At 40.0% G+C, this 288,358-nt stretch overlaps 2 protein-coding genes, 1 long non-coding RNA gene and 2 other non-coding genes across 7 annotated transcripts; 3 read left to right on the top strand and 2 right to left on the bottom strand.

Annotated features, from left to right (window-relative positions):
• Positions 1–42,809: 42,809 nt before the first annotated feature.
• Positions 42,810–51,248, bottom strand: NR4A2 (nuclear receptor subfamily 4 group A member 2). Its single transcript, XM_047085903.1, has 8 exons — positions 50,783–51,248; positions 49,016–49,139; positions 47,663–48,528; positions 46,747–46,876; positions 46,171–46,334; positions 45,076–45,278; positions 44,500–44,678; positions 42,810–44,353 (listed from the first exon to the last, which is right to left on the bottom strand). Exons 3-8 carry the CDS (start codon positions 48,524–48,526, stop codon positions 44,097–44,099), a joined length of 1,797 nt encoding a protein of 598 aa, XP_046941859.1. The 5' UTR covers positions 48,527–48,528; positions 49,016–49,139; positions 50,783–51,248; the 3' UTR covers positions 42,810–44,096.
• A 58,923-nt stretch (positions 51,249–110,171) lies between these two features.
• On the top strand, positions 110,172–114,790 carry LOC124515738 (uncharacterized). The gene is made up of 3 exons (XR_006962876.1): positions 110,172–110,525; positions 112,326–112,427; positions 114,367–114,790. It is a non-coding gene; the product is annotated as an uncharacterized LOC124515738 (long non-coding RNA).
• Positions 110,310–110,381, top strand: TRNAA-CGC (transfer RNA alanine (anticodon CGC)). Its single transcript has one exon. It is a non-coding gene; the product is annotated as a tRNA-Ala (tRNA).
• TRNAG-GCC (transfer RNA glycine (anticodon GCC)) lies at positions 110,665–110,735 on the bottom strand. Its single transcript has one exon. It is a non-coding gene; the product is annotated as a tRNA-Gly (tRNA).
• A 30,781-nt stretch (positions 114,791–145,571) lies between the features above and the next one.
• GPD2 (glycerol-3-phosphate dehydrogenase 2) lies at positions 145,572–286,236 on the top strand. Of its 3 annotated transcripts, none has more exons than XM_047082915.1 (17): positions 145,573–145,699; positions 180,793–180,902; positions 202,204–202,375; positions 214,788–214,912; positions 216,208–216,305; positions 217,385–217,548; positions 248,810–248,974; positions 249,802–249,946; positions 256,859–257,052; positions 269,985–270,119; positions 270,377–270,552; positions 271,074–271,205; positions 272,125–272,283; positions 279,322–279,434; positions 279,518–279,596; positions 279,787–279,885; positions 282,883–286,236. In XM_047082915.1, the coding sequence occupies exons 2-17, from the start codon at positions 180,801–180,803 to the stop codon at positions 283,006–283,008; spliced, it is 2,184 nt and encodes a 727-aa protein (XP_046938871.1). In that variant the 5' UTR covers positions 145,573–145,699; positions 180,793–180,800; the 3' UTR covers positions 283,009–286,236. The 3 variants fall into 3 exon arrangements, with proteins under 3 accessions (XP_046938873.1, XP_046938871.1, XP_046938872.1); XM_047082916.1 differs by lacking the exon at positions 145,573–145,699 and adding an exon at positions 166,890–167,170; XM_047082917.1 differs by lacking the exons at positions 279,518–279,596; positions 279,787–279,885 and having other exon boundaries at positions 145,572–145,699; positions 282,883–282,970.
• Positions 286,237–288,358: the final 2,122 nt, after the last annotated feature.

Genomic DNA, 288,358 nt, shown 5'->3' with positions numbered 1-288,358 from the left:
ATCATGACCTGAGCCGAAGTCGGACGCTCAACCGACTCAGCCACCCAGGTGCCCCAAGTGTCTGACTCTTGATTTTGGTTCAGGTCACAATCTCACAGTTTGTGGGTTTGAGCCCTGCTGTCAGCATGGAGCCTGCTTGGGATTCTCTCTCTCCCTCTCTCTCTCTGCTCCTCTCCTGCTCTTGCACCTGTGTGCAAGAGTGCACTCTCTCTCTGTCTCTCAAAATTAATAAATAAAACTTTTATAAAAATTTATTCTCTGTGTTCTTCAGATTTGTTCATTTCTTTTGCTATATTTTCAAAGTCACTGACTTTTTTTTTTTTTTTTTTTTTTGGTCATCGCAAATCTGCTGTGTAGCCTATTTAGTGAATTTTTCATTTAGCTACCGTACTTTACAATTACAAAATTTCCACTTAGTTCTATTTTATAGCTTCTGTTGTTTATTGGTATTTCATATGTATTGAGTCACCATCACTATATTGCCCTGAGTTCTTTCAACATAATTGCATAGTTGCTTTTCTTCTATTTATAATAACTGCTTTAGCATCTTTTCTGCTACATTTAACATCTATGCCCACTCAGAATCAATTTGTATTGGCTGTTAATTTTTTTTCCCGAGTAAAGGAAAAATACTCAACAAAATACTTTTTCTGTGTTTACGTGTTTTGTATAAATTTTTTGGAAAACTAGATATTTTAGATAATGTCTAACAACTCTGGATTCTAAGTCTCTCTTGAGGATTGCTGTTGGTGTTTCACACACACACACACTTTTTTTTTTTAACGACTTGCCTGAACTTAATCTATGGAAGCTTTCTTCCCCCTGCAGAGTGGGAACTGATGCCTGTGCTCAATATATATATATTTTTTTTAATTTTTAATCTATTTTCCCTGAGTCATCTGGACTGCATAACAGCCAACCAGTGCTTGATCAGAGGATGTGTTCAAATATCTATAGCTAATATAGCTTCCAACTCCTCTGTTGATGGATCTGTGAGTTCTAGAGCTCCTCTTAAGTCTTCCCTGGCTTTTGCTTCTGACAAGTCTCTTTAAGGTCTTTTCTACCTAATGTGCACAGCCTTCTAGTCTGCCATGAGGTACAGATTGCTTATCTAGCCCTTGAGTTGTGATCTCCTTTCCAGGATCTCCCTATTAAATATTGTACTTGTCAAGACACCTGGATGGCTCAGTCGGTTAAGTGTCCCACTCTTGATTTCAATTCAGGTCACGAGCTCACAATTCATGAGATCAAGCCCCACATCGGGTTCTGTGCTGACAACAAGGAGCCTGCTTGGGATTCTCTCGCTCCCTCTCTCTTCTCCATCCCTCCCCTGCTCATGCTTGCTCTCATGCTCTCTCTCTCTCTCTCTCTCTCAAAATAAAAAAAATAAACTTAAAAAGTATATTATGCTTGTCAGTATGTCTATTGCTGCCCTCAACAGGACTGTTATCTTAGCCTAGGAAAACTATAGGTTTTCTCCTTTCATTTTCTTCTGAGTTTGGTATTTTTACTGGTAACACCACTGAGCATGGGTTTTTTAAATCTTCCGTTCCAAATTAAGCCAGCCTTCTTAGGCAGTGAAACTGATGTTTTTACACCTAACCCTGACCCACTTTTATTACTGTGCTAACCAAGCCGAGAAATAATGGGGAAGGTGGGCAAAGAAAGAATCAGTCCCAGACAAGAATACTGTAAACTCTCACTGTTCTTACCTAACAATCTACAGTTTTTTGTGAATAAACATTTCTCAATTCATTCTTTACCTTTGGTTGATTTCTAGAGGTTGTTTTTGACAATTTTATACAGTTTTAAAGTTGGATTTTCTAATTGTGGGAAGAACACTAAGTATGAGATCTACACGCTTAGATGTTTAAGCATACAATACAGTATTGTTAACTATAGGCACAATGTTGTACAGCAGGTCTCTAAAACTTATTCTCTTGAATAACTGAAATGTTATACCTATTGATTAGTAATTCCTCATTCACCCCACCCCTCTAGCCTCTGGCAACTACGATTCTACTCTCTGCTTTTATGAACTTAATTATTTTAGATGTCTCATATAAATGGAATCATGCAGTATCTGTGCATCTGTGTATCTGTGCGTTTATTTCGTTTAGAATAATGTTCTCAAGGTTTATCCATGTTGTCACATCTGACTGGATTTTCTTCTTTTTAAAAAGAAATTTTAAAATAAGTGTTTTTTTACTTTTTATTTTAATATTTATTCATTTTTTGAGAGACAGAGAGAGAGAGAGAACATGAGTGGGAAAGAGGCAGAGAGAGGGAGACACACAATTCAAAGCAGGGTCCAGGCTCTGAGCTGTCAGCACAGAGCCTGACGCGGGGCTCGAACTCATGAACTGCGAGATCATGACCTGAGCCGAAGTTGGACGCTCAACTGACTGAGCCACCCAGGCGCCCCCCCAAAAATATTTTTTTAACATTATTTATTTTAGAAAAGATAGAACACTAGTGGGGGAGGGGCAGAGGGTGTAAGGGAGACACAGAATCTGAAGTAGGCTCCAGGCTCTGAGTTGTCAATACAGAGCCCAACGTGGGGCTCGAACTCAAAAACCAGGAGATCATGACTTGAGCCGAAGTCGGATGCTCAACCGACTGAGCCACCCAGGCTCCCCAGGATTTTCTTCCTTTTTAAGGCTAAATAACATTCCATTGTATGTATATACCACATTTTCTTTAATCATGAATCCATCAGTGGACATTTAGACTATTTAGATAATTTTCACATCTTGGCTATTGTGAATGAATAGTGCTGCAATGGACATGGGAGTGCTAATATCTCTTCAAGATCTTATTTCAATTCTTCTAGATAAATATCCAAAAAGTGAGATTATTAAATGATACGGCAGTTCTATGTTTAATTGTTTTGAGGAATCTTCATACTATTTTCCATACCAACTGCATCATTTTGCATTCCTACATATAGCGTACAAGGATCCCAATTTTGCAACATCCTTGCCAACACCTGTCATCTTCTGTTTTTCTAGAATAGCCATCTTAACAGATATGACGTAATACCTCATTGTGGTTCTGACCTTATCTATACAAAACCCTAGAGACTCCAGGAAAAAGCCACTAGAACTAGTAAACAAATTTAGGAAAGTTACAGAATACAAAATCAACATACAAAAATCAGTCACATTTCTATGCACGAAAGACAAATTATCTGAAAAAGAAATTAGGAAAAAAACTACTATGTACAATAACATCAAAAAGAATATAATCCTTAGGAATAAACTTAACTAAGGAAGTGAAAGGCTTGTGCACTGAAAACTACAAAATACCAATAATAGAAATTAAAGCAGACACAAATAAATGGGAAGTTTCCATGTTCATGGCTTAGAAGATTTAATACTGTTAAAATATCCAAACTACCTAAAGTGATCTACAGATTAAGTGCCATGTCTACCAAAATCCCAATGGTTATTTTTTACAAGCAGAAAAAAATTACAAAAAAAATAATTCTAAAATTCACAAGGAACCACAAAGGACTGCGAAAAGCCAAAATAACCCTGAGAAAAAAGAACAAAGCTAAAGTAATTACACTTTCTGATCTCAAAACATATTAAAAACCTACAGTAATTATAACAGTATAGTACAGGTGTTAAGACAACCATTTAGACCAATAATATAGAATATGAAGTCCAGTAATAAATCCACACATAAGGCCAATTGACCTTCAATAAGGATATAAAAAACACGCCATGGAAGAAGGATAATCTCGTCAACAAATGGTTCTGGGAAAACTGAATATACACGCACAAAAGAATGAAACTGGACCACTATTATACACCATACATAAAAATCAACTCAAAATGGGTTGAAGACTTAAAGATAAGGCCTGAAATTATAAAACTCCTAGAAGAAAACATAAAGGAAGAGCTTCATGACATTGGTCCTGGCAGTGATTAAATGGATATGACACCAAAATTACAAACAAAAGAGAAAAAAAAGACAATTGGGATTCTATTGATCTAAAAGGCTCCTGCACCACAAAGGAAACAATCACCAGAGTGAAAAGGCAACCTATGCAATGGGAGAGAATATTTGCAAACTATATGTATGATAAGGGGTTAATTACCAAAATATACAAGAAAGTCGTACAATTCAATAGCAAAAACTCTACAGTTGGTTTTGAGGGGAGGGGATTTGCCACCCTCTTTCACCATCACCGTAACTCCTACCTAAGCCTATCTCTTCTTTGTTTCTTTTCTAATGCTCCCTATTTTATTTGCTTGAATCTTCTGAGCATGTTCAATTATTCTCAAGTTTTTTCTTCACCATCTTTAGCTATTGACATTACATTTTTTCTTTCTAGAATAAGTACTTTTCTTTTTTCATTTTTATATTTGTCATCTGTATGTTTATTTCCTTCCTTTAAAGCTACTTAGAATTTAGAAATAATTGCTTCAGACTACTGCTTTACATATAGGAATATAATGCATAGTTGTTTCATTTTTTTAAAGAAGAAAATGGTAAAGTATTTTTTTAACCTCTATCAGAATTTCATGTCTGTTCTTGTCAACATCTTGAGAAGGAATTGGATAACTATCATATTAGAAAAAAGGGCAAACCGAAAGGGGCAACTGAAGGCATTTTAATGAAGAGACCATTTGTAAAGTTTTAAGACAGTGGGTCTCAACCGAAGGTGATGACTTTTCCCTTCAGAAGATATTTGACAATGTCTAGAGACATTTTTGGCTGTCACATCTTGGGAAGTGCTACTGGCATCTAGTGAGTAAAGGCAAAGGGTGGAACTAAACATCTTACACTACTATATTGTACAGGACAGCGTCCATAACAAAGAACCATCCAACTGAAACACAGATGTGCCAATGTTAAAAAACCAGCCAAACATGATGAAACCCTCAGGGAGTCACAAAAACCGGAAGACGTTACTATACTTAGGTTGCAAGGGTCAAGGTGAAAGACCTGTTACCAGATCCCAGTGAGAGCTTTAGTGTGGAAAGGAGCTATGAGTTAGGAGCTTTATACGATTTTATAGGATTTAAGTGTATACAATCTGGGGTATTCTCTTTAGAAAAAAGTAATGCAAAACTACAGATATGAAATTAGGAGTGAAAGTGAATATTTAAAATAAAGGAATCACAAATTTTAAAAATCTAACAAATACTACGAACATAACAAAATCTAGAAGTATAGCTAAATATTTTATTAATTAATGGACAGGGCGCTTGGGTGGCTCCTTTGGTTAAGCATCTGGGTCTTGATTTTGGCTCAGGTCATGATCTCACAATTCCTGAGACTGAGCCCTAGGTTGGACTCTGCATTGACAGCGTGGAGCCTGCTTGCTCTCTCTCCCTCTCTCTCTGCCCCTCCCCTGTTTGAGTGCACACACTCTGTCTCTAAAATTAAATAAATAAACTTCAAAAAAAAAACAGAACAGCTTTGGAACATCTTTTTTTCTGATTATTTTTATTGCATATTCTGATTGGGTTTTTTTAAGCTTATTTGTTTATTTTGAGAGACAGAGCCTGCAAGTGGAAGTGGGGGAGGGGCAGAGAGAGAAAGAGGGAGAGAATCTCAAACAGGCTCTGCACCATCAGTGCAGAGCCTTATGTGGGGCTGGAACTCATGAACTGGGAGATCATGACCTGAGCTGAAGTCAGACCCTTAACCGACTGAGCCTCTCAGGTGCCCCTCTGACTGATTGCTCCTTCATGTAATAATTTTGTATGATCAAGTTTTATAGAGGAAAAAAATATGTCAGTATTTTCTTTCACGTGATGGATTGAAATTTGTTTCTTATCACTGATAATTTAGACTCAATTATCACAATTTATGGCTTCACAATTCCTATTGTTAGTGTCATGTAATTTTTTCTTTGGTATTTGAGAAATTTGAGAAACCCTCCATCAAGTGTCTGTCTCGTATAAGCTCTGAGATTTCAAGACATTTCAAGTTTTTTTGTGTAGTGACTAATATTAAATACTGTTTGAGTTGACAATAGTCATTAACCAGCATGTCCTAATTGTCCTCATTATAGTATCTGATTGTGAGTTTTATATTATCTTCATCAATGCGAGTAATTCATGTCAAAATACCAACAAATCCTATCTTTCCCCCAAAGTGTGTATGTGATTCATTCCCCTCTGTTAATTAGATTATCAAGCCAAGAAACTATTCATTTTTTCTATTCATAGTTTGTCTTCAAATTACAGCTTTTAGTAAAACTGAAACATTTTTTGGTTTATTTTTTAATATCAAAATAGTTGATACTGATTTAATCACTCAATTTATCACTTATGGTTCATATTTCATTAATTGTTTATATTATTTCTCAGATTTTTGATTATAGAGAGAGGGAGATGGTAAAAGAATTAATCTTTCATCTCTCAATCAGGGGTCTCTAATTTCTCACTTGTATTATTGAAATAGTCTAAAATGTCTTCTTAAATATACTTCTTAATGTCAGAACTTTTTTTTTCCTTTTGACAAAAACATATGGCCATGTGGAAACATTGTTGAGGTCCCTCTCTGGGCCTTGGAAAGAGCCTGTACATGTGAGTAGCCCTGCAGCTTAAATTTTCCTCATGGCATGGAAATCCTCTACCAAATGCAGTCAGCACCAAATCTTGTCCCAGCCAAGAAGAAGCCACGGAAATAAATACCTCAACCTCTCTCTAGTGCTGGTGCCTCCGATGGGCCAAATGTAACTGGAAGAACTGATCTAAAGGGCCAAACAGAATAAAAACCCCAGATAATTATGTTTAAATAAATACCGCCTTCTAAATCTTCTATTTTACAGCATTTATACCTTATTTTGGAGTTTTGTGCTTATGTTCATAGAAAAGAAAAGCAAAAGAAAGAATGTGATTGGCATTTGCTCATGGAAATCACTTCTTCAAGAAGCACCTGCTAGCCTAAGTACGCCTGTGAATGCTGTACGATCTTGGTTCGGCAAAGCATATTCATCCCATTACACATTCACATTTCATAATCATTTTGAAAGCTTCAACACATGTCTTCTAATGGTGTCACTCTATATAATGAGATATGCAAATTAGAATGTTATAGAGAGTCTTAATTGCATTATATCATTCAGAGTTGTAAATGTTCAGCTAGTTACAGCCCAGGTAGGGCAATCAGAAGAAGAAAAGAAAAAAAGAAATATTCTTTTGGCTGTTTGACCCAAAAATGAAATAGACTTACATTGCTAATAGGCATATTAATATGCTCCTCAGACATCTATAGTAACAGTGGGTTAACAGGCATGGCCTCAAGAGATGTATCAGCATTTCCTTATAAATGCTTTAGGAACCCTGGCTTCAGTGTTTTGGGGTCCCCAGGCACTATTTTATATATTGTTTTAAACCTTATTATAAACCCCAAGGAATAAAAAAAAAGAAAAACTTAAATGTGGCTTTCCGGTAAAGAGCATAGTATTGTAGAGCATATCTGCTGAAGAGAAAATGTGTTTCCTTTCATATTCTTTCCATGTAATTAAGTAAATTTCATAATGCTATTTTCCAAACGGTAAATGCTACCATAATTTGGCAAGATATGAAAATGGAACCCGGGAACCTTTTTCTGTCTCAAAGTAGGTAGCTTCTTTCAGTTATCATTAACTTCTAAGCAGGGAAGGAATCTCTAACACATTGTTTTACAATATTGCAGTCATCTGCCAATCCATTTTCACATCTCCATTTCCACCGTGCATTGATGTAAGCGTGCGAGTTTAGATCCCAGGGCAGCAGACTATTGAAATAAAGGCTCTATTCCATTTAGACCCATTCTTCATTTAAAAACCACCACCGTCCTTTCCTATACCTCCTTCACTCCCTTCTACCATCAAAGTCCCATCACGACCCCTACCATTACTATCCCTGTTACCCAGAAACCACTGTGCTGGGGCCATATTTTTCCAGAGTTGCCTTTGTCTTATTCACCTACTGCAGTTTCTTGAATGGTCTGTTTGGAATAACTTGCCTTCAAAGCCACACAGATCTATTCAGTCATGGTGGGATTAATGACATTCAAAACAGAAAAATCACAATTTTCCCTAAGACAACCCAAATCTCTCAATTGATCCATGGTAAAAGAATCCATTTATTCACTTATCTGATGAGTGATATTACTTGGGCGTTTCGCCATTATCTCAGTTACTATTTCCAAAATGATCTGATTAACTCTCCAAAACAAGATGCTTGAATTGAGTCCCATATTTCTGTCAATAGCATTATTTTCACAGTTGTCAGTTTTCTTAATTTGCTGGTTTTCTTTCCTCCTTATTCACTCTCTATTGCAAATTAGTCCCCAAGTTACATTGGATTTTCTCTTTAAACATTCCTTACATTCCATTCCCTTCCCGTCATTGTTCCTTTCCCAGTGCCAGTTCTCTTGCCATTTCCTGCCTAGTTTATTGCATGTGCTTCATAAATCACTTCCACCCAATCTATTCCGTAAATTGCTTCCAAATTAGTATTTCAAAAACACAATTTTGTCATGTCATTCCTCTGCCGAAAGTCTTTTATGGATATCAGGTAACTAAAAATAATAATTTAAGTTCCCCAGTTTGGAAAACATTTCAGCTTACCAAAATGCATATCCTATCAGACTTCGTTTATCTCTCCTACCACCCCAAGGCTGATAGAGCAGTCTATATTAGCAGTAAATCAGAGTACAATGATGAGTGTACTCAAATTCAAAGAACAGTAGATTCCTGAGGCAGGAATCAAGGCCAAAGGTACTGAAATTTACAGGTTAAGCCAATGGGGATCACCTACAAGTGGATCAGAATCAAAGGGCAGAGAAAGAAAGATAGTTTCTAAGCAGTCCCTAAGATACTCCTTTTAACATGAGATCATCCTTCGGTCCACTGAAAGACCTCAAATCTTTACTTTCATGTACTACCCAGTATAAGCTTTCCACTTGGGCACTAGTAGTTCTCAGACTGTAGTACGTATCAGAACCACTTATAAGGTTTGTTGAAACAGATTTCTGAGCCCTACACCCAAAGTTTCTGATTCAGTAGATCTGAGGCTAGAAAATTTACATTCCTAGTAAGCTCCTACGTGAAGCTAATGAAGCTAGTTTGGGGACCACACTTTGAGAATCAGTGCCCTAAGTAAACTCATTCCCTTTGCTATCTCTAAAATATATATTTATATTCATATTTGAATTCTCAAGTCCTACAAAGTGGCTAGAATGGCCACTCCACTTCAATCAATACAGTCTCCTTCTTTCCTGCACCAAACTCTCCCTTTCTCTGCTGCTTACATCTTCATTATCTGTGCCTATAGCACTGGTTTTGGGGGGGGGGTTGTTTGTTTGTTTATTTATTGTTGTTTCTGAGAGAGAGATTTTTTTTTTTCAAAATAGACTTGATCCCTAATCCTGCCCTATTACATTCTAATTCTGTCTCTGCCTGTGTGTTTTCAAGAAAACTATTTAAACCCTTGAGCTCTTCTTCTCATTCCTAAAACAGGGATGATAATATCAGTTTTATTTTGGGTAAAGATGCCAATATTTTGTTAATTTTTACACCTTTACTCATTACTTTCCAGTTCTGGTTTTTGCATTATGACACTTCCATTTAGAGTATTTTCCCTGCCTTCCCAATTCTGGAAGTCAAAGTGCCCCCCAAACATTTGTTTTATGTGATCTTAACAATTCTAGTGATAAAATTTCCAAGGTGCACCCTTGTGGTCATTACATGTAACCCCTTCATTTGAGCTCTTTGTCAGAAATGACATATTTGGTAGATGATAGATCAAACTTAATTCACTCCTCCTCTTTCTACCTTCTTAGGCAAAAGCTTTCTCTTAAGTTAAAAGGTTTCTGACATGGTGTGATTTGGCATAGATAATGGAGGAAGGAGGTAATTTGGCTAAGGGCCAAAGAAACAGAAAACACATACAAATATTTATTCAAAAATACCAATTCCTTCATATCATAGTCCATTATTATACCTTCCTTTTTCCGAGTCTTAAAAGTCAGTGGCTTGGAATTACACTGAGTGAAAAAAACTAATCTCAAAAGATGATATACTGTATGATTCCATTTATGTAACATGTTTGAAATAATAAAATTACAGAGATGAAGAGATTAGTGGTGGCAACGAGTTAGGGACGGGCGTGGGTGCAGGTTTCTATTAAAAGGTAGCACAAGGAATGCTTCTGGTGACATAACTTCTGTATCTTGACTATGGTTCCACAAATCTATATATGTAGTAACATGGCATAGAACTAAATATGCACACACACGCGCGCTTGCACACACACACACACACACACACACACACATAAACGAGTTCCTGTAAAACTGATGAAATCTGGATAAGGTCAGTGGTTCATGTCAATGTCAATTTCCCAGGCATGGTATTATACTTTAGTTATACAAGATGTTATCATTGGGGGCAATTGAGTGCAGGATACACGGGATATCTTGACATTAATTCTCACAACTGCTGTGAATCTACAATTAAACACGAAGTAAGTTTAGCTGTTTTTGTTGTTTGTTGTTTTGTTTTGTTTTGTTTTGTTTTTTGTTTTAAGTCAGTGGCACGGAAGGGTGGAATTGTCTGTTGGCTTTATGGTGATTTCCAAACACCTTAGTTGATGTCCAGTTTAAAGAGCAAAATCCTTTAAGGATAGTGGTAGGATATTCCTGGACCGTGGCTAGAATTCCTGGATGAAAAGAAAAAAAAAACTTATAAAAATACAAAGAAACACATCTGCTATATTAGTTTTGCCTCACTCTAGCCTTAAATGTAAGTGTTAGAGTTAGGAAATTGTAACATTCTGGAACAGTGCCAAGGTTTCACTGTGCTAGGCCCTGCCAGGTAAATCTGATACATGCCTCATATTAATTATTCAACAAATATTTACATGTCAGAATCACTGACTTTACCTTTGTTATTTTATACGAAGGGTCAAACATTTTAGAAACAGAGTGAATTTAAAGGCACTCTAATCCAACCCTTTTCATTTATGGAACTCGAAACAGAATGCCTCACTCAAAGCACAGCAAGATATTTGTATACTTGACCATTTGCTGTTATATTCAGTTAGGTACAAAATGCCTTTCTTTCCTTGTTCCTTCCACTCTTCAATACATAGAGCAACTGGGCCTGGTTTTGTGGCCCATCATCAACCCTTAAAACGTGAACCTTCCAACACCTGCAAAGGTCAAAGCCATCATAAGTTCTATTCCATTCACAAGCTTTGTTCTTAACCATGATATACTATGCCTACAACATAACTGCTTCTTTTCCTGTTTTTCTCATATTATCTCAGTGAGCGGGGGGGTGGGGGGGGAGAGAGAGGGAGAGAGAAAGAAGACTAAATGACTAAATACTGAATTAATGAAATTGGAGAGAGTACTAAACTAGATCTAGGCTAAGGATACACATGGAAAATTGTTTTCTATATCCTCTTCTCATAGGGTCCTACTCAGAGGATAACAAAAAGAGTGTTTGTTATTAAAGCTTAATTAACCATGAATGATTTGCGCGGTCAAAGAAACCCCTGAAGACAAATTACAAATACAAAAGAATTGTGTACTTGACACAGCAGATTAGATTGCTCTAGCTTATGTGAAAACTCATGCCCAACCTATGTTTTAAGCCTAATCCAGGCTATAGAGGGGAAATAAGGAGCTTGTCTTGACTATCTGCTTCTCATCACACTACTTAATCATTTTATTATACTTATGGTACCAAGCATCAGGAAGGCTGAGAAGGGCACAGCAGGGATGGTTTGTCTGCTCTACTATGTCTGGGACCTCAGCCGGGGTTGTCCAAGGAGCTATGGATGGATGTATAGCTCACCTGGAGCCATAAGTCTGGGGCCTCCCATATTTTTAACTTGGAATCTTCCAGGCCCGGAATGTACAAGATAGCCCCTTTATTCATATGTCTGGCACTTGAGCTGGGATCACTGAAACAACTGGACGCTAGCCTGCATCTCTTTCTGCATACATCCTTTCTGCAGGGCAAGCTTGGGCTTCCTACAACTTAGCTATCTGTGGTTGACTTCAAACATGTCTGTGTGCCAACAACTCATCTCTTCCGTACTCATAGTGTTCCTACAAACACAAACCTTTCTATAGTCCATGTTTTATATTGTATTACACCTCTCTCTTTTTTTTTCTTTTAGAGAGAAAGAGAGACTGTGCAAGTGGGGGAGAGGAGCAGAGTGGGAAGGAAAGAGAATCTTAAGCAGGCTCTATGTTGAGTGTGGCGTTAGATATCACCAACCTGGATCATGACTTGAGCCCAAATCAAGAGTCAGACACTCAACTAACTGAGCCACCCAGGCACCCTATGCCTCTTACTTCCTTTTAACATCATATTAAGCCCTAATTTGCATTGAATCCCAAAACTAGCTCTAATGCAAAGAACTCTCAGAACTGAATGATAAGAAAAGGACCCAGTTAAAGAGTGAACCAAAGACCTGAACAGACACCTCACACACACACAAAAAAAGATACACAGGTGACAAGCATATGAAAAGACGCTTACATCATATGCCATCAGAGAAATGCAAATTAAAATAATAATGAGATAATAGTACACACCTATCAGAACAGCCCAAATCTAGAACACTAAGAATATCAAATGTTGGTGGGGATGTGGAACAACAAGGACTGTCATTCATTACGGGTCAAAATACAATATGGTACAGCAACTGTAGAAGACAGTTTGCTGATTCCTTGTGAAGCTAAACATATTCTTATTACATGATAGCAGCAATTGCACACTTTGGTATGTACCTTCCCAAACTGAAAATGTATGTCCACACAAAACCCTGCACGTGGATGGATAGCCATAGTAGTTTTGTTTATAATTGTTAAAACTTACAAGCAATCAAGATGTCCTTCAGTAGGTGAATGGATTAATAAACTAGGATATATCCAGGCAATGAAATATTATTCAGTGCTTAAAAAAAAAAATGCACTATCAAGCTTTGCAAGGACACAAAGGAGCCTTAAATGCATATTACTAAGTAAAAAGGCCAATCTGAGAAGGCTGCATAATATATGATTCCAAATATATGACATTCTGGAAAAGGAAAAACTATCGGGGCGCCTGGGTGGCTCAGTCGGTTAAGTGGCCGACTTCAGCTCAGGTCATGATCTCGCGGTCCGTGAGTTCGAGCCCCGCGTCGGGCTCTGTGCTGACAGCTCAAAGCCTGGAGCCTGCTTCAAATTCTGTGTCTCCCTCTCTCTCTGACCCTCCCCCGTTCATGCTGTCTCTCCCTGTCTCAAAAATAAATAAACGTTAAAAAAAAAATTGTTTTTATAAAAAAAAAGAAAAGGAAAAACTATCAAGTCAATAAAAAGATTAGTGATTGCCAAGGATTGGGTGAAGATGGAGGGATAACCAGGCAAAAAGCAGGTTTTTTAGGGTGGTGAAAAATACCTTGTATGATACCATAATGATGGATCCATGTCATTATACATTTGTTCTAACCCATAGAATATGGAACACAACAAGTGAACCCTAATATAAACTATGGGCTTTGGGTGATGATTATGTGTCAATGTAGATTCATCAATTATAACAAATGTATCACTCTGGTAGGGTATGTAGGGTATGTAATAGGAGGGGCTATGCATCTGTAAGGGTAGGGAGTATATGGGAAATCTTTGCACATTCCTTTCAATTTTGCTATGAAATTAAACTGCTCTAAGAAAATAAAATCTTTAAAAAAAAAACAACATAGCTCTGCATTCCTATACACCAACAATGAAGCAACAAAAAGAGAAGTCAAGGAATCGATCCCATTTACAGTTGCACCAAAAACCATAAAATACCTGGGAATAAATCTAACCAAAAAGGTGAAAAATCTATACACTGAAAACTATAGAAAGCTTATGAAAGAAATTGAAGAAGACACAAAAAAATGGAAAAAGATTCCATGATCCTGGATAGGAAGAACAAATATTGTTAAAATGTCGATACTACCCAAAGCTATCTACATATTCAGTGCAATCCCTATCAAAATGACACCAGCATTCTTCACAGAGCTTGAACAAAAAAATCCTAAAATTTGTATGGAACCAGAAAAGACCCCGAATAGCCAAAGAAATCTTGAAAAAGAAAACCAAAGCAGGAGGCATCACAATCCCAGACTTCAATCCATACTACAAAGCTGTCATCATCAAGACAGTATGGTACTGGCACAAGAACAGACACTCAGATCAATAGAACAGAATAGGGAATCCAAAAATGGACCCACAAACATATGGCCAACTAATCTTTGACAAAGCAAGAAAGAATATCCAATGTAATAAAGACAGTCTCTTCAGCAAGTGGTGCTGGGAAAACTGGACAGCAATATGCAGAAGAATGAACCTGGACCACTTTCTTACACCATACACAAAAATAAACAAAATGGATGAAAGACCTAAATGTAAGACAGGAAGCCATCAAAATCTTCAAGGAGAAAGCAGGCAAAAACCTCTTTGATCTTGGCCGCAGCAACTTCTTACTCAACACGTCTCCGGAAGCAAGGGAAACAAAAGCAAAATGAACTACTGGGACCTCATCAAAATAAAAAGCTACTGCAAAGCGAAGGAAACAATCAGCAAAGCTAAAAGGCAACCAACAGAATGGGAGAAGATATTTGCAAACGACATATCAGATAAAGGGTTAGTGTCTAGAATCTATAAAGAACTTATCAAACTCAACACCCAAAAAACAAATAATCCAGTGAAGAAATGGGCAAAAGACATGAATAGACACTTCTCCAAAGAAAACATCCAGATGGCCAACCGACACATGAAAAAATGCTCAACATGACTCATCATCAGGGAAATACAAATCAAAACCACAATGAGATACCACTTGCACCTGTCAGAATGCCCAACATTAACAACTCAGGCAACAACAGATGTTGGTGAGGATGCGGAGAAAGAGGATCTCTTTTGCACTGTTGATGGGAATGCAAGCTGGTGCAGCCACTCTGGAAAACAGTATGGAGGTTCCTCAAAAAACTAAAAATAGAACTACCCTACGACCCAGCAATTGCACTATTAGGTATTTATCCAAGGAATACAGGTGTGCTGTTTCGAAGGGACACATGCACCCCCATGTTTATAGCAGCACTATCAACAATGGCCAAAGTATGGAAAGAGCCCAAATGTCCCTAGATGGATGCATGGATAAAGAAGATGTGATATATATATATATATTACTCAGCAATCAAAAAGAATGAAATCTTACCATTTGCAACTACATGGATGGAACTGGAGGATATCATGTTAAGTGAATTAGTCAGAGAAAGACAAAAATTATATGACTTCACTCATATGAGGACTTTAAGAGACAAAACAGATGAACATAAGGGAAACAAAAATAATCTAAAAACAGGGAGGGGGACAAAACAGAAGAGACTCATAAATATTGAGAACAAACTGAGGGTTACTGGATGGGGTGTGGGAAAGGGGATGGGCTAAATGGGTGAGGGGCATTAAGGAATCTACTCCTGAAATCATTGTCGCACTACATGCTAACTAATTTGGATGTAAATGAAAAAAAAATTAAATTAAAAAAAATTTTTTTAAAGAAAAAATGCTAAAAACAAATTTTTTAAACAAAAAAAAAGAAAGAAAAATTTTTTAAAAAGCTCCGACAAATAGGACTGTAATTACTCTAATATCATAAGTATTTGATTAAAATCAAGGGGCGCCTGGGTGGCTCAGTCGGTTAAGCGCCCGACTTCAGCCAGGTCACGATCTCGCGGTCCGTGAGTTCGAGGCCCCGCGTCGGGCTCTGGGCTGATGGCTCAGAGCCTGGAGCCTGTTTCCGTTTCTGTGTCTCCCTCTCTCTCTGCCCCTCGCCCGTTCATGCTCTGTCTCTCTCTGTCCCAAAAATAAATAAACGTTGAAAAAAAAATTTTTTTTAAATAAAATTAGACACCACTCTTATGGCAGGTTCAAAATCCCCAGCTGAGAGCCACCAGAATAGAGCTATTACATTTAAATCAGTGAGCAGAAGGGTTTCAGTGGTTCTTCAAGTCCTTAAACACAATCTGAGCTGGATGAGTAAGAGCAAATTTTATTTCATTTCCTAAACAAAATGCTGAGTTGAATCATGTTTGTAAATAAGAGGATTGGAAAAACAGAAGCGCCTGGGTGGCTCAGTGGGTCAAGCATCCAACTCTTGATCTCAGCTCGGGGGTTGATCCCTGAGTCACAGGTTCAAGCTCTGCATTGGGTCCCACACTGGTACCAATCTCCCTCTCAAAGGACTCCACCACTCTTGTGCTGAGCCCTAACAGTCTGTCCAGTGCAGTTCAGCACTGGTGGCATCCTCCATAGGAAGTATGTAAGGTCCCAGAGCTTTCATGCTTCTCTCAAAAATTTAAGAAGTTGTGCTATCCCCTTCGGTTCTCAAACTTATTTAAGACACAGCTAGATTATTAGGCAATGCAATCCATGCTAATGCAAATGACTTGCTTTAAAGGGATCTTCCAGAATATCAAAGGAATAATTTTTCTGGTAGAATTGTCAGGTTCCACAGCAAGTCTGCTGAGGCATTGGTCTTTTTGTGACACTCAGATTTTGTCATGATCAATGACAATCTAAGCTTTATAATTTTAGGGCTGCCATTCATATATACAATTGAATATTTATGCATTAATTCATTCTGAAGTCAGTATAGGATATTGATTAAGAGCAATTGCTCTGATCCCGGCTACCAGGGCTTGAATCCTGGTTCCAATCTGTTGCTCGTGTGACTTTGGACAAGTACTTAACCTCTCAGTGCTTCAGTTTCCTCATCTATAAAATGCAGAATATATTAACACCTTCTTCTAGGGTTGTTTTGATGATTAAATGAGTTAATGCATGTAAAAAATACATAGTAAGCACTCCATCAATGACAATCGTAAATATTCACTCATCTGTAACTGGCTTATTCCCAAAAGGTTTAAGCAAGCCAACTGAATAAATAAGACATTATATATGTAAAGCAATTCCATTTTTATGATGCTATCTTTTTAGAAATAATAAACAAAGCAAGTCACTCCTGAACAAGAAATACAGTGTTACTCATCCATAACTACTAATTACTATCATTTCAAATTAGATTTTGAAATGACTCAGTACTGAGAAGTGACAGCTACCAGTTGAAGAAGAAAAAAATTCACCAACTAGAAAAACACAACAGTGTGACATTGCCCATTTAGTTATCTATATTTCCCACTAGACTGTATTTTCTGTAGGAGACAGGACTGCGTCTTTATTTTTCATTGTAATTCCCAGCTCTAGCATATTGCATATATTAGATGTTCAATACATTTTTAAATGAATGAACGCTGAGAGTCATCAGTAGCAGAGTAGATTATGCAAAACAGCAAATTTACATTTGTCTCAGTAATTTCTTCTAGTGGAGGATTTATAATATAGCTATTCTATACATTACATTAAAGTCTGAGATGTTTCAGGTCAATCCAAACCAATGGAGATACCAAATCCATGTCAAGCTCATGTGTGCAATATTGTTTCTAAGGAAGAGAAGTCTTATATATTCTAAACTATGGAAGTATTCTAAAGTAACTTCCATAAGTTTCACTTGTCTAGAAAAAAATCAGATACCCAAATATTTTTTTATTAGAAATAAACATGCCTCTTCCTGTGTTCCCATAACACAAGGTGCATATTTCTGGCACTGCTTCCTCTGTAGTGTATCTGTTGGTTTTTGTGAGTGTTCCATTAGACTAAGCATGTGTATTTCATTTTTATATCCCCCATGCTATCTGGTACGTAATAGAAACCCAACAGCTATTTGTTTAATTAGTTAATCAATGCCTTATTTTCTATGTGAATTTTTTCATTAGGGATATTTGTCCCCCAAGAGAAGTCCTCTTTATCTAAACCATCATCTTAGATGGTAGTACCTTTGGCATTTTGTGTCAGCGTCTACCCATTGCCCTCAGATAATGTCGTTAACAATGCTCATAAGGTCCTCCGTAGTCCAGCTCCTGCTAGTGTCTCCAGAGCCTTTTCCTGTCATTCCCTACCTCACAATATCCCTTGAGCTACAAGTGAGCTGCATTGTATGAACTGGTTAACCAGGAATTCTCAATGAGTATTAAAAAGAAAAACGTCAAGGCTCTCGCTAATTTACTATTCAAAAAAAATAATTTTAGGGAGAATTTCTTTGTCTGGTTGGGATCAGTAAGAAAGAATACAGGTTACTCTCCAAGGGCTTCAGTGATGGCTCTTCTCTCTGATTTTTGATTGTTAAGCTCCAAACATGATATTTTCTTGTCCCTGAATTATAATTTATTTTGATTAGAGATTGACTCTTTCTTTAGTAAATATTTATAACCTTGAAATAGATATGTGGACAGCTGCAAATGCATGATTTTTTAACAATAGGCACTATATTTGTTTTTGCCATAAATTTTCAATAAAGTATAAATAAAATTATATGATTTCCATAGACATATTTGCATCTTTCTAACCATGTATGGGTACTTCACACACCTCCATGAAATGGTGATTTATGCAGACGTATTGTTTTCAAGCATGAAATCCATACTTTTCCTAAATCTCTTGTGTTAATTCTTTGAAAAACAAGTGCTTATTTTTAATACGAGCTGTATTATCATATGTATCAACATTTACATACTCTTCATCTTACAGAAAAGATTATAATTTAGGTATGTGAATTTATTTTCTAAGAGAATGGGTTTTTCTTTTCTTTCAAAGAAATTGAGCATTTACATTACCCCACTTGAAAAAGAAAGGTATAGAGTGAACATTTCATGATGGATAAATAAAATAGCGTTGGAATAACGGTGACTTTTCTCCCTCAATAGTCAACATCCCTGATTTTTTTGCTTACCTTTATAAAAACTTCAAAAGGACAATCACAACATGCAAAACGTAAAAAAAAAGAGGTCATATTCCACAAACATCTGTCCACAGAAAAATTCATAGCCTTCAAGTGGCCCATGCAATTTGATGCTTTGAAGTGTGACCCGGGTACCCAGAACGTGCCTTTAAAAACAGAGCATATCATCACTTTGTGGTTCTGGTGTTACCCTTTGCATAAGATTTGTCGACAGCAAGATATGTGACAATCCTGAGTCTGGACTTCGTGTTTAAAGCTGAGAGGTAATACAGACAACTCTGAATGAGTGTCTTCTTAAAGAAACCAGGCAACGTTTTCAAAGAACCAAGTGTTATTAACAAGCAATTAGTGATAAGAGGAAAGAATAGCAATGTGTATTCATTTTGCGATATATACATGTACGAACTCATTCTGTTGCACACCTGAAATAAACATAATGTTGAGAAAAGCAACAACAGGAAAAAATACCAAGATCCATTAAAATCCTTGCCTTCTGGATACATATACTTATGAAGAACAAGTACTATTTCCATGACCCATTATGCAATAAACTTGCATTCCTTGCAGCAGTATTTATATTTTAGTTTAAATACAACTCCTCTTTGGGGCGCCTGGGTGGCTGAGTCCGTTGAGCATCCGACTTCAGCTCAGGTCATAATCTCACAGCTTGTGAGTTTGAGCCCCGCATCGGGCTCTGTGCTGACAGCTTGGAGCCTGCAGCCTGCTTCAGATTCTGTGCCTCCCTCTCTCTTTGCCCCAACCCACTCGCATTCTGTCTCTGTCTCTCTCAAAAATAAACATCAAAAAAAATTTAAAAATAAATGAATAAATATTACTCCTCTTTAAATGAGAAAACTTTCTCCTTTTTATTAAGTTTTCAGAGATGTTACAAATTTGATGTATTCATATGCTATTTATTTTTCTACAGGAGCATAAAAGTCAAAGAAAACTAAATCATTCACATGGGGGGAAATTGAAACTTTGGATCCTAAGCTGACTCACATGTGTGGTTGCTGATTTATTCTTCTTTGCTTCTTTCTTCTCACTAATGAAAACTAATTATCAGTCATTCCTTAAGACTTTCACAGCCATAGGCTGTTGAACCAATCTTGATAGATGATTTTTTTTGTACGCTTTACTCTATGCAAGAAAAGCAGAAAATGTTAGGGAATAGAAAGTGACAAATATATTTTCAATTAATAAAGTATAAAAAATCAGAAATAAAGTATAGCTATTGCATTATTATAAAATGACTTCTCAAGCTAGGATATTCACAACTTTTAAGGTATGGATTACAGTGGTAGAAAATATTCTAAACCAACAAGATTAAAACAAGGAATGGGTGCCTCTTGGTTAATTTTATTTGATGGTGAGAAAAAAAATAGCTTTTTTTTTTTTAATTTACCGAACTTATGCATGAGTACATGATCCCTTGAAAAAATCTTCAATGCAGAAATCTACATAATAAAATGGGAAAGGTTTATTCACCTTCTCCAATTCCTGTACCCCTCCACATAAGTAACCACTGTCATATGAGTAAGGGAAATGACACCATCAAGATGACAACATAAGTCATTCCTGAATTCATTTCCATTTTCAAATCTCAGGTATAAATCCCAATTGATCATGGTGAATGATCCTTTTAATATGCTGATGAATTCAATTTGCTAATATTTCGTTGAAAAATTTTGCATTTATGGGTGCCTGGCTGGCTCAGTTGGTAAAACATGTGACTCTTGATCTTGGGTTGTAAGTTCAAGCTCCACATTGGGTGGAGAGATTACTTAAAAATAAAATCTTAAAAAAAAAAAAAGAAAAGAAAATTTTGCATTTACATTCATGAGAGATATTGGCCCAGCCTTTTCTTTTCTAGTAGCTTCTTCTTCTAGTTTTGATATCAGGATAATACTGGTCTTATAAAATAAGTTTGGAAGTGTTCCCTCCTCTTTCATTTTTTTAGAAAAGCTTGACGTTTGGTGTTAATTATAAATGTTTGATAAAATTCACCAGTGGAGCCATCTAGTCATGGGCTTCATTGGAAATTTTTGATTACTGATTTAATCTCATTATTAATTGGTCTATTCAGGTTTTCTATTTCTTCCTAATTTAGTATTGATAAATTGTATGTTTCTAAAAATTTTCATTTCTTCCAAGTTGCCAGTTTTTTGCATAGAGTTGTTCATAGTAGCCTCTTATGATTTTGAATTTTTGAATTTTTGTGGTATAAGTCGCAATGTCTCCTTTTTCACACATAATTTTGTTAATGTGGGTTGATTTCTTTTTTTTTTTTTTTTGCTTTGTTAGTCTAGCCATGGGTTTATCAATATTGGTTATCTTTTCAAAGAGCCCTTAGTTTTGTTAATCTTTACTACTATTTTTCTGTTCTCTATTTCATTTAATTCTGCTCTAATCCTTATTATTTTCTTTCCTCTATTATCTTTGGGCTTAGGTTGTTTTTCTTTTGCTAGCTCCTTAAGGCTCAGGATTAGGTTGTTTATTTGGGATCTCTCTTACTTCTTAATGTAAGGATTTATTGCTATGAACTTCCCTCTTAGAACTCCTTTCGCTGCATCCCATTAGTTCTGGTATATTGTGTTTACATTTTTGTTTGTCTAAAGAAATTTTGTTATTTGCTATTTAAGTTCTTATCTGATCCATTAGTTTTGCAGGAGAATGTCGTTTAATTTCCATGTGTTTGTGAATTTTCTAGTTTTCCTCTTATTAGTGTTTCTAGTTTCATGCCATTGTAGTAAGGGAAGATACTTGATATCTCAGTCTTCTTGAATTTGCTAAGACTCTTATGTGGCTTATCACATGGCCTATCCTAGAAAATGTTCCTTGTGCACTTGAGAAAGAGGTGTATCCTGCTGTTGAATAGAATGTTTTATATATGTTCATTAGGTCCAAATAGTCTACAATGTTGTTCAAATTCTCTATGTCCTTATTGATTCTCTGTGTGGATGATCTATCCATTGCTGAGAGTGGGGTATTAAAATCCCCAGCCATTATTGTATTACTGTTTATTTCTCCTTTTAGCTCTGGTAGTTTTTGCTCTATATATTTAGGTGCTCTGATGTTGGGTGCATAAATATTTACAATTGTTATATCTTCTTGATGTATTGACCCATTTATTATTATATAATGACCTTCTTTGTCTCTTTTTATCATTTTCAGTTTAAAGCCTATTTTGTCTAATGTAGGTATAGCTACCCTTGATGGATTTTTTTGATCATCATTTCCTTGAAATATCTCTTTCAAGCCCTTCATTCTTGGTCTGTGTCTTTCTTTAAGGTTAAGGTGAGTCTCTTGTAGGCGGCATATTGTTGGATCTTTTTCTAATCCATTCAGCCATTCTATATTTTTTGATTGGAGAATTTAATCCATTTTAAAGTAATTATTGATAGGTAAGAACTTTCTATTGCCATTTTATTAATTATTTTCTAGTTGTTTTCTAGATCCATTATTTCTTGTTTCTTATCCTTCTGTATTTTTTTCCTATGTTTTCATGTTTTGTTATATCAAAGTATGCTTTAACTTCTTTATTGTGTGTATGTGTGTGGTTTTTTTTTTTTTTTGGTCTAATTATTACATTTCCCCTTGTAGTTACCAAGAGGCTTACATAAAATATCTTCAACTTATAAAACTGTATTTTAAACTGATCACCTCAATGGAATTTGTATACTTTGCACTTTTAGTTCTTTTCCTCCTCACATTTTAGCTTATTGTTGTTACAATTTACACGATTTTTATATTGTATAACTAATAACAGATTTTTGTATTTACCATTATTTTTGCTACTTTTTAAAAGCTTTTAAACTAAAGTTGTGAGTTGTCACTCTTACCATAACGTAGAATCTAACTATGACTATATATTTGCCATTACCAATGAATTTTTGTTATCTTTTTGTGTTTTTTGATGTTAGTTTTTTTTTTCTCCACTCAAAGAATTCCCTTTAGTATTTCTTACAAGACAAATCTGGTGGTAATGAACTCTCTCAAATTTTGTTTGTTCAGGAAAGTCTTTATCCTTTCTTTCTTTCTGAAGGACAGCTTCACTAGGTATAGAATTCTTAGTTGACACTTATTTTCTTTTAACATTTTGAATACATTATCCCATTATCTTCTGGCCTGAAAATTTTCTGTTGTGAAATCTTTCAATAGTCTTATCCATATATAAAAGAATGAAACTGGACCCCATCTGACACCATTCACAAAAATTAACCCAAAATGGATTAAAGACATAAATTTAAGACCTGAAACCATGAAACTCCTAGAAGAAAACACAGCAACAAAACTCCTTGAGATGGGTCTTGGTAATGTTTTTTTTTGGATATGATATCTAAAGCACAAGTAACAAAATAAAAAATAAACAAGTGGGACTACATGAAACTAAAAAGCTTCTGCACAACAAAAGAAATCATAAACAAGTAAAAAGACAACCTATGGAAAGGGGAAAAAATGCAAGCCATATATCTGATAAGGTGTTAATATGCAAAACAATGAACCCATACAACTCAATAAGAAAAAATCAGATAACCCAATTAAAAGATGCACAAAGTACTTGAATAGACATTTTTCCAAAGAAACTATACAGACAGCCAACAGGTACATGAAAAGACACTCATCATAACTAGCAATTAGGAAAATGCCATCAAAAACCACAATGGGATATCACCTCATGCCTGTTAGATGGCCATCATCAAAAAGACAAGAGATAAAAAATGCTGGCATGGATGTAAAGAAAAGGGAACCCTGGTGCACTGTTGGTGAGACTGTAAATCGATATAGCCAGTATGGAAAACAGTTTAGAGGATTCTCAAAAAGTTAAAAATAGAACTATTATATGACCAAACAATCCTACTTTCTGGGAATACATCCAAAGACAATGCAAATACTAACTCAAAAAGATATCTGCACCTCCATGCTCATAGCAGCACTACTTACAAAAGCCAAGACATGGAAAATACCTAAATGTTAAATTGTGAATAAATAGATAAAGAAGTTGTGATATATATACAATAGAATATTATTCAGCCCTAAGAAAAAAGGAAATCCTACCATTTGTGACAATGTGGATGGACCTTGACGACATTATGCAAAAGGAAATAAGTTCAAACAGAGAAAGACAAATGCAGCATGATCTCACCTATCTGTGGAACCAAAACAACAACAACAACCCAGACTCATAAAAAAAGAGATCAGGTTTTGATTACTAAAAGCAGAGCATGGGTAAAAGTGGTTGGAAGAAGGTTATCAAAAATGCAAATTTCCAGTTATAAGCTAAATAAGCACTAGGGATGTAATGTACAACATGATGACCATGGCTAACACTGCTGTCTGATACATAGGGAAGTCGTTAAGAGAGTAGGTCCTAAAAGTTCACAAGAGAAGGGTTTTCTTCCTTTCTTCCTTTCTTCTTTCCTTTATTTGGATCCGAGAGGATGGATGTTAGCTGAACCTATTACGGTAATCATTTCACAATATATGTAAATCAAACCATTATGCTCTATGCCTTAAACTTATACAGTGATGTATGTCAATTATTTCTTAATAAGCCTAGAAAAAAAGAAACCTAATAAAAAAAAAATAAGTGACATGCAACATTCCAGAAGGTTGTCTGTGCATTTAGATTTATGTGTAAAACATTATATGTAAAATCTATATAATGATCTTATTTATAAATTCATATATTGTATTTATCTATACATTCTATATGTATGGTATTGTGATTTTTAGTAAGTAATATGTATTTGGTCTGTCCTCATTTCTGGCACAGAGCTAAACCCCTTGGAATTTCTTAAGTGATGAGAGTGATTAAGGTCTTTTGTTATATGAATGAGGTGACTTTTGGAGTACCCAAGGATCTTGGCTGGTTGCCAGAAAAAACAACCAGGTGATTAGAGGGTTGGACTTTCCGGTCCTACCCTCCCCCCACCTCTGTGAGGGGAAAGGGGCTGGAGACTGAGTTCAGTAGTCAATTGCCAATGATTAAATCATTCAGGCTTACGTAATAGAGCTTCCCAAAAAAACCACAAAAGGGTAGGGTTCAGAGAGCTGCCCGACTGGTGAACACATGAGTGATGCTCTTGGAGAGGGCATGGAAGTTCTGCACCCTTTCTTCATACCTTGCTTTATGCATCTTTTCCATCTGGCTATTCCTGAGTTATAGTCTTTTATAATAAACTGCTGATCTAGTAAGTGAAATGTCTCTGAGTTCTGTGAGGCCCTCTAGCAAATTAGTGGAACCTGAGGAGGGCTTCTTGGGAACCTTTGATTTATAGCCAGTCAGAAGTATAGGTAACAACCTGTGCTTGCGATTGGCATCTTGAGTTGGAGGGCGTTGTTGGAACCTCCATTCTATAGACAGTTGATCAGAAGCACAGGTAATAACTTGGGCTTATGGCTGGTGTCCAAAGGAAGTTATCCTGTGCAACTAAGCCCTTACCCTATGGGATTTGATGCTTTCTCCAGGTATCATGTCAGAATTGAGTTAAATTATAAGACACTCAACTGATGTACAAGAATTGCTTTTTGGTGTGGGGAACCTCCACACACATTGGAATTAGCACCAGAACCTATAAGAAGATGCTACATAACTATACATATTATTCTTAACAATATTTCTTAGAGATTTACCATAGCCAGATTTATATATCTTACTTACATTTTTTTACCAATTATGCTGTATTCTATAGTTTAAATAGATTACATTTTACTTATTAATTCCCCCCAAAAAAACTTTTTAGTTCTTTTCAAGCTTCACTTTTACAAACAGTGCTATGCTAGGCATCCACGAGCATATATCTTTTTTGCTTAGGGAGAATTTCTCTAGGAAGGATACTTAATTTTGGAGCCTATTTTCATAGGTATTGCCAAACTGCCTTCCAAAAATGCTATCCCAATTTACACATACATCAACAATTTTAGGAAATGGCTCATTTCCCCTCATCCTCACCAACAAAGGATACTGTCTGTGCCCCTTAATTTTTTACTAGCTTACAGTTTTAAAAAATGGTCTCTGATTATTGCTTGTTAGAAATGATAGCAAAAAAGAAAAAAGAAAATTGTTGTATTAAAAGATTATTTGAAAAAGTCTAAAACCCTTAGTCTTTCTTCAGGCGTTCCCAAAGGAGAGAAAAAATTATCCAAAAAAAAGAGGGAAAATTTTTCAAAGAAATAATTGAGAATATTTTTTCCAAAACTAAATGGCATTCTATACTGAGATGGCCCCGTGAACACACAACACAGCATCATACATTGAGAAAGACCCACAACATAGCCCAGGAAAATTTTATAATACTGAAGTTAAAAAGAAGATCCTAAAGTAATCAGAATGTCATAGCCAGAGTGATCGTTATAAAAATTTAATAAGATGATTTTATTCCCCAATTGAAGTTTCATGGTTCGATTAATTGCTCCCTACTGCTTATTGGTGCAAATATAAAATATAAATTCCTTTGTATGCCTTTGCGAAATCCAGATTCTGATTACCAGTCTAATCCTGGCCAATATCCCCTCCTTGGATTTTATATGCCAGCATTACCCAAAAACCCTGGGCCTTTCATATTTCTCTGCCTTTAATCTTTATATTCCCTTTTTGACTTAGAAGTAAATATCTACTATCTCTGCAAAAGAGAGGGTGCTCCCAGGCATTCTTGGGCACTCCATCACAACATATGGTTTACAGGCCCCTGTTTAGAGTTATTAATATACTGTGCTAAAAGTGTTTGTTTTATGTATGTCTTCCTTACTAGACTGTAAGAGACTTGAGAGTAGTGACTATGGATTTTCTTCTTTGTTATTTCCCACATTCCTACACTAGCACATAGAGAATCGGCAGTCAAGATTGGTCAGATAAATGAACCCAAAAGAGGCCTTTCATGATGGACAGCATTGTAAACCACCAAATACAACTATAAAGTGATGAGTGGAAGATGGAATTGAAATAAAAAGTACTTGTATTCTCAGGGGCTAATAAGAGAGTGGTAATAGAAATAATAAAAACAACCCTGGGGATTAATCATGTCCCGGGCTATTTTCATCTCAGCAACAGATGAAGAAACGGAGACATAGATAGGATAAGTAAATTGCTCAAGATAACACAGTTAATAGTTGGCAAGTCTCAGTATACATGAGTGTTTTGTTGGTTACCAATGATTGCTACTTTCATTTCAGTGCTCATAGGAAGTATCAGGAATCTTGCTCAATCTTGTACATGATACAGTGCACTGCATTCTGGAGCTATGAAATAACTATTATCTTTCATATTCAGAACTATTTCCCAGCATACTCCTAAAAGAGTCTAAAGCTACCATTCCAGGGTGGGAGGGAGGGGGAGCTGGGTGGCTCAGCCGGGTGAGCGTCCAACTCTTGATCTCAACTCAGGTCTTGATCTCAACTCAGGTCTTGATCTCAGGGTTGTGAGTTCAAACCCTGTGTCGGGCTCCATGCTGGGCTCCACTGGAGCCTGCTTCTTCCCTTTCTTTTTCAAAAACATATAGGTTTAAACCAGGCAACTAATCTAATTCCTAAAGGATTCCTGATATCAGCACAAGCTACGCTAATTCCTCTCTAAAAACTCCAAATAGAAAAGAACAAGGAGAGCAAGATACATACACAGAGTCTTATATACACCACCGAAAACAAAAAGCTCTAAGACAAGGGTTCATCCTATTGAACATGTCAAAATTTCTATTTCACCATGCCTCCAGATCCTAAACACTCAATGGAAGTTCAAGGCACCCAGAATGATGCAAAACTGGGCACTGTGTATCTATTTACTCGCTTATGTGTTATCTATCTGACCTAGCCCATTTTAAACAAACTTTGAACCTGCAAAAAAATAAGTTTTATTTTAATTACTAAACAAACGTTTTACTTGCCTTCGATTAGGTATGCCATTATTTATGCCCTAATTAGTGTCAGAGCAATTTTGTGTCTGTGTATGTAATAATATGTCTAGTGCCTCAAGCGTTTCTTCTGCATTGTGTATCTTAAGAACATAAGTCACTATGTATAAACCCACAAAGAAAGTGTTAAGCAACAAAGCTAACCATTGTCAAAAACTCTCATGTTCATACCAACTCAAAGACATCTTATTCCTTGGAAAAAAATCAATGGAAGTTATCCACATATGTTAAAGAATCATTTCAAAAAAATACTTTTTCTATAAATAAATACATTTTGTATAAGTAAGCCAAATGTACATAATGTAATTTAGATACACTTGGCATCCTAAAAACACTTGGGAGAGTATTCACGAAATCATTCACTAAATGCTATAATATTCTGTCACTGTATCATAATATTTTATATGCAAAATATGCCCTTCCTAAAGTGGGCCTAAAAACACTCATTTCTGAGACGTTTATCTGGAATATAAATGTGTTAATGCACTATGGGGTAAAACACTTGAGTGCGTAAGGATTTTTCCTAGGTCCCAGAAATGTATCTAAAGATAAATCTTTCTTTCCTTTTAATGACATATTCACAGTAGTTAGCATCTAAATATTAAAGTGTTCATAAAATTTTTTTTCAAATCCTCATTTCATGACATGTTACCCGTTGTGCAGTTGGAAACAAACTGGGATACTGGCTCTGACATACAAGAGAAGCAAGACAGTATTGGCCAAGAGAAAGAAAGATGGCCTTAGTCAAGCTTGTGAGACCACTTTAAGCATTATCATTTTACAAATCTGTAAACAGACAAGCACTTCCTAAGAAGATAACAAAAGTTAACTGCCTCAAAAATCAATCTAATTCACAAAGTCGACATTATAAACACGGCCCAAGTCATGTCATGGCTGATAGCAACGTTCTTGTACCCAAAGAAAATTCATATGGTGTGCAATGATGTAGTGAATGTGAAAGGATGTAGAGAACTCATTCATATAGTCTCACTGCATAATTCTGAACTTCCTTAACATGGCCCCTCCACTCTCGGATTTATCCTATGCCTTCAAAAGATAGAAAGGAACCACAAACAGGACAGAAAGAGAAACAAAACTGCACAATCACTTCAGGAAGTTTTGTGGTCAAAATCCAGAGCTCAAGGGGTACCTGGGAGACTTAGTCAGTAGACTATCAGACTCTTGATCTCAAGGTCATGAGTTCAAGCCCCACATTGGGGGGTGGAGCCTCGTTGTAAAATAAATGAATAAATACACAAACAAATAAATAAAAACAGAGCTGAAAATAATGTAAGGATTAAATTGAACAAAATGTTTACTATGCAAATTGAAGGGTTTGAACTAAGTTTCCACACTGAAGCCATGACAAGACTAAAAAGAAAAAAAAGAAATGATTAATTTTTCAAAAACCCTCAATACCACTTACAAACAAATTCCTAGTTATTGAATAAATTAGAATAATAAAAATACCTTGCCATTAAACAGCTTTAGAAATCAAGGTATAAGCACTGTAAACAAAATCACCTAAAAGTCAACACTTCTTTAAATGATCAGAAGAATTAAAAATGTTTAAAATAAGCTAGTCATAAAGCTAAAAACAAAAATCAACCCCCCATCATTCACATTGGTATTTTTAAATGCACAATTAGTTATATCAGAGATGTTCTTGTTAGAAACGTTTATAGTTAGTTTTAGAAGAAAAAGTCAATGATAGCAGCTTCGTTTATTTCTTTTGTGCAAAAATAAGGTCATTTTCCCACTAAATCATTAACACAATAACAGAAGTAAAACAGTTTAGCAATGACGAATGTTTGCTCACAGCATAGTCTATCTACCTGTGTAATACCTTCTCGTTGCTTTTTAAGGCAAAATGATTAAATTAAATCTCTGGGCTGAAGAATGTGCTAAAATAAAAACGCAAATTATAACCATTTACAAAATGAAAAAAAAATCTACTGAAATCTTACAGCACCCTCTTCACTTAATAAAACTGTCTAGTAAATACAGTTCATTGACTTTTATTAGGGCAATGCATTTTTTAAAACATCACTTTTTCTCCTTTTTTTCATTGAAATATAGTTGACTAACAGTGTTATATTAGTTTCATTACATTTTTTTCTTTTTTTTAACATTGTTTTTAATAAATGATAATAATGAAGAAAAACACTGAGAATCCCCTGCAGCTAAGGAAGAAGTTTCCGTACAGACACTTTGCAAATCATCTTGAAACTAAAATTATGCGGCAAGTTTTGGTGTACAATACACCTGTTAGAAATTTTAAGATATTTCAGATAGAACCAATTGGCTGTCATCGACACCAGCTATCATGTGCTAGCTACAAACAACAGCATTCCCCCCCAAAAGTGAAACAAACGTGGGTCGTTTTTCTTTTCTCTCTTTCAATTAGCACAATAAATCCCCTAGAGTTCAGATATCAACGCTGACTACATAGCTTAGGGGAAAATACCTGTGTGCTCCCCCAATCCGAGACCTCACTGCGAGAAGCTTAAATTCTACATATGGTAAGTATCAGTTCAAATAAAGGCAGACGGTAAGTCAGTATTAGCGTGGGATCGTACACAGGATCCTACCCAGAAATAATTACACGCAGGCTTCTGCAGCATGCGCTTCCTGGAAGCCTGCGTACGTTGGCTTCTCAGCAGCCTGACAGCAGGCAGTTTCAAAGTGCATGGGGAGTGGAGAGCTCACGTTAATGAGATTCTCCTGCATCTCTCTACCTCGCATGCTACATCTTCTAGCACAGGAAAATCACTCTTTCCCTAAGACAGAGAGAGAAAGCAGGAGATTCCGATGAGCCTTGAGTTCTCTTCCTTCTTTTTTTTTTTTCCTCTTTGTCATTAATGTTTTTAAATCCATTTATATTTTCATTGACACTGGAAGGAATCTGTTCCTTTGCTTGGCTTCCAGAGGAGCTAGGGGACGCTTTGTAAAATCCTTTCCCTCGCTTCCACGCTTATTATAATTTCAAGTGGCCACTTCATTCCATCCGTTCTTTTCCCTTCCAAGCTGAGCCAAGTTTCAGAGGGGCCTGCCGGAAAAAAATACTACGGAAAGACAAATGAGAACACTTCTTACTTCTTTTATCAATGTGATACTGGGCTGAGGTCCATCAACATCACCTCCATTACGAGAACAGTTGCATGAGAGGAATATTTTGTTAAAAGAAAACATTAAGATCCTCTTACATAGACCAAGGTAAGATTACTCTACTATAGAATACACGGTCAAGATCAAGGTAGATCTACTGCTAAGAAGACCCATGAAAGCAGGGGTGGTCCTATCTTTAGGACAGCTTCATTTAAGATTCGCTCTGACCTTTATTTGAATGTGTCATCTTTAATTTAAACTACATATAAAGTTCCTTACATTCTAAATTGAAGTAAACTATTGGGTTTTCTTCCTTTTCCTCTTTCTCATCTTAAAGTTTTCCACTAGTGAAAAGCAGCCTTTTTTTTCCTTTGCATTAATAAAAGCGGTACACTTGACAAATTCCTCAAAATTGCTTCCATTATTTTACACATAACATCACTGAGAATTGTTTTCCTGATAATCTACCAAATTCCTCTTTACTTATTTTCTTCCTCTTACCCCAAAGTTATTGCCATCTTGGAGCAATCTAAACAATTCATCTTCTACCTTGGTATTTACACTCTTCAAATAATCATACATGGTTTTCTTGTCTCTCCTCCCCTGTACTGCTTGTCTTGTGTGGGTAAGCAATACATAATTGGTTCTTTTAATCTTTCCTCATAAGTCAATTGCACCAGCCCCTTAATCATTTTTGTTGTGGTTCTCTGAAATCTGTCCAATTTGTCAACATCCCTCTGGTGCTGGGAAGTTCAGGACTGCATGCAGGATTCCAGCACGGCCTTATCAATGCTTTCTGCAGAAAAGGATTAGCATCTCTCTCATTCTGATGGTGAGAAGTCCCTGGGCAGGCAGCTTAAAAAGCCTATAAGCTTTTCTGCTCCAATTGTACATGGAATACTGTGACCTAATTTTAAGCGTCAGCATTTTACAAATATTTCTCTTGCACTCGAACTCTGTATTTCAAATTTGTAGTGCTGAGGCATATACTGGATATATTTGCTTTCATCTTTTTCAGTTCAGAAGTGCTTTATTTTCTCCGCGCGTGCCTGATCTCTCTTTATGCCACTGTATTTCTCCAGTCTCACCAAGTTCTCCATTCACTACCATTTGTGAGGGTCATTCATACGACGTTTGTCCATTGTAAGGATTGTTAACAATGAGGTTAAATAAAAAACCTTATCGCCGCACCCCCACTGTATCACGCCACACGAGTTGGCTTATTGTCAGATAACAGCTTGTTGTATTTATGGTCTTCCCATTTTTAGCACATTGTGACAGTTCTCTTGTTAATCTGAATGAGATTTCAAATAAGATTTTGTGAAACTGTATCACAGGTTTCATGTTCCTTTTAGTTACCCGGTTTGTAATTTGATCAGAGGGTTGTTAAGTTTGACTGCTGCGATTGTCTTCAGTTTAGGAAGTTACCATTATTAGCCAGAGGAAAAACCCAAAATGAGTAGGCTATTCAGAGGACTGGGAGATTGATTTCTCTAAGTGAAAGCCATAGGGACATAGACTTTTAAAAATAATAAGCGTTCATTGCAAAATCATATACATTTAATAATGTGCCTAGTTTCCATATTTATGGTCCTGTTTCACTAAGTTATCATCAAAATTTATGAATATGTCTACATAATGCAAGTATTTGTATTCTAGCTACAGAGAGAAAAAAAAGCTTATTTACAGCTTCTGTTTATAGCACCTTGCCTTTTCTATATCATCCATTGCCACTTGCAGTCTAATGAATGATGCATTTCTCACCCACACCAACTTTCCTCTAATCATCAAATTCCATAACTATTTTATATTATTCTACATGGGAATGCTTATTTTGAATACATGTTAAGGGAAATTAACTCAAGAAAAGACAAGCACTTGATTTTCTTTTTCTTGCTTTTCAGTTAAGTACATACAAGAAATGTAATGAATGAATCAACAGTACACATTTTGATGAAAGCAATGTTCAGCATACAAAACACTGCACATTCAAGCAAAGCCTTGCATTTTTTTCCTAACTCATAACCTAGGAAATGAGATTCGCAATCTTGTTAGTGTCAGACTATAATCATTCACACGCCTCTACAAATTAAAATAATATATATATATATATTTAAAAAAAAACAGCACTCCACCTTCAACGTTAAACTTTTCTGGTGCTTTGTGTTTTATGAATGAAATTTTGCTCAGGAAGAGCCTCAAAGGGATGCAAACGCCCTAAGGCTTTGTTAGTCAAGAAGAAAAACTGGGAAGCTACAAGTCAGGAGTGCATGCAGGTTGGCGTCTTGATACATTTGAATTGCAAGATGCAACATTAAATACTTCCGCTAGCTGAAAGTAAACTTATGGTATTCTCACAAACCCCAGGCCTCAATTGCTGTGTGTGTCACGGAGGTGATGTGTTAGTCCCCAGGGAAAGAGGACAAAAGAAAGTGCACATAAAACTTCCACTCCAGAGGAATAGCAGCCCTGACATCCCCAGACAGAGAAAGTTGCCCCTTTGTCCTTCCTCCTGGAGGTATTGGGGCTGTCCTAGCATGTGACAACAGGTGGAGATTAAAAGCAGGAGAAATATCTGGGACAAAAAAATGTCAAAGCCTTGGAGTCAGTGGCCGTCTTAAAGAGAATAACATTTAAAGGGAAGCCACATTACTATCAACATCAGTTTTAAAGAGGAAAAAAGTAATCAGCAACTCACTGGTTCTGAATTACAAAACTGTCGGCCAAGTCTAACCTCATGAAGCTGAACAGACATTAGGACAGACTTTGTGTAACGCTCATGTTTATCACACAGGGTGAAAATGGGGCAGCCAAAGCTTTTCAATCAAGGTTGTTGCCTTTTACGATAGTCAAAAAACAAATGGTAGATCTTTCAGTAACACGTTACTAATAAACTTGGAAAAAAAAACAAAAAAAAAAACGCCTCACCAAAGATTAGCGGAATCTTTTGAACTCATTTACCTGGTTCTATCTGGAGAACTAACACAGAATAGGGTGGGGAAGACGACCACACTATCAAACCTGTATTTCATTCAGAGAAGGCTGTTGAAAGTTCTGTTCTATATGTATTTAGGTATGTGTTTTCTTATAATATACTTACCTCAAGGCCACCTAGATTTCTCAGTTCAACGGGCAATTCCCTCTATGGACACTTCCAGAAGTAAATGAATAGAGGACAATTCTAAATGCTACTCAGACTGATTTCAAACCCTCTATTCATTACACCAGATTCTGGTACACAAATTCCTTGGCTTCTGAGAGCGTAATCATTCCACAGAATTGCTTTTCCTGACTTGTTCATCCAGGACTATAGCAAATGTAAGATGTCTGACATGTGTCAAATGAATTTTTTCTTTAAAAAGTAAAAATCAAATTATCTCTTCTATACACAGCCCTCTTTTTATGGGCCTCGCATGGAAAGCAGTAATAGCCTAATTCATTAAAACGTTATTTGCATAAATAGCAACAAATCATATATCCAATAAGCAGGCGTATAGACCCCAAATATAAACACCAAAAGCTGGATTTTAGCAAGGAAACACGCACTGTTGGGGGAAAAATGCAAGACAGACAGAGCAGTGCACCATACATAAAATGTCAAACATGTCAAAACACTCATGAATACCAACATCTCCCACCACACCACGACCAATTTTAAAGGTTATTTAGGGCTAACACATCTGCAAGTGCAGATTTTACAGCAGCGGACTTTATTTTTCTCAGATATATTAAAAATAAGTCACTGATGTGTCAAATGTTTTTGATGTTGTTTCCATACATGTGGCCCAGGCCCATTCTGCCCAGCACTGCTGAGAGCAGGGCAATTACACACAACACAGATTCTTAGCATCGAAGAGATTCGGTACGGATTTTTGGAAGCTTGGTTTTAGCTGTATCAATTCAGTATGCAGGGGGGATAATTAAGCAAAAGATCAAGAAAACAAATGTAGCTATCTTCATTCCTCAAAAAGAAAAACCCCTGTTAGGGTCTCCATAATTCAACTTTTCAGAAGTTTCATTTCAGAAAGGCACTTTCAGAACATGTCACAAGGCTTCCTTGTCCCTAAGTCACTGATTGTGAATGATTTCCGGATAGCTACAGACAAGTTTTATAAAACAAGAAGCAGAACATACTTATCCTATTCCCAGCCCTCAGACAAGTGAAGCTTACATTAAATGTCAAAGACGAATAAAATCTATTGTATAAGCAAATAGCTGACCTAAATCCACCATATTCTGTTTGTCAACTGTGTATATTCCAATAAATTTTAGAATATAATAAGACTATTTTTGCAACCCTTTGACCATGCCAAGTTGATGCAGAGATTCTTCTGAAGAAATACTACTCTCTGCTTCACACTCTCAGTAAAATACCGCTTGGTAGCCTGAGAGCAGCTTTAAGAAAATGTTAATAACAGTTAAACACTGTAGACCACAAAGACAGAAATAATAGAAGAAAGTAAATGGCTCATACACAGCCAGTTTTTACAAAGTGGTCTGCTCAGGGCTGCGACTAAAGTAAAGTTACTGATGTGCAGTTTGGTTTTCCTGATAGGAAATCTGGAAGCTGGCTAAAGATCAAACGATTAATATAAAGAAGTTCAAACAGCTTGGGGAGGAAAAACATTTTTTTACTACCTCTAATAGGACTCTCGCCGTGACGTAAACACATGCCACAATCATTCCCGAGCTTTTCTTTTCTTGGGCAGCAAAGCAAGCAATTCAAAACTCCTTCACGCACTAACTATGAAAAGCAATCAAAATAACCCCATCTAAGAGGAGAGATTATTTTCTCTTAAGAGAGAAGAGCAATATACCATCATCACTTCCCCACTATGATTTTATGTCATTGCTTCCCTCTAGAATCTGAACACACCTGAAAGAGCATCTTCAGACTCTCAGCAGAACCCCATCATCAGTTTCAGCAGATACTCTGGGGAAAAGGTGCAGTCCTTCTGGGCCAGGTATCACAAACCCAAGAAGGTTGGAATCACATGTCTTGGATCTGAGTTTAAATCCCAGCTATCCCATGGACTGACAGACCAAGATATTTAACAGTATCTTTGAGCCTCATCTCCTCATGTGTAAAATGGAATTAACAATGGGAATAACACAGGTTGGAGCTGAGAGGATTACAGGAGGTGAGATCCAGCCTTGCCACATAGGGTAGGTAGGAAGATTGCGATGGAGGAGGAAACTCAGAACCCATGAAACGTGGCCTCATCTGCCACCTGGCTCTGCTTTTCCCATTTGCCTGAATCTTGGAAGGAGTCCACATCCCCCTGCTTGAAGACTGCAGCAACCCTTAGGAAACAGGCCTAAGGGTTTCCAATCCCTTCGGCTAGAATGGAATGACAGGAGAGGGACCTTTCCTTGCCAATGGTCTTGTTCCTTTCAATTCCTCTGTGACAAAACCTGAAACTTCTGTGTGGTCCTCAGTAGTCCAAGGCTTCCCGCACCTAAAGCCACCCTCTCTCTACCTAATCCTTTTACTATGCCTTCCACATCCAAATTTCATCTCGTCCCCTGCATCTTTTCTGTGTCCTTTTTATTAGCTCTCCTTTCTCTTCTTTTTTTTTTAATTTTTTTAAATGTTTTATTTATTTTTGAGACAGAGAGAGACAGAGCATGAGCAGGGGAGGGGCAGAGAGAGAGGGAGACACAGAATCCAAAGTAGGCTCCGGGCTCTGAGCTGTCAGCACAGAGCCTGAGGCGGGGCTCAAACTCACGAACCAGGAGATCATGACCTGAGCGGAAGTCAGACACTTAACTGACTGACACTTAACCGACTGAGCCACCCAGGAGCCCCTCTCCTTTGTCTCTTCTGTTTTCTTCAAGCTCCTCCACATTACTGTTGGTGCCCAGAATCCTGTATTTCTAGGGCATTTTAGTTCTCTCCTTCCCATCTCTGTTCACCTTCAACTCTGGCACTCTGATTCAATAGCTTCTCAGGTTTCCCTCTCCTCTTCCATCCCCTCGGTCCCCACTCAGCTCATTCACACTATGGTTCATTCCCTTCCTCCACCCCATCTCCATTTCCTTCAAAAGCTTCTGCTTTTTTCTTTGTATTGGGCAATAGCACACAAATGAGACAGTCTGGCATGTAGTCACTAGACAATGTGACCATCACTCCCCTCCCCTCTCTTGAGCTTCCCTGATGACCTTCACTGTTCACTCTCTTCCCTTGCGCTGGGTTGCTGGGGGGGGGGGGTGCTTGGCCCTTGGCCCTTACTCATGATGCCTAGTAGGGCTCCAAGCACACAACACGCCAGGGGATAAAGAGATGTGGTACCCCACTGGACTTAGAGAGGGGCAGTGAGGAGATAGGGGACAGAGAGACAGAGAGAGAGTGCTAATCACATAACATCGCCACATTGCTGAGGTTTCCTCAGCACCTCTCAGGCACGCCCTCTCCTCCACTTCCGTCACCGTCTGGTCCATCACCAGTGGCTCTCAAACTTTTTAACTAACACCCACACTCACAAATATAGTTGATACTGTAGCCCAAGAGAAGTTTCAGCAGACGATACTTAAAACTTTTCATGCTTCGGCTACTCTTGTGTAAAGCACTTACGATTTCTATTCTGCTATTCTGTTTCTTCGAAAGAAAATTCTGATCACAGCCCATTACACTGGCTTTACAAACCGCAAGTGGGTTGGGACCCTCACTTTGAAAACCACTGGCCTACTTGCAGCCTACTGGTCAAGAGTCCTCTCTCTCTCTGTCTTCCTCCGTCCCCCTTTTAAAAGTTCAATTGAATTTGAGATGGTCAACACAGTCCTCTCCCTCAAGCTTCCAGACGCAGAAAATCTTAGCAAGTTCAGTCCCTCTGAAAGTCCCTCTAGCACCCGATGGAGTCCTCATACGTGCAACAGCCCTTTGAGCACCTTCTACTACCCAGGGAAGTCTCTAACAGAAACCTGGGCTCTGTATCTCTTAAGACAGGTGGCACGTGTCCTGGAAATCCCATTTTCTCTAAACACAAGTTTAGATGGAAACATAAAGAAATAGGAGTCAGAGAGATCAACTGGGGTAAACGCGGAGGAAAGCGTAGAAGCCAATCTCTCCAAGCATCCCGGTCCCTGTTCGGCGCTCGGTCCAGTGCCGCCGAGCTAAGCTACGAAGAGGGCAGCCAGCCACCAGCAGTCGGTGTCTTCAAGGGAAGAAGGAGCGCTCCCGGCGGCAGGCAGACAGGCGGACTGGCTGCCCCGCGATCCCTCAGGGCGCAGCACTGGAGTGGCCACCTGACGAGTCGCTTGCTCCGGATCCCCGCCCTAGGGCTCAGAATTCGCGCAGCGAGAGGATCGGAAAGCGGGACCAGGATGTGCGCCGTCCCTCCTCGGAGCTTGGGAGTTGAGGGCACACGTGCAGGGCACGCGTGTGGCAAGAAGGTGTGGGCCCCTCTCTGGGCTCGGCCAGCGGTTTGGACGCGCGCTGGCGCCTCTGCCCCACCCTTTTGTGCTCCCCCACAAGTGGGGGAAAAAAAAAACGGTTCCCCCCGCGTAGTGTGGATGGATGCCCCGGGAGACCCAACTCTGACCACGGACGGGTGGGTGCAGGGGAAGCCGGGGGCGCGCTCGGCCGCACGCGCTCGCGCCCTGACGCACCGAACCTCGCCACGCAGCGACTGGAACCTGTTGCGGCCTCCCGCCCTGGGGGGACAGGCCTGGGAACAGCTGGGAAAGCAGCAAGGAGCAGCTGGGGAGGGCAGGGCAGGAAAAGGAGGAAACAGAGAGTTAACCCTGGCGAGTTTGTCCTGATGGTTCCCAGGCTCCCACGGCAAAGTGGTGCAACCTGCAGAGTCCGACTCTACGTCTCCAAAACGCAGTGGGCAGCAGGAGCGCTTGCTTCTCCACTCTCACGCTCGGTGGAACCACGAACGGGCACGTCCTCTTCAGCAATCCCGGGGCCTCAAAATCGCACCGCGCTTCTAGGGGGCCTAGTGACAAAGCGTGGGGCGGGGAGTACGAGGCTGGAGCCTGACTCTCAGGAGTCCTCCCGCCGCTGTCAGTTGGGCCCGGAGCGCACTTCGCGACTGGGAACCAGGGGTGCCGCTCTCCTCCTGACGCCCCCAGGGTGGGGTGGGGGCTCACCCACAGCTCCAGGAGGCGCCCTCCGACCCAAGCGGGACTTGCCCTAAGGAAACGCAAGATTCAAGTGGGAGCAAAGTCCTTGCGGGCCCCAGCGGTCGTTTCCAGTCGTGCTCAGGAAACATACCGAGGGAAGATGGCTTTAAATAACAGGCTCGCTGTTCTAAATGGTTATGAGTGGTGCCCAATTAGGGATTTCTTGTAAAATTTAAAAGTAAAAATGAAAAGCGGATATTTGTGTTTCCTTTATTATTAAAAAGAATGACTAAAAATGATGACCTTGTTTGGAATTCTTAGCTCTCTTTACCAGTAAAGTCAGCCAATATCGACGGACACCCCCCCACCCTATCCTCCCCCCACCCCCACCCCCAGCCAATACAGCTGTACGAAAAGTGATCGCTCCGGTTCGAGTTCTGTCACATGCACGGATCTAAGCAGAGCCACCGCCAAGGACTGTTGGACCCGCTGCGCTCTTTTCAGTAGTTGCTGAGACCTGTGGGACAGAACGGTTGGCTGGGAGTTGGTTGGGACCCCCTCAACCCCACCCCTCCGCTGTGGGACTCTGAAACTGAGTCAAGTCCCTGCGCCTGGGGCGCACAGGAATCGGATTGCTGAGAAATTCCTGGGCGCGCCCACGAAGCGACAGTTCCTGGTCCCGAATAGAGGTGACAGGTGGAGGGTGGGGGGACCCTTAGAAAGATGTCTTAGAGACAGATACTCGGTCCCAGACCTCTGTTCAGCCATCAAAATAATACCGAAGAAAGTTTTTAAATCCGCGGGCCTAGACAACCTCTTCCCGCCCCCGCCCCATGGGTCTTGATAGAACCTGTCTCCATTTCCGAGTTGGCTGCGAGGCACACAGGGCTTCCAGACCCGCGCCTGTCTCACCGAGAGAGGCGAGGCCGGCGGGGAAGACCCCCAGTCTTGACTCTCCGCAGCCACCTCCGCGCTGCCGCGCCGCGGATAAAAAAGGAAACGGACTTGTGCGCGGACTTGGCCGGGAGCTCGCGGCGCGAAGATGCGCGGCACGCGCGATGCCCAGAAGTGGTCTGGTGTCGCTGCCCTGTGTGGGGCCTGTCGGGATGGAGAGGTACCGGGAAACTCTGTGATCAAAACATTACCATGAAATAAAACTTTTTCCTCCCAGTCCTGGCCATATCTTGGACGCATTATTCACTGCCGACGCCTAGGTTTAAAATGTAATTAGATAAGTGGATATTCGTGTAGACGCACTGACACCGACAAAGCCAAGAGGGCCTCAAGGCAAAGTGAAATGGAATCTTCAAGTGACATTCCGAAGTTGGCAAGAATGTCTGTGTCTCCTCGTGGCGCGCCCCTTGCACACTGAGAACCAGTGTCCCGAAAGACTTGCGACGGATATTTTTAGTGGAGGGGGCGCCCAAACTCTCGAGGCACGGAGTCGTGCACCAAAAGGAAATACACAGGATAAGGCCGTTGGGTGCTGCTGTCACTGCGGAGTGCCATCACCCTCCTGGGTCAGGCGTATGTCTCTTGTTCGAATTAGAACCAGAAATGCAAACTTTCCTCTCCTCTCTCTCTTCTCTCTCTCTCTCTCTCTCTCTCTCTCTCTCTCTCAGTCTCTCTCTTCCTCTGACCCCACCCCCCAGCGGAAGATCCAAGCAAGGGCCGCCTGGGTACCTAGGGAGACTTCGCCTGGACAGCGGAGAAGCGTAACCCGCCAAGCAGCGGGGCAGTAGCGAGGCTTACCCGTGCTTTGAATTAAGGGCATCTCTCCATAAAGTCGGGGCGTTGTAAGCAACCACTCAGAGTGAGTCTAGATACCGTGAAGACTTAAAATCAGACCTTTCAGAGCTGAGAAATGGTCATACCCTCAGAACAATGATTATGTATTTTCCAAGCTGGAATGGTACATAATAATTGCAATGCTTCGGAGGACGTGGGGAGGTGGGGGTGATCTCAAACCTTCATTACAAAGTTCTAATCTGTTGCTAAAGAAGTTCCGTGCAACGTCTGGCTTTTGCAATGCAGCGTGTCTGTTGCTCTTCCTGGGCTTTACTCATAGACTAGGGCAGGATACGTCCTCAACCGCGCGGGTCTTGGAAGATGCAGGACAGATGCTTGCCACGTTCTTTCCTCCCTACAACCCGGTGCGCAGCCGGCAGTTGGAAATTGACTCGGTAACTGTGAAGCAGAAAAAACACTAGCCACTTTGCAATTTAGAAATTATAGCTGCGTGTACAGCGGTCTTCACGCGGGCAAGGGAGAGAGACATCCCTCCCTCCTTTCACCCCGAATTCTCGGGAGGCGCACTACCTAACACCCCATTGGCTTCGGGTGATGCGCAGCTGCCTCCTTAAGGGAGAACCCTCAAAAGAGTTCGTTTCAGGGTTCAACTCTCGGGGATTCTGAGTCGGAAGGTAATTGTCTCGGGGCTGCAGACACCTGGGAGACCGGCGCGCTGACGGCTCTGTAGACTCCTAACATTTCTAAACAGCTTTCTCTTTCTCTCTCTGCTTATTAGTGTGAGGCTTTGGTTGGGCACAAGTTGTGAAAATGAAAGGAAATGGCAAGTCCTATCTTTTCAAGAAAACCAGGAAATAGGACATTTCGCTTAGTATTTAATCCCATATGTGGTCACCCACTTTTGCCCCTCAGAGTTACCTGCAGAGAAATGCATCTGGTTAAAATAACCTTAAATTACAACTGAACGTGCCTTTTCTCCACCCCCCCCCGCCCACTCGCAAAACGTGTCTTAAAAAAAAAAAAAAAGTAAGAATAACAACCTGAGAACTCTGGTGGCAATTTACTGTCCTAACTCTGCGTTTTAAAAACAATAACACTGTCTGTAAATTTCAGTGACACGGAAGCCATGTGTAATTCACTAGGTTTAGCGAAGAAGGTGGTCCCCATCTTGCGCTATTAATTCACCGCTGGTCTGAAGCAGAACAGGCAGGACCTCAGCGGCTCCAGGACCAGGTCGTTCAGCGGACCCGACGGAAGCTCAGACCTTGAGCGGCTTCCGCAGAGTTAGTCCCTTCCTTTGCTAAAAGTTGGTGCTGGGTGGATCCTAAGGTCTGTGGTATAACGTGCCTGTAGCAGACCCAGGATCTGATAAATGGATATTTTATGATTTATCTGAGTAGCCTTAAAGAAGGAAATGTTATGCTAAAAGTGCAAGTTGTACCTCATCACTATCCACTGAAGGAGGAAAACAAAAAGTTTTAAGAAACACCTCTACTGAGTCTGTCCTATGCCAAGACCACTGACCCAAGGCCCAGAGCGCCAGAAACGCTTAGCCTTTCCTCGAAGGCCCATTACAACAGTAATAAGTAGAGGAATTGGAAAAACGAGATCATGTACAACACACTTCAAACCCATGTTGACTTCCTGAGTCTTAAAGAGATACTCTCTAAACATTCGGCAAGACAAAAACGTGATAGGACTTCAGACCTTGCAAAAGTTTAAAGGCTACCTAGAGGTCTCCTGAACTTCTCTTCTGAAAGCTGCCCTTACCAGCAAAATTAACAAAAGACTTGAGATAGTCTCAAGTGATTCTGACAAATGCAGGTTGCCACACTCGAAAATTCTGGTTAAGGAAAAATATTGTACTGAATTTTCTGGATAATTAGCTTAATTCCCCAGGCTCTTTTGCTAAAATAGATCTAGGCTGTCAGTTTGAAACTCAAATGTTCAATAAGGGACCGATCCTAAATCAAGCTCCAACTCTATTGTAGATTGCTGTTCAGTCATCCTTTTTTCCTGACCCAGAAAGAAGACAAAATTCTGTTCATTTACATAGTTTATTGTTGTAAACATTAAAATTGTCTTTCTCAAAGAAAGAATTTATCAGAAAAAAAAAATCAGCGTCTCTAACTGTCATACACCATAGAAAAAAAGGCAGTGACTCCATATCATGTGCCATACTGGAAATATACAAAGAAAAATACTACAGAATATGGCATTATTAAAATTCTTACTCAAACATAAAATAATATATTAACTGACAATTTTAGACATTAAAAAAAAACAAAAAAAATTCAAAGTGCTCAGTAATTTCCAGGGAGTTATGTATATTATAAGCACTCTGGAAACAGTCAAAAGCTGCTGCATGCAAGTTTTGTTTAGCTTTAGACAACAAAATAATCAAGATATAAACTTTCTTTTATCAACATCAACAGTACATACAACACTTACAAACAAGGAATGTTGGACGGTGTTACAAACACTATGTGTCCCTTTTGTCAGGATTTTCTGATGTGTAATACTTGTGCCCACCTATTTTACAATTGAGAAAATGTTTAAGCTCAGATAACTACCAATCTTTATAAAATCTAACAGACTACATAGTGTCTGAAATACTATTTATATAATATAGACATTACTGAAATAGCAAGTGCCTATAACATCTTCGACCTAGAATCAACATGCTTGTCCCTTTTGTGTGTAGTTCTTTTTTTCTTTTTTCTATTTTTTTGCAAACACACTTATCTTTTAGAATTTGTAATATGTATTCATAAATAGGCACAAAATAATTTAAAAAGCCAAACTGCATTGGGTAAATTTACAAGCCTTTCCCTTCTTCAACTCATGCCACCCACGCAACATTTAGTTTTACTATATATTACAGCTTTCTTTACAGCAGAAAACTTTGAAGTCTTTTAAAGGGCAATACTTGTGGGTCCCCTTACAATGTGTGAGGTGTGTGTGTGTGTGTGCGTGTGTGTGTGTGTGTGTGTTACATTTGTCTTAATGGCAACAACCAAACATGGCCAAACATTTCCCATCAGACATTAGGAATGTTTCTTCTGAACAATAAACTGATTTTTAAACTGATAATAAAAAGTTTATACCACTGTATTTGTGTGTAGTCCGTGTTCTAAATCCAGGATGCCCCGGAGCCAAAATGCCCTTTCAAGTTCTGCCTGCAGGTTAAGAAATAGCAACAGTTTTTGTTGTTTTTGTTTTGTTTTTTTGTTTTTGTTTTTGTTTTTGTTTTTGTTTTCTTTAGGGATCGAGGGGCTGGGGTTTTATGGAGGGGGTGGGGGCCAGCTAGAGCTGAGACAGCTCATGGGGATATCTCTGCCTTGTGACTTGCCCCCTCTGGATAGTTTTAGGTTTCTTTCCAGTTCCTTTGAAGTGCATGGGAGAAGGTCTTAGAAAGGTAAAGTGTCCAGGAAAAGTTTGTCAATTATTGCTGGCGGTGGTACCAAGTCTTCTAGTTTCAGGTAGAAAATGCGCTGTAGCCCCTGTGTGCAAAGAGTACGAAGTTCTGGGAGCTTCCCCAACAGTTTGGACAAATAGTTGGGGCGGTTCAACCCCCCATTATTGAAAGTCACATGGTCTTTGAGACAATTTACAATCTTGTTTTGCAGTTCTTCCACTCTCTTGGGTTCCTTGAGCCCGTGTCTCTCTGCAGAAAACACAATCAGAAACAAAAGAGGAACACACAAAGCAGTTAGCTAGCTGGCAGGACGATGGACGCTCAGGGGCAAGGGAAAATCGCGATAGACCCCTCTGGGCAGTTTCAGAGAAGTGCCCTGCACCTGAGGTACTGACCTGTGACCATAGCCAGGGCAGCAATGCAGGAGAAGGCAGAAATGTCGATGTTCATATTCTGCAAGTTGGAGGAGAATTCAACAATGGAATCAATCCATTCCCCAAAGCCACGAACGCATTGCAACCTGTGCAAGACCACCCCATTGCAAAAGATGAGTTTACCCTCCACTGGGTTGGACCTGCAATTAATACCAAAGAGAGAGAGGGGAGAAAAAGAGAGAGAGAAAAGCTAAACAACTAATTACTTGAAGAGCAATAAATGAGGGATTTAAGAGGCACCTAATTACGGAAGAGTTAATAAAATGTAGACCAGTAGACCTTGAAAGGGTTTAATTTCATAACAATCAAGAACGCCCCCTATCCCACTTCCATTCCATTCACCCAAGGCTTCTGGGCTCATTCCTTCCCTTCTTCTTTTGTCTACTGTCTTTTCCTTCTTCTCTCCCTCTTTCACTTTCTTATTCTGTATTTTTCTCATCCACCCCCCTCCCTTTCATTCCTCTCTGTCTCTTTCTTTCCCTTCTTGACTCCTCTCTTCCTCCTTTCCCAGCCTCCCCGGATTGCCTCCTCCGTTACCTGTACGCTAATCGCAGCACAAACAGTTCTAAGAAAGCAGACTCGAAAAGCAGGTCTTGGTCGGCTTTGGGCAGGTCAGCGAAGCCGGGGATCTTCTCGGCCCAGCCCCTGATGATCTCCATGGAGCCAGTCAGGAGATCATAGAACTGCTGGATATGCTGGGTGTCATCTCCACTCATCTGATAGTCAGGGTTCGCCTGGAACTGGAATTTCATTTTAAAAAGCACTTAATGAGGTTCTCTAAAATATATAACCCGTGAAATTGCTAACCCCGCTTCTAGTAGGGGAGCCAGGTTTTTATAACAATTAAACCTCTCTCTGACCAGTAAGGAAATTAGATGTTCCGGGGCAATTAATTCAATTAGGGATGGTGCTATGAGGTCGCTGCTTTAAATATGTAAATTACCATTTCCATACAGACTAAATACAGTGCCATCCAGCCCTGGGAAACGTTCACTCTTATCTCCACAAAACAATTGACACGTTAGTATTCATGCCAGTCCCAGAGTGGGTCTCGAGCAGAGACGCCCTTTGCAAATCTTAATAAAATTGCAGTGGCTTCTAGGTTTGCCCGACATACTTCCTCCAATTAAAGCCCACACATTTCTCACAGCTGGGGTAAAAAAGGAATCTGACCACTTGATTTCCCACCCCACTGCCATTCCTTCTATCTCTCTCTTTCCCTTCCCCGACCCCCAAGCAGGCATCCCCCACCCTGACAGTGCCACAGGGGACAAGGATTAAAGCGTCTCTGTGGAAAATTGGGGATCAAATCCAAGTGGGGCGGGGGGAGCGTTTTGTACAGCCTGTGGTTTGGGCATTAGAGGCATGAGTGTGTGAGTATGTGTGTGCGCGGGATGGCAGTAAGAAGGAGGGCTCCCAGAGATGTGATCACTGTGGCCTGTGCTCTCCTCCTTCCTCTGTCCTCCGGTCTACACTCCCAGCAACATGGTTTGTTTGTGGCTCTGTGTGCTGCGGCTCTGCCCACGGCTGTAAAGCCACAGCCTTGCTGGAGGCCGGGGGCTAGTGATGGGTGTGGGAAGGGGTCCTGCCCGTCTGTCGGTTTGTCCACATGCTACCCCGCCAGCTTCTTACCCTGGAATAGTCCAGGCTGGTCATAGCCGGGTTGGAGTCGACATGGGCCCTGACGAGGGCACTGATCAGACTCACCGGGGGCGAGGGGGGAGAGGGCTCCTGTGGGCTCTTCGGTTTCGAGGGCAAGCGACCTCTCCGGCCTTTTAAACTGTCCGTGCGAACCACTGCAAAGGAACAAACGGGTTAGCGTCGCTCCCCCTAGCGGGACCCAGCTGCCGCCTCGGCCCCTCCCGGGGGAAGGCCGCAGCCCCGGGGCCGCCGGCCGGGCCGCACAGGGTCCCACTGCTTGTAAAGCCTTTACTGACGAGAAGCATCAAAAATGTGGGGTGGTTTTATGTCTTCTTCCAAATGGGTCGTTGGGTTGAAGGCGAGAAGGGCCTGGCTGCTTTCTGCAGGGCGGGATGGGCAAGCAGGCAGCTGCTGGGTCGTGGAGGCCAGACTCTGATGGGGGTGGGGGGTGAGGGGACCCGGAGACCTACCCCCCCCCCCGCTGTGGGAAGTGGAAAACGGGATTGGGGTGGGCGCAGCACTTTCCCGTGGGCGCAGACCGGGGAGTGGGCTGCTCGTCCGACCTACCTTCTTTGACCATCCCAACAGCCAGGCACTTCTGAAATCGGCAGTACTGACAGCGATTCCGGCGCCGCTTGTCCACTGGGCAGTTTTTATTTGCTAAACACACGTATTTTGCGTTTTTTTGTACCGTGCGCTGCAAAAGGAGACAATATTGACCGATTTTTTTTTTTTAATCCAGCAACCCAGGGGATCCAGGAAGAATTTCTCAACGGCTGGGATCTACACTCCCTCCCCACAAACAAACACATATACACCACTCCTTTTTTATTTTTATTTTTTTTTCCTTTTCTTTCTCTTTCTCTTTCTTTTCGTGTTCCTACCCCAGGGCATTTAACAGGAGAAAATTGATAGCGTTAACATTTGAGCTAACCTCGCCGCTCCTCGCTGTGTTTTATATGCCAAGAGAAGGAGAAGGAGACGCTCAGTAAATACAAATCCGTGGGCATTCATATTATTTACATTCCTTGGAGACCTTCTCTATTTAAAATGATAAGATTATTCAATCAGGATGGCGAAATAAAGAGATCACTTAATTTGACCATAGGGAATTCTGTTCCACTTGGTTAGCTCAGACACGGTTCTCTGTCCTAACCAATTTCAATCTGAACAGAGAAGACAGCTCCTAGCACATGCAAATGACCCTCTTCTAACTCTGGCTCCAGCAACTTCGGGCTGGGGCCTGCCGGGTCTTCTGTGTGCAGAGGATGCGACCCCAGGTCTCCCGGCCTTCTACTTCCCTTTCTCAGGCACCCAGAAGCCTCCGCCACAGTCCGTGGACCTCTGTAGGGCCGCCTCGGCGGACCCGGGAGTTGGGCCAACTAGGTGGGACTGGGTTGCCCGCACCCAGGTGCAGCGCGCACTCGGAGGCTCCCGGCACTAGGGGGCCCCTACCTTCCTCCTCCGCCCGGTCCTCTCTCACCTTGAAGAAACCTTTGCAGCCCTCACAGGTGCGCACGCCATAGTGCTGGCAGGCCGCGTTGTCGCCGCACACGGCGCACAGCCCCTCGTTGGAGGGAGAGCCCCGCGACGGCGGCGAGGGCACCTGCGTGTCCAGCAGCTGCGACGCGTGGCCGATCTGCAGGCCTGGGAAGCCCATGGACGCGGGCTTTCGGATGGGGTTGGGCACAGCGAAGGTCTGCCCGTCCACCACGTGGTGGCTGCCCGCCTGCTCCGGGTTCATGGGGACGTGCAGGGGCCCGTCGAAGCGCATCTGGCAGCTAGACACGGGGGTGCCGGGGGGCGACTGCTTAAATGAGAAGAGGGAGAGGCGGGAGACGGGCGTTTTCCTCTGCTCGATCATGTGCGTGGTGGCCACGTAGTTCTGATGGAAGTTGTGGAGGGAGCCTGGGTCATCCCACATGGGGCTGTGCTGCACTTGAAAGCCCGGGGTGGTGGGCGTCGGGGGCGAGGAGGGCTTGTAGTAAACCGACCCGGAGTGCGGCATCATCTCCTCGGACTGAGGGGGCAGGTGGCTGTGTTGCTGGTAGTTGTGCATCTGAATGTCTTCTACCTTAATGGAGGACTGCTGTCCGGACAGGGGCATTTGGTACAAGCAAGGTGGCTTGACGTCGTAGCCTGTGCTGTAGTTGTCCATAAAGGTACTGAAGCTGGGGAGAGAAGTGGTGGCAGTGATTTCAGTGTTGGTGAGGTCCATGCTAAACTTGACAAACTCTGGAGTTAAGAAATCGGAGCTGTATTCTCCCGAAGAGTGGTAACTGTAGCTCTGAGAAGCGGGGCTGGCTCCTTGAGGCGAGGACCCATACTGCGCCTGAACACAAGGCATGGCTGGAAATGAAACAGGGTAATATACACTCAGCCTGGTCAACTGAACACTTTTCCCCGGGCTCGGATACACCTGGAGCTACACCGGCAGCTCGTGGCGGTCAGAGAGCACGTAGGGACGCGAAAGGAAGGGCGGAGAGCGCGAATGCTGTGAAGCAAAACAGTGCAGGGCATGGAAAGGCTGGTCCAAGGGAGACCCAGAGCTAGAAAGCTATTGAGGGTCTCCATTCCCGGATATCTCAACCGCCTCCCCCCTCACCCCCTCACCCGGCCAGTCCCGCTCAAATGAGCCTTTCCTCTGAAGCTCGGGTTCAGCAGGCTCATTCTAGAAATGAGGGTGAATTGCACAATGAGAATGTTGTTCCCCAAGATGATGGGCCAGGAAAGCCTTAAGTGACAGAGTTTGCTGAGGAAGATCGTATCGCCCTGTTTCTTGATGGTCAGGGAACTCGGAGGAGGGGAAAAAAAAAAAAAACAAAGTTGCACTAACCTTCAGCCGAATTACAGGCGTTTTCGAGGAAATTAAAGGTGGACAGTGTCGTAATTCAGTGAAGGACAAGGTTTCCAAGATTTTTAGAAAAGCAGTGGGGAGTCCAGCCTGTCGGATCTCCTCCCTGAAACACAGACACAAGAAGCTTCAGGGTGACTTTCCCGACAGATTCATCTGGGCATCAGTAGAGTCACCAGGCAAGTCCTTCTATACCTTCCTTGGTTGTTTCATTGGAAATTAATGTGTAGCCTTTACCAAACTTAGGAGTTAAGATGAATGTGTAAAAGAGACGGCTGTAAACAACAGGAAATGCCAACCCACTGCACTGTGTAAGTCCTTGCAGAGAGAGGGTTCTGAAGGAGAAAAGGTACTTCATGTACTTATTTAATACTTATGATGTAATAAATTGGGCCCTTTGCTATGCAGGGGGGTAGAGATGGAGGTGGGAGGGTAGTGTCATTTCCATTTTCGTTTAATTCAGACTCAAATAAGAAGAAACTAGAGTTTAATAAAACGCAGCACTGGAAACTTCTATCAAGTGTTTTCTGTAACCCCTGCGGTTACAGAATGCTAGCAAGGCCTGGGCAGCCCTGAAGGCGATCTGAATGGAAGCGTCTGGATTTTGACACAACACTGGGGTTGAGGATACAGGTGAATTGGCATTCACTTTCCCCAGGAAATTTGCCTTTCAACATCTTTAGTGGCCAAGGGGTGGGAGGCAGAGACCCTACTTTTCCAGGAGCATCTTAGGTCAACTGCAGAGGGAGGGAAACACTGCTTATCTGGTGTTGGCACCGAGGTTAGAAGCATTTCCCAACATAGGAAGCCAAACACCTTCCCTATACAGCCTTCCACAATCTGCCTACTTGCCGGAACAAGGCATTCTTGTGTCCCAGTAATTTTCAGATGTTGCCACTTGGAAGGCATTCTAGAGCACAGTCCTATTACTAATGAAAAAGAAAGCCAAATATATCCATTCCTTCTGTTCTCCTTCCCCCACCCCCATAATCTTGCTTCATGGGGAGGAAGGTTAATCAGAAAAAGTAGAAAGGAAAGCGACCCATGATAGCCACAGCCCTTAAGAGATATGCCTGTGCTGGATATTAACCTCCTGGTAACTTCGCAGTTTCATAACTGTACTCTTTACTCTCTATCTCTCTCTCTGTCTCTCTGTCTCTCTCTCTGACGCACTCACAAACACAAGCACGGCATGTGTCAAAACCAGAAATTTCAAGCAACTTAGTAATAGGACACTGTACCAACAGCAACACCACCCCTTATTCAATAATACCCAGGAAACCCTGGCAATCCGGCCAGCCTCGGAGACGCAGTTCCCAAGCAACAAATAAACTGAAGAACTTTCTCCCTGTCCCTTTGTGGGCAGTGTCCCAGACCCTCGTATATACAGGACCTGGAGTCTCCCTGCCCAATGGTAACAATCAATTCTGCTCTAAGAGCAAACTTTGGGCACATTTCCCCGGGCAAGTCCACAGCTCCCCCAAACTATGCAGGTCTCTCTTCCACGTCCACCAATGAGGAGCCTGGAAGCCTGCTGGGAGCCAACTCCCCCCTAGTGCCAAAGCTGGAGTTCGGGCAAATGACCGCTGTGGCTGCACGCACCTATTCCCCATCCTCCCGCCCCGCTCGCGCTCCGAACCTCTGGCGCCCACTTCCAGAAAACCTGCCCCACACATGTGGAAAGAAGAGACGTGCAAAAGAAGAGAGAAGGATAAGGGAACTTGAGCTGCACGGGCTGCGTCTACTCACTTAGGAGTTCTCCGCGTATTTCTTCATTCATTCAACTCGGCCGAAGTGTAGTTGCCTCTGGGAGTCCGAGTGGCAGGGTCGGGGAGAGGTGGGCGAGAGGGGCGAAGGTAGCCTGGTGGCCGACAGCGGGGAGGGCGCAGGAGAAGGCGGCCGCCTGGGCAGGCGAGCGGGACCGCGGAGCCTAGCGCGAGCCGCCGGGCGGACTGGCCCTGGCCGCCAATGTGCCTTTGTTTATGTGGCTCGCGCTGCCGCTGCCAACATGCACCTAAAGTCTCCGCGCGTCAGCGCGCGTCAGCGGCCCGCCGCCCAATCGCCGCGCCGCCGCGCTCCCCGGACTCCTGGCCGGCTCTCGCTTTGGTATATTTCCGACCTGACGTCACGAGTAGGGCCGATTTTAAGGTGGGAACCGTTCTGGGTTCACCTTGGTCGCCAGCCTGGGTTTTTTTTTTTTTTTTTTCTTTTCTCTCTCTCTCTCTTTCTTTCTTTTTTTTTTTTTCCGAAAGAGGTGTGACCTCTCCACTCAGGTCCGCGCAGCCCGCAGCACCACGACATCTCACCTCACCTTCCCCCCCCCCACCTCCCAAACCCCCAGGCCACCGCTGCAGCCCGGCGGCTCATTTGTGGGGGAGGGTGCAACAAAAGCCCGGGCGGCAGGGAACGCTGGCGAGGGCCAGGTAGCCAGCACCTGGACTAGCAAGGGGAGGGGTGTATCTGGCAGTGTCCTAACCTCACGCACTCACAGCTGTCACCCCCATTAGCGGAAGCGCGTACAGACGTCCCACGACCCGAGACGGTCAAAGGGCTCAGGCAGGGTGGGATTTCCCTAGTCCGATGCATATCCTTTTTCTCCTTTTTCCTGTCCATGCCCTCCTCCTTTGGCGTTGGCATTCTCTGTCTCTGTCTCCCCTCCCCTCCCACACACACACACACACACACACACACACACACACAGTCCAAGGTGGAAGGTACTGGGTAGGGCCTGTTCTCTGTGTTCCCTTCTTTCCTTGCAGTGCCCACGTGCAAGGGAGGATGTGGTGCGTGGAAAGGGGAAGAGAGGGGAGCAGGTAGACAGCATCCCAGCCCTTCAGGGATCCCCAAAGTCAGAATGAGGCGTCGCCCACTTTCCTTTCGCAGACAATGCAGCCGAGCAGCGGGCAACAGGTGCGCCTGCGGCGGAAAGGGGCTCTAACCTCACCTTTCGCCAACTCTAATACTTTCGACACTCCTGGGTGCCCACCAACTTGTACCCAGTACGAGTTGTAGAGACACAAATCAACCCTCCTCTGAAGCACAAGGGCTCTCGAAACCTCAATCTGAGAGCCAAAAGGGAAAGGCAAAACATTGGGAGAGGGAGGGGTATCTCCGCGAGCGTAAAGTTGTGCGTCTAGCCCCCCCAGGAGAGGGACTCGGAGCACCGTGGCAGCTCGCCGCACCCCCGCGGCCGCCCGAGTCCCCGCCGACTCCACTTTGCAAGCCAATCCGCCCGCCAGGCTGAGGGCGCAAGGCGCTTTCTAGCAAAGGAAACGCCACCTCTCCCGGGATCGAGCCCCCTTCCCTGTTCCTCGGGCCCGAGCAGGGCGGGCCTCTGCGGGCTTCTCCCAAGGGGCTGGACGAGGCTGGGACGTGGGCAGGGAGGCTTCCGAGGTATATCCCTCTCTGCCCGAGAAGAGTTCCAACCGCCCCTCCTCCTTCGGCAGGGCTCGCTTCCAGGCTGCGGGAGCCCCCTGGCAACTTTCCCCCCGACCCCCATCCTGGCGTTCCCTGGATGGGCAAAAAGCGCCGCGGAACCAGGCGTGTTCCGGAGCCGCTCAGCTCTAATCTGCACCCTAGCCTTTGCCCGCTCCCCAGCGGCTGGAAAGGCGTAGCCATCAGGTGTCCTGCGGCTGCCCCGGGAAGCCTCGGGCTCCTCTGCGCCGCAGCTTCGGCAAAACCTGCGTGACCACCTTAAGTTTCCCCCAGATGTTTCGACTGCCGCTGCCGCCGCCGCCGCCGCCGCCGCCGCGGCTCAGCGGTGCCCCAACGGGCCGGAGCACAAATAAAACCAGGAAGTGTGTGTGAGTGAGTGAGTGTGTGTGTGTGTGTGTGTGTGTGTGTGCGCGCGCGCGCGCGCGTGTGTGTGTGTGTGTATGTGGGGGGGGGCTGTTGTGGTGAGTGAGGATGTGTGAGTAGGGGGAAGAGGGGAGGAAGGCGAAGAATAGCCTATTAGCATGAGCTCGGTAGCGTCAGCGCCCCGTGGGCAGGAGCGATTCCACGCGAACGAAAGGGAAAAAGTGAGAGTTTGGAGAGCCGGGGAGAAGGAAAGGGGTGGGGGTGGCGGTGACGCAGGGGCGCAGGCATTGACGCACCCGCGGGGCTGGGCCCAAAATAGCAGCGGCTCTAGCTCGGTGGCGCCCTCCCGGGTTCCCTTCCCCTTCCGCGAGGGAGCAGGGCGCTGCCAGGAGGAGCTTTTCCTTGATCCCAGCGGTGGGCCAGGCTCCCGGCAGCTATTTTCAGGCAGTCGGAAACTCAAACGCGGCCACGCCGGGGTGGCGGTTATTATTTTTTAATATATTCCTAGGAAAGCGGGGGCCAGGAGAACTTTAAGGTTGTAACCAGCACCCTCCGTACACAAACACGCACATCTGAGTAGGTACATTCCCTCCACAAGTTCCTCCTCCCTTATGGCCATTTTTAAAAACACTAGGCTTTAGCCTGGGTTGAGCCTGGGGACAACTTGAGAATTCTCTCCCAGAGAGTGGAAAAGTGTTCTGCAGTTCTTAAAGTGAGCTCTGAGGTAGACACACATTGCAGTGTGATGCGTTATTCTACAGCAGCAACCTGTCGAGTCTGGCTTAACAGAGCCCTTGCCCAAGTCTTAATGCACCCAAGATCAAGAGGCAGTTTTCCATAGCAGCTAATTATAATTATTAGTAACTGGAGGTGGAAGGATTCAATATCACATTGAAAAAGAGACAAAAGGTGGACATTTGCCCTTACATCCTACAACTTGTTTAAGAGTTCTCCTTCTTCTTCAAATTCCTATTTTAGTTCCTGGCAAGCGTTACTTCTTAGGAAGGCACCCTGGATGCAAGACTGATAAACTCATTTGAACCAATTACTGGATAAGCTACTTCTTGGGCTAGCATTTTTGGTAGGGCTTCGGATGTGCTCGGGGTGGAAAGGATGTAACACAATCATCAGAAAGAGTAAAAATGGACTAAGCTCAAAGCTCCTGACTCCTGTGTCCCCACCAGATTTTGACGGAACGAAGTCTCAGTAGAACCGCCAACGTCTGTAATTGACTGATCCTGTCAGTAGGGGGCCTGACTCCACAAGGATCAGGAAGATTTCACTCACTCACTCACTCACTCACTCACTCACTCACTCACTCACCAGCTAGCTATTTACTACTTAGGCCAAACCCTAGGAGAGAAAGCTGCAGGCCCAAATATTCGGTACTGTGCTGGAATTTATAAATAGCTACAAATCTTTTATTCTTGTCTGTTTTTCTTAAAAGGGGAAAACAGTTGAACACATGGAATTAGGTTCACAATAGATATTCTTTTTTTCCTCCTGCCCATGTTTAACTCACTGTTAAGTCACAGGGGGGGGAATCAAAATAGTAATAAAATCTCTCATTTTATCACCAAGTAGCGCAAATTGGCATATAGTTTGGAAAAATGAAAGCATGTTTTAAAATCCTATGATTACATGTTTAAATAAATTATAGTTTAGAAGAGGATTCCTGTGGGTGTATTTGCTAGTACATAAGAGAATGCTTTTGTGCACAGAGGTTTAATTACACATATAATGGAATCAAAATGTAGAATTGAACAACCTTTTAGAAAATGTTAAAATGATGCTTTAGGCTAAAAGAAACTGAAATTTTGCACTTATATATCACTGCAACCCTTCATAATTTTTTTAACATAGATTCTTGAATATAAACTATTTTATAACTCAACTAAAATGACAATACTAGTTTTTTTTTTTTTTTCAGGGCCAGGATTCTGATACAACTTTAAATTACTGGGATGTATAAATGTGTAAAATTAGCCCCACTGAAGGTCTGTTTTCTTTAATGAGTTAAATAGGAGTGAAAATTGGTCTTATACATAAGTAGCTCCTTCTTTTGGAAACAACTAAATGACAAAATTGCCAATTCTATCAATCTATACAGTTAAATGATGTCAGAAAATCATTTAGGGAAGTCATGTTACTATATTATCTTTTAGGATATTAACCAATATTAAGCAGAATATATTGACACATGTATAGAAAGATATTTTTATAAAAAATAATATAAATAATACATACACTCACATCTAAACCAAAGTATTTTATTTTATGCATGGCTAGACAGATTATACTTAATAAAATTGAGCTTTTCGTATAATTTAGAAAGCAAACATAGATGTAATCCCATAGGATTTTCCATCTTAATGCATGGGAAAGGGGTCCTTAGGGAATCTTTTCACTATTCTCCCAAAATGAACTCAGAGTAGCCCTTACAATTCAGATATAGTGAAGAGACATCACTGTTATACTGTAGGAGTTGAGGTATGTTTAAGATATTTCGTAATAAAATTACTTAATGGAAACGATCTTAGACATTAAAATGAGATATATATTTTAAGTTATATTTTGACAAATTTATATTCATGGCATTTGTTGCCATTCAGCAAGACATTTTACATTAGTGATAGAAGAGAGAAATTTTCACTTTGGAAAACAAACTCAGTTATGGAACTACAAAATAATTTTTTAATATTGAAGGGTTTTGTTTTGCTTTTTTCCTTTTGCCTTTTAATTTGCATTAATAGGATAGTAATCGGTCAATCATTTATTCTCTTCCTATAGGATGCTTACACAAGAAGTCAATCGCTTACCTGATATTCACATTTTGGGTAGTTATGGCGTTTTACTCAGTTTTATTCAGCCCAATTTTTTTTTTTTTTTACCAACATCACTCACTGAATGCAAAATTATTTCTTACTTCAATACAGAACTCCATTCTAGAAATGTGTAAAGATGTGCAGGAGAAAACAGCACTCTTTTTTTTTCTAGAAGCATCTACTTGCAAATTAAAATTATAAAACTGAACATATGGTAAAGCCTCATGCCACTCAAAAAGTATTTTGCATAATAAAAATTCTTCATCTTTTCTCTAATGCTTGACTCTCAGTAACCATCTCCCAAACAATTGCTTTTAAACTAATCACTCAGTATTTTCTTTCTGTATGTGTGGTAAAGTACACAGAACATTAAATTTACTATCTTAGCCGTTTTCAAGTGAACTGTTCAGTGATGGTAAATACATTCACATTGCTGTGTACGCATCACCACTATCCCTCTCTACAATGCTTCATCTTATAAAGATGAAACTGTATACCCATGAAATAGTAACTAGCCCTTCACCCATACTCCCAGCCTATGGAAACCACCAGTATTTTCCATGGAAGAATTCTTTTTGGTTAAGCAAGGAAGGGTAACTTTGGTTTTGTATTTCATTGCTAATTTCAGTAAACATGGATGGGAGGGTCAGTCATTAAATTGTACCAAGTCCTAGAAGACATCTTAAAGATTCTACAAATAAGTAGCTACATGCTAAGAAAATATCAAGGGCACTTGAAATTCTAAGAGTGGCTAATAACATTAGTAACTATCACAGTATTATATAGCATACTAAGTAGATAAAATGCATACACTTTGTGACAGTTTCTGTGCTTATATCACAGCTGGCTAGCTTTGGTCTACCTTTAATGACAAAATAACCACTTTTGATTCTTTTCTTTTTCCTCAGACTAACTGGTGGATAGGAACCTCTTGATTTAATAAAAAATGAACATCCTGCACTGATATATTACGACAAAGACATATATGCCCTTTTCCTCATCATAATTCTGCAATTATCAAGCCTACAATTTTAACACTACAAAAGTAACTTATAGCAAGGACCCTTATAGTGATAAGTAATAAATCTAATTACCATATCCTTTGAATAGATGTAATATAAATTTCATTGCTCACTTAAAAGTTCCAAAGTTAACAGCATAAACTTGAAGTTGAGTAATTAAGTAATCCTTATATAGACACTTATTAAAGTATTTATACATATTATCTTAAATCTACATCTATCATTTTGCCAATTAAAATTAGGACTTTAATTGCAATTAAGTAATTTAATTGCCAATTGAACAGCAAAATTGCTAAGTGACTAATTTTAATGCCTATTTTAATTACCAATCATGACTGGGGAGGGAGCTAATCAAGTTACATCAAGCAGTACCAGAGTAATGATGTGAAGAAAAAAAAAAAAAAGTAGAACAAACATTCAAGGCTACATGCTTTAAAAAAAGAAACATAAATTAAATAAATGCAAACACAATCTTATAAATGTATAAAAATACTGTATTTCAATATCTGAATACAGAACATGAAAGAGAACAAGATTAATTAAAGAAGCCCCTGTCAATCTTCAGTCAAAGTAAGGAAAACCAAGTCAAATTTTTATGTGGTATTTACATGGCACTCACACTAACCCAGATAAAAACAAAGCTGCATATAGCTGAGAATAAAAGACTGTTTCCTGCCTGGCTGGTTAAATATTTACAGATTGACAGTTTTTAAAGAATTCTTTTAAAATGAAATGCTATAAAAGAGAGAAACAAGTTTCCAATGCAGCAATGTAGATTTTAAATTTGAAAAGCAAACAGGGCCAGTGCAGTGGGACCAGCATACTCTTTCCTCATGGCTCTCCTCCCCACCCCCACTCACTTGAATGCAGAGTTCTATTAGAGGCCTGATGCCCATCCATAACTTGTCCCATGTTCCTATGAGAAACACGTACATCTGCCCTATCTGCCCTATTTTAAAATACATTCGTGAGTAAAAAATAAGAAGGCAGCTAGGATTACATCACAATTAAAATTAAAGCATGGGGAATATACCCTCTCCTAAGGGTATCTCTTCATTTTCAATTAAAATAAACATGCCAGCTCAAGATAAAAGCTGTAAACCAGCAGGCAACCAGAAACAGTGGTGAAAATCTTCTTGGCCAATACAAACACATTTTCAAAAGTTTTCTTTTCCAAACGAATTCTCAGATTAGCAATATGGAAGGGCAATATTGAACGAGGGAGGTGAAGTTGAGAGCTCAAAAAATAGAAAGTGATTCCCTGGTAGACAATAACAATGCTAGGACTTCCCAGCCACAGGGACCGCCTTGGCTGCCAGCCACCTCATTTAGAGTAACAATGGACATCCATCAAATCTTCATTTAAAATAAAAGTCATGATGCAAGGTCCACATCTTGTTTTTACTACTGGATGTGTCTACCAAAAATATACATCGTTTAGGTCTACAAAAGGGCCCCAAATCATTCATGAACTATCTGTAATGTTGTAACTTGAGAAAAAGCAAATCGTGCTGCTTAGGATTTTATTTACTAATGGACTTGAATTCTGAAATGAAGCACAGCAGGCCTGGCTTTTGAAGGAGGAGCACGTTAATAATCATGGAGCCTAACAAAAGGCTGCATATCTGCTCATGACAATAACAGCTTTATAAGGCGAGTTCTGTCTGACTGATTAAAGGACACACTCACTGCCTATTCACAAGTCACGGAGATGGAGTCATTATTGACAAGCTCACTTCTGATCAGGGTTAAGACTCATTGAGTGCTGGTGCTGCAGAGAGAAAACCTTAGCCATTAAAAGATTACCAAAAACAGCCCCCAGAAATGGTCGCCATAACTCAGATATAGATCTTAATGTGTTCTGTAGAAGATTTTTCCGCTATATAAATACACAAAAGGTCTTAGATTATTTGGTATTGCCAAGATGATCGCACTAACCCAAGCACCAGGTAACATGTCATCACCTACGACAAAAGGAGAAAAAAAAAAAAAGGAAAAAAACTGTCTTGTAATTTCAAAATGATACTGAAAGGACATGATGTCTAGACAAACTTTCAGAATGTTAACTTTCAGACCCGGACATGACTGAAAATATATACTTGTTCAGATTGCTTACGTCTGTCTTGTGTATTTTGTTAGTCTGTGAGGTCACATGAATTCACGTGGTGGACATATTGTTGGAAGGGAAATCTTCCAAAGGATAGTATGACCATAGATTTCAGATATCCCTTAATGGGTAAAGGTTAAAAAAAAAAAAATGTTTTCCTAAGTTGTTTACTTTTTTGTTTTAGCCTTCTTTCTTGTTTTCCATGTTGCCTCCCTGCATTAGTGGAAGAAAAAGGAGGGATACACTAAGAGACAACCATGTTTATAACCTGAAATTAGAGGCAATCAACCATTTTATTAGTCACCAGGATACTTAAAATAAGACCTGTGAAATATTACAGAAATATTCCACTAGGATCTAAACAGTGACCTCAGTATGCTGTGACTGACATGGTGGGGGGAAAAAAAACAAACGACCAGCATCGCCACATAGATGATCCAAGTTAAAGTACACACATAGTGTGTATGTGGGAGGTTGGGGGGGGGGTGTGTTTGTGTATAGAAATTGTTTGGCTGGGGAGTTCTTCCTTATATTTCTTATATTTCATATTTCTGAGGACTGTTTTCTGTAAGTTATTTCCCAAACTTTAAGAATAACTGAAGTTTATTTAAAAAAAAAAACAACAACACAATTTCAAATAGTTAATAGGCTTAGGAGTTATATTGAAACAACTCAGAACACATATTTTTCGTAGGAGTTCTTTAATTTTCTGGATTCCAAAAAGTATGGTGTTCCTAAACATTACAAACTCTTAAGTAACTAGCTCTGGAAATTCATATTTTCCATTTCTCCATACTCTCATCAATTAGTATTTGGTTGGCTGACTGGAAATTTCTGAGACAACGGTTTTGCCAAACTTTATAAACTTTGTTTTGTTCGGGAGTGGGGGCGGGGGGGGGAGGAGAAACCAGCTTTTACAGCCAGAATGATTTGACAGGGCCCCTCAAGCCACAAATAGATGCTACAGAATTTGAAACGCAGCTCTGTAGCTCAATTTATACCACAGAAAACTGTGAGATGCTATCTCCCTGTTGTTATAACGTATCAGGTCAAGGGATATAAATTGCACCAGGTAATTCATTTTGCCGTTCGGAGAGTCATTAAGATCCTCCCAGAATATATGTGATTGATATCCCTGGAGGTGAAAGGCTAAAGGAACCATATGGCAACATGTTGCATTCCGTATGCTATCTGCCCATCCGTGCTTAAGCTGCCATTAGCAACATCTGTACCTTACGGAAATCCAGCTGCGCCGACGACGGCTGACGGAATTGTACTTGGGGGGGAAATCTAGCTTAGCGCCATTAACTTGAGACTTAGAGTCTATCTACCAGGACGGATGGAAGCTTTCACAATTACACGAGACGACACAAATGCTTTATTAAAGTTTAATTTTGAACTCCCAATTAGCGAAACTGCATTACAAATCGATTGCAATTTCCTAGAAGGCACGGCAAGTTCTCTGCCGGCCTGCCACGTGCGAGAGGCTCCAGAGCAAGCTTTCCCAGCTCGCGGCAGCGGAGAGGGGACGGTTCAGAGCCGGTCTCCGCGTCCCAGGAAGTCCCTAAAATCCCCGCCAGCCCCTCCTTCCGCAGGGTGGGGGCGTACCCGGCCAGAACCGGCGGGGAGGGGCGGGGGGAGTCCTCTATTATCTTGGTCTCTCGGGAGGAGCCTCATCTAGTCAGTCACGCAGAAGTTTCTCTTTCGCTCTTGGCGTGACACCCCAGATCGGCTTCGGGCTCGCGGGCCAGCGGGGCGGAGGAGCCAGGAGGCCGGAGTCCCGGCAGGGCTGCCCGGCGCTCGCACCCACCCCGCTCCCCTCCCCCCAACCCAAACAAAGCCCCGCTCCAGGTCCAGGATACGTTACCTGCCCGGCGCTCCCGGCCCCTCGGTCACCGCATCCCCCGCAGGCGCGCCTTGTGCGGGTCCCGCTCCCCGGGACGCACAAAGTGGCCGCCCCCGGCCGGCTAAATCCCCCTCTCTCGTCATGTTGGGGGTGGGGGGAAGAGGGGGAGACGGGGAAAGTGGAAGCGGGGAGGCTGGGCCCAGGGGAACTTACTGGTAAAAAGAAAAGAAAAGAAAAAAAAAAAAAAAAAAGGTAGAAGCTGCTGGTGAGAGGGGTGTGGGGGGCCCGGGGCTCGGCCAGGGGCAGAAGAGGCCGGTTACCTTTCGGGGAAGTCGAGGGCGGGAGGGAGGGGGGGGGGGTCAGGGAGCGGCCGCCCGCCCCCCTCCCCCGACCCCCAGCGGCGGCGGCAGCTGCACACACAGAAGCCCATTGTCACCGGCGCCGGGCGCGCAGCCCCGCGGACTCGGCCCCGCGGCTAAGCGCGTCAGCGGCCCCGTCAGCCGGGCCGGGCTCCGTGACGCGCGCGCAGCCAGCTCTATAAATAACCCGCCGCCGGGCGGCTCGGGCGGCTTTCCAGTGACGCTGGGGCAAGGCGCGGGAGGAGGGCGAGAGGAAACAATAAAGCCGCCCGCCCGCCTCCCCGGCCTCCCTCCGCCCTCCCCCGGCCGCCCTGGGCCCTTCCCGCCGCGCTCGGCTTTCCCCGCCCCGCCCCGGCCCGCCCCGTTCGGAGCGCCGCTCGCGGGTGGGAAGGGCCGAGCCGAGCCCAACCCACGAGTTTAGCGAAGGGGTCGCTGTGTTACTTACTCGCAGCTCGAGTTCTGCCTCGGGAGGCTTTCTCCACTCTCCGACACCCGTCCTAGTACAGGTAGGGTGTGTTGGTGGTGGCAGATCCTCAGTTCAAAACCAAACAAAAACCTTCCAGCTTCCGTGTCCTGATGTAGCGTGTTTCAAAGTATGTGCGTGCGTTCGCATCTCCTAGAGTTCCGCCCACGTCCCTCTCTATATCTGGATCAAATCCTTCCTTCCTTCAGACTCCACCAGGATTGTTTATCTAGGTGGGTTTTTGTGGACCCAGGGCCATGTTACTGTTTGCATTTGGGAAGTTGGACGAAGGGTGCCCAGTAGAAGCAGCGTGGTCCTGGCTTTCAGGACTCATGCTCTCAGGCTCAGCATTTTTGCATACCTTTTTGGCTTTGAACGTAGCGCAGGCCATTTGAATTTTCCAAAAGCCTACAGTCTTTCAACGTGCTGGGCTTTCATCAAGGCTGCCACTTAAAAGGGGCTTTCTCTATGGGTAATTTTTGGGGGGGAGGGGGAGCCCCCTGTTCAAGTTTCCATACGTAGGCCAGTCTGTCCCACTCCTTAACACTCCTCGTGCCCATTAAGGTGTTCATATACAACTGGAGGTAGTCTGTTTTCTTGTAACCATCGACTAAAGGGCTAGTCAGACGATAATTTCTCCTCCTGAGCAAAATGTCTCAGATATATGAACTCCACGAATTTTCTGGGATGCCGATAGGTAATTTGCAGATGGAAACAAAAGTTTTTAAGTGACCTGGCATGGATACAGTGAGTTAAAAGGCCTGAGGAAATGATTGTTGATTCACAATCAAGACAAAATGGGGTGGTGAAGGGTTCGCTGGGTTGGGAGTTTGAAGACTAGGAAATTTGGGTTTTAATTAGGTAGGTCTTCATTGCGATTCTCTGTGCCACCTTGCAGAAATGACAGCCTTTCCGGCTGCCTGGGTGGCTCAGGCGGTTGAGGTCACTTTGGCTCAGGTCATGATCTCGCAGTTGACCGGTTGGAGCCAAGCGTTGGGCTCTGTGCTGACAGCTCAGAGCCTGGAGCCTGCTTCGGACTCTGTGTCTCCCTCTCTCTCGCTGCCCCTCCCTGCTCGAGCTCTATCTCTCTCTGTCTCAAAAATAAATAAACTGTAAAATAGAAAAAAAAGAAAAGAAATTACAGCCTCTCTGCCTCAGTTTCCTTATCTTCAAAATGGAGAAAGGCTGGTTTCTAAGACCCTTTCAGTGCTAACATTCTAGGATGCTAAAGGACATAATTGTGTTCAGATACATAAAGTTATTAATGTGAATACCTGTGTCTCAAGGGAAAAAGATAACCAAGTATAGAATTACTCAGTCTTCTGACAATTTATTACTTTGTACATTTTCAAAAAGAAAATATATTAGGGCCACTTCAGAAAAAGAATGAATTCAACTATATCATTAAAACTATTTTAAGAGGAAAAACATAGTTGTCACTGTAGGCCTCATTTACATGATAGCAGACAGAATTACAGTCTGATGATGTCTCAGGGCCTTTCCAACACCATGTTCTCTAATGGGAGTGAAAGAGTATGAGACGCAAAACGTACTAGGATCACTTTTCTCCAATTTTGCCCCCAAATCTGGTTTGTATAGCTTTTAGGAGGCAGTTTTCATTTGAAAGACACAAAATTGTTTGTCAGTGAGTGGTACTTAAGAGACAGGCAAAGTCTTCTTCTGATTGACCCTCATCATTGTCAGAATCTGCCTTATTTTTCTGTCTCCAGGCTGGTGAAGGCAGAAAACATAAAAAAGGCAGAAACAAGTTTAGAGCCGAAACATTTGCTTCACGTAGACACCGCTGAGGTGTGATCACAACTAAAAGTTAACCAGTATTTTCCCGGTTCCAAAAGCACATCTGTCTCTCTTTGCCATAAAATGTTTGGTATCTCCCTAATTTAATTTCACTTAAAGTTCTTTCTCCTGCAGCTTATAAAGAGGTATTTTTCTTTCACTACTACTTTTCTGAAACTTCCAGCGTCTCACATAGTTTTCAGTTAAAACATTTTTGCTTCCTTCTTCTCTTTTTTTATGTGGTAAATTCCATTCTCCTTTATCCTTACCCTTAAAAAATTTAGCAGCATGAGAATTAGCCTTAAACTGAAACATGCCCCCAATTTTCTTTTTAGCTCTGGAACCCAGTAGAAATACAGCGAAACAACTAGTTTCTCAAAAACAAAAGAAAAACAAAACAAAAAAAAACCCAAAAAACAAGCGCGCTGAAATTTGTGAAATAGGAGACTGAAAATGTGGAAAATCTTTCATTGGATCTCCTTGATAGCATAAAGCGTGTTATGATTTTTTAAACATAGTGAATGTTTTAGAATATGGATATTTCTCAGTATTTCTGATGTTTCTGTCTACCTGAAGTTAAAGCCTTTTAAAAGACTCCTCTACAGTAACGGTATTGAAGAATTTCTTAAAGAAACTACTGTGCACTCTCGCCTTACTCCTCAGTTAATCCAGCTCCGGATGTAGACAGTGGTGCCAGTCAGGTTGAGGCTTCAAAGGAATGAGCACAAATATTTGCCATATCCTATGCAGTATAGTTTTGGTGATAGAATTCATTTCGGAAAATATCATTGAAGTTATAGTATAAGCAACTCTCATCAACTCCAAGATGGATAAATAGAAGGTTAACAGGAAGAGGGATGAGGGATTCTCAGCATTCCCAAAGAAAGGAAACAAGGTTATAGACCTAGGAGTTTTCTGCATTTAAAAGGCCAAGAGATCAAGGCAGGCAGTGTTCTCATGAAAAAAGTTAAAAAAAAAAAACTCATCAAAATTAACAGGAATCCCGACGTAGTTCAAAATATGCACATACGTACGTAACTAGCCCTTCTGATAAGGTTGCCCTGATTTTAATGGTTCACCCCAAACTGCACAGACTTCGGTAACTCGCTGCTGGAGATCCATTGCACACAACTTTTTTCTTCCGGTACACATTATAACATCAAATCAGGATTTGTGAACCTTGAGTTTTAACAAATTCCTTGTGAGGGTTCAGGGTCCTAGGCCTTGTTGCCCTTTGATTCATCCAGACCTTCTCTGGTCTTTATCATGGGGGAGCAAAGGGGGTGCTGACCTGCCAGCTGTGATTTCCCTGCCTTCCTCAGGAGCTGGAGTTCTCTGCCAGCTGGGTGTGACCAGTGGAAAGCCAGATCAGAGGACATCCCACCCAGCCCCCAAGGTCTATACTCCCACCCAGGACCTCTGACCCTGGGTTCCAGTAACCTTGCCTTTTCCCTTTATTCCTCCAGCATTTGGGTTCTAGTGGCTTTACCCTGTTGAAAAATCACTGTCCTCTTTTTGTTTCTCAGCCCTTCAGTCACCTGTTTTACAGATTCCTTGAATTAAATTCTCCTTGCGTTGACTACTTAGAGCGGTTTCTGTTTTCCAGGTTGGAGCCTGACTCCCCACATCCTATTGTATGACTGTATTGGCTGCTATACATGGAAAAATCTCTTATTCCTTGATTTTCTTTTGCTAGGAATTATTTTTTTATTGTGCTATTTAGAAAGTGCTCATAAAAGGTTCAGCCCTCAGGGGAAAAAATTAAACATTTCTTAAAATTTTGTTTTCAAACTTTTTACTGTTCAGTCAGAACAGGGCTGATGCTTAACTGAGCCTGATACAAAAATTCCATGCTAAACAGAAGGGTGGCATATAATAATTGTCAAGGTTTAATTTCCATCACACATCTTCCATAAGGCCCACTTACTAGCTTATTTGCCAGTGGTTTCTCTGCCCCTTTGTGTCTTAGTGCGGGGGGGGGGGGTAGGGGGTAGGGGAGGAGGAAGGAAGAGAGAGAGGGAGAAAGAAGAAAAGAGAAAATAAAGAAAAAAAACTTTCTGTATTATTAATTTGAAATATCATGTATGTGTATCCTTGGGATAATATTTCAAAATCTAAATTATGTTTACATTTTTTTTCCTCCCTGTATTTTCTGCTACTGCCAAACTTTCAAGGAGAAAAAATTCCAGGAAACCTCCTACAGTATCTTGAAGACGCTTCAAAAGGAAAAGGATTCCCCTGAAGCTGGAAAGATCTTCCTGGGCACATGCAAGGGCAGATAGAAACAGAGTGGTCAGTGTTTCCTGAGGAGAAGCACGGAGCTTGGAGTGATACTGGAGGAGTTGCCCAAGAAGAGAACCAGAAGTTGGCAGAGAAGTCGATGAGGTCATGCTTCCTGGTCTAGCATACAGGTGTGTCAGGGGAGACAAATCATTGCACAGATACCACCTGGCCCTCACTCATGTGTACTAGGGAAGGGTTATACCAGTTCTTCCATCAGTTGCCCATTAGCACCAGATAGCCGCAGTGACTGGTCCCTTTCTTTGTTCTCTGTTCTCGAACATGGAGAGATGGAAACTGCCACCGCACGGCAAGAGTCTGTTGGAGAATAGAGCCAACACAGAGAAAGAGGATCCAAGAGATGGAGAAGGAGAAATTGGGTGCTGAAGACATTTGAGCCTGGATCAAGCTATTCTTGGAGCTAAACCTACCACCAGATTCTCAAGTTATGTGAGTAAATCAGTTCTCTTTTAGCTAAAGTCAGTTAGGAGTGAATTTTCTGTCAATTGCCTTAGAAAAGAGTTCTCGCTGATACACTTGTCCTTAATACCTTTTCAAGGCCATAATGCTGGGACATAGTAAGTACATCACTTACCTGATGACTAATAGTGGATGCACACCATATGACATCAATTTATTTTGCTACTGCTACTGGGCAGGGCAAGGGGGGCCTTAATGTTATCACATAGGAAGTGGCATGTCAAAATCAAGTGGGAGTGCCCGCTGTGGGTTAAACTTCCAGGAATGATGCAACTCTTCTTGCCCCAGTCATTAAGCTTTTTTTTCTTTCTTTCTTTTTTTAATGTTTATTTATTTTGCAAGAGAGAGCACGTGAGCTGGAGAGGGACAGAGAGAGACAGGGAGAGAGAGAATCCCAAGCAGGCTTCACGCTATCAGCTTAGAGCTCAGTGTGGGGCTCCGTCTCACAACTGTGAGATCATGACCTGAGCTGAAATCAAGAGTCAGATGCTAACCGACTGAGCCACCCAAGTGCCCCTAAACCTGGCGATCACAAGATAGAAATCAACGGTCAAAACAGGAGACGTGAAACATAGCAGCCTTTGGTCCCTATATATCTCCCACCTCTTTAACGCTGCATCTGCCTCTAGCCTCCAGTCCTAGCCAACTAAAAGTAGTTCCCCAAATGGCTCATGCTGCTTCTTCATGAATTAGTAGCTTGGCACTAGCTCTCTCCTCAGGCTGGACTGGATTTCTCCTACAATCTACCCTTTGAGACTCAGCTTGTGCCCCAGCCTCTGTGAAATTTTGCCTGATAGCACCAACACTGACCTGCTCCTCACACCTGGCCATCCCCATCCTCTAAAATTGAGCACTTACTGTGTCACACTCTGTACATCCTTCACTGTGACCCATATGCAATTATTTGTTTTATTTGTCTCTCCTGCTGGACTGAGCTCCATGAGGGCAGCAGTTCTCTCCAATTCTTCCTGGAACTTTTGGGGACCTGGCTGTTAAGCTATCAAAAAATTCTTTGTGAATAGTGGAAATAACTGAGTGTATGAAATGAACGAATGCAGAAACAGAAGGAGTCATACATTTTCAGAGCTGGGACCTTGGAGTTCACCTAATCCTTATGATCAAGATATTGATCAAAATTCCTATCACAATAGGAATTGCAAGGTTATACATTCTAAGAGAGTACAATGTTAAATTTAATTAGAACTCATTATATAATCGTATCCTTTATTTTATTTTTGCATAAATATAGCAATATATTACAAAGCACCTCTAAGAATTCTCATTCTTTAAACTTGGCTACCTTTCTTCTCTATTTCAGATTTAAGATTTTTAAATTCTCTTTAAGTATTCTATTTCCTATGCATGTCTGTTTGCTCCTCAGACCTACACGATATTTGTGATTAGATAATATTTTATTATAACCAAGAGCCAAAACATCAGTTCAAATAGCACGTGAAATGAGACACTTAACAGAGCCAAGCTAATTATAGTTGGAAAAAGACCCTCCACCCACCTTATACAAACACACACACACACACTTCATATCCATACTCTTTAATAATTCCAGGATTTCAACATCTTTGTGTAGGAAGGGAGTTGCTGTCACTTGAAAAGGTTACAGTAATGCATCCTGTTTCCTATAGACCTATAAGAATCTGGGCATGGTTAGAAGCAAGAGGATGAACACAGTGGGAATCGACATGACTGCATAAAAATGTAGCCAGTTCTCTCCATGAAGAGTAGACTTAGTACAGATTATTTTCTGGGAAATGTTTCTTTTTTTTTTTTTTAATGTGAATTGTCTTTGATAATTATTCTTTGTTTTTGGAGGATGTGTATGTGTAGAATCCAATAGATGATCAAGAAGAATGAGGTGGCAAATCTTCAGTGCTACAAATAGGCAAAAGTAGAACGACAAATGCTACAGGGACTACATTGTTAGAGACCTTCTGTGTTGCTTGACTGAGCCTTCCGGAAACGTATTGTTGCAAATAATATCCTGTGGGTTGCACTGGTTGGGAAAGGGCGATGAACCCTCCAGGAGATTCAACTACCATTATTAGTGAAGTATAAGGTAGTAAAGATACAGACTGTAGAGCAATGGAGGAAGGTGCTTTCTTTCTAAGACGAAAATACACAGGGTGGACCTTGAGATTAAGGAGTGAGGCTAGGAATCGGGGTATGCTCTTAAGGATCTCTGTGTAAATATTTCACATTAAGTTTTTGGTTGCCCTTATCTTTGAACTATCTGGAAGTTTTATTTTGTGAACAGTTTTTAATCTTTCCTCTATGTTGTAATCCCCTTCATTTGTTTCCAATCTTTAGTTGTTATTAACACCAGTACGGCCTCCTGTGGTGGGGGGTGTGGGACAATCAAAGAAAAGAACAGCATAGGAAAGTACAGCCGTCTGCATACTGCACCTCCTCAGGGCTGTAGTGTTGTGGTCCTCACTTATGGCAGTGGTGGGGGGGAAATGGGTGGGGGTGAGGGGTGGAAAAAGAGTAGTGGTCTGAGGAAGAGCATGGAGAACAAGGCTCCTGAAAGGACTGTGAATAAGCAGATGACTCAGGAGCAGACAGGGGGGCGGGGGGTGGAGGGGTGGAGGGGCAAGCGATGGCGGCTGGGGTTGGAAACGTTCTTTGTTTAAAGGAATCAGAGCTTCCTGTCTATTCTACCTTTCATTACTGAGTCACCAAGCCTCCCCTGCTGTCCTCAAATCTGGCTACTTTTTCCCTCTTCCTTCAGCTTTCATCATTTTTTTTTTTTTTTACCTAGATTTTGGCAACAGCCACCTACATTGTTTCCTGTCACCAGTTGCTTCCTTGCTCTGGTCTGGTTCTCCTCCACAGCATCAAAGAGCGCTGGCCTATGACCAGTGCTCTTACTAGTACTTCCCTTAAAAAAAGTCCTTCTTTCTGCCTGCTTATTGTCTTGGGGATTTCTTTTGAAAAGTTGGCACCTTTCATTTGGAGACTTAGATATTCAAAGCTAGCAGATACCTGTTTGGTTAAGAGGTGCCATTAAAGTCATTTGTCCTGCTAAAAAGGTTCCATTTAAAGATTTACCCATTTAAAGTTACGCAAATTTTCAGTATTGAGGCAGGTGGCCCCACAGTAGAAGCAGTGATGTCCTCGAAAATCTACTTTGTTTAGGAAAGCAGATATTCACATACAGATCAAAAGGCTTGTGGGATATGCCTCGTTGACAGTTCTATAAATCCATCAAATATTTCTGTTCATAGATGAATCTGGGTGGAGAGAGATGGTAATATGATAGAGACAATGGTGGGGTCTATGAACACAGATTTTGGATACAAATAGATTAATTCTTGGGCTTGGCTCTTTACCTCTGTACCTCGTTTTATCCTGTTATATCATGGGCTTAGTAGCACACACAGCCCACTTAATTTCCTGAAAGTTATTTATAGCATTTAAAAAAGTCTTCTATGAAGTTAATTTCATGCCTGAATTTTTAATACGCATAATGATTTATAAACACATGGAAGAGAAAGGAAGAGCCAGAAAATATGCCCCTTTATGCATCCCAGTAAGTCATGCCATTGAAAAGGGGCCCAGACACAGCTTTGAAATCCAGTCTGGAGTTCCAATTATCCCTCTCTTTTCATATGCTTTGTCTATCATGATTGAATGGATAGCATAAAACTGATATATAAAGTCTTTTCCTCATCTATATTGTAGAGAAGTACACCATTGACGTCTTCATACATGTCATTAATATGAGATTTCTCCTATATCAACAATAATGTGTTATAATACATTCAACTTTGGTATTTAGTTTATATGCCTTAAATTCAAAAGCTCTTCACCCACTACTGCCCACATATGCTGACAACTGTTCTGATCCCAGCAGGAGTAACAGATTTTCTTTCTGAAGCGTTGCAGAACTACAACCAGAGTGTTATTATTAGATGAAAGATCTCATACTGGTTTTGCGATAGAGAAAAAAGAAAGAATCGAGATGAAAATAATCTAGGCTATTTAAAAATGCCCCACATTTTCAAAATTGTAATTCAGTTGGGTTTTCAAAGGTAACATATTCAAATGGCTCAAAGTTCAAAAGGTAAAAAATTATAATCAGAGAATAATTTCTATCATATCCCTGTTCCCCTGCCATCCGGTTCTTCCAGACTACACTAATGTTATAAAATGTTTGTATTTTCTCCCAGAGATAGTCTACGTATATACAAGCAAATGTGGACACACATATGTGTTTAAGTATATATCTTGTCTATTTTCCCTTGACAACTTATTTTGGAGGTGGTTTTGTATCAGTACATATAAAGCTTTTAAATAATTTTTTTGGTTGCATAGTATTCCATTTCAGGAGTATACATAAATTATTTTACCAGTGCCACGTGAATGGATATTTAAGTGCTTTCCAATCTTTTGCTAGATATCCCTATATGATATCCCTATACCTACATCATTTTGCCTCTGGACAGGTATTTCTTTAGCATAAACTCCTAGAAGTTGAATTTCTTGGTTAAAACTATGTGTTATAATTTTTTAAGGAATGTAATTTATTCATTTTTGAATTGTGATAAAAAAATCAAAAGGAACAAATGGATACATTTTGAAAAATAACTTTTTCATTCCCCCTTTGCCGCACCACACACTTCCTTTCCCCAGAAGCAAATATGCCTCTAGCTTCTTGTATATCCTTTCAGAGATTTTACACACACATAAGCACACGCACATACATATCCGTATGGACAAGAATGCATATATAGGAGAACTTATTTAGTCAGATTTGTATTTTTTTTATGTTTTATTTATTTTTGAAAGAGAGAGAGAGAGAGGCAGTGCACAAGTGGTGGAGGGGCGAGAGAGGGGGAGACACAGAATCTGAAGCAGGCTCCAGGCTCTGGGCTGTCAGCCCAGAGCCCTATGAGGGGCTTGAACTCATAAGCCATGAGATCATGACCTGAGCCGAAGTCGGACACTTAACTGAGCCACATGACCTGAGCCGAAGTCGGACACTTAACTGAGCCACCCAGGCACCCCCAGATTTGTATTTTATTATGTACTGTAGTCTACAAGGAACAGAAGGCTCTTGCAAAAATGGCTGAAAGGATTCAGTGTAACCATTTAAGTTAGGAACATACTCTTTTATTGCTTCATACACCATCATCATTTGAAGTGATAATTCCACTAATTTTCTCTATGCACATCTGTTCTGTGTAGAGGAAAAGGAGGCTATAAAGAGCCCTGCACTGTCCTCAGCCAAAAATCATCTGATGAGATCCAGTCTGGAGTTTGCTCTGTATGCCTGGAAAAGAGCAGTTACTCTATAATCCTATCCTCCTTATCAAGGGCTTCTCTTTCTCTTATGTTGGATTCCCTGTTCCCTCTGGCCCATGTAATCCTCTTTTTTATAGTGTTCTCCCTCACTCTTTCTTCCTCTCTCTCTCTCTCTCTCTCTCTCTCTCTCTCTCACACACACACACACACACACACACACAGAACTACGTATTTTCTCTCCCTTACATCTTCCAGAACAAGAGTGTCTAGGAGGTAAATTTTTTGAGATCTTGCATTCTTGAAAAATCTATTTATTCTTTCCTCCCATTGATTGGCAATAGAGTTTTAGGTGGGAAATACATTTCCCCCCCCAGAAATTCGTAGGCATTGCTCCAGTCTTACTGTTAAGAAATACAATGCCATTGTAACTTCTGACCCAATTTTTTTCCTTTCTGGAAACATTTGTGATCTTCTCTTTGTCTCCAATATTTACCAGTGCCAGTGATATGCCTTCATGTGATTTTATTTTCATCTATTATATTGAATACTGGATAGGCCTTTCAGTCTGGAAATTAATGTTTTATAGTTTTGCAGAATTTTCCTGAATTATTTCTGGCATTTTTATTATTTCACTAGTAATTTCCTCTTGAATGCTCTTTTTTCTCTTTTGCTACTTTTCAAGTACATACATATGTTTAGGTATACGTGTGTGTGTGTGTGTGTGTATACACACACACGTATACACACACACACACACACATACAAGTATGTATATATTTGAATTTGCTATATATTTTGAGAAAATTTCTCAACTTTATTTCCCAGCTGACACTCTTTTTCAAACTAATCTCTATACCCAGTGTGAGGTTCAAATGGATAATCTGAGATCAAGAGTCAGATGAGCCAGCCAGGTACCCCCCAATTGACATTCTTATGTACTTTAAATTTTTTACTTTTATGGTGACTATTTGTGTGTGTGTGTGAGGGAAAAAACCTTTATTAATAAATAGGTTACAGTGAAATAGAGTGATGGTTTATTGGGGAATAAAAACTCAAGCAGAATCTCAGTCTCTCTCTACCCCAGCTCTAGCTCTCAGCTGCTGTCTTCTTACTGGCCAATTTGATGATGAGGCATCTCTCTCTCTCTCTCTATGTGTGTATATATATATGATATATATATATATATCATATATATATCATAACATTTACCATTTTAAATAGTTTTAATTGTACAGTTCAGTGGCATTGATGATATTCACATTGTTGTGCAACCATCACCACCATTGATCTCCACAAATTTTTCATCTTCCAAAACTATAACTCTGTACCCATTAAGTAATAACTCCCCATACCTCCCTGCCCTAAGCTTCCTGGAAACCACCATTCTATTATCTGGCTTTATGACCTTGATAACTATAAGTACCTCATTTAAGTAGAATCATGCAATGTTTGTCCATTTGAGTCTGGCTTATTTCACTTAGTATAATGTCTTCAAGTTTCATCCTTGTTACAGCATATGTCAGAATTTTGTTCCTTTTTAAGGCTGAATAATATTCCATTGTATGTATATTCTACATTTTGTTTATCCATTCATCTGTCAGTGAATGTTTAGGGTGTTTTCCATATTTTGGCTATCTATATAATACTACTATAAACATTGCTGTATCTTATTTTTTATTTATACTATTATATATTTTTTCAGGAGTTTTCTGAACGTTCCATTTGTATTATATTTCATTCTTTTTTTAAAGCGATGAAATCTTATCTTAATTCTCTGAAGATATAAATGTTATTATATATATGAATATATTATATATGTAAATTTATTTTTCCCTGCATTGTGTTCATATCTTCCAAGTTGCACTTTATTGCTTGTTTATTTTCATCTCTTTTCCATGTTAGAGTTTTTTTTTTTCTTTTTTTTCAGATGTCTTGTAATCTTTGATTTTCTACTCTTGATTAAGAATGAAAGTCTAAAAGCTGATAGGGAGCTCTGAATACATATATGTACATATATATCTACATATACGTATATATGTATGTGTGTGTGTATACATACACACATGTATGTATATAGGGCTTACTGACCTTGAGCTTTCTGCAAGGAGATCTGGGAAGGAAGGCTACGTGTTGGACATCCTTGTTAGCAGTACTTTTAGGTCTTTCTAGTTGGGATGGATGGCCAGATTCCCAGAGTAAAGTCCATCCCTCTCCTTCCTAGAGGGTTGAGATCTGGCTGCCAGTGTCCTGGGTGCTAAGTATGGAAAGGAGTTTTGAGAGGATGTTTCTGATAGAATATTCAGGTCTTCATTTGTGCCTGGCCTCTCTCAGTCCAAAACAAAAACCACAGACTTATCCAAGGTTGGGAGAGTCAGTCTTCCGCTGGCCTGGAGTTGGGAATCTAAAGAGATAATCGCTTCTCAGTCAGCGTTGACCCAGTCCTTCAGCACTGACCTTGCCCCTTTCACTTTCAGGTCCAGAATTACCTGGTGCTACCATTTCTTGAACCTTCCGAGGATTCTGTTGTGTTAATGGGAACGCTTCTCAGCTTTCCTCCATTACAGCTTAGTTTCTACTCTGTGACGTCTGCTGAATCAGTCAGATTTCATCCATCTATTTTCTAATTTTCAAAAGTATGTCGCTGCTATCTCATCTCTTCCTCATGATCTTTTTGTATCTTTAAAAAAAATGCCTTTCGGGTTGCTTTCACATGATTTTCTGAAGTGGTAGCTGTTGATATGTGTGTATTCAATCCTTATGTTAACCCTAAACTGGCATAGCATACTCTGCTTGTCTGGGAAAGAGGATAAAGGCCTCCTTGATTCACCAAACTTCCAATCAATTTAGGGACTTACAATTTAGTTTTATGCCATTAACTTAATGCTGCCTTATTGAAAATTCTCGCATTTCCTCATTTCAAGGTAATAGTTAGAAATCAGTTTATTTTTCTGTAACTGAGGCATTAAAGTTTTGGCCTAAATCACATGAAGCATCTACTCTGAAAAAGCAGTCGATGTGTCAGTAAATAAATCTATTTATTTTAAGGTACGACTTGCCTATAGACATTCTATTAGAAGGAGTAATCATTTAGAAAATTATATTTGCTTACGATGGATTTTAAATTATTAATGAGTTGTGTTATTTGGTTCCCCATTTATAAAAAAAAAAGGCTCCTCCTGGTGATTTTTAAGAAGAAGTTTCATATATTTTCTTTGAGGTCATTGCATTTGGTCAAATTAAAGTAGTGTTGCAGTAATCGAAATGAATCTGTAAGAGGAAAATAACTTAAAAATAAAAATGGCACCTGTTTATTACCCAGATATATCTGTTCCCTCTGCTTCATTTTAGTCATAGCTATTTAATTTCCTGAAGCAAAAAACAAACAGATTTTTCACTAATGTCAGTGCTGCAGAGCTTGCATAGGACAGAAGAGCCAGCTGTACTCGATTTCGTCTTATGCATCATCAACAAAATTGGCAGCTAAGTTCTGATTTCAGAGCCTTTATGGTTAATGATGATGTACAAGCTGTGCTTGATTTTCAGATACAAGACTGATCTTTGCTGACAGAAAAATCTATTTTTGATTTGTAAATTGAGCAAATTTGATGCAAAATTATTGATGTAGGATAAACGCAGATCACGAAGATATCATTTTTAGACTCACATTTCTACCCCTTAAACCACTTCGCTTTATTATTATTATAATCATCATCACCCTTATAATTATTAGCATTACGATGATGGTAACTAAGATTTAACTAGAATTGCAGTGAAGTTTTGTGAATGAGTCATGTATCGACAAATCTTCTACTAACTTAAGAATGTGGCTGCAATGAAAAGGAACAACAGAACTAATTAGCAATCGATTCCATTAGCATCCCTGCTCTGGGCATAAGGCTAATTCAGAACCCTATGTGGCAAGTGATCATGAGTGTAATCTGACATCACGTAAAGAATGCTGGAGCAAATAGGTGTGAAAGAGGGGGAAAAAAGGCTTCTTTAATTATGAGCTCTTTGACACCAGAAATATTTCAGTCGTTGCTTAAAGCAGCTACTATATTTTTTGAGTTCATACAAATTGTTTTATCCTACGTGCCCATGGTGTACCATTGAATTTTTTTTTTTTTTAGAAGCAGCAGTAATGGCCTTGTGCAAAATCATGTGGCTATAAAGTCTTATCTTAGATGTTGTTTCATCTTGGTCCCATGCAGGAGCCCTGCCCACATGTATCCAGTTCTTTCATGCTGTTTCCTGGAGTAGTACTCCTACCCTTTGCTCTAGTTTGCCCCTTCCTTATTCCATACCTATCACTCTTTAACCATATCACAGCTTACCTGTCTTCTGTCCCATTCCTTTAAGATTTTGTGAGGATACATGTGTTAGGAGGTTGAAAATATTGTTTTTTAGATATATTATCCTTCTAGGAGTACAGATTTGCATTTTAAGAGGAACTCTTGAAGACCTATTGCCAGAAGTTGAAATGTCACATTTTTCTGTCTGTCAAGAGTGGCAAAAATCCATATCCTACAATAACCGGCTTTTACTTATTGATTTTACGCAGCTTAAAATGTGTGTTTCTGAAGCATAATGAGATAGAGATTAAGATCGAGGGCTTTGAAGTCAAATGGATCTAGATTTGAAACTCAGGGCTGCCACTAACTAGTCCTTAGTTGCATTTTACTTATCTTTACCCCAGTACCCACCTCCTGGGGCTGTTGTGAGAAGTATATGAATTATTGCATGTAAAATGGTTATTATAATATTGAGCAATAGTAGGGGTTCAATAATTGTGAACTACTATTATTATTTTTGTAATTGTATAACTCAAATATTCTTTCCAAATTATTGATTTTTCTTGGTCTCAGATATTGGTTATATATCTATATATAGATATCTCTATATATAATCCTATACAAAGGATATAGATATAGATATATACATATAGATATATACATATATATATATATATATACATATACATATATATACATGTATATACATATATATATATATATATAAAACAAGGATACGTAAGGCATCAAGCCTTGTTCAACTTTGTTTCCCCAAGAATCTGCATGTAATAATTGCTAAATAAATGTTAAATTTTATTCAATCCACCATAAAATGTCTTCGATTACAATATAAATTTACTATAAGGCAGAAATGGCTTAAATAAAGAAAAGAGATTGGATTTCACATTGATGTATTTTAATTGAATCACACTATATTTTGGGTTTATCTTCAGTAAGGTCAAACGAAGCATTCCCTTACCAACTCTTTTGTTATCGACATAACAGAAATCTCACAAGTATAAGCAATAAACCAGTATCCAAGGGCCTCATTTACTACCAAGAGGCACATTAGATGCTTTGAGATTACTAGCAAAATACTCCAAATTATACTCTGGAAGTCTTAAAGAGTTAATATCTCCCTATAAAATGCTACCTGGTTTGTTATCAAGGGATAATTTAAACATTTGGGGAATCTGTTTAAATAATATCAACAAAACAACGTCAGTACCAATGATGTGTGGTCCAGTTCTGTAGAGTATAAATCGGGCTGGGAGTTAAGAAAATCTTTCAGAAATCGGGGTGAAAAGTTGTCATTCAAGAATCATTAAAAATGAACATGCAAGAGACCATCTCCAAGTATAGAGTTTACTTAATATCTGCAGTGAACTCAACCTAGGGATCTTTCGAAGTTGTTTCTATAGACTGAGTTCAAGATGTTGTCATAATGAGTGACTGATGAGTGACTGTAAGTGAGGCTTATGCAAAATACCAGGCCCTCAACTAGATAATTTAAAGTCGAACAAAATCTAAAAGACTGCTTGTTTGGAAGCTATTGAATCATTTTTAAACATTGAAGGAACCCAAAGTAAACCTACTTAGTGGCTGAGTTTTGGGATATAGATATGAGTGGATTAGAAAACCTTGCTCTTTCCCATATTTATCCATACTTGCATCTTTTTCTTTAGAAACACAGTCCTTGTGTTTCCACCTGTACTGAAGCCTTGTCTTGCCCTTTCCCCTTGAACTGGGGTCAAGTCACCAGACTCGATCGACAACACTGAGCATCCTGGTAAAGTGGTAGTCCCAGGCCTCCCTCTCCAGGCGAGAGCCATCCTGTATTACACTGGGGCCATTGGAAAGCAGATGCAGTCACCAAAACTATTGCTCCTTGCCCCATCACAGCAGTCCCATGTCCGGGTCCTCCCACATTCCTCACTGCCACATCTGGGAGCTGAGGAGCAAATAGATACTTAGTAGCCTCACATCTTTCTTCTTAAACTGGCTGTCCTCCCCTTCTTAAAAGATATCAAGCATCCATTTTGACTCACATTTCCATTTCTTACACAGCTCATAATCAGAAGCCCAAGCTCATTTTGTTACCTGTTATTTTTGTTATCCATGGGCCAAATCCAGCCCACTGCATGTTTTTGTAAATAAGGTTTTGTTGGAACACAACCATGCCTGTTTCTTTACATACTCTCTATGGCTGCTTTTACACTAAAACAGCAGAGTTGAATAGTAATGATAAAGGTCATTTGGCCTGCAAAACGTAAAATATTTACTATATGACTTTTTTGTGTGATTTTTTTAAATTTATTTATTTTCACAGAGACTGAGACAGTATGAGTTGGGGAGGGGCAGAGAGAGAAAGTGAGAGACACAGAATCCCAAGCAGGCTCCACGCTGCCAGCGCAGAGGTTGACGCAGGGCTGGAAGCCACAAAACTGCAGGATCATGACCTGAGCCGAAACCAAGAGTCGGACACTTAACCGACAGAACCACCCAGGCGCCCCTGTTGTTTTCTTTTTTTTTTTAATTGTTTTATTTCACTTTATTTCATCATAATAAGGGTACTCTTTAATCCCCATCCCTACTTCACCCCCCGCCCCATCCCCACCTACCTCTCCTCTGGTAACCATTAGTTCATCCTCCATAGTTAAAAGTCTGTCTCTTGGTTTGCCTCTTTCTCTTTTTTTTCCTTTGCTCTTTTGTTTCTTTTTAAATTTTTTTTTCAACGTTTATTTATTTTTGAGACAGAGAGAGACAGAGCATGAACGGGGGAGGGTCAGAAAGAGGGAGACACAGAATCCGAAACAGGCTCCAGGCTCTGAGCTGTCAGCACAGAGCCCGACGCGGGGCTCGAACTCACAGACCGTGAGATCATGACCTGAGCCGAAGTCGGCCACTTAACCAACTGAGCCACCCAGGCGCCCCGAGTTTCTTAAATTTCATATATGAGTGAAATTATATTGTATTTGTCTTTCTCTGAGTGACTTATTTTGCTTAGCATTATACCTTCTAGCTCTATCCATGTTGTTGCAAATGGCAAGATTTCATTGTTATGGCTGAATAATATTCCATGGTGTGTGTGTGTGTGTGTGTGTGTGTGTGTGTGTGTGTGTATACAACATCTTTTTTATCCATTTATCTATCGATGGACACTGAGGCTGCTTCCACTGTTTGGCTATTACAAATAATACTGTATAATACTGTAATAAACATAGGGGTATATGTATCCCTTTAAATTAGTTTTTTGTATTTTTTGGTTAAACACCCAGTAGTCCAATTACTGGATCATAGAATGGTTCTATTTAAAAAAAAATTTTTTTTTAACGTTTATTTACTTTTGAGAGAGAGACAGAATGCAAGAGGGGAGGGACACAGAGAGGGAGACACAGAATCTAAAGCACGCTCCAGGCTCTGAGCTGTCAGCACTGAGCCTGACGCGGGGTTCCTACTGACGAACCGCAAGATCATGACCTGATCTGAAATCAGACGCTTTAACCAACTGAGCCATTCAGGTGCCCCTCTATTTTTAACTTTTTGAGGGACCTCCACACTGTCTTCCACAGTGGCTGTACCAGTTTTCATTCCCACCAGTGGTGCACAGAGGCTCCTTTTTCTCCACATCTTCACCACCATCTGTTGTTTCTTGATTTTTTTTTTATTTTAGCCATTTTGACAGGATATCGGGGTGATATCTCATTATAGTTTTGGTTTGCATTTCCCTGATGATGAGTGATGTTGAGGATCTTTTCATGTATCTGTTGGCCATCTGGATGGCTTCTTTGGAGACATGTCTGTTCATATTTTCTGCCCATTTTTTAATTGGATTATTTGTTTTTTGGGTGTTGAGTTGTATCAGTTCCTTATACATTTTGGATACTAACCGTTTATCAGATACATCATTTGCAAATATCTTCTCCCTTTCGGGAGGTTGCCTTTTAGTTTTGCTGACTGTTTCCTTTGCTGTGCAGAAGCTTCTTATTTTGGGCCCTTTTGTAGAAAAAGTTTGCTGACCTCTACCCTATCTATTCATCCTCATAAGTGTATGTCCACTTATCTGACCCGATCTCTCACTTCTATTGCCACCTCAAGCTCTTCCACTCTAATACATGGTGCTAACTGTTCATGATCAGCAAACTTGTCTTCATTTTCAACTTCATTTATGGAATGTTCCCTTTGCTCTCTTACCGTAGGTAAAACCTGGATATGCCCTGACAAAATCATTCCTAATGCATTGTAGTCAAGGCAGGCTGTCTGCTTTTACATCCTCTGTAACTACAGGGCTGATCCTGGAATGAGTGTTCTTGCTTTTCAGTGACATTTGCAAATCTATTCTCTTCCCTCAGCCATCCAAACGCCCAGCTCTTTGAAGTTTGTGTCATCAGACTTTGTCACCTACTACCCCTCCTCGTTGTTGTCATCTAGAGAACTTGGTTGCCTTCTTATTTGATACCTTTAGCCCATGGCTCATTGTCTTTTTATTATTCTGCCATTATTCTCACAGACTTCCTTCTTACTGACTTCAGCACCATCTAACACTTCAGACTCTGGGTTTCTGGACCTCCCTCCCTTCATTCCCTTCTCTCTGCTGTCCTCTCTTACCTGGCTGAACTTTAACTCTGGTTACACCCACTAGTCCCTGCGCACCAAAATAAACTGAAGACTGATGAAGACACAATAACTATGCTGGCCAATATCACTTTAAATTCTGGCTATATATCTCAAATGGGTAGTTAGATTAGTCAGGATTTTCCAGAGAAACAGACCGATAGAAGATGATTAATGGATGGCTCAATCAATAGATAGATTTATTATAAGGAATTGGCTCATGTAATTATGGAGTCTAAGATCTGTAGTCAGCAAACACGATACCCAGAGAGTGAATGGTATAATTCCAGCCCATGCCTGGGCGCCTGGGACCAGAAAAACCAATGATGTAAGTTCCAGTCTTAATCTGAAGGAAGAAGACTGATGTCTCAGCTCCAAGACAGTACAGCTGATTGAGCGAATTCTCCCTTGCTCATCTTTTTTTGTTCTATTCAGGTCTTCAGTGGGTTGGATAAGGCCTACCCGTTTACTCAGTCTCCCTATTCAAATGTTCATCTCATCCAGAAATACCCTCACAGGCCCACTCAGAATAATGTTTAACCAAATATCTGGGTACCTCATGGCCCAGTGAAGCTGACGTAAAAAGTTAACCATTGCAGTAGTCAAGAACGGTCTTCCTTCTTCCACAGGACTGTTGCATTCCCAGTTTCCAAAATGATCATTCCACATCTTGTCTTTACTCCTTAAGTTTCCTAATCTCTTTTCCTCTCCATACTCTCAGCATGTAACATCATTTCATAAATCAATGAGAAAATGGAGGTAATCCAAGAAGAATTCCCTCCCCCTCTCAACCTAAAACTCTCTGCCCATCTTGCTCTAAACCTGTTCTCTGCCTGCCTTGTTTTATTATGGAGCAAGTGTCTCTGCTGCTCTGACTGGTGCGCCCTACCATTTGTGCTCTGAATCCCCATCCCCCTCACCTTCTCGAAGGCTTGGTTTCTCAATTATGTCTTCATCCTCTTCTGAATCCTCACTTCTTTACTCAGTTACTCCCACTGTCATAAACCACTTCTAGTAACTCCTTTCTTCTTTTTTTTTTTTTTAATTTTTTTTTCATGTCTATTTATTTTAGAGAGAGACAGAGTACAAGCAGGGCAAGGGCAGAGAGACAGGGAGACACAGAATCCGAAGCAGGCCACAGGCTCAGAACTGTCAGCACAGAGCCCAATGTGGGGCTCAAACCTACAAACTGTGAGATCATGGCCATGATCTCATTTAAAAGTAGTTACACAGTTATTCTCCATCTTATCATTCTACTTGAAGTCTCTATATTGCATGTGTCACTCCCTTATATGTGTATATGTTGATGGAGTTTACTGTTTTCCCCCCATCAATAAATATGATTTGTGAAAACAGTTCTCTTTTTGTCTCCGTATTATCCGCATATATGACAGACAGAGAGTCCTCAATAATGATTCTTATGAGTGATTGCATGCACTATTTCCTTCTTTTTCCATTTCTACTCCTAGACCATAAAATTCTCAAGGGTAAGGACTTTGTCCTGTCTTCTATGTGTTTGTAGTTGGTTTCATAAATGCTTGTTGAATGAGTGAGTGAATCATTGATATAAATGAGCAATAACCTAAAGATAAAAGTTATTAATATGATGTTCTACTTTTAAAATTTGCATTGGCATTTTTACTTGAAAAAAATCAGAATGATTTCTTTTAGGGTTATACTAATTCCTTTTAAACTGCTGCTAATTTGTGTGACTTATCCATATGCATCTAAATTAATTTTTCTAACTTTAACTCAGGCTTATAAATAAATAAGTATACATATATGTATGTAGATGGATGGCTATATATACACCTACCCACACATATATAAAACATATGTTAGTCCTGTTCTAAGAATCTGCCAAACTCTCATGGTAAGACTTGCCAATTGCAGTCATGTGACGGGATGACAGTTCTCTTCTCTGGGAGAAGTCCAGACTTCCAGTGTCTGGGACAGAAATAATATAGACCAAGAAACATATATAGCTGATGAGGGATGATTTTTGGCTCCCATAATGTGAGGTTTGGTCTTCTTATTGGGAGACTTTGAAAATCATTAGACCAGAAATCATTTTTTTATTCCTACAAGCCAAAATTTTTCCTTCTTGTATTTCTTGATGCAGGCATACCGCAAAGACAGTCTTCCTGGTCAGTATGGGTTTAGACTAAACTCTGCCACTGGATGATAGCATGAGATCTTTTGCCAGTGTAGCTGCCTCATTTTTATCAGCATAGTAAATATGTATCCAGCTATACTCAGTTACAGATACTTTCCTGTTGTCAATAATGTAGGACTGCTGAGGAGGAAAGATGTTTTCATTCTTAGGCAGAATTGATTCAGAGGAGATAACTGGGACACTTCACTGCTAGCCTTATGCACACAGAGGAGGTAACAGTAAGGAGTGCTTTCAGCTGCAGCCAACAAAAGAATCAGCTAGCAGTGGTTTCAACAAAGTTAGACTCAAGTGGCTTCATGACAGTAAGGCTGCCATGTCTGCAGTTCTGCTGGCCTTCCCTTCAAAGTCAAACGATGACTGTAACATAGAATGTGTCCGGTGCACTTGGGCTAGCAAAGAAAGTGTTTCAGTGCAGGAAGCAGGGTGTGGTCTGTGCCAGTGCATTTCTTCCTGTATACTAATCAAGGAGAGAAAACCATTCAACACCATTCAAAACCATTCTCTTTACATTTTACTGGCTACAAATTGGTCTCCTGACAGTCCTTAGACCCACGGCTAGAGCCACCTTTTCTGAGAACTGGGGATCGTTGCCTGATTCCTGAACAGATTTGGGGTTTGATTTCAAAAAATAAAATGGGAATGGCTTTTGCGTGGGTAAAGAGTAGTGCCTTCCACAGAGGGCTACCAAGACCATTCATGCTTATGAAGGAAATAATGCTTATGTGGAATCGTGAATTCAGGTAGAAGTTGACCAGGCAAATAAAGTTTAGAAAGGTTGAAAAGGACAAGAAAGAAACTTCCGCGAGTGTATGGAACAAAGAAGTGCAAAAAATGAAACATAGCTGGTCGTTCTATACGAGTAGAATAATGAGAGGAGAGACTACAGAGTTTGGCAGGAGTCGTGTCATGGAGGCAGTGTGGGAGCAGGAAGGCAAGTTCTCACACCTCCAGGCATTCATTCTGAGGTTGCTAAAGTAGCGAATAAATACCAGTCTGGGTTTTCCCTTCATATGTGGCTACAAAAATCCAGACTTTTAAGGACAACACTGTGATCTCCCTATTTTGAAGTAGAAAAGTAAGAGCAGTCATTACTTAAGATATCTTGCTGTGCACTCTCTCTCTCCTCTCTCTCTCTCTGTCTCTCTCTCTCTCTCTGTCTGCTTAACTAAGTCTTACCTGGAGATTTTTTAGCTGTTTGCTGAACCGGATGGTGTTCACTGGTTATGGAGACTCAGAGGATTTTCCAGCTATATTACCTCTACTAAATCTTTGGGGAAAAAAATAGCTGAATGCTTGGAGTGAGACCCATCCTGTTACTTTGATCATTGTTGATTCGACCAAGGGATCAGTACCTGAGCCCAAAGCTGCCCGATAGGAATGTACCTTGTTGGGTAATAACAGACCAATATAATCACATCTTCTCACAGTGGGAAAGCTAACAGAGTGAGGCATGGATGCCAGAAAGGTCAATAACAGAGACAGGATGTGGAGGAGGAAGGAGTATGGAGAGAGAGAGAGAGAGAGCTATAGAGAGAATAAGAGAAGGGGAAATTGAGCAATAGCAGAGTTCTGGCTATAAACACAGTAAGTCTTTGTTTTTGTTTGTTTTTTGTTTGTTCCATATTTTTAAAGTTTTAATTTTAATTCCAGTATAGTTAACATAGAATGCTGTATTTGTTTCAGTTGTACAATATGGTGATTCAACAATTCCATACATTGCCAGGTGCGCATCAGGACAAGTGTACTCTTTAATCCCTATCACCTATTTCACCCATCCTCCCACCCACCTCCCCTCTGGTGATCATCTATTTGTTCTTTAGTGTTTAACACAGTGAGTCTTTGATCTTGCAAACTGGGTGAAGAAACCGACAGAGGAAGTACCAACCATTGGGGCGGCTGGGTGTTTCAGTTGGTTAAGTGGACAACTTCAGCTCAGGTCACGATCTCGCGGTTTGTGAGTTCGAGCCCAGCGTCAGGCTGGCTGCTATCCGTGTAGAGCCCGCTTCAGATACATTGTCCCCCTCTTTCTCTCTGCCCCTTCCCTGCTCATACTTTCTCTCTCTCTCTCAAAAATAAGTAAACATTTAAAAAAAAAAAAAGTATCAACTACTGAACAGTTCTTTAGTGAATGTGGATCATATTATCATCATCATGATCATCAGAGCCTGGGAATAATTGAGTCTATTTTCAAAATGCAATGGAATTCTGTTGCCCCAAATAATATAATATATTTGGATAAAATTATTGATGAAGGCTGCAATCATACATTATTTTGAATGGATTTGAATTACCCTCTACCTTCCAGGGTAAGTATCTAAGGTGTGAGGTCTTCAGGAACAGTCATGGCAGTGTTTCTTTTCTTGTGGTTAATTTTTCATAGAGAAGGCTTTTGTTCTTTTTTGGGTAGTTCTGAATAAGAAAACAAGAGTCCAAATGGAGCCAGGTAATCACAGAGGCAACAAGAGAAACAGAAAAAAAATGTTTAACTGTTAGAAATTCAGGGCCAGAAGAGACATGTTTCATGGGTCTACCGAGCTGGGAATATGGTCTGAAGTGACAATAAAGCAGACTGGAGAACAGGAAAGAAACTTCTAGAGAAAGTAGGCAACAGGGACCTGTTCCAGTTGAAGCATGTCTTTATGTCTCCTAGAATGGTAGTTCTCTGTGGTGGTTACTCTGTAGAACAACCTGAAGAACGTTTGAAAACACATTTCCAGAGCTTTCGCAAATCCTGCTGAATCATAAGCACCTTCCCATGAGGCTTTCACCTGTCCACAGTGAAAATATCTATATAATGATGGCAATAGTGCTTTCTTGAAAGGGACTATCTTTAGTTCTCAGACCATGGCCATCTTAATTTTTAATTTTATGGTGATCACCTATTCTTCCTTTTATGAAATTATTGTGATAAAAGATGCTACTTCAAAAAAGGTTCTTAGCAAAATAAAAATTAGCTAAACTGTTGTTCAGTTTTGACCTTGGGTAATTTACCAGGACTTAAAATCTGAGTGATAACATGTAACAGCGTGGTTTTGTACAGATAAAATGAGAGAATGTATAGAATATGCTTGGTACATAAATACTGAAGATGTCCTGTGTTATCCGGTGAGATACTTAGGTTTGCAAAATTTGACTCCCACTGCTTAAGCAGTAAAGTTGATTTATTGTTCCAGGTAAGTGAAAAGTGTAGATCTTGTGGTGGGCCTCAGGTATTGTTTACACAGGACTCTGGTTTTACTTCCCTGTGATTCTTTCTGTTTTGCCCTCTTCTGTATTTTGGTGTTGCCTCTGGACTAGCTTCTCAAGGTGGCTGCCAGGATCCACATAGTGCGAGAGAATGCTGTTCCTGAAACCAGTAACAGAAGTACAGTCCTAAGGAGATGGGACCTCCCCTCAGCCATGACTGCAGTCAGGGAGTCCCATACATTGACTCAGTCAGCCCTCTCAGTTAGCCTCAGTTAGCCTGTTCCTTAACACAGCGGGACCAGTCCTTGAAGCTGGAGATGCTGTAAATCCCATAAAAGCCACCTGCACACAGTGGGCAGGAGAAAAATTAAAGTTGGAAGAATTCCCACAATCCCTCTCCATAGCCGTAGTCCCAATATACTTGCTGACTGCATACAGCAGCCCCCTTCACATACACTTCCTGCCTGCTATAAAGCACTTGAGTTAAAATGAAAGAAGCTGCCAACATTGCCTTTAAGGAAAATGTTATTCGCTTTATTTCATACTTAGAAGTACTAAAATGTTGCTACTGAAGTTTGAAAGCTATGGAAAATTAGAAGAGGAAAAACAGGTTCTTAGCCTATCAGAGAAGATAACCATCTTTAAAATGTAGTGTCTTATCATTGTCTTTCTCTTATGTGTGTGTATGTTGTACGTTACATACAAGTTTTTTTATGTTTATAGTTTGCTATAAATTGAGTTTTAAACGAATATATATATATATATATTTTTCTTGAGTGTAAGAGAAATATCTAGTCAGGTTTTTTAAATGGGAACATTGAGAAGTGTGAAAAGAAAAGGAAGGAAGGAACGAAAAAAAATAGGAACCTTATTGAGATACCATTTCTATTTTTCAGTGTGCATCAAATATTTGCTCTATGTAGTTGAGGTAGAGCTGTTTATACCTGTGTTTTAAGCATAATTAACAAAGAAATGCTCATTTGTCTTAGATGACAGATAATATTTACCACTGGATGGTTTATTAGTCTTTCCCCATTAAAAAAAAAAAATGACTCAGGTAATCAATATGACTTTTAAAGATGTGGAAACTTATAACTCAAGCTTCTTAGTAATGAAAATGACCACTATTGCTGTATGTAGTCCTGTTTTGTAGAAAAGAGGAAAGGGGCTTGTGTATGATAATTGTCTCAGTGTGGTTCACAACTTAGTGAACAGTTTAGCCATTTTTGTCTCTTAATTTTTTTTTTAATCAAAGCAGTATGTGCATATAATTCTAAAAGACAAGTACAGACACAGAAGCCTTCTCCTCCACCTCTTCTGGGGGACCCCACCCCTCCCATGTCATCGCCAGAGCAATAACCACTTTGAGTTATTTTAACTGTGCCTTGTAGATGCTGCCGTCTTGTTTCTTGATGCTTTTAGTGCCGTTTACAATTACTGGCTTTGGACATTACTTATTACTTCCCAGCTCTAACAGATGAGGATTTCGCACTCTCTCACGGCTCCCATCCTCCAAATATTTTTACATCACACTTTTTGGTTAAGTCAACATAAATTGTTTGTATTGTCTTGTCCATATAAATATTCTTTATAGATGAATATGTAATTTATTACGTTACATTTCTTTTTTTTTTCCTATAACTTTGGTTTCCTGAGTTATTTATCATCTAGTTTCGTTGTTGTTATGTTTGTTTCATGTTCTGTACATCTAGCATTCCTCCCCAAAATCTTAATATTAATTTTTTTTTAAATTTTTTTTTAACGTTTTTTATTTATTTTTGAGACAGAGAGAGACAGAGCATGAACGGGGGAGGGGCAGAGAGAGAGGGAGACACAGAATCAGAAGCAGGCTCCAGGCTCTGAGCCGTCAGCCCAGAGCCCGACGCGGGGCTCGAACTCACAGATCGTGAGATCGTGACCTGAGCTGAAGTCGGACGCTTAACCGACTGAGCCACCCAGGTGCCCCAATATTAATTTTTAAAAATTGAACTATCCTATTGAAATGAAAAACATTTCAATAGAGCCAAACATATCAAGTTCTCTTTGCTTTACTTGCTAATTTTTTTTGTGCTGTCCCCTCACCCCTCTGCCTTCCTGACAGATGGACTTTTTTCTAGGCACCCTGCATACCTGTCATTGTGAGAATTTCCCTTGTCACTCTTTTTTGTTGACTATTTTCTGAACCTAAGATTTCCCCTCTTTCCTTGCCCTCATATTTGTAGAGCAAACCAAACATCAGAGGGCTCTTTTTGGAGAACTTGCTTGATAAATTTTTATTCACTCACATTCAATAGATAGTTTGGATAGGTAAATAATTCAAGGAAGGCTAGACATTTTCTCATGGTACGTTAAAGGCATTCCCCCCCTTTTCTGGCATTTTGGGTTTGCACTTACCTTTCCTTGAATGTGATCTCTGCTTTGTCTCTGGAAGTACTTACACCTAACAGAGGTGTTCTGAAATCTTACCATTCCATGCTTGGATGCCTCTCTCTTTTCATTCATTGTACCAAGAACTCATTGGGAACATGTTCACAAGTAACAGGATATTTTCTTATATTATTTCTTTAATATTTCCTCTTAACAATTTGTGTGTGCTCTATCTCTATCTCATTCTCTTTCTGGAATTCTTATTGTCCTGATTGTGAACCTCCTGTGTTGCATGCTTGATTTTCTTTTTTTTCCCTCTCCTGTGATTAGTCTTTTTGCCTTTTATACTATTTTTAAAAATTCCTGTATAATAAACATACTGTGTTATAGTAATTTCAGGTGTACAACACAGTGATTCAAGAATTATTTTTTTTTCTAAGTATGTTTATTTATTTTGAGAGAGAGAGAGAGAGAGAGAGAGAGAGAGAGCTAGCGAGGAGGGGAGGGGCAGAGACAGAAGGAGAGAAAGAATCCTAAGCAGGCTCTGCACCAGCAGCATAGAGCCTGACATGGGGATCTCACAAACGGTGAGGTCATAACCTGAGCTGAAACCAAGAGACACGGTAGCTTAACTGACTGAGCCACCCAGATGTCCTGTGATTCAAGAATTCTATCCGGGCACCTGGGTGGCTCAGTCAGTTGGGTGTCTAACTTCAGCTCAGGTCATGATGTCATGGTTTGTGGGTTCAAGCCCCATGTTGGGCTCTGTGCTGACAGCACGGAACCTGGAGCCTACTTTGGAATATGTGTCTCCCTCTCTCTGCCCCTTCCCCACTCACACTCTGTCTCTCTCTGTCTCAAAAATAAATAAATGTTAAAAAAAAAAAAAAAAAGGAATTCTATCCATTACTCAATGCTCATCACAAGTGCCCTCCTTAATCCCCATCACCTATTTCACCCATTACCCCCCCCCCCACCTCCCCTCCGTTAACCACCAGTTTGTTCTCTATAGTTAAGTCTGTGGGGTTTTTTGTCTCCTTTTTTTCTCTGTTTGTTTTGTTTCTTAAATTCCACATGTGAATGAAATCTTACTGTGTTTGTCTTTCTCTCACTGATTTCTTTAGCTTAGCATTATGCCCTCTAGATCCATCCATGTTTTTGAAAATGGCAAGATTTCATTCTTTTCTATGGCTGAGTGATACTCCATTGTCCTTTGATACTATTTTTTCCTGGGTGACTTCCTCAACTTTATATTCTAAACATTCTGTTAACTTAAAATTTTTCTGCTGACATGTTTTTGAATTTCTGTGAACTTGTATTCTTTTCTTGCCTTTTTACTACTTTTACTTCAATGACGTACTTTTCTTGATTTATGGATACGTGATCTCTCTTAGCTTCCTGATTATATTATTTATAGGTTTTTTTTAACACAGTTTTTCAGTCCTCCACATTTCTCACTCGTCTATATTAAATTTTATCTTTATAAAAAATATTTATTTCTATTTTCTATTTTGGAGATAGCACTCACATTCCTAGGGGTAGTTGGCTGTTTGTTCAGATTCAAGTTAGAAGCTGTTTGCTAATGGAAGCCCCTTGCACGTGTATGTGAGGGGTATGGTTGTTGACTTGAGGCCTTACTACTGCAGGGTGAAAGGAGAAGATCTTAGCTGTACGAATCTCAATATTTGTCAGTTTTCTACAACTTCTGTAAAAAAATTACCACAAACTCAGCTACCACAGATTAAGCCAGCACAAATTTATCTCAGAGTTGTGTGGTTCAGAAGCCCAAAATGGGTCTCACTGGAGTAAAATCAAGGTGTGAGCAGGTCTGAGGTTCTTTCCAGAAAGTCTATAGAAGAATCAGTTCTCTTGCCTTTTCTCCTTTCCAGTGGCTGGCCACATTCCTTTTTCTCATTGCCTTCTTCCATGTTCAAAACCAGCAGTGGTTAGTCAGGTGTTTATTACATCTTATCACTCTGACCCTGACTCTCCTGCCTCTCCCACATTTGAAACACTCTGTGGACTACTTGAGGCCACTCAGCAAATTTAGGATAATCTTCTTATTTTAAGGTCTACTGATTAGTAACCTTAATTCCATCTGCAACCTTAATTCCCCCTAGCCATGTATGTGTTCACATGTTTGGGGGATTAGGACAGGAATATCTTTAGGGGGTCACTATTCTGCCTACCACACATTTCAGTTTCCTGTCTGATGAGCTCTTCCAGGAAGAGAGCAAGGAATAAGGCTGATATGTTTTGGCATTTTATATGAATTTTACATACCCTCCCTGTTTTTTACAAGGGCTCACTTCCCGTTCTGTGGTGTGTATTGTTTCCCGATGTGTGGGTTCTCTATGGTTTAATTAATCTGGAAAATGAAACTCGGGCTCTTGCTAAAGATGGAAATCCATCCAGAAGTATCTGCCTAGGAGGGTGATAGTTTCCTAGATGGGAGGGAGTGGGGTGGTCATGTTGTGTGGGTGCTGAATGGCTTTGCACTATGGGATAAGAGGATGTGGGATACTAAGAGCTGGGTTTTTTGGTCACTTCCTCAGGCTTTCAAATAATCTCTTCTTTTTCAATTCTAGCCACCACTCCCACCTTTTAGATACCTCATGTGTTCCTAAGCCTTCTTAGGATCCATCTATCTGCTTTCCTTCTTCCAAATTTATTGGCCTCCTCTCTTCCATAATGCCTTCTCACATTATTTTTCCTCCCATGGGCTTCTCTCTTCATCGCTTTGTTTTTATTTTAGTGAGGTTTTTGGAAGGATCAGAGATAAACAAAAGTAATCATTAACCAGAAGCTGTTGATCATTTTTAAACAAGTGATAAAACTAGACAACAACAGATATTATTTAAGTTGTCACTAAACACGGAGAGGGGTTCTGTATGAACTGAGAGGTACAGAGTTGCAGATAAACATTCGTATCTGGCTAATTGGAAAAGAAAATGAAAAATGAAAAAAAAAAAAAAGGAAAGAACAGAATAGGGAAGCACTGCAGATGAAGCTTATTCCAACACTGTGGAATCCATCTGATACCACATTTTCGACTGGGTTGATGAGAGGAATCCAGACTAAATAAGAACAACTATGCAGTTTCTTTCATATCATTACTTCGGCATTTTTGATATCTTAATTTTGAATCACCTCTGGGTTCTTGAGATTATAATTCCAGGACATGATACTATCTGAGATAAGGCACATCTAAGAATCCCTTTCTTTGCCCTCGTGCCTGAAAGACAGCTTGTACAAGTATAAGGATTTTTAGTTATTTTTTTCTTTAAATCTCTTTAGATATTTCGCCGTTGTGTGGGGAAGGTGGTGTTATGCAGGCATTTCATGAAGCTGACCTTTTGTTCCTTTCCATAGAGCCTGCCTATATGCTTCTGAGGCATTTTCTTTTTTCTTGAAATCATAAATGTAAACAAATTTGAGTTATATGCTATTAATAGTCTAAAAATAATAAACAGTGAAAGTTATTTTAACAAACATATTGACACATTTTTGAGATTAGGGTAAAAAATGCAACAGTGTTATGATCGAGGGTGCTTTGTATCAAATACAAATTGTCCTGCTTAATGATCTGTCCTAATTAAAAGCTGTCTTAATTTTTAAATGGGATTCTCTATGGATTCACAAGTGGGATTATCAATTAAAGGCCAGTTAAAAGCTGAATCACTTAATTATCTGGAAATTTCTTACTTTAAAATTGTTTAAGTCTATGTAACTAATTTACCATCCTTATTTGAGAATGTCAAAGCCGTAAAGGCTAGTGTTTACCCTTTCTGTACGAGTTGACATATAGGTGGAGCTTTAGGTTTTATTATGGAGAGTAGACATTGGTAAAATCCTACTTGGCCATTTTATAGGCCGAAACACTATTTCACCTGATTTAATTACCACCTTTTCACCTTTTTTTCACTTTGGAGAAATCCTCTATTCAAATCACAAGTGGTACTTTGATTCTTCCTAAGAATCAGGGTGTTGTTTCGTGGTGTTATTTTTATGAGCTATCGAGTCCTTAAAGGTATGGCCAAATGCCATTCATGTCTGTATTTGCAGGCCAGGCCCAGAAATTAGCTCAAAAGACCTTGAGTGTGGGTGAACTGTGGATAATGTGCATTGATAGCAGAGTATACACTTAAGCCAGGAGTCACAACAGCCTTCCTCCTATCACTGCATGTTCCTCTGGCCTCCCCGAGCAGATATTCTGACCTCTGGCCTTAGTTGTGAACTTCTTATCTAGAGGCGTGGATCGTAATTGAGCATACACAGAATATTTGCCTTTGGGAGGCCTATTGCCTGAGCCACCATGGTACTCTCAACAGCGTATTTGACAACATCTTGAGAGTTTGAGGTAAGGGCTAGGATACCTGTTGTGAAGCTATGGTATAGTTGGATCAACAGCTCAGTATAATGCAAGTACTGACAGAGATGAGAATGAAGTCAGGTCCTGAAACCTGCTCAGAAGGTGAGATTTACCTGGATGGCAGGACTGGAGAACAACAAAACGCAGCAAACAGTGAATTGCTACATTCTCTCTGCTCAGAGCGTAATGAATTTGAATTCATATGCCCTAAGAGAGTCTTCATCATTATTGAGGCATTGAATTTTTAGGGGCATCACTATTCTCTTTGTATTCTCAGGGTGTGTGTGTGTGTGTGTGTGTACGTATATACCTGTATATATATGTATGTGTGTGTGTGTGTGTGTATGTACGTATATACCTGTATATATATGTATATGTGTGTGTGTGTGTGTGTGTAGTAAATGGCACTATATTTTATCCCCGTTGAAGATTTAAATCTGTTTACTCTTCATTCTCCAATGGGGGATTATTTTTTTAAGTTTATTTATTTTGAGAGAGAGAGTATGCACACATGGGGGAGGGGCAGAGAGAGAATCCCAAGCAGGCTAGGCACTGTTAGCATGGAGCCCGATGCTGGCCTGATGTGGGGCTCCATGCAGGGCTCGAACTCATGAACTGTGAGATCATACCTGAGCCAAAATTGAGAATCAGATGCTTAACCAGCTGAGCCACCCAGGCGCCTCACCAATGGAGAATTTTTTGATCATGGTCTCTGACAATTCCTTTAATGAACAAGAGAAGACCTGTAAAGAGCTGGAGTATTTCAACAACCATCAACTACACTTGTAAGCAGAAACGTCTAAGGAATGGCCAGGTCATTGACTTTACCTAACAGAAACCAAGTAAATAAAGAGTTAATCATCCTAAATGACACTCTAAATATTTGTTTCAGCTTCTGGCCTGGCCACAAGCCTGTGAGAGATCTGGTTAGTGTTTAGGAAGGGCCTTCCTGATGGGTGGGAGCAAGCAATCCTCCTGCCTACTCTCAATTTGCTCCTCAGCAGACTTCTCCAGTCTTTCCCGGAAGAATTCCAGGATTGGGATGGCTCAGATTAATCTAAATCATTTGGAAAAGTTTTCATTCAGGTCCTAACCCCATGATGAAATGTACATCAAAACTGAATATGATCACAAGTAACAGCCATGGAAAAATCCTTAAATACCTCCTACTCTGGGATTATTTCTTTATGGTACAAGTTGGAATTAAAGGCAATATGTAAAGTTCTTCCAGGCAATAAGTAAAACAATAAAATAAAAATTCAAAAGAGTAAGTAAAAAATAAGGAATCTCTTTCAAATTCCTCCCAGAATTATCCTATTTATGTGTGCCAGGGGTCTCCTGTGTATAGCTTCCAAACTCTATGGCATCGATATTCCTGGTAACTGATCTATAAATGTTACTCAATCCAATGCATTTATAAATAAATAGCTAACATACATTACTTCTAGGTGGCAGTCATAGTTCTACGTGCTTTGCCTATATTGACTACTCAATCCCGTTATTTCTATTTAAGAAATGAGGCACAGAAAGGATAGTAACTTTCTCAAGGTGGCACAGGTAGAATGCAGAAGAACTAAGATCCAGTCCCAGGCAATCTGATTCCAGCATCAAAGTGCTTCATCACACACAGTAATACCTCTCTAAAAATTGTAATTTGGTACCCATATTTATTCAATCCTGTAATTTTAAATGGAGTTTCCTGAATGGAGGTGGAAAGCAAAGGAGAGCTGTTCAAAACGGTTAGGATCAAATGTCATACTGCTGTGTTCATTTAAAACAAACATCTTCACATTCCTCATGAGTACAAAGTAATGTGTCCTCACCCAGATACATTAAATTGGGTGCTCCAGAAATGGATTTGAGCTCAGAATCTTTCATGATTATAGATAAAGTGAATTGGGAGGACCTTATCTAAACAAATTGTTTGGAGCTAAACACAAAGCTCAAATTAATGGTACAACCTAGAAATGCTCTCTGAAAGGCTAAATCTTTGGATTTTTATGCTATGTGGAAGAGGAGTGGGTTCTGTTAATAGGACAGACTTCGTGCAACATATGTTAAGAAAAAAAATTGGAAGCACTTAAAAAAACACAAGTTGGAAGCTCAATCTTGCAAAAAAAAAAAAAAAGAAAAAAATCCTTAAAATATTTTGGAGCTTTTAGGAGAAAGTCAATATTAAAATTAGTATGAACATGAGAAAGGGCTTTATGAGTCGAGTGACTGTTGTTTTTCTAAATGTCAGCATGGAAACCCAAACAGAGAGGTGAGTTGGGTCCCTGGAAAGACTGACTGGGAAAGCTGAGTGTTAAGTTTGTGACGTGGTTGATGGCAACCAAAAATTGTCAAGTGCATGATGACAAAGTATTTCCTGGAACTGGGGGCAGCTTCAAGACTTATAAACAGGGATGATGTTGTGGGGGCCCGTGCTTTAAACCTGGACGGGATCTATATGTGGCAATGTAACCAGTGGTTTGAAATATGTTCCCAGACAGAGGTCTCTGGAATTTGGAAGCCATTCATAGATGGTTTGAGCTGAGCTTTGTACTGAATTGACAATCTTTGTATACAGCAGAGGAAAACAACCAACTTTGAAACATAACCTGCTCCCTGGTTTTATCTTGACATCATGGAAAACAACCAAGGAAATGTCCTCTGCTTTCATTTTAATGTCATGATCTTGCAAATATAATACTCAGCTCTTAACAGAGACTAGGACTTACTTCATTACAGCTTTTAGGGTTTCATCCTGAAAATCATATTTAATTGAGTTCTTACCTTTAATTCAAGATGGTGTGACCCCCTACTCTAAGGAGAGCAGAGAAGTGTGTTCTAATTCAAAGTTACAAACCTCTCTACCTTAGTTTTCTCATCTATAACAAGAAACCATTGAGGTGCCTGGGTGGCTCAGTCAATTGAGCATCTGACTCTTGATCTTGGCTCAGGTCATGATGTCATGGTTGGTGGGACTGAGCCCTGCATGAGGCTGTGCACATATCAACAACAACTGAGTTTGACCATGAAGACAAAAACAACAACAAAACCCCCACAAACTCTTATAGAAGGTTGAGACCAGTCATTCTTTTTTTTTTCTTTTTAAGTTTATTTATTTTGAGAGAAAGCAAGAGTGTGCAAGCCTGAGCAGGGGAGGGGCAGAGGGAAAGAGAGAGAGACAGAGAGAGAATCTCAAGCAGGCTCTGTGAAGTCAGCACAGAGCCTGACTCGGAGCTCAGTTTCACGAACTTTGAGCCACCCAGGCACCCCTAACTTACTTTTTAATCAACTTACTTTTTAATCTAACTTTTTCCTAGGAAATAATTTCCATGAATTACATATTAATATAAACAAATTAATAAAATAAAAATTTAAAATGCCCACATACCACCTAAAAGTATCTCATGAACTAACAGCATTTAGAAAGTCCTGACATAATATGGGGCTCCCGGGTGGCTTGGTAGGTTAAGCGTCCAACTCTTGATTTCAGCTCAGGTCAGGTACTCACCGTGATGAGATCTAGCTCCCGCATTGGGCTCTGCCCTGACAATGCGGAGCCTACTTGGGATTCTCTTTCCCCCTCTCTCTCTGCCCCTCTCCTGCTCCAGTTCGGGCTTGCTCTCTCTCTCTCTCTCTCTCTCTCTCTCTCTCATCTCTCAAAATAAATAAACTTTAAAAATAAAGGAATGACTGGTCTAAACTTTCTATGAGAGTTTATGGGGCGCCTGGGTGGCGCAGTCAGTTAAGCGTCTGACTTCAGCCAGGTCACGATCTCGCGGTCCGTGAGTTCGAGCCCCGCGTCGGGCTCTGGGCTGATGGCTCAGAGCCTGGAGCCTGTTTCCGATTCTGTGTCTCCCTCTCTCTCTGTCCCTCCCCCGTTCATGCTCTGTCTCTCTCTGTCCCAAAAATAAATAAACGTTGAAAAAAAAAATAAATAAACTTTCTATGAGAGTTTATGGATTTTTTGTTGTTTCCGTCCTCATGATCAAAGTCAGTTGTTGATATGACCTCCTTAGAGTGGCTATTAGTTCCATTAGAAGAGAAGAGATTATATAATATATAGAATAATATGTAATATACACACATGCATATTATATATAAAATACCAGATAATAGTAGATAAAATAGGTAATATATATACATAATTCTCTTAAGTGAATGTGATGCCCGAGAAATTTACCACACTGTAAACTAAAGAAGAAACACTCTGTGAAAACCAGAAAAGAAACTTACCTAGCTTCCCCAGTACACTTCTCCAAAACTGATTCCCGGCAGAGTTAAGAAAAGCACTTTGCAAAATATCTGAAACAGCAGCCTGAATCGAGTTGTGACTCCTTCTAAAGCCTTGGGTGTTTCTGGCTCATACCTTACGGTTTATGTTACCATTTACAGAAACAATGAAGTGTTTTTGTTTAAAAGTCTTTCCCCTCTAATTAAACAGAGATGGAACTGAGTCAACAATGGAGTTCTGGAAGCTGACAAACTGAAAATGTCAATAAGCTATTAGAGACATGCTCTGTCTAAAGATATTAGGAAGTTGCATTGATCCTGAATTCTTAAGAAGAGAAAAAGACCTACAGGTCCGAAAGTAGGCCTTAAGAGGACCTGGGAAACCTTAGCCTGATCATGTTCTTTCCCCCTTAGCAAACTCTTTCTGACAGTAGGCCGGAAAGAGAAAGCCAGGGCTTGCCAGAGTTTTAGGAAGGAGGAAAATTCCACACTCCTTTAATTATGCAGCATTTGTATTCTCTCTATAGGATCTCCTACACCTTTTGTAAGGTAGAAAAAAATGTGTTCAGCAGAAATCCGTCAGAGCTCAGAAAGCAGAGCAGCCTGGTTGCAGGCAATGATTTTGTCTTTTATGTATTTTTATACTTGGGTTGGGGGAGGGATCCTTTATCCATTAACCACAGAGCAGTCTCCACATCCATGAAACTTTTACCTAACCCCATAGATCTCATATTTTATAGTGATGGTTGCACAACTTTGTAAATATACAAAACCCAGTGAGTTGTATCCTTTAAATGGGTGAATTACATGGAATGCGAATTCTCTCTCAAGAAAGTTGTTATAAAAAGTGTTAGTGTGTGTAGCACCAGCTGGAATACAGGTTCTTGAGTTTCAGCCCAAAGGGCAGAATCTCTAGACGCTGAGTCCAAGCAGCTGTTATTTAAACAAACGTATCGAGTGACTTCAGTGAGATGACCTAAGTCCACACTTTTTAAGGAAATCTAAGAGATTATGTGTTTTGCTACCTCCCTAAACAAGAAGAGAAATCCTCCTGACGTTCACAATGACCAATAATCGATAGACGAGTAGCCTTCCTTCAGAAATCTTAAATTTGACCCAATTCTTAATTCCCCCTTTTGAATGTGAATATTATCAGTCTTGTAGGGAACCACGATAAATTTTTACTGGAGCTAGGTCAGGTGTCCTTTCAGATAACTTACATGAACATTTAACAGGTCACAAAAGAATTTCTTGTACATTTTCTTACTTAGTCCTCACAAAGACCCTGTTGAGTTGGAGGAGCCTTCAAAGCCACCCATCTTTTACAGATGGGGAAGGGGAGATTGAGCAAAGTTAAATGTCTTGCCCAAAACACCTAACAGAAAACTGACCAACCTGCTTGGATATCAGGTCTTTTGACTCCTAGTTAACCCTCTTCTCACTATAAAAACCTGTCTTAAAAAATGCTTCTTCAGTATGGCCTGCCACTAACCTTTAGAAGCTATGTTTGAGCACATTTATGAAGTTGCTGTCGTTAATTATGCTTTAAAAAATGTGCATCTTTGGGGCCGCCTAGGTGGCTCAATTGGTTAAGCATCTGACTTCGGCTCAGGTCATGATCCACAGTTGGGGAGTTCAAGCCCCACATTGGGCTCTGTGCTGACAGCTCAGAGCCTGGAGCCTGCTTCAGATTCTGTGTCTCCTTCTCTCTCTGCACCTCCCCCTCTAGCACTCTGTGTCTCTGTCTCTCTAAAAAATAAACATTTTCTGTTTATTAAAAATGTACATTTTTTTTTTGCTTTGCAGCACAAAAAGAAAATGCACAACTTAACACATTTCCCCCCAATTCTCTGTGGCAGTTTTTGTCTAAAAACTGGATTAATGTAAACCAGCAGTGGGGAACATATGTGAGTGTGTGTGCATATGCATGTGTGTGTGTTGAGAGAGAGAGAAAGAGGAGACATATATTGTGTCTCCGTGTGTTTATGGAGAGAAGGATGGAATATTATTTTAACGTGAAAGTATAAAATAGGATCATTTATTAATTTGTATGTGAACTATTAAAAGAAACTAACATGTATTGGATAATTATTATGCTATAAATCTACTTGGCTCCTGTCCGCAACCCACCCACCCCCTCATTCCTTAAAGACATGCTTCTGGCTCATTGCCTGCTTCACTCAGACCCCACTGTTTTCCCGAGGTGAAATAATGTCCCTTTGAATAAGCTACAGCCTCTCAATTCCTTGATCATATGTATATTAACCTTTACCTCCACTCCATTTTAGATATCCACCCTGAGGGCAATGCCATCACCCTGACTTTGAAATTTATTCCGCAGACCCCACTGACCACAGCTGGCTCTATTTGACATCAAGGAATTCTGCCAGCATCTGGTCAACCCATTCATTTCTTTACTTCCTTTCCGGAAAACCTGAGATTTTGTGTTTATTTCTTCAGTCCCTACCCTTATCCATTCCCAAACTTCCTGGCCCCATTGTCCTTTTGTTGAAGGCACCTAACGGAATCTCGACTCAGACAATCTGGCATTTCCCTTTCTCTGCGCCTACTGTGGGCCAGCAGCTGTCTGCAGTCCTCTCTCCAACGTCATCTTGCTTTCAGTGCTGCCTGGAACCCTTCCAGCTCCTTTAGAGTTTTCCCATTTTCATCAAAACTTTAAATACAGTCCCTTGGCCATGAGACCAAGGAGACCAACTTTCTTCTTTACAGAGAAAACGGAAGCATTTTTCATGGAAATGTTTTCAACTGATTATCTCCAAATCTATAAAATTAGCTGCGTCCCAGAACACATCTTTTGCTACAGTAAGATAGGTATGTCTCTCTTTCACTGAAAGCAGACACTTATAGTACTCTTCACATATCTTTGTCGTCTTCCTCTCTTCTGACTCCTTCATGTTTCCAATAAAACATACCAAATCTTTCATATCTTAAAATGAAAACAAAACAAAAAAGGCTTTCTTATCCCTAGGTGCTCTTCAGTCTGCCATTTTTTTCACTTAGTTGTCAAATTAAAAGCTTTGGGATCATCACTTACTTCTTCCTTTTCCTCCATATACAACTGGTATGGAGGCCCTGCTATACCCATTTCCTCAATATCTCTTTGTTCAATGGTATCCCTTTCCAATGCAAAGGCCCTGAATCAACAGAAATATGATGTGAGTCCAATGTGTAAAATTTTCTGCGCTCTGGTGGCCACAAAAGTGGAAACAATGGAATTAATTTTAATGTATTTTATTTCAGCCAGTATGTTAAAATTGTTTTCATTTCAGCATGAGGTCATGATTAAAAATCATCAGTGAGATATTTTACCTGCTGACTTTGGATTAGCCCCATTTTAATAGGCATAGGCTGCTAATGCCACCATATTGGATAGTGCAGCCCTAGATTCTCATCTCTTGCTTGAGTCCATCAGGTCTTCGCCACTGCCAGGAGGAAGCTTCCAGTGGTTTTCTTGCTTCTTGTTGGGGCCCCTTCCCACATGTTCTGTATACGACAGCCAGAATAATTTTTTTCTCAAAATAAAATCTCATGTTGCTTTCCTGTGTAGAACTCGGCATGGTTTCTCACAGATCTCTGTGCATTTTTGATATTTAAAAGGCCCTTGGGGCACCGGGGTGGCTCAGTCGGTTGAGCGTCCGACTTTGGCTCAGGTCATGAACTCACAGTTCGTGGGTTCGAGCCCCGCATCGGGCTCTGCGCTGCCAGCTCAGAGCTCAGAGCCTGGAGCCTGCTTCGGATTCTGTGTCTCCTTCTATCTCTGCCCCTCCCCCACTTGTGTGCTGTCTCCCGCTGTCTCTCAAAAATGAGCAAATGTAAAAAAAAAAAAAAAAAAAATTAAAAATTAAAAGGCCCTTGACTATTTCCCAGCTTCAACTTTTCCTTTTCATGTTCTACAATAGAGCATATACCCTCCCCACTAAACTTATTTGTGTTCCTTAAAGCCATTACGACCTTCTTGATGGCTAGGTTATTGCATATTCTGTGTCTTCTGCTTGGAATGCTCTTCATCCTCCAATCCTCACTCCTCTCCAATAGGTTAACTGCTGTGCATACTTCACACATCTACAAAAACCTTCCTTCATGTCCTAGAACTGGACTATGGGGTCTTCCTGTGTATTCACATGCAACTCTTAGTTTCTTCCATCATATCCTTTATTACACTATTGCTACTTTCTTTATATTTGGCAGCCTCCCCAAGGAATAGAACAGGGACAGCACTTGGTCATTTTTTTTTTTTTTATCCCTAGCTCCACACATAGTGCATGGCATATGGTAGGTGATCAGTAGATGCTCACTGAATAAATGAAGGAGCAAATGAATAAATGCAATCTTTTTTAGTACCAGAGAAGAAAAAAGAGAACATTTCCTGTTTGTAAATTCTCCTGTGATTTAAAAGTATTTGTGTGTCTTGTCTTTTCCTGATTCCTTGGACTTCCACTAATTTCCAGATGAACTTGCTTCAAAACAAATCGTTTATTTAAAGCAGGTATTAAAAGGCAAAGAGCATGAAATAGCCCTTTTACTAGAAGAAAGACAGGAAAACTTCCCACAGAGAATAACGGTGAATTGCATAGCATATATTAACAATTATCGTTCGATTTTGTAGTGAAATAACTGTTAATAATGTTAATCAATGACTTCCCTGTCACTAAATCTAATGGACATTTTATTTATTTTTTATTTATTTAAGCGTTTATTTAGTTTTGAAATAGAGAAAGAGAGAGAGAGTGAACGTGAGTGGGGGGGGGGGGCAAAGACAGAGGGAGACGCAGAATCCAAAGCAGGCTCTAGGCTCTGAGCTGTTAGCACAGAGCCTGACCAGGACACGGGACTCAAACTCACAAACTGCAAGATCATGACCTGAGCTGAAGTCGGACGCTTAACCGACTGAGCCACCCAGGCCCCCTCGGGTGGGCATTTTAAATCTTTGATAGCTTACCTGATTTCACAGGTGATGGTATTTGAAAACCAGATATCTGAAACCTCACTCCGCTACCTTTCCTTCTGTCTCCCTGGCTCTTCCTTTTCATTCTCCTTTCTCCGACCTTACCTGTTAGAGTTCCTGAAAGCCAGATCTTCAGTCCCTTTGTCCCATTCTCAACTCTGTCCCTATTTAGTCCCATCCAGTCCCTGACTTTCTTTTCTCTATACTAGTGTTTCTCAGGTATGTATTTCAGTGCCAAACCTCTGGTCTCCAAATCCAGCATCTAACTATCTACTCAAGATCTCCCTTTGGAGAGATGACTATACTTCAAATTGAACAAAATAACAATAGAATTAATGACCGCCTATAAAACTCACTCTCCCTCCAGTGTATTCTGTTTTATTGAACGATACTATCATGCACATAATTACTCAAGCCAGAGCCCTGGGAGTCATCTTAGATACCTCCTTCTCTCATAATCCATATTTCAAATATCTCCCTAAGTCAAGCAACACATAGTGAATTAATGTTAGGAATATTTTACATTTATAAACATACAGGGTTCTTAAAGTAAATATGTATTACATGTTACATATTATCATTATTATATATAATATTGATATTATATATTTATATAATATTATATATATATATATATATATATATATATATATATAATTGTTTTTTTTGCAGAGGTATGGAGTTTTTTCTGGGGGGTCCACACAACATTTATCTAAATGCTGTTAAGGGTAGAGGATTTTTATTATCCTTTCTGCCCTCTTGTATATCAGGGGAAAACTTTTAGTTTCCCAAGGGAGGATAAGGGCAACGTCATAGGTGACATCTTAATTTTTTTTTTTTTAACGTTTATTTATTTTTGAGAGACAGACAGATCATGAGCAGGACAGGGGCAGAGAGAGAGGGAGACACAGAATCCAAAGCAGGCTCCAGGCTCTGAGCTGTCAGCACAGAGCCCGATGCAGGGCTCGAACTCACAAACCGTGAGATCATGACCTGAGCCGAAATCAGATGCTTAAGCGACTGAGCCACCCAGGCACCCCATAGATGACATCTTTTTTGTTAGCCAAGAGGGACAAGAAATATGAGCACTTTGGATACCAGTTAACACTTACATCCCATTTCTCATTTTTTTTAAGGAGTTTGTAACATAATAACCAAAGTCTAGAATTGGAGGGGAGCAGCAGGAAGTACAGTCTTTGGATAGTTAAAGTACAGAAGAACTCCTGAGAAAGAATATTTCATTTTGTTGTAATTGCCTTCGTCTCCATTTCCCTTTGGGTGATATACAAGCCAGGAAGTTCTGTATTCTTTCTTTACCTGGAATTAATAAAACAGAAGATCGCTGGCCACCATTCAGCTTGTCTGAGTCCAACCTTATTGGCAGGGCTCTGAACGCCCCAACATAGTGTTACAACACTGCTTGTATCAAAGTCAGTCTCTTTGGGTCACATGGGCAGCATATGTCTATGTGCTTACCTGTGTTCTGGGAAGAATAATTCTTTTTAGTAACTAGAACTTAGCTTCTGTTGTGAGAAAGAGAGGTTCCAAATCAAACATGAAGAAAGTTTCTCTCTCCTAAAAGTCTGGATGCAGAGAGCACAGGATGACTACTCAGTTGTTAGGGATCCAGGCTGCTCCCATCTTCCCAGGTGTGGACTTGACCTTTCAACCTTCACTTTTCTCCAACCCTCACTTAGCTACATTTAGCCATGAGGGTAAGGTCTAGCTAAGAGGATGTGAGGGGAAATGATGTTTGTTTACAACTTCTGGCATGTGTCCCTAAAGGAGGACAATTTGCCTCTTCCTTCATGCTACTGTTTGGGAGGGTAGGAAATGTCATTGTTTCTGGCCCTCATAGGTCCAGCTAAAAGGACGTTTATTATAGAAAGGAGAACAGCAGCCTTTGGCACGTGCATAGAAAACATCTATTCAGCCTGGGGATACAGATTGAAGGGTGAGGTAGGCTTGGTTTGACTTCTGCTTTCAGCATCTGTACCTGTGTGAACTTGGGCAAGTTCGGATGTTCTTGTTTGTTTCTTCCTTCAATACTCCACGCAAAACTCCATTGTAGAATCCGTCAGGTCTCGTTGCAACCTACATTTGTGTTCCCCTGTGCTTCGTTCAGTGCCCAGCCATGGCTTGCACTTCCTATTCTTGTAACGGTCATGGGAGACAGTAGATTCCCTATCTGTGTCACAACTATTTGCTCCTTTCCTTCTATTTTCACTGCTTTCATCCTCCACTTTCTTTCTTTTGTGTACCATCTGTTTTCTCTTTGGATTAGGTATGCAGGATGCATGTATAATGCCCCTCTGGCACATTAATCCCATTCCACTGTTAACATGTTCCATTCCTTTATAAACCCCTCCCCCTCCCACTTTTTAAAACCTTATTAAGGTATATATAATTTACAAATCATAAAATTCACACATTTTAACTGTACAATTAAGTAATTTGGGGTAGTTTTACTGAGTTGTATAACCATCATCATGATCCAATTTTAGAATGTTTCCGAATATCTTCCTTACCCCAATAGAATCCCTTGTGCCCATTTACTCTTAAACACCATTTTTTAGAAACAAGAAAAGAAAAAGCAGCTTCCTACTTGAAATGGTAAGCCAGAATGTATTATATGACTATTGAGAACTTAGTGACTGTTAGTGCTATGGAGACTTCTTATAGAATAAAATATAATACCTAATATCAAGGGGGGAGCTAGTTGGCAAGATCAGACCTCCAAGACCACCGTAAGAAGTATGTATCCTATTTCCAGCTTTTGTGAATAGACCAGTAGTATAAGACTACAAAACTTATCGTGAACAGATTATCTGAATTTGGAAAAATCTCTCAGACCCCATACAGATATTTTTTTCTCCTTCCAGTTTTAAAACACCCTTTCTTAAACTGACTGACCATTGATAGTTTCCAGAAGTATGGGCTTTTTCTAACATCTCTTCTCTAAATGTCATCTTAAATATGTACCTCCTTCTGTTTCCATCTATTTGTAACCAGAATCTAAATTATAGAATTTGCATCTTTCCAAGTAGGATCTAACTTGCTGTTCAATAAATACTTCTAATCCTAAATGCAAATTATGGCCACTGTAATTTTTCGCTTTGGGATACTTATGGAAAAGAGTAGTGTTTATTAACTTTCCCTGAATTAAATGTAACCAGTAGCTATTTTGGCCTTCAGGTTGTTATTAATGATAATTAACTGTGGTGATGAAGAATTACTAATAGTTATGATCCTGAGGAGTAAAATGATGTATTTCAAAGAGCTTCCTGTACCTTTAGGTGTTGAGTAAAGCAATCCAGTCTTTTTTTTTCATCCAGGAAGACACAGGCACTGGCCATTCCTGGGTGCCAAGTGCAGATTACTCTTCTGCCTACCCCTTTCCTGTTCTCCTCTGGAGCTTTTCTCATGGCTAGCAGCTCAGCAGAGACACATCCCCTAGAGGAGACAGGCGATGTTAGGTTAAGAAATGCTTGTGTTAGCACTTGAACACCTGCCTTCACCAGTTTTAGTTTATTTATTTTGAGAGACAGAGAGCATGAGTGAGTGGGGGAAGGGCAGAGAAAGAGAGGGAGAGAGAAAGTCCCAAGTAGGCTCCACACGGGCAGCGCAGAGCCTGACACAGGGCTTGAACTCATGAACCAACAGATAGTGACCTGAGTGGAAGTTGGACACTTAACAGACTGAGCCACCAAGGAGCCCCAACCACAGGTTTTATTTTAGATGAAGGGAAATAGGGAAGACAAGTTGGAATGAGTCACCTTCTTTTCATCCTCTAGCAACACGAATTCCCAAGTGTGGGGGGGGGGCTCTGAGCAAGGAGTCCTCTGTTGTCAGAACTGTGACAGGCTTGGCTGCTCATATGACGGGGTGAAGAACTTGAGAAAGGATGAACTAGAATGCTGTGGTTCTCTACCTTGGCGGCATATGGGGCCAGCTGGGGAACCTTTTAAAAATGTTCAATGACCACCTTCAGAATGGTTAAATCAGTATATTTGGAAATGGGATTCAAGCATCAGATTTTTTTTTTTTTTCTGAAGCTTGCCAAGTACTTCCAATATGCAGTCAAGGTCAAGAATTACTGGGCTAGTAATAGACCTCTCGTTTTTTTTCCCTCCAGTTTTATTGAGATATAATTGACATATAACATTGTATTAGCTTAAGGTGTACCACATAATGATTTGGTATATGCAAAGTGATTAAAAGAGTTAAGTTCTGTTAAATACCATCACTGGCCATCTCTTCTTGACATGCAAATAGCCATCAAGCAGCAGCCCCCCCAGGCTTATTTGTTCCTTGCAGTCACCTGAGATTCTTTTTTAAATTTATTTATTTAAAGTCAAGTTACTTAACATACAGTATAGTATTGGTTTCAGGACTAGAACCCAGTGTTTCATCCCTTACATAGAAGATCCAGGGCCTGTCACCCATTTAGCCCATCCCCCATCACCCATTTAGCCCATCCCCCACCCACCTCCCCTTCGGCACCCCTCTGTTTTTGTATTGAAGAGTCTCGTGGTTTGCTTCCCTGTTTTTGTCTGATTTTTCCTTTCCTTCCCCTATGTTCATCTGTTGTGTTTCCTAAACTGCACATATGAGTGAAATAATATGATATTTGCCTTTCTCTGACTGCTTTCGCTTAGCATAATACATCCCAGTTCCATCCACATTGTTGGTAATGGCAAGATTTCATGATTTTTGACGCCAAGTAGTATTCCATTGTGTGTGTGTGTGTGTGTGTGTGTGTGTGTGTGTGTGTGTGTGTGTATGCTACATCTTCTTTATCCATTCATTAGTTGATGGCCATTTGGGCTCTTTCCATATTTTGGCTATTGTTGATAGCGCTGCTGTAAACATTGGGGTGCATGTGTCCCTTCGAATCAGCATTTTTGTATCCTTTGGATAAATACCTAGTAGTGCAATTGCTGGGTCATAGGGTAATTCTATTTTTTTTTTTTTTAAATTTTTTTTTTTCAACGTTTATTTATTTTTGGGACAGAGAGAGACAGAGCATGAACGGGGGAGGGGCAGAGAGAGAGGGAGACACAGAATCGGAAACAGGCTCCAGGCTCTGAGCCATCAGCCCAGAGCCCGACGCGGGGCTCGAACTCACGGACCGCGAGATCGTGACCTGGCTGAAGTCGGACGCTTAACCGACTGCGCCACCCAGGCGCCCCAGGGTAATTCTATTTTTAATTTTTTGAGGAACCTCCATACTTTTCCAGAGGGGCTGCACCAGTTTGTAGTCCCATCAACAGTGCAAAAGGGTTCCCCTTTCTCCACATCCTCACCAACATCTGTTACTTCCTGAGTTGTCAGTGGTATTTCGTTGTGCTTTTGATTTGTATTTCCCTGATGATGAGTGATGTTGAGAGTCTTCATGTGTCTGTTAGCCATCTGGATGTCTTCTTTGGAAAAGTGTCTCTTCGTGTCTTCTGACCATTTCTTTACTGGATTATTTGTCTTTTGGGTGTTGGGTTTGATAAGTTCTTTCTAGATTTTGGATACTAACCCCTTATCCATTATGCCATTTGCAAATATCTTCTCCCATTCCATCAGTTGCCTTTTAATTTTGTTGATTGTTTCCTTTGCCGTGCCGAGGCTTTTTGTCTTGATGAGGTCCCAGTAGTTCATTTTTGTTTTTGTTTCCCTTGCCTCTGGAGACATGTTTAGTAAGAAGTTGCTGTGACTGAGGTCAAAGAGGTTGCTGCCTATTTTCTCCTCTAGGATTTTGATGGTTTCCTATCTCACATTTAGGTCTTTCATCCATTTTAACTTTATTTTTGTGTATGAGATTAAACATCTTTTTTTTTTCAAATATTTTTTTTTAATGTTTATTTATTTTCGAGACAGAGAGAGACAAAGCATGAACGGGGGAGGGTCAGGGAGAGGGAGACACAGAATCTGAAACAGGTTCCAGGCTCTGGGCTGTCAGCACAGAGCCCGACACGGGGCTCTAACTCACGGACCGCGAGATCATGACCTGAGCCGAAGTCGGCCGCTTAACCGACTGAGCCACCCAGGCGCCCCTAAACATCTTTTTTAATGTTTATTTATTTTTGAAGGAAAGAGAGACAGAGCGTGAGCAGGGGAGGGGCAGAGAGAGAGGGAGACACAGAATCTGAAAGGGGCTCCAGGCTCTGAGCTGTCTGTGCAGAGCCCCACTCCAGGCTCCAACTCACAAGCCAAGAGATCATGAGCTGAGCTGATGTCAGTCTCGCTTTAGCCGACTGAGCCACCCAGGCACCCCAAAGAATCACCTGAGAGTTTAAAAAGGTACTGATGCCTGGACCCGTTCCTTGAGATTCTGATTTAATTGATTTGGGTTGGGTTCTAGCAATCATTAGCCTTCTTCAAAGGCTCTGCCAGTAATACTAATGTGCAGTCAGGAGGAAGAACTGCTAATTGGACTGGGAATAAACATTTTAGCTCATAGCCAGCTCTGAGGGAACACGCTCTGTACCTGCTGGACAGAGTGCCAAGAGTTCAAGCAAGAATGTGAAAGGGAAGGTGTAAGCACAGGAAGAGAGAAACATGACGTGCTTCAAAGTGGGGGCCTATGGTCAATCCTTGTGCGTGGTGTGTGTGTGTGTGCGTGTGTGTGTGTGTGTGTGTGTGTGTGTGTAGTGATGTGTGTGACAAAGAAAGAGGGAGATTGCGAAAGGCAAATTTGTCCCCAACCAAGAGAAATAGGAGGATAGAAGATAGAACTGAGTTGGCTTTTTTTTTTATAGTCTATAATTTTGGACATTTGGCCAACGTCTCTTCATCTGTGAGCAGAGTTGGTGCAGTTTTATTTGCATAAAGAATAGATGTGATCCAAGTTTTCCTGAAAAGGCTCCCTAATCCAAAAATGTGCCTCCTATTTCACCTTTCCCGTCAACCACCGTGGCTGAAAAAGTCCCCTGAGTTAGAGCCTTTCTTTTGGGTTAAGCCAGGCCAGTAAATCAATGTGATATCCTCTGTTGGCTTTAGAGTTTAGCTTCATTTTTGTTGTCAAATGCATTTACGTAGACCTTGGCTTGGTAGGATATGAGTGAGAATTTAAAAAGAGCCTTCTCTGGGCTTCGCTCTGAAATTTCAGAATTGCCTGAGAAAGAAGGGAGTTGTCCCCAGAAAGGGAGTTTCCTCAGGTGACAGAAATAAGCCCTAACTTGAGGGAGGGGTCTAAAGACAATGGCAAGGTAAGGTGACCAGAGGCCAACGTACTTCCTTTACAATTAACTAATTGCTGCGGTTGTTATTTGCCCCAGTGAAAACCTTGAGGGTGGAGAAATGTTTTTATCCCTGTTTCCCAATTCAGAGTCAACTGACACGTTCATCTTTTAGTGCCTCAGGATGGAATCTAGGGTTTGGTTTGGAAATGTTCTGGCTTGGAGCAGAGCTCCTAATGGCTGTCCCCTGACGTGGCTTGTTTTTTGGGGTTTTTTTGTGTGTTTTTTTTGGACATTCTGTATTATTGTATTAGATCAGCATGTGGCTTGTTTTAGTTAAAAACAAAATCTGATTATGAGCCATTATTTGTTTAAATTACTGTAAGCAAACACAGGAATTTATTTATTTGTAATCTAAGAGTTGATGTTGCGGCTTGTGGTTTACTCAGAATTATTCTGAAACTTCTCTCCGCTCTGCCTTTTGGACTGCTGACCACTTCATTTATGAGGGGTATTTTCCTGCAACGGAAGTGAGTAGAACTTCTAGGCCCACCCGGTCCTTGCTACCTGTTGGGTCTGGTCTGTCTTCCAGGTGGGCTGGAAGTGATAGCTATCCAGGGCCCCTGACACCAGATCTCTCCCCTCCTCCTATCAGGGTGCCTTCGCTTGCCTTGGGGTGGTGTCAGTTTAAACTGCACCGGAAGGGTCAAACACACATCATGCGGCTAGAATGCAAGTTAGCTCATTGTATTATCTAGCACTCAAACAACTGGAGAGAGGCAATTTCCGAGGCAACAGGACCCAAATAACGTGTCTTCATTTGGGGCTGGGAGTGCAATTAGTGGTTAGGGAGGGGAGGGGAGGTGTTCAGTGACTTACTTTATACTATCTTAACCTATTCATCAGATGGGTCCAAGGTGTAAAAATATCAAACAGAGAGAAAAAAAAAAATCCATTTTGAGCAGGTTCCCCTCCCCGACTTAACCATCATTTCGATCTAATTAAGCTACAAAGAGGGTGGCGGTGTCACTTTCTTTCAGTTTGGTCCCCATGGAAAAGAAGAGCATGTCGTGAAATCATTTACACGACAGGAGTTTGGTGGAGTAGCCCCCACATAACCCAGTTTATGGGGAGTTGGTGTGAACAGGTCGTTTTCTTAAGGGGGTGGGGAAAGGTAAAGCCCTAAGGTTTTCGAGCGCGCATGGAGGGTCCCCAGCGCTCTACTCCAGGAGCAGGTGTAGGCGGGCACCAGGGAGACGCTGGCGGCGCGGCGCAGGCCCTCAGTCCCGACTCCGAGTCCCGGGGGAGCCGGCGGCAAGGCGGCGGCGGCGGCCTCGCGGCCCCGGCGCCTGCGCGGTAAACCCGCGGAGGGCCCCAGCCCTGGGTCGCTCTGAGCACGACCGTCCCGCCCCCGCTGGCGCCGCCGGGCGCCCCGTCGCTCCTGCTGCGCGCTCGCGGCGCGGGCGGGAGTGCTCGGGAGCTCGTCCTGCTTGTGCCGCGGAGCGCTGGCTGCGGCAGGTCCCGAATACCGGAGGAGCGGCCTCACACCGGGGTGGGAAGAGTGGAAACGTGCGGCATTGACGCTCACCGAAATCAGGTCGTGAAACCCTACTAATTTGACCAGCGCCACAGAGACTGAATGAATACCTTTACCAGAAAGGGGATTCTCGGCTGGGGGATGTAGCTCAGTGGTAGAGCGCGCGCTTCGCATGTGTGAGGTCCCGGGTTCAATCCCCGGCATCTCCAAACAGCCGTTATCCCTTTTCTTTTCCTAGCACAGAAAACACTACACGTAGACCTTTTGCTCACAGAACAGTAGGGCGTCCAAGAACAATCTAACAGTGAGGCAGAGAAACAACAGCGAAGCCCAGGGAGACGGCCTTTTAAGTTGTAAGTAAAAGCGAAACCGGAAATTGCCCCTGATACCTCTTTCCTTGTTTGCATAAAACCAACTTTTGGGTATGGTTACCGTTGAACTTGCTTTGGGATCCTAACTTACAGAGTTAGAAAGTAAAATGAAAAGCGAGGTTGCATTGGCCGGGAATCGAACCCGGGCCTCCCGCGTGGCAGGCGAGAATTCTACCACTGAACCACCAATGCTCACAGGAGGAAGTGCTTCCCATATTTCAATAGAAGAGATATTTCCACGTGTGCGCTGATTCGCTTCTGTTTGTAATTATATGTTTATGTGTTCAATATTAAATAAAGCAGTGGAATCTGTAATTAAATGATTATCATAAAATATTGGGAAAACATTCAGATTGACAAAAAATCCAATCCTATTAACTTCTGTTGAACTTTATTAAGTGATTCTTCTGAGGCTGATCGCGGTGAAGCAGGCAAATGGAAATTTTGTTATGTGTGTACAGGATTACACAGCTACCTAGCTGTCTCTTCGGACCTTTAGACGATTTGTAACAACTCCTCCCTATTTTTCTTCTGTTATAGTAGCTATTCAAACAACTACGTGTTCACATTTGTTAGGAACAAGGGGTAAGGAGCTAGGACCCTGACCAAATTATAAGAGTAAATTAGAACGCTGTGACCTGACTTTGAAGCATTGGTGATTCTAGCCAAATGACCTAACTTCTCTAAACCGCTCTTTCTTTCATTGTGAATGACTTGATCATGGGCCCCTTTTCAACACTAATTTTATGAATCAGAGCCTCTACCCATAGGATACTATACATCAAGAATACTAGAGTGGCGTTGGAGAAAATCATAAAAGATTAATGACTAACCTAAGAACCCCCACATTAGGATTTATTTTTAAGAAGTTTTTACTGTGTGAATAGAGAGCAAAATTTGAAGATAAATACATCATGAAATTATGAAGACATAGAAGATATGAAGACGTTAGGGACTCAGTAAATTGAAACTGCAGTCCTAAGTCACCTGTGGAAGAATGTAGTCAAATCATTTTTACCTCTGACAACCTCAGTTCTTTAAAAAGAGAACTAGAACTGGATAGAGATGTGTTTTGTTTTTTTTTTTTTTAAATTGCATCCTGAAAGGGCTCTAACTTGCCAGGAGAGCCTCATGGCCATTGTCTGTTGGGGCCCCACCTTCTTTGCCCAGCCCCATCACTTCCACTAGACGTTTTTTTAAAAAAGACTTTATTTATAAGTAACCTCTGTACCCAAGGTGGGGCTGGAACTCACAACCTTGAGATCAAGAGTGGAGGGCTCCACTGACTGAGCCAGCCACGCACCCCTCCACCAGGCCATTTTTAAACTCTCCTATTTATTTGCATTTGTTTGATGGGTTACAAGTCTGAAATAAAAGATTTTGAAAAGCCCTGATCTAACTATGTTCCTTCAAACTCCAAAATGTTCGATTCAAAGTTTAAAACAGTCTAAAAAACTTAAACACTACCAAAAGTTTAAAGAGAAAGAAGGATCAAATGAGAAATACAGCCTAGTGACAAATAATATTAGTGACCTATCAAAGACCATACTACATTTTTTTTTTCCTTACTGCAAGTCCATGTGAGTCAGCCTAGCCCTAGGAACAAATGTGGTGCTGTAAGCCAGTTATTCCATTTTCCTTTCCAAACATTGGTCTCAGATGGGTTTGTGACCCTTCCTGCCAAAGACAGTGCAGTATAGACATAACCTAGGGGCTTCTGGGAAAGATGGTATGGAAACTCTCTTTTGCCTTTTCTTTCCTGCTTGGAACATGCCATATGAGGTATAATACTTGGAGCTGCTCCACCCATTTTGTGACTTGAAGAAAGACTGAGGATGACCCAGAAGAAAGAGACATCGTGGGATTTTCTCCATCCAGTCTTAGGTAAGGTAATTAAAGATCTTTATTGTTTAAACCCATTTGTGGTGGGCACTTTGTTATACACAGCCAAAAGCATTCTGTGTGTGTGTGTGTGTGTGTGTGTGTGTGTGTGTGTGTGTGTCTGTTTAGCAGTTCATTTATTTCTGATAGAAGTCTGGTACAAGTATTCTATTCTGTGGAGAACTGATACGTTGAGATTAGGGTGAGGCTAACTCTCCCCCTCATCTCTGTCACAGTGGTAAGTATGTGAAACAGGTCTAGCCAGATATTTCCCTTTGTCATGGTGTTTTTTTTCTTTTCTTTTTTTTAATTAGGTTTATTTACTTATTTTGAGAGAGACAGAGAGAGAAGAGAGAGAGAGAGAGAGCAGGGGAGAGGCAGTCAGAGAGGGAGAGAGAACCCCAAGCAGGATCTGCACCAACTGTGAGATCCTGACCTGAGCCCAAATCAAGAGTCAGATGTTTGATCAACTGAGCCACCCAGGCACCCCACCTGTGTTTAATTTAGAGATGGATATGTGGCCATAAGAGGGATGATAGAACTTTCCAGAACTTACCAGAACTTTCTTTCCAGAGATATAAACAAAAACTATCTTTCTGTTGGGTGAGCAAACAGATTGAGTATATAGCTAGTTTTGCTGATGCCATCTTGCTTGAGAGAGAGAGAGAAACATCCCCAATATGACGCTGAGCCCCTAAAAGCAACCATGCTTAAATAGAACAAAATCTAGATTTTGTGTTTATGTGAGTCAGTAACTTGTCTTTGGAAATGAGCTATCTTTTTTTTTTTTTAAGTCCGTTTGAGTAGTACTTATATTGCTTGCATCGAAACAACAAAAATTGAGAAACAGTTTTACCCAAAACATAGTAAATTTAGAGAACTTATTACCCTTGAATGTGATATAGGCTGAAAATATGAAAGTTTAAGAAAAATGTAAAGAATGTATCTGTGGTAGAATTACAAAAAAACTACTAAGACCATGAAAAAGTTTGTAGGACTTATTCCAAGTTGTTTGGATAAAGGTAATTCTGTGGCAAGGAAAGCCACTGAAGATTTTTTGAGCAAGAGGAGAATCAAAGCATTAAAATTTTTTTTTAATGTTTATTTACTTTTGAGAGAGAGAGAGAGAATGGGGGAGGGTCAGTCAGAGAGAGAGAGGGAGACACAGAATCTGAAGCAGGCTCCAGGCTCTGAGCTGTCAGCACCAGAACCCAACGTGGGGCTTGAATTCACGAACCGTGAGATCATGACCTGAGCCGAAGTCGGACGCTTAACCAACTGAGCCACCCAGGTGCCCCAGAGTCAGAGCTTTTGAAGGGATCATCTGGTAACAATGTGCCAGAGAAGTAGAAGTAAGAGAAACCAGAAGTCAGGAAATTCATTCAGGAGGTGATTACAGGGTAATCGGAGCAGCAGTGAAGTTCTGAAGTAGGAGGAAGGCTGTTGCTTGAGGTTCATGGCCAGGTAGAAAGATGGGAAAAAGAAATCTAGTTTAAGTGACTAGGAGAATAGTGGTATCATGTCAGGTCTGGCAGAAAACTGACTGGAAGGAAAAGGGTGGAGTAAAGTGTTTGCTTCCGGAAATATACACTCTGAGGTAAGTAGGGTGAAATGCCACCTGGGCAGTTGACCTCTAGATCTAGAGAAATCAAGACTACAAAAGTGGAGTCGGGGGCAACAATACAGAAGTAAAAGGTAAGTATTTGAAAGTGGAGGAAATCACAGAGAGAGGAGAGCTGAAGGCCAAGCCTTGAGAAGGTCTGTTTTAGGGAGTGGTAGGAGTTGAGGAGCCAGAGGTGGAGAAGCAGGGGAGTGGGTTGTCATGGAACCGGTGGAGACAGGGCTTCTTCAGGCAGGCAGAACTTCCTCTTGCTAATTCTGAGTCACATCATGACACAGGTCACGTCAGGACAAATATGTGTATCGTTGTGTTTCATTGCAGTGCTCTGTGTTAATCCTGTTCCACATCGGAGGTGCTGTGGAAGCAGTGATTTCGTGACTGGTATGGCTAAGCACGGAAAGATCACAGATGGCCGACGGTGTCTTTTGGGTAGCACACACGAGCACTTCCTAGTCTGCGGAGCCACCATGCTCTGATGAGTGGCCCTTCCTGAGGCTGGCAGAGAGGAGAAAGCGAGGAGTGCCGTGGAATGTTACCCAATCATTTCTCTCAGGAAACCTGTCATTGTGACAGCCCGATGGGGCAGGCAGGGGCTTGTCATTTGCATCATAGCTCTTGGAACTCTTGCTCAAGGCACCCTATCCCTGGTTGGTGTTGGCTCACCATGGAAATGTGGCCAGGCTTATATCATCTGAAGAAAGCAAACCATTAAGAAACAGAAATAGTTCATTTAATACATAGCCACCAAAGCAATGCTTTTTTTTTTTTTTTTTAAACTTGTGAGTGATTGTATTGATTTAATACACACAGCTTATTTCTGTCCCAGGTTACAAACTAGCCCTGGGGAAATGGTGGAGCCAGTCATTTGGATTGCCCTTTACTGGCTGGGAATTAAATCATTACTTATTCCATTTTAGAATCACAAGTAGTACCCCAAGGCCTACTTTCCTAAGGATTAAAATCAAGGCATGGAAATGAAGAATCCAGGTGTAATTCTCAGATGCATGCAGATGTTGAGAATGCAGCAATTTTTCCTGGAAAGCTGTCACTGCAAAATCATCCTGCTCATGATAGGCTCATTCCTAGTTCTGCAGCATGTCTAATTAGTCAACAAGTCGGATTTTCTTCTTTTAAAACAGCGCTGAATCTTGCTCTTCCTCCTCAGGCCTGTCCCTCTGGACTACTGCAGATCCTTATCAGCTCACCCCCTGGGTTACCTGGGAAACCCCTGCTTTCCTTTGCCCCCCCCCATAATTGCTGCTAGTTGAATTTTCTCCCTCCCTCTCCTATTCCTTCCCTCCTTCCCTCTCCTACTTCTTCCCTCCCTCCTTCCTTCTTCTGCTTCTAATTTCCTTAATTTTTCAAAATTTAATCATTTTTATTGCTGGTTCAAAATTGACTTAATTTCGAATTCATATGGAGTCTTCAGGGTGGAGGATATACGGGTATGAATTCTTTATCCTTCTCTCGACACTCATTTCTGATGCAGCATTTATTCAACCCCTCTTGAGCTGTGGCACTCGGCCACCCACCATCTAATGGAAGTATACATACATACACATATATATGTACATATGTATATGTATATGTATATGTATATGTATATGTATATGTATGTATATGTATATATACATATTCTTTTCATAAGTAATCCATGCGTATGGTGCAAAATTCAAAAAGCATAAGAGTATGCATTAAAAAGCTTGTCTTCATCCCACCCTCCACCCCTTACCCCCATTTTCTGGGTTCCATTTCTTAGAGGTGCCCACTGCCATCAGTTTCTTGTATTTCCCTGCACAGAAATCGTATGTAGATTCAAATGGCATTTAGCTTTTTTGCACAAAAGGTACACACCATACCTACTGTTGTGACCGTTGCCTTCTTTCTTTCTTTCTTTCTTTCTTTCTTTCTTTCTTTCTTTCTTTTTCTTTCTTTTTCTTTCTCTCTTTCTTTCTTTCTTTCTCTTTTTTTTTTTTTAAAGATAGCAGCAAATTTTTCTTCTATACAAGTGGATCTACCTCTTTCTTTTTAATAGTTCTGTGTTCCTATCTAACTGCACTCTACTGGCTAAAAAGTAAAACATTATTTATTCCATCTCACAATCACAAATAGTGCTCCGGGCCAGGTTTCCTAAAGATTTAGAATCAAAGCTTGGAAATGAAGACTCCAGCTCTAATGCTAAAATGTATGAGGATGATGAAAATGTCCATTGCATGAAGGTACTGGAATTACCTTAACCAGTTCCTTAGCCGAGGACATTTAGTCTTCTGATCTTTTGCTAGTGGAAACAACAACTGCAGTGAATATCTTTGAACAAATGCCATTTTGCTCATGTATGAAATATCTGCAGGATAGATTCTTAGAAGTGCAACTGTTAAGCCCAAGAGTGAGTACATTTTAAATTTTGATACATATTATGGAATTATTCCCAGGAGAGGTCTCTCTTTTTTTTTTTTTTAAACATTGTTTTCATTTTATCATTCTGCTCACAAACTTCAGTGGATCCTAATTCCAACTACATTTCTTAAACGTTGCCAAATTCAGGGCAAGCTTCATAGATGTGCAACCTGTACATTTGCACAAAGTCTTGTACTTAGTTGATTGGCACTTAGCTGAATGCTTAGCTGTCGTCCTGTTGTAATTCTTAAGTTTTGAACAAGGGACTCTGCGTTTTCATCTGGCACGGAAGATTAAATAGCCAGTCCTAGCTGATTCACCAGACTCCCCAATTCCCAGGGCCATTTTGACTATGGCAACATTCTTGCTGCCCTCTGTCATGCACAAAACACAGCATGCTCATTCCTCATGATGATGGCTTTGTTGCTTTCTCCACCCTGTACATTTCCCTTCTGTCTGCATGTTTCCAAAGGTCATTTCAGCTTCAGCTCCATTTGGAAAACCTAATTCAACTATTCCAACCATCTTGTACTTTCCTTTTTCTGTCTGATCCAAAGCTCTGCCTCTTCAACCCTGTACCTTGCTGCTTATCAGTTCTGATTCTTTCCCTCAAATCCCCTTCATAGTAGGAGAGTCACTTATTTTCTCTGGGCCTCAGTTTCCTTGGTCTAAAGTGAAGATATTGTTCTAGATCACCAAGATTCTTCTCAGTAGTAATCATCTGTGAACTTTTTATATTGCTTTGAAAGATGTTGAGTTTGAGGCTTTAGACAAGATATACAAGTTTGACTAGGTGAAAACACATAGTTGGATTCTAAGAGAGGTCGCAGCAGAGTAAAGGAGCACTAGATTATAAAGTAATACATTTGGATGGAGAAGACATTTTCTCATGAAATTTTTTAAAAGTTACTAAAGAAATTCAAGTTAAAAAAGGAGATATCTCTTTGGACCCACTAGACTAGACAATATGTTAAAGCTGCATGATGCTGAATATGGGCAGGGACATGGGACATTTGACCCTGTGCACCACTGGTGGGCTTGTGGATGGGAGCTGCCATTTCAGAGAGCAGCTGGTACCATTTGGACACATTATGTTTGCATATAAACCATGAACTCGTATTTCCATTTGGGAATACTTACATAAGTAAATTCTTATGTAGGTCAAATAATTTCTTGTAGAAGTCAATACAAGGACTTATACCAGGATGTTCATTGTGTGTTATTTGTGGAAGCAACCCAAGTGTTCTCTTGGAGAGTGGACAGATTGGGGCGCCTGGGTGGCTCAGTCGGCTGAGCGTCTGACTTCGGCTCAGGTCATGATCTCACAGCTCGTGAGATCGAGCTCCGCGTCAGGCTCTGTGCTGACAGCTTAGAGCCTGGAGCCTGCTTCAGATCTGTGTCTCCCTCTCTCTCTGCCTACCCCCCCCCCATACTCTGTGTCTGTCTCTGTCTTTCAAAAATAAACATTAAAAAAAAAAATTAAAGGAGAGTGGACAGATCAATGGTAATGGTGCACACCATGACTTGTATCCAGCATGTGGAAGGAGTAGATTAAGATGTAACGCAGAGCAGAGAACAAACTGAGGGCTGCTGGAGGGGAGGGACATCGGATGGGTTAAATGGGTGATGGCCATTAAGGAGGGCACTTGTTGGGATGAGCACTGGGGGTTATATGTAAGAGGTGAATCACTGGGTTCTACTTCTGAAGCCAAGACTACACTGTATGTTAACTAACTTGAATTTAAATTAAAAAAAAAAAAGCGAGAAAAGAGAAAAAAAGATGCATCAAGGAGCAACACGGATGCTGTCAAAAACATGGTACCTAGTGAATAATATAAGGTACAAAATGAGATATGATAGTATAATTTACATACCTTTAAAATGGTGAACTCAGGGGCACCTGGGTGGCTCAGTCGGTTGGGCGGCCAACTTCGGCTCAGGTCATGATCTCGCGGTCCGTGAGTTCGAGCCCCGCGTCGGGCTCTGGGCTGACAGCTCAGAGCCTGGAGCCTGTTTCGGATAATGTGTCTCCCTCTCTCTGACCCTCCCCCATTCATGCTGTGTCTCTCTCTGCCTCAAAAACAAATAAACGTTAAAAAAAAAATTAAAAAAAATAAAACGGTGAACTCAAAACAATACATGCCTTGTAAGGTCACATGTAAACAAAAAGATGTATGTTAAGCACAATACGGTGATGCCTTCTAGGGAGGCAAAGGGAAGAAGAGAGGGATGTGGGGGTAAGAGTGAATAAATAAAAGAACAAAGATATATGGCCCAATGATAATAGTGTGTCATAAACAGAGAGGGATGATTAGCTCAATTTTAGACAAATGAGCTCCTCCAACTAAAAATATGATGAAAACTAAAAAATAAAGCATATAAACTATGAAAATGCAAACAGCACAGAAAGGTATAAAATCAAAAGTTAAATTCTTCTTCCATTCTAGTATATTTTTCTTCCTCATTTCCTGAAATTAGTTCTTCAAGTTTTCAGCCATTAGTAATTTCTGGTTTAACCTATCTTTCTCTACTCCATTTCAACACAGGCAGATCTACCCTTTAATAATGACAGAGTCCTCCATGGTACAGAGACATAGCATAATTTAATCAATCACTTCTTGATGGACCATGTTTACTAGAATGTTTCTCATTTTCTCATTGATTTTTCAGAGTATTTGTATATTAACAAACCTTATTTGGATTTTCATTTTCTGAGCTCCTGCAATATTTCTAGTCCCTATCAAGATTTAGCCCTTAAATATTTATTATTTATGTTTTTTACTGTTATTCCTGCCTTCCTAATATGTTGTATTTGTGGGCAGAGAAACTTTCATGTAGTTGTTTTGTTAGCTTTCGTGATTGTGTTTCAGCCGTCCCTATCACAATATTGGATATAAAGGCAGGGTTCAGATATTCTTTTTAAAAAAGTTTTTATGTGTATTTATTTATTTTGGGGGAGAGAGGGAGAGAGAGCACAAGCAGGGGAGGGGCAGAGAGAGGGGAGAGGGAGAATCCCAAGCAGGCCCTGCACTGTCAGTGCAGAGTCCGATGCAGGGCTCAATCCTGCAAACCACAAGATCCTGAACTGAAATCAAGAGCCACATGCTTAACCAACTGAGCCACCTAGTGCCCCAGTGTCCAGATATTCTGATTGACATTAGGAATTGTATATGCAAAGTAACCTATCAAGAATCATCAATATACATGAATAGTAATCAAAATTTCTTTGATAGAAAACTCCAACTGAGGCCTGGAAATATTTAAAAACAATCTCTCTCTCTTTCTCTCTCCCTTCCCCCCACCCCCTTCTCTTTCTCATATCCTATAATAATAGCACCGAGCATACTACAAAATCACAAAATTATTCCAATACTGTAATAGAAAACATGTAACTTTTGGTATAATTTATATATCAAATATTGTGTGTTGAATTGTTTTCCTCAGAATTCATATGTGTAAGTACTAACCCCTGGTAGCTGTGAATGTGACCTTTTTTTTTTTTTTTTAAATAGGGTCTTTGGAGGTGATTGGGATGAGGTCATGGGGGGTCCCTAATTCCGTAAGACTGGGTCCTTATAAAAAAGGGAAATTTGGACGCAGAAACAGACACACAGACACACACAGAAGACTATATGGAAGGCAGGGATGGGGCAATACTTCCACAAGCCAGGAACACTAAAGATTGGCAGCAAACCTCCAGAAGCTAGGAAAGAAGCATAAAACAGACTCTCCCTCACAACCCTCATAAGGACCAATCCTACCAATACCGTGATCTTGGACTTACAGCCTCCAGAACTGTGAAACAATACATTTCTGTTGTTCAAGCCGTACAATTTGTAGTACTTTGTTGCTGCAGTCCTAGCAAATGAAAACATCAGGTTATCAGGAAGACGAAACTCAGCAGTTAAAATTCTACAATATTAATTTTTTAGCTTGGCAGAAACCAGTGTATTTGTTTATTAATAACAGTAACATCATTCTTAATGTGAATTCTTGCCTTAATAGGCTCCTATGATTTAAGTAACATAAAGCTAGACCAGACAGTAATCTGATGCCAGAAAGTCAAGAAACTATTCAACATGAATAGGAAGGAAAGAAAACTGAATTCCACAAATAAACTCTTCTACAAAGGTAACATCTTGGCTACCAGAGCTTTAATTTAAGGAAGCTTAGTAAAAGTATTTCAGTCATTTAAGCAAATGCCAGTTCCCTAAAAAAATTACAACGTAGCTTCTTTAGGAAGACTTGTAGATGATAAAATAATTGACAACCACTTGTGTAAGAAGAACATTCCCTTCAGACAAGTTTTTAGAATTATTCCCAATCTAAATGTTTCTAGTGCTATTTTCATGATTATTTTAGGGGTTAGACACATTAAATATAATTTGTGGACATGAAAGTTGCCAGAGATTGGCATAAAACTAGAGGTCACAAAACTTTAGGGAGAGAATGAAATGTTTTCATTTTCACTTTCAATCATGTAAGTATCATTGCAAAATCTATACATTTGTTTTGTCAAATGCTGTGTTCATTAATCATCCTAGCTTTGCAGATTTTCTTATTTGCCCTTAAATGTACTGTGTTCTTTTATAAATGTAACTTGGGCCGCCACATGCCTCTTCTGCTGTGCATGTACAAGCACACACACTCACACATACACATGCATTTACTTGTTTCCCCCGCAAATGGAAACATGAAGGAGAAATCTACAGCGATGTGTGAGAATGAGGCCATTGAATAAGACATCATTGAGTGTACATTTTTTTTTTAATTTTTTTTTTTCAATGTTCATTTTATTTTTGGGACAGAGAGAGACAGAGCATGAATGGGGGAGGGGCAGAGAGAGAGGGAGACACAGAATCGGAAACAGGCTCCAGGCTCTGAGCAGTCAGCACAGAGCCCGACGCGGGGCTCGAACTCACGGACCGCGAGATCGTGACCTGGCTGAAGTCGGACGCTTAACCGACTGCGCCACCCAGGCGCCCCAAGTGTACATTTTTATATAGCTTTGTATTTCAAACCACTTAAATATATTCAAATAATTATATTTAATAAGAAATAATGAAGAAAGCAAACCCTAAAATTTGAATGTAAACAGAAATCAGGGAGCCTAACCATATATAAAACATAGCCACAGAAACACAAAAAAATGAACTCAAATAACATCTGAATACAGTACTTTATACATTCTTTGTGACATGTATTCTAAGGGGGAAAAAAATCTTGATTTTACATGGTAAATGTGTCACTAATACAGGTATCAATGAATTGATTCTGAAACTGTTTTTTTTATGTATTGTAAGATACATAAGTGCAAATATGTAAGTGTAAGATACATAAGTGCAAATGAGTAATATATTGATGTTTTGTGCTATTAAGTTTCTCACTTGGAGAGGGAGGTAAAAATATAGATTGGGGGAATATGAGAAAAACTCTCTTACTGAATTTGAACTGCAGATTATCACTAAAAACTCATGATAAAAAAAAAAAGTTTTTCCCTTAGTTTTGTCAACAGAAAGGCATGAAAGCAATGGCACTCTAGTATGGATACCTCAATATCTTCTTTTGTTTTAAATTTTTTTTTAACGTTTTACTTATTTTTGAGACAGAGAGAGACAGAGCATGAACAGGGGAGGGTCAGAGAGAGGGAGACACAGAATCTGAAACAGGCTCCAGGCTCTGAGCTGTCAGCACAGAGCCCGACACGGGGCTCGAACTCACGGACCATGAGATCATGACCTGAGCTGAAGTCGGCCGCTTAACTGACTGAGCCACCCAGGCGCCCCCCTCAATACCTTCTTGATGCATCCTGGTATTGTGGGGATGGGGCTAAAGGGGAGAAAGGCTCACCATGAAGAAGCATGTATGCTATTTTCCACCTTTTTCTAAGGACAATAATGTATGCAATTGTAAGGAGAAGACTGTGTGAAAGAAGGGATTATGGGACAGATGTGGTGTGGGAGGAAGCACACCCTCTTGTCATTTACCAGCTATGTGAGCCAGAGTGGATTACTTAATCTTTCTACCTTGGTTTTAAAATCTATTAAATAGGTATAACAGTAGTTCTGACCTCACTGGGTTGTTGTGAGACAAAGATGAGTTAATTATCAGTAGAGGCAATTTTTAATTTTGAGTTTTTTTCTTATCTGTATTTAAAAAACATCTACATATATTCATTTTATAATAAATAAAAACAATACAAGTTATTTTTAAAAACATACTCATCTGAATATCTTTAACTTAGTGTCTAATTATCAGTCATTAGTTTGAAATTCATGGAGACAGGTCTCAAGATCAGAATCAGGCTGGGTGCTTTCTGAGAGCATTTCCCTTGATGAGTTTAGCATGGCTCAGGGTCTGGTCCTCAATTTTACAAGCTCAGAAACTTTGTTTGTTTGTACATCAGAATAAAACCGTCACTCTGAGTCGGATACAGTTTAAACAGAACAACAATGATTTGGTTTCAATTCAAACTACACTGTTCTCTTTCATCAGTGTTATTATGTATTCATGAACAGAACATTTTCTTCTTATCCTTAAAGTGTAAGGGGAGTCAGGCTATAATCTGATGGATGTTGGTAAGTGTGGAGTTAGAGTATGAGGTACTGATCTTAAAATCAAATGCTTAATGGCATCAGTTTATAAAATACCTAATGTTTCCATTTTCACTATGTATATATCATTCCATTACAGAAATTGAATAGGATCCAGGGGCCATGCCTTCCTCTTCCTTGGATGAGTGGCACGCAGCTGAAATGTGCCTCTCTATTCCAAAGCAAGTGTTTCCAACTCCTTTCCGGAGACACATTTTTTTCTTTTTAATTGATGTGTTACTAGCATCGATATAGGTACAGTTGATTATAGCTCTTCTGCTCCTTGCGTAGGAGATCATTCTTGCTGCCTGTAACACAAGCTTCTTATTAAAACCCAATGGATGGCCAGGCTGTTGTTTCTAGTTTACATTGGAACATATCATGTGTGCTCAATAATGTGAAGGAGCAAACAAAACCTCCCTGGCCGGGGTGAATTCTCTTCCGAAACTAGAGAGTCACAAGCAGAGAATCCTACCAGTGTAGGAGATCATAGAAAGGTCTAATTTCCTGCTGTTCAAACCAGCCCACCCAGAGCCCACCCTGCTGGTGCTGGCATTCCATGGGCTGTCTGCTCCCAAATTGTGGCTTGTGTGTGTATATTCTGTTGTTCCCTCTTCCCTGTGGCCCCTAGAATTGTTCTTAGAAATTATTCCCAACTTCCTTGCTTCCTGGTACACCTTTTTTGGGAGTATTTATTTCCTTTAGCCCAGGCTAAAGGAAATACTCCCTAGGCTCAGTTCAGCTCAGTTTCTGAGGCCCTAGAGTGGAGGCTATTGGCATAGAGAACAGGACTAAGGCAATGTTTTATATAACTTTGTGCCCCCTCGATATTTTGCAAAGTTAGTTTCTCTAAGTATGTGTGGATCTAATGGACAAATTCATCTTTTGAGTTGTTTGCAAATGCCTTGAGCTTTTTATATCCAGGATGGTGTTGTCCTACCAGTGAAGATGTAAAGCTAAGATCTCAATAGAAACTGGTTTAACTTTGGTTGGACACTAAGAACCTGTAACATGTTTGTCTTTGTTTTTTATTTGCACTCATTTACTGCAAGGGGTAGTACTGCAAAGTCATAGACCATTTGACTTTGTTTTGCTCCTTAGCATTCATGACCATCTTATCTTGAGTTTATGCTTAAAAGGTTAATATTGCTATTGGTTACTTAGAGACCTCTTTGCTCTTCCCCTTTCCCTATTATATAAACACAATATTTACCCAAAAAGGATATGACTCTGGTTGAAGGAATATTGCATTTGGTCAATTAACTGAATGTCTCACAGACAAATTATTTCCAATTTAATGTGATTTTCTATCCACTCCTAAGACTAATTTTATGTAGTGGAGGAAAAGTAATAAGGTTGGAGAAGATAAGTAAAAATACATATAGTGCTTTTAAGAAACCAGTCTTTGTTCAGCTTGAACTAACAACAAAATAATTACCATAAACTGGAACACTTCTAGTTAAGAGAAGGGGAAAGGAGGGCTAAAGTAACATGCTTAAGATCCTTCAAAAAGTAAATGGAAGGTCGGGATCCTGAACCCAGGGTTTATATTCTTGACAACTTGATCTATAACACACCCATAACAGATTTACTCTATGTTTTATTTGTACAACTTTTCAGTCATATTAAATTCTGTATATTAAAGAATATAGCAATGGACATTTCTAGCAGTTTTTCCTTTAGCACCAAATAGCTGAAAGACATCAAGTTAATATGATGTCTTCTACTATGACCTTAAAGGCTGTTACACCTTAAGTTGTTCCTCAGAAGGGCAAGGATTCCAAGTGTAATTGCCATATTCTGACTCCATGAACCTGTATTATAGAACCAACACACGTATAAAAAATCACATTTATAATCATTGGGAAGAATTCTTCCTATAGCATCTTTCATAGGCTTAAGGAATACTTTGCTTGTCCAGAAAAGCCAAGCCCGCTCAGATAGTAAGTAGTTTGCTTGGCTCAGTTTACCATCCTCAGTGAAGTTTACTATCCTTGTCTGAGTCAGTTGAGAACACTGGTAATCACCCGAGACTTCCATTAACAGCGCTGAGTAATAAAGACATAAGCTTTATCAGTCAGCCTCACAAAGTACTGCAGACAACTGTCTGAAACCCTTGTGGTATGGTATCATGGTTAAGAGTACAGGACCTGAGCAGGCTACCCAGGTTCAAATCCCCTCTCTATCTCTAGCTCTGTAGACTTATGCAGGGCATTCCCATCTCTTTCTTAGTTGCTTCCTTAGTACAATTGTATGCAGAGTTGTTCGGAGAATTAAATGGGCTAATGCACATAAAGTTCTTCCACAGTGCCCGGCATGTAATAAGCTTAGCTCCATAAATGTTAGCTATTAATACTAATAAATGAGAACCAATATGGCAAAACCTGTTCCTCACCAGTATAAAGATAACCAGCTTGGTTATGAGGACAAATGAATGTAAAACTGAGAGAAGAATCTACATAGGAGACCAAATATGTTTTTGCTGAGTTTACAAAAAAATGGCAGTTTGGTGCTTCAATATTTCGTGAGTTTTACTTGCACTTTGTGGGCTGTTTTGGTAGGTGTGATGTCAAAATTAATAACCATGATGGCCTTTTATGTTTATAGTTACCTGTGGTCACAAATATCTTTCAGGCATTTTGCTCCACAGCAACCCTGTGTGACAGGTAACATTTCCCTGTTTTACTAGTAAAGAAACTGAGTGTTAGGGGAAAAAGTTAGTATTTTAAAAAGGTCGAACTGGAACTCAAACAGTTTTCTTTTTCATTCTGAATTTCTGAATTTTCTTCCATGGGAGTGTGAAGAATGTAGATGAAGTGATTTATATACTTAACACAATTAGTAAAGGAGCAGAAAGTATTCAGTTGGATTCAGATTGCCTCAAGAATTAACCACTTCTGCTTAAACAATTTGCAGTGTTAAATTTAAAAGTTTTGATGCAAATGCACAAAGCGCTCAGAGACAAAGCTTGTTTTTTCCTCATAATTGAAGGATAGGGTCTCAGTGTCAGTCTCGCTGTTACTTAAATTTAAATATTGTAATACAAACACAGAGAACATATGTCATTAATCTGTTCTTGTCTTAGCGTTCTGAATGAAACTACTTTCAGAATTGATGTTTTAAAGCAGACTAATAGTTGAACGTAAATGGCATACAATTTGTTACTTACATATGTTTCTTATTCTTCAAATTTTACATAAACTGGAAGGTAAACCCAATAGTTCTGTAATAATTGATACTGAAGCACAAAATTAGAGAATCAATGTGAGGTTAAACGTTCACATTAAAATTTAAAGAATGGGTCTATTATCTGAGAGGATTCATGCTTCTCATACATATGTCTAAATGTGTTTCTATGCTAAGAAATAGGTGGGTCCTGAGTGGCTTTGATATTTACATACTTTACGGAAAAGGTGTGAATCAAATGATCCCAAGTTACTTTCTAGCTCTGTAGCTCTGTGACATTTCAGTGGCTTTAGCAGCATCATGTTATTGGTGAACTTTATTAAAAAATAAATCAAGTTTTTACACTCAGAATGGATGAGATCTGAAAACTTTCTCAAAGGTTATTGAGTACTGGCATTGCTTTCATGAGTACTTACTTTCTAAATGATTGTGATTTCAATGCCATTTGCGTTTAGAAAATGGGGAATGCTATCAGGTATCCCATACAGATTCTAAATAATGACAGTCCCAGAAGGGATCAATAGGTCTTTAATATATGATATTTAAAAAGGACATAAAGGTATTACATAATATTTAACCAGATTTAGGGATTATATTATGATGATGATAACTGCTCCATTTCCTCCGTCTTTTAGACAGTATAATGACGCATGTGCTGTTATTCAACTGTGGTAAAGTAGAGTGAGAAGGAAGTCTAATCCAAACTCTTTACTTTTCATTAATTACCTTATTCATTCATTAAACTGGGGGTGGTCTTTTATGTGCTAGACATTCTTTGAGTCACTAAGGATAACATATGTGAACAAAACAGAAGTCCTACCCTGTGGCACTAAGATTCTGTAATAGGGGAGATCAATAAAAGAGACAGTAAATGAGACAAAATGTATAGTACTCTAAATGGTGATAGGTGCTGTGGAGAAAAATAAACCAGGAAAAATATTGGTAAGGGAGAGAAATTGTAAAGATGGTGGTGATGGAAGGCCTCACTGAAGAAGTGACCTTCAAGTGAAGACACATTAAGGGGAAAGCTATTCTTGTTTTTTTTTTCTTTTTATTATGAAATTTATTGTCATATTTGTTTCCATACAACACCCAGTGCTCATCCCAACAGGTGCCCTCCTCAATGCCCATCACCCACCCTCCCACCCCCCCATCAACCTTCAGTTTATTCTCAGTTTTTAAGAGTCTCTTATGGTTTGTCTCCCTCCCTCTCTTTTTTTTTTTCCTTCCCCTCCCCCATGGTCTTCTGTTAAGGTTCTCAGGATCCACATAAGAGTGACAACATATGGTGTCTGTCTTTCTCTGTGTGACTTATTTCACCTAACATAACACTCTCCAGTTCCATCCACGTTGCTACGAAGGGCCATATTTCATTTTTTCTCATTGCCAAGTAGTATTCCATTGTGTATATAAACCACAATTTCTTTGTCCATTCATCAGTTGATGCACATTTAGGCTCTTTCCATAATTTGGCTATTGTTGAAAGTGCTGCTATAAACATTGGGGTACAAGTACCCCTATGCATCAGCACTCCTGTATCCCTTGGGTAAATTCCTAGCAGTGCAGTTGCTGGGTCATAGGGTAGATCTATTTTTAATTTGGGGGGGGGACCTCCACACCGTTTTCCAGAGTGGCTGCACCAGTTTGCATTCCCACCAACAGTGCAAGAGGTTTCTCGTTTCTCCACATCCTCTCCAGCATCTGTAGTCTCCTGATTTATTCATGTTAGCCACTCTGACTGGCGTGAGGTGGTATCTCGGTGTGGTTTTGATTTGTATTAAGGGGAAAGATATTCTTGCAGATAGAATATTAAGTGCAAAGTCTGAAGTCCCTGCAATGGAAGATGCCTGCCTTCCTTCCTTGCTTCCTTGCTTCCTTGCTTCCTTCCTTGCTTCCTTCCTTCCTTCCTTCCTTCCTTCCTTCCTTCCTTCTTTCCCCCTCCCTCTCTTTTACCCTCCCTTCCCCTCCCTCTCTTCCTTTTTCCTTCCAAGAAACAGCAAGGAGATCCTGAGGTTGAGATGGAATGAAGGAGGGGAAAGTGATGGGAGATGAGATTAAGGAGATAAGTGGTAGGTAGTGGCCATGGTCAGGACTTTGGTTCTTGCTCTAAATGGTATGGGGAGCCATTAGGAGATTTTAAGCAGAGGAAAGGCCTGATTTTACTTAAAGGGAGTAGTCTGGCTGCTGAGTTGAGAATACAGTGCATGGTGGCAAGAAAGGAAGCAATGAGTCAAGTTAAAACATTTTAGTAATCCGTGCCAAAGATAATGGAAACTGGGACCAAAATGTGAAGTGAAGATGGTGAGAGAGAGAATCTGAACATATTTTGCAACTAGAACTCGAAATTGGATGCCACCAAAGCTGAGAAAAATTTAGGCCTGGAGAGGCTGTGGCTTGACTAAGAATAGCTGGCTTGTCACCGACAGAGCTGATAACGATCATAGGTCTTCTACCCCATTGTATATTTCCCCCCAAAACCTCAGTTGTATAAGAATCGAAATAACTCATCCTTTGAAATCACACTGGAACATGAAACATATTATTTAAATGAATGTGTCAGAATTCATGGCTTAAAATTAAGTGAGAATATTTCAAAGTGTCCCCACGTTTTATATCAATTTGTCCTAAAGTTCAAGCTCATTTGCCTGACATACTGGACAGGTTAGATCTGGATTGATTTTTGCCTGTTTATCCAAGTAGTTAACATCTGACTCTATTCCTTCACTTATTCATGTGCTTTTAAAATGATTCTTGAGTGCCTATTAAGATGCCACTTTTTGGAGCTTAGCCCCTACCTGACTTCACTGAAACCTCACCTTGGCTGTCCTCAGACACTGTTAGTCACTCTCTTTGTACTCCTGGGGGCAGTGACACATACCTCTCTTGTAATGTTTACCACCCTCAATTACATTTATCTGTTTAACGGCCTGATTTCCTCATGAATTTTAAACAATTTGAGTTCAGGATTTAGTCTTATTTATCTTTGCATTTTCAGAAACTAGTATAATGCCTCACACATAGTAGGTGTTCACCGAAGGGTGAATTGATCAGTTTTACTCAGAAGAATCTGGCTTTTTGGATCACTTTCTGTTTGTTTCTTTGATCTCATTCTTTGCAAAGTAATGAGCAATAAAAAGGATCACTGAGGGGCACCTGAGTGGCTCAGTTGGTTAAGCATCAGACTCTTGATTTTCGCTTAGCACAACATCTCACGGTTTGTGAGATGGAGCCCTGTCTCGGGCTCCATCCGCACTGACAGCTTGGAATATTCTGCTTGCGATTCTCTCTCTCCCTCTTTCTCTGCCCCTCCCCCACTTTCTCTCTCTCTCTCTCTCTCTCTCTCTCTGTCTCTGTCTCTCTCTGTCTCTCTCAAAATAAATAAATAAACATTTAAAAAAGAAGTAAGTTAAAAGTAAGACTGAAAGTAAGTTAGATTAAAAAGCAAGTTGCAGAAAAATGTTAATAACAAAGGAAGCAAAAATAGTGACAGGCATGTACAAATATTAAAAGTTTGAAATATTATATCATGAATCATAAAGTGACAACCAGGAGATTTGCACACAGACTTCTTTTCTCCAGCCAACCAAATGGACTGTGAAGTATTAAAGCTAATACTGAAGCTTAGTTTCATGAAGAGGTAGCATTTCTTTCCAGTTTTAAGGAGAGAAGGATCAGCATTCCAGATCTTTCTCTATTACTGTTGGCTTTACATCTCTATGTCTGGGGCAGCTGGGTGGCTCAGCTGAGTGTCCGACCCTTCATTTCAGCTCAGGGTCATGGTGTCGAGCCCCTACTTTGGGCTCCACACTCAGCTCAGGATTCTCTATCTTTCTCCCTCTCCCTCTGCTCCTCTCGCCACTCATGCTATCTCTCTCTCAAACTAAAAAAAAAAAAGTCTCTATATATGAGTGACATAAAGTCTCCTTACTGATTGATCTGATCTGGATCTCTTTCACTTCTCATATTTTCCCTTCTATTTTTCTTATTTTCTTTACCTCTTTTGTCTTTTAAAATCATGATTGTTCCCCTTATCATCAACAAGTTCAAAGAGATAGAAGAATGTGCATAATTTTGCAGTGTAAGAAAGGGAGATTAGTCTCCTACCATCGCCTTGAGTTTTACCTAAGTAGTTTTATGGTGAAATGAGCATCAAGACAAGTGATTTTGAGTATCAATCAAAAACTCTTAAGTGCTCTGTGGTTAATTCTGTCTTTTCTTGTTGTTGTTAATCAAAATTGATCATTGCCTTATTTAGAATAAAACTTAGAGGATGAAGACTAAAGTTACGTTACATTCTATGTTTATTTATTTTATTTAAGTGTATTTATTTGGGGGAGGGGGGCAGAGAGAGAGGAAGAGAGAGAATCCCAATCAGGGTCCGTGCTGTCAGCACAGAGCCCAATGAAGGGCTCCATCCCACAAACCATGAGATCATGACCTGAGCCGAAATCAAGAATTGGATGCTAAACTGACTGAGCCACCCAGGTGCCCCTATGTGTTGCATTTTTAAGGTCTAACAAACTTTGAATCTTCTCTGGAATTATATTTGAAACACAAAGAATTATGAGATACAAAAATGTTGCTTGATCCAACATATGTTTTTCCCTTTGGGCTTATTTCAAATCCCATCATAACTATTTGAAGTAATTATTTAATTGATGAAACTTTGGACATCCTAACAAATGTTCACATTTGATTGCAATATACTTGCATCCAGCCAGATTCCTATAAGAAACTAACCCAATAAAATCTGTAACTCAATAAGATGTATTTCTACCAATTTTGCCCCTCTTAAAATATCAACTAGTAATGCTAAATAAAAGCTCCATCATTTTCCCTATTTGCTTTTAGTTTCAGCTGCATAATTTTACAATTTAAAAGGTTGGTCAATAGAAACTGACAAGAGACATAAAACCAAGCCAATTTTATTTCATTTAGCATCTATTGATCATACTTCAAGCTGTTTAAATATTTCTGCAACCTCCCATAAAGTCATTTATACCTAGAAAAGAGTTAGAAATGGATATATAAGCTGAAGGGGATAACTAGGGTACTGTTAATAGATCATTCAGATCTCATTTTTCCTCATTATGTTTCCTGGAATGTTAGTGAAGGGGTCTTCTTTGCCACAGGTTTATCCTTTGGGGAATTTGTTTTCCGTAAGATCACTCAAGTAATTCTAGAAGGATCAAGGATTCTTGTTGCATCTTCTCAGTATCCAGTATTATCTGGATTCAAGATCCCCCAAAAAGCCAAGTGGATGGGACTTCTACTTTTTAAGGGAAATTTTTCCTATGTTGGATATACCAGATTATTAACTGACTGTTAACCCATAGAACAAGGTTTATCAAAATTAAATGTGCATACCAATTGTCCAGGAAATTTGTTAAAATTCAGATTTTGTATAGTAGGTCTGGAGTGAGGTCTGAGATTCTGCATTTCTTTTTATTTTTTTCTTTTTCTTTTTTTTTTTTAACATTTATTTATTTTTGAGAGACAGAGAGAGGCAGAGCATGAGCAGGGGAGAGGGAGAGAGAGAGAGATACAGAATCCGAAGCAGGCTCCAGGCTCTGAGCTGTCAGCACAGAGCCCAACGTGGGGCCCAAACTCACGAACTGTGAGACCATGACCTGAGCTGAAGTTGGAAGCTCAACCGACTGAGCCACCCAGGTGCCCCAAGATTCTGCATTTCTAACAAGGACCTGGGTGATGCTTTTGCTCCTTATATAGGAACCACCCTTTGAGCAGCAAGGATCTATCGAAGCGTTTTTCATCATAACGCCGTTGAAGACTACCTTTATTTGAATTAGCCAGGGGTGGTGGTTCTGGTTAGAATGCAGATTCTTAGTTCTCAACTTGTTTTTACAGAGACAAAATCTATGTAGATACCCTTTACTCCTAGGAACAAACGTTTTTAAACAAGTGCTCCAGGTTATTTTTACATACATTAAGGTAAAACAACAGCAGATCTGAATTAAGTATCTTATAGTTCTGTACAAGTCCTGGGAGCAGAGAGAAGGTTGAGTATGGTGGAAGACTAGGCTAAGTGGTAACAATGGTTTGCCTTCCTTGAAGACTTGTCCAGTGTGGATCATGAAAATGTGCATGGTAGTATTTCAGAAGGTGCTCCAACTCCTTAAGAGTATTCTTCAGAGTTGAAAGAAAAAAATCCAACCTTATCCTTTATATCACCTACCTTAGTTAAACAGCAAAGTTCTCTTTTAAAACTAGCTGTCCTTATAATCTATTTAGCCCACAAGATACATTGCATTAGAGTATAACCTTGAAACAACTTGAAGCCAATGAACTTCTTATAGATGTCTTTCTATCACTTTTCTTCCCATCTCTTTTCTGCTTATTCTTTAATACCCAGCTCTGGTATCCTTTCCATCTACTTGCAAGCTCTCCTTGGGCAAGCTAGTAACAGATGTTAAAAAGTTTTAAAAATGTGCATCATCTTTGACTCAATAATTCCACTTAAAAGATATATCCTTAGAATCAGTTGGACATGGTTACAAAGATATTCAAAGCAATGTTAACTATAATACAAACTGAAAGTCATCTTTGAACAGGAGGTTGGCTCAATAAATTATAATAGATCTTCCCATCAAAATGCTATGCCACCAGTAAAAATGATGATATAGATTCATGTTTATTGTCATAAAAAGATGTTCTTGATATTTTGTGAAATAAAAGAGGATTTAAAGAACATATGTTAATAGTAGTGATAATACTTAAGATAGCTACCATATATAGTTCATATGACCTGGTCTAAGTGTTCAATATGGAAAACTCTTAATAAATATTTGTTGGTTGAATGCATATGTTCAGTATTTTATATACACCAGGAATTGCTCTAAGAATTATAGTTCTTTCAAATCATTATTTTTATAATAATCCACTAAGGTAGTATCATTACCCATGTATTATAGAAAAGAAAACTGATGCTCAGTGAGATTAAGTAGATTTTCTGAAGTAATATTTTCTGAAGTAATATTCTGAAGGTAATATTGCAAGATCTGGCTTTGAATTATTTGATTCAACCAATGTCTTCACACATGTTTTGTTTTTTGATATATTAAAAAGTTGTCCATATATATCCGAGAAAACATTGTTAAAGTGTTTATGGCAAGCTATCAACAATGGTTCATTATGATCTGTAGGGAGGATTATGGTGATCTTTTTCTCTTTTGTCTATATATTTTCATGGTTCCAAACTGAACATAATATTTTATTATTTCTGTAATAAACTACCTACATTAACAAGAGCCTGGTGGTTGGTTTCACCACCGTCACTAACAAACAGACTTCTTGGAATTTTTCTTTCTGGAAAGGTTTTGCCATGCTATGCCAAAACCTAGTTCTACTACTTTTTGCTCTTTTCATTCTTTTATAATAATTATTGTTTCAATGCCATTCTTTCCAACGTGACCAGGTTGGAGAATGTAATTTATCTATCTTTGTAATTTTAGGGTCCATATAGTGCCTGGGGACCGGACATATATCCAAAGAGATTCATATATTTGAAAAAGAACCTTAAAATAGTAAAATCACTGTTTGTCATTTTATTTTTCATTGCCCCTTTCCTTGTCCAGTAAATATTATGTTTGTTCCTAGTTTCTGCCATGGCAGAGTGAGTCTCCACTGCCCTTAATCTCCTACTGCTAAGAGCAGTAGCCACTAAGTGTGAAAAATCAAAACAAAGCACTTTCCCATCTCCCTGATGGAGTAAAAGCAGTGAAGCCCAAATAATGCTTAGTTACCAAAAGCCACGCCAGGTGTCTAATCGAAAGGGTATTGATTTTAGCTAGTAAATAGCCCTTAATATAGTTGGGACCTGGGATGAATATGCAGCCGGTAATTAGCTAATAAAGCAAACAAGGGCTGGCGAGAACGTGGCGCAGTTGGATAAACAGCAGCCTGTCATCCAGGAAGGTTGGTAGGCCTAATACCTCCTCGTACAGAGGACTCAAGTTACCTTTAGGACTCTGTGCCTCGTGTTTTCAGCCATTAAATAAGGAAAAAACTATAAACCTATCACAGGGTATGAGATATAACTAAAAGCAGTTGTAAATGTTTCACAAATATTACATGCAATTGAAATGCTTCCTGAAGACAGATGTTGCAATTTAATAATCTTAAGTGGGAAGGTTTAATAACTATTTTAGATCATTAGGATAATGTTTAGTGCCCTAGGATAATTATTAAACAATTCGAGTTTGCTAAATCATCTGATACTCCGGAGAAGCCCATAGCTTGATTAATTCCCACATAATCTGCCAAGTGCTCAGTGAAACTGCAAAGTGGCAGAGGCTAGTTAGGAAAAAAGAAGAGCGAGAGTGAGAAAAGAACTAAGTTAGCCACATCCCGCCTTGAGAAAGAGGAAAATCCAGGATGCAGGGTCAGAGGGCTAAGGTGTAAGGAAAAGGGTTAAGGTACAAAGAATCTAAACCAGAGATGGTGGGTCAGAGGCCGAGAGTCAATCCCGGTATCCCGATGCGTTGTAGCAGGCCTGCACAGAGGCGTTGTTTATTTGTTTCTAGTTATGGTTGCAAATATTTTCCTAAGCGGCAAAAGCATTTTACATAAAGATTCCAGATTTCCAGTGTCTTTTGGAAATTCAGAGTACTTTATCTAGTAACACCGGACTGCATTCCCATGTGACAGTAATGGACAAAAACTGAGTAAAGGCTGCTGCTTTCATTTTTTTCTGAAGATTTTGATTATGAAAATCTCAAGGCCTACTGAAAAGTAAAAAGAAAAATAGATATTTTTTCAAGTACTGCTATATTCACCAATTGTTAATATTTTGCCATATTTATTATGGAATTAAAAACATATCTAAACATTTATATTTTTGCTGAACCAGCTTTTTTTTAAAGTCTTTTTAATGTTTATTTATTTTTGAGAAAGAGAGGGAGAAAGACAGTACAAGCAGGGGAGGAGCAGAGAGAGAGGGAGACACAGAATCCACAGCAGGCTCCAGGCTCTGAGTTGTCAGCACAGAACCCGATGCAGGGTTTGAACCCGTGAACCATGATTTCATGACCTGAGCCAAAGTCAGTCACTTGACCAACTGAGCCACCCAGGTGCCCCTTGCTGAACCATCTTAAAGTGGATATATTACTTCATCCCAAATACTTCAGCGTGCATTTCCAAAAATAAAGATGGTTTCCTACACAACTGCAATGTGATTATCATACTGAAAAAAAAAACAAAACAAAACATTCGTAATTCCCTAATGTCATTGTAACTCAGTCAATATTCAGATTTCTTTATTGACCCCAAATGTCATTTACACTCATTTTCTTTTCAAGCCAGGATCCAATGAAAAGACAGTCATTGCATTTGGTTATGTCACATTAGTCACTTTTACACTACATCAGGCTCTCCCCCACCTCCATTCTTTTCTTCTATGACATCATCTGAGTGAAGGGGTCAGTTGCCTTGTGAACTGGAGTTCATATCTAAAGGCTTGGTTAATTCAGGTTAAACATATGGAGCAAAAATAATTCAAAGGTCATGATGTGGCCTTCATATTGCATCACACAGGGGATCACGTAACTTCTCTCGTCCTAGTTGGTAACGCCAAGTTTGAGCACTGGGTTGAGGCAGTGGGCTAACCTCTTTTGATGTGGTTAGCTCTCTCCAAGTTACCACAGACTCCACCACACCTTATTCACCGTGCATCTAGGCCAGATTCATTTCATCTTGCCTGGGAGGTGTATGCAAACTTCGACCTGAAGACTATCAACTGCTACAATCTGGACTGTGATAAGAGCATAGAGCACTTTGCTCCCGGAACAGTAGGCTAGTGCCTGGTGCAAAGGAGACTGAAGCAGCCTGTCATCCAGGAAGCTTTCCTAGGTCTAATGCCTCCTCGTACAGGGCTTTCGGGACAAGTATCTGCTAATTGACTAATGCTAGAAACAGTATGAAAAACCTGAAAGGACAAGGAAAAATTCAGCAACACATGCTCTTGTATGGCATGTACTTTGGAGAAGCCTTATGCCTTTTGATAGGGTCCAGCACATTGCAGAGGTTTCCGACCCTCGGGGATGATTCTTTATCTGAACTGGACCGGAATGTACAATTCCAGGGGAGAAATAGGAACAAGCAGAAAGGGTGAATTTAAAATTCTGTGGAACTCAAGGGTTTTGGTTAGCTGGGCATCACATTTATGAAGGGCCCTGGTGCAGGCTGGCTTTTGGAAGCAGTTACTGAGACAGAGTAAGCCATGCAGGTTATTATTCGGGATACTTGTGGAAAGAAGAATGCAGAAGCAGGATTGGGCAGAGGGAGAAGTAAATGTTGACAAGAGCCCAACAAAGCCTTAGTCGCCTCCCCCCCTCCCCTCTCCCCCTCCACCCCACCACTTCTGGCCCCTCGGGTAGTTCTGGAGTGCCAGCAGCCCATCAGAGTTACCTCCCAATTATCCAGCAGAGTCTTTATACCCCTCGTCACTCAGTCACAGGATAAGCACTAGCCCAGGAAAGGAATGACCTTGAATGAGGTAGTTCTCTGCAGTAGAGGCAGATTCTGAACGAGGTGGCCAAAGATGCTTCCAGCAGCTGGCATACTGAGTTTTACTTGGAGGAAGACCTGGGTGGTGCAACAATCTGTCACCCACAGACCCCACATTTAAAATGTTGCTCTTATCTCTAAATGAGTTATATGGACAGTTACTGAAGTCCTTTTGCTATGCATGAGTTGGCTAATTGTAACATTCACATTATAGTATAATTAAAAAAAAACAAACAAACTTGTTCTGGCAGTTTTTTACTTACTAGACAGCTCAAAAAATGTAAAATGGTCCCGGCATCTCTCAAATTTTAGAAGGCTCTGGTATCAGTTGGATGTACCACAGGGTGGAAAATGGAGTCCATTTACATGGTTGTAAATTGCTTTGGCATCCTTTTTTTTTTTTTTTAAGTTTATTTATTTTGAGAGAGAGTGAGAGGGAGAGAAAGAAAGAGAAGTTGCTCACAAGTGGGGGAGGGGCAGAGAGAAAGGGAGAAAATCCCAAGCAGGCACCTCACTGTCAGCGTGGAGCCAGGTGCAGGGCTCAAATTCACAAACTGTAAGATCATGACTTGAACTGAAATCAAAAGCCAGACGCTTAGCCAACTGAGCCATCCAGGGGCCCTTGCTTTGGCATCTTGAATAAAAAACACCCTGAAGGGTCAGCTCCACGAGGATAGATTGGCATTAGTGCCAGAGAAATAAATGAAGGAAGCTGTATGAGTTTCCTGTAGCTGCTGTAACAAATTACATAAGCTTGTTGGTTTAAAACAATAGGAATATATTCTCCCACAGTTCTGGAAGCCAGAAGATCAAAGTCAGTGTCACTTGACTGAAATCAGTAGTCAGCAGGACGTCACTCTCTCCAATGTATCTAAGGGAGAGTTAATTACTTGCTTCTTCTAGCTCTGGTGGCTGCTGGCTTTTCTTAGCGTGTCTGCATTACTCCAGTCGGCATCCATGATCACACTGTGTTTTACTCTTCTATCTCTGCAAAACCTTTCCATTACTCCAATCTTTTTTTTTAATTTTTTTTAAACATTTCTTTCTTTCTTTCTTTCTTTCTTTCTTTCTTTCTTTCTTTCTTTCTTTCTTTCCTTCTTTCTTTCCTTCTTTCTTTCTTTCTTTCTTTCTTTCTTTCTTTCGAGTGCAAGAGGGGAAGGGGCAGAGAGAGAGGGAGACACAGAATCCAAAGCAGCCTCTGGGCTCTGAGCTGTCAGCACAGAGCCTGCCTCAGGGCTTGAACTCATGAACTGATTCTAACCAAAGTCAGACACTTAACAGACTGAGCGACTCAAGCACACCCACCCTTATAAGATTACTTCAATCTTATAGGGATATGCAGGATTGCACTTGGAGTCCGCTCTGATAATTCAGAATAATGTCTCCATCTCAAGATTCTTAATTAAATCTGCAACATCTCCTCACCACACCCTCCACCCCCAGCCCCAGCCTGTAACATTCACAGGTTCCAGGGAGGCCACTATTCTGTCTACTACAGGATAGCTTTTAATTCTTTGCTTTGGGTCCATAAGCCTCGGAACTATTTGCTTTTCATCTGGCCCAAGAGCAAGCGCGTAGTAAATTGTATCTAGGGTGGGGCACCAGGGTGGCTCAGTTGGTGAGTTCGAGCCCCTCATTGGACCACTCCTAACAGTGCAGAGCCTACTTGGGACCCTCTCCCTCCCTCTCTGTGCACTGCTTGAGAGTGCACTCTTGCTCTCTCTTAAAATGAATAAATAAACTTAAAAAATAAACTGTGTCTAGTGAGTATAATGATGGAGAAGCTAGAATTTCACCCTGCAGCACTTTGAGACTCACTGTGGGAAGGCGATCTTTGTGAGAGCAGGGACTTCTGCTCTGTTTCAAAACCACAAGGGACCCAGGTTGACAATGAAGAGTGCATACTCAGGAAAGATTGTCTTCCTCCACATTTGATTATTGAAAAATATTTCTGGAACACGCATACTTTAAATATACCAGAAACATATTTTTTAGATGTCCTAACACCAGTTTCTGGCTTCTTATCACATATCAGGTTATCTCAGTTCTCAGAAACCTGACCAGAGTTAAAAGTTAGAAAGGGAAAGGGATTATCTGTTTACAGCATGGTCTAGAGAATTTTAAAACAATAGACTTTCCACTGAATGGGCAAATTTCCTCTTGGTGGGGGTTACATGGAAACATTCTCTCCTGTTTTATGCCCCCTTGAAGAGCTATTTCAAAAATAAACTTCAGTATGTAACCCAATGATAACAGAAGAAAGATTCTCTACTTTCCTATCATTCCTTTTTCAGCTTTGCGTGATGCTCTTGCTGATAGAGGAAGAATGGAGATTTGCTTTTGAGGCCAAGGTATTTGCTGAGGGAACAGCACCTGTTAACTCTCTGGCTGGTACCCTTGTGTGTAAAGTACCTTCCTCTTGGCTTGACAGAAATTAGGTCATTGCCCACGTGTTTCGGGCTGCTGAATTAAGACACAACATTCTCATTTTAAAGCTAATCATGCACAGACATAAACGCTGTCCACAGCTATGGTTGTTCTACTATTGCTGTTTAGATTGATCCTTTAAAAAAAAAATCACATTACAACATTACAAACAGTGGTTAAATTTATTTGAATCATCTACTGCTGAGATCCAAGCCGCTTCCAGATTATGTAACAGGTATTCAGAATGTGGAACTCAACAAATCTCTGGTTTCTCAGGCTGCTTACCCTTGGCTCAGCTGCCTCTGTCACTGAGTCATCAACAGATTTACTCTGAGGAACCCAGTATTCCATTTTGTTTCAGCTCCCACATCAGAACCTAATACTTATTCATGTTCTCTGCATGAGTTTCTTGGGACATTTCTGTTTACCCACAACCTTCCTGCCGCTATTAAATAGGAGGCTATGTGCCAGAGTCAACATTATTCAATTTACATCATCAACATTTGAAAAAGCTTGTTTTCAGTGCTGCTCTGTCCTAGGAACACAGTGGATGCCTGCCTGAGGAAGGAGTTCACATTTCCTTCACCCTCAAGGCCTTTAAATCTAAGTAAGTTTCCTGGTGCCACTTTATACTGATGCTTTAAAAATTTATTTTAAAAATACTTTCCCAGATTCTTATAAAGCAGAAATAAAACTTCAAGTACCCATTTAAAAGTATATTTAGTATTTTTATTTCATCTTTTCAAGGATCATATATTTTCACCTTATTCTTGATCCTAACTCTTTGAGAATCACTGACATGGGAAGATTTTTTTGTCGGCTATTTTTAGATGTCTATAATTCTGCTTTTAAAAATTCAAATAACAAGTAGGCAGAGATCTGCTAAGTGAGCTGCTCTCATCACAAAGCCCCAACATCACTGCTCTGGTCCTGGCTAAGGATTTGTTTTAAGATTTTTGTGGACAGCATTGTTCATCGTTTAGAAACTCTGTATTAGTTTTGTTTTCTTTGTAAGGGGTAAACTTGTAGTGGTTGTTTAATGCTTGGTTATCTCCTTAATGTTTGTAACTATTGTAATAATGGGTAGGATTATAGGTGCATGCAGTATGTCCCAAATCATGTACATGACAGGTTGTCCCCAATTTATGATGGTTTGATTTAAGGATTTTTTTTTTTTTTTGACTGTGGTGCAAAAGCAAGAAACATTCAGCAGAAACCATACTTTGAATTTTTGAATTTGGATTTTGCCTTGGACTAGAGGTGTGTGGTCCAGCCCTCTTTCCTGATGCTGGACACCAGCAGTGGGCTATCACTCTCTTTTAGCAGCGCCATCTGAAGGGTGAACAACTGATACACCTACCGCCATTCTGTACCCAGATGACCATTCTGGGTTTCACTTTCAGTACTGTTTTCATTACATTACATGAGATTTTCAACACTTTATTACAAAATAAGCTTTGGGGGCGCCTGGGTGGCGCAGTCGGTTAAGCGTCCGACTTCAGCCGGGTCACGATCTCGCGGTCCGTGGGTTCGAGCCCCGCGTCAGGCTCTGGGCTGATGGCTCAGAGCCTGGAGCCTGTTTCCGATTCTGTGTCTCCCTCTCTCTCTGCCCCTCCCCTGTTCATGCTCTGTCTCTCTCTGTCCCAAAAATAAATAAACGTTGAAAAAAAAAATTTAAAAAAAAAACAAAATAAGCTTTGTGCTGGATGATTCTGCCCAACTATAGGCTAATGTAAGTGTTCTGAGCACCTGTAGATTAGGCTAAGCTCTGATGTTTTGTAGGTGAGGTGTATTACATGCATTTTCAACTTCTGATATTTTCCAGCTGTGTTGGGTTTATCAAGACATAACTCCATCCTAATTTGGGGAAGATCTGTACTAAAATAATATAACTGAAGAAATATGTGAGCATACAGTGATCAGAGCTCAGAATAAAGGTGTCTTGGCCCAATTTTGAAGCAAGAGTCAGAATGCCTCTGATTTACACCCTTAGGGAAGAGAAGTGAAATTGGTGATACTTTTGTTGGCAACTATACATCAGGCCTTTTGCATAGATTATCCCACTAAATCCCAGTGTGGCCATTTGCTAGCTGTGTTATCTTGGGCATGTTACTTAACAATTTTGTGCCTCAATTTCCCTATTTTGTAAAAATAAAACAAAACAAAATCAAGAAGCCAAAAACTCAGACTTATTCCAATTTAATCTTATTAAAGATTACGTGGACCTTGTTAAGCCTAGTGCCTGGCACAGAATAAACACCATGTGAATGTTCACTATTAACGTACCCACTGATAAAGAAACTGAGGTTCTGGGAGACTGGAGAACTTAGGTTAAAGAACTTGGAAGAGAGTGGACTTGAAGCCCATACACTGTTCTGTATACTACGTAGTTTCTCATTTTAATCTTGGCTCTATTGTTTAGCTATTGTTTAGGTAAGTCACTTCATATTGTGGGGCCTTGATTTCATTGTTTGTAAAACAAAAGTGTGAGAGTTAATAACATTTATGGCCCCTTGCAATCCTTATATTCCATAAATGTTATCATAAACTTTGGTGACCTGTGACCACTTGAGGAAAATTTGTTTCTCTGTAGAAATGGGCAGGAACTGAAACAGTTGACCCTCAGCATATAGAGATGGTTGTAAAAGGTGGACAATAGTATCACCAGTGGAAGGTTCCTCCATGTTGGGGAAAGTTCACCCCCAGCGGTTGTGTTTAAGATGTCTTCGCAGCAGATAGGCTACTCTCCAGGGTTGGGAAAGGAAGAACTTGTTCCTTTTGTTACACGTGAATCCAGGAAATAACCTAAATTCATCTGATAACACTAAAATGCAAGATAAATTAATTGGGGGGGGGCAAACTCAGGCTTTGGTAAAACAGGAACAATTGAAAAAGGGAACGCTTTTCAGACTTTGGTAGCCATGTGAGTGAGACCGAACACCCATGGCAGTCCTGAAGTTTTCTTAGGCACCCAAGAAAAGAGTTAGGTGGCACCAAAGTTATTTGACACCCTTAATCTGAAAGACGGTAAACACAAGTTCCTTCCAAATGCTGAGTCATGCTTGTGATGACACAGAGAAACACCTAAGACTCCAACTTTCCTGAGATACTGGTCTTTAGTAGATTGCTTCCTGCTGAAATAATTACTTCATGTTTTTAGATTTACTTATGGGGAGTGCTTCCCCTCCTACACCCTCACTAAGTTGTTTTTGGGTTTTTTTTCCCTTTTTTAGCCCTCAACCTGTTTGTTTGGTTTTGTTTTAATTCCATGAGCAAAAAGAAGATGTGGCAAGTATATATGTGTGTAGGCAAGGTTGTTTGTTTTTTTTTTTAACATATATATTGTTGGTGGATCTAATGCAATAATAATTCCTAAATTAATGATTATTCCCCTCCTCCCCACAAAATTATCTTTATAGTAAAAAGAAATTGCTTAAGCATCTTGAAATTTACACTCCTGTCATATAACCTAATCAGCAACTGAACTTTCAGTGGAATTCTTGTCCTAATAAGTCAGACAAAGGGGCAGACATAGGCAGAAAGCTACTTTGGGTACTCATAAATAGTATATTAAGTTTTAAAGCGATATGTATAAGGCTAAAAGGAACAATTTATTTTAATATTGTATTCCGTCTAGAAAATATTGATGGAATAAACAGAGGATAATTTTGGGTTTTGTAAGTTTCTGTGAGTCTTAAAGCACAGTAGCGTAAACCTTTGCATTTGGAAATTATCTAGTGTTTATCTTTAAAAATGAACAGTGTTTAGCCACTTTTGTCGTGAACAAGTGGATGCCTAATTTATGCTGAATACTTACAAATTACCATGTTTTATGCAGTAATTGGAAGTAACTTTTATAACAATTTTCTATTTTGGGGCACCTGGGTGGCTAGGTTGGTTAAGCGTCTGACTCTTGATTTCTGTTCAGGTCCTGATTTCACAGTTTGTAGGATGGAGCCCCTGCATGGGGCTGTGAGCTGACAGTGCAGAGCCTGCTTGGGATTCTCTCTCCCTCTCTCTGCCCCTCCCCTGCTGACATTAATTTTCTCAAATTAAAAAACATTTAAAAAATAACAGTTTTTTTAATTTTAAAATTATTTTTTCAAGGCTGTGGTTGAGATTAGATGTATTTAGAGGATGGAGATATGGAGCCAGAGGTGGGTTGTTTAGAAAAAGAAGGTCCAGAGTGACCGGTAGGCTCATGATGGTAAGTTTCTTGTCTCTCCTTGCCTAAGCCCTCCCATATCCACCTTTTCCTTTGGTGCTTTTCCTGAAATCCAGCAGATGCCTAGTGTCCTTCTGCTCTCCTCTGGTCGCTCTTGGCCCCAGTTTTGGCAAATGAAATTATGTCCGATGCTTCTGACTTTTCTCAGCTCCTCAAAATCCTCTCCCTTCTCCCCTGTTCTATGCCATCAGTCTGACTTTGGTTTCGGCCATTAGGGATGGCCATGGGTTATTGAGAACTGAATCCCCACTGGCTTGTTAGCTAGCAAGGTGACCAGGATTTTGTGGGGGGAAATAAACAGTAGACATAATAGAGTCTGGAACAAATCGTTCATCTAAACGTTCATTTCAAATCAGTAAACACTTATCAAACATCTATTGTGTCATAGGCACTGTGGTAGATACCAGGGTACAGAAGGAAATAGGTGGTCTCCATTTTCCAAGAACTGAACCGTTCTGGGAGAATTAGTGGGAAGGAAACACAGGACTGACACTTCAGTTCAACCAGATTATTCCCTTTCTGGGTAACCTGTTGCTTTTCTAGATAAATGATATAGAATTGGGATTTGAACAAAATGTGGAAACAGTGCTTTGTTACAGGGGTTCTCTGTAATACCTGAGGGGAATGTTTAAGCAGTTGTTCACAAGCTTTAGTGTGCAAGAGAATCACTGGAAGAGCTTGTTAAATCAGATAGCTAGGTGCCAGCCCCAGAGTTTAGGGATCAAGTAGTTGGGAGTGAAGCCGAGAATTTGTATTTCCATTAAGTTCTTCGATGCTGCTGCTGGCTCCCACCACTGCCCTTTCAGAGCCACAGTTTTAAACGTAAGGATTTCCAGGTTCCATCTATGCTCGGTGTGGGAGTGGGAACCTGGGACTGATCATTTTATACCCGCCTTCCCATTCTAATATGCATCCAAGGTTGAGAACCATTTGGACAGGCTGGTTTCCTGACATTTACTGTGAGCTTGGGACCCAATGAATCTACACATTACTTTATGCCAATTACAATAGTTATGACTTAATTAAATTATGACTTAAAGAAATTAGCAAATGACTTAATAAGTAATTGGCTTTAAAAAACCCAGCACTGCGATTTGGGTTCAAACTAATTTGGCTGCCTTCCTTTGGAAGGTCTTTCCAACCCTCCCCTGGGTATTTTCCAACACCACGGTAGAAACCTTCTTTGCAAAACTCCCAGAGGTTGTTGGAGGAAAGGTCTTAAGGATATGGGGTCCATTTGAGCCCATGTGCGCCCTCCCTGGGTCCACTTGGGCTTGCTTAGCTCTGGTGGTTCCAAGTAAGCTGGGCATGCTCAGTGGGCAGGGTCGGTTTTAGGGGGTGCATCTGGGAAGCCTGCTGCTCCGCTGCCGGGGCTCTGCGCCTCCCCCCACCTGTATGAGGCCGGGCCTGAGGCGCCTTCGCTCGGCATCCCCACCTCTCCCACCTCCCGGCGCCCGCCGGGGCTTGGCCTTCCCTGCGGGTTCCTGCGCTGACATTCAGCGGGCAGGTCGGGAGGTCGAGAGCGTGCGGAGGGGGTCCGCGCGAGGGCTTTGGGCTCTGACGGCCGGGTCCCAGGGGTCCGCCCGCTTCCTAGAAGCGTTTCTAGGCCCAGGGAAGCCTTTCTGCCGAGGAGGGGAAGTCAGATCCAGGGCGGACGACGAGAAATCAGGTAAGCCAGCCCGCCGGCGTGCAGGCGGTCTGGTGTCTCCTCTCTCGCGGGCAGGTGGCCAGGGCCGAGGCAACCGGGCACCTCCCCCACCGTCCCCGGGCCTAGCCCAGCCCAGGCTTTCCAGCCCGCGAGCAAGGCGGGGCGCGGGGCGGGAGCCGCAGCCCGGGGCGAGGGCCAACGCCTCGGCGCGCCGCCGCCCCACCCGGCGGGCCCCGCGGCCCCGCGGCCCCGCGGCCCCGCCAGGTCACGTTCCTCGGGGTCGCCCGCCGCCCGCTGGTTCGCGACGCTTCACCCCCTCGCCTCGGCCCCGGCTCCCGCCTCCACTTCCGCGTTTCCCTGCAGGGCCGAGCGGCCCGGGCGGGAGGAATCCGGGCGGGACGCGGCCGCCGCGCCAGCCCCAGGGGAGGGAGGAGGAGCGGCAGCGGGGAGGGGTGGGGGTGGGGGGAGGAAGTCGCCGGGGAGGCGGGGCCGCGGCGGGTTGCACTGGCCCGGGCTGCCCGGGAGTGACAGCCACGCGCGCCGCGCCGCGAGGATCAGGGCCGAGTCTCTGATTCGGGGGGAGGCAGAGACTCCGCCCCGCCGGGAGGAACTGGGGGCTCCTGCGCTCCCCTCGCGCGACAGGACGGATCTCAGGTGTGTGCTTCCTGGGAGACCCCCTTCCCGCGCCCCCGGGGTCGTGGCGGAGAGCAATCCCCTTCTGACCCGGGCGAGTCCTCTCGGACTCCGGCGTTGGCTGGGGGGTGGGAGAGAGTTTAGGGTTCCTCCCCAGCAACAGAAGGGGGACTCATTCTCGAGTAGGGGTTAGTATTTACATTTTGGCGGGCGGTGGGGTGTAATACATTTGGGGCGAGGGTTGGTATCTCATGGAAAGTTTGCGGCAAACTTTTGGCTTGTGGATGCCGCTCTCCTCCTGAGGATTGGCGCTCCCTTCTGAAGCAAGGGAGGAAAAGATTCTAGAAGGGGGGCTGAGGCTCCGTTGAGGACCTTAGCTGCTGGAGTGTGACAGTCCCAGGAGGAAATGGAAAGTGTACACCGATGAGCCTAAAACAGCCCCCTCAGCTTCTCTGAGCAAAAATAGATTTGCAGAGTGCTTTGGCAGAAAGGTAGAGAGAGCCCTGTGAATGAAGTGCTGCTCTCAGCACTTGGTGTCTACGCTGCCTTCTACCTTCTGCACGGGAGCATTCACTTGCTAACAGCCTTCCTTGAGAGTTTCAGAGTAACTTACAAGCCTTCGTGACATGGGCCAACCCACATTATACACCCCATTATACCTATCGTGAGAGGCAGCGGTAGACACAGCTAACAGTTAATTTGGTCAGCTTATAAATAGTTTTGTATAATTAGGTGAGGGAAGGGGGGGGGGACTTACACCATTTGTTGCTTAAAACAAAACTGTTAGAATTTTGCATATGTTTCAAGTTTGATGTGCAGTATATTTTTGGACTGTGGACGGTAATGGCAATTGCCACACTGGGGCCAGGCCCTTCCTGCCTGCTTCTGACTACTGTGGTCCCTGAGTTCTACAGGGACAGCTGGGTGCCATTGCCCAATGGATACCGTGTGCAGCCTGGGGAACTTTATGCTGTGGATGTTGAAACGCCTTTCTGTTCCTTGTAAGGACATGTGTCAAGTTACAATACTGTCTTGATTTTTAAAAATCAACTTTTCAAATAAAGCAGTGTTACCTTAGTAAAAACAGGATAAGAGGCGGTGTTTTGAGTTTGACAAACAACATTGTGGGAGCTGTCCATTCTGGTATCTCACACAGTCATTTTGTAAAGAAACTGAGCATTATTAAAGCTATCCTTTGTTTTCCCTCTCTTTGATTTATTTTTTATTTTTTTAATGTTTATTTATTTTTGAGAGACAGAGTGTGAGCAAGGGAGGGGCAGAGAGAGAGGGAGACACAGAATCTGAAGCAGGCTCCAGGCTCTTAGCTGTCAGCACAGAGCCCCATGTGGGGCTCAAACTCACAGACCACGAGATCATGACCTCAGTCGAAGTCTGACACGTTTAACCGACTGAGCCACCCAGGTGCCCCTCCCTCTCTCTGATGTATTAAAAGATGTATTGAGGGCTTAGTAATGGGCAAGAAGGCCGCAGTGTTACCAATTGTCATGGGTTTTATCCCCTCCCCCTTTAGTTCTTGTAACTATTTAATCTCATTATAGCTATTTAAAGAGGTTCGATTATCATTGTAAGTAAATCATATTGGCAAACTATTATAACTGAAATTATTCTGTCTGGTTATTTGTTTTCTGTCTCTCATCACGAGAATGTAAATTCCATGAGAAGAGTTGGTCTGCTTCACACAGATTCCTATTTCTAGTGCCTAGAATGGTGACTAGTAACAAGTGCTCAATAAATATTTTCTCAATGAATGACTGAACTGTGGGACAAACTCTAGCTGAGTGTAGTGGGGGGAAGAAAAGACTTCGGCCTTTGGTAACCTGCTCAAACTCACGGAGCCTCAATTGTCTCATTGGCACAGTGTGGATAATATATGATATAACATATGTAAAATGGCTAGTGATGTACCTGTTAGGGGGTAGACTTCAAAATATTAGCTTCCTTCCTTCTTACATGTTTTTCTTTTTGTATTCAAAAGGGAAAGAATTGGGCAAAGAATAGAAAATTTAGCTCTTGCTGCTTGTGCTTGAATTATCCAGGCATTATCTCCTTTCCTGTGGTGTGGGTGCTTAAGGGGGAAGGTGGTTAGTGGGAATCCCTTATTACAGAAGGAAACAGTTTTCCAGATAAGTATCCAATTTCTCCTCTTTATGTTTAAAAAATTTTTTTTAAACGTTTATTTATTTTTGAGACAGAGAGAGAGCATGAATGGGGGAGGGTCAGAGAGAGAGGGAGACACAGAATTGGAAGCAGGCTCCAGGCTCTGAGCCATCAGCCCAGAGCCCGACGCGGGGCTTGAACTCACGGACCGTGAGATGGTGACCTGAGCTGAAGTTGCATACCCAACCGACTGAGCCACTCAGGCGCCCCTCCTCTTTATTTTTTTTAATGTGATGACGTTTCTGCTTAGGTTTTTCAAAACTTGAGTCTTTCTCCTTGTCAACACCAGAACTCACAAGGGTGTCCCTAAGTGCGGAAACAGCACTTCAGAGAGAACATCGGAAATAAAACACATTTGACCTTGAACAACTTGGGTTTGAACGGTGTATGTCCATTTTTATGCAGATTTTTTCGATAAATACAGTATACTACTGTGAATGGATTTTTTTTTTTACGATTTCCTTCTTTGAAAAGTTTATTGATTTTGAGAGCCAGAAAAAGAGTGAGCACACACGCACATGAAAGGAGGAGGGGCAGGGAGAGAGAGAAGGCCAAGCAGGCCGCATGCTCAGCACAGAGCCCAGCATGGGCTCGATCCCACGACCGTGAGATCGTGACCTGAGCCAAAATCAAGTGTCAGAAGGGTCTGATGCTTAACCAACTGAGCCATCCAGGCACCCCTTTTTTATAATTTTCTTAATAACATTTTCTTTTCTTTAGCTTACTTTATTATAAGAATACAGTGTATATTACATATAACATACAAAACATGTGTTAATCAACTCTGTTATCAGTAAAGCTTCTAGTCAACAGTAGGCTATTAATAGTCAAGGTTTTGGGAAGTCAGAAGTTACATGTGGATTTTCAGTTGTGCAGGGGGTCAGCACCCCTAACTCCTGCATTGTTCAGAGGTCAAATGTACATTTAGCTCTTGACTTCTTGAATGCAGTTTTTTGTAGGCTTGTGTAGCATTATTACATAGTAGCAAGTGCTAGAAAAAGAAAAACTATGGTTTTCTTGCTTTTGAGAGAGTTTGTTTAACAAGGTAAAATATATGGATGTAAAACAGTTAAGGACCAGCATAAGATCTCTTATAATCATATACCCATTGAGAGAATGTTGGCTTTAACTGAGTGGTTATGGAGGGGAGATATTAATGTGGCTCAAATAGTTGAGACAGTTTTGTGGTGAAGAGAATGTCACTTTAGCTACAGAGAGACCTCAAGTTTCCTGAAGATTACAGCAAAAAAGAGGTCAGCATTGTATCACGAATGTTTGCTATTTTGTATTTCAGCATATTGAAAAAGCCAGCACAACCCTAAGCTTTCAAAAATGAACTTTCTGTGGAAAAGTATTAAAAGCCCACAGTAAAATTCTGTATGTGCACTAAATAACACTTTTCACTATATCTCTGAAGTTTTAAAGCCTAGGATTGGAGTTAAGAATTGTAACTCATCATTCTTGCCACTTTTAACCCACTTGCATAAAAATGTATCACGTGGCCTGCCTGTCACTCTTTCCAGTTGTATATAATGGGATATATTTTTTATCTGATGTTTCCAGAGAAAATTACTGGTCATGAGTTGTGGGATCTCCACAACTGGCTAATTTCAGGAGTGTTGTTTAATGAGATAGGGAAGGACTGAATGGAACTAGACTAAGAAGAAGAAGATGATGATGATGATGATTTAATGTTTTTTATTTAATTTTGAGAGACAGAGAAAGACTGAGTGTGAGCGGGGGAGGGGCAGACAGCGAGGGAGACACAGAAACCAAAGCAGGCTCCAAGCTCTGAGCTGCCAGCACAGAGCCCGATGCAGGGCTTGGACTCATGAATCTTGAGATCATGACCTGAGCTTGAGCCGAAGTCGGACTCTCAACCGACTGAGCCACCCAGGTGCCCCAAGAAGATTATTATTGATGTGTTTCTAGATGCTCATCCACATACTTAGATAATTCCATCAAAATTCATCACCTTTGAGGTAAGAAGAAAACTCAGAGGTTGTGTTCTAGAGGAAGAAGCAGCTAATAAAGGGCATAGTGTACATTTCCTTGTTGACATGATGGGGGAAAGAAAAGGAGGAGGGAGAGATGATCATATTCAACTTCAGTGAGAAAGACCAGGGCTAAGGCAAGCCAAGACATCTCTAGCAACTTCAGAGTAGACCTCTTCCTGTATTATCTGACCAGGGATTGATCTCCGGAACTTTTCAGGAAAAGGAAACGCGGCAGCCGACGTTTTGAATACCTGAGGATGTTTAGGTAATGATTGTGGTCAGAGTTTGTCCAGAACTCTGATTCTGTGTCCTGACATGAATGAGACCATGTTTTTTGTTTTTTGCGGTTTTTTTTTTTTTTTTTGGTTTGTTTGTTTTTTCTTGTTTTCCAGGATTTTCATCTTTTGTTGCGAGTTCCTACTGCCTCTTTGGGTTAAATATTTCTTCCTAGATCATATCTGTGCTCTTGTTTCCCATTTTTCAGCTGAAATTTTTATGTTGGTTCTTTCAAAATCAGATTTCTGACTTATGCATCAGACAAAACATGGTTTCCAATTTTAATTAGGTCAAGCTGGCATTTGGTCAGTTCACTAAAATTAGTAGGAGAAAACTAATTAATGGAAAATGTTTCCCCCCTACCTAAAAATTTATTGTGATGTATGTATTAACAAAATTTTAAATCATTATTTGGGAACATTTATTTATTTTTCTGGCAAAATGAAATTATTACTGATTTACTTTATTTTTTCATAGTGAGATCTGTTAAAGTGTGGGTGCTTTTTAAACAATGACTTAAACTTAGATTGTTCAAGCTTCATATTCTTTAGTGTTATGTCCTCTGTGGAAGCTCATATTTGATTGCCCACTTATATCCTACTATAAAAAGGTTTTATAATATAGAGAGGGAAACAAACCCCACAAACTATAACAGAGAAGTTGTTTTCTGAAATGGATTTTCTAGAATTTGCTACTATCAAACGAGATGGCCTCCCAGTATGACTTGGTGACTTATGCTTAGAGAGCTTTATTACTTACCTTGTATCCACAAGTGGCTGCTAAGGCCAGATGGTTATATGAAGATGAACAAAAGTTTCTGTTCAAAGTAAACATTTTAGGAAATTTTTAGCTAAGATTTTATACCACTAGTATTTTAATAAGACACAACACACTTCTAAATGTATTTGATAAGTGATGAAAATAATATAGCTTAGGGTATTAGGTTCTTAGAAGCCATTTTCCTTTTATTTAAACTGGATAAAGAAAGGATGTTTGTTTCATTGTGGTAATGTCAAAACTGTTTGGATCATATCACTTTCTGCTCTACTCTTCCATGGGTTATTCTGACTTATTGGGTCAAATTCCAAATATTTGTCTTTGAATTCATAGATCTCTCTAAATGTGTTCCAATATTAAGTTTGTATCCTTACCTTCCCTCTGATCCAGCCACTATGGACTCCTTGGAATTGCCTAAATCTGTCCTACTTCCATTGCTGCCTCCATATGAATGCTCTTCTCTGTACTTCACCATTTTGAAATCTTACCAACCCTTGAATGTCCTGACCATTGGCTACGAGGTTCATGGTGCTTTCCCTCGCTGCCCCAGTCAGAAGTGTTTTGTACATTTCCTAATCCTGCAACTACTTTTTTTTTTTTTTTTATGCCACTGTTAAGTCTTCCGTTTTCTCCTGTATTAGCTAATGATTTGAAAACGTATCATTACCTTTTCTGCAGATCTTGCAGACCAAGGACTGGATCTTACACAATTTTATAGACTTCACAGGCCTAGCCCCAGTGCCTTGCACGTGGGGAATGCCTAGTAAATAGTTGTTAAATAAGTGATTGCCTTATATAATGCACTTATCCTTTAGTTACTTAGGAAACCTGTGATAGAAATGAGTTGGGTATGATTGGACAGAAGATAACACAGGTAGGTGCAGTTCAGGTAATCAGTTAAACTAGATAGTTTCAACTTTCTCTTCTTCAGGCCTCCTATTTTTTCTTTACACATTTGGCACTTAAAAAAAATTTTGTTTTTAATGTTTTTATTTATTTTTGAGACAGAGAGAAACAGAGCATGAGCAGGGGAGGGGCAGAGAGAGAGAGAGGGAGACACAGAATCCGAAGCAGGCTCCAGGCTCTGAGCTGTCAGCACAGAGCCCAACGCGGGGCTCAAACTCACAGACTGTGAGATCATGACCTGAGCTGAAGTCGGACGCCCAAACGACTGAGCCACCCAGGCGCCCCGGCACTTTTGATATCCCAAAATACCGTATTTAGGAGGAAGAAAGGAAATCACTCCAGGTGAACCAACGTTATAAAAGCAATCCCTGAGGAAAACAAGTGGAGGAATCTGCAAAGGAGGTCATTTAGTATCCACTGAGGGCTCTCTTCTTTTCATCAATCTCCCCCTTCTCTCCCACCTGCTCACCTCATCTAGTCTCTTAAAAAAGAAGCTGGAAAATTAATTTATAAAAAGATGATTGATAAAATTAATTTGTCACCTTATCAAAAGTCTCTGGATTCTAAAGAGACAAAACATTGAGTACCGTTTATGTAAGCTAGGGGAAGGAATCTTTGGGGAGCGCTGTTTACCTGAGCATCCTGAAATCATTGTATAGCCACTTCAGTGTGGCTTTGGTCAGTTTCTTCCGCCTTCAATTTCTTTCTCTATAAAAGGAGGTGGGCTGCATGAATTTAAAGCCCATAACAGCATAAAGTATCTTAGTACTCTTCTAAGGTGAGGCCAGTCTTGGCTAGTGGATGCTGTTCACTGCTGGACCCTTGACCTAACTTTTGCTCTTCTCCAAATTTGGGATCTCCTTACTCCCAGCCTCTCCGGCTGTATTTGTTTTGACCTCCAATGTAGCACTCACATGTGGAGGATGCTGCCCTCTTTGCATCCCGGCCCCTGACTTACCCTCATAGGATTTGTTGCAACACATGTACTTTTACTTCCTTCTTCCATCATGTTTGCTAGTGTTAACCCCTTTCCCTCCTCCTAATGCACCATGAAGTAGCTGGGATATTTATCTAAAAAAACATAGATTTATGGAATTGTAAAATAGGAAAAGGGTTAGAGGTAACCCAACTCTGTCTTTTTATTATGAATAATAAATAGTAATGTTAGGTATCATTTATTGAGCAATCACCATTTTCTAGGTTCTGTTCTAAGCACTTTGCTTACATTATTTCATATAGCAACAGCAAATTCTTTTAGATCAGTGATGAAACACAGTTCCAGAGAACTTCAGTGACCCACCCAAAGCCACAGTTTTCTGGCATGACTGAAACTCCCTTGAAAACTGTGCAAAGAAATAATGAACCCAGGGATAATCCTTCTGGTATTTCTGTAATGTATTTCCTGCTTTTGGCTACTTTGGATTCTGCTGCTTGACTCATTGAACTTTGCCTTTTAACACTTTCCACTTCCTAATATTTTACCCTGTGGTTCAGCAGTTTTCACCAGTGATGCTGAACTTGTTCAAACATTGAAGGCATAGCACCATATGCCTGCCTAAAGTAATATTCCTCTTGATCTGATTTCTAGGAACCCATTACATTGTTAAAATCTTCTTAGTGTTAATGGATGTGGAAACAGCCTGCAACTTGGTGCTCCTCTGCTTTTCCCACTCCTGCACCTGGGTTTGTGAATGCTACTGGGAAAATGAATGCAGTCATGCAAATTGGAGGTCCATACAAACTCACATTCTCCAGTTCTTGCCATGAGGCAAGTTCTTTTACCTGTTTTTAGACCACATCTTTTCCCATTTCCTGCCATGGTTTTACCAAACTTCAGCATCTTCTTTGAGCCTTTTACCCGACCTGTGCATTTCTTTATCAGATGATTGTTGGTGGTTAGGGGCAAACTAAACTGTTGGAAGGATCTGAAAGTAGATAAAAACACAAGCACAACAGATGTTTGTTTCTTGATCATATCATAGTCTTGATCCGTGAATGGCTTTCCTCCACTTGATTGTTTAGACACCACACCCTGGAATCTTCTGTTGTGTGACTGCCATTCCTTAGGGCTTTGTTTTCAACTGTGTCCATTTAGTGGAAGGAGAAAGAGAAGAAGCATATCCACTTTCTAAACACTTAGTCTCGTAATGAATATGTCACTTCCCCTCACATACCATTGGCCAGAAATCAGGTGCACGGTCACACTTACCAGCAAAGGGAGATTGGCAAATGTAGTCTAGCTGGGAGCAGAAGAGATTGTGGGCTTTTTGTGAAGTAAGCTGTTTCCTTCACAGTGCTTTGCATCCTATTATACTGAGAAAGCAGAGATATCATGTCAACTCATAATATTTCAGTCTCTCTTCCACATCTTCCCTGTAACTGAATCCATCGACTCCATCATTAACTACCGAGTCAGAGGTAGAGTTATTCAAAGTGGGTTCTTTCGCCAATACTCAGATCCCCCATCCCTTTCACTACCTTCCTCTATAAAATTTGTCCCTGTTCATCTATATTTTAAATATTTACAAGATGGGGCGCCTGGGTGGCTCAGTCAGTTGGGCGTCCGACTTCGGCTCAGGTCATGATCTCGCGGTCTGTGGGTTTGAGCCCCGCGTCGGGCTCTGTGGCTGACAGCTCAGAGCCTGGAAACTGCTTTGGATTCTGTGTTTTTCTTTCTCTCTTTGCCCCTCCCCCACTGATGCTCTGTCTGTCTGTCTGTCTCTCTCTCTCTCTCTGTCAAAAATAAACATTAAAAATTGTTTTAAATATTTGCAAGAATACTCAAGATTCTCCCATCACAAAAACAATTAAGACTAAAACCCAAAACTGTTCCTTTACCCTGTACTCCCCTCTAGCTACGTGCTCACTTTCTCTTTCAAGCTGTTTTTCCCAACACTATTTTGTATATGTTGTTTTTCTATCTCTTCACCTTCCATTCACTCCACAGCTGTTGGAAGTTTGGCTTCTACCTTAGATGAATCTGCTATTGTATGATTATTGGTGTCCCTCTTACTAGCAAATCAACGGGACCTCATTACTTGAAATGTCTGTGATTCTGCTCATTCTCTCCTTTGTGAAGTTGAATTTTGTCTAGGCTACTATGACAACTTGTTTTTCTTTTGGACGTCTCCTTGTTGATCTCTTTCCAGGTTCTTCCCCTTGACATTGGAGTTTCTAGGGCCTGTCCTCACTTGTAGAAGCTCCCGGAACCACCACATTCATCCATATCCCTGATTTTAGTAATTCTTAAATCAACATCTCCAACCAAACCTCTTCCCTAGATTTAGACTCTAGACATTTCCACTTGGATGCCGCACAGTCAAGCTAGGACTCATCATCTCCCCCCACCTTCATCCTAATGCTGTTTCTCCTCTCATTGAAGAGTACTGCCATCCCTTCTCCCCTCCATATCATCCATTCATTTGTTAAATGTACCCCTCACCTACCACATGCCAGGCATTTTCCCACAAGTTGAGATTACAGTGGCGTACAAAACAGGTACGATCTCTGCTTTGTAGAGTTTCATTTTAGGGTGGGGAGAAGAAGATAATAACGATTAAATATAGAAGAGACGTATGAGATGATGAGAGCTATGTGATTATTTTGAATTTGGATGGCTTGGGAAGGCCTCTCTGAGGAGCTGACATTTGAGCTGGCTCCTGAATGACCAGAAGGAGTTAGCCGTGCAAAGATGAGGCACAGAGCATGCCAGGCTGAGAAGACAGCTGGTGCCCAAACTCTAATTGGATTCTTGATGAATCTGATGGCAGAAGAAGGTAAATAAACCTGAACTGTAATGGGTGAGAGTGAGAGGCGGCCGTACGAGTTACCTGTGGCTACTGTTACAAATTACAGCAAATTCATTGGCTAAAAACAACAGAAAATAGATTTTCAGGAGGCCGGAAGTTCAGAATCAGTATCACCAGTCTGAAATCAGAGTGTTGGCAGGTTGTGCTCTCTTCCAAGGTTCCAGGGGACAGTCTGTTCTTTTCCTCCGGGACAGTGGCTGTAGGCATTCATTCGCTTGTGGCTGTATCACTGCAATCTCTGCTTCTAGGGTCACATTGCATTCTCTTCTCCCATGTACCTCACATTTCCCTTTGCTTCCCTCTCTCTCTCTCTCTTTTAAATAATGTTTATTTATTTTTGAGAGGGAGAGACAGAGACAGAGTGCGAGCAGGGCAGTGGCAGAGAGAGAGGGATACACAGAATCTGAAGCAGGCTCCAGGTTCCGAGCCCAATGCAGGGCTCGAACCCACTGAGTGCGAGCGTTGGAGGCTTAACCAGCTGAGCCACCCAAGTGCTCCCCCTTTGCTATCCTCTTATAAAGGTATATATGTCTGCATTTGGGATCTACCCTCATAATTCAGGATAATTTCACTATCTCAAGATCCTTTGTTGTTATTATTTTTTTTAATGTTTTATTTAAGAAGTAACACAGACTTAGTTTAGAGAAATTGGAAAATAACTAAAAATTACAAAGGAAAAAATATAAATCTCTGCCATTCCACAATTCAGAGATAAATACTCAACTAGTAACATTTTTTTTTTTTAGTTTTGCCTTTTTAACTTCCAAGACACTTTAAAAAAAAATATGAAATTTATTGTCAGATTGGTTTCCATACAACACCCAGTGCTCATCCCAACAGGTGCTTTCCTCAATGCCCATCATCCACTTTCCCCTCCCTCCCACCCTCACTAGTAATATTTTATAGTATTTTCTTATACACACATAATGGGTTATGGTTTGTGTATAATTTTGTAGCCTGCTTAAGAATTTGTTATGAAAAATTTTAAGCATATTTTGAAACAGATATTTAGAGATAAAAATAGTAAGATGAACTCCCACATATGCATCACCTTGATTAAATATCAAAAATTTGCTACCTTTGTTTCGTCCTATCCCGCTTGTTTTTCTTTTTCTTTGCCATAGGACTCCAAGACAAATCCTAAATATCACGTTATTTTTACCCTCATTGAGGTCACTATGCATCTCTAACTATATGGATATTTTCTTACTACTACTCACAATGCCATTTTTATAACTAATGAAATTCACAGTAATCCTTCAATATCTAAAACTGATTCAAATAGAGATTTCCCTCATTAGTCTGTTTTTTTGCATGTAATGTTTGGGGAAACAGTTAATCTATAAAATAATTATTTTACCTGTATAATGTTTGAGTCTTTCATTTGGTCACATTTGTAGTCTTTTTTGTTGTGGTTGTTGTTGTATAAGATAACACTCCTAGGTTCCAGGGTCTGAGATATGGGTAGGTTTTGGGCACCACTATTCAACCTACCATAGTATCCAAAGAGCATCTTTAAAAAGTAACCAAGGGTCAGGTCTCATAGGGCTTTAGAAGCCAGGATAAGACATTTAGATTTTATTCTGTGGTGAGATAAGTCATTGAAAGGTCATGTGCTGATAAATGAAATAATGTGGTTTTGCAATAAAGCACTGTCTGTCAACTTCCCCCCTCCCCATTATATCTCTCCAAGAAGAAAAAATAAATTGAAATTAATTAACTAAAAATTTAAATCAATTGCTCCCTAGCAAGAGAGTATTCCATAATATTAAGGAATAAGAATTTGTTGGGGGGTGCCTGGATGGCTCAATCGGTTAAGTGTCCAACTCTTGATTTAGGCTCAGGTCATGATCTCACAGTTAATGGGATCGAGCCCTGAGTTGGGCTCTCAGCTGACAGCATGGAACCTGCTTAGGATTCTTCTGGGTAGAGCTGAGCTTTGGAGGACCACAAATCACTGTAATGTGAGATTTTTTTTTTTTTTTTTAAATTTTCATTCCCAAGACCAGTTTTGTCCCATTGTGGGTGTTTTTGCTCCCATTGAGAATGCATGTTATTGAAGACTGTTCAGACAGCTAAAGGTAGGTAGACTGGATTGTGGTAGGTAGGGGAGGAGAGGATGGAAGAAGGACTCCAGGTAAGAGTGAATTTTGGTTGTCCAACTGAGAAATTATAGTTGTATGGTCTTTTAGCATTCCTGGACCCAGTTTCAGTTTGTGTGTGGAGGTTTCTTCCAACACAATACCAGGCAATTCTATCACTATCTACCTGGAGATAGCATCAGATTCCATGGGTTAAGGGCTGGGCATACAAGACTGCCCTCCGTGCCTCATTTCAGTACCAGTTGTAAATCCGACGCTGTTAACTGTGCTTCTGACCGACTGGCTAAAGAGTGGAGGTTCTAACGACCTCCCTGTTAGGTGTGATTAATTTGCTAGAGTGGCTCACAGGTCATATGAATGACCAAATACTTATATATTATAAATTATTATTAATGGGGCGCCTGGGTGGCACAGTCGGTTAAGCGTCTGACTTCAGCCAGGTCACGATCTCGCGGTCCGTGAGTTCGAACCCCGCGTCAGGCTCTGGGCTGATGGCTCGGAGCCTGGAGCCTGTTTCCAATTCTGTGTCTCCCTCTCTCTCTGCCCCTCTCCCGTTCATGCTCTGTCTCTCTCTGTCCCAAAAATAAATAAACGTTGAAAAAAATAAATAAATTATTGTATTGCAAATGGACAAGCATTGTGTTAAAGATGGAAAGAAGTGAATGGATTTAGGATTTGTTTTTGAGATAGAGTTAGTTGACTGCACTTGCTGATAGATAATTATCTAGAGACAGGAGACAAGAATCTGGACAAAGGCTTACATTTTTTACTTGTGCACCTGGGCCAGAAACTGGGAAGGGAAGATTTGGGAGAGAAGAAAGCTTGATGGAAGATACAAAGTATTCTGTTTTGGCTGTGTTAAGTGTGAGGCACTTATTAGACATTCCTTTGGAGGTGTAAGTTAGACGTTTGGATAAATGGAAGGGTTTTGGCCGAAGATACAGAGTTAGGAGTTATTTGCATATAGTTTGTATCAGATACTTGATGGAATTACCTATTAGGAATGTATAGTTAGAGAGAGGGGCCATTGGAGTCCTGTGTTATTTAGAAGAGAAGGAGTTGCCAATGGGGTAGGAGGGAAACCAGGAGAGTGTGGTGTCCCTGGCGTTAAGAGTTTAAATTATTTTTATAAGGAAATGTTTCTACTAAGTCAGAGAGATCGCGTTTGGCCAAATTAGGTCATTTGTGATTTTGACCATTTGACATATAGTTTAAGTAGAGAGGCTGGGACAGAAGCTCATTGAATTGTGTTGTGGAAGCAGAGTGCTTACAGACAACTCTTCCAAAAATTTCTGTTGTGAAGAGAAGCAGAGGAATGGAAAAGTTCTTTGAAGGAGATATTGGTTAGGGGAAGATTTGTTAGGACCAGAGAGTTGAAATAGAGACGAAATGATGGAATGATGAAGTAGAGAGGAAAAACTGATGAAGGCAGGAGAGAGTGATGGTTAATTGTTGGAGTGCAATGCTTGAAGAACCAGGAAGGGAGGAGATCCAAGGCACAAATGTAGAGGTTGGTCCTTACTAGGAACAGAGTCATTTCATTTATAGTAAAAGAATGCGGAAAGAATGGGTACAGAGGCTGATATGTCATGGTTTAGGTAGTGGGAAATTCTTTCCTAATCACTTCTACTTTCCCAAGGGAGTGTGATGATGTTGGAGAAGGGAGGGGTAAGATGGATTTTGGAAAAAAGGAGAATTGAAATAGCTATATTGAAACATCCTGGGGAAATATAATAGGATTACTGGTCAATGTGGATTGCCCATTAGAGATTTACAGCTGCGATTTTTTTTTTTTTCCAGTCATGAATTTAAATTGAGGCTAGTTGTGGTTGTGTTTTTCTCTAGGCAGTTTCTTTAGCTGTTAGATGGGGGTGTAGAACAGGCAAATAGTTGCGTTTAACCAACTTGGGGATTTGCCAGGCAAGAATCAGAAAGAGAGGAACAAGTACTTGTAAGGGAGAGGTTACAGTCAAGGACCTTGACCCAAAGCTGGACTGAAAGGGAAGTGAGGGTGTAACTGATAGTGGAAAAAACTGAAGGGACCATGGACTGGAAAGCCAGATAATGCCAGGAAGATGTTGGAGTGGAAATAGAGGAGTAGATGAGCTGGAGAAAGAGAAGGTAGCGTTCACAGTGTGGGATTCTTGAAGCTGACATCTCAGAGCTGTTGCAAGTAATCATGATGCCAAAACCAGAGGTTATGGCAGTGTGAGTGGGTGGCTGAGGCAGGGTCAAAGAGAAGATCATCAGAGATGCAGCGATGTAGAAACTAGGGCTTCATGTAGATGTAGAGGACAGCAAGAATGAGCACAGGTATGTTTGGAAAGGAAACAGCCAGGTACTAAGGTCAGGGAATAAAGGGAAACTGCAGTAGATAGGTAAGTGATAGCAAGGGATAATGAGTGGTAAAGTCTCATGACATGAACTTCAAAACTGATAAGATTTGAAAGAGGATAGAGAAGTTGGAAGGTGACTTGGAGAGACACTTAGTCCATCTTCAGGCTGGGGGATTTTTGTGATAGGATCAGAGGTGTTACTCAAAGTATTTACAACTTTAATGGAATGGGTCTAACATTTGCAAGCCTTTGGTCTGGAGCAGCCCCATGGGGGGCTTTGGTGAAGACAGACATTAACTTAAATTGTGTAATCATTGCAAGGTCCCAGGGGAGGGGCGGTTATTACCCAGTTCAGAGATGTTTTGGTATTTTAGCCATGGGTGCAGCCATCCCTGTTCATAGTGGTTGAACATCAGACTTAAATGTGAGAGTATTAACAACCTCTTCTTTATGGGATGCTGGGAAAATGGTGTTAATAGGCTTCAGCCTTCAAAATTCAGGTTAAATCTTGCTTTCTGCATGTTTTTAGAACATTCAGAGAAGGAGACATTGTGGACTTTGCTAAGGATAGATTTTGAGTTCTAGAGGACAGTATGGAAAGGAGGGAGGGCTGCTGACAAGGTGAAAAATGGGGCAGTCTGGACTTCTGGTAATGACCAAAGTGTAGAGGATTGTGGAGCATGCTGGGATTGGTCCCCTAGTATCTTGGGGGAAGCTGGGTGCAGACCCTGTGGCAAGGGTGAGGAAAAGCCTCCTCAGAGTATCTGTAGCTCAAGGGCATCTCCTGATAGTGTGGTAGCCAATTGTAGTACAGAGGCCTCCTTGGGGCCTGAGGACTGCTGACAAATGGCTGGGAGCATCAGTCATCTCAGCCAAGATGGAGGTCTAACCCCTGGGGGAGGTGCTTTCCATTATGTGGCAGAAGCTAAGGAGTGCTGCTTCTGAGGGTAATCATCTTAGCAGTCTTTCCTCCAAAATGAATTTAGTCTTGGTGATCTCTGCTCCATTGTCACTGTCTTTGGTTTAATTTGGACCCTTAGGACTTTGTGTCGGGATATTTACATCCAGTCTCCTGATTTCCCTGCTCGCAGACTGACATCCTTTTAGTTTATCTCTAAACACTGCTCCAGGGAACTTGGAATGGGAGATGGTCTTTTAAATTCAAATGTGATTCTGCCTATTCCTACTAGGAATGTTGTTAAGGACTAATATAACCTGTATAAATTGACAAGCACAGTCTTTATAACATAGTGTACAGCCAATAAATGTGCTTAAAAGCCTTCCTTGGCAATCTGTTGCCTACTGGACAAAAGCCAAAATCCTTTGAGTGGCATATAAGATCTCTAGAGATGTACCCCTGCTTGTCCATTCAGTCTCCTCACCTCCTCACTTATGACTCCTGCATACCATCCTGTACTCTCGGTGTATCACATGCCCTTGTTCTTGAAAATACAGTATTCATTCACACCATCATGTCTTTGCTCATGTTCACCTAGGACCCGGCGAACCTTCAACATTTGAGCTTATTATTGCTTTCTCTACAGACCTGCCCTGATGATGTTCACTCTCATGGGCAATTACTCTGTTAGCCCCTTGTCCAAGCTTGATTTGTATCACTTGTATTTGTTTTAGAATCTTCTCTAAGCTCTGAGTTCTTAAAGATGGAAACTGTAAATTATTCATCTTTATTTACTCGCAGTTTAATATAGTAGGTGCCCAACGAATGTTGGTTGAATAAATGAAAATTCAATACATACTTGAGTTTACATGTGGCCTTTCTGTTGTGAGATCTACATCATATTTTGTGTGTCCTCTTTTTCTTTACTTCATCAGTGGAGGCAAATTTTCTGCTGGAGCAGAAGATGAATTGGTGACCATGTAGTTGGCTAGGATGGGAAGCAGATGTAATCCTGTGTTCTTTTTCTTTTACCCAGTGAATGTTATTTATTTGAGTTGTCCCATGATTCTGTTCACTACTGTCATTGTTTTATGCCGAGTTGCAATTATTGATTTTTTTAATGACACACTCAAAGGAATACAAACATCGAATAAATGTGGTTTTGTGGTTGTGTTACATATGATTGGTCGGGCAGTTTTCAGTGCCCACTTACAACTGCACGACTGGTGTGTAGAGCCTTTTGGAACCTTGGTTAAAATGCCCAGTTCCTTTGAGGTCTCTTCAAACCTTGGTTTCCTCATCCTACATGAACTAACTGATTAACTATACATAACAAAGAATAAAGAGAATGTAAACCAGACTTGAAGAGTAAGAGCCTAGTGAGAGAAGAGTGGGAAGGACACTGTGTGAAGTGTGAAATGAGGTGGTAGGAATGAGTCACTCTTTAGTGTAGGTGGGCAGGAATGGTTGGGGGATGGGAAGGGCAAAGGTGTATGGGGGGTGGAGGAGTCTGGGGGCAATAGGGGGGGATTCTGGGGGCATGGGTGAAGGTGGTTTGGGGGACACAGTAGATCATTGGGCATGGCTGGCATGCATTGAATGAATGATCAAAAAAGACCCATTTGGGCACTTAAGATGAGATGACTGACCCTTAGTCCCAGATTTGTGCTGCAAGGTTAACCAAAGTCATGGTCTATGTGTTTACATCCTGAGATCCAGGGCATCATGCTGGAAGGGATACATTCTTGAGAAATATCTTTGTTCTTTGAAAAAAATACTGACTCAGAGAGCTGACTGTTTTGATGGCATTTTATTTTATATTAGTATTTTCTCTAAGGTAGGTGGTGTTCAGGGTTTGTGATGGGGCCAGAGAGCAATTTCTCACCCTCTCTGAACTAAAAATAAATACCAAGAAATATTCTAAATAGAAGACCAAAAAAAAAAAAAAAAAAAAAGACCAAAACAAAACAAAAGCACTCTTGTGGGTCAGAGTTGTCCCAGTGACTTGGGTTAACTTAGGCCACAAACCTTTGATCAAGCCTTTTACAGGGAATGTTTTAAATGCATCAGCTGAACTCTGGTGATAACCGTAAGAACACTGGACTCCACGTGATTAGAGCCTGATCTAAAATGAAAGAGCCACTGCCTCCCTGTGGCCTCTGTAATAGGCACCGTTGACCTGGAGTTAGATCTGTGTTAGATGTTAGGCTTTCTAGGGTTTTATTTATTTATTTATTTATTTATTTTAAAGTTTTGTTTTTGTTTTTGTTTTTTGAGAGAGAGACAAAGCATGAATGGGGGAGGGGGGGGAGAGAGAGAGAGAGAGGGAGAGGGAGACACAGAATCCAAAGCAGGCTCAGGCTCTGAGCTATCAGCACAGAGCCCGACGCGGGGCTCAAACTCACAGACTGTGAGATCATGACCTGAGCCGAAGTTGGACACTTAACCGACTGAGTCCCCCAGGCGCCCGTCTAGAGTTTTATTTTTGATAGAACACTCCACAAATAACAGTATACGTTCTGTTCGAGAGAACGCTTATTTGGGGAAAGGATGCTAGAGAGATGCCCGAAGAGGCCTGCCTACAGTGTTTTCAGGGCAGTGATGTGATTCATTTCCCTAGTCGGTGAGTCTTAAGTGCCCTTGCTTGATCAGAGCCAAGTGTCACATAGGCTACACAGGGCTATGACCCCATGTAGATTGGCTGTTTTTGTCCTCTTTAACTAGTCTTTTCTGTCACCCCAATTTGGCCTTGCTCATGTGGGAAACTATAGATGCTCAGTAATCTTATATATTAGCAAGTGAGAGCTGTTGACCACAGATGTGTTTTTACATCTTATTTACATTATCTCAAATTCTCAGTCTAAATAGATGAGATTTTTATGGATGAGAAGCTCAGGCTCGCAATCAGGCACACAGCTCTTAAGTGGCTCAATTCAGACTAGGGCTGTCTGTCTCTGATGGCCCCGACACCAACTGCCTTCAGAGAATTCAGAGAATGTTCTCCTGCCTGGTCAGTGGTAGCATTTGAATATTCCAGGTACTAGAAGGATCTCAGCCATGCACAGAGCAGTAGCAGTATTCCTGCATGTGGTTACTGAATTGTCACGGGATGGGGAGAGGTGGGAAAGGTTGGCGCTGCCTAGGGTGGTCTGGCCTCTCTCTGTGTCTGTGGCCTTCCTTCAGGGCCTGGCACAGTAGAGATCCTTCAGGTATGTTGTTGGCTGAAGAGATTCCACACTTACGGAATTGAACCCTGGGCCACACCGAGTTCTAGTAAGTCAGATCAGCTCTGCGGTCATTGGTTTGATTAGTTGTTGAGATTTCTGATGTTGTCTTGAACTTTAAATCCCCGAGAGATGTAATATGAAAAAAACTAAAAATTCAAGACTAGTTTAGGTGTGGTTTCACCCAGGCTTAAATAGTTACGGTGTCAGATGCTCAAGGCAAATCCATTCTGGTTAGGATGGAGTCTGTTCTTCAGAGTGAGGCAGACAATTCTGTGACATTTTCCAGTTCTTGCTTCAAGATTCCTAATAAACTGTAAAGGCAACGTATCCTTTTACTTTCTGTGCATGAGTCTTTCACTCTAATTCATTAAAGATGAGAAAAGTTGTACAACAGGAATCACTCAAGTAATGGTCAGATGATATGGAATTTAGTCAAATGTCAGCTATCTGTTTGCATGGTGCTCTTTCAAGTTGTCTTTCTTTCTTAATTTTTTTTTTTCTCTCTTCTCTCACATATACATGCGTAATTTTTTGTCTTAATACAAGAAAAATACACGCTCATCCTAGAAAATTTAAAAATGATGCACACAAGGAAGAAAATAAAAATGAATTACAACCCTCACGTTCAAGAATGAGAGTTTAAACATTTTCGGGTATATCCTTCTAGCCTTTGTGTGTGTGCACGCACACATGGGCTTATTTATTTCTTTGCACGTATACTTTAAAACAGAAATACATACACAAACAGGTTCTGTTTTATCTACTTTTGTCCTCTTCATAATTAATTTTTACTTGCTCATAACCTCACCTCCATAAGGGGTGTAATTAATCTAGAAATAATAAATTTGTAAGCAGTAAAGAAATTCTAGAATATTTAACTTATTTAGGCTGTTCTCTTGTTTCTAGAACTTTTTTCACTTTATTATAATTATTACCATCATAAACATGTTGCTTTTTCAAGTCGGAATCAGGTAAGGAGATGTTGATGGCAGTCATGAAGTTGGCCTGGTAAGTGGCCTACACCCACTGTCTAGTCTAGATGGGGAAAATGGCAGGAGGCCCTGGAGAGCTAAAGGCCAGGGTCATGGGATCTACCAGTGTCATGAGAAAGGAAATGTACAGGCTATGTCAGTCTTTTATACGGGGAAACCAAAGTCCAGGAAAGTCAGGTGGCTTTGTTTATGTGAGATTGTCATAGGGGTTGGCTGCTCCAGAATACAGTCCAGAAAACAAACCGTGCTGCTGGCCGCTGCCACACTATTGACCCAGAGGTTGGCATAAGTGCACTGGGGAGGTCAGGCCTGAAGGTCGCTACATTGATATCAGAACCTGGAGTTTTGACAGCAATCCTATTAGAAATGCTATTTTGAGTCACTTGCCTTCTGACTGCCTCATGGTAAGGACACAGGCCCAACCTGTGGACTGAATTTTTTGGATTAACTTTAAGTTTTACTTAACATTATCTCAAAATTTATGGGTGAGAAGAGGCTGTTGAATATAAATTGCTAATGTGCTCTGCTGATTTCCATCAGCTATGTGATTTGACTGACAACAGTGCGAGCCTAGCCCGCTGGGGTCTGGTGAATTACATCTGCTCAGCCAGAGTGTTTCTTGAGCTGGAATTGAAATGCATGGCCCTTTAGTTTCCAGTGTGATGCCAACACTCAGGCAATTGACTTTTGCTCTTCAGGCTCCAGCAGGGGGAATATTATGAAATAAAATGGGGAGAGGCCAGGCATCCTCAAGATTCAAACCCATAAATATAAATAACTGTAATTAATCATATGCAGTCTCTCTTGTCTATTAAATCTATACTCGGTGGGTCAGTAAGTTTCACAGAGCTCTTTAGCTTCCTGCCTGTGGTTGGTGGCAGATATTCCGGGTGCCTTGGCTTGTTGAGCTGTGACCCAGGGTTCTTTTCCAACATGGGTCCAAAATCAGTTCAAGATATAATGAGTTGTGGGGGGAAAGAGTCACCTGCAAAAATACCCTAGCCCAACGGGGAATAGAAATATAAAAAAAGACGTGTGAGGTTGGCATTTGAGAGGCTCTCTCAGTTGACCCTCTCTGTTCTTTGTTACCAGCTTGTTAGACTGAGTGGAATCGAGCCATCTTTCAAGTGTGTAAATTCAGTAGATATTTATATTCAATATTATCCCTGAAGTATTTGTTTTCCTATTGCAGAATACTGTTTTTGATTGTGGTTTACATTTTTGACTATTGTCTCATGTGATTTGTTAACTCTTCCTTCCTTTCTCCTGATTTTGTCCTTTTTTCATACTTTATCTACTCATTATGAACATGGCTAGTGGTGTCCCTAAGAGGAAATGACTGTTTTTGCTCTTATTGCCCTAAAAAGGTGTCCTCTGCAGTGTTGCTAGAATTAGGCTTCCCTCCTCCCTCCCTGTAAATTCCATTGTATCATTGCACTGATTAAGACCCTCCACTGATTTTTTTCTATTTGTGTCTTGTCAAAATAAACACCTTGCTAGGAGGAAAGTCATATGTGACTCAGCACACATGGCCCGCTGACCTCATTTGGAACCCATCGCCCACATCATTCACTGTGCTGCAGCCACAGCGGAGTTTCAGTTTCCAGCAGAGGTCAAGCTTGCACATGCTAAGTGTCTTTGCATGCGTGTCCCCTCTGTGCGGAAGGCCCTTCTCTCAGATCCCTGGGTGGTTGGCCCTTCCCCCTCAATTACATTTTTGCTAAATCACCTCCGTGAACATTCTATCTAGAATAGATTCCTCCTACCCCAGTCACTCTCTCACCTGATATTCCATCTTCTTTTCTCTACAGCTCTTGTCAGTTTCAAAATACTCAATTTTACTCACATGTTTATTTTTTGTTTCTCCCAATCCCTGAGAATGGAGAAACCACCAGCCCCTGGAGTGCTTCAGAGGATACAGCAGGCATTCAGTCAATCCTGGTTGAATGCATGTTGGAGGAATGAATGCCCCTTTTTTCATCTTTCCTACCTGGGTAGGTCCTTCCGTGGTGCTTTCCTGAAAATTTGCCGAACACTTGCTTTTGTGTCTTAGAGTGTACATTTTTTTTTTTATGTTTTACTCACCAACAATAAATGTGCTTTTCATAAGCCAATTTCTAACAAGGAATTTTTAAGTTTTTTTAGGAGTGGCAAATAGATTCTTTTTTGGCCCATTTATCTGTAAACTTTTCTGTGAATCCAAGAGAGCACAGAAAAATGTTCTAATTGTTTCCAGAGCAGAAGCCAACAGCTTTGCCACATTTTGTTTTTTCAAGATAATGTGGATTTAATTCAGATGAGGCTGAACTGAAGTAAGAATTTTCTTTTTCTGATCTTGGACTATGTGCTTATATCTGATTGGAAATTCTTAAGCTTTATAACAGACTAGTGCAGTTTGAGTCAGTCCATACTGTGCGCAGCAAACTTCAGAAATTATCTGGTGAACAACGCTGACCTAGAACTTAGGAAAGAAGGAGGGGGACGGGCCCTTGTATAGATAGATGGAGCCAGAATGTTGAAAATCCAAATGTTGAAATGCTTACTGAAGTTGCTCCTTTTCCTTTCTCAGAGATACTTATTGGTATTTTAAGCATAGTTTTAACTAATTCGGCTCTCATTTTTCTGACCACAGTGAAATAACAAGGTAGACGTGAGCTGGAGAGGGGCTCCTGGGTGGTTCAGTCAGTTAAGCGTTTGACTCTTAGTTCCGTCTCAGGTCATGATCTCACGGTTCCCGAGATGGAGCCCCGCGTTGGGCTCTGTGCTGACAGCTCAGGGCCTGCTTGGGGTTCTCTTTCTCTCTCCCTCTCTCTCTGCCCCTCCCCTACTCTCTCTTTCTCTCTCTCTCTCTCTCTCTCTCTCAAAATAAATAAACTTAAAAACAATCAAAACAAACAAGTGAGCTAGAGAGCTCAAAGATCTGTAGGGAAAATTACCATCAGCCTGATAGTTTGGAAGAAGCAGAAAAACTTTATAAACAGAAGAATTCAAATGGGAACAAGTCTGGCTTTGGACGCTTAGTAAAGAGGTTAATGGTGTTGTTCCTTTTACTGTTCCTCAGAGCATCGCCCTTACAGTTTAGTCTAATGTACATAGGGATGGCTGTAAGTCATCAATAATTGAATTCATGGTTAATACATTTTTTAAGAAGACAAAGTGTGACTTGCATTTTTGAAATATTTTAATTCAAAATAGTTTAGACTTTTTAAATTTTATTTATTAAAAAAAATTTTGTTTAATGTTTGTTTATTTTTGAGACAGAGAGAGACAGAGCATGAACAGGGAGGGTCAGAGAGAGAGGGAGACACAGAATCCGAAGCAGGTTCCAGGCTCCTAGCTGTCAGCACAGAGCCTGACGCGGGGCTTGAACTCGCAGACTGTGAGATCATGACCTGAGCCAAAGTTGGACGCTTAACCGACTGAGCCACCCAGGTGCCCCTATTTTATTTTTTTTTAACTGTGAACTCCACTCAAAGCTCTTAGAAGACAAGGATTTTCGTGTTTGTTCTCAGTTCTGTGTTCAGTGCCTGGAACACGTTAGGTGATCGGTCAATAATTACTGAATGGAAGAATGAATGCAAGCCTTAATCATTCCAAGAGAGCTAAATACATAGGAGATTAAACTAGTACCGCCTTTAATGCATGACAGTGTTTTCTTCTCCTGTAGCTATTGAATGAAGAACAGACAAAATAATACACATTTAAAGTTAAAATAGCTCTGGACATTTTCAAAAAGACTTCATTTATAGGTGGAGCGAGGATCAGTAAATTCAAATGACTTGCCTGAAATCACAAAGCAAATTACTGGTAGAGACAGAATAGCAAGGAAAGTCTCCTCAATCTCACCTTCTGGAACATACCTGGTGATTTTCTTTTTTTTTTCTTTTTTTTTTTTTTTCTGGTGTTTCTAGGATTAAAAGAGTATAGAGGTTTGTTTTTGTGTTTTTGTTTGTCTATTCTCACTTTTCCTTCTTTCTTTCTTTCTTTCTTTCTTTCTTTCTTTCTTTCTTCTTTCTTAGCAATAGCAACTTTAGAGAGAATACTGAGAAGAACACTTTATCTTCTCTGGTGCCTTTTATTAAATTTTAGACTGTCAAATGCTAGGGTATTAGCTGAGTAATGTTGGTACACAGTATTTCATGCACAGTGACTACTCTTGTTTATAGTCTAGTACTTGAATGCTTTCCACTTAAGAGTGTGTGCCAGTCCTTTTAAAGAAGAAAAGAAAAAATCTAAAAAGGAGAGGCTTGAAGAGGATGCCTCATTCAAATAGGGAGAATAGAATCTTATGACCAAGACTGTTTTAGCCAAGAAGACTGATGTGGAAATACAGATTTGCTTATTATTTTTGCATAGGTGAAAGAAGACTGACTATTTTGCTTTTCCTTTTTGGGGGGCGAGGGAATGGGCATTTACAAAATGTCATATTACTTGTATTCCATACATTTTAAAGAAATTTTCGTTAGAAATATGAACTCTGCAGTCTGTCTTTCCTGTTGTCCAATTTGTATTTCTTTTATGGTCAGACGTTTCTAGGGAATGTGATCACTAAGCTAGATAATACAATATATAATTATTTTGACTATAGTATATCTTCAGTTTCGTTTGCATCTAAGATTTGTGTGTGTGTAATTTGTTGATAGTTACATTTATACATGTAGTGGATTAGTAGACACACTGGGGAGTAAATTTTAAATGCAAATTTCAGCAGGCTGCAGGGAAAAAATGGCTATAGGATGTAAAAAGTGGTTGGCTTTATTTCCTGGGGATTTTCTCAAGCTTAAGGAAGTAAAATAACTGACTTCCTACCCCAACATTCTTGGTCTCTATTATAACTCCCTGCCATGTCTTGTGCGTTAATAGAGCTGTAATCGAGCTGTAATCAAATTTAGAACTGTTTTTTTTTTTTACAATGTAAGTAAATTAAATTAACTGAAATTATTGTGCTATAACTAATTATCATAAAAATGATCAGTCATAGTTTTTTTTTTTTATGAGCTCAGGGTTTCATAAACTATCTTCAACAACTACTTCTTAAAATGTGTTTCTCATGACATGCATAATGCAATTGCAACAGGAACTTGTGAAAGAATTGGTACATTTTCTTTCCATTGGGTGATAAAAATAATGAACAAAAGCTAAGTAAATCAATTGGCATCAACATTTTGAAGTAAAAAAAAGTCAACTTTTCAAAGTTTTCCATATCTATGCTATTAAAAAAGAGTTTTCACAGTTAGGATCTTGAGGGTTTTTTTTTCTTTTTTCTTTTTGGGAGGGGTAATTGGCAATGTTGAGAGAACAGTTTTATTTATTTATTTTTTTAATATAATTTATTGTCAAGTTGGCTAACATACAGTGTTCACAGTGTGCTCTTGGTTTGGGGGTAGATTCCCATGGTTCATCGCTTCCATACAACACTCAGTGCTCATCCCAGCAAGTGCCCTCCCCAATGCCCAGCACCCATTTTCCCCTCTTCTCCACCTTCCCATCAACCCTCAGTTTGTTCTCTGTATTCAACAGTCTCTTATGGTTTGCCTCCCTCCCTCTCTGTTTGTAACAATTTTTCCCCCTTTTCTTCCCCCATGGTCTTCTGTTAAGTTTCTCAGGATCCACATATGAATGAAAACATGTGGTATCTGTCTTTCTCTAATCTTGAGTCTTTAAGATTTTTTGCATCTTCAAAGAAAAGTAACCACACTCAGTGTATAGTTTATCCTAATTCATAATGCTGTATTTAATAAAAAATATAAGATATTGGAGAAACAGCAAAAGAGATCTCTGGTTGAGATCCAGGCAAATAGAAACACAATTATCCGAAGCACTTCTTTCTCTGAACATTTTGTTTCACTGAAATTTTCTTAAGGTGTATTTCTTTTGACTATAGAGTTTAAGTTCATTATCATCTGTATATATTTTTAAAAACTTTTCATTTGAAATAGTGCCATGTACTATTTTATAGCACCTAAGTCCTTTTAATATACATTTATTTATATGGTGAGGTAGATGCTTTTTTATGAAGCATTTTGGTATGTGTATTCAACAGCCATGATTGTGATTACTTTATAAGGCTTTGTTATAGTTACAGTAAATCTGAATGAGAGGCGTGATATATTTTAATGTAAAAACAGATATTTTGAACTCTATTGTTTGGCATGCAATTTGTTTCATAACAAAGGGTTTTTTTTTTTTCTTAATTACTGAAGTAGATTTTATAACAGCAAATAAAATCTAAAAAAAGGGTTTATGCTGCCGAAGGAATTTGAACCATTTTTCTAACTCAACAATAGCATTAGTAAAGGAGCAGAAATACTGAGGGAAGCACAGGACTACTGTGGTCTGTTTGCCGAAAGAGCTTTTTTGTTCTTTGATTCACTGGTAACTTTCTCTCTTCCTCAAGGCAGAATTAAAGTGTTTGTAAGTGTCTACTGTACTCTTTTTAAGTGAGGATTTCATATTATTGATATGTAAATGCAAGTTTTTAAATTTCATACCTTGCACATTATCTACTAAGTATCTAAACCAGGGGTGGGCATTTTGGGGGAACTAATGCTCCAGATTTTCACTTAGGAGGGTATTTTATGTTTTTCAAGATTACCTTAAATGACATATAGGGTGAACACAGAAAATTAAAGATAGGATTTTACAACTATAAACACAAATCCATTGGGATGTCTAGGATGGTAAAGAATATAGATTAATTTTAGTTTTCAAATGAATTTAAAAGACAAAACAAGTTCACTTGCATGAGCTAACTATCGTTCTTTATGATTTTTAAAAGCAATTCTATGGAAAGCAAATCATTCCATTATGAATTAAACGAAGATCATTTGCATTTAATGAATATAAGTCTGTTACTGGGTGAGAAGGGCTTTATTGATTTCTTATAATTCTATAGTGAACCTCATGGAAATAAGGGAAAGGGGTCAAATGTGTGACTATATTATTGGTGTGCATTTTTGAATCGGCAGAAAACATAAATACATAATATGGAAGTTGCCTTGGAAACATTTTTTTTTTTTAAACAATTGAGTCTTACATAATAAATGAGGACTAGAGTGCCAGTTTATAATCTTGTGTTGCTCCTCCTTCCTTTCTATATGTTTTCCCCTTTAGACAACTTTGTAAAATAAATGCTTTAATTGGTATGGCTTTACATATTAAGTTAAACAAAAATTGCAATTGCACTCCAGAAGGATTCATGTAAGAATGTTTGAGACAAGTTTTTTTGTAAACAGAGACTTTTCACTGGTTCACTTTAAATGGTTGCTGACCTTGTTTTCTCTCTCTCTCCCTCTCTCTCTCTCTTTTTTTTTTTTTCTTTGTGCCTTTTGCTTACATTTCTTAATCTCTGATCTGAACCCCTGGAGCCAGCCGAACCCTTTTCTGTGCCAGCTCCTCCTTTGTCAAGCCTCCAGGCTCCTGCCCTCCCGTGAGCCTGCGGAATGGTCCTGGGCTAACCTCTTTCTCGGTCATCTGGAGCCGTGTGTTTGCTCCTAGAATGACGTAACTGACCCAGAGGGTCCCAGGGAGACTAGTGGGAAGCTTTTCCAAAGTACTTTCTGGCTGGAAGCGAGGTGAACCAATATAAACATTGCGTTTGCCTTCTTTCAGTTTCTTTTCCCTTTCTGATTTTCTCTTTTGTCTTCATTGAAATAGTCTTCCTTTGTTAAGATTTTCCTCCATCTTTTGGGTTGAGCCCCTCTGGCTTGGGATTTCCTGGGGGAACTGCTTGGAAATTGAAAAATTCCCTAAGGCGTTCCAGTGTCAAAGCTGGGGTTTGGATGCTCTGGCAACAATGTGTGATTGTGTTGCTTTAGCTTCCTCATCAGCTATAATCCAAAATTTTGCACATCCAGAATCTGAAGATTCATTATATTTCTAACTTTCATGCTGACTTTTACTTGGTTCTTTCATTTATTTTGTTTTATCAAGAGAATACTGTTCTTAGTGACTTCAGAAAACCCTTTATGTTTGTCCTTTGATATTCTGTTCAGTGTTATGTATTTTTTAAAACTCTAGGGGGTCATTGTTACTCTTGTGTCTGTGGCTTTTAAAATATGTATAAATATAACATAATATTTTACACACACGCACACATATTCACTTATTTCCATTGGGATAGTCTTCTGCAGATAAACTTTGGGTCCATTTCCTATCCAGTCTTGGCCCAAAATCTTTTTTGAAAACCTTGAAAGCAACCAAAAAAGGACCAATTCATTTTCAGCTTATGGACTAAGGCTCCTCTCTGTTTCCAGAGAACAGGCTGATGGGCCTGTGATGTTGATTATTTTGTTCATTTGTGTCTGACAGCTTTCAAAAAGCATGCTTGAGGGCTGACTCTGTTTCTGTGGGGTTCCCACGCCACCGTGTAAAAAGTATGTGCCTCCAAGGGCCTCTCGTTTGGCTGGGGAGGATGCCTTTGCAGGCCGAGTGCTGATCTTTATCCGCACTGTCGAGCCGCCTTGGGGAAAGAGAAGGTAGTGCGCGGTGTGCTTTGATTGTTACTTGTCTGTTAAGCGCTTTATCAACATACACTTGGTGTGCCTGAACCGGGATATACTTTCTTTCTTTTCTTTTTTTTTTTTTACCGTTTATTTATTTTTGAGACAGAGAGAGACAGAGCATGAACGGGGGAGGGTCAGAGAGAGAGGGAGACACAGAACCCGAAGCAGGCTCCAGGCTCCTAGCTGTCAGCACAGAGCCTGACGCGGGGCTCGAACTCACAGACCGTGAGATCATGACCTGAGCTGAAGTCGGATGCTTAACCAACTGAGCCACCCAGGCGCCCCTGGGATATACTTTCTTAAAGGGAATTCTACAAAACATCTGATATATCATCGATCGGAATAATAAAGGTTTTGCTTTGTTTGAAACGTGTCCAATTCAAAACACCAAGAAATCTTGGCTTTTATAGTTAGAACTGGACGGCTGGGTGGGAAGGTGCTTTTGTGGTCACTTATTTTGCTGTGGACTTGCTCCCAAGTTCGATGATGATAGACTTCCTCAGATGCGGTCCTACACCCGTATTTTGTAGGATGTACACACCCTTCTCCTATAAGTCACTGAATTTGTATGCAGGTGGATCTTGAGGCCTGGTCTTCTGAATTGTGCGGTTGTGCCTTCTGTGGGTTTGAAAAAGTGATATGACTCAGAATAGATGGAGTGGTTTTCCATGCACGTGTAGGATAGATGACCGCACAATTCAAGTAGAAGCTTCTTTGCTACCTTTGGACCTCCAGATGCTTAGGTAAAAGGCTTAGAGAAGTAGCACCTGCCATAGGTGGTCAGAGGGGCATAGAATACCCTTATATCTTGCAAGGGAGTGCATGTCCCCAGGACTGCACAGCTTGTGGTTGAAATTACTCTTCTGAAAATGATCTTTTCTGTGCATCCGGCCCCCACCCCCACCCATTTAAAAGAAGGGAGAGCATGGAGATAGAAAAGGAAATTTTTATTTCTACACAAGTGGCCAGAGAATAGGAGAATTTTTGTAAAAGTGAAGAGACCCAGGGCTCCTTCCACAGACGAGTGATAAATCCATTTGGATTTTTTTTTAAGTTTATTTATGTATTTTGAGAGAGAGAGAGAGAAAGAGAGAGAGAGAGAGAGAGCACGCACATGCAGAGGAGGGACAGAGAGAGTGGGAGAGACAGAATCCCAACCAGGCTCCAGGCTTTCAGCTTAGAGCCCCACGCGGGGCTCAAACCCGTGAACAGCAAGATCATGACTTGAGTTAAGAGTCGGACGCTTAACCGACTGAGCCACTCAGGCGCCCTTGGATGGATTTTTATTTAAGCTAAATTCAGAAAGAAGCTGTGACAGGGAAAAAGAGTTTGAGAACTCTATTTGGAGAATTCAAGGGCCAAGAAGTGTGGTCTTGTTCCAGAATAACTTTGTGGGTGGTTGCTGAGAGGCTGGCCCCTCAGCCTTTTTCTTTTTAAACATTTATTCATTTTTGAGAGACAGCACAAGCGGGGGAGGGGCAGAGAGAGAGGGAGACACAGAATCCGAAGCAGGCTCCAGCCTCCTAGATGTCAGCAAAGAACCCGATGCGGGGCTCGAACTCACAGACCGTGAGATCATGACCTGAGCCGAAGTCAGACGCCTAACCAACTGAGCCACCCAGTCACTCCTACCCCTCAGGCTTTTTCAATGGGTACTTCTTTCTTGTTTTTAAGTCTAAAAGTGTGTGGTGAAATTATTCAAATGCGTGATCCAAGCAGGAGACTAACCTTACTTCGGAATGGGAGGAGGCAGAAGTGGCGAGCCCCAAGGACTCTTTGAAACAGGATGGTCATCGTTGAAGTCTTTCCATAATGAGAGTCCTGAAGGACAGCTAAGAATTCGCTTGTGCCAGATAAGTTGCAGGGTTAGCTAGAAGGATGGGTCAGGAAACTATGAGACGTGGCAAACCCGGTTTTTGTTTGGCTAGAAGTCAGCACATTTTATTGTGTCTCAGTGACCTGTTGTCGGGGGTAGGCATAAGGTTCCCTAAGCCATACCTTTAGCTCTGATTACTCTTGTGAGTTTGGGACCATCTGTCAAGTTAGTGTTTTCATTTTCTTCGGATAAATACCCAGAAGTGAAATGGCTGGATCATACGGTAGTCTTAGGTTTAACTTTTTTTCCCTCTATGGTTAATATTTTAAGGAACATCTGTACTGTTTTCTATAGTGGCTGCACCAATTTACATTCTCACCAGCGGTGCATGAGTGTTCCTTTTGTCCACACTGCCAACACTTGTGCTCTCTCTCCCTCTCTCCCTCCTCACCTGTGTGCGTGTGTGTGTTGATATCTAATCCTGGTTTTTATTTGCATTTCCCTGGTGATGAGTGATGTTGAATACCTTTCCGTGTACCTGTTGGCCATCTGTAGGTCTTCTTCAGAAAAATGTCTATTCAGCCCCTTTGCCTGTTTTGTTTTTTGTTTTTCCAATTGAATTGTTTGTTTTGCAGTCAACTTGCATGACTTCTTCATCTATTTTGCATATCAACCCTTATCAGACATATGATTTGCAAATTTGTATGTTCTCCCATTCTGCTGGATGCCTTTTCATTTTGTTGATGGTTTCTTTTGCTGTGCAGAAGCTTTTTAGTTTGATGTAGTCCCACTTGTTTATGTCTGCTTTTGTTGCCTTTGCTTTTGGTGTCAAATCCAAAAAAATCATTGCCAAGACCAATGCCAAGGAGCTTACCCTCTATGTTTTCTTCTAGGAGTATTACGGATTGAGGTCTTATATTTAGATCTTTAATACATTTTGAGTTTATTTTGGAGTATGGTGTAGATAGTGGTCCAATTTCTTTCTTTCTTTCTTTCTTTCTTTCTTTCTTTCTTTCTTTCTTTCTTTCTTTCTTTCTTTCTTTCTTGCATGTGGCTGTCCAGTTTTCACAACACTGAAGAGACTATCCTTTCCCCATTGTATATTCTTGGCTCCTTTTGAAAATTAATTGACCATGTATATGTGCATGGGCTTATTTCTGGGCTCCCTATTGATCTATAGGTCTGTTTATAGTGTCAGTACCATACTCTTGATTAATATAGCTTTGAAATATAGTTTGAAATCGGGAATTATGATGATTCCAGTTTTGTTCTTTCTTAAGATTGCTATTCAGGGTCTCTCAGAGTATTAATAACACTCAATATAGTGCAACTAGTTGTAATACAGAGTTACAAGACCGACTTTGATATTTAATTCTCCAAATTGACTGTAAGCACCTGAGGGCAGTTCATAAACTCACTGATCTGTTTAGTTGACTACCTTTTGTTTAGGGTTTTTTGTTTTTGTTTTGTTTTAATTTTTTTAATGTTTACTTATTTTTGAAAGAGAGAGGGACAGAGCACAGGAGGGAAGGAGCAGAGGCAGAGGGAGGCACAGAATCCGAAGCAGGCTCCAGGCTCTGAGCTGTCAGCACAGAGCCTGATGCGGGGCTCAAACCCACAAACTGTAAGATAGTGACCTGAGCTGAAGTCAGATGCTCAACGGACTGAGCCACCCAGGCACCCCTGTTCAGGGGTTTTTGAGTTGGGTTGCTGTTCTCCTTGCAAGAATTGGAGGACTGGCACTTACTTGTCTGTACAAATGCAAGAGTTGGTCCTGAGTCAATGTATACGCAATTTAATTCATAGGCTATTAAGTATAGACACCAGGCTGCAATAACTGAGCGAATTTTATTTCCGGATGATTTTTCTACCTTTGGTTTCTCACACTTTTGGTCGTGAAAGGTGAAGATTTATCGATATTTTTGTTCCCTTTCTTTGATGATTTTCTGGTTGGGGCTTTTGCTTGGATGGAAACAATCTTTCCCCTTTGTAATCACTGTGAAAACTTGTCTCCTTATAATGGAATGCAAGTGGGCACAAGTAGTCCACAGCATATGGTTTATATTTATCTGGTTTTAAATTTCTTTTGTTCAACAGTAAAACAAAGTTCTTAACATTATGTGACAGAAGGTTACCATAGATATTTTGCCAAAGCCTTCTTCATTGCCTAGGGAAACTCTAATGCCAAGGACTGTATACATGGGGTGAGTGTTTGAGAAAGAGGGTCTTCTTTTAGGAATAACAGTAAAACACGGTGTGGCCCTTGGGGAGAAGTTGCTTTTCTGAGAGCAAAAGGCAGGGCAGAACCAATCAGTGGTTAAGAGTATAGACTAAGTTGTGGTTTTGTCACTTACTGGTTGGTGACCTTGGGCAAATCCCTTACTCCTTCTGAGCCACAACTGCCTCTTTTATGAAATTAGGGTGTTGTGAGGGTGATATGAGCTGATGTGTGTAAAATTAAAAGCACCGTGCCTATTACCTAGGAGATACTCAATAAATGTCAACTGTTATCATTATAACATTGATGAGGATGAGGAGGAGGAGGAGAATAATCTTAGGAGAGCCAGGTGAAATTGATTTTGTGCTTTTGTTTTTTAATTACATGTAAGTGTGATTTATTCATCACAACTAGCTAGATGATCTGAGGTGGATTTGATCCCAGTAGAAATAATGATCCCCTAAGCATTGGTTATTTTATGAAATTACTGGGAAAAAGAAAATATTGGTTATATTCCATATGATCACTAACTCTGAAAAATAATATATTAATGCAGTTTTCATGAGTATTAGTGGCTCATTGAGAAAACTCATGAAAATATCTCCATTGGTCTGTTTTGGTTTCAGAAGTCAAATTGAAGCTCTCTACTAAGGTGAGCAGGGAATACAGGGATGCACAGAATTGTAAAATCTTACAAACCTACACAGTTTGTAAGACTCCATACTGAACTGGCTGAGTGAACACCTCCACTGAGACATTTTCTTTGACTGTGTTATATAACATGCCTCCGTTGGCTTTGTTGGTGTGTGGTACCCTTTGTGAGGTCATCAATGACATTATCCATTCAGAAGCAATGATACTGAGTTAAAGTCAATCAGCTACAAAACTCACATCCAACGGACCACCAGGCTGCTGTCTCTATGGGGAGGGCACATGCATTGTTTAGGTAAATAGAACTAGGTCTCTATTCTCGGTCCCTCCTTGTCAGGGGAACCCAGTTAGCTTGAGTCCTAGTCTCTCTCTAGGCTGCTGGGGTTTCCATTGTCGTGTGATAGGCACCCATGTGAACATACAAAGGCACCAGGAATCGTGGTGGGCTGTAACAAATGAGTGCCTTCCAAATTGGCTTAGTTGAGGTTTTCAGTTATCAGAGCAACCTTGGACGTAAGGTTTTGCTTAGAGTTGGCTGATGAATGGCGGCCCCTAGCCATCATGTACAAGTTGTTTGGCATAACTTGGGAAAGAGGGCATGTTTGACAAAGAGAACTCCAGCAGTAGAGAAACATATGTCTGTGAAATATTTTCTCTGATGACAATCTTAATAAAAAAAAGATGGGTCTTAGGATTTATTACTTTGTCAGAAGGAGTGAGATCAGAGGAAAAATAAAATCTTCAGAAATGCCAACTTTTATTTTAGTATGTAATTTATAGTATTCCAAAATAAATTTTCTATAGAATCGCAGTTATCCACTTCACTGAAATTCTTTGATTTAACATAGTTATGCTAATAGATTCTATTCATCCTATACGGACCCAAACATTTTAATGGTGACATAACTTACGTTGAGATATCTATATGTTCTTTACCATCCCTAGGTTAAAACTGACTTTATATTAAATACTTTCCTGAGTCATAAGATACCTGTAGAGCATAAGGTATGTTGTCCAGACAGGTCTGACCTCCACCCATTCAGGAAAGTAGGGTGGTGCCTTCCTGTAAGGTGTGGGTGTGCCAGCTACTATGGTGGATGAAAGTCTTAGATCAAATTGCTCACTATCAACTCTAAGTTAGAACTATTACTGCCTCTTCTCCTTCTTCTTCTTCTCCTTCTTCTTTTTATGTGATCACACAGTGTTATCTTTTTTTTTTTTTTTTTAGTTTAGCAAAATAAAAGCTGAGAAGAGTTCTTTTAGTGGAATTTTCATTTTTATGCCCTTTTTGTGTGTGTTGTTTTTGACAAAGTTAAAGTATATTGAAGCCCTCAAAAACACTTTAAAAAATTCCATGAGTCCCATGGCACAATATGTGTGTGTGTATGTGTGTGTATATATGTATATGTATATACGTACATATGTATATATATATTTCAAGGTGAGAAGAAAGTCAAGGAGCTAATGCAATATAAGACTTTATTCAGAAATATATAGTAAGCACGAAGACTGCTTCATATGAAGGGGCTCCCCTTGAAATTGTGGTGCCATGCAACCTGGCTAGAAGAAAACTTTTTTTGTTAAGTTCCCATAGTGAAAGGAATTATGGCAATCACTAGCAATGATCTTCTGCCATTTTGTGAAAGGATCAGGCATGGTTTCCTTTCACTTAAAATTTTTTTTTTTAAATTTTTATTTTAGAAGGAGAGAGAGAGAGTACAAGCCCAGGAAGGGGGGGTGGGGGGGGGGAGAGAGAGAGAAAATATTAAGCAGACTCTGTGCTCAGTGTGAAATCCTACACGGGGCTCAATCCTAAGACCCTGGGATCATGGCCTGAGCCGAAATCAAGAGGAGGACACTCAACTGACTGAACCACCCAGGGGCCCCTCCGTTGACTTTTTCCCTGTCAGGTGTAGACTCTTTTAGTGACAAGGACTGTGTTGGCTCTTGGCTCTAGTGAGAGCTTCCTTAGGAGGACAAAGCTCAGGAAGGGAGTCGTGCTGCAGTTTGAGTTAAAACCATACCAAAGAACCTGAAGTAAATGTGAAGCTCACTCTGGACTAGTGTCAGACCTCCCCCAGTTTTCCCTGTGGAGGGGATTAGCAGTGGAACAAATCTGCAAGTACAGATACACAATACCATTTCTTGTCACGGCTCTCTTGACTTTATGCTGTGTAAATATCCTCGGTTGTCTCTTAATTTGCTCTCCTCTTTAATTCCTGTTGGAAGGCCACTCTTACGTGGTCAGTTCCCTGGTCTCCTTTTTTTTGAGCGTTGTTTTTGGCCCATTATAACTTCCTTATTTTCTGTTTTGTTTTCTAGTTTAGCACAGTTTCAGAATTGCGAGTCTCTTTTTATTATGGGGATTGTTATCTAATAAAAACCTTAATTCACTTCTTTCTGTTTCCTTTTTGTTTTTCTTTGTAGGCTAAGAAATGGCATTTCAAAAGGCAGTGAAAGGGACTATTCTTGTTGGAGGAGGTGCTCTTGCAAGTGTTCTAGGCCTCTCTCAGTTTGCTCATTACAGAAGGAAACAAGTAAGTAATTATGCATGTATTGATTACAATATGAAACTTAAATCTGTTAAAGAACTACATATGGGGCATGTGTATGTTAATGGTTTTGTGTAGAAATTACGGTCTCAACTTGATCTGAAAGGCACTAATTTGGAACACTACCTTAATGGTCCGTGAGAACTATGGTGTTATCTCATTTTTTAAAAAGTGAATTTCTCTATCAGAAAGCATTATATTATTTAGCCACTGTTGTGGCTCTTTGGTTTTAAAAGAGTGCCTCATTTCCAAGCCCCAGGCTTTGTTCATTTTAGGCTTTCCTTGTCCAATTCATCCAAATGTCTGGATACCTTCTATGTTCCTGCCAAAAGTTTGTCTTATTAGAAGGCAGGCAGGCATCTGAGACAGGAAATGGAAAAGAGTCTATACAAAGGGCCCAACTTTGAATCTTGGTTTTACTCCTTAAAGGTTTTCTTACTTAGGTAGTATCACTTGATGGTAGATAAAATTTTTAATGGGAGAAAGCCATGAAATGAGATTGGTGTGAAGTTTCCAAATAATTTGAAGGGCTCAGTTTATTTTCATTTTATTTTTAAATTTTTTTTTCCCTTTGCACTACAACTATGCCAAATTGATGCCAGGAAATAATTTTGATGACTGGTTTTGTTCCTTTTAGGCTTGAAATGCTGGCAGTCACCCTAGTAATTAGTATTAGTCTCCTGTTCTCCCTTCCCCATGTCACCGGGGCATTTTATGATACCAGCTTGGTAGTGCATTCTCGATTCAAAGATGAAGGTAAAGGAATTTGGGAAGCTGTTTGCAGCCAGACTGTTAACTACTCATTTTTTGCATTTTTGCGAGAGCCTTGACGCCATGGGTTGTCTTGCCCTTGTCTTTTTCTTTGTGTTCCAAGACAATGGAGCCCGCCACAGTCCTTAGAGTCCAGGTCCTGAATGAGAAATACTACTTTAGAAACACATGTTAAGAAGAATCAAGTTGGGGTGCCTGGGTGGCTCAGTCGTTTGGGCGTCCGACTTCGGCTCAGGTCATGATCTTGCGGTCCGTGAGTTCGAGCCCCGCGTCGGGCTCTGGGCTGACAGCTCAGAGCCTGGAGCTGGTTTCAGATTCTGTGTCTCCCTCTCTCTCTGACCTTCCCCCATTCATGCTCTGTCTCAAAAATGAATAAATGTTAAAAAAAAAAATTAAAAAAAAAGAAGAATCAACTTGTTGGCTTATAGTTAAAAACAAAAAACAAAACAAAACAGACACAGGCACAAAGTCTCATTTTTAGTGCTTCTTCCTAAAGACAGAATTGAATAGGTTGTGTTAGTCTTTTTCATTCTTACCTGTGAGCACATTGCCCGTGAGGCTTCCCCAGGTGTATTCCTTGCAGGTATTATTGACTGACTTGCTAGGAAGCGCGTCTTCACTCATGGATCACGCCCGATGCGCTATTCCTTTAGTTTTCATTTTTTTACTTCTTTAAAGTTTATTTATTTATTTTGAGGGAGACAGAGGCAGCATGAGTGGGGGAGGGGTAGAAAGAGGGAGAGAGAGAGAGGATTCCAAAGCAGGCTCCACGCTGCCGGCGCAGAGCCAGATGCGGGGCTTGAACTTTCGAAACCGTGAGACCGTGACCTGAGCTGAAACCAAGAGTCAGATGCTTAACTGACCGAGCTACCCAGGCGCCCCCGATGCACTATTCCTTGCATGCAAGGAATGCCCCTCGGATGACTGCCCTGGCTAGGCTCATTACTGTCAACACACCCAACTTGGTGCTATTTGTGGGGGAGGCCTTAGTAGGCAATGAGGCCGTGGACCAGCTGGGCAAATTCAACAGAGCCTTGGCTGACCATTCTATGGCTCAAACGCCTTGGCTCATTGATGGCATCGTCCTTACCAAATTTGATACCATTGATGACAAGGTGGGAGCTGCTATTTCTATGACCTACATCACAAGCAAAGCCATCGTCTTTGTGGGCAGTGGCCCGTCTCAACGCTGTGACCTACACAGTCTCAACGCTAAGGCTGTGGTGGCTGCCCTCATGAAGGCTCAGTTGCCTCGGTTGCTTAAAAATAAGTGTGAAAAGATGCTGCTTCTGCTGAAGCTGTTTCAGAAGTGCAGTTCTGTTTGGGACATGGGCTTTAATGGATTGGGTTACTTCTGCCATCTTTACCAGGGCCATCGGAAATGACACTGGCAAATGCCAGCACCAGAGGTCACAATATCTAATAGAATGTTGCCAAATTTGTACACGATTTATCTCTGTAACCCACAGCAAGCATGTTCTACTTCAGAGTTTATAACTTAACTTTGTGCTTGGGTAATACTGTTTCATATGTTTTGTTTGTTTGCTTTTTCTTTTTCTTTTTTTTTTAAATTTTTTAATGTTTATTTACTTTTGAGAGAGAGAAAGAGACAGAGTACGAGTGGGGTAATGGCACAGAGGGAGGGAGACACAGAATCCGAAGCAGACTCCAGGCTCTGAGCTGTCAGCACACAGCCTAAAGCGGGGCTCGAACTCACAAGCCACAAGATCATGACCTGAGTTGAAGTCAGACGCCTAACTGACTGAGCCACCCAGGTGCCCCTGTTTGTTTGCTTTTTCTTAATCTCACAGAGTGAACAGTCGATACTGCCTCTAATCAATCCAGGTAGGGGTGAATTTTAGTCAGTAAAATCAAGGCAAAACAAGGGTCTTTTGATTTCTGGGTCATTTTGCCATTTTCTCCTTCCTAAGTTAGACATCCTGACCACCCTAATAGCGAAATGAAACAGATACCAGCGGTTTCAAGTCATTTATAATTTTAATCTGACAAGTTCTTTTGAGAAGAATCACCATGGGCATATTCAATCAATGAGTTGCATGAGACTTTCACCCAAGCATGTGCATTCTTTTGTGGTGATTCCTGTCCCTTAAAGCCACTACCATGAGCATATTTTTGGGTAGCAGGTTGGTATGTAGCCCCAGGGATTAGGAAAAAAAAAAAAAAAAGAGAGAGAGAGAGGGGAGGGGAGAGGGGAGACAACTCATTTGAGCCACTGACATAAAATGACCAGGGGCCTCAGCTGTCCTTTCTCAGAAAATATCTGCCAATCAGAGCCATTCTGGGGGCTTTTCAATGGTCAAGAAAAAATATGCCCCTTAATACCCATTATTTGGCTACATTGTGTAGAAGCTGTCTCCTTAAAAATGCTCCATTTTTCTGCAGAGCAATAAAATGCTTACAGTATGCTTGTGTTTTTATATTTTTTTCAGTCTTCTAAGATGATTCTAACTGGTAAATTGTTCCCTTTAAGAATAAGTTGGTGTTGAAAGTACAAGATACTGAAGTATAAGAAAGCCATCTGTCGAGTTCAAGTCCAGGCACATTTTGCTGGCATTCCCGCACCTACTGTTGTGTCTCCTCTGACTCCTAACCGGTGCTCATTTGATAGCTGGAGCACGAAGCTTCCTACCTTAAATACCCGTTCTGAAAACAAACGGGTTGATTGTAAAAGTTGGTCAATTGTTAAAGCACATTTGACTAAGACAGTGCTGTGTCTAAGTGTTTACGTGCCAGGCCAGCTCACACAAAGCCTTTGAAATCAATTCTACAGTTTAATTACCTTGTATTTGCAAGGGGGATAATAGAAGGAAAGCTCTTATACGTTCAGTTTTTGGGTTTTTTTATTAAACAGAAAACACTATGAAATCAAATAAGATCTTGTTCACTTACCTTTTAGCCACTTGCTTGAATAAAAGCTATTGTAGGTGAGGAGATAGAGACCTTTGGGAGACTCTGGCATTTCCGGAGGCAAGTTGGGAGTTAGAGGTGATAGTAATGATTGTTTGGTCTCACTTCATAGTATGGCTTTCCCTCATACGAGCATATTGTGAAAATTTATATTTTGTTTTTCAGTGATCAGGTGTATCCATTGTTGACCCAAGGGAAGCCTAGAGACTTTTTTCCTTGTGAGATAAATAGATCAGAGTTAGAAGGGATGAATATCATGACTTAAGGAGATATCATTATTATTATTATTATTATTATTATTATTATTATTTTCTTTTGAAGCTGGAGCAACCTAAATTTTCCTATTCCAGTGAGGAATCTGAGGGGGGAAAAGGGATGAATGATGGCTGACATTTTTTGACCGTGTATCCCTGCAGGAAAGGAGTTTTGTGGCCACAAATGGCATCCACTTTCAGGCTCGCTTCAGTTACGCATGTAGGGTTTTTTTTGAGTGGTCTTGGAGAGGCTTCCTATTCGTTTCATTTTCCTCCTTTTATTTCTTCATCCACAAATAGGTGATTAAGTTTCCACAAAGTCTTGGTTTTCCTCTCCCCAGACCAGCTATATTCCAAGGACCAGGAGGCTGAGGAGTGGGTCTAAATCTCTTACCACTTGAATCCCCACCAGGGTGCGGCAAGCAAGCACCTCTGCAGTGGTGTGCTGAGTTTTGAGAGCAAGTTATTTACCATTCACTATTTACTAGAGGTCTGTTTAATAATAAACTTTTGATTGGAAGGGACTTGGAAGACACCCAGTCTTCCTCTGGGGACAGGATGCTCTTCTAGTGATTCCTTTATCTCTAGTGAAGGGAAAGTGTTACTTCATGGGTGAGTCTCCTTTTCTAATTTCAAGCCAATGGGAGACCAGAATGGATGGAGAGGGGAGTTGAAATTAGGAGAGAAGGCCTTGGGTACTTTCAGAGCCAGTAAACTGTAGCGAGGAACGGAAGTAGAGAGTGTTAAAGTTGGGGCTGCATATGAGGGTTCCTCAGGGAGGTGGGAAGAAGGCGGGTGGCCGGGGAGAATGGGGCAAAAACAAGGTAGGTGTGCAAAGATTTGACTGAGGGTTGCCCCAGGCTTTTGCCTTTCATTATAGACCAAAGGAATTTTTGAAACTTCTTTTTTTTTTAAACTCAACGTTTATTTCATACCTTCTAGGTCTAACTGGAAACACTGGTGTGATGGTATGGGCTTCTTTCTAACCCCAGTGGTGTGGTTGATGTAACAAAGATCTATTTAGGTCTGAGGTCTATTTAGGTCTGGGCCGTCTCACGTAATACATACTCAGTTTGTTCCTTCCATTACCACTCTGAAGGTGTAGTGGGCTTTGTGAGCCAGCTCTGAGGTGAGGCCTGAAAACCACTGAGAGCTTTCTCAAAGCCCGGATGCGAAAGTTTTCTTTTTTTTCTTTTCTTTTTTTTTTCTTGTACCTTGCATAGGCAGGGAATGGGCTTCAGGGTATGGAAATCAAGGTCTCTTTTCAGTTTGAGGAATGATTGTATTGGAATCAGGGAACATAGAGATTCTCGTTGATTTTATTTCCTTCCATTCGTGAGCGATATAACATACGGGACGAGAGTACGATCTTGACAAAGATTGCCTGTATCCAACACTTAGCTCTACTGAAGAGCTAAGAGACTATGGACAGTTTTCTTAAGTTCTCTGGACCTCATTTTCCTTTGTCTGTAAAATAGGGAGAACAAAGGTACTTTCCTCCCAAGATTGTTGAAGAGCAATAAAGCCTGAAAGAGTTTCTGGAACATAGTAGGCTTTCTAAAAGTGTGAGCTAGTATTGGATTCCCGGGTGATACGAATATAAAGTGTGGCTGTAAGCAGCAAGAACGGTGTTCCTGTTACTGGCGATCCTTGCATTCAGGGCTACCTTGTTAAGACTTCTGAGATCTGCAGCAATGGTGTGTCCTTCCTCTGAGGTTGTAAGAGAATGGCTAGAAAGCAGGTGTACAAATACCTTCTGTTTTCTCTTTGCCTTGCTTCCTGATCTGACAATGAGCCAATAACCAGGTGGACAATCCCAGTTATTGACTTAAACTCTTTTTCTGTTTTCTGTTGTAAGGAATAAATTCCTTGAAGTTCCTGCTGTTTCTTCTCTTTTTTTTTTCCCTTAGGCTTTTATGAGTTATGACAGGCTTGATTTATATGGCTGATATGTTTCTAAAAAGTTATGTGACTATAGCATTTTTGATAAATTAATTTTACATAGTGCAATGCTATTTTTTGGAATTCTATGGTGAAACATATGAAAAACAATATTTTTAACAAGGTCCATTTTGGGAGGGGGGCGGAGGGACGATTCTCTTGTATCGTTTTAGCTTGAAGTGGAATGCAATTAGGCTTATTATTTTCCAAAGTCATTGATGTAGTACTAGTAATTATTGACAGGATCTTTATGCTTTGCAAAATAGCCTCTCACTTTGTAGGAGTTAGTAATTTACTATACTTGTGAATGGCTTATAAAATACTAGAATTCACTCTGCTATGTGCGTGAATTAAGGGAACATGAAGAAATGATTATGGCGATGGGTTATGTGAGTTGAATTACAGGTAAAACTATATTACCTCCATTGTTAGTATCATCAAAACTCAGAAGGAAAAATACATGCGCTAATGAGAGGCAAAGTGATGTATGAACAGTTAAAATCCATAGGAATTTTGAGCACATTTTTTTAATTTGTAATTTTGGTCTCTTCTCGATACATTATTTGTAAGAGATTCTAATAAAGCAGAGCCTTTTGACTTATATACCAGCCACTCCAAATATAAAAGATGGGATTGGAGAAGGAGTAAAAATAGAATGATCATCTCTAGTGAAAGTAAGATCAACTTTGGGACTTATTTTAATGGACCCCCCGATTGAACAGATATTTAGCTTCCTGAATTTGTCTGTTACACAAGTGTGGCGGGGTTTTGGTAAGCCTGTTCATGTGCACAGTTTATGCAAGTTTTCAGAACTCCTGTTTCTTCATAAAGTAGGTTAATGTCATTTAATCCTAGGTTTTCTTTTTCCCCCCTGCCAAGCACTAAGTCAGTGTATACAAGCCAGTGATCATGATACCTGTCACAAAGCAGGTCTTTAGTATCTGTCTAGTACTTTCCCTTCCCCTGATGTAGGATATGAACATATGAAACAGATCTAGCCCTATTAGGCGTAGCAAGAATGCTGTAACACTAGATTTATTTACATAGCTGAGCTTTTGTTTGGCTTAATGTGGCTTCTATTAACTGCTGGAGAGAGAAACTGGTAGAGGGTAGAGAAACATGAAGTTCAGATGAATATCTGTTGAAGAGAAATAAAAATCATAAGCAAATGCTGGTGAAGGATGTAGAGCAGTAGGTAGCCTCATCTATTGCTGGTGAGAATACAAAATGGTACAGCTATTTTGGAGGACAGTTTGGCAGTTTCTTACAAAACGAAACATATTCTTCCCGTATGATCCAGCAATCACTGTCATTGATATTTACCCAAAAGACTTGGAAAGTATGTTCACACAAAAACCTGCACAGGAGTGTGTCTAACAGCTTTATTCATAATTACTAAGACTTGGAAGCAAGCAAGATGTCCTTTAGTAGGTGAAGATCCAGATAAACAAACTGTGGTGCTTCCAGACAATGGACTATTATTCAATACTAAAAAGAAATGAACTATTGTGCCACAAAGAGACATGGAAGAAAAAATGATAATGGAAGGACTCCACTATGGATCTCCAAAACTATTGGAGTCAGTTAAAAGATCAGGGATTGCCCCCAGGGTGTGTAGGGGAGATGAATAGGCAGAACACAGAGGATTTTTAGGACAGTGAAACTACTCGGTATGATATAATGATGGATATATGTTATCATGCATTTGTACAACCCCATAAAATGTACAACATTAAGGGTGAACTCTTTTTTTTTTTTTTTTAGTGTTTTTAATTTTTTTTTTTTTTTTGAGACAGAGAGAGAGAGAGAAAGAGAGAGAGGGAGAGAGAGAGAATGAGCAGGGGAGGGGCAGAGACAGAGAGGGGGACAGAGGATCCAAAGCAGGCTCTGTGCTGACAACTGAGAACCCTATGTGGAGCTCAAAATCACAAACCATAAGATCATGACCTGAGCACTCAGGCACCCCAAGAGTGAACTCTTAAGTAAACCGTCAACTTCGGATGATTCTAATGTGTCAATGTAAGTTCATTCTTGGAAAAAAAAACAAAAAAAAAAACAAACAAAAAAAACACCATTCTGGTGAATGTTGTTGATAAAGGCAAAGTATGTATGAGGGCAAAAGGTATATGGAAAACCCTTGGATCTTTTTCTCAATTTTGTTGTAATTCTAAAACTGCTGTACAGAATAAAGCCTATAAAATAAACAAACACACAGATAAAATTTAAAATCATAAGCACAGTACTTAAGACGTGATGTCAGTTAAGAAATTTTGAATTATAAAAAATTCCACTCACATTACTTTTCAGTAGCATCTTTGGATGTAACAGTTTATTTACTTTTTGAGCATGCTTAATATCTTTAAGAATCCAACCTCAGTTATAAATATTCTTCTGGTTCCTAAGCTAAAGAGTATCTGTGGCTTTGAAATCAGTATAATCTTCCTGAGCACTGATGTAGCTGAAATTATTACATGACACATTTGCTATATGCTTACCAGATTGATCTTAACTTAGTCAATTCCAGCTACGAGACTTGTTTGTTCTAATAACCATCTCCAGAGGCATTTTCATGGGTTCATAAACAGCCTTTTTCTTAAAAAGATCTTATGGAGTTCTGTAATGGCAACTGTTCTTTAAACAGTCTTCATTTTTGTTGACTTTAATGTTTAGGTGGGGAACGATAGTGTTAGATACGGAATGAAAAATGCATATTAAGGAGGAGAATGGATTAGTGGTTAAGTAACAGGCTCCTTGGTCCTATCTGCCTGCTTAAAGAGCTGTGGCTTCAGCATTATATCAAATATAAAGGTAGAAATGTCTTTGCACTGTGGCTTAGTGGGGCTTGTGTTTGATGATCTGTCCTTCCAGCTTTATTTTTTCTTTTATTGTTTTAAAATATGATTTATTGTCAAAGTGACTAACATACAGTGTATGCAGTGTGCTCTTGGTTTTGGGGGTAGATTCCTGTGATTCATTGCTTACATACAACACCCAGTGCTCATCCCAACAAGTGCCCCCTTCAATGCCCATCACCCATTTTCCTCTCTGCCCGACCCCTCCATCCACCCTCAGTTTGTTCTCTGTATTTAAGAGTCTCTTATCATTTGCCTCCCACCCTCTCTGTTTGTAACTGTTTTTTCCCCTTCCCTTCCCCCATGGTCTTCTGTTAAGTTTCTCAGGATCCACATATGAGTGAAAACATGTGGTATCTGTCTTTCTCTGATTGACTTATTTCCCTCAGCATAATACCCTCCAGTTCCATCCACGTTGCTGCAAATGGCATGATTTCATTCTTTCTCATTGCCAAGTAGTATTCCATTGTATATATACACCACATCTTCTTTATCCATTCATCAGTTGATTGTCCTTTGAGCTTTATATGTACGGACTTATTTTTCTGTAAACGATGGGTCTTTATCCACGAGTGGAGTATTCTGAACTATGTATAGACTGTATGCAGGGTAGGTGAGTTGTGAATCTTGGGTTGTAATGCTAAACATATCTCATAGTTGTGTATTAATTTGAGCAAGCTAATGATGTAATAAACAACTGCCGGAGCTCACTGGGTTATCACCATGAGGGTTTATTTCTTCCTCATAGTACAGTTCAGTGAAGATAGATGGGGGACCTGCTTGTGGCAATCATTCAGAGATCTATGTGGCTCTGGCATATTATAGTACTTTTTGACCCACTGGATCATTTCCACCCAATGCTAAGGGAGGGTGGGAGGGAAATGCAATCCAGCAGTGTTCTCTGGAGGAAGAGAACAAGTTTTAAGCATCTAGCCATTACATCTGTGTCCTGACTTTAGCTTCTAATCTGATTGACAAGCAAGCTGCATTTCTTTTGATGAGAGTTTTATTGTTAGAGTATAGGCCAAAGACTCTACCGTTCACTTGCTTCTCTTGTTGAGAACTCTGTGCATAGATTCCTGGAAGAACTGTTTTTCTCCTAGAAACACAACGAAATGTGTTGGGGTTGCCTCTGATAGCTAAAGCGTGTTGAGGACTATGAGTACACTGTATCTTCCATAAGGCCAGTTTGAACTATTCTTACCTCCTCTATATGGCTAACCGTTTCTTCAGAGGCATGTTTCATCAGAGGCACTAAAATTATGCAGACAGAGCTGGAAATGTTCTTTGAAGAGCATCCTATCATCTTCCTTATAATTTTGGTTTTTATTTAACACTTAGCTCTCAACACGGGGCCATGGCAATATCTCTGAGTTATAACTCACATCAGGCCTTCGAGGAGTTTGCAATGCTATTTTATTGCTGGCATACAAAATCAGCGAGGTTAACTGTACTGCTAGAGGTCACACAGTGAGTCAACGACTGAGCTATGATTAGCGTTGACAGCTGGTGAGCTTCTAGGCTGTTGCTAACTGAGCAACATTGACATTCATTCTGCTTTGACTTTGCATTTCATTTTCAACTATTTATTCATTTTGAGGCCTCTTTAAGAAACTTTTTAGGATATTGTGGAACTGAGGAAACTTTCTATAAATGCTTTGGGGAGAGTCCCTTCACTCCCTTTCCTTCTCCCCATCTTCTAGCTTAATGGTTAAATTATGTTTGTGTTAGGACAGCTTCCTCTAGGTAGAGTTTGGGCAGATTAAGAAGAAAATCGGCGATGTTGATTTTACTCGCTTCCCTTATTTTGCAATTTGTGGTTTTTCAACAAAGACATTCTTAGATCTAATTATATGCTTGTGAGTAGAAACTAGAAATGTTATAAAAAAGTGTATATTTGAAGAACTAATCCACAAGAGAAATGGAAAGTGTGCATCACAAATTTGACCCAGAACTATTTTGAACATCAAGGTAAAATGTAGCTGAGGGCCATCTGGGTTGTAAAGCTGAGAAATGATCATTTGTCTCATTGGGTCAGAGTTTTATTAACCTGAGAGGGATGGGGGAAGGATGAACCCCCTGTATCCACTTCCAGATGTATGTGTTGGGGAGGTTTTTAAGAAAAAGTGCTATTTCATGGAACCCTGGATGTCAACTTGACTGCCCAGTGCAGCTGGCCACGGGCTAGGCAGACTCCCTAAGACTTCTGATTTCACTGATGGTCATTGACGGCTCCCTGCTCTATGGTGCCCAAGAGGCTGGTGGATCAAGGGACCCAGATAAGCTACACGTACAAAGAGAGCCTAGCGCAGCTGAGGTCATGGAATATGGAGTCAAACTTGGGATCAAATTCTGATTCTCTCCGTTACCTGCACAAGGAATAACTAACCTCACTTTCCTTAGTGGTCAAAGGATGCCTCTGTTCTGTGGTAATTGTTAGACCTGTAGAAGCTAGCTCATTAGAGTGTGAGGACCAGTAGCAGCCGGGCAGACCCCAGGACTGGCTCTTCCCCCTCTGTCCAGCCTGAGCCCAGGCTTTCTCTCCAGATCCTCTGGTTCTTAGCACAGCTGTTAGAATTGAAGAGCAGTATCAAGTTGAGACAACTCCAAATACATTTTTTCTGAAATATTTATTTGAAAACCAGTAACACATATCCCCCCAAAACCTCAGATCATGTAATCAGTTATGATGTGAGTTTACCTGAAGTAGATTCAGACAGAGCCAAAGGGTTTTCCCGCTTTTTCAGCTGTAAAAAAGTTATACAGCTTGAGGTGCCTGGGTGGCTCAGTCAGTTAAGCGTCTGATTTGATTTTGGCTCAGGTCGTGATCTCACGGTTCCTGAGTTTGAGCCCCCTGTTGGGCTGTGTGCTGATAGTGCTGAGCCTACTAGGGATTCGGGCTCACTCTCTCTCTGCCCCTTCCCCACTTGCTCTCTCTCTCTCTCTCTCTCAAAATAAATAAAAATAAACTTAAGAAAAAGTTTTGCAATTTAATAGTTTGGATATATCATGAGCTGTTCAGAGAGCTTCTCTGTGATATCTCAAATGAATGGCAGCCACTTAAAGGCGGGGTAACACCTTGCAGGTGCACTACCACTCCCATCTCAGCCATCCCCAGAAGGAAGGACTTGTTTTTTCTTCTCTGGTCCCCAGTGGAGAGGACAGTCTACCCATTAGCAGCTGTTCCCACAGAGTAATCATGAGTCCCTCACTGAGTATGCTCACAGTGAGAAATGCTGCTCACTGTCACGTAAGTACAAGAAAAGACATCACTGTTCGCAGTCCCAAAGTGATTCAGGAGGTGAAGGCCATTAAAACATGTTAAGATTCCCCGTAAGGAGATGCAGGTTGTGTTTCCTTTCCAGGAAAATACAAATATTGTTGGTCTTTTTCAGTGACAACAAAAGGCCAGGCAGTTTCCCTTAACTCTAACAGTTCCGTTACCAAGATGTGATTGAGTCACACGATACGGGGGAGAGAGAGAGATAGTTGCCGTATAAAGTGATTTGCATGAAACCCTACTTTATACTCCAATTATTACTGCACGTGATTACAGGACAACCTGGTTGTTAATTGCGTGTGGTCTTTGAATATGCACTTCTTTCAGAAATAGACACTAATTATTAGATCTTGTTTTCGGTCTCACCTGAAGTTGCAAATGTCTAGGATTTTTTTTTTTTTTTTTAATTTGCAAGTCTAATGGTGCACAGACATAGTAAAACTGATCGCGTTTTGAATCCTGTTCTGTTCTGTGGGATATAAACTCTCAAAGATGATGAACTTAACTTTCAGTTCTCTGTTCACAGGTGCCAATCTCTTCACAAAAACTATGTGTTTGCTATCAAAATTCTGGAGGAATTTCATCTTTTTACAGTGTAGATGAAAATTTGCTTATAAATTTTAAAAAAGTCCACTTCCCCATAGATGATCATGATTAAATATCAGAAATAACAATATCAGAGTAATATTAAATATTTTCCCAGTTCCACTAGGATAAGAATTTTTTGTTTGGGAGCTGTGGTTAGAATTCTACTGGGCAAAAGGAAGTTTGTTTTGTATCTTGGACTCTCCTTTCTTCTGGATTCAGTGGCTGAATTAGGCATTCGATCTTGAATCAAATTATTGGCCTATCCTGTCTTTAGACCAGGGTCGGCAACCTTCTATGTGTACGGGGGCCAGACTGGTGAGATAAAAGCATGAAATCAGTGAGTGGGGGGCCCTGGACTAATAAGAACACACAATCCCTGCCTGAGGGCAGCAGCTGCTGTGCAGTTTTGGCAGCTTTATCTCAGAAATCCTCATTTATGTATAAAATACAGGAACTTTTAAATATGGGATGTGTAATACATGTTTTTAAGAAAGCAGTGTGCTGAGCAAAGAAATGCATTAGCATGACTTCTGGTTTTAGCACGTGCCATTCTCACTTCGTTTCCTGGCATTGTAATCCAACTAATGCCCATTAGCCATTCTTGACTTGATGTAGCTATGATTTCCAGAAAACCTCGGGTCTGGATTAGGCATGCCTCCTGTGGCTCTTGTAGCCTCTTCTCTACTTAAATCTGCCTGTTCAGCAATATTATGATTGCCTCTTTACCTTTTTGTTTGGCCTCCATTCTATAGAATCTCTGAAGACCTCTATTACATATTGACTGCATGAGTAAGTGGTGTGGCTGAGGTGTCCTGTGAGAGTTTTGGTCTCTCAGATAACTTAGGGCATGTTGCCATTCCGAGATTTCTCCCAGAATCTCTGAGTCAGTCTTTTAGTGGAGCTTATCCTCCAGATTCCTGCTCAAACAAATTGCCTTAGAAAGAGCTGGTCTGGGAAGATGTGGAGCACAAATACAGTAAAACCTTGGTTTTGTTCTGTAAACACACTTGTAATCCAAAGCACTTGTATATCAAAGTGAATTTCCCCATAAGAAATAATGGAAACTCAGATGATTCGTTGCACAACCCAAAAATATTCATATAAAAATGATTACAGTACTGGAATATAATACAAAATAATAAAATACAAAATATAAAGAAAAATGAACACAGTACCCTATACTTACCTTTGAAAACCTTCCTGGCTGGTGTGAGGGGGACGAGAGAGGAGGGTTATTGTGTAGGATGACTTTCATGTCACTAACGGTATTAATAAACTCTTGTCATATACTGTATTTAATGTAACTGGCAATAAGGTAGCCAAGGAAAGGGTCTATATCTGCAGGCAGCCTGACCTAGAATGAAGCAAAGCATTCCTAAGCTACTCGTGTATGGAAAAGCAAAGGACTGTCGCTAGGTGCTTTGAAGTGACAAAAAATATGCTAGTGACAGTTGTGGGCGCCTTCCAGCGTTCTGAAAAATCACTGATTTCTGCCAAGCATTGCACAGCCTGAGACCCAGACTCTGAGCATGGGAGACAATCACCCACAATCCCACAGAGGGGGAGAGAGAGAGAGAGAGAGGGAGGGAGAGAGAAAGAACCATTGGCTCAGTTGTGATCATGTGACATTCGGAGGCATGTGCTACTCGTATCGCAAGTTAAAATGTATTAGAAATGTTTGCTTATCAAGTTAAAAATGTATTAGAAATGTTTGCTTATCTTGTGGAACACTCTCAGAACAAGGTCTTTGCAGTCCAAGGTTTTACTGTACCTCTGTTCTTAAAGGGTGTCGTGACTTACACTGCTGTTTTATTCTGGCTGCTTTTCTCTTCTTTATTTCCCCTCAGTCAAGATATTCTAGAGAAGGTGGAGTGCAGATGTGTTTTTGAGACTCAACGCCATGTGAAGCCATATGAGTCTTTCTCTTGTCATAATTATGACAAGTAGGGCCTTAGGCTGTGTTTACTGCCTCTGAAATAAACTTGGTGCTTCACTTCTCAGTTGCAACACTTCCCAGCTTTTATGGGAAAAAAAAATCAACAAAAATAAAATGTTGCTTTAAATGTAGTGTCAGAAATTAAATAAATTCCCCTCAATAGTGCTGTATCTTTAACAAAAGTGTTTTTGGAAGAACTCTTCAGGAACACATCCACGAAAAAATCATACCATAAAACCAAAAACTTCCTGCATTTGGCAACTGGTGGTATCTCATCCTATTACAACTAATAAGTCTGTTTATTTTTTTTTCTCACATTGTATGCCGTCAGTGTGGTGTAGCAATATAAAACTTGGTCTGTGGGCACACTGCGGGGGCTGGTTCCCAGCCCTTCTGTATACGAGCTGTATTAATCCTGGGCCGATGACTTAACTTTTCTTTGTCTAGTTACTTCTTCTGTAAAATGGCCATCACAAGAGTACTTAACTCATAGGGTTAATAGAGGATTAAATGAGTAGAAAAAAGCAAAACGCTTATAATAGTGCCTGACACAAATACTATATACATACTCACTTTTTCTTTAATTGAAGAATAATTGACATATCGTATGATATCAGTTTCAGGTGTACAACATAGTGATTCAGTATTTATATACATTACAAAATGGTCACCACAGTAAGTCTAGTTATCATCCATCACCATACAAAGTTGTTACAAATTATCGACTATATTCCCTATGCTGTACGTTATATCCCTGTGTCTTATTTATTTGATAACTGGAAGATTGTACTTCTTAATCCCCTTCACCTCTTTTTGCCCATATCTCCTACACTGCTCCCCTCTGGCAACCATCAGTTTTTTCTCTGTATCTAGGAGTCTTTTTTCTGTTTTGTTTGTTCATTTGTTTTGTTTTTTAGATTCCACATGTAAGTGATGTCCTATAGTATTTGTCTTTGACTTATTTCTCTTACTATGATATTCTCAAGGCCCATCTGTTTTGTCATAAATGGCAAGATTTTGTCTTTTCTATGGCTGAGTAGTATATATATATATATATATATATGTAATCGAATGTATAATGTATGTAATGGAATATCATGTATATATTACATATATGAAGTATATGTAATGTAATATTACACATATTACATATGTATGTGTAATGAAATATATAACATATATGTAATATGATATTACATATATACACACACACATGCAATACATCTTCTTTATCCATTCAATTAATGTTTTCATTTTCTTCAGATGGATACCCAGAGGTGGAAATTGCTGTATCATGTGATATTCCTATTTTTAATTTTTTGAGGAATCTCTTTACTGTTTCCATAGTGGCTGCACTAATTTACATTCCCACCAGCAGTGTATGAGGGTTCCCTTCCCCCACATCCTTGCCAACAGTTGTTATTTCTTGTCTTTTTTTGATACTAGGCATTCTGACAGGTATCGTGATATCTCATTGTGGTTTTGATTTACATTTCCCTGATGGTTAGTGATGTTGAGCATCTTTTCATGTGTCTGTTGGCTATGTACATGTCTACTTACTTTTTTTGAAGGTCAAGTTTATTGAGATCTTGTTTGGGGCATAACTTACATTATGCAGTATAATTCACCCTTTATAATATACACTTCTAATAGTTTTGGCAAGCACATAGAATCATATAACCATGACATTTCTAGCCTCAAAACTTCTGTCATGCTCTTTGTAGTCGGTGTATCACTCCACCAGCCCCACACCCTGACAGTCACTGAACTATTTTCTGACCCTATCCTTTTGCTTTTACAGAAGGTCATGTAAATGGAATCATGTCAGCTGTAGACTTCTGAGTCTAACTTCTTTCAGTTACACAGGGATGGGAAGACTCTCCTGTAAAGGCCCAGGTAGTCAATGTTTCAGGTCTGCAGGCCACACTGTCTCTGTTTCAACTTCTCTACTTTGCTACTGTAGTCATGGACTATACACGAGTGATTGGGTGTGGCTGGGTTCCAGTAAAACTTTGTTCATTAAAACAGATGGCAGACGCGTTTGGGTGGAAAACCATGATCTGCCGACTCCTAACTAGCAGAATGCATCTGAGATTAATGTTGTCAGGTCTATCAGTAGTTTGTTCTTTTGACTGGCAGTTATTACTCATTGCATAGACATGATGCAATTTGTTTAGCCATTCACCAGTTGTGAATAAAGGCACTGTAAGCATTCGCTGCAGGTTTTTGTGCGAACACAGACTTTGATTTCTCTTGAGTAATTACCTAGGAGAGGATTGCTGGGTTGTATGGTAAGTGTGTGTTTACTTTTATGAGAAACTCAAGTTTCCCAAAATGGCTGTCTCATTTTCTATTTCCTGCAGCAATATAAGAGAGTTCCAATCATGTTGTACATTCACCTGCACTTGGTATTTTCCACTTTTTTCCTTTTTTTGGTTAAGTTCAACCTACTTTAAAAGACGGTGAAGAATCTTAGAAACTATAAGTTGCTTACATATAACCTAAATGAAATTGGAAGCTCTTGAAGGCTTTTGATGTCATGGAAATGACATTATTTGGGCTTTAAAATGACTACACCAGCTGCAGTATGGAGACTGACTTGGAAGGCTTGGTGAATATGTGAAGACCTGTGGGAGGATATCATATTAGTATAGAGGAAACGGAAGATACCTTGACTTGAAAAGTGGTAGTGAAGGGGCACCTGGGTGGCTCAGTTGGTTAATTGTCCTACTCTGACTCAGGTCATGATCTCACAATTCGTGAGTTCGAGCCCCACATCAGCTGTCTGCTGTCAAACCCTCTGTCTCCCTCTCTCTCTGACGCTGCCTGCTTGCTCTCTCTTTCTCTCTCTCCCTCTCACACACACACAAATAAATAAACATTAAAAAAAAAAAAAAGAGGGGTACCTGGGTGGCTCAGTCGGTTGAACGTCCAACTTCGGCTCAGGTCATGATCTCATGGTCTGTGAGTTCGAGCCCCGCGTCGGGCTCTGTGCTGACAGCTCAGAGCCTGGAGCCTGTTTCAGATTCTGTGTCTCCCTCTCTCTCTGACCCTCCCCTGCTCATGCTCTGTCTCTGTGTCAAAAATAAATAAAAACATTAAAAAAAACTTAAACAAAATAAAAAGAAGAAGAAAAGTGGAAGTGAAGATGAAGTGACTGGGCCTGAGAATTTTTTTAGGAGGCGAAAGTGACAGTACTCAGTGATTGATCAAAAACGGGACTGAAGAGAGTGGCACAAACAACTAGATGCAAAATAGTTCCTTCTGATGAACACTGACAGGAAAGAGGGTTTGGGGAGATAAAATCATCAGTTCAAACTTGAGATATATGTGAGGCATCCAAATGGAGGTACTGAATAGGTAGTTTGATATCTGGGTTCTGGGATAGGGGAGTATAATTGGAAGTCATATGACTGTATGGAGGCAGAAGAAATTCTCTAGAGATTCTCTAGAGAAAGGCCTAAGGGGAATGTCAGTATTTAATGTTAGGGAGTACAGGGACCTCCAGAGGAAACTAGGAGAGAGTGGTTGAGAGAGGCTGGAGAGAGAGCTCAGTTCAGTTCGTTGTCTCCCAGTGAACAGAAAATTGTGTGCCGAGGTGACAGCTAACACGAGGGATAAAATGTGCTCACTGGATTTCACAGCAAAGTGGACATGAGTCAGTCTTTGGTGGTGGTGGTATGTGTGTGAAAATGCAGATTAGAATGAATTGAGGAGTTGGCTGAGAGAGTAGGAGGTGAGGCAGTAGAAAAAGCAAGGGTATACGGGTCTTTCCAGAATTTTTAAGGTGGTAAAAGCATATGTAAGAAATTTTTTTTTTTTTTTTTTAACTTTTAAGGTGAGGCAGGATAGAGCCTACTGGGGGGAAGGATGAGACAAGGGACAAAATGGAGCAACAGTGCAGTTCGAGGAGCGCAAAGGCCACAAAACAGGTGGAGTGCCCATCAGAGCTGGCTTGCTTGCTGAGGAAATTCAGTTGAGTTTAATATTCATAGTTATGACTTGTTGGCAGAGTAAACAGGGGGCTTTTAGTATTACCAAGTTCTAATGACTTATATCATGATATAGTCCTTAAATTTATTTCTCGAGTATTTCTATAAAACTTACCAAGCAGAAAATGTCAGGAATTTTGTTGTTGTTGTTGTTGATGTTTTTGATGTGTGAAAGTGCTCTGGCAGTTTACTTACTTGTCAGTTTTATGTCCATGTCCTACCCATCTGCCATGGCCCAGTTGAATCCTCAAATGAAAGACCCTCCCTCCCTCATCAGGATGGTTATGGCCTGGTGCTTCTTTGCTTTACTTTGGCATTTGTTCTTTCTACATACTTTTATATATGTATATCGTGCGCATATATATGTGTGTGTGTGTATATATATATATATATGTTTCTTCTCTTTCTTCCTTTTTCTTGCTCTTCTCTTGTTCTTGTCTTTCCTCCTCCTTCTTTGATGATAGAAGGCAAAGCCCATGACAGAAAGATATCGTGTTCCCCACAGAACCATAGCAGTTACATTTCTTTAGTTACCTTAAATGTATGGAAATGTGACATGGGGAAATGGCTATTAGTAGATAATAGGAGGAGTTATATAAAGGAGAGTAAGATTTTTGCGACTTGCATCTGAATTATGGCCTGAAAATTATGACACCTGGTTATAATCTTTTGTTTTCATGATACTTAGCAAAATATGTTTTGAAAGCTCCCTTTTATATGCCATTAAAGGATTAAATTATTTAATGACAGTAATAACAACAACCTTATGGTGGTACTTTATAGTTTACCAACTACGCTCATATCATTAATCCATTCAGACTGAGGACAACTCAGAGATACAGAGCTAGAGACATCACAGGAGTTTTATCCCATTCTACAAATGAAGAAACCAAGGCCCAGAGAGATAATGTGTCGAAAGTCACATACTGGTACACAAGAGTGCTGAGACCTGAGCTAGGGCCCTCTGACCCAGGTTTCTTTCAATGTACCCTGTGGCTTCTAGATTTATTTTTGTAGAAATCCAATCAGCCCGACAATAACTAAATTCAAGTTTAAGCCCAACAATAACTAAATTCAAGTTTAAGAAACAGCTTGGTTTATTTTATTTAAATGAATAAAAAAAATCGTCTATCAGAACAATACCTTGGGTGGAATTAGGATCACCTTCTCTTGAACAAGCTCGGGCCTTGTGGTTCCGAGCTTCGTATGTGGTCCCGTCAGCAGAATCGGGAAGACATTGCCAGCATCACACTGATGCTGTGATTTAGAGGAAGGAAAAATACAAATCACATACCTGTGGATAAGTAACTGTTACAGCAGCACTGGCCAGCACTATTCATTATAGTGATCAAACCTAATATTCACATTTTACTTATCTATTTTTCTAGGCTTTTCACTGTAACTTCTGGTAGCTACTTTTTTTTTTTTAAGACCATCATTTTTTATTAAGGATAACAACGTTCATTCTAACGAAAGAAAAACTAGAAAAAGGGAAGGTCATTATCTTTCGCGGGGAGGTTAGAGCTGACACTAATTATTTTATTGTTAAAGCTTTCAAAAATTGAAATAGTGTATATTAAATATATAGAATCTATAATTTTATATTAAAACATTTTAAGGGGAAACCTCTGACTAAAATCCTTAAAAAATATTATTTCCATTGGCCATAGCTGATTATTTAAAAATTTTTTTTAACACTTACTCATTTTTAAGAGACAGAGAGAGACAGAGCATAAGTCGGGGAGGAGCAGAGAGAGAGGGAGACACAGAATCTGAAGCAGGCTCCAGGCTCTGAGCTGTCAGCACAGGGACCGATGCGGGATTGAACTCATGGACTGCAAGATCATGACCTGTGCCGAAGTCGGATGCTTAACCGACTGAGTCAGCCAGGCACCCCAGCCATAACTGATTATTTAAACATGACAACAACTTCTATTAAACAGAAGTTTAATTAAAACTGTTAATTAAAAACAGTTTGTTTTTAATTATAGTGACCTAAACTCATAGACGTCCAAGCTCTAGAATTTATTTTTGTCAGAGGAATCAAGGAATAAAGAACATATACTTTTAAGAAATTGCAGAAGGGCATAAAGTGCTTTTTTCCTCCTCCTTTCAACACTTTTAAATGTTATCTGAATGAATTATTGCTACGGGATAAAACATTTCCTTATGTTCTCCTATAAATTATCTTAGACTAGGTATTTGGGAATTGTTGTACAGTGTGGGGAATAGTTGAACTTGGCTAGTTATAAAACCAAAACAAGCAGTTGAGATATTGAGTCTGGAATCAGGTGTTCCATGCCGGGGACTTATTTAAAAAAATACCACCTCGGGGCGCCTGGGTGGCTCAGTCGGTTAAGCATCCGACTTCCGCTCGGGTCATGATCTCACGGTTCGTGGGTTCGAGCCCCACATCTGGCTCTGTGCTGACAGCTCAGAGCCTGGAGCCTGCTTCGGATTCTGTAATTCCCCCTCTCTCTGCCCCTCCTCCGCTTGCACTCTGTCTCTCTCTGTCTCTCAAAAATGAATAAAAGTTGAAAAAATTAAAAAAAAAATACCGCCTGGATTTTAAGGACTTTTCTATAAGGCAGTTGGTCCTGTAACTGCACGTGGACTGTGGACTATGGTCTTGCTTTGGTGTTGCTTGTCTCCATTACAAATCTCTTCTTTTAGTATACCGTGGGGTGTATTACATTGGCTTTGCACATGAAAAACTGACAGTGGGCTGTGGACTTTTACACCAGGTGAACCTGGCCTACGTGCAAGCAGCAGAGTGCGTTTCAGAACCTGTTAACAGGGAGCCTCCCTCCCGAGAAGCTCAGCTACTGAGTTTGCAGAACACGGCGGAATTTGATATCCTCGTCATCGGAGGTGGAGCAACGGGATGTGGCTGTGCCCTGGATGCTGTCACCAGAGGTGAGTCCCAGCGCGGATGGGCATGTAACAGGTAAAGGTTTCGTCTGCCTCCACTCTCGCCCCCCCTACAGGCAAGCCTGCGGCACGCGGTGCATGCCAGTAAAGTCCCTTTTCTGCTGTACTTCCTGATTTTCCATCCTTTGTGAGGCACCTTCGTATTTTTTGAATATAGGCACTTGCACAATTTGAAAATTAAACATAGCTTGTGTTTTACACGTAAATGAATTTCTTTAAAAAGGAGACTTTAGGTTCCTTTGAATTCATTAATTTGATGTTCTGGCTGTTTCTTTCTAATCACGTAAAGTAAATACATTTTAATGAAATAAAAATATTTGTATATCATCCGAAATCACATGTATGTCAGTGAAGGGTAGAAAAGGTTTAGTAAAATGAGTTAATCTATTAAAATAATTCTTCTTATTCTTGTATCTCTTAAAAGTGTTTTTTCCAGTGAAATATGGACTTCGGTTTGGGAGACTCGAGTTTATGTGACTTTATGATGGAAAAGACTTGCTAACCTGTAGTTCTCTTAGGTATCTTATTAGTCAGCATTAGGAAAGACATGATGAAATGTTCTTTTAAAATGGAAGCATGGGGTGCCTGGGTGGCTCATTCATTGGTTAAGCATCTGACTCTTGATTTCGGCTCAGGTCATGATCTCACGGTTGGTGAGATCGAGCCCCGTGTCAGGCCCTGCACTGAGAGCATGGAGCCCGCTTGGGATTCTCCCCCTCTCTCTGCCCCTCCCCTGCTAGTGTGCATGCACAGGCTCTCTCTCTCAAACTAAATAAAGAAACTTAAAAAAAAAAAAATGGAAACATGACATATACAGAGTGAAATTTTAGTATGGAACACCAATGCTGTTCCATATGATATATTTAATAAAATAATTTGATTTTTGCCTGTGGGTATTATTAGTGTGGAGTTTTGGGTCACGGAAATCTGAGCACATATCCTGGCTCAGCAGCTTTATCAGATGTATTTATAGATGTGACTACATGCATGCATTTACTTGGGCAAATTCCTTCATTTCTGGAGGGTTCCTTGTCTTCCAAATAAGGAAAAAATACCTTCTTTGAATGATTGTTGGGAGCATTAAATGTGTAATCATGAAGATGACTTAAAATAGTGCTTGTCACACAAAATAGAAGCTCAATAAATTATAGGTAGTATTTATAGCTGCCATCATCATCATCATCATCATTACTTTAAGCAGGCTCCACATCCAACGTGGGGATTGAATTCATGACCTGAGATTAAGAGTTGCATGCTGTACCCACCGAGCCATCCAGGCACCCCTATAGCTGCCCTTATTAACATGGAGGCAAAAGACTTTTAGAACCATTCCTCCTGGAGAAATTCTTTGTGGTATCCTTAGATGTATCCAATTGGGCTGGGCACTGCTGCAAGGAATTTTGAGTCTGGATTATTTTAGTTACTGTGTAAGGCTCAATATTTATTGCAGTTTTGTACTCGATGGTAATAATTTATTACATGGAATAATTCTTCTCAGCTTAAGTTACTGCCATAGCCATTTTAGACTTAGTTACCTTTCATACCTGGTGGAATTTACTCTTACGTGTATGGTATTCATTGTACTTAATGGCTGAAGAATTCATCCCAAAAATAGTCTAGTTAATTATTCTTTAGGTTTCAAGTTTTTTGTTTGTTGTTGTTTTATTTTGTGTTTCTATTTAAAGTAAAACCGTTTGAGTCAAATACTGACCAAGCTCTGAGAATAAAAAGATTCATACGCCGTGGTTTTGTCCTCCAGGAGCATATGATTTGTTAGTATTTGCTGAACAGTTAACATTTTCTCTTTGGGCAGGGAAGGATATTCGGTAGTGATCTGGACATGAACTGGTGCATTAGCAGATGATGTGGGTAATGGTGATGATGGTGATGATGGTGAGGAGGATGATTTTGAGAAGAGAAGGATCCCTAGAGCCTGAATGTTGACCAGATTTTAAATTTTTGTAGTTAGTAGCAGCTAAGAATTACTGTCTTTAAAAACAATTGAATATCTTATTATATGTATATGAAATTTCGTAGCTGTGGAATATTCCTTATAAAAGAGGTGGAGAAACCTTAGTTTGTATTTCTTTTATTATGCTGGTAGCCGTTGGGGGGTAGGATTTATAATTAAACTGTATAGACATACTGAAGTTAATCTGTATTTATCCTTTTACTACAATTCCTGATCATATCAGTAGCCCTCTGAAGTGTGAAATAATCATGGGCATTTGGTTAATGAATTGTGCATTGTTGCTGTTCATTCATGGAATTTGCTCTTTTATTATATTTGATGCTTCACTTAACAACAAATTTTGCTTTCTCTGCATTTGATATGTTTTTACCAAATTATTCCTGATTGTATCCATTAATCTTTAGTCACATTTGACAAAAATAAATTACTGTGATCTTTTAAAGTTACCAGTAATAATTAGATTTTTCAGGACATCAAAGTTTTGGGGAACCACTGGATGTTAAAGGGCTTGTATAGAAATGTTTGCACAAGCTTTTTGATAAAATACTGTGCCCAAATGCAATTTTGGTAATGGATAAAAGACTATAGAAGGCAGAGAAGAAGTCATGAAGTCTTCCTAATGAACATTTATTTGCATTCTTACCCTCTGCATTTTCTGGGGAATCGATTTTCAGTTGTTGCATTTGGGAATATGATTTTATAAACATAATATGCACAGTTCTTGTCACGTTCTGCTGTCAGTCTCTAGGAGCAATAGAAATCGCTTCTCTGTTTAACACCGTGTCTAGTATCTGGGCAGGTGAAGGCCCTCTGCCCCCAGAGAGAGCTGGAACCAGAAGAATCTGATAAATAGAATCACTCCTTCGGGTTTTTCAAGATTTTTTTTTTCCCCCAGTTATTTTTGTTCTTTTATGTGACTTTACCTACATGTATCAGGGATCACCTAGTACATTTCTGGTTTAAAATCGAATTTATAAAGTTAGCCTTTATGGCTTTTAATTAAAATTCCAGAGAAGGCTGCCTCTTGCTGGAGGGAAACATTAATTGTAGTTCTCTTTTTCAGAACTGTGTATTTACTTTTAGTTTACGAATGGTATCTGGCTGGTAGTTCCTGAATTCTCACTACGGTTCTTGCACGTCTAGCGCAGGATAGCCCTGTGATTAAGGACACAGGTTATGCAATTAGAATGAAGTGGGATCAAGTTCTTGGCTTCATCACTTGCTAGCTTTGTGAGCTTTGACAAGTGTCTCAACCTTATAGAGAGCCGCAAGGTTCTCAGACATTAACGAAAGACACCAGTAACACTTTTCCGTACAAGTGAAGGTTTGTGAAAGGGAGGAAGTGTGTGCATTGTAGAGAAAGTACAGAAGAGGCAGGGCCTGGGAAGACAGTGCATTCTGGGAATTACACGTTGGCCACCCTCACCCCTTTCTGCTTCTACCCCCTTCTACTGCCATGAGGGAAGAGGAAATCCTATTTTAGGACAGTAGATTTGTGACCTATGGAAGTTTGCTGTTTCCTGAACACTCCTGGTTGGACCAGATTGCACATTCCTACTAAAATTTGTTGGTAATTTAGTGTAATTTTAATTAATGTACTGATTTTCTTTGACAGGAGTTGGGGGCGGGACTTGAAAAACTGGGCTAAAGTTTGTCTGGAAAAATAAGCCTATGAGATTCACCAGATTAATTCTGAAAAAAGAATAATGATAAAGGATTAGATAGAGACCTATCAGATATTAAAGTGTATTATAAAGCTACTTTAATTAAAATAGTTTGCCAAAGGGCTAGAGATATAAGTGGAACCAAGCGCCTAGAAATAGATCTAAATACATAAAATTTAGAATATGATAAGGGCAGAATTTCAAATCTGTCATTATTGGTTATTTAATAAGTGGTGTGAGAGTATCTACTTCCCCTGATTTTTATACATATTTAAATATATATATGTATTTATGTATATACATGCATACATATATATGCACACATATACATATATGTATATATATGTATTTTATTTGTCATATTCCATGTGGGCCAAGGATTTAACAATAAAATGCCATAAAACTATTAGAAGAAAGTATATGTAAATATTTCAAAAACTGGCATAAGAAAGGTATTTTTAAGCAGGACACCAAAAATGCCATTTTCCTTTTGGAAAATCTTGCTAAATCTGATTTCATAAAAATTAAAATTTATCTATGGCAAAAATCTAAAGAACACATATGAGTTTGGGAAAATATAACCTATGAGACAGAGTTTGTTTCATATTGTGTTGAACTTTTCCATATCCTTTTGCTCTAGGTATGCCTATAATAAACAGCATGTATCTGGATTCTTTTAGTTTTTTTTTTTTTTTTAAGGTTTATTTACATAATCTCTACACCCAAAATGGGACTCTAACTCACAACCCCAAGATCAGGAGTCACATGCTTTTCTGAATGAGCCAGCCAGGCACACCTGGATTTTTTTTTTTTTTTTTTTTTTAATGCTTAATAGGTAGAATCTACCTTTATTTTTTATTAAGTTTTTAATTTTAATTCCTGTTGGAATCTATCTTCAACCAGGTGAATTTAGTCCATTGAAAGAGGCTATCTATTTAAGCATAGAGAAAAAAGTGGAATTTGATTCAGTTCCATTTACTGGGATACCATGTGCATTTATTTTGTATTTTTTACTTACATTTTAACTTTGCTTCTTTTCCTCCCTTCCTTCCCTTCATATTAAATCATTTTGGTATCACTGTGTGTTTCTGCACCTTAAACTGTATACATAAAGTTGTTTCTACCCTCGAGTCCCATCAGAGAGACTTTTCCCAGGGCCCTGTTGAGGCTCCTGCTCTGTGCTGATGCTGGACGCCCTGCAGACCAACTGCTGAGCCAGCTGGGGGTGCTTTGGCTTGGGTGATGCTCTCTGCCTCTGACTTCCTGCCTCCCAGATAACTCCCTGCAGGTAGTCCACAGCCCTGGGCAGTGGTCACCGAAGCCTCTCCACCGCTCTTCATAATGGATCAAGCCCTTCTTCAGTTCTCAGCATTCAGCTGGTTCCTCTGGCTTCCTTACCTCTCCCTGCAAGGGAGACCTGTATTCCTCTTGCCCCTCAGGAACTGAAATCTGGGTGGCCTTTTCCTGTTTGTAGACCCAGAGCCCAGCAAGGCAGGGGCTTTTGGCCTAACTACTCTGCTCTGAGTTTCTGTTATGTTTCTGATCCATAGTGTGTTTATTTTTGAGTCAACCACATTCTTTAAAAATATATAGAGAGAAATTATTTTTGCTGTATTTAGAGAAGAGGAGGAGTTCAAAGCTGAACTCATAATGCCATATTGATTAAAATTTTACTTACAGCAATTTATAACAACAAAAACCTGAGGTCTGGTTTAATAAATTGGGTACATTCAGTTATCCAAGAAGTTTATAAGTATTTACAGAGAAGATGGCTAATATGTATCATAAATTGGAAAACAAGTTGTGAAGAATGAGTTTGTTAATTGTATTTGTGTTTAAAGCAAAAAGATACATAGCTTGTATACTTTCATAAGCATAGAAGGTTTCTGGTAGTATGGATGGGACATGTTTATAGTTAACACTGGTTACATCTGGATTGTGTAACTAGGAAGCCATTGGTATATTAGTTTCTCTTTTCATCCCTCTAAATTGTTTGGATATACCTCCTCTCTCTCTCTTTTTTTTTAAAACTTTTTTTTAATGTTTATTTATTTTTGAGAGAGAGAGAGAGAGAGACAGAGCATGAGTCGGGGAGGGGCAGAGAGAGAGAGGGAGACACAGAATCCGAAGCAGGCTCCAGGCTCTGAGCTGTCAGCACAGAGCCCGACGCGGGGCTTGAACTCACGGACCGTGAGATCATGACCTGAGCCGAAGTCGGACGCTCAACCGACTGAGCCACCCATGCGCCCCTATACCTCCTCTTTTTGAACATTGGCGGTTTTTATAATAAAAAAGTAAAAAGAAGAAGCAACCAGGCAACTCGCATATTCCCTCATAACTGTATTATTCTGTTTAATGTTATGGCTGAATGCATTTTTGTGACTCTACAATCTGTGTGTACTTAAGGAACACACATGTTATCCCCATTAATAGTTTATGTTTCCTGATGTAAAAATAGCAATAGGTATTAAATAATCAATCCAGTATTCTATAATTCTGTAAAATGCTAACGTTCATTGTTGGAAAAAAACTAGGCCAAAAGCATAGTATTCAGACTATAAGGATTAAGAAGTCAGGATTACTTTGTAGCTGTAGAGGGGAGTGTTATTTATTTATTTATTTATTTTTGGAAATTGATCCTTCATATGAAATGTTCAGCCTTTGGGATAGTCCTTTGTCTTATTAGTGGCATTGGCTTTCTGAAGTCCAGAGGTAAATGCCCAAAGCTTTTCTAAAGAAAGAGAAACTTTCCTTTCCTTAAATGACATCATTTTATCCTTCATGGGGCATGTGGCTTTAATACATATGCTCTGGTACTAATGTACAGATGTCTAAATTTTTTGACTGGTGTGTTGTGTTGGTGCTTCTGCTATGCATTTCACAGGGATTAATCTCTCCTTTCTATTTAAAAATATCTAAATAATGCCATATCTGAAAATTTATTCTAATGAAATAATTAAAAATGCAGAGTTTAAATGAAAATATGTCGCAGTACTATCTGTGATAATGTAGGTATAAAATAACCCAAATGTTCAAAAATAGGGAATTGGATATAAATCATTGTAAATATTTAATGCAATACTATTCATACATTAAAAATGAAATGATAGAAAAATACATATTGACATGAAGAGATGTTTACAATAAATAACATTGAATGAAAAAAATGGAATATGTCCTATTTTTGTAAAAATGTACATATGTGATTATAGACATGCATAGAAAATGTGAGCGTTTAAATGTTCACAAATGTCAACTGTGGTTATCTCTAAGCCGTGCGATTACAGGAGAGTTTTATTTTGTTCTCTTTACTTCTCCGCATTTATTATACTGAGCATGTTTTCATGCATAATAAGATAATCAGTAAAAGGTATTAAAGTATACTTCTGTTCTTTATCATGTTGTGAAAGTTAAATGTCGCACCATTCTTCCCCTTAGAAGGTCATTACTCCTCTGTTCATCCAACTGTCTTGGGCCACAAATTGGTTTAGTTAGAAGTGGTTGGTAGCTAGACATTCTCACTCAGGTCGGAAAAGGCAAAGCTGTAAAGAGCCTTCTTTAGTTCAAGTCCCCTGCCCCGCGTCCCCTGTAATTTGAACTTGCTCAGGGATGGGCTGAAGATGACAGAAAGGCAGATTTCAGTTGCCTTTATTCTTCCCCTGTGGCTAATCTTGTTAGTCCACCTGAGATTCTCAGAGTAATTTCATCCCAAATATTAATACTTCACCACTGTCATGAAATCCCTGTGAATATGTATTAAAAGCAACCAATGTTAAAACAAAAAAGAAAATAACAGTACCACTCTTAAGTGTTCTGGTTTATCTCCTCAGGGATAGAGCTCACTGCTGTCCTTAACAAGTAACTGCCAAAAAGAAAAGAAACAAACAAACAAAAAACAAAGACTATTTTCATAAAACCTTGAACTAGTTTAGTTGAATTACTGTAAATGCACAGAGAGGTCTGCCCTCCATCGCGCTGGCATGTGGGGAGGTCATTCTTTCTACTTGGAGGAAAGATCTTCCCGAGCTCCTCAAATCTGCAGCCAGCAGTTGATTGAAGCGTGGGTACATTATTTTGGATGTCCTTCAAACTTAGTTATCTTACCTGAGAACACTAAATGTTAGCATTGAATATCACTTAAAAATACTGTTCGTTCACCTTAAGAAAGCACAAAAGTACTCTCTTTTCACTTCCTTGCTTTAAAGTATCAGAAAACTAAGCCCTTAAAAGTTCAGATCCATGATTTTAGAGGGGAGGAAAATTTTGGAGTTTTGAGAGGTGCACAGAAAGGAACATATTAGATAACAGGACTGTGTAAGACTGTAAGGCTTTTTAAAATTCCATGATCTTTGCTGTAGTCAGTCAGTTAAAAATATATTTATGGGAAGCTGTTAGAACTTCTAATAATGTCTTGAGTTTGCATCAGTTTCCTCCTCCCTCATTCCATTGTTCTCATCCCACAAAAATGAGAAAACATTTAGTGTATAATAGCAGTTGAAAATCTAAAATTTTTTTTCTTTTTTTCCAAATATCTGAGGGTTTGTATGTGTGTGTGTGGTTCTGAAAACTTTTGGTAATACTTTTAGGTTACATGGTGCTTTAATACATCAATATAGCTGGAACTTTAAGGGTTAAATTTTTCTGGGATTTTTTTTTTTTTTTTTTTTTTTTGCTCTGGAAGAAGCTGTATCATTTCACTCCAGAAATTCTGGTGGGTTGATGGTATGACACTAGAAATAATAGGACAAGCAAAACAGCCTGGTTTGACAGAGAAGCCCGTTTTAACTTTTGTTGGTATTCACTAGGGTTTCTCACATAAATACATGTGAATAACTTTTTTAAAATGTCCAATACTTGCAAAAGCAGTTTTGAGGCTTTAAAGTGTTAGCTCTCACTTACATATCCTGAAATATCCTCCTGAGATGGCTTGCTAATTCCTAGAGTAGCTTCCCTGCCTCACACTCTGTCAGTTTGGGAAAGAAAAAAAAAAAAAATCCAGCCTGATGACACAAGCCCATAAAATTCTCTCTTCACATCGCTCTCTGCTACCATTTCTGCCTTGTGAGGCTGGCCTCTTCATTGCCCCGCTCCTCCTCTATGACACATGTCCCCTAAGTAGTCTACCTCCAGTTCTTCTCTCCCTCCAGACCGACCCTCCACCCCCACAGAGAGATCTTTCTAGAACATTAATCTGATAGCTTAGCTTCAAACACTTTGATGGTTCCCCTGATAGCACAATAGTATTTCTCAAAAGACTATCTGAGAATTTCTGGAAAAAAAAAATTAACTATTATTCTTTTTTTATGATAAGAAAAAAAGAATCAACCAGCATGCTTTTCCTCAAAATGCATAATTTGTGACTGAGTACAGCCATCCGGTTCATTGTTCTGTGGCATTGATGCCAAATCTCGTACCTTCTAACAAAGCATTTGCTTCTCAAACCAGTATGTGACTTGAAGCCATGTTCTCAGAGGCATTTTCCTTTTGAGGAGACTCAGATAATACTTTGCTTGTGAGAAAGAGTGGCCCAGAGGACAGAGTCCAAATCTCCAGTGTAGACGAAAGGCCCTTTTACTATTCCTGCCTTTTACTGTTCCTCCCGCTGGATCTCCTTCCCGTTGTCCACAGCCCCTGAGTGACAAGCAGCCTCAAACTTAGCGGGTCATCTCAAGCGCTTGCCTTTCTCTGGCTTAGGCCATTTCTCGCCGGTGATAATTCCCTCTCCTCTACCCATGTACTGTAAACTTGGCTTTTCCTGAAGACCCTAGTCCCAGGGACAATTAAAAACTTACACTGAGGCTACAGTTATTATACACACAGGGAATCGTGCCATCAATGAACTACCCCAAAATTTAGTGGCTTAAAGCAATATTTGCTATCACACAATTTCAGTGGGTCAGGGATCTGGGGGTGTGCCTTCACCTGAGTTCTCTGGCTCTGTGTCTCAAACAGGTTGCAGTCCTTCCTAGCAACTCATGTAGTTGTTGGCATGATTCAGTTCCTCCCTGGCTGTTGGACTGAGGCCTTGATTTCTTGTGACCTGTTGCCGGTGGGGGGCTCCTTTCGTCTGCGGTCTCAAAACATGATGGCTTGTTTCATCCTAGTTAGCCAGAGAGGGGAAGAGAGAGCGTGGGCAAGAGAGAGAACAGAAATCACAGTCTTTTGTAACCTAATCACAGTAGTGGTATGCCATTATTGCTGCATTTTTCTTCGCTAGAAGCAAGGCACCGGGTCCAGCCCACACTCCAGGGCATTCCATGCTAGGAAGTGGGGATTACTGCGGACTGTCTATGATGTCCTTTCCCACAGTCTACAGGATACCTGTGGGCACGCCCAGGTGGGAAGCATGGCTGATGGGAAGGTTCCCTCTGTATTATGTCCCTGTGTGCCATGGTGTGGGCATCTTGGTGTCATGACTGGGATTCCAAGGTTAAGTGGGAGCGATAGTGTAAAGAATCTGGCTCTTAAATGCCATTTAAAAGTGAACTCCCTTGGGGCGCCTGGGTGGCTCAGTCCATTGAGTGTCCGACTTGGGCTCAGGTCATGATCTCGCGGTTCGTGAGTTCAAGCCCCGCGTCGGGTTCTGTGCTGACAGCTCAGAGCCTGGAGCCTGCTTCGGATTCTGTGTCTCCCTCTCTCTCTCTGACCCTCCCCTGTTCATGCTCTGTCTCTGTCTCAATAATAAATAAACGTTAAAAAATAAAAATAAAAAAAAATAAAAGTGAACTCCCTCATTTAATCTTCAGTTGAAGGAAAAACGGTCTATTTTAGTGCTGGAAGAAGATCTCTCCGTTGGACTTACTAAGGAAAGGTGAAAAATCTCACCAAGGGAGAGCATTCTTAAGAGATTACAAATGTAATCTTGACTATGCAGTTTTAGGTTTATGGCCTGATTTTAACTTCTAACCCAGAGTAAGATAAGAGTCCTCTGTATTTTCAAAATCTAGCACCTGTAAAACTGCTACACTTTACTTACCTCTCTCTGGGCTGGGAGCTGCTTGACAGCTTGGTCCATGCCTAATTCATTTCATTTTTTAAAAATGTTTGTTTACTTATTTTGAGAGAGAGAGAGAGAGAGAGAAGGAGCAGGGGAGCGGCAGAGAGAGGGAGACAGAATCCCAAGCGGGAGACAGAATCCCAAGCAGGCTCCACACTGTTAGCACAGAGCCCGATGTGGGGCTCAAACTCACGAACCATGAGATCGTGACCTGAGCCTAAATCAAGAGTCAGATGCTTAACCTACTGAGCCAGCCAGGAGCCCCCACACCTAATTATTTCTAATGCCAACACTTCACCTGACACTTAGGATCTCAGTATTCTTTTAAAATGCATGTACTAACGATATATTTTTCTGTTGTTGTTTTTTAATACATCCAGTACTGAATTTACTAAGCATATTGGATAGAGTTTCCATGGTTGAGAATTTGACAGATCTTTGTCTGGCATAATGCTTCACAAAGATGAAGTCTGTAATCTCTATTAATTTCTGTGTTATTTTGCTAGTTAGTTAGAGCATTAGCAGTTTTGCCCTTGAATCAAAGTTCTCTACTTTCCCTCCGTGGTTTCCAAATATTTTGTCCTTTTGAGTCAAGGGAATTGCCCTGATTTTATGATGACATTTGGGTAAGATATTTAAACTGTTAAAAGTTATAAAAACGACCCTTTGGTATTAAATGTAATAAATGGCTCTGAATTGAATACATGCACAGATTCTCTTATCTGAGCTTTGTGAGCCCACACTGCTCCATTACATATTCTCATTGTAATTGAATTCTATGACATTCTCTCAACTCCTAAGAGTATGCCAGGCCAGGAGAACTCCTCATGGCTTGGTGCTGATGTATACTTTGGGCCTTTTGAAGTGTGGGGGTTTCATCTCTACCTGTATGTGGCACCTGTAGTACTGTTGGTCTTACCCAATCTGGAAGAAGCAGGGGAGTCTCTGTAAGAAAAGAAAAGAAAACAAACAAAAGCTAGTTTCATCCCTTAGATATTTATCACAACCCTCAAAGAAAGGGGCAGAGACATGACTCCTAGAACCCAACCTATCTTTGCTCAGCCTCACCTTTACCAAGAATATTGTCTTTTCTTTCCTCGTGGATACTCTGCACTGGGTATATTTGTCCTGGGTGCATTTGTATTTTTCTTTGTAATTCCATAATACTGTGCTTGCATGTCTTAGGCCATAAATCCCTCAAAGCCAGAGGTTATTCTCTTCCCTCCTTTTCTCTTTTGATACCTTTGGTCTCTTTTCCCATTTTATACCCACTCGAACAGCATTCCAGAAATAGTAGCCAACACATAAGAGGTCTGGTCTAGACTTATGCATGATGTGTTAGAGTAGAGTGGAGATGATGGGCTGGAACATGTGAAAGGCTTGGGGTGAGGCATGAAGGTGAGTTCCTCAAGGCTTCCAAACAGCACTGCCTTAACTCCACGTGGGTCAGGATGGGTGCCCAGCTCTCCTCTGACCCTCTCAGTGCCCCAGAGTATGTTACTGCCATGAAATTGTATCGTCATATTTTCTAGTTGTGATTCCTTCACAGTTTAATATGCTTCTAGTTCTGGTTTGACTTTTCCCCCAGGACGAGGCTAAAATCTCTTCATTATAATATAGACAGTGTACTGCACTTTGAATACAAATTTATCCATGTTCAGAGTAATTTTTCTTGTGATTGTCTCTACCCTGGAGAAGTGCCTTTAATGAATTACATACAAATTGTGTAATTTAAGAAGTTAATTTGGTTTTCTGGTTACACAGGACTAAAAACAGCCCTTGTAGAAAGAGATGATTTCTCATCAGGGACCAGCAGCAGAAGCACTAAATTGATCCATGGTGGTGTGAGATATCTTCAGAAGGCTATCATGAAGTTGGATATTGAGCAGGTAATTGTGTATGCTGGTTGTTAAACAAAAAATTGCGACTATGCTTTTTTCTACCCAATTAAATCAGGGTGGTTTTTTTTTGTTTTTTTTTTTTTTTATGGCTTTTAACATTTCTTCCTGTTGGAAATACCTATTTAGTGTGTATTCTGCTGGAGTATCTTTCGGGAGGGGTGTGTCATTTCTTTCCTGTAGCATCATGTTTATGGGTGATCAGGGGCTTTTTCTACACAGGCATGTCAAAATAGCAAATTTACAAAATCACTTTTGGATATGTTGCCTCTTAACAATTGCGATTGTTTCTTTGTTCTTTCATTTGTTTGTTTTGCCAATGGCTACCAAATTGCTACTTTCTGGGCAGTGTTGTAATACAGGAGTGTTCAACTGATCCTCTTAACTGTAATTGCAATCACACGCTCGTATTGTCACTGACATATTCCTAAGGAGAAGATGTTCTGAGTCATGCTTTTCTTATGTCACACTTTATTGTGTCCAGTCTGCCACCATTTGAAAACTGCCAAGGCAGTGTGGAAGATGACATTTCCCAGAGGGGTAAAAAAAAAAAATCAGCTGAACTCCCTATCTGCTTCTGGTACATGAAAAACAGAGCAGTGCTAACTTGACATTGTCAGTTTTGAATGTGTCCTCTTTTCTTACGTGTCTCTTCGGCATCATGATGGATGCAAAGAAAAGAGCATAAGACTTAGAATCAGATGACTTGTGATGTGTTCCAGATTATTTATTCCATTTCTATGAGCCTCAGTTTTCTCATTTTTAAGTTAGTGTTATAGTAATAATAATGCTAGCTCTTTAGAGACGCATAACGAGGACGAAAGGAGTAAAGACAAACGCTTTTCTGTAATCTGTGAAATACTGTGCAACTCCTAAGTATTATCTCTGCTTGTGTTAGTGGAGGCAGGAAGGGAATATTTAGCATGAATTTGAACAATCTGTTATTTCTTACATGGGGAAATATTATAGAGGACTGAGAAAGCGGACAATACAGAGAATGCAAGATAAATTGTTACAATAATCTTGTAACTCAAGTCGGGAAAATATCTTACACCTGGGAACTCTGACAGCATGTTTTTCTCCTATGCAAATACAGTTAAGGTTTCTAAAAAATCTTTCAGGTTGACAGCATGATGTATTATTAGAACTTTGATTAGGAGGGAGCGATCCTCACTCAGAGGTAGAGAGGTTTCTGTGTATCAATCAGTTGGCAGGGTGTCTATTTGCCATTTGAAAATATTATGATCTGTTACTGCCAAACTAATTTTCTCTGTTTTGCTTTTCAGTATAGGATGGTAAAAGAAGCCCTTCACGAGCGTGCCAACCTACTAGAAATTGCTCCCCATTTATCAGCTCCGTTGCCTATAATGCTTCCTGTTTACAAGTAAGCCTTTTGATATCACCTATATACTATTTGCTTAATTGAGGTCAATAGAAGAACACAGTTTTAATGGAAATAGTTCCTCAGTGTGTATTTCTTAATGTACTTTTAATTGGTCCTAATCTTTAATCCTTTTCAAACATTTGCCTTTGTTGTGTTTAAAAGTGTGGCTTTTCCTAAATTGCCCTTTTCTGACCCAACTCTAAGGGCTAGATCTTGAAGGCCAAGGCGGTTGTCCTCTATATTTATAATTAGTATTTCTTCCCCCAGTTTACTGAGAGTCTAAAGACGAGCGACTGCGTTTGTACCAGGGAACAGAAGAGGGTCATTTGCGCACTAAAATGCACAGCTTAAAAGTACCTTGCTGCAAAATCTGAACCTAATATGTACCAACTCCAAGCCTAAACCGTTTTGGCTCATTTTAAATTTCCAAGTTAGCCAAAACCGAAGTTTGGTTCAGAGGTGTTGGATGGTAAGCTATAAAACCCAATTTTCCTGATTTTGTTAGAGCTGGTCCATTAAGTCACCTTAAATTGGAATATAGGTAATATGAGACAGTGGATTATGTAACTGCTAGCCACATGAGGTTTGGGGTGCCTAGAAACAGATTTTATCATTTTCATCCATATTTTGTCATAGATTGCTTAGGACATCTCAAGCCAGTGATTCTCTCCCCTGGTTGCACATTAGAGTCACCCAGACCCCCAACTCTCATCTCTAGACCTGTGAGGCCCTGGTATCTGTATGTATGTTTATGTGTATGTTATGTTTATGAGGCCCAGGTATCTGTATGTATGTTTATGTTCATGAGAATTCTCCCCAGAGAATTCTCATCTGCAGCCAGGTCGAGAAGCACTGCCTTAGGGATGATTCATTTAGAGTCTCACTGATTCATTTTCTTATATAATTCAGCTTGGTTGGTGTCAAAAACAGTTTTGTAGTTCCTCCTGTTTCCTTTGCAACAAATACACCTCTAGATATACTTTGCTTTTCTTAAATGCAAAGTATATTGTAACTTACAGTGACATTCTAAATGTTCTACCCTGTGTCTCAAGAAACCTTTCCCCCTATTTATGCCATAGGTGGTGGCAGCTACCTTATTACTGGGTAGGAATCAAGCTATATGATCTGGTTGCAGGAAGCAATTGCCTGAAAAGCAGTTATGTCCTCAGCAAATCGAGAGCCCTTGAACATTTCCCAATGCTCCAGAAGGACAAACTGGTAGGAGCAATCGTCTATTATGACGGTATGTGATTTTTCTTTTTACAAGGCACTTCTCTCTTACTCATGACCCTTACAGTATGTTCTTAATGAGATAGTTTCACATTATTAATTTTAATGCTGGTCTTCTACAACATACAAACACATATGCGTGTGGACACACACACACACACACACACACACACCACTTTGTCTAATATTAGCTGAAACACTACTCATGGTGTTTTGATTTTAACATTTTTCAGTTTTTGAGTATTCTTTTTCTTCTTTGATTTCTACTTTGTCTCATGGTTGGTTTGGTTCATTTTCCATCATTATGAATTTGGGCCGCACCCTCATGCCATTTAATTTGTTCCACGTTTGCCAGTGAATACTTGCCTTATGAATATATTATAACGTTGAAAGCAGCTGAATATCTGTTAGGTTTTCTAGATGAAACCTCTATTTTCAAGGGGTTATAAACCTAGAGAAAAATGCCCTCTGGGCTGAAATCGACATGTTTGTATTTTGCACAGGACACAATTCTTGAACGTATAATTTATGTGATGAGGTAGATGAACATTGCATCTGTTAAACCAAAGCCTCAGTTTTTATTGCTTATTTTTTTGTTGTTAAATGTTTTCTAACAGAAACATTATCTAATATCCATTTGCCATGTGTTCCTTGTTCATTCTTTGTGTGTGTGGGTGGGTATGGGTATATGTGCACAATATAATTTTATACACTTTTATTTGAAGGACTTAACCACTTAATATGTCTCCAGATGGACCACAATGCAACACAAAACAAAACAGGAAAAGCCATTTGTGAAATTGTACTATGGTTTTAAAGGGTGTATGGAATCGCAGAATAGTCCAGGGATGGATGTCTATTTATAAAATAAATAGCTGGACACAGATAATTGTACACGTTCAGAAAGTCTTGGAAATTTTGTGTCACAAAAGACAGCTTGGGCTCTATAGCTCAGTGGGTTGGTTTTTTTTTTTTTTTTTTTTTTTTTTAACCCCATTATGTGACCTTTGTATTTCATCTTACATATCTAAACTCTTAGCATGAAGAAATGTTCGTTGTTGTTGTTTTCTGTTCTTTTTGTTTGTATGTTTTCAGGGGACTTTGATATTTACACTTTATATTATAGGATATCCTCAAGCCTACCCCCACCTTTTTCCTTCTTCTCAGTGTTAGATTTCTGAATCAATTTAGCTGTCTGTCATGCTTCATGTATGAATGCAGAATGTATATGTGCAGAGGGGGCAACAGGGACAAACTCAAGAAAATGTCCTAGGAGCAACAATATTGGAAAAATGTTAAGGGTCTTAGACAAACATTAAAAGCTAGAGAATTCACAATTTACAGTGCCTTCCAGCATCTAAGCACCACAGGGGGGTGGCACTTAACTACTTTTTGGTGCCCTTGTTGAGCCTACATGTTAAAGGACAACCTTAACTGTGAATTTGCTTTCTCTACATCAGACCCTTAATGCTAATCCATTGTAGTTTAGTGGGTGATTATATTAAAGAGGTTTTGGGTCCAGGAGGAGTAAGAAGGCATTCTGCAAATGGCATCCTTCCCATCCTGACAAGGAAGTGTTTGTGCCCTTTGCCTCTTATTACCCATCCCTCCTGGCTAAACCCTCTCAAATACTTGGTCATTTTCTTTACCATGTGATGTATCAAACACTAACTAGTTTTATTTTTTAGCCTGTGCATATCTGAATCTCCTTGAGAGGACTATAAGTGGATGTCACATCTGAATTTGTGGCATCCTGTTTTTCGGTGGTTTGATATTGTTATGATTTTTACAGATTCTTATTGATTCTACATAGAGGAACCAAGGGAAATTTATGTCACATGTGCAGAAGAAACATCATCTAATTAGAAGCAAGAGAAGAATTTCTTTAATCTAAAATTGGGTTTTAGGGCACCTGGGTGGCTCAGTCAGTTAAGTGCCTGGCTCTTGATTTCTACTCAGGTCATGCTCTCATGGTTCGTGAGATAGAGCCCCTGTGTTGAGAAGCCTTCTTGGGATTCTCTCTTTCCCTCCCTTGCACTTTCTGTCACTCTCTCAAAATAAATAAATAAAATAAAATAAAATAAAATAAAATAAAATAAAATAAAATAAAATATAATATAATACAATTGGATTTCATACCTTGTTTATAGGTTGCAAAATTATGAGTTCGGCAAGAATTATTGAAAAATATAAAAATTATTATTTAAAATAATTTCAAATTTGTATTTGAAAGTTGACTATAAAAATCTTAAATCTTGAAGGGATAAAATAATTATATTCTAGTCATTTGAGATTATTTATATTTATATTTATATTTAATTTTATATTTATATCCTTGTTCTAAAATAATACAGGTCCAGCTATGTCCTGTATTTGAGGTGAGGCAAAACAAGAATGTGCAACAAAGTATAGTTTTATGGTTTCACAACTGTATTCACTGACAGAGCAACTCCTGTTTTACCTAATGGTGTGATGAGCAAATTAAATATCAATGAGGAAGTAAGGTAGAAAGGAGCATATAAGTAAGGGCATTACATGTAGTAAGTGTGTGCTCAGAGAAAGGAAGGAATGCCCTACCCCTTGACCAAAAAGGAACATTGTCATCCTGTCACCAAAGTATTTCAGAGAGGAAAAGGTACCGGAACATTTACTATTGCAAATGAGGTCTATACATTGTAATTTATAAGGTAAAACTTTCTTAACAAGAAAAGAAAAAATCTTCTTTATCACTGACCATTATGAGAATGTAATAAGTTACCCAAATAACGTCAAAATGAATTTGGGCTGCTGGAAATAACTTTTTTTTCCTTTTTTACTGAAAAATAATTTATTGCAGTGCAATTCACATAACATAAAATTAACCACTTTAAAGTGAGCAGAAATAATAATTTTTATAACTCCCAACTTGGGAGAATCTTGATTATGAAAAAGTGGCAAAAGTAATTAAATTGAACTTCTCATTGCTACAAGAAGTTAGGCTAACTAAACACTCTTATTAGTAATTCATTATACAGTTATTTCAGCACCAATGAAAAGTAAAATATAACAGTACGAAAATATAGTCAAACCAGTAAACATTGCCATTACCTTAGACCAGTGGCTGAGAAAGTCTTTAAAGTTCCTACAAGGCTGGATGTTAGGGCCTTGAGGTGTTCCCTCTGACATACAAAATGTACAAAGATCAACATAGTTTTTCTTAATTATTCGTAGGAATAGTTCATCCTAAATAAATAGTGATGGCCATTGCATTTGATTAAGGCAAAATGTATTCCTCCACAAAAGTCAATACGGGTAATAAAATAAATTCCACATACTTTCAAATGTAGTAATTATAGCGGTTATTATGTGCTTGGCATAGGTATGATCCATTGCCATATTTTGTTGTTAAGTGCTGAAAAACAAACTCACCCATATGGAGGAATAAGTACCATCTTTTTCAGTGCAAAGTAAATGTCAAATTTCTCAGTGAAATTTATATGAAATGAAAGTTGGGATTGGAAGGGACAGATCAGGTTATATTTTCTTCATCTATTCTGTTAGAGAAAACACACAGTCAACTCACTGGTTTTATGACTGAGACGTAATCCTGGTGGTGCTTACCTGTTTCTTGCCTTCTGCTACCAGAGAGCCATCGGCTGATGCCGGCCATGGTCATTACCTCTAGTAAGGGGGTACCAGGTAGTATGGCGGCTGCTCCAACTCTCCTAAGTCAGCCAGAAGTATTTAAGGCATGACACTCTTGAGCAACTCGGCATGCCATGAGATAGGAATCAGCGCAGGAGGGGGTGCCGGTTTCTTCAGGAACTTATTTTGCCTTCCTCTGTCAACTTTACTTCAGTCTATCTGTTTCCAGAGTATGTTCTTTGCTGCCATTCTAGTTGGACTCCAGTTATCCAATCCAGTGCACATAACATGAGATATAATTAAAAAATCATTAAATATTTAAAACCATTAAATACAGCCATTAAGCTTCTATAAGATGAGACTGGAGAACAAAATTATGGCTTTAAATTCTTCCTTGTGAGCATCAAGGCACTGACAGAGAGAGATGTCTGTTATTTCATACCCAATGATGCCCTTAAGTATTCCTTATGCACATATGAAAATCGCAACCTACAGGAAATTACATTAGCTTTCCTAATGTAAATAAAAGTCGGTTATATCCATGTTTCAAAGGGGGAATTAAAGCCCAGGTTTCACTAGAATATTCATTTTTATTCCAGCCTAAAACTCAACAGCATACAAATAGATGAATTCAGCTCGTGAGAGAGCAAAGCCAATTTAATCTCTGGCTCCCCTGAGGTAAATGTAGTTCACGGTCCTGCCCCCACCCCAACCTCAGCTATAATCCCTGGCTCCTGGAGGTAAAAATGCACTGAAGTGAGGAAAATTCTGCAGCAGGATATAATGATCCAAAATGACAGGGACAATAATGACAATGAATTTCATGTCTCCCAGTCATGAGCTGGAGATGCTTGACTAGGCTGACTTCTACAATTAAATTGTTACAGGTACAGCAGGAGATGCAGTTAGCTGTGCGCTTTGGGGAACGATGCCTCTGGCAAAAGGCATATTGTGGAATCCAGACTCTTTTGTTAGGAACAAACTATTACTCCTCTAGGCAGGCACCCTCAGTTGTATGCTTAAATAAAAGAAATCCTGGGTTAAAGGCAAGTCTTTTAAGGTGTTGATTTTATCTACTTGGAAACCTTAAAAAAAAAAAATCAATTACCCAATAACACAAAGGTGATTTGTTTCTCTTTTTTGGTCTTATGCTTTTGTTTTTGTTTTTCCTTTGAGTCCCTGGAACATAAGTCAAACCTAAAGATGGTGCCTTTAATTCTCATTTACCCTATTTGCAAATACAGCTGTTGAACCGATTGGGTGTTACCAACTTTAATCTGACAGACACATTAATTTCTTCAGAGTAATAGAAATAGGTTGAATAAATAACCAAATAATGGGATTTACAAACAAAATAGAGTCCTGTTCTGTGAGTTTGGGCTATGTGCTCCTTAATATAATCCTTGTAGGGTTGCTCCGATGACCTCTAAAGTTGATGGTGCGAGACTTCTGGGGCGCACAAGAACATCTCCTGGGTGTAGAAGAACATATTAGAACGTCTGCTTGGATATTTTGCTATCAAATGCCTTATAAATGTCTGTTTTTACATATGGTCCAAATGTCTGTAATATGTAAGTTCAAGTACTTCTATATATAAGTACAATATTGCAGGTATTTAATTTATCAATAAATTACTTACTGGGGCTATATGCTGATGTTTACTTTGGGGAATACTGGACTTAATTTTTCTTCTTTGAAACACTGGGTTAGTAATTTGTCATCATTTTAAGTCTTTGATAACTGACTAATTTGAATGTTTTCAAGATAGATGTATCAGCTAGAGGAAAAATTCCCCCAGAAGAGGAAACATCACCAAATCCATTCCTTCATTTCTCAAGGTCCAATTTCTGTGAACTTTGACTGAGGGTTCTAAAAACTATTGACAAAAAGGGAGTATTCTCTTGGGAACCTCAACATTATCAAAATTTGGCATGATACATTAAAACTTGTTTCTTGCTTTTATTTTTATTTCCATCTTAAAAAAATATAATAAATTTATTTTAAAATGTAAAGTAGTCGTATTTGCCAATAATTCTCAAGGCTCCTAACTTCTTTTTAAGATCCTTATTATTGTACACACTGAGGTATAAAATTATGTAAATATTATGTAAATATTGATGCATATAAAAGAATATAGTTAACACATATACGTATGTGTATATGTATACGTATATATGTATATATATGTATACACATGTATACATATGTACATCTCTATATGTATATGTACACAGCTATATGTATATACACATCTATATATACTAAGCTTTCACACCCTTATAGTGTGTAATATATATATATATATATATAGAGAGAGAGAGAGAGAGAGATGTATACACACACACACACACACACACACACACACACACCCGGGAATCCACAAGTGACCTTAAAACCAAGAATATTATCAATACATTGAGGCTATTTGTGACTTCAAATTGTGAATACACCCCATTTCATCCTCTTGGCTCTTTCCTAGAAATTACTGCTATTATGAATTTTATTATTGGAAGTTTTTTTTTTTTTTATTATCCTCTGTCATCTTTTTTTGTCTTATGTAAATGTATTTGAAAATAATCTATTGGTTAGTTTTGCTTTTAGTATAAGATGATGTATTATGTAAGTTGATATAAACACTTGGGAAAACAAACACTTCTAATAAAGTTAACCATACACACACCTTGTGATTCAGTAATTCTGTTACTAAATGTGTGCCCCAGAGAAACTCTGACACATGTCCACAGGGAGATATGTACAGAAAAGTTCACTGAAGCACAGGGTACAATGTAAAAAGGGAAATAATTCAAATATCCATCAAGAGACCAATGAATAAATAACCTGTGTATTCACATAATGGAGTAAAACAGCATTGGAAGTGAATGAACTCAGCTAAACCGAACAACGTGGATGAGTCTTAGAAAACTAATGTCGAAAAGGGCATGATAACTTGTCCCACAAATATAAGAATCACAGTCATACTTGAAAACTGCTTTCCAAAGTGTCATAGTGTAGTTGAAACACTCAGCAATATGTAAGTACATGACTTAGGTTTACAAACTTTATTGAGCTTTGAGTCCCACCTTACAAATCTATGAATTTAGGCTTATAATACCTCATTCACAGTGTGTTTTGAGATCTAAATGAATTAATAAATATAACTTCATAAGTATAAAACATTATTTAAATATTGCTTTATTTGGGTCGATTTTATGGATATTCTACAATATCCATAGTCTATAATATCCATAAAATTCACCAAATTTCTACTTTTCATGTCATAAAGTGAAGCATCAGTTGTACCAATATCTCTTTATATATATATATATATATATATAAATTTGCAGATTCTTCCAGAAAAAAATTTGCAAAACATTCTTAGGAGAAAGGAAAATTTTATGCAAATAGATATGTACCAGGTGAGTATATAACCTTTGAAATTTAAGGGTTAAAAAGCACAACATTTTAAAAGAACTTACTCTACAATTATCCACCTCTTAGACATTGATCTAAAACATATTTCATATTTCTTCCTGTGCATATGTAGTTTACGCTTACAGGTTAAATAATTTTTATCCTGATTTTCTGTTGCCATCTTTTCCATTGTACTTCTCCTCTTGTTATCTGTGAGTTAGATAAATGAAACTGGCATCATTGCTCATATAGCAGGCATATTATTTTGCCCCTGAATTCTGCCTTTTTGCTATTCAGTGTATCTGGATACCAACCAATGCTAAATGAAGTTTGACATGTACCCCTAAGAAACAAAAGTTATAAATTGTGGCTTCAAAGGAAACCTTGAATAAATAGGACACATTTGTGTCCACCCAGGCTAACATCTAACATATGCTTTAGCTTCCTGATGATGAGACAGAGCAAAATAGCCCCTAGGAAAGTTTGCAATTGTTTATTGCTCACTTGACCAGCATGTATTAAATACCAAGCTTTTGTTCCCTTATAATTAGTTTTTAAGAAAATCAAAAGCACACAAAAGTAGATTTAATCAGGTGTAGCATACTGAGACAGTAATCATCCCTTTTCTACTTTGTATATACAAGCTTGAAAACAGTGCTAAAATTTATAATAATAGGCTATGTATGCATATAACTTGTTTGAGCAGATAGTTCTGTTGGGTTCATGGTAAGCTATCTGCCCCACACTCTGTTGCCCAACTGACCCTTTGTCTTCTACATGGAAGTATTGTTGACACACAACGTTACATTCGTTTCAAGTGTATCTTAGTTGGCTTTTTTTTAGAAAAGATGTAGGATCAATGGCAAAAGCTAATGTATCAAAAATCTCCATGCCCTCTTCCTCCCTGTTTACTCGTTCATCCAAAAAAATATATATATATAATATATATATATGTTATATAAGTTATATAACTTATAATTTATATATAATTTTTCTACTATTTTCCAGACATTATATCTGGCATTAGGGCCAAATGCATTAAAGACAAAAGAGTTCTGAGATTTCAGGTTTTGAGAGAGTTCACTGCATATATGCCAAATATTGTGCCCAACACATGGTTTCTACGGCCAACAGTGTTTTACATTTGTGTAGCAGAGTATGGTTTTCAGAACTTTTTTTTTTTTTTCTCATAAATGATCTTGGTTGACCCAGCTCAGTTATGTATGCTAGAATGGGATATTATGGTTCCTATTTTGTGGGAGAAAGGGAATCATTGATAAATATCTGGATCAGTATTTTAAATATGTGAGGATGTGAAAGTTTGTTTTGTTTTGTTTATTTGTTTGGAAGAAACAGAAAAGAAAAGAAAAAGAACTTTCCAAAATGAAAATTGATAGCATTATGGCTTTTTAAATTTTTTTTTTTTAATGTTCATTTATTTTTGAGACAGAGAGAGACAGAGCATGAATGGGGGAGGGTCAGAGAGAGAGGGAGACACAGAATCCGAAATGGGCTCCAGGCTCTGAGCTGTCAGCACAGAGCCTGACGCGGGGCTCGAACTCACGGACCATGAGGTCATGACCTGAGCTGAAGTCGGACGCCCAACCAACTGAGCCACCCAGGCGCCCCACATTATGGCTTTTTTACCTACCATTAGGTGTTAAGTATGTCACACACTTTAACAAAAAACTTTAACAAAAAGTTAGGAGGGTTTTCTGCTTTTGCTTTAGAGACATTAGTAAAACATATGCCAAGAAATGTATAGTTCAGTTTGTAGTTCAACAAAGCATACACAGTTTTATTAAGAGAAAGTTCTAACATAATGTAGAAGTTATAAGCATGATAAAATGGACTTCCAGTTTGGACCTGTACAAACTCATGGCTAAACTTCATCTGTACTCTTATATACTCTCCCCTGTCCTCCAGAGAACAAATATTTTTCATCCGTGAATATTTTAGTCCGTATCCTTTTGTAAAAAAAAAAAAAATATTGAAGTATAATTGATATACAGTGTTGTATTAGTTTCAGGTGTACAACATATTGATTCAACAATTCTGTACCTTATTCAGTGCTCACCACTGGTAACTGTAGTCACCATCTGTCACATGCAACATAATTATAACATTATTGACTATGTTGCTGTAAGTACAGCATTTCATCTCCATGACTTGTTTCATAACCCCAAGCGTGCACCTCTTAAATCCGTTGTTAAAGACTTTAAAAAAAATACAACCACATCTAAAATGTTTTAAAAATAATTTCTTAATATCTGATATCCGTTCGTGTTCACATGTTCCCTATAGTCTTATAACTTTAATCGGCTCCTGATTTAAAAATCAACCCATAAAACAAACAAAATCCTAGTTAAGGTTCACGTACGCCAATAAAGAAAGTCCTCTTATAACTAACAGGTTTCCCCTCCATTCCTTTGTTTTCTCCTTCATTTAATGGTACTTCTGTATTTTCTGTACAGGTAGCAGTTAGGCTTGTTCCAATCATCTGTTGCTGCATAAGAAGCAACACCCAAACTTAGTGGCTTAAAATATTAATGGACCCTCTCACAGTTGTGAGGATGGGGAACTCAGCTGGGTGTTTCCCACTTGGGATCCCTCATATGGTTGCAATGAGATGGTCGTTGAGGTAGGAGCACTAAGAGCTTTCTTACTTTCACGTCTGGCTCCTGGGCTGAGAAGACTGGTCAGCTGAGAGCTGGCCCAGCATCTCTCTCTCACCGTGGCTTTTCCATGTGGCTAGCTTGGACTTTCTCATGGGGTAGTGACACTTCTTCCGTGGTGACTGGTTTACCGCAACGAGCATACCAAGGGACCAACGCATAAATGCAAGACTCTTCAGACCTAGCCTTGGAAATCACACAGTGTCGCTTCCACCACACTCTGCTATTAAAGTGAATCACAGGGACAGCCCAGATTTAAGGGATAGGACATTACAAAAGTAATAGCAGCATAATTTATTGGGGAGAGGAGAGCCATCTTTGATGACTAGCTACAAAGAAGCTGGATCAAATTGTTTTGTCAAAAATACTTTTTAAGCAGCGGTGTGAATTTCCATGACACGTCTTCCTGCTGCTTCTTTTGTTGTTGTTGTTGTTGTTGTTGTTGTTGTTTAATTCGGTCATTATCATCATTGCCTAGGTCAGCACCAGTATCTTATTAGAGGTTCAGGGTACTTTTCCAGCTGCCTTTCCAACTTCATTTATTATTATTTGGATTACTTACAATTTCCCTGCCTTACCTCTTTGCCTACCTTGAGGCACATTTTGTATAAAACGTCAATGTTTAATGTGTGTCAATTGATTAGTGATGCCCAGATTCCCTATCTCTGGCCTATGGGCACCTTCTCAAGTTGGCTCCTAAGCTGTTTTAACATGCTGTCAGTGGCCTATGATGACTTCTCTGCCATCTGCTATGACAAGATATTTCAGACTCATCCTGAAGCTTTTCTGCCCTAGACCCCAGGAAGCATAAAGTTTTGAAAAGATGAATTTAAAATGCTTCTCGGACCCACATTTCATGGAATTAAATTTTATACCCATGTTAGCTCTTAGAACAAAATACATCCGTCAGTATGGCCTTAGCCATCAGTAAGCCATATTTTCAAGTTGTTTTTCTTTTGTGAAAGAAAAGTGAAATCTTATTTCCTTTCTTTGGACACCACAAAACAATGGCACATCCATTAGTTTTATCTGCATCGAGAGCTTAAAATTAGGCTGTCTCAAATGCTATCATTATCATTATGTAAAATATGCTCTATTTGTTTAAATTCGCTAAAACCTAGTTCATATCATCTGCTTGTGTTGAATGCCAATCTGTTTGGTCAGGCTAAATGTTCATGTTAATTATAGTCTTTTAAGTAGATGGGACTGTTTGATCCTAAACATGAAATTATATATTTCTCAGTAAAATTTTACTGTTATATTCTTTATATTGATGGGACACTTTAAAATGCTTGGGCACGGAACTAATTACTTGTAGCTTACAGTTAAGATGTAAAAGTTAGGAGGGTTTTCTGCTTTTGCTTTAGAGACATTAGCAAAACATATGCCAAGAAATGTATAGTTCAGTGTGCTATATATTGAAGCTTACAGTAACTGTCCAGTGCACTTGTCTCGAATAATTCTTCAGAAAAATAATCCAGTAGATCACATCTGGAAAGAAGGGGGGGAAGAAATAACCGTCATTGGCACTTGGGGAAATAAATAGGAAATAAAAAGCTGTAATGATTGGTCTTCAGGAACTGATTTTCCTGCTATTTGATTGCATGACAGTGTAATGTCTCACATGGCTGTTGGCAGAGCCCCTAGATGCCCACTGATCTACCCACTTACCGTGTTTTGTAGCATTCTTTCAAGGGGATCCAAAGTCTTTGCCAACATAAATGTTTAGAAAAAGAAAGAGAAAGAAACAGCGGTCAAGTCCATTTCGGAGCTGTTCTGCACCCAACACACACAGCTTTCTTAGTGTAGTGGAAAGCCAAGCTTATGTCCAGCTTACAAGAAATAGCAGTAATAAAAACGTCTCTGCAATAAAAAAGTCCCACAGTTTAGTTTCAACTGCCAATTCTATAGCCAAGCCCTGGTGACATAATATAGAAAAACTGAAAAAAAAAAAAGTCAATGGTACACAGTTTTTATAAATAAAACTAGCACCTTAGTAGATTATATTCTCTGGAACCAAATAGAACACTATATTAGAATGTGAATTTCAAATGGGTTTCATTATTACTATTAATACTTACTCATATCACACTCTATATTAGTAAAACACCCCTTAGATCATTATATCCGCCCACAGAAAACATGAACCACACAACACCTACTTTTCTTTTTATACTTAGCTCTGCACATTAAACACACACACACACACACACACACACACACACACACACACACAACTGACTTCCCATGCAGCTTCTATAACTACTGCTCCTTTACTGTCCAAAACCAGAGAGGTATCCTTGCATTCATTGGAAAAGTAGTACCAATATGCAATTTGCTATCCATTCAGAAGAATAAGCCTTTGGGAAGAAAATGATGAAAGAACACCATAAGCAGGTGAACAACTAGCAGATTAAGAACAAAATCGAATAACTTGTACTTTATGTATTTTGTTTTTTGTACTTTATGTCAGAGATGATTAATATATAACTCTCAATTCACTTGGGATAGGTAATCACAAAGCCTCTCAGTAAACCAGAAACTTCATCATATTTTTCAGGAGTTTTAAATCCTTCTACATTTTAACCTGAGAAATATAATAATGAACACACTTGGTGATTCATGCAGGGTTACTTTCCTTCAGAAAGGACAAAGTTTGAAAGATACCTGAGAAGAGGCTTCAGAAAGTTCTCTTGATAATATTCTGTATACAAAACCCTGTGAGCTACCTCAAATCTGTTTTGGTAAAAGACGAGGTGCAAATACATTATTGTTGAAAAAAGTAATCTGAATAACTCAGGAGAAATTCACTATTTCTACCCCCTTAAAGGAATAAAATAAACCCAAATTCTCTTTTTCAACAGCAGCCTCTGCAAACAGTATGTTAAAAAGTAAGTGAGAGTACATGCTAGTTATTAGAAATACATAAAGCAAGATTAATGTATATTTTTATGTTTACCCTCTATCTTCAACTTGCATGTTTCTTTTTTCAATCACATCTTTTGGTAAGACTAGTGTCTTCATGATCCTTAAGCATGAATAAAGAGAGAAAAACATTTCTCCACTGAGTCATGTCTGGTTTCTTTTCAGTAGCAAAAGACCCTATTTAAAAGAAGCTCCGTGTAAAAATTATCAATAAATATACTGAAATATATACTTTAGAATGATATTTGAAACACATAAATACCTAAATGATATTAAATACCTCACTCAGTAGGCTTTGATTCTTTTAATTTGCTACATTTGTTGCTTAATGTAACCTTGGTCCTTCTCCTCACCCCTCCCCAAATGTGAATAGAATTGATTCACCCCCCAAATTTTAATTTAGAAAACACTTACCTACATTCCTCCCATTTGTGTTATTGTCTTTTGTTCAGCAAGCCTGTGGCTGTATCCAGGTGCTATTGGGGGCTCTCTGTGTGCTGGGTGGGTCTATGCTTGACCCCCCACCTCTCCTCTAGTGCTCCCCAAGCAGCAGATTTTGAGTGGGTACTTTTCCCTCATTATTTGTACTTTTCAAGCTACAAGTTTCAGACTATTTCCCTTTCTTTAAAAAAAAAAAACAAAACAAAACTTTTCATGTTTTATTTTTGAGAGAGAGACAGAGTGCAAGAGAGGGAGGGGCAGAGAGAGAGGGAGACACAGAATCTGAAGCAGGCTCCAGGCTCTGAGCTGTCATTACAGAGCCCGACGCGGGACTCGAACCCATGAAGAGTGAGGTCATGACCTGAGCTGAAGTTGGACACTTAACTGACTGAGCCACCTAGGCACCCCAGACTATTTCCCCCTCTTAATTCACTTTGAATTTTGGCATTTTAACTATTTTTCACAGATACTGAACTGGAAATTTTAGAAACAGTGGAAAAACCAGATCCTAATCAGCTCTTTTATTGAAATTATTTTGCTGGCTGCAGGTATTAGAGAGCAGTGCTGCCCAGAAACCAGAGGAAACCAAGTCACAGAAATTCCAAGCATAACCATCCAAGTGATAGGAACTTAGAAGGCTATTGAGCGGTAGAGAGCTTGCAGGAAGAAAATCTTCCCTAATTTCCACCTCTACCACCTGCATTTGATATAGAAATGTGTTTTGTATCGAATTGGACAGAGTCACACATTAAAACAAGTTGCCATCAAGGTTTTCCGGACTCACACTAAGGGACGGCTCTAGCACTTGGGAAGGGAGGTGTCCGTGTGTGATGGCAGGGCTCTAATAGCACGTGGGACCTGAAGTTGTCCCCAGACCTTCAGATCGCTCCTGTCTCCACAAGAAGGGAGGTCTCTGCTTGCGTCCTTCAGCCACTGAGCAAGGAGTGCTTCCTTCCTGGTCAGTAGGTTTGTGACCGCTCCATGGGTTTGTGATTGCTTTCAGTTTTCTTTGTGTCCAGATCGAACCAGGAGTCCTCTAGAAAATTCCGTACTATCGCAGCACCAAGGAGCACTTGGATTGATTGCAGCGGTCTCTGTAGGTATGGTTGGTTAATCTACTAAAGGGAAATAAGACCTGAGCAGTCAGATTTTCCTCCATCAGCTCCTGAGCTATGATATCTTGTGAGGGAATGTTGGAGAATGGCGTGAGAGCAGCAGTTGAATTTGAGTCTCCCGCTCCCAGATTGCTGGCCTTCTTGCCCAGCCTACATCTCACCACTCAGCCTTTTAATCCGTTACAGAATCTGATTCTGTCAGGAGGGCCTCAGGTCTAGATCTTTACCTGGTGTGGATAACTCTGCTCTCGAGAAGTTAGTGACAAGCCCCAGGATGTGAAAAAATGGTTTCCATGTAAATACTGCTGAACTTCCTGATGATTCTTGGGAAGAGGCTGACTGAATGTTAACATGTTACTTCTGAGTTGAAGTGCGCCTACTGTAGATCTAGGCTTGCATCATATTACTGCCATGTCTGTGTAGACTCCAAAAATCAGTGTCAGTACTTTCCAAGGTTTTCTTTTCTTTACTTCTGTACTCTCTTCTTCCTTAAGTTTGGCCTTAACATTTTGGTCTTGGGATGTTTTCAATGACTGTAAGGGAAGCAATACCTTGCATGGCAAGTTGAAATAATGTGATTTGTTATTAAGACTCGTATCTTTCTAGACAGGATAGTATTCTTCATTGCATTCTTTATATGACTAGCAATTTTATTTATTTATTTATCTATTCAGCATATCATATATTAGCACCATGTCTATAGGTAATATGATAGGTACTAGAGATACAAGAATTACAGGAAATGCTTCGTTTCCTCAAAAAGCTCTTTGACTGTTAGAGGATACAGACAAGTCAATGGTGATTTCTAGTACTGCGTGAGAAGTTCTGTGAGAGGCATATACCTAAGGTGGGTGTGTGTGGGGGGGATCTAGAAAAGCTTCCTTAAGTAATAATTTGCTGAACTTTAAGAATGAGTAGTATAGCCAGGTAAAGTCGGTGGGGGAGGCTGTATAAGGGAACATTGTGGCCAAAAGCATGAAGGAATGTGGAATGCAGGAAGCAGTTGAATAGAGCATGAGCTTCTGTAGGGTGAGTAGAGGTGTGGAGCCTCAAAAAGGGCCTGGATCGTGGAGGACTGGGTATGCCATGCTAAGGAGTTTATTTTGAATTCGGCAGGCAGTGGGCATGCAGTGAATGAAAGCAACATTTGATGCAGGGAACTCAGGGTCTAGGGATGTATCGGAGTGATTTATGGGAAAGTCTTGGGTAAGATTTTATGCTGATGTGAAGGAAAGGAACCCAGGCTGAGAGAGGGTAGAGACACAGGAAAGAGAAAGTATAATACATTGAACAATATCCATCTTTTTGCTCACACTTCCTGGATAACTGCAGTATCCACTGACTAGATTTTCTTATTTATTTATTTATTTATTTATTTATTTATTTATTTATTTTTGATAGCTGTTTTTATGGCTTGGCTTTTTTATTTATAGGTCTGCCCTTTTTGGTCTTTTGTTAAATCTTCCTCAATTTGAAAGTGAAATAGTAAACTAATGTCAAATGTTTTCCAAATTCTGTTTTAAGAATAATCCAGGTCTTTCAAAACTTCAGTAATGTGGGCTGTAAAAAAAAAAAAAAAAAAAAAAAAATCTGTAACTGCCCAACTGGTTTATGTCAACATTTTGGAAAGAATATCAGTCTTTAAAATGGCGTTAGAGATACAAACCCCCAGGGGAGTGAAGAATGCCTGGTGCATGCTAATTTTGTACTTATCCAGGTGGAAGAGAGAGAGGAATAGCCAAAGCTATAGATAGAACACAGGGATGTCAATTGCAACCTGGTGTCAGTTTGGGCTTGGCTCTCTTCACTAATCCCATATCAAAATGTTAGTGGTTTACTTATTTATTTCGAACCTGAGTCATATTAAGATCTTATTTGACAAATCTCATTTTGATTTATAGTCTGCGCTTTTGGCATGTGCTTTAATGGCATTAGCCAACTCTAGACACATACTGAATTCATTATGTACCTTATGTATGTAAGTAGTAATACTTCCTTTTAATGAACATACGGTCACATCAAAGTGCTGTGGAGTGGTTTTACAAAAGCGTCTTTGTGCAGCATTCCTCAGAAGTTCGGGACGTGTGTTAAGTGGAAGACTAATATGCTGTATTTCAAGTTATATTTTAATGGAGTAATATATTATAATTTTGCCCTCTCCTTCAGGTGAACAGACTGTTAGAGTCCGTTTGGGTCTTTGATTCTTAGGCTTAAGTGTTTAATTAGAATTCAGCATTCTTGATGTATAAATTTTTGCAAACAGATGAATTAAAAACTCATCAAATAAAATCAACTTTGAATATGTATCTTGAACTAGGATATTGATAAAGGTAGATGAGTGACTCTTTTTCTTCTTTGCTGTAAGTGGTAAGAGATTCACAGAACCTGCTTTTATAGCTAGCTCTGTATGTGGCAGCTACACCTTGGCCATGTCTGCTGAAACGTTTCTTGTCCTTGCAGTATGGACTGCCTTCAATGACTTTGAAGGGCAGGGCTTTCCCAAGGCAAGCTGGTAGGAGAAGTGAACCAGGAACAATCTGGCCTGCCTATGAGCAGTCTTCCAAAAGGGAGTGACTGTCTGCTGTCTTAGTACTCCTCATCTCAGTCCTTATCAGTGGAGGAGGCGGACTGAGCAGGGAAGCAGTGTTCTCAGTGAAGTGATGACCTGTGGAGTCAAGTGCATAACAGCATCTTGGGGATTCTTTAGGAGAAAGCACAGCATGTGTGTGTTTGTGTGTTTGTTGGCGGGGGGGGGGGGGTCTATGGCAGACAGTAGGCATCCTCCTGAAATGGAGAGACAGAGGCCAGTTCTTGAGGGAAGAGCTAGGCAGAACGTCAGAGCTCTGGCCACGTAAGTTTGAGATGAGAGCAGAGTTCTAGTCCAGGTAGGAACCTAGGGGTGCAAAGCAGATATTGTGCAGGCTTCTTATGCTTGCTGTGTCTGGCAGGGGACACTATAGCCTGGTAAGCACCAGGGATTCCTTGTCTAGGGGTTCCCTGAAGGTAGGTAACAGTTTATAGGCAGATTCTAATGCTGGAGGGATGAGACTCCTATATTGCCAAGTATGATCAAGACTGACTCAGGATTGACTCAGGGGCTGCTTAAGTCTGAGCCAGGATCTGTCTTTGACAATAGCCACTGACGAGCATTTCCAGGAAGACTTTGAGAATTGCTGGGAATATGGGCAAGAAACCCAACTCACTGAAGTATGGTATTTGACTATTTTTTTTCATTATAAAATAAAAGGGAAAACATTAGTAATAGTCTTGATATATCCCAGCCTTGTATTTAAAAGTTGTAAGTATAGCTAAAAATATATTTTTTCAATGTGACGTGCCATTGTATGATATCTAAATTTATCATTACTATTTTTATATTGTACGAGATGACTAGAAGTGTGAGGGTGTGAGTAGTTTTTGTTGGTTGGTTTCATTGGGGTTTTTTGTTTGTTTGTTTTTTCCATTAGAACCTTGCTGTATCTTACCATTCTGTAGCATTTCAGAGACAAGGAGAAGATTTTTTGACATTCGCTGAGGTCTTTTATGGTGAAACAACTGTTTTAATGGTACTATTTAATATTAAATTATGTAATAGTTTGTCAAAAGTGAGCCTGTAACCTATTTTTGAATCATTCATTTTTTAATTTTCTTACATATTTATTGAGTGCAGATTTGAATAAAACTCTAGAATATTAGAAATGTCTTCTCAAGTACAGGAAGGCATTGATTAGCTCTGTAGTCATTTTTTTCCCCCTTGAAGGGGACTTTCTGAACAACTTGGTGTGAAAATGTGGACAACACATGACAGGGTAAAGGAAACTTCACCTGAACCAAATGAACCATACATTTGTTATTGGGAGACTAGCTCAGCATAATGGTGGTGCTGGCAGCAAAAATAAACCAACTTCCCTCACTCCCTTCCTTCTATCCTTTCTTTCTCTTCCTCTTTTAAAAATTTACATTTTTCCCAGCTTTATTGAGGTATAAGTAAAAAAATTATAAGGTATTTAAAGTGTACAATGTGATGATTTGATATATGTATACATTGTGAAAGGATACTCATTGAGTTACAAAATTTTAACTTTTTATTCTCAAAATGTGCAAAGGTATACAAAAGGAGAAGAGAATTTTGGACTTACACGTACTGTCTCCACCTAGAACAATTGTCAACTCATGGGTAATCTTAACCTATTTTTTTTTCCTTTCCCCTTCTCTCTCTCTCTTCTTCTCTCTCTCTCTCTCTCTCTCTCGTATTTTTTCCCTCTAGAGCAGAGGTCAAATCCCTGCCTGCCTCTTATTTTGTGGGCTGAGAATGATTTTTACATTTATAATGGTTAAATTATGTGGCACAAAATTGTATAAAATTTACATTTTAGCATGTTCGTTTGTTTGGGTAATGTCCACAACAGAGTTGAGTACATCAATAGAGATCATACAGCCTTTACATAAAAAGTGCACCATCCCCAACTTAGAACATTTTAAAGTATAGTTAACTTATAAGGGCATTCTTCTTTTTTTTTTAAACTTTTATTTAAAAAAAAATAAAAAGCCGTTATTACAGCCAACCTAATCAAAGACAATTTTCAGTATCCTCCAGTATATCCATGTTCAAGTTTTATATGAGATGTAGTTTGGCCAGCTAGAAGTTGAAGTATCATTGATGGACAGAATAATGAAATATAATGTGTGTGTGTGTGTGTGTGTGTGTGTGTGTGCGTAAAGGGATTTTTTTAAAACTCAGAAATGTGCATTTTCTTTTTTTTTTTTAACTTTTTTAATGCTTATTTAGTCTAAAGAAAGAGAGAGAGAGACTGAGTGTGAGTGGAGGAGGGACAGAGAGAGAGGGAGACAAAGAATCCGAAGCAGGTTCCAGGCTCTGAGCTGTCAGCACAGAGCCCAATGCCAGGCTTAAACTCACGAACTGTGAGATCGTGACCTGAGCTGAAGTCGGACGCTTAACCCACTGAGCCATCCAGGCGCCCCTGAAATGTGCATTTTCAAATGAGATAATAGAATGCAATTATCTAAGTTATTTTTCTTTTTTTTAAATTTTTTTTGTTTAATGTTTATTTATTTTTTGAGACAGAGAGAGAAAGAGCATGAACAGGGGAGGGTCAGAGAGAGAGGGAGACACAGAATCTGAAACAGGCTCCGGGCTCCGAGCTGTCAGCACAGAGCCCGATGCGGGGCTCGAACCTACGGACCGCGAGATCATGACCTGGGCCGAAGTCGGGCGCTCGACCGACTGAGCCACCCAGGCGCCCCAGTCTAAGTTATTTTTCTAGCCTTTTTAAAAGTATGGGTAGTCATACTGAGTCATTGGCAATTTACAACTCAAGCTATTTTCTCAAAGTAGAATATCTTTTTTCTTACTATGGCTATTTTATTTTTTCTCCTCCGTGTTTAACTTTACAGAAGAACAAATCTGTTGGCTTTAAAAATATGGCTAGAGCATCTGGCATAGTATTTGATGATTGTGTTTGCAATATTGACATCATTTCATTGATAACTGCATTGTGCATAAACTTTGTCTTTTCATCTATCTATTCTACTAGCTGTTAGGAGGTAGTTAAGTGGCAGCAAAGCTAGGGCTATGTCAAGCTCATTCTCACAGCCTTTACACCTCAGTCTTCTGCCTCAGCATATGATCGTGATTGTAAAGGTTGAGAGTATCTATTATTTTCATTTCTCTCAGGGTGGTCAGGCTCTGCTAAGTTGATGATTACTAGCCAAACTCACAGGCTATTGAATTATAAATGGATTATTTTAGACAACAAATAGGTTAGCACCTTCCAACATACCAAGTACCAATTGTCCTTGCTGCAGGTAAATTGGTGGTGGTGATAGTTGGGGTGGATAGAACTAAGTCCCTGCTCTTCATTTATTGATTCTTATGGGAAACCAAATACCCCTTGTAGATCAGATGAGTCATAATTACTGTTGGAAAAAAAAAAAAATCCAGTAGGGCAAACTTACTTGAATAACCAAACTAAGATCAGAATTTTGCTTAGTAAATATCAAGTTCAAGTAGAAGCTGCTGGATATTCTTACTACAGTTTGAAACAATGCCTGTTAGATATATCTGTCAAATGAGTCTGAGGTTTTGTTTTTATAGTTAAAAAGAGTTCAATTCTTACTTGTCTTCCTCTTTTAGAGTTTCAAGCCCCAAATAAAGTTTCTCAGTAAACACTGAATGTGGGTTACTAAGAGATATTCTGATAACTGAGGAATATTTATGATTTGGATAACAAATAAAAGACTATCTCAAACAAAAGGGAAGGGAAGGTAAATTTAGTAGAAGGGTATGTTTTTTAACAGTAATAGCTTCATTCTTAGAAGGCTTCCCGGTTGACAAATGCTTCCGCTTATGGATTAATTGGATCATTGCAGTTACTCTAGAAGGTCGGCACAGAGCTTGGTGTTAACCTTATTTTGCAGATGAAAGAACAGATTCTGAGGGGCAAAAGGACCAGGCCCAGAATCAAGTCAGTCTGTGGCACGTGGGTCCTGAACGCAGGTATTCTGAGTCTCAAGCCCCCGGGTTCTCCCCGGGCGCCTAGAATTAGCCTGCTTTTCATGTTAATGTGACAGTACGCATTCTCTTCAATCAGTACATTAGGGTCTGGTCAGACTGATTTGATAACAATTTGATAAGGTGTGGAATCTTCCTGTGATTAGAGAGAGAAATCTGATAAGATACAGGACTCGCCATGCAACAGATAAAGGTTCTCAAAAGGCTGCTTCCAGTTAGAATTCCCCAGCCGGCCCTCAGCACACGGTCGCATGTATTTATTATGTAGCTCACACTCAGAATGGCCCCTGGGGCAGGTTGAACCATTCCAGCCGGTTTGTAAAAAGTTGTGTGCATAAACTCACACACAAATGAGGAGACGGGCACTGAAAGGTGGCTCCGTGTAAGTGAAAGGATTCTTTCACTCACTTTTGCCTGTCCCGTTTCCCATTAAAGGGCTTCTGCTTTGTTACAGAATTAGATTCTCAAGTTTCCAGTTCATTTCTTTGAAGTTTTATGAGCGCTATGTAGAAAATTGGTAGAGTGGCAGGAACCTGAGAGATCTCAAAGTTCCATTCTGTGGCTCAAGCGATGAGGAAACTGAGGCAGGGGTTGGGACTTGCCTCGAGTTTTAGGCACAGGCCTTGAGCAAGAGGCAGAAATGCTGGGAAGGCCGAAGACATAGCCTGAAAAATGAGGGACCCAAAATTATTTTTGGCAACCAGCGCCACAGATGCCATCCTGTGCCTGCACTGGTCCACCGAAGACTTTTAGTGCTGATTATTGTGTGTCACATCTTGTTCTGCCATCGCCGCAGGCGTCTCTGCCACTGCCACCCCCTAGAAAGGGGTGATGCTGCTGCTGTTTGCCTCCCCCTTCATACTGGATTTCTCATGGTCCCATGCTCTGGGTCACTAGCTCTAGGTTGAAGTCTGTCAAGAGCCTCTGATTGGAGCCAGGTCGGAAGCCTGAGTCTCAGCGGACCTTCTTTCTCTCCTGTGGGAGGTGGAGCCTTGAGCCCCTCTGTGAAACTTACATGGTGGAGAGAAGGGAGTTAGTTGCTGGGAAGCAAAAGCAAACGATATCCAGACGATTAGCTGTAATAGGAATACGCCCGGTCAGTGGCTGCTGGAGGAATTAGAACTTGGTTCTTTTGATTTTTCCCAATTTGTAGCAAGTGTTAATCTCCTTTATAAAGACTGGCAGAGACTCCCCACTTTTAAGAGAAAATGAAGTCAGCTGCATTAAGATTTGGTTATTCTGATATTTTGAAATGCTTATCCTGTCAATGCTGTTTTCCACTGGATTGAAAACCATTTCCCTGTCTTTCTTTCCACTGTGGCATACGAAAAAGAATAGTTGTTCCTCAGTGGTAAAAAGTGATGAGAGAGAAAAAGAGCAAACCATATTCACGAAGTGCAGAGATTAGAGATCAGTTGTTACACATTTCAAGGAAAGTTTGTCACAATGAGCGGTAAACCATTTCGAACTAGAAAGTAAACACAACGTTTTTGTTTTTATTTTTGAAGTATTTTAGGTTGTAGCCATATCTTCCAATTAAGGTGTAAAGCCATCTTGACTTTCCAGGAAATTTTTTTTTTTTTTTTACCTTTTAATAATAGTTAATATTTGTTGAGAGCCATTATGTTGTAACATACATCAGTTATCTTACTTATTCCTCACATTAACCCCATGTCAACCCCATTGTCATTCCCCTTGTGTAGATGACCGAATAGAACCTTAGATGAAGCAACTAGCGTGAGGTTTCATTGTTGGTAGGGAATGGACTTGACCAGAAGCACACGTTCCTATGAAATACACCTTGCAATCTTCTTAGAACATAGGAGAGACAAGAAGATGTGTGTGGAGTGCTATTCTTGGTGATATCTTAGGAAAACGGTAGAGGAAAGAGAAAGGAAATATGGTTAAGTATTGAAGAGCCTTTTTGGAACTTGTGACTTTTCCAAGTTAGACTGAAAATTTGCTCTTGTGTCCCAGAACCCTGGAGCGGCCGGACCAATCTGTTTTGATTTCTGCTCCCCACAGTGATCCTGAGCTCCATGCCTGGCACATCGTAGGTGTTTGTGAAACATTGGTAAGAGAAATAAGTCTCAAGCATCCTCAGGATAGTTATTTTGGGTTAAGATGCCACTCCTTCCAGACCATAGGGCTCAGGAAATGAAGGCCCTCACCGTCAAAGGTAGATATGCTAAGATAGTGAATCAGTGGCTTTAGTGCATTTCACAAACAACTGAGGAAGATTACCTCTGGTTTTAGGCCTCTGGTTTTAGGCCACGTATCTATAAGGTCTATAAAAGCCTCTCTATAGTGTGTCTGGCTGACTGACTTTACAACTTCATTTCAATTAATTTTTGTCTCATTACTTCTTTTCTCTTTTTCTCCCTTCAGAGTACAAAAGCCTGTTTTTGGCTTGTCCTAGAGAGAGAATTAATTGCCCTGGGGAGGCACCCAAGGGGAGGGGTCTTCACTGTAAATTGGATGTATAGCGCATTTTTGCACATATATGGATAATGCACACCCAGAGCATTCCGTTTGCAGTTACATGTGGTTATATTTTTGTTCAACTCTAGCTAGATTCCCAAGTGTCTGAAAAGTAGAAAACTTACTCTTCATTAGGTTCCTTTAAAACTTTTTTCAAGAAAGGAAAGTCCTGAGGGTATAGAAACTTTACGTACTTCAATATGTCACGTTAAGGCACTTCACAATGTTTCGTTTACAGGAGGCCAAAGACCACAGATCCACGCTGATTGCTAATTATTCAGATTGTAAATAGCTTGTTCAAGAACTTAGGGTGAGACAAAAGAAACAGGAAGGAACAAAAGGCCCACAATAATGAAAAGGATATTGTGAAGAGAAAGGCTGGGTAGAATTATGATGCAGGTCACATCCTGTGCCTGTATTTAATTGTACCTTTGTATTTAATAATAAAAATGATTACATGCTCCGTGCTAACAGGTGTCCCTTCCGGAGAACGGTAGTGTAGATAAGTGACAGCAAATTACTCCAATTCATAAACTTTGAATATGATGCTTTTATTTTGAGTTTTTCCGGTCTATACTAGAAGACATTTTCTGCAGAAGTATACATCAAACCAAGATGATTTTAACACTTAATTCCTGATAAGTATGTGTAAAATATAGATGAATACTTTGAAGTACGCATGAGAAAAAAAGTTACTTTACAGGCCCTATTTAATGAAACGGGGTTGTTTCATTAAAATGCCACGTCGCATTTCTGATAGTTTATGCTTCATATAAGCTTTGGATATAATTGCAAATTAGCAGTGATTAAAGTTTATAGTTGGTGGTCTTGCTGTTAGGGCTTAATTGCCTTGTCTGCATGTTCTCTACTTCTTGTTAATCTGGGCTGCCTCTCCTGACTGCCCTGCCTCAAATATAACTCCTGCACCAAGGATTTGCTCTCCCTGCCCCAGATTTTTCCCTCCATTGCCATTGTTGTGATTTCTAATTGTCTTATCAGTTGATTTTAGTTGATTTCATCGGTCTTCCCATTAGAGCGTGGTTCCATAATGCAAAAGACTAGGGTAATCCTATTCTCCCTACTCAGTGGACCCCTAAGCCTAGCATCGTGTCTGGCTCACAGTATGTACTCAGTAGTTGTTAAAGGGATCTGCCACCTGCTGTCCTAATCATACATCAAACCCTCGCTTGCTTTAACTTTACCACTGGCCTTCTCCTTTTGCTTGTGTTTTCACCAGAGATCTTGCGATAGAAGACATCCTGTTTCCACTGTCTGCTGGGCAGCTAGGTAGAGAGACAGTAGTTCTTTGGTTTAGTGGAGACCACAGCTATGGAGGGTAGAGTTGAGTGGTCAGCAGCTGTTCCTAGAATCTCTTAGTCTTGAGCACATTTCCCTTATTTGAGCAGTCTCTGACCTGTGATTTCTATAATCATGTACATTTACTCATTTATTCACTCAGCGCATTTTTGAATATCTACCAGGCAGCAAATGCTGTGGTAGGTACTAGGAAAGCAAAATGGAATAAGGTGCACTCTGTTCTTTTAGGAACATGTTATTAGAACCAAGGTTCTCTAGACCTGAAACGGTGCCTCTTTAGGGGTCTGTTGGAGACCTGATTTCTAGCACAGTTTCTGACACATTAAAAGCATTAGTACATATTTGCTCAATAAATGAGTGAGCGTTGAATGCAAATATTTAGAAAATAGTTTGTGGTGTAAAAAGTGTAGGTTCAAAGAGAGTAGAGAAGGCTATTGGGCCTGAGAGGAGTCAGGGAAGGTTTCATGAAGAAAAGATGAAAGTTGAATAGGCTACCAGGTAGGATAGGATGTCTCATGGAGTAGGGGCAACATAAGCAAAAAGAACAGCAGAGGCGTTTGAAAATGGCACTAGAGTCAGCCCAGAGATTTAGAGTCCATGTGAGGAGGTCATGGGCTTTGAGGCTCTTGGAACCATTAATTCCCTTATTCAGGTACCTCTTGCTCTAACTAGCTCTGTGGCACAGCCTAATCATCTTACTCCCATTTATTTTATACCATTTCTATGGGAAAATGAGTTGTGTTCAAAAATCACCATCTTAGAAGGCAGTTTTGAAGATAGAACCTATTTTTAATCAGGATTAATTTTATTAGAAAATTGGCTACACTGCCTGTATAAATTATCTATTGCCACAATTCCACATAACAAACAACCATAAACCCCCAAGAGTATAAAAATAGTTAGGATTTATTGTTCATGCACTGGGGTGGTCCTCTAGGTGGTTCTTCTGATCTTGTCTGGGGTTGGCTCAGAGATTCTTCTGGTTTCCCAAGAATTTGCACTAGTGTCTAGAGGTGTTGACTGCCAACCGATGCAGAATGGCCTTGGCCGAAATGACTGGGGGCAACTTGCCACATGCCTCTCATCGCCCTCCTGGTACCAGCAGCCTAGCCTGGGTGTGTCTTTTGGCTTTGTAGAGCCTCCTTTTTAAAATCACATCGATTAGTATCCCATTGACCAAAACAATTTCACGTGGCTGAGTCCAGGGTTAGAGTGGGAGAGGACACTGAAGATTCATAGCAAAGGGTTACAGGGAGGTATGAGGAATTTTTTGCAATATACTGCATAGTCCACAAAAGCCATTCGAATCAAGATTTTACTGTAATTCTAGAACTAATGGAAGAATATAATTTCCAGTTTTATTTTTCTGATTTCCTTTATAAAGTACCTGCCGTTTGGTCTTCATTCATGCCCTTTCTCCTTTTCGACATGCTGGGCCAAAGTGAGAGAGGCCAGAAATGAGGAGTAGGTTGAAGTGAAATCTTGAAAGGGGTAGGTAGCTATTGAGGACTAGCCATTACATGCACTGTATAATTTCAGAGGTGCTACCCAGCTCCTCTCCTTGTCTAGGACCCTGAAGCCCTGAGGAGTCCCCCTAAACATATGACCCTGTCCTTACAAGTCCAGAGCCATTCTCCACCGTATGTGGTAAGGTGCACCCTCCCTTAACTGCTTCACGAGCCTCCCTGATCCCTGCCATGCCCCACACAAATAATCACTTTTATAAATAATGTACTTTTGGAAATTGCATTGTTGCCACAATTGACTGTCAAAAGTATGTTCTCATGTTGAGTTTTCCTTTTCAATTTTATTCATCATATGAATTTAAGCCAGATTTTGTAATCCCCTCACACACACCCACCCACACGTGCACGCACACACACACACACACACACACACACACACACACACCCCTTTTCTACTCTGTTTCTACCTGCACTCTTCCCATCAGAAAGGGAAATTTTAAGTATAATCATTATATTAAATCAGCTCAAGTTTAGTAGGTTAGCCTTTGAATTGTCTTTGGCAGACTGCTAAGGAGAAGGTGCCCAAGAGGTCATTGTGACACCGTCAGTCTGAGAGAATGAATCAGGCCCTGTGGATTTTGTTAGGAATGGGATTTGAGCTTTAAGGAAGTGTTCTTTCTTTCAAGCATCCTTTCTCCCCCTGCCAGAAGTAGTCATATGATTGCCCCAGACCCAGATCAGGCATAGGGAGATGGAAGGAAATATTCTCAACATTTCAACAGTGGCAGGTTTTATTGATGTTGAAGTCATGGACAGGTGTTATTTTAGTCAAGAGCGTTTTTTTTTTGTTTTGTTTTTTGTTTTTTTTTTTCTAAAGGCTAGACTTTCTATACAGATTTCTGGGTCCATAGTTAGGTCTGTGCACTGTAAACGGCCATTTTAAACAGACGCTGTATTAAAAGAAGATTATATGTAGAATTTCAGGACATCATAGAATTTTAGATCTGAACAACCAGGAAAATGCCAGGAAATTTGTTACCTAGGGTTTTTGCGTATTTACTCATTCTTCACATCCTTTACACATTCAGGGATTATATCTTTTTTTTTTTTTTTTCCAGCTATTTTGCATGTTCACTTAGTTGCTAAACTCTGAAGCCCTCTGAGGAGAGCGATGTTGCTAGTCTCCAAAATATTTACGTTTGAGGCCTATCTTTTCCATGATCACATTCTAAAACACTTTTCACATAAAATACCTCTCACTATCCCGTACGCAGGGCCATGGAGAATTAAGGCAAAATCATTCTCTGCCACCACTGACCTTCATTCTTTGGGGTAGGTTGATTTAATATTGTGTTTTTCTAAACAAGGGAAAACAGTTACACCTTCCACCTCTTAGGAGCTTCCTCTCATACGAGTTGTAAGTTCAGTATGTGCACATATGTGAGATTTCAAGCGCAAAAGGAGAATAGAGTAGGAAACAGATTTTCACAGTCCCCGTCTGGGCCCTTGCGTCAGTGCCAATGTAAAGCTATTCACTGATCCGTGAGTAGTATCATGTTGCCTGGCTCTCAGGAAGCGGATTGGAAAATCCAAGCTTAATAAGCAGATCAATGGGGTGGGGGAGTTGAGATGATTGTATCACATTCCAGTGACATGCAGTGTTGTCAAAAACGTTGTCTCCAGACACAAAATTACAGGAGGCATATAGATACCTTTCAAAATGTCAGCAAAGGGGGTTGGAGGGGGAATTTAGTTAAGAATAGTGGAAATTTACCATTTCTTCCAGGAAGCATACACTGAGAGCATCTGGGTATCTCAGGATAAAGGGTGAATTGAATGTGCATTGAGGAGGAGAGCTACCAGGAATCCAAGGAGGTACATGAATTAACTGAATGTCTGCAGAGAAGGGAACTTCTGGGTGGAGATGTGAGCTCCCGGGGCCCGGAGGAAAGTCCAACTGCTGACTCCTCGGTTTTTAAGAACTTACAGTAGCTGTGTTTGCACTCCCCTGCAGAGCCAGGGGAAATATGTGGGGTCAGTCTTAAGGGAATCATTCATCACCATTTCTTCTCCTGTCACACTTATTCAACTTAAATATAAGGACTACTTTGGGTTGAAGTTCAGATTTTCCACATTTCTGGGGTTTATCTGCTTCTCTCACATTTCTTGCCACCAACTTATTGATGTCTGAAGTTTCTTTAACACGAGACAAAAACAATCCATTGTTAGATACACAGCTATAACTCTCTAAAGAATATATATATATATATATATATATATATAAAGACTATTTACATTTAAAGACTATTTATATAAATCTATGAGACTGTAAATCTAAGGCTATAAATTAACCTGTTTATTTAACTCACAGAATGGAATTTGGCTAAACTTAATACTTACTGGATACCTGTTCTGTGCTTGGCACTAATGAGGGGAAAAAAAAGAAAAAAAAGATGAATGAGAAAGGCTTTCTGCCTTGCCGTGAGTGGGATGAAGAGGTGGGAAATTGTCTGGTGACTACAGTGGGAGGTGAGCTCTGGGAGAAGAGCGACTACCCTGTGTCTCTTCACCAGTGTGTTCTCTGCATTTATGTCAGACCCTGACTCATAATCAAGGCTTATTTTTTTTTTTATAATTTTTTTTCGACGTTTATTTATTTTTGGGACAGAGAGAGACAGAGCATGAACGGGGGAGGGGCAGAGAGAGAGGGAGACACAGAATCGGAAACAGGCTCCAGGCTCTGAGCCATCAGCCTGACGCGGGGCTCGAACTCACGGACCGCGAGATCGTGACCTGGCTGAAGTTGGACGCTTAACCGACTGCGCCACCCAGGCGCCCCAAGGCTTATTATTTCTTTAAGTTGATGGATACATGGCTGAACATAATATCATAAGGGCTACTAAAAATGTATATACAAGATGTGATACTGACTCAGAATAAGGGATGAACAACTTTGCCTTGGAGGGACTCAGATACGGTGAGACTTCAAGGGGATATTTGAACCAGGTCACAAGGGATGAAGAGGAGTTTTCCAGAGCTTCCAGAATAGAATTTCAGCCAGAAGAATTAGCGTGGACAAATGCAAGAAGGTGTTAAATGGCATGAATGTTGAGGGAGTTGCAAAAATGTAACAATCCTAAGTAGTAAGTATAATGGGAGTGGAAGAATTATGGCAGGTGAGGATCATCCCAGGAAGGGCCGTCCTTCATAAGTAAGTGCCATGCTGATTTGGGTCAAGGCAGGGGCTACTGGGTAGCAGAGTGGATGGGCATGGGAGATAAGGACCAAAGAAGCTTCTTTCCTCCTCACACTTTGAACGGACGATCTTGTTTACCTTAAAAGTCTCAGGATTTGGAAATTAATTGAGGCATCTCTTAGTATAGAAGCAACAGAGCTTGATCAAGTATACCAAAGCTGTTCCAGTGAGACTTTATATTTTGATAAGGTATTAAAAGAGAGATTTTGTGTGTTCAAAGCTTAGAGTTGTGTTACTGGATGATTGTGTAATAGATACACTGCTTTATGAAGTAATCTGTCAGTTAACAAATGGGTTTTCTGCCTGGTCCCTTTCAATAGTGACTTCTGTGTAGGATTTAAGAGAGTTAATATACACATGGCTTTCCAGAGACTTGTCCAGTGTGTAAATCAAGGCACACCTGGTGGGGTGTGAGGCTTGCTACCTTACAAACATGGCTTGGATTTCTTGTACTGCCCATAGGGTGTTTCACTGTTAGGTACATAAATCTCCCAGAAGGATTGGATAGAATGGGTACTCTCTTTAATTTAGAGAGAAGATCTATAATGGAATTCTCAGTGTCTTTGGTCTGTTTGCATGCATTTAACTTGGTGGAACATATTCCAATTTTAAATGAGCCCTACATTAATAGAAGTTGGTTTCTTAGACTTAACTTTAAATGTGTCTGCTATTTTAATAGCAACTTTAGAGTCAAACTGAGTTGAAATTGATACAAATGCTACCAGTCTTTCTTCCCACTGAATTCAGCTACCGCTGCTGTTGTTTTCCTTTCTTCCTCTACTTTCATTTTTTAATTTTGGGATGAAATAGCCCCTTATTCTGCATGTTGAAGTTTAATGTATGTTCTCTACTGATAGAGGACTTAATGGAGAGGGAAAGGCTCTTGGCTGATTGTATTAGTTCAGCAGTTTTAGAATAAGATGTTTGTGGGGAGGGGTGGCAGAATCTTCAGTCATTGATTCTCTCTTTATAACTTTGCCCTTTTAGCTGGAACAGATTACCTGTGCAGGGCTTCTGGCCCTGCACAGGCGGAATCACAAGGAAGAAACTTTACATAAACCATTTATACTAAATGTTTGGTATGCTGGCAACATAAATCAACAACAATATCCATTACAAATTCATCCCTTTATCAGTATTATCTTGATAGAACTGATCCCAGTGTGTGGGAATTTGAACCCTGATTCAATACATCTAGCCCTGAGTAATTAATTATTCAGGGCACAGAGAACCTGGCCCCTGCAATGTAGAGTAATTCTTCCTGGTCAGCGTGAACTCCACTGGCAATAATAAATAGAAAACGTCTCTAGTGATGCCAGTATTTTAAAGTGATTAATCATCTTCCCCCACCCCCCCCTTCACCTCCCTCTTAGTTTTCTTTAACTAGGATTTTTCAGCAATAAATCTTTAACAATACAGGTAGGAATTGTTCTGTAATTAAATTTTGCCCTGCTTAATTTCTTACCTTTTATGTGTGATTAAAAAAAAATGTTACATTTTAAGGAGCTCTGATCAAGAGTCAAACCAAGAAAAATCCTTTTATAGAATGCATAGAGATGCTCTATGGGGGATTAAGCTCTTGATTTTGAATATTAGATAGAGCACATACTCATAAAAATTGTTAATCAACACCAGTTGGGGTGTCAAATATTCTGAGGTTTTGAATTGCTTCACTTTCGTGCATACGGGTTGTCTGTATTAGGAAAAGTCTGACATGTACATATGTTCCCGAGCTGCGAGAATAATTACTTACTTCTTAACTTTCAGCTAATTGATGTGAGCTCCGTACGAAAGGGGTATTTTTTGGCCTTTCGGCGGTATACAAAAGTGCACTTGGTGAAATGGCAGGTAAATGCCTGGCCGAGAACGACCATGTATTTTTAAATCATGCCCTATAGAGCTGACCAGCCATCATGTAGATTCTGGGTGACAGGGACAGATGTGACATATCTGTTGTGACACACTTCTGTTCCACCAGTCTGTGGCTCGAGGTGACTCCTGTCCCTCCTCTGATGCTTTCCCCTGCTGCAGGACAACACAACGATGCACGGATGAACCTTGCCATTGCCCTCACTGCTGCCAGGTACGGGGCTGCCACAGCCAATTACATGGAGGTCGTGAGCTTGCTCAAGAAGACAGACCCCCACACGGGGAAAGAGCGAGTGAGCGGTGCACGGTGTAAGGACGTGCTCACAGGTACGCCGAGGCCCTAGCGGGAAGGTCTTTCTTAGCATCTTGCCTCGCCGATGTAATGACTGAATCATAATTTTTCTGTCACTTCTCTTTTATTTAAGCCAGATTTCAGAGTCATATTAATTATATTCCTTATTGTCAACAATGACTGGTTTAACATGAAAATTTTCCCTTGTGGTACTTGGCAATTTTTCCCCTTTGTGTTAAATAACAATAATGATAATGATAATAATAAATGCCCACAAAATTCCCACAGCTAGGAAGGTATTCCGTTTTCTGGACAAAAACATGTTATTAATAAAATTAAATAAGCGTGCCAAGTTTCAAAGTAAGTGACACAGGCAGTGCATTTATACATCGTTAGAGTCAATCACTTTACCTTTGGTTGGATTTTCCATTCTTGTCCTGGTTCTGTGGCCACTTAGGCAGAGCTTCACAATCACCTCGTTTCCTTGAACAAAACCAACACTGAGACCTATGTTGTCTCACGGCAGCGCTGTTGACACATTTGAGTTTTAGGGAGAAAGCGGATTATTTACTCACCCGGCTTTCTTCACGTTTGGCGCTCAGATGCCGGGCACTTCGCAAAATAGACTGAGAACCGAGATGACGAAGCGGCACGTTCTTTCTTCGATTTGGACTTGTGTTGGGTAGACCGACTCGGATGCAAGCCCTTTGTGTGGCTTTTCAGTAACTGGCTGCTCGTGTCCCTTCGTGTGGTGCACAGTGTACTTCGCCATAGGTTAAGTTTATAGGTAAATTAATAACCCAAAGCATCGGTGAGCAGGGAAACAAATGGGGTGTGTGATTGATGCTGCTTTCTTTCACAGGGCAGGAATTTGATGTGAGAGCCAAATGCGTTATCAATGCTACGGGACCTTTCACAGACACCGTGCGCAAAATGGATGATAAGAACGCCGCAGCTATCTGCCAGCCGAGCGCTGGTGTCCACATTGTGATGCCTGGTTATTACAGGTAACTGTGTGCCAACTCGGCACCCTTGCAAGGGGGACAGGAAATCGGTTGCATTTATTCTTTCAGCACACTTTTTTTTTTAAAGCTTCTTCATTTATTTTTGAGAGAGAGAGAATGAGAGTGAGAGAGCGAGAGCACGAGCTGGGAAGGGGCAGAGAGAGAGAGGGAGACACAGAATCCGAAGCAGGCTCCAGGCTTCAAGCTGCCAGCACAGAGCCCGATGCGGGGCTCGAACCCACAAACCGTGAGATCGTGACCTGAGCTGAATTCCAAAGCTTAACCAACAGAGCCACCCAGGTGCCCCTCAGCCCACTTTTCTTACTGGATGGTCTAGCTTCCTGTTCAAAATGAGGAGAAATAAGCAAAGGAACTCTTCCAAAACACAAAATACAATCCAGACTTGGGAATTTCTTAGCTTTTACGGCAATACTCACTTCTAGGGGTTAATGATTTGGGATCTATTGTTGTACTTTCTTCAGTGTACTCACCTTCAGAAATTACACCTTAGTATTTTTGAATGTTAATTAAAATATTAAGGGTAAATTTTGTAAAAAAAAATTCCACGAAGGGCATATTTTAATTAAAACACTAAAAAAATAATTTTATAAATACTCAAATTGGCTTATGAAGAATCTGAACATGAAGACCTCTCGTGTACTCTTATGTTTATGACTTTTGAAATGCGTTGTGAATCATGTAACCATGATGAGAGTATGGAATATGTGTACCCTTTTTATCTCCATATGTGGTAAATCCAGTAGGCAAACTAGTAATTTTGTATGGAGTAATGATCTATGCTCCTGGTATTCACTATGATATTATCTATAGTTGAGAAATATTAGAAACTCCTTAAGTGCTAACCTTAATAGAATGGATAAGTTAATTGTGGCATATCTGCACAAGGGAATATTATATAGTCATTAAAAATTGTAATTATAAATAACTTTAATGTTTTAGGAAAACATTAACAATACCCTGTTAGTTTAGAATGAAGGATGTAAGATTAAATGTGTAATGTGATCTCAACACTGCGTAAATATAGAAAAAAGACTACAAGGAAATACATCAAATACTAACGGTGATTATCTCTAGGTAATACGATTATGGGTAACAGTTAAAGGTGGTAATTTCTAGGTAACGTGGTTAGGATGAGAGTTATCTCTTCCATGTTGTAATACATTTCTGTAAAGTTATATCAGTCTTTTAATATTTGATTAAATGGATGAACAGAATCTGTATTTTGTTTAATATCTACATTCTCCTGGGATGCTATCCTGCTATGTTATGTGATGCTGCTGTTTCATCAGTTTTTCAATAACCAAATCTTCCCAAAAAGACTCCAGGATACACCTAATTTGTACCAAATTCACTTCTCCCAAGAAAAATATTACACTTCTATTAAAAAAAATATGAAAGTCCATTTTTTATCCACCAACTTCCAAGATTTCTGTCTCATTTTTAAATGTCTATGTGTGATAAGTAGACCATCATTAGTATTTTAATTGAGGACTAAAGAAACCAAGGTGTTTCAGTCTTGATAATAAAACTTTACGTAGCAGTACTTAATAGAGTTTTAAAATCTGGAACCGGAGTTTTGTTAAATGAAAAGGAGAGAAGTAAATACATGTAAATATGCAAATGTTTCTTGTATATAGAGAAGTTTTCAACAATAGTTTCATTCATAATCATATGCATCTATTTTGTATTAGATTAAAAATATGCGAAGACAGCTAGTTTATAAGGGTTTTTTTGGAGGGGTTTTTTTCTTTAATATCTTTTAGGCTATGGATATAAGACCTACGCTACAGACACACACATTTGCATATTTGTTTAGATCCTAGTAGATTCAATATATCCTCATGTGTTATTATGTTTCATGTTTTCTTCACTATTGTCCTGTGATGTCAGAGGATTCATTATTCCCTAATTTAATTCTGCCACTTAATAGATATCATTTGGGGCAGGCCATTTGAATTTTGTAAACCTTAGTTTGCCCATCATTAAAATGGGGAGCCAGGGGGTAAATTAAGGTGATACCTTGATGTACTACTTGATGTTCACCACTTTACCTCTTACAGACTGTTTGGCCTTGGCAAGCTACTTCTTTCAGCTTCTGGTTCCTTATCTCAAGGTAGTACCTGATTTGTATACATTTTGACAATGATCCTGCGATCCTTTGTATCTATTTTGTTGACTGCTCTTCATGCAGTGTCTAATAGTGACCAGTAAATATTTCCTGAATGAATCCTACTAACTTTTTTGTGTTAACTTGACCAAATAGAGATTGTTGCTTTTTTAAAAGTGAAAATTCAATGTAACACCTATAAGGGATATTTTTGATATAGAAAAGTGAAACTATGAAAACAAAACATGATTCTTCATTTTATTGCTCTGATAACCCATGTATATAAAAATAAATGCGTTCAAGTAATCGCTGTAGAAAATAGAAGGACACAAAAGGAAAAGTGAGAGCCTCTCTCTTCTTCCTCATGCCCCCCTGCCTTATTCCCCATTTCAGTTGTTCTCTGGTAATCAGTAACACTTCCTAGGATTCCTTCTGTAAAACTGTGTGTTCATACTTGCACAAACGTCTATCCTTTTATTTTTTTTTTTATTTTTTTTTTTTAATTTTTTTTTTCAACGTTTATTTATTTTTGGGACAGAGAGAGACAGAGCATGAACGGGGGAGGGGCAGAGAGAGAGGGAGACGCAGAATCGGAAACAGGCTCCAGGCTCCAGGCTCCAAGCCATCAGCCCAGAGCCTGACGCGGGGCTCGAACTCACGGACCGCGAGATCGTGACCTGGCTGAAGTCGGACGCTTAACCGACTGCGCCACCCAGGCGCCCCAACGTCTATCCTTTTAAACATTTTACATGAAAGAGGTAATGCTACACCATATAGTTCTGTACTAAACTTTATAATACGCTAATAACAGAGTAGATAGGTGCTTTTAAAGAAATATAAATATATATCACCTGGATGTAATATTTTCAAAACAGGATGCCTTTCTTAATCCCCAGAATTTGTCATTAGCTTCAGGGCACCTCCCCATAAAGCGTGAAAGTGTGAGTTACAGCTGGGCCTGCTTCAGATGCAGTAAGTGATCTCATGCCACTTTGGGAGGAATTAATGTCCCCATTTTTAGCACCTTGAACTGTAACCGCTATACCTCCTGTTAGAAACCTTCCGGGAGTGGTTTGCAGCCCAATTCCTGCTCAGGGTCTGCCGCAGATGAGCTCCTTAGTTTTGGATACTGGCCTGGATTAAGGGTTTATTCCCTTCTAGCCCTGACCTTCAGGCATCCCAGAGGGCTGGTTTTGCTCTCCATATCAATTCACTTTCTTGGGTGGGGCTGGGAGATGTCAGACTGAAATGGCTGCCTGGGCTCATCAGTCAGTCACACTCAGTTATAGCTCGAGGGTTCCACTTGGCCCTCAGGGATGAGTCAGACCTCCTGGGGCTGCCCCATACACTGGGTGGTGGCACCTTAAGGTCTAACATTTCCACTAGAACCTGATCAGTTTAGATATGTAGTGAGTCCTGTAGCCACTGATTTGTTGAGTGTAGGCTGCTAAATGTAAGGCAAGGACCATGTGTATGTCATGTTGGGCTGTTTTGGGAGTAGTATCTTTATGGCATTTGTTAACCTTGTTATGACCCTCAAAGACATGTGCCATGGTAGCAGACATTTTGTTTGCATTATTTCAGTTTCCAAAAACCCAGAACACAGAAATCATTTAATTTTAAAGGTGCTGTTTAGTTTACATGAAGAACAAACCTGAAATTTCCATCAGAGTTGCGGTGAGATGCTCTTTTTAAAGCAGCCACAATGCACGATGACTTTACACACATGAAAATAATCATCTCCTCCTTCTACCTATAGGTGTTTTTTTACCCCTGACAAGAAGTCAGGTTTCTGGGGGGGTGTTGTTGTGGTGGGGGTGGTTGTTGTTGTTTCTGTATCGCTGTGTGCGTACTGTTAGCTCTAACACTGGTTGCTAAGTAGTTAACAATAAATTGATTTCAGTTGAAATAAGGGTACTTGAGGAAGCCAGTGGTCTGCGTGAGAAAAATGTTCGTTATGTTTAATCCTAGACGCACACGTAAATTAGCAGCGTGGTTTTCCTCCTGATGTCAGTGAATCAGACATATTGAGGAAAGACCTACGCGTCCCTGTCCTGTATAGACCATCACTACAGGTGCTCTCCATTTTCAAACTTTAGTGTGACCTTGCAGAATTAATCCTTCATAAGAAAACAAATGTTTCCCAAAGGGAGAGTATGAATTAGGTAATTTAGAACTGATGAAAGGTATTTCCAAGTGGATTCTTAAATTTTTATACCATTCATTACTAGCTTTGTCTTCCCTCTGTGCTTGTTAATTTTATGTTTGACACATATGTCTTCACTTAAGCAGTTGATTCTCTACAGGATCCAGTTATGCGTGTGTTGGTAACCATCACCTTCACCCTTTAAACTGCTTTTATTGCATTGGAAGGTTTTAAAGGATTCAGTAGTTGTGCTTTCCTAATAGCATTTCATGTCTAGGTTGTTGAATATAATAATTTTATGCAAAATTTTGTCGGGTTTATTGAGTTACTTAAGTACCTCATATGATATCTGCTCTATAAAATGATCATGCATAAAATATACCAACATATAATTTGTTCCTTAAATGTTAGGAGATGCAGTTTATTCTTTTGTTTCAACATGGTGCTATTTATCAGATTGAAGCTTGAACTCTGAATGAATTCCCAGCCCCAAAGTGACTGATTTAATGTAAGGGCATATTAACCCAGGATCAAATCAGTTGCTTACAAACTACGTAATTAACTAGTGTCTTTTAAGATTTTTTTAAAGAGAGTCTTAGGAGAAACACAAAGAAAAAAATATAAAATATTCGATACTTACAGTTTTCAATATATAAAAATGAAAGTAAAATTATTTCCTTCAACCCTGAATGAAGATGAAATCTTAGCTGAAGGTTTAAATGATTGACCCACTTCTGTGATGCATTTTGCGTATGTTAAGTAGGACTGTGGCCCACTCTCTCCGTGTCTCTCACGGATCCTGTAGACAGTGGTTCTACAAAGGCTCTGTAGAAATGGCAGCATTTCCAGTACTCAGTCACGGCTCAGTCAGTTAAGCATCTGACTTCAGCTTAGGTCACGACCCCACGGTTGGTGAGTTCGAGCCCCATGTCGGGCCCTGTGCTGACAGCTCAGAGCCTGGAGCCTGCTTTGGATTCTGTGTCTCCCCCTCTCTCTGCCCTTCCCCTGCGTGCTTGCTCTCTCTCCTTCACAAAAAATAAACATCAAAAAAAAAAAAAAAAAAGAAATGGCAGCATTTCATGGGACTCATGGTTCTTTGCAACAAAAGCTTTACACTCTTTGTGGTTTACATAAAGAAGATGTATATGCTAAGCTGACTATAGATTTCTTTTTTTTTTTTCAAGTAATTTTGTAGCTCTTTTTTTTTTTTTTTTGAACAAGTTGTATGCCCAACATGAGGTTTAACTAAAGACCCCAAGATCAAGAGTCACGTGCTGTACCCACTGAGCCAGCCAGGTATCCCTAGATTTCTTTTTCATGAAATAAATTATTGTTGTTTACTTTTAAGCACTTGTTAGGCCCTCACCCTTATACAATTGAATCAATATGAGTTTTTTTTTTTAAGTTTTTTCAGAGGAATGATAAACATAAAAAGTTTACGCTTTTTTAAAATTTACGGGTATAGGAGGGACTTCTTGAAATTTATTTAAACCAAATGGAATTGTGTTTTCTATTTAAGAAATTTCATTAATAGAAGCTGAAAATGCCTTTAACATTGGCTTGCTATGAGAATTCAGTCAGACTGAAACAGCTCTCTGAAGATTGGTAGGGCCTGTTTGAACATGACACTTTAAGATCATCCCGCCCCTTTTTCAACTTCTCCAAATTTCTTTGAATGGTTCATGAATGCATGAAAACAATAGTTTCTGATTTAATGAGACAACTGGACAGGTTTTGTTAATATTTCTAGTTGCTTATTATTTCTGGTGTGTTTTATAATTTGGTTTTAAAATATTAAGTATGTGTTAGTGAAAATTATTGACTCATATTTGGGAAGATTTTATGTAATCTGTCAAAAGAGGCATCTTCGAACCTTGATTTAATAGCATAATACATTAACCTCCTATGTCTGTTTAAAGATTGTCGTTGCTAAGATATTCCTCTCCCTTTTTTGACCTTGCCCTCATTCACTGTTATTTATGTAATAGTAGAAAACCCAGCCCTTTTCTCATTGATGCACTTCTTGAGATTTCTATAAAATTGAAGTAAAGTAAGAAATTTCATATTTGGTGAAGTGGTGTAAGTTCATCTAGGTACAAAGAAGTAAAGAACTTTTCTGATCACATTTTAGTTGCTAGAAACTTAGAGCCTTCACTTTTCTCACGTACTTCTGAGACCTTCCACTGAAAGATGTGTCAGATGTCAAATGTCCAAGGAAAATACTTTTCATTGACTTGAAAAAAGGTTGAAGAGCAATCCTTAATTCACCATCACAAAAAGAATTATAGACACTTATCCCCGCTGACATTATCTGATGTGAATGGTCCAAAGAATATAAAAACCCAAACAATTGGAAAGTGAAGTCCACTTTCTTAATTAACCTTGCGTTGTTGAGATGGGGAGGGCTGGTTGTGCTGTGAGTTTTATTATCACACGTGCTCCCTTCTTTTTCTGTTACCAGTATTATTATTTTTTTTCTTTTAGGAATTTCTAGGCTAGAGTATCGGCAGTTAAAGTAATAGTTCATGTGTTTCTTGTTTGCTTCTATGAGAATTAGTGAATAAAGTAGTTTTTTAGACTGCAGATTAAGGATTAAACTTCTGCTAATTTCAGAAATCTGTAACCCTTCTTTTTACATCAGCCCAGAGAGCATGGGACTGCTTGACCCAGCAACCAGCGATGGGCGAGTAATTTTCTTCTTACCCTGGCAAAAGATGACAATAGCAGGCACTACCGACACTCCAACGGATATTACACACCATCCCATCCCTTCGGAAGAAGATATCAATTTCATTTTGAATGAAGTGCGTAACTACCTGAGTTGTGATGTTGAAGGTAACTTATGCATTCCTTTGAGTTTGTTTTCCTTCTTTTCTATCTCCCGGCCCATCCCAGCTCTTACTGGTAACTGCCACATCTAAGGTCTGAGTCCTCTTCACACCTGACTCTTCTGTACTGATCACTTCTTCTGGAAGATTTATGGGGACCAAATTATACCACAATGCGAAGCAGCTGCTTGGTCCCCCCCTGCTTTCTACATCCACACGAACCTCACGCAGTCATTTTCTGACCATCTCTAATGGCTGTACACAAGCCATACGTGAGCTCTAAACACTCGTGCTCTCTGAGAAGAGCATGAAATGTTTGCATTGCAATTTAATTTCTAGAGTTTAGGAAGATCTGATTTACAGATACAGGATATCCTTAGGAAATAATTAGTCAAAAAATGAGAGGATAGAGCTATATAATCTGAGAGCTTCGTGAGCTTTTCTATATGAAAAGTAGTGTTGACAGTGGATTTAACTAAGTAGGAGAGGTATGCTTTTTTATTTTTTTTAATTTATTTTTTAATTTTTTTAAATGTGTATTTATTTTTGAGAGAGAGAGAGAGACAGATGTGAGCAGGGGAGGGGCAGAGAGAGAGAGGGAGACACAAGAATCCAAAGCGCCTGCTGTCAGCACAGAGCCCGATGCAGGGCTCGAACTCACAGACCATGGGATCACGACCTGAGGAGAATTTGGAAGATTAACTGACTGAGCCACCCAGGTGCCCCAGTATGCTTTTTTTTAATTGAAAGAGCCAAAGTTAACTTCTTTTTCATGCTAACCAGGGCATACTTACTTTTAGTTTGGATGTTAATAGTATCTTCTCCACTGCACATATATAATGAATATGTTTTATCCCAGCTAGTTCCTGAAGTTTCCTAACATTGTCCTTCTCTATTTCCTATCTCAGTTAATAGCCTTATCATCCAGTCACCCAAGCCAGAAATAGCATGCTGGCCTTTTTTTTTTTTTTTTTAATAGTCTTAATTTATTTTAAATGCTTATTTATTTTGAGAGAGAGCAAGGGAGAGGCAGAGAGAGAGGAGAGAGAGAATCCCAAGCAGGCTCCACCCTGTCAGCACAGATCCCAATGCAGGGCCTCAACTCACCAACCATGAGATCATGACCTTAGCCAAAATCAAGAGTTGGACACTTAACGGACTGAGCCACCCAGGCACCCCTCTCATCTTCGGGGATCCTTCTCTTTGCACATTCAGTCCAGTTCCTATCTGTGCTCACTCTGCAGTACCCTGTAAATCCCCTCTCACTTCATTGTCCTGGTCACGCCTATGTCACTTCTCAAGCAGCTGCACTGGCCTTCTAACTGGCTTCCCAAGGTCAGGTCCCCGTTCCCACCCTGTCTCACCCTTCCATCAGCACCTTCTTTCTGAAACACCATTCTCACCATCACTTCCCTGCTCAAAAACATCCCTTGGATGTTCCTCATTGACTTTAAGAGAAATTCTAAGCTATCTGGCTTGGCTCTAAACTATCTCTAAGGCTCTCCACAACTTGTCTTTGCAGGTTTATATTCAGTACTCCACCTTTGTGCCTTCTGTGGTCTTATCACCTCCAAATCAGTTCGTGCACTTTTCAACCTCATGCTTTGTTTAGGATGAAACCTTGCTCTGGGATGCCCTTTCCCCCACCTTCTCATTTTGACAAAATACTATTTCCACTTTGGAAACCACCAAACTTTTGTAGAACGGTGATCTAGTATATCACAATGTTATATATAGGCAGGAGTCTAAGGTGTATTCTCACTTGCAGCTCCTTGAGGGTAAGGATTCTTTATTCATCCACAAAGCTTGTTGTCAATCTGGTATGCCCCTCAATACGGGGTTGAAATGAAATAAATTAGTAATAGGTGTTTTCAGGGTTTTTGACGCTGGTAGCAGTTTGAAAATCTTTTTATATTAAGGTAGAAATTTTTAGATTTTGAAAAATATATAGTCTTCATCTTTTTGTGTCAGGAATCTTCTATAATGTTGGCTTCAGTGGAGGACATACAAAGCCACAATTTTCTTCTTGATGTGACTCACTAAAGTCCATGAATCCTTTTTCCCCAAGGGATTTTTTATCATCATGTGATCACACATTTATAAACAAGCAAACTTCCTTAAAAAAAAAAAATTGTTCAGGGGACTCTCCTGGTTTAATTGAATGATCCATATTGTATAGAGGTAGTTTCTTCTGATATCAAGTAATGGATACATTTTAATTTTGAGTGACGTCTCTTTGGGATCTACAATAATGGTACAGGTATATTACACACTCATAACTGAAATTTGTGTGACTAATGTCTGTATTCTCACACACTCATATACACGCACACAGTTATTTGGGAAATGGTCATGCCTTATTTAATATCCATATTTAAGTATTCAAAATGCAATGTAATTTTAGCTAGATACTTTCTGTTGAAATCTAGGAGGACTTTCATCTGGATATGATTGTATTTTTTTTTTTTAACGTTTATTCATTTTTGAAAGACAGAGACAGAGCATGAGTGGGGTAGGAGCAGAGAGAGAGAGGGAAACACAGAATCTGAGGCAGGCTCCAGGCTCTGAACTGTCAGCACAGAGCCCAAGGCGGGGCTCTAATTCACAAACCGTAAGATCTTGACCTGAGCCGAAGTCAAGACGCTTAACCGACTGAGCCATCCAGGTGCCTCTGGATATGATTGTATTTTAATGTATAAATGATTATTGTTAACAAATCCTGCTACATTTTGCATTCACCTGAGTACCATATTAGCTAAAAGTGGATTGATATTGGGCCCTAAGAGCAGGAAGTTTGGGTTGTTGGAGCAAGAAATAAAATTAATTCAAGAGCAGAGAGCTCTTTGTTGACAGTTTCCAGCTTCTTAAAGTTCACATGCAGTAAGATGAGAAATCTAACTGCTTATATGTGCTGTGAGGCTGGATATACTGGAAACAGGTGCAGGTTCCAAAAGGCCGCTGTGCCTGTGTTGTAGGTGGGGATTTCCACCAGTGAAATGAGCCTTTGGGCTGTAGCAGAGACTGAATCGTGTACCCCCTCCACCCCCCACTTTCTTCTGTGAATGGACAGAGGACTTAGCAATACCTGCCGGGGCTTGGTTGGTCTGTAACTTCTTGTCACTTAGCATGCCTTTTGTTAGTCAGGTTACTTGGTAAAAGTAACAAAGACGGGTTTTTTTGCCAATTGTGATTTTTGGTAAAAGTGGCTGAAATTAATATCTAAACGGTGTACATCCGGCCTTTTCTTCTAGCAGCCTGGGGACTCTTGAGATTAAAAATTCTCTAAGCAGCAAATACCTGGTGTGAAAGCAAAGGTGACAGCCGTTTCACATCATTTATTTCTCTGTGCACACCATCTATCACACCTTTCCGACTTACCAACTTATTCTTTTTAATACAATTAATTCATAATGATTCCTTATAGTTTGTTTTCATCTTTGTTTCTAGTTGACCGAAGGTCTCATATGTGAGGCGTTACCCTCAGTCTGGATAGAACGCAGTTTGCTAATATATGTCTATGTCTTGAAGTGGAGACGTTCAAGTTTGTTATTTTTTCCAAGGAATTCTGGTGCAATTCGGTATCTCTTCCATCCTGATGAGATGGAAGAGAGAAACTCAGCTTCAGACACTACCCAGTTATTTGGCCACAGGCTGGTGCTGTGCACGTATTTTGATCCCTCCGTTTGTCTGTAATGGGTAATGCATGCTTTATTTTTTAAAACCCTACAATTCCTGAGCACTTTTCTACATGCAAGACACTCTACTGAGCACGCCGCCCTCATTTTTTCTTTGGTTCCTCATGACAACCTTACGAGATGTACCCTGCAGTTCCTGTTTTACAGACACAGAAACCGAGGCCCCATGACTTGAGGCTTCCTAGCCCCCAGTTTGTTCGTGTTGGAGCCACGATGAGGCCAAGTCAGTCCAGCTGCAATACTTGCACTGCTAAGTACCGCACGGTACTCTCGCTGGTAGTCCCGGGTTTTATGATGTGGTATTATATCCACCAGGGAGTGGATTAAGTCTCTCAATTCATTTCCTGGAAGCTGCTAGACACTTGCAGAATGATAATGACCTTTGCTCTAGACTGGCCTTATTTGGATCTGAATGTTAAGCTAGAAGAGGTGTCATATCTCATAACTAATCCCTTGGGCCAAGCGGTCTTCTCTACAGACCTAAAAAATAAAAAGTTTGTTTAGATCCTAGAGCCGTGGTTGTGAAATGTTTTGCAGTCACCAGGGTTGACATAATCAGCTTAAAAGGATTTATTAAATGGATGAATAAGTAAAATTCTGACAACGGTTTCTGAGCCTCCCCAAATGGCTATATCCTTAAGGAAGGGGGAAAAAAAGTGTCAAATCTTAACACTCCGTGCTGTTCTCAGCAGCTGCCACATTTCTGCAAAATGCGTCGCAACAATTCTGAAAAGCATTTTGCCTGTTGGGAATAAGACCATGTCTTCTTTTACGATTTCGAAAGCTTTCCATTCACAGGCTGAATTTTCTCGATGACTTGTTTGTTCTTTTCTGAAATGGGGCATTGACAGTTGTGCGATGCCTAGCGGGGTTAGGAAGAAAAACGATCTTTTGAAAAATGTATCATTAAGTCTGCCGTGTAGAGGTTAATCAGAAGGATGCAGTGGGGGAACCAAGCTCTGACTCAAAGGGATCGAGCGAGACAGAAGATTTGCCGAGCGCTTTATTCACGTAGTCTTTCTGGAGTGCTCCTTCAGGCAGCGTCTTTAGTTGTACACAGGTTCCCACACACGCAATTAGTAGTGTTTATAGATTGCCGGTTATTCAATTAACAACCAAGCTGGCCGTATCAACTCGCTGCAGACCTGCCTTTTCACTGCCAGAGATTGTACCAGGGTTATCAACTTACACAGGCTTGGACGTCTTCCAGCTGTTTAATTATAGTGTCACACGCTTTGCTTTTTCTAGTTTCATTAGTTTATAAATGTAATATGGTATCTTATTTCTGTGATTAACACTTCATTTCAGCAGGTTAAACATGCTGGTAGAGACGTATTGATTTCTGACACTATTTCCCCTGTGTTCATTTAGATATTTTCACATGCTTTTTATTGATTCTTTTGGAAAGCGGCAAACATGAGAAAGAACGCCCCAGAACGTGTGGCTAAATAACTCACGTGAAGCAAAACCACACATTTAGCTCTTAATGGTCACATCCTGTGGGCTTCATTGTCTATTAATTTTTAAAACAAACCCTTGTCTTGCCAAGGTTTTAAGAGTAAAAATATTCATTATAATTTGAAACAATTACACAGCACTTAGTCGTTTCAGCCAGCTGTGAAAAATGTCTATTTAACTTTATTACTGAGAGTTTACTCTTTATATATTATACATGCTAAAACCTGCATTGGGATTGCGATAAAAATAATTCTCAAACACGATGGTAAAAGGACTATTTTATTTTGACAACACCTTTTTTGAAAATAGTGCCGAGTACTTTTACTTTTATACACCGTGGAGGTACGTGGGTTTTGTAACATCTGGGCATTTGGCACTTAAAAAATCAACCGAGTGCCATCTGGGTGAATCGGTCTAACAAGTGGTGTTTAATGAGGACTTTTCCCAACTTTAACAGTAGTGTTGTTTCCTGTCATCTTGTTTTATTAAAGCACTCATTTATGTTAAAAGAGACTACCCGATTTTTTAAATATATAGTCATTAGGTACTTTATTTACAGCCTGGGATATTGGCTCCGAGGCCCAAATATATTATTTCTTTTGATTTTTGTAACGTCACCTGTTCTTGCGTGACATGAGAAGTTCAGAATGTTTTAATATGCCGCTTCATATTTATTGATCACTATACGTGACCCATACTTGATGGAGTATTTGGGGTGCTGGGAAATATTAGAATTGACATTGCTGAAGACTTTCAACCTGGTGGGAAAAATGAAACAGTAATGAAATATGGTCTAGCTATCCTGGTAGTAGGAGAACCAAAAAAAATCAAGATGAATTTGTGAGCTCTGACGCATAAAGGCCTTGGTTTGAGTTATTTTCTTCACATATCATACCTTGGAGAATTTAAAGTAGGGTGATATCCACTACTTACTCTTGGCTGCAACCTGAATGACAGAAAGGATTTCTGGGTAAGAACTTGAGGGTAGGAATGCTTAATTTAGTAAAAATATTTTTCATTTCTCAGTAACTCATGAAATGAGTAGGAGAGAAGGATACTCTGAAAGGATAAATGTGGAACATGTTGGGACAGTAAAGTATTTGCGGGGAAAGCACACTATTATAGCAGATTGTATTCTTCTGAGCCAAGGAAATGCAGTCACATTTCACCGAAAGGATGCTCAATTAGAGTTGTGGGCAAGGTGGCCCTGTGGAAGGTCCCCAGCTTGATGATCTCCCAGGACCAGGCTGAGATCTACTTATTACTTGGGGATTTTTATTCTAGAGCTGCCTTGTGTAATGGCATGGCCTGTGCATATGCATATCATGTGGAAATTTCATTTTTAATTAGTTAAAATGAAATAAAATTTGAAATTCAGTTCCTCAGTCACACGAGCCACATTTCAGGTGCTTAATAGCCTCATGCAGCTGGTGGCTAGCTAATTGGACCTTGTGGATAGAGGACCTTTCCAGCACTGCAGAAAGTCTAAGGAACAGTGCTGCTGTACAGAATCTAGAAGTATTTATATACACTTTTAGAGAAGGAAATACTCGATTTAAGAGAGTTGCTGAGTCTGTATTTTTTTGTTATATAAAATAAATTTATCATCTTGTTAAAAAAAAAAAACCCAAAAAACCTCCAGCAGTAAGAAGGCTCAAGAGGTGATGAACTCAGTGATTCTGCGATGTCGAAGGCACGGGGCCCTTATTTCTCTTCACCCTTCCACCCTCCAAGTTGGCTTTATCCTGCGGTTGTTTCCTCTATGGTTACAATATGGCTGTAGCAGTTTCAGGCAGAATTAAAAGGTATCTTAACGATTCTCTATTCTGTCTACTGCTTGTGAATCTCTTTCATCAGACAACTTTAATTAGGGTTTGTTTAACAAAGTGCAAGGTTTCCACTGTGGGTGAATAGGTGATAAGGAGAGAAATATGTTAGTTCAGTTGGTTGCTGTCTTTTATACAAGAGGTTAGAATTCATGTTTTGTGTGTTTAACTATGCTCTGCCCTATGGACATAGATTATACCGATGTCCCTGACCAGTCATTACTTAATTCCAGTGGTGGAGAGGTACAACCACTTTATCCTTCAGCAGGAAATAGCATTTTGCATAATCCACAAAAATCATTAAATCTTAAGTTTGGGAGAAAACTTGGGGCACCTGGGTGGCTTAGTCAGTTGAACATCTGACTTTGGTTCACGCCATGATCTCACAGTTTGTGGGTTCGAGCCCCACGTTGGGCTCTGTTGCTGATGGCTTGGAGCCTGGAGCCTGCTTCGGATTCTGTGTCTCCCTCTCTCTCTGCCCCTCCCTGCCCTTCTCTCCCTCTCTCAAAACTAAATAAACATTACAAAAATTAAAAAAAAAATAAAATAAAAAGCTTGGGAGAAAACTGATAGATAGCCTGATCCAACCACTCTCTGGTCTAATACTGTAAAAATCCTGCAGACCATAAAGACTGATTCATATTTTAAATATGATTTAAAATTTGATTATTTATCTTACATGTATCTTTTAAAATAAACTTAATCCTGGGGCGCCTAGGTGGCTCAATCAGTTAAGCATCTGACTTCGGCTTGGGTCATGATCTCAAGGTTTGTGGGTTTGAGCCTCGCGTCAGGCTCTGTGCTGACAACTCAGAGCCTGGAGCCTGCTTTCGATTCTGTGTCTCCCTCTCTCTCTGCCCCTCCCCCACTCTCCCTCTGTCTCTCTCTCTCCTTCAAAAATAAACATTAAAAAAATCTTTTTAAATAAATTTAATCCCAACTTTATCTGATATAAGTCTGAGGTTAAAAAGCTGAACGCTAGGATATAAAGTAAATTAAGTTTCCTAACACATTATGAACTCTTTTGGTAGTGTTTTCTTTTTTTGAGTATCAACATCAGGAGTAAGGATTAAAAATGATGTCAGTATACACATTGTTTTATTTAATATTCCTCTATGAATGAAAACCTTGGATATTTTAGTTTGGCCTTTTTGTTTTCAACAACGCAATTTTACAGATGTGTTTTTCTGGCTGATATACCAAAAAAGGCAAAGAAAAAAGAAAAAAAAAGGTAAAGCATTTGCACAAAGAAGATTTGCATATGTTACAGATTTACTCTAGAGAGTCTCATTTTCCATCAAATAATTTTAAAACCAGTCAGAGGACTTTAAAAGTTGGAGCCAAATTCCTGATCAGTGTGGCTACCTAAGGAATTTCACAGACACACGCTGCAGACTTTGTGGTGACCACAGTGACGTTGTATGTGGTTGGCTAAGGTTTATTTTTGACTCAGAGGGCTATTTGAACTCTAATGGAAAATAGCGGTAATTTCCTAGTTAGGGTTTTGTAAAGATTAAAACATTGCATGATTTGTGTTGAGGTTACACAAGACTTTTGTGGAATTGTGTGAAGCAAGAATTAACCCTCATTCCATGGCAGCCATCAGGATTAAACCTAATGAAGAAATTACACATATCAGAGGGGCAGGTTTAGAAATGGAATCCCAGCATTCAGACTCCCTTAGGTCTCCAGTTAACAAGACTGGAAGCCTTGGGCTTTCTGCATCAGTATGTATGTATGTATGATGTATGTATGTGTGTATGATGTTTCTTCTTTCTTTCGCATCCCATGTTTAGATATGGATTTGATTAACCACCACTATAGACGTGTACGGGTGCCTCTTCTTTCAGATTATAGTCGTGTTAAGATTGTGACCCTCAAAAAATAAAAAAAAAAACGAAAAAAAAAAAGAGTGTGGCCCTCAAGGAGCTGTATTAAATCATGCCAAATTTACCTAGTTGAATTTGTCTTTACCAGAAATCTGTTTTTTCCATTTGAGATAAAGATGGAGGGATTATCTATCATTCAGTATAACTTGTTTTTAATTTTTTCAATGTTTATTCTTGAGAGAGAGAGAGAGAGGAGGGGCAGAGAGAGGGAGGGAGACACAGAAGCCAAAGCAGGCTCTAGGCTCCGAGCTGTCAGCACAGAGCCTGATGGGGGGCTTGAACTCATGGACTGTGAGATCATGACCTGAGCCGAAGTTGGACGCTTAACTGACTGAGCCACCCAGTTGCCACTCAGTAGAACTTGTTTTTAGGGTCTCTTTTACTTGGTTAGGCACTTTGTAAACAATAATAATAATAATAATAATAATAAAATAATAATTAGACTATTCCAATCATTTCAAGGAGTCTTTGTAGCTCTTTACATAAAGAGTCTGCTGGATATTTTCTAAATACTTTTCAGGTAGTGCTGTGTATAAACACAGGAGGTTCACTGTACAAGGGCACGCTACCAAGCATTGAGTGGGATCTAAAATCACACTGTCCAGTGCTCATAGAAATGTGCTCCCCTGAATGAGAGATTTTAATTTGAACTAAGGCTGGGGATGGCATGGGCTGTAAGGGCCCTGAGACTTCTGTATTATATGTAAAATTCTGTCTTAATCTTCTGAGACTTGAAGTTTGTCAATTTTTCCTTTTGTCTTGATTTTTTAAAAAAATTATGATTAAATATATATATATATTACAAAATTTGTCAGTTTGACCATTTTTAAGTATACAGTTCTGTGGCATTAAATATATGCATCTTTTTGTGCAGTTATCACCATCATCAATCTCCAGAACTTTTTTATCCTCCCTAACTCTGTACCCATTAAACGTTCACTCCCCATATACCACCTCCCCACCCCCTGCTAATCACCATTCTACTTACTGTCTGTATGAGTTTAACTACTCTAGGTATCTCATATGAATGGAAGCATACAATATTTGTTCTTTTGTGAATGACTTATTATACTTAGCATGTCTTCAAGGTAGCATGTGTCAGGATTTCCTTACTTTTTAAAGCTTAATAATATTGCATTGCATGTCCAGACCACATGTTATTAGCATTTTTTAAATGCTTACTTACTTTTGAGAGAGGGAGAGAGAGAGTGGGTGCACAAATGGGGTTGGGGCAGAGAGAGAGGGGGATAGAGTTTCTGAAGTGGGCTCTGTGCTGACAGCAGTTTCTGATGTGGGGCTCGAACTCACGAACCATAAGATCATGACCTGAACTGAAGTTGGACACTTAACCAGCTGAGCCACCCAGGTGCCCCTAGACCACATGTTATTTATCCATTCATCTATTAGTGGTCACTTGGGTTACTTCCATATTTCAATAATTATGAATGATGCTGCTATGAACGTGGAGGTGTACAAATTTTCCCTGCTTTCAGTTCCCTGGGGTATGTATGTACCCAGAATTATAACTGCTAGATCATGTGGGGATTCTATGTTGAACTTTTTGAGGAAATGCCATGCACTTACTCTTAGTTGACTGCAGCATCTTACCTTCTCATCGGCAATGCCCAAGGCTATCCCACTTTCTCCCACAATTCTCGCCCAACATTTGTTATTTTCTGTTTTTTTGTGATTGGTTACAATAGCCATCCCCATGGACGTGAAGTTGTGTCTCCTTGTGGTTTTCATTTGCATTTCTAGTGGTTGGTGATGTTGAGCATCATTTTATGTGTTCATTGGCCAGTCGGAGATCTTTGGAGACATATGTTTGAACATCCTTTGCCCAGATTTCATCACATTGTCTTTTTTAGTTATTGAGTTTTAAGAGTTCTTATATATTCTGATTACTAACACCTTGACAGAGATAGAATTTACAATTTTTTTTTTTCCGATTACATGGGTTACCCTTTCATTCTGTTGATAATGTCTTTGGATGCACAAAAGTTTTTAATTTTGAGAAATCTGTTTTATCTCTCTCTTTTATTTTCTTTTTTAGCCTGTGCCTTTGGGATCATATACAAGAAATCATTGCCAAGCTCCCTGTCATGTAGACCTGTATATATATATTTTTCTAAATGCTGTATCATTCTAGCTTTTATGTATAGATCTTAGATCCATTTTGAGCTTATCCTTCTGCACGTGGATACCCAGTTTTCCCATTGTCTTGATGTTTGAAAGTCAACTTTTCAATAGCTAGGAATTAGATGAAGGAGGTAACACCTGATCCCAAGTCATGGTAGAAGTAAAATTGCACTTACTCTTCTTAAAGCATTTTTGTTGTTGTTGTTGTTAAGTCTATTTATTATTTTGAGAGAGAGAGAGAGCGGGGAAGGGGCAGAGAGAATGGGAGAGAGAGAATCCTAAGCAGACTCCTCACTGTTAGTGCAGAGTGCAGAGCCCAATGGGGGGCTCAATACGGTGGCTCAATGTGATACCATGAATCATGAGATCATAGAGAGAGAGAGAGAGAGAGAGAGAGAGAGAGAGAGGAAGGGGCAGAGAGAATGGGAGAGAGAGAATCCCAAGCAGACTCTGCACTGTTAGTGCAGAGCCCAATGGGGGGCTCAATATGGTAGCTCGATGTGATCCCATGAACCTTGAGATCATGATCTGAGCCAAAACCAAGAGTCAGACACTTAATCAACTGAGCCACCCAGGAACCTCCACCCCCCCTCCCCCGCCCCCCACTTACTCTTCCATTATCCAGGAATAATTTAACTGGTTTATGAAAGTAAGTGCAGAAGGACCAGGTAAGCATTCACTCCCTCATAGTCTATATCATTTGGCAGCTGTTGGACTGGTACATGAGGTCATCTCCTTGATGTGTAGAGTGGAGAAGAAAGGGGCTAAGCCATTCCTAAAGCTGATCTGGGTAAAGAAGAGTGGATTCTGAAAACTCTGCCCTTGGGTCTCTGCCCATGCCCCTCACGGTGCATAGGAACCACAACTAGGCTACTCTCCTTAGCCATCTTTAAGTTCAGTAATGAGTGCTCTGCAACAGCTGTCTAATTCTATTGTAAATTCCATGAATTCTTGGTACAGAGTGGTGATTGTATTTTGATAGAGACAGTAAGAGAAATTCCATGGTATCTTGAATATTTAAAGACCTTCCATACACTGTAACGCAAATATTGTGTGCCTATACTGGGAGGAGCCAGTATACCTGTTTTTGTGACAGTTAAAAAGATAATGGGATGAGAGAAGAAAAAGGGCATGAAGACTGTCAAAAGTTGAAAGATGGTGGGTACATTTAGTGGGTAAGAATATGAACTTTATAATCGGGAAGAACTGGGTTCTGATGTTCTACCATTTATAAAATGTTTGCTTTGGGCTAGTTAAACTTTTTCAGGTTCTTTTTTTGTTTGTTTTGTTTTTTGTTTTTCTCATCTGTATGGTGAGAATAATAATAACTGATGTTATGGGTCTTTGTGAGATGGAATGAAATGAAAAGTACATATCAAGTGCTTTGACAAGGCTAAGCCTACTCTAAATGCTCAATAAGAAGTTAGCATTGATGAGGGGAGATAATATCCTGTTACAGGCTTGTTTGTTTACTAAGGATCTTTGTCCTGAGAAGAGATAGCTAGATATATTCTAGGAGGAAATGTAACAAGTCATAAATCTACTGGTTTGTCTTTGTTTCTACTTTGTTGTTGTTTCTTTCAGCTATTTTAGATTGCCCCCCCCCCCCAAGTGCTGAGGGCTGCTAACATGTTTCTTTTGTTTCCTTTTTAGTACCAGTGTCCCCCCTCCGTCCGTCCCCCCCCCCCCCGTGATTTTCAGGTTCTTCGCTTTTTTTCATGGAGATTATCTTTGTCACAAAATAATTCTTCGAGTTTTTGCCGTACTTATCCACTCACTCAGTTGTTATCTTTAAGGGCTTCTTCTCCCTTTCAAAGTATATATATCCCTGTGTTCCTTTTACTGAGTTCTGCCCTGCTTATTAACTATGCCATAGCTTTGTTGAGCTATCGTTGAGGAATCCTATCAACCTTTACCATTGATTCTTCCCAGTGAGAAGAGGGGATGTCCTGGCAGCATGGAGTGGTATCCGTCCCCTTGTCACAGATCCCAAGTCTGCAGACACTCAGTCCATCTCCAGAAATCATGTTGTGGATATCAGTGAGAGCGGCCTCATCACTATAGCAGGTATGGGATATTACCTTTGTTTGGGATGTGCTTCAGATAGGATCGCGAGTTAAATTGTCACACCAGAATCTCCCTTGATGCTAATGAACAGGGATATATATATATATATTTTATGATTCTGAGTAAAGTCTTACACATTGCTGCGCCATATTGGTTATAAACAACAGGTGAATCTTGGTGGTAATAAGTTGGTAAATGGGTAAGTCTGAGGAAAATAAGGGGTGGTAGCCTAATGAATTCTTCATCGAATTATGTAGGTGGGAAGTGGACAACGTATCGCTCTATGGCAGAAGATACCATAAATGCTGCTATCAAGACTCACAATCTGAAAGCAGGGCCAAGCAGAACGGTTGGGCTTTTCCTTCAAGGAGGCAAAGATTGGAGCCCCACACTCTATATTCGGCTTGTCCAGGATTACGGCCTTGAAAGTGAGGTGGGTGTGCATCGTCCTACCCTTTACCTGTGCTCACCGTTGCCACTAACAGAACTGGCAACCAGGAGGCCTCCCCGATTTAGAATTTCCTTTTGCTGGGTTTGTTTCTGTCTGCATAACGATGGAAGTGAACTAAGGAAAAGAGCTGAAAAGGCAGTGCCCATACGAGTTTCTATTTTAAAATCCGGAGTTTCTTTGGTTTGTTCTCCACAGACAGAGCCTCCCACATTTTTCTGTCTCGAGCCTGAGGAAGGCGGTTCTTCACAAGTGATATTGCGGGCAGAGTGAAGCCGAAGCTTCATCCGTCACTGATACAGTGATACATGTGTGGCAGAGTTAGTGCTGGCCTAAGCATTCAGAGCCCAAGTGGTTTCCTCCCACAAAATCAAAACCTAATACCCTCCTGGAACTATTAGTTACTGGCTGTGAAAAACTGACAGGATAAGCGTGTGCAGTTTTTGCTCTGTGCCGAGAAGTATTGGTATTCAAGTTACCCGCCTGTTGGGGTTTTGTTTCCCTAGGTTGCACAGCATCTGGCCGCCACCTATGGGGACAAGGCTTTTGAGGTGGCCAAAATGGCAAGTGTAACCGGAAAAAGGTGGCCTATAGTGGGAGTGCGTCTTGTGTCAGAATTTCCATACATTGAAGCAGAGGTACGTGAATGGCCGTGTGGGAATTTCTGGTCTGCCCTGGGATCCCCCTCACCTGCTCATTTTCCATCTCCTTTAAAACTTCTGTGTAGCTACGTTTCAATGCCCACTTGCCAGCCCAAACCGTTATAGCGACATGTCTGCCCGGCACAGATCCTTTCATTTATAAACTTAAATTCTGAACTGATACTGAAATGGTAACAATCAAAAGAATAATAGACAACACGGTATGGATTTGTTCCTCCTCCACAGACCCATCCCACCCGAGCCTTCTTACTTCACAGCTGTTTGCCCCATCTGTAAATCTGTAACTCTTCGAGATGTTTCCACTCGTGTGCTGCCTGATGACATATCCTGATATGGCCCTTCACTTCTCAAAGATTGAAGCTTTGTTTCTCATCAGGTTTTTACATTTTGTGAAGCCAGAGGCCGCGCCTTATTTATGATTCATTGTACTTTAAAACATGAATGTCCAGTAAGCCTTTGCTTGTTGATTGGATGCAGGCCTTCCATCATCTGCATACTCTGAGACAGAAAACTTTGGACAGCTAAGGAGAGGAGACCATACTGTTTAATATTCCTTGCCTTGCTGGTGACATAAATTAGCATCCATATTAAGCACTAGCAAAGAGGAGAGTGATTACTGTGGATGGTAAATGAGAAAGGATGCAGTCTGCATGTTTGGGCCAGGTTCAATTCGGTAGGAAGGCATTAAGTCTTTTCCACTTTGTCCCAATTTGTGAACCTCCTTTGGCAGGCAGATGGGGAACCTGTATGATGTCGTCATTTGTCCCATGCCTGCTAGAGAACCAGAGTATATAAAGAGCAACGTCACTTCTCTGTGAATTTTCTTAAGTGAAATTTTATGTCTTCTTTTTAAGAAAAAAACTAAACTAATAATTTTGCTTTAATTTAAATTCAGGTGAAATACGGGATTAAGGAGTATGCCTGCACGGCAGTGGATATGATTTCACGGCGTACTCGCCTGGCTTTCCTAAATGTCCAGGCTGCAGAGGAAGCCCTTCCCAGGATTGTTGAACTGATGGGCAGAGAACTCAATTGGGATGATTATAAAAAAGAGGTATTATATAGTGGTTTTTAAAACCCTAGTTCCTATTATAAAGATTTTTATTTTGGGGTGCCTGGGTGGTTCGGTGGATTAAGCATCCCACTTTGGCTCAGGTCACGGCCTCACGGTTCATGAGTTCAAGCCCTGCATTGGGCTTTGTGTTCAGAGCCTGGAGCCTGCTTTGGACTCTGTGTCTCCCTGTCTTTCGGCCCCCCCCCCCCACTCTCTGTCTGTCTCTCTCTCTCTCTCAAAATTAAATAAACATTAAAATTTTTTTTAATAAAGATTTTTTTTTTATTTTATTATTTTATTTTAGAAAGAGGGAGAAGAGTGCAAGTAGGGGAAAGGGACAGAGAGAGAGACAGAATCTCAGGCAGGTTCTATGCTCAGCACAGAGCCTGACATGGACCTGGGATCATGACCTGAGCCAAGATCAAGAGTTGGATGCTCAACGGACTGAGCCACCCAGGTGCCCCACCACAGCTCCTGTTATAGCATGTGATGTCTTGGTCTGTTCATAGAGGCTAGCATGGTTTTCAATGGTAACTTTAGATTTCTTGCCAATTAATATGTGGGAGTGTGTTTTAATATTGCTAGGTCTTAGGAAACGGCAAAGATATTCTGGTTTCAAAATGTGTTGGTTGATTCTGGAAAATCCCTTACAGAGAAAAATACTCTTAAATTTGGTGGTCATAATTCCTGAAAAAGTAGGATAATAATGATTGTGGGTAGAACTTTTTCTGGTTTCCATTGAAAACACTTTTAGAATGTATTCTATAGTGAAATTCACACTTTTGCAAATTGGCCTTTGGTAGGAAATAGCGGTTTTACTGCCTGACCACTAAATACTTATTGATTTGTGTCATTTGGAATTTTATATCCAGATTAAAGAAAGAAAGCCAGTGATGCTCACATGCCCCCATGTACTACCCTGGGCTTGTTGTGATAAATGGAAGATTATCATGTGTTTTAGTTAAACCCAACTAGTATAATATGCAGAGGCATTTTTGTGTATTTATTAAAAAAATACACTTTCTGTACTCATTGGTTCAATCCCTTTCCCCTAAGCCTTCCTTGAACCCATTTCATTTAAGCTTGTTGTTGCCACTTTGCTGTAGTAGCTGTGATCACACTTCCCTATGGCTTCCGTGTTGTTGCTCAGTACAATATACTCATGAGTTCTCGGTCCTCCTGTTACCCATGCAGTTAGTGACATTGACAGAGTTGATTCCTCCCTCCTTCCCAAACTACTTTCTGGAACCCTATCTGTCTTAGTCTGTAATAGTCTGCTTTTACAGAATACCACCCACTGGGAGGCCTAAACAATGGGCATTTATTCGTCTCGATTCTGAAGGCTGGAAGTCTGGTTTGGAGTGCTCTTCCTGGCCTTCGGAGAGCTGCCTTCTTGCTGTGTCCTCACATGGAGGACAGGGAGGGAGAAAGGGGAACCCCATCCTCAAGACTCATCTAAACCTAATCACCTCCCCCAAGCCCCATCTCCGAACACCATCACATTTGGAATTAGGTTTTCAACCTATGGCTTTTGCAGTAACCATTTAGTACATAACCCCATCTCTTGGACCTCTTCCTACCTCCCCCAAACCACGACCACCACTACTACTAACCTCTCCATGTCAAAAAAGCGATTCCACATTCTGGTTGCATAAGCCTAAATCTTGGTATCATACTTGATCTAAATCCATCAGCAAACCATATCATATTTCTCTTTAAGTAATGGCTTGAATTCAGTGCCCCCTTAACACGTTCAGCTGCTAGAACCCTGATTCCAGCCACTAGTATTTCTTCCATGGTTTATTATAATAGCTTCCCTCCCACAAAACGGTGTTCTTACTTTAGCAACTCCTGTGCTTCTATTAAAATATATGCCAGATCATTGGCTGTGTCAGTCCAAATGAAGTTCAGAGGGGAGGTCTGAACTGAAGATATAAAAAGATATAAATTGGAGTTGGCATTTAAGCCATCATGCTGGATGAGATCAAATAGGGAGTTTGTATAGTTAGATAACAGCAAGCTGTCCAGAGACGGCCCTGGAGCTCTCCAGAGTTTCAAAGTTGGGTAGATTGGGGCACCCGGGTGGCTCAGTCAGTTAAACATCTGACACTTGATTTTGGCCGATGTCATGATTTCACAGTTTGTGGCCTCGAGCCCCGCATGAGGCTCTGTGCTGACTGCATGGAACTTGTTTTGGATTTTCTGTCTCCCTTTCTCTCTGCCCCTCCCCCACTCTCTCTCTCAAAAACAAATAAACATTAAAAAAATTTATAAAGAGGTGCCTGGGTGGGTCAGTCAGTTAAGTATCTAGTTTCGGCTCAGGTCATGATCTTATAGTTCATGAATTTGACCCCGAGTTGGCTCTGTGTTGGTGGTGCGGAGTCTGTTTGGGATTCTCTCTCTTTCTCTCTCTCTCTCTCTCTCTGCCCTTTCCCCACTGGTCCTCTCTCTCTCTCTCTCTCTTTCAAAATAAATAAATGAAAAAAGGTAAAAAAAAGAAAAAGTTGGGTAGATATGGAAGACTCCCCAAGAAAGGGAAAGTGATAGCTAGCAAGGTTGGAGAAGGTGTGAAAAGACTAAAAACAGAGTTGCGGCCCAGAAGGAAGGGAAGAAAATATTTCAAAATTTAGTAGAAAAGTAATCTACTATATCAAATGATGCTGATAGACTAGTAAGATGAGGACCAATCATTAACAATTCCTGTGCTGAAACACCTTCTCTTTTACTAAGGGTAAAGCCAAAGTCATTACAGCAGTTTACAAGATCATTGTGATCTGGCCACCACCTTTCTGAACCCTCTGGTCTCATCATTCATCCACTCGCCTGCAACCCACAAATTAAGTTGCTTTTCCTTATTCAAGCTCTGCTGATCCCTCTCCCTGCAATGTTCCTTCCTAGATACCCTCATGGCCTATCCCTGTACTTCCTGCTGGTCTCTGCTACAAAGAGGCCTTCCTTAACTGGCTTGAATAAAAGAGTACTACTCACCCTTCTGAATGGCATTTTCTCTCCCTCTCCCTATTTTATCTTCCTCTTGGGCACCTATTCCCATTTGAAATACCACGTATTTAGTTTATTTATTTGTTGTCTGCCTCTCATCCAGGAAATAAGCTTTCCAAAGGAGAGGAACTGATCTGCTTTGTTTCTGTAACCTCAGTAACCAGCCATGGTAGGGCCTGAATAAATAACTGTTGAGTGAATGAACATAACAGAGCATCTGTGTCATAGGCCACAGGTGTAAGAAAGGATTGGACATAGGTGCTGTCCTTAAAGTGTTCTCATTCTGGGCTGCCTGGGTGGCTCAGTTGGTTAAGCGCCTGACTTCAGCTCAGGGCATGATCTCACGGTTCGTGGGTTTGAGCCCCACGTCTCACTGTGTGCTGACAGCTCAGAGCCTGGAGCCTGCTTCAGATTCTGTGTCTCCTTCTCTCTCTGCCCCTTCCCTGCTCACTCTCTCTGTCTCTGTCTCTCTCTCAAAAATAAATAAACATTAAAAAAAAAAGCATTCTCATTCTGGTGTATATTCCCAAAGGTGGTTACATATCACAATCCCCTGGGAATGTAGCAAAAAAGAACAGATTCTGAGACTTGACTAGACTCTCAGAGTCAAGGTCTCCAGGGGGGAAGCTGTGGCCCTACATTTTAAAATTTTCCCGTAGTAAATTTTTTAATAATAAGTGTTTTCTTTTAAATTCGTTTTGTTTTATTTTTCTTAATGTTTATTTTTGAGAGAGAGAGAGAGAGTAGTGGAGGGGCAGAGAGAGAGGGAGACAGAGGATCTGAAGCAGGCTCTGTGCTGTCGGCGTGGATGTGGGGCTTGCACTCATGCACCATGAGATCGTGACCTGAGCCAACACTTAACCAACTGAGCCACCCGGGCACCCCATTTCCTGTCATTTAAATGCAATGTCTGTAGCATACTGATGGTGGAAATCAGTGGCTGAAGAGTTCCTGAACTCGAGCGCAAGTCTGCCAGAGATAACCTTTACCCCCATTTTGTAGTTGAGAAAACAGGCTCAGGGAGCAAGTTCAGTCAGAGTTCATACAACTAGTAAGTCGCGGAACTGGGACCGAAACCAGGCGTACACTCTCTCTCCACCTTGTTCTGTTGCCTCTGCATTGGCAGAACTGATTGTAGCTCTTCCAGCTTTGAGTTTTAATTTGTTCGACTAAAGCTACATGCAGAGACGATGCAAGACTGAAACTTGCTCCTTTGCTAATGCCAATCATTTTTACCGTATAGGAGGACTGGGGATAATGTGTTCCTGTAAAAATTATGGTTGGAAAGATTTGAATATGCAGGAAGATATCTTGTGCCAGGAATTCAGGCTGTAGGAGGTAGGAAGGAGGAAGAAAATTCTGTAAACTGGTTGTGTTTGGCCTTCCCTCCTGAGGAAACTAGATTTAACTTCAGTTCAAGTTTTATGTGTAAATTCATGTACTCAGAGATATTCTCCCATCCCCCTCAATAAAGTAACAGAAATAAAAGACCTAAAGTTATTGTCTAGTATCTGAGCCGTAGGAGTATTAATGAGACCTGTAGACAGTCTGGAGAGAACAAAAGAGAGGGAGAAAAAGAATTAAAGGTTAGAAAGCTGGACTTCTGAGAAAAGGTTAAAAGCATTGGGATTATTTAACCTGCAAAAGTGAAAGTGGAACAAGGTGATAAATAACTCTCTGTAGATGAATTGTGGTTGTTTTTATCAGTCAATACTTAATGAGTGACTCATACACTGAGCATGATACCAAATACTTTAGGGGAATAATAAATAGCTCATAGTTTCAAGGATCTTGGGATCTAACCGAGTGGTTGCAACAAATATATACATCAGAAATGTGCCTTTCTTCCAAAATGTAGAGAACACGGTCATTCAAGATCAAATCCAAACAAATTGGAAGAATGGGTTAGGGAAGAAGACATTGTCTAGGGGAGTTAAGGATTGGTAGAGGAACTGGTGGGGACATTTGGAAAATGGGACATGGCCAAATGTGTTCCACAAGGTATGAATCAAAAGATGACCAAGTGGGCAAAAGAGTTTGGGAAATTCTGAGTTAAACCCATGAAAGCATGTTCATTAGTGCAGATAATTTGGTGCCTTCAGAATGCTTCTATGCCTTGCCACTTTCCAAAAGGGAACTTATCCAGAGACAGACCCAACTCTCGCCCTTTGGAAGGGCCGGTGGGAGGGATACTAGTACTACTTAGGATGTGTTTTGGGAAATGCTGACCTACTATTTGGTAAGGTAGATTTTATACCTTCAGAGAAAACACTCATTTCATCGAGAGACTTTGAAGAGAAGGCCAGTTAAGTCAATGGAGAGTGCCTCACAAAAAGAAATTCTTTCAAATTTGATCCTAATGAGGAGGAAAAAGGGGAAGTCAATGAAGAAATGGAGTGACTCAGAACAAAGGCAGCTGATAAACACCAGATTTAAAACAGATGGAAGACAAGTGCTCCGCAGTGAGAGGGTATCCAGGACTAATGCAGACGTATGAATAGTGTCAGGAATTGGCTAAATGTTGGGAAAAAATACTAAGGACACCAGAAATGAATTTTACAAATGGAAAAGAATGCATGTAAGACCTAAGCTAGATCATTGTTTCAATATAAAAGCAATGCACAGAAATTGATTGCATTCCTATACACCAATAATGAAGCGACAGAAAGAGAAATCAAGGAATCGATCCCATTTACAGTTGCACCAAAAACCATAAAATACCTAGGAATAAATCTAACCAAAGAGGGGAGAAATCTGTATGCTGAAAACCATAGAAAGCTTATGAAAGAAATTGAAGAAGACACAAAAAAATGGAAAAAGATTCCATGCTCCTGGATAGGAAGAACAAGTGTTGTTAAAATGTCGATACTACCCAAAGCGATCGTTGTTTCAAGTGCCCAGCACCATATTCTTGACTGCTGAAGAAAAGGGAGAACAATTCAACTCATAGTTTAATACCAAATTCCTTTCCTTCTTTTTTTGTCAAGGAGAATGATTTTCAGTGTGAAGAGAGCAAAATAAATATTGGTAAGAGGAAATAGATATTCAAATAGGAGGCTGCTCTAAATGAGTTTACATGCCAGGCCAGAAAAAATTCTATCTCTGGGTACTCAGAGAATTTGCAGATGGGATTATTTAACTAGCGTTGAGCTGTAAAATATTGTGGCAGATAAGAACAGAACCAGAAGACAGAAGGTGGGCAAATGTAGTACAAAATCCAAAAAGGGAAAGGAAAGAAAAAGACGGTTTGTAAGCTGGAAGCCAGCAGGAGAATGACATGACAAAGTAAGAAAGACAGCATTCTCGACAATTGTTCCTATCTGCTGAGGCTGGGGACATTGCAAAGTGTCAGAGCAACCGTTCCAAGAGCTTGTTTGTTGTCATGACTCTAACTTCCACCCAACTATCAGCCTCCTTGTTAACAAACCTTCAGAGGAGCTGATCCCTTGATGCCCGTCGGTGACGCTGTGTGCCACATTATAGTAGTTGTTTGTCACCTGGATAGCGTTTTCACTTTTAATTGCTTTAGTTGTCATCAAATCACAAGGAGTTGGTTCTATAGATTTTGTTAGACAATACTGTGTAAGAATATCCTGCAGTAAGAAGAAACAACATAGTAAAACAAAATAGTAACAGCATGAGTGATTCTTGGAATTACTATGCTATGTGAAAGCAGTCAAGCACAAAAAAACTGCATACTATTTGGACCCTTTTACATGAAATTCTAGAAAAGGCGAAAAGAACTCTGGAGACAGAAAGCAGATCAGTGATTGCCTGAGGCTTGCAGGTCAACTGAAAAAGGGCCTGAGAGGCTTCCTAGGGGGATAGAAATGTTGTGTACCTTGATCGTGGTAGAGTATACACCAAACTGTATATGTAAAGTAGGTGCACTTTATTGAATATAAATTATACTTCAGTAACACTGGCAGAAATAAAAAAAAAAAAATTGTGCCGGTCAGAAAAGTGAGAAAGAAACAAACGAAAAAATCAATAATTCTTTCCATAAATCTTTGAACTTCGTGTATGTCTGTGTTTTAGGAGGAACTTGAAACAGCCAGGAAGTTTCTGTATTATGAAATGGGCTATAAATCTCGATCAGAACAGTTAACAGATCGCTCTGAAATTAGCCTCCTGCCTTCAGACATCGACAGGTACTTCTAATAAGTTTCTATATCTCTCTACTTGACTTGACCCACGTAGGTATATTTTTCCAATGTTCAGTGTTGTGTTCCAGGTACAAGAAGAGATTTCATAAGTTTGATGCAGACCAAAAGGGCTTTATTACTATTGTTGATGTTCAGCGTGTGTTAGAGGTAATATGTTTTTGTTTCCATATCCTTGCTAGCAGAAAAACGTAAATGTTATATTAGATTATTTTTTCCTCATCTAGTGCTTTCTGTAAGTAATTTTGTCTTATAGTTTTTGAAAAGTTGATAGTATTAATAAAAGGGTGTGCATAATTTTTAACTAAACCTCATCACGTCATGCTTTCTTTTTATTTAGAGTATCAATGTCCAAATGGATGAAAATACACTACATGAAATTCTGAATGAAGTAGATTTAAACAAAAATGGACAGGTTGAGCTCAATGAGTTTTTGCAGGTGAGCTGTGGTGAAGGGAAACAAGTTTATTTGCTTTTTATATTTTGGTTGTGAGTGGCTGTTCGAGAAAGGATTCTTAAGTCCACACAGTTGTCACTTCATTCTGAAAAAAGGAAAGCTTGAAGCCAGCAAAGGCTGCTATGTCTGCCCTCAAGGATCCAGCTCTTTCTTTCTTTTTCTTTCTTTCTTTCTTTCTTTCTTTCTTTCTTTCTTTCTTTCTTTCTTTCTTCCTCTAAGAAAGTCTGTTGTGTTAAGCAATTTAGATTCAATCCATGTTAATTATGGCTTAAAGGACTGAATAAAAAGTATGCTTTTTAGAGAAATATACCATGGAACACCACTGACAAACCATTCGTTACCTGCTTCAAAAGAGGCAAACGCAATATTTCTAATGTGGAAAGTAATTTTTTTTATGAAGTTAAAAAAAACAACTCATAGTTGTATTGATTTGAGAATGCTCACTAGAGCACCGGAAATGTAATTATCATATTCTTACATTATATAGAGAACCTGAAAAGAAAAGAAAGGAAACCTGTATTCTGGGGTCAGGACCACATAATTCAAACATTTCTATTTCCAGCGTTCCACCTTCTCAAGGCTCAATTACTCAATCGTAGCCATGAAGGAAGTAAATTTTGTTATTCTAATTTCAAACCCGATGCTACACATCATTCCTTAAAAGTTCTTTAAAAGAGAGAAATTTAACAAACCCATGCATTATTTGTAGCTGTCCATAGGACTCTGATCATATGAAGAATACATTGTTTTCCAAGCAGCCAGGTTTTTTTCTGCAATGCTTCTTGGGCAGGTATTTCAAATGAATGCCAGGTCTTGCTCGCACCCTGGCAATGATGAATGCTGAACATGAAATAAATTAATGCTGGGGATTTTGGTCAATGTCAGCCCTTTCTTCACTGTGTCAAGTTAAACAAACAATATCAAGGCAAAGGAAATGGTAATTGTCTCTCTGGAGATGAGCTGCAGATAAGAGCATTGTTGAATCTAAATGCAGAAAATTTTCACAGGTTGTGTCCAGCATTACAAAAAAGAATGTTTAGTTTTTTAGCTTACTATTTAACTAAGTGCACATTTGAAATGGAGTTTAAAATATAACCTGGGGAATTAGAAACCATATAATATATTTTTTGTCTGTTTTTTTTTTCCTTGAGAATATTTTATTGTTTGTCTCAGAATTTTAGAAAACTTTTCTTCAAAGAAATACCTTATGCTTCAATTCATGTATGTTGTAAATAAACAACAGCATTTAGGGTTGAAAGATCTGGAGTTTTAGAAACAATGAGAATCTAATTTTATGGATATGCTATGTGGTTTGGGTTTTAAGTAATTTTCTTGAGTGCAATAGAGTCAAACACATAGAAAATAATTTAAACCATCTGCAGGTTTCCTTGTAGAGTTTTTAAATAATTATTTCTTGTCCAATTCTAAATGAAAGAGACTATTCATGCTTCTACTAAGTACAAATACACAGTGTAATTTTCAACTTAAAAAATGCTGACCGTATTTCTCATGAAATATATTCACACCCAAATGTTATTTTTTTCTCATAGTATGGTTTCAAGATACTTGTAATGTTTAAAGAAAACTTTGAATTTTTAAAGGTTCGTACATCATATAATATTTATGGGTAAAGAAAAAACCAACTCTATCAGTTTTGTTAGCTCCGATAAACTTAGAAGGTCTTCATGGAACCAGAGACAAAACAATAAACAATAAATTGTTCTGTCTTTAGATGTCAGCATTCTTTATGCTATATACCATTTGTCAGATGTAAAGTATGTTTTTCAGGGTTTTGTTTTGAATAAAATATTTTCTTTTCTGATGATAAAGAACCCATGTTTGTCCCATTAAACATCTTTTTGAATATAGATATGTTTTTCAATAATCCCCTAGGAAGGATCACTATAGATATTGCATGGCTACATGACTTTATTTTTGGGTTTGGGCTCTAATGATGCTCTACATGTAGGAGTCCATTTCTAATAAGCAATGGCTTGTGAAACAGCTTTTAATAAGGTCATGAAATTCTGATCCAGCCCCTTGGCAGATGCCTCTGACTCTTATTCAGAGCCATTTTTAAGAAATGTATCTCTGTAGGCTAAAGACTATAAACCCTAAAAATATTTGAGAATATATATATATACGTATATGTGTGTATACACACACACACACACACACACACACACACACAAATATTCATTTCCTGATGAATGGCTAAATCCATTCTTTTTCAAATAAATAAATAAAAAAGATTGGGGAAGTGAGATCAAGAAAAGCAAATAGTTAAAACCACATCAACTTGAAAAGGAAAAAAAAAAATCCCCGTGCTCATAATTGCAAAGTGCCTTCCAGATTAAAGGCCTTTGCCCGCTGACTGCATGTAATTTCAAGACTAATTCTGATTTTATCCATTGGATAAAAATGAATTAACTAAAATCTGGGCTGTGGAGTGCTTTTAATTCTTAAGGTAGATCTCTGGGTCCATTTCAAGGACTTAAATGTAAATTACTTTAAGAAGTCTATAAGGAATTTGGATTTAAGGGACTTGAAGTTGTCAAGTACAGTAACACTAAAAAAGAGTAGTTAAATATAGGTCATGGTTTGTCTTTGTTCAATCGCTGAGATTCCTTTTTAAGATTTTTAAATGAAATTAAAGATCCAATATTTGAGTTGTTCAAAAAAATATGGGCCCTGACCACATTAAAGGGGCAAAAAGTGATGCATTTGATTTGCATTTTAAAGGCAGCCCGATTTGCCAGATAGGCATAGTGTTTGCAGCGGTGGTGAAATACCTTCCCCTTTCCTCCTGTTTGAAATGTTCAAGAATTGTATTCTTGTGATTTGAGCTGTAATACCTACTATGGTTTTGGACGGAGCACTTAGTCACGTCTGCCTGCTGCAAAGGGAACCATTAAAATGCTGTGAAGAAGGGAGTAAGCGTGCCTGCCTCCTGAATCTGTTGCATGTTTTGTCTTTAAGCTGATGAGTGCTATTCAGAAAGGAAGGGTGTCTGGAAGCCGGCTTGCTATACTCATGAAAACTGCAGAAGAGAACCTCGATAGAAGAGTCCCCATTCCAGTGGACCGAAGTTGTGGAGGATTGTGAGTCTGGGCAGTAAATCCACAGCCAACAAACACGGGAGCAACAAATCATCACGTAAAACCAGAGATGACTTAACACCACTCCAAAATAGTGGATATGGATAGCTGCCTTTTTTTTTTTTTTTTAACACTGGGAAACATTCCAAAGCTTTAGGATGTTGGTGTATACCCTTTATTTGTATTCGACATTCAATCTAGCTTCTGAAGAGTGCATTTTATCTTTTTTCTCATTTTCAACACACATGGATTTAGTGTTTTGCATCCATTTTGTAACCTGTTAGACCAGACATACTCCCTTTTTTGTTTGTCTACTCATTTATTCTGAATCACTCCTAGAGGCCGAATATTTTGGCAGAAATTGAAAAAAAGAAGCTGGAAAAATTTTGTGATGTGCACAAAGCTCTGGACATTAAGCACGTAGATAGTATTTGTTCCTAAAAGAAATCGAGCAGGGAGTGACCTATTGAAACAATAGTGTTTCTGGAGACTGCTCAGCTCCTCCTTCCTCGAGACCGTCTGCCTTCCTCATCCGAACAGTATCGTGCAATTTTATATCTAGAGTATGACTGGCAAAACTGGAGAGGGGAGACAGCGTTTAGATCTGGTTACAGGAGCAAGTCTCAAAGAGAAACTCTGAAAGCTTCCAGAATCACAGGTGTAAGATAAGGATAGCACTGACATTTGCTGGGAGTTACGGTGATAGTTTCGTGTCAGCAATTCGCTTTTTCTCCCCAGTCACTGCTGGTTTTTCTTTGACTCTTAGAGTTGCCAGCAAGATTCTTGCTTTTCTTATTTTAAAACCAGCATTTAAGTGGCAAGTTGGATGTAATGGGATGAGACTAAATTTCTCAACTCTTTACAGTGGTAATCAAGTTAAGGATTAAAAATCTGCGTTTGTATATCCACATATGACAGCACAGTTTTCAATCCCCAAATCCTAGGCTGTGGAGCATGTGCTGTTGTCAAACATGGCCAAGTTTGCTTAGTTTATTGCATCATTTTGGGGGAGTAATTTTAAACAGAGAGCAAAAGAGGATAGAAATAACCTTTAGTTAACTTTAATTATAATTATTTGTAAAAAGGCACAGCGCTGCAGTATTCAAGGTCATTTTGGTTGTTTAAAGCCTTTCTCTTTCAGTGCGCAATGGGAAAGTCCTCAACCAAAAAGAAAAAGAAAAGGAATAAAACCACGCACAACACACGCCCACACACACACATACCCCGCACGCATAGAGACACAAAACAAAAACAAAACTAAATCTGCGTTGAATTTAACAAAAAAAATGCATTGAATTTAAAGGGCCAATTTGGTATGCTTTTGCAATACTTCAGTAGCATTTTAACCAATCATCTGAATACTTAACCTCTTGTGAAGCTAACGATCTGCTTTTTTATTTTCTAAGATCAGGTTGTGTATATAATCGGGAATATAACCCTTTATTTAATGGCAGACTTCAGTTGCGCAGACTTCAGGTCTTAGTTTTTTTTTAACTGGTACACAAAACACTTTCGTGCTGTCATTTCTGTCAACGTCGTAGAAAACCTTTATGCCTCATTCAAGTCGGGTATGAGCCTGGATGTCATAATACAAACACTGGAGTTTCGCTCACCTAAGCCCCCGCCCCACTTCAAACCATTCATTTATTTTTAAATGAAGTTTAGACTTGCCACAAGCAAACCTCAAGTAAACCCCAAAGCAAGGGATGCTTCCAGGTATCACTGTGAACATTTTTCTTTCAAGGTGTGAGTTTTTTACACTACCTTAAAAAACATAATAATGATGGGAGCACGTGGTTTTGTAATGTAGTGTCTTTGTTTTTGTTTTTGTTTTGTTTTTTTACCAAGACAATAAACTTCACTGTTTAGAACCCGCTGACACTCGATAGAAAAGCTGTCTGTCCTTCAAAACACGGCCGATGATGTACCACAATACAGTACATTCGTGCTCTCTCTCTCTCTTTCTCTCTTTCTAGTTAGATCAAGATAGCAATGACTTGTGCCCTCCCCGAATCCATTACAGTAGGACCGGCTCTCTAGCCTGACTGGCCTGGGAAGAGCTGTATCTGTAAAACAGGCCTGGTGTGTGCACGCTTTGCTCTGAGTGAAGTTCCTTTAAGGACAAAGAAAAGCGCACTTTGCTTCCTTGGAGCGTGTCTGCTTTTGCTTAAAATCTGCTAATTCTAAAACATACGCTCCTTCACCAATCCCAGAGTCTCGTCTTGGAAGTGAACTGGTTCCAAGTCTTTACTGTGAATAAAGCAGCCCCGCATTTTTGTGTCAGTTCTTAATTAAACCTGGGTAGCTTCTTTACCTGATCTCAGGAAAGGGGAAAAGAAATGGAGAAAAAAGCCCCTTCAAAACCTGTTCCGAGCACAAAAGAATGTTCCTTTTCTTTTCGTGGTATTAGATGATTCTGCTGGGGCGGGGATGGGGTGTGCAGAGACTGTCTCTGTCAAATGATTTATTTCAGCCTTTAAGGGGATTCAGGTGAAGGAACCCCCATCTGTGGTGGAGAGCTGGACGCTCCTTTAAGTAGCCCATTCCACAGTCATAACAATAGTGATAATGCTGCATTATTTGTGACGGCAAGGTTGCCTCACATCCGCCGTGCTGTTTGCAGTATTCTCGCTTTCAATCAGTTTATACTAAGTGTAACTTTACGATTTCTACTCTTAAATGCACGCTCCCTATTCTGCTTCCGTTTCTAGCTCTGTTTCGTCTTTTCCAAAATATGCAGCTTACTCTTTTGTACAACAACGAAACTTTCATTCTGACTTTTAGTGAACATCCTGTAGGGATAATCATTGATCTTGTTTCCTTTTCTGTGTGTATTCCTAAAGATTTTTGGCCTACGAATGTAATAATATTGAAATCAGTGACGCTGTAACTTGCACTGCTCGCATTACGTCAGCCCCTTTCAGGGAACGAAGCAGCCGTACCGTCAAGTGTAAGCCCCTTGCTGGAGTGGATACACGCACTGCATGCTTCCGATGTGGCATTTTCATGTCCCGTGTTGGGTCGTTGTTCTAGACTGGACTGTTAAATACTATGTTTGAGGCTGGGTTGTCATTTTTATAACTGTCTGGGTGTTTTATCGCCATTATTTATTACTTTTGATATCCAGAAAGAGCTGCATGCATTTGTAGAGCAATAAGAGGATGTATGCAACGTGCCTTGTTTTTAACCGAATAAGAACCGAAAGCATGAATCAATAAAACTGATTAAAATGGTCCATTTGCTGGCGTTTGAGTGTCACTTACAGTCAGAGAAATAACTTTGATGGGCGTTGAAGTTTAAAAAAAAGTTTGAAAATATTTCCACAAACCAATTTTTTAACGGCACATACACATTAATTCTCCTAGCTTGGACTTTGGTTATTTTATCTCAAAACTGAATCCCTGCATAGACAGATATAATTTTATGAGACTGCCAGAATTATTTGTATTAATTTGTTGCTGGAGCCCTTAGGGCACAACTTCTGTATTTGTGCAAGCCCATTCTAAAATTGCATTCATCCCATTACAACTCTGTTGAATTCTTTTTTTTTTTTTTGTTCCTTTCTTCCCCCCTCCCCACCCCCCCTTTTTTTGGGTCAACCAGAGCTTTTCAGCCTGAGCGTTCCCAGGCACACTGATGAATTTTATCATAACGAAAATCAATAGAAATGAATGGGAAAGATTACATAATCCATTTTGATCATCTTACATGTCAAGTTCGTGCAGTGCTGCCCAGTGTTGATAAATGCTCTGACAGAAAAAATGCTATATATTTTCATTGTCAGTAAATCAGTAAAGCTGTTATCAGTTTTAGCACAAATTTTATAATGCCCGTGTTATTTTATAGGTTTTAATTTACACGTGGATATGGAGCATATTCCCCATTTGTGGTTTAGATGCACTGCCTCCTGGTTTTACATGCTCAAAGGCATGTGAGTTTCTGAAGGTTCTTTGAAATTGTACGGAATACCCGAAAGTGATGGCTCCCAGACAGACTTGTAACAATGACCTGTTTGTTCAGTGCCTGGAAAAAAAGATATATATATATATTGCAGCTCAAAACATTGTTCAGTGATGCAGCTTATCAAATTTTATAGCACTTTAAAATTTGTCAACATAAAATTTGTCAAAATACATTGCTCCCAGTTTTCGAAACGTATAAAATCTATGGTAATAAAAAAAAAAAAAAGGGAAACAGATACTAGCATCAACATTTGCAATCTTTGTCAACACCGCATTATCACCGGTGTCAGATTTCACCTGATGCCATTTGACTTGTAAAGGAAGGAGAAACATAAGTTTTTAAATTGATGTGGCACCCTCATAATCGATGTGGCATTCTCATACAGAGAATTTCTGTATAAGAGATGGAGTTGATGACCCTTTTGTGCCTGTATGTTGTATCTTAGGTCTCTAGCCACCAACCTTGTGAAATGCACGCATATAACATGAGGCGTGTGAGCTAGTATGACGCCAGAGATAGTCCCGCAAGGTCCCGTGCTAAGAAATTTTTGGACCCTTTGCAAAAAAGGGTCCAAACAAACCAAAAACTACCAAACCAAAAAACAAACAAAAAACAAAACAAAAAAAAAAAACAAACCAAAAACTACCTTTGCATTTCGTTTAATACCCGATCCAGAATAGTGAGATTTATTTGATCTAAGCAAAATACTGCTTTAGCAAAATCATCGGGGCCGCGTTCATCCTCCGCATTTGGCACTGAGTCGCGTTGCTCGGTAAACCCTACTACCATCGGTTCCCCTGTTAGTTCCCCGAATTCACATTGGAGTTGGATGTTAAGGTATGTATCCTGGAGTTGTAGATGGTATATCATGTTTCAGCGAAGAGAGAGGAGGGTTGAGTCTCATAGTATTATTAGACTGGATATTATTAGAGCCCGGCACATGCCACAACTGGTTCCACCAGCTTCTAAGCCATTCAAGCCCATTGTTGCATGTCTGTAAGCAGAATATGTCTGTTCTCATTTTCCAGGTACAGCGGCTCCTGTACAGCCCAGGTTCACCTCCTCATGGCTGCAGCTAGCTTTCCTTCAGTGTGGTGTCCCAAGGAGTGGGGAGGCGTGAAAAAAAATTTTTTTTTTTTAGCCCTGATGCCTATAAAAAATAGTTTTGATTAAGGAGACCCTTGAATTGGGAAGCCGCTTTTCCCTGGTCACCAAGTTTATTTGTTATAACCTTATAAAACTGGGTCTGACTTTTTCATAATCTTGAAAAATATCCAACTTCGGCATATCTGATTCTGCTTCAAAGGCCACTTTCCTCTGTTTGTCTAAGCGATCTAAACGTAACGAGCTTGATCAACGTATCACTTTTCTTTAACCTGACCTTAATGCCCTCC

This window comes from Lynx rufus, unplaced genomic scaffold (assembly GCF_022079265.1).
Source record: "Lynx rufus isolate CCGP_SWC_20201006 ecotype Redwood Valley unplaced genomic scaffold, mLynRuf1.p SCAF_2, whole genome shotgun sequence".
Lineage (NCBI taxonomy): Eukaryota > Metazoa > Chordata > Mammalia > Carnivora > Felidae > Lynx > Lynx rufus.
The sequence above is the reverse complement of the archived record's forward strand: the minus strand, read 5'-3'. Positions and strand labels throughout refer to the sequence as shown.

Excerpts from the sequence above, each read along its gene's own strand:
- NR4A2 (XM_047085903.1), bottom strand. The coding sequence starts at position 48,526 with ATGCCTTGTGTTCAGGCGCAGTATGGGTCCTCGCCTCAAGGAGCCAGC. Across the intron at positions 46,877-47,662 it reads GCTGCAAAGGTTTCTTCAAG|CGCACGGTACAAAAAAACGC; the intron begins GTGAGAGAGGAC and ends CTCCTTTTGCAG. Across the intron at positions 44,679-45,075 it reads GTGCTGCGATTAGCGTACAG|GTCCAACCCAGTGGAGGGTA; the intron begins GTAACGGAGGAG and ends TATTAATTGCAG.
- GPD2 (XM_047082915.1), top strand. The coding sequence starts at position 180,801 with ATGGCATTTCAAAAGGCAGTGAAAGGGACTATTCTTGTTGGAGGAGGT. Across the intron at positions 216,306-217,384 it reads ATAATGCTTCCTGTTTACAA|GTGGTGGCAGCTACCTTATT; the intron begins GTAAGCCTTTTG and ends TTTATGCCATAG. Across the intron at positions 272,284-279,321 it reads GGGATGATTATAAAAAAGAG|GAGGAACTTGAAACAGCCAG; the intron begins GTATTATATAGT and ends TCTGTGTTTTAG.